The sequence below is a fragment of the Anas platyrhynchos genome, chromosome 4 (genome assembly GCF_047663525.1).
Source record: "Anas platyrhynchos isolate ZD024472 breed Pekin duck chromosome 4, IASCAAS_PekinDuck_T2T, whole genome shotgun sequence".
In the NCBI taxonomy this organism is placed as follows: domain Eukaryota; kingdom Metazoa; phylum Chordata; class Aves; order Anseriformes; family Anatidae; genus Anas; species Anas platyrhynchos.
Genome location: NC_092590.1, coordinates 66,144,894 through 66,376,825, shown reverse-complemented (window position 1 = coordinate 66,376,825; position 231,932 = coordinate 66,144,894). Strand labels below are relative to the sequence as shown.

The 231,932-nt window shown below is 38.0% G+C and overlaps 3 protein-coding genes across 7 annotated transcripts; 1 reads left to right on the top strand and 2 right to left on the bottom strand.

The window, feature by feature from the left end:
• The first annotated feature begins 11,602 nt into the window (after nt 1–11,602).
• On the top strand, nt 11,603–14,927 carry DRD5 (dopamine receptor D5). The gene has a single exon (XM_021272378.4). The coding sequence runs from the start codon at nt 11,968–11,970 to the stop codon at nt 13,429–13,431; it is 1,464 nt and encodes a 487-aa protein (XP_021128053.3). The 5' UTR covers nt 11,603–11,967; the 3' UTR covers nt 13,432–14,927.
• Nucleotides 14,928–48,936: 34,009 nt separating this feature from the next.
• Nucleotides 48,937–175,960, bottom strand: SLC2A9 (solute carrier family 2 member 9). 5 transcript variants are annotated; one of them, XM_027457389.3, is made up of 16 exons: nt 175,914–175,960; nt 174,259–174,331; nt 172,328–172,364; nt 156,487–156,576; nt 151,718–151,800; nt 146,463–146,561; nt 139,575–139,735; nt 132,729–132,853; nt 131,331–131,476; nt 112,803–112,935; nt 104,373–104,560; nt 98,601–98,711; nt 88,492–88,593; nt 86,824–86,899; nt 66,512–66,639; nt 48,937–49,681 (listed from the first exon to the last, which is right to left on the bottom strand). In XM_027457389.3, exons 5-16 carry the CDS (start codon nt 151,775–151,777, stop codon nt 49,424–49,426), a joined length of 1,587 nt encoding a protein of 528 aa, XP_027313190.1. In that variant the 5' UTR covers nt 151,778–151,800; nt 156,487–156,576; nt 172,328–172,364; nt 174,259–174,331; nt 175,914–175,960; the 3' UTR covers nt 48,937–49,423. The 5 variants fall into 5 exon arrangements, with proteins under 5 accessions (XP_027313190.1, XP_038034073.1, XP_071893878.1 ...); XM_038178145.2 differs by lacking the exon at nt 156,487–156,576 and having other exon boundaries at nt 175,914–175,957; XM_072037777.1 differs by lacking the exons at nt 172,328–172,364; nt 174,259–174,331; nt 175,914–175,960 and adding an exon at nt 171,584–171,602.
• Nucleotides 175,961–199,266: 23,306 nt separating this feature from the next.
• Nucleotides 199,267–219,341, bottom strand: WDR1 (WD repeat domain 1). Its single transcript, XM_005019433.5, has 15 exons — nt 219,180–219,341; nt 218,907–219,028; nt 215,263–215,353; nt 212,204–212,351; nt 210,582–210,762; nt 208,672–208,749; nt 207,864–207,944; nt 207,512–207,745; nt 206,588–206,675; nt 205,175–205,331; nt 204,424–204,511; nt 202,860–202,970; nt 202,224–202,397; nt 200,957–201,101; nt 199,267–200,645 (listed from the first exon to the last, which is right to left on the bottom strand). The coding sequence occupies exons 1-15, from the start codon at nt 219,193–219,195 to the stop codon at nt 200,536–200,538; spliced, it is 1,824 nt and encodes a 607-aa protein (XP_005019490.1). The 5' UTR covers nt 219,196–219,341; the 3' UTR covers nt 199,267–200,535.
• Nucleotides 219,342–231,932: the final 12,591 nt, after the last annotated feature.

The following is a 231,932-nucleotide window of genomic DNA, read 5'->3' as shown; positions in this document are numbered from 1 at the left end:
ACACCTCTGTTCCTGCAGAGCAAGTTCAGTTGTTAGACTTTGAGTGTGTTTTAGAAGTCACTGCCCGGTCACATTGCTGTAACCTCTGCCTTTCTTCAGTGCTGCTTGTCATGTCTTTTATCACATCTTTTTTAGTTCCTACCTTCATTCTCAAGAGTAGTCTTTTCCATTGAACACAGTAACCTTATCTCACCTTCTTTCATGCACCTTCTTTCATGCGGCTCTAACCACTTCACTTGGTTCTCTCCCAGACCGGTTTCATTTAAAGTAGAATGAATAGGGCAATCTGTATAATCAAATAAAGCTTTCATCTTCCTTCCAAATCAACTGTTGAAACAACTTTTCAGCTACTTCTGGTGTCAGAGAAAGCTCACTTCACTAGGTAAGCCCACAAATTCCATTTCTTCTTTTAGGCAGTCATAAAAATGGCTCAAGAAAGACTGCTTCTTTCTGTGGAATGGGTCGCATGCCGTTCTTCAGCTCAAAATGGTGCTCTTTATCTGACTCCCACCACTGGTGTTCAACTAAAGCAGAGCTTGCCAATCCCCACGGGCATAAAGAGCCCATATGCCCTGTTATAAACACTTAGTGCACATTTGGAAGTTTCAAAAATAAATAACATCAGTACTTAGTTATATTTCATCTGCAATTACTTAGTCCTTTCTGTTTCTCAACATTGCTATTGAAATAATTTAATTTGTTCATGGTATTAAATTGATTTTGAGTGCTAAGATTAAAGTTTATTCAGAAAAGTGAATTAGGGCAGCACTCTGGCAGTGAGCAAATGCTTAAACCATTCTAATGAGCAAATTCTATTCCAAGCTTCACTGATGAAACCCTGCTGACTTAAATGGTTCTGTTTCAAGGAACCAGAGAATAGACATAAGAGGTTTTCATGACAAGATTCAACCCCAAAATATTGTTTTATCCAAAACCAGAATATCTTATGGAACCAGATCTTAGTAAGACTACTCTTGATGCAATGGCAAGTCATGAATTTCTGAACATTTTAGAAATATAGCTTTTGAAGAAACAGATTTTTAACTAGGAATGATAATCTCTAGCTTTCTGATTAAATCCAGGCTTTCTCAAACATCTGCTTTCAAACTTATCTTCTTCTACACCACCTCCCCCAGCTCCACTCTGGCATACTAATACTAATATGTCCCACAATACTAATATGTAATAGTTTTAAAAATATTCTAAGGAATATCACAAAGTTGTAGGTGTCATGGTTGAGCTGAAATAATAAATGAATTCCATTTACAAGTATGTCTCAATCCTTTGAATTTCCTCTTTTAATTACCTAAAAAAAAATAAAATCCAATGCTAAACATGATCATTTTGCATATATCCCTGTGTTGTACAGCCTGCTTGCAGTCTGTAGAGTTTGAGTGGACTATGTCACTGAAGAGAAGGCGGCAGCTTCAAAAAACAGCAGAGAGGGAAATTATCCAAGTAACTTAAGTACATGCTTCTTTCCACTGACTGGGGAATTAAAGGTCCTTATGAGGATAATTAGTTAATTCAAAAAACCCTGACAGTCTCTTCAGTTGAGCAACATGTAATAAATACTACAAGATCTAATCCACTGAGACTTTCCTAAGCAGGGGCACTTAGTACGTCTTGCTTGTGTTATTCTGCCTTTTCCCTCAAAAGCTTTGAACAAAGTGTGGTTACATCCAGCCAGCTCTGAATTACTGACTCCAAAGAGATGCTGAAATTTGGACCCAAGGAATTTAATTTAAAAAGTGAACTGCCCTGTAGTCATGTTGACAAACAGAAGTTGTCATACTACCTGGAAAGATGATAATGAGCATACTTGTATTTCTAAAAGAGATTAAAGATATATTAGTTTTATTAAGTTTTAAGCTTTATTGAGTTGTTTCTGGCTGAAAATGGAGTGCAAATTAAATCACCATAATAATGTGAGCCAGGTAACTTGCTTGGAAATTTGATAACAAAGTTTTGTGTAGCCCATACAAGTTTTAATTTAATTTATTACTTACTAAGATTAACAAAAGCGTATATATCACATTTGCAAGGATATAGAGAAAAAGGACCTTTAATAGGACAGTTCTTCAAAGCTTTCTCTAAGTTGAGGTTTCTGGACTCTAGTCCATGGCTTTACAAACAGTGCTTTCATTTTAACTGTGTCTAACTAGGCCTGTGAGGCCTTGTTGGAGTTTCATTAGAGCAGGTCAGAAAGCAGTACAGCAAAACAAGTGCATGCTGCTTGAACATTACGTACTCTCTGTATGACCTGACAGTACTCAAAAGACAGGCTGAACAATGTGAGCATCTGCATGTAATAATGTACAAACTCCCTTAAATATGGATTTCTGGATCCATTTCTGGATCCCAAAAAATGAATCTGTTGAGCCATTGACCATATTTTATATAACGTATTATCAAAAACAATGTGCTTCATTAAATTGCACTTAAAAGCCATGAAGCTAGAAAGATCCCCAAACTTCAAGGTTTAAATACAAGCAGTCATTTTTAAATAGCCTTCTCTGCCTTCCTTTAAGGAAATAACTTTATTTTCTGTATTTTTCCCCATTCACTGAACAATACTGACATCTATTATGTTCATATGGTTAAGAAACCAGGGATTTAAGAAAATTTAAGAAAATTTAAGAAAGAGATAACACTAAAGTATACCTGTAAGTATATAACAAATCAGTTAGCAAGGATATTGGCAAATCTAAATGTGCATTTAATTTTACAATCCTGCTCTGTCACATTTGAGACAGTGTTCATACAGATGGCTCATTGTATTGCTTATTCCCTGTGAGCCCTCGTCCACAAGGATTTGGCCTCATTCCGTGAACACATAAATCAAATGAGACCTGGATTGAAGCAGAATTGAAGTAGCTGCAATTGTTAATGGTAATCTTGAAAAAGAGGATTGGCTTTATCAACTCTATAGGATGAATTTCATCCAGAAGTTGATGGTTCTGGAAAATCTCACTTCAATGTCAATAGACAATGGTTGAGTCATTTTTATATATTTATTTATTTTTATTAGGAGGTGTGTTGTATCCCATATTAATTTGTCTGAGATTTAAAGCAACTTTTACTGTTCTATATAGCATCTTTTCTGCCTTCATCTACTATTGTATTTTGTTTGGTTGGTTTTTGGTTTGTTTGTTAGTGTGTTTATTATTATTATTATTATTATTATTATTATTATTATTATTATTATTATTTTCAAATTCATTGAAAAAAATTGTAAGATACTTAGGGCTAAATCCACACTTGGTTTCTGGGTCATACTTGAGTAAATCATCTTCTGAATTTAGTAATTCTAACTCTAACAGACAAAGGCCTTTGTAGAAAAATAACCATTATTACCTACGAGGTGATAAGCAACAGCTTCATAATATCTTCAGGATACCTTCCTCATCCCTCCTGGTGCTCCTCTCCAAATTTAGTGGAGCACTCCTGCAGTCAGCAGTGCTCCTCAGGTGGGATTTTCCATCACTGCCTGCTGGAAACAAGTAGCTTCATTACCGAGAAACATTTTAATAAGACATGATAATAGTCAAATCTTTTTTGAGAACATTCGTTTCCAAGCACCAGAGTGTCTTTCTTCTCTCCAAACCTTTAATTTTCTTTTCTTTGCTGATAATTTTGGAAAACATTTCCAGTGCATTAACAATCCAGAACGAAAACTTCAGTATATCAGGAAAACATGGTTGTGCCTCCACTGGACATTGGATATGTGCTTCAGAGTGGCACTGAAACTGGATCTGTGGCACACAGTTATCAAGTGCAGGTAAGAACAGACTCTGGCACGGTCTGCATACCACTAGGTGGGGATCAGATACTGAGACAAAGTAAAATAGTGGGGTATCGTTATTAGATAAATTACTCCAGGAAGGAAACTACCTCCTATCACTTTGCATTATTCTGTCAAAACAGAAACAAACGTTAAACTTTTGTGCAAGTATAATTTCCATGATTATCTTTTATGTTTGAGTAGAACTGCAGCTAAAATAAAATAACCCAGCCCTCTTTAGGTCACAGATGTCTGTCAATAGTACTAAAAGAAATTGCAGTAGCTACTTATTTTTAACTAGAAAGGCCATGACAGCAAAGGTAAGTAGTTCCAAATTATTCTAAAATAAAAATTCAGAGCAGGGTATCATTATTTTAGGTAATTACTGCAATTAGTATAGCCTATGAGCACCAAACAGTTCACAAATATCAGCTAATTTGATCCGCAATATTTTCTTTGATGAAAGCAGCTAGACAACATTTCAATTGATAGTTCCTGTCCTTAGTCTCATTCTCTGCTCTGACATTCTGGAACCTGCTGTTGCCTACAGCCACTCTTTTTTATTTCTCAGATCAATGCACATTTTATGTTTGCCTACGTACAGTCACCTCCGCTGAATGCCCAAGGCAAAAGTAGTCTTTTAGCATATCTTGCAAGTCAATACATATATGAGTCTTCCAAATGATGAGTCCTACCAAAATAACATAAAGAAAATCTCACTGGGTTCAGTTACTATTTTACCAACACAACATTTTACCACTGGGACAAGCTTCCAGTAAGTTTAGGTCTCACTGTGACCTTTACACAGAAACCTTCCCTGAGAGGGGTGCAAAGTGGTGCTGTTCCCTAAATGAACCCTGGACTGACCAATTTGTCATGACTGATCATATACAATGTGATCCATATGATGGCCAGCTCCATACGATGCTGTCAAGATCCTGTCTCTTACTTGCCTTCTTTTTTCATCCACAGACACGTCACAGGTGATTTTTGCTACAAGGATGCCTGCTATGCCAATCCACTGTAGCTATGACTTTTTGCAGAATTCGGGGTATTTCCCTTGGAAATCATATTGGAGCATATGATTTTGACCTGCATATTCCCTCCTCTGATTTGCAGTGTGTCAGGGGTCATAAAGTGTTATAGGGGGTGCTCTCAGCCCTTGAAATAATGCATGTTTCTGCTTTGTCTCTCATTAGGTGTGTCAGAGAAGGAGAAGACAATAGGATGGCAATTCTAGACATGCTGTAGGAGAAAATGCCTCTGCTTATCATCCAGACGGCTATTCACAATTCAGAATAAATAGCTTTTGCTGTCATCGATTGACAGAAGAATGCTCTTTAGTTTGTCTTTGTCAATCTCAGTACAACTCTCTTCTGTGTTGGCAGAATGATGTCTTCATCAGCAGGTGCTCTGTGCTCTGTAACAACACTAGTAGTCCTTAGGCTTATTGCAATAGATATTTAATAAATAACTTTCTCATCCCTGTTGCTGATATTCCACTATGGAAATGAATGAGACCTCTTTATTTTAAAGGAGCATTTTACTTTATGTCTTACTTGTGGAATAAATAAATAAACAGATAAATAAGAAAAATAAATAAAGTAATTTACTCCTATTTATCCCAAAGTGACAAAATTGGTCATTCCAACCACTTGCATTTAAAAACTGGAATTCTTCCCCCAGATAAACCCTGAACTACAAAATCTAACCCTGGTCCTATGTGGCTCTTCAGAAGTATAGATCTACCAACATATCGACTGTTTGGTGAGTCTCCTATAAAATCACCTTGCACTGCAGTTTTCTGTTTAGCTTTTGCAGCAGGCTGCACTGCGAGAACACTGCTGTCCCTTAGTGCCACCATGAGGGTCCTGCTTCTCACTGCTGGTCCCTTCCATCCAGCAGCTTCCTATCTATGGGAGGAGGGAAACCCAGCAACAAGTTACTCATCCAGCCCTTGGAGATGTCAGCTGTATTTCTTCAGAGAATGTCTTCTCCGGCTCTAAGGCTCATATTTTCCTGTTAACAGCCCAATGGGGGCTGCCCTAAGGTGCTGACACATTTAGTTTTGCTCCTAAAAGAAGGATAAAAGTGAGCACACAGAGAGTGACCTGTACTCTGTCCTCTGAGTTCCTGTTTTCTACCAGACATCTTCAGGACAGAGCCCATTTTTACCACAGAAATTGCTATTTGTTTGTTTCCATGCTACACATTTTGTGCAAGACCATCTCACAGTAAGTTAATGGGCAGGGAAGCATCCAAAGATTTTGATGGCAAATGTTCCAAAAAAAATAATTAATTAAAAAAGCCAGTGATTTACATATTCTATTCAATATTCATAGATCCTGCTAATATACAGCAGGTTAGAGAAACAGAGAAATCAGAACAATGAAAAAAATCTATTAAAATTACCCCATAGGCCAAATCGTTAGAGAAGAAATTACACTCACTTCTTTGGGAATTAAGCCCACCTAGTTTTTATTTGCAGTCTGGCAATACAGTTGACAAAATAAATAAATAAATAAATAAAATTTAAATCTTGAAATGGTCAGTATTAGAAAATTTAGTTATATTTTTCATCTTAATAATTTTCTCAGGACAGATGCTCACCTTGGATGTGTCTGTGTATGCACAGAGAATACAAATAATGTAGTGAATTGTATGAATGTATAAATCAGTTTGCCTTCTTTTTTCTTGATCTTGCTTCAGATCCCACTAATCTTTAGTAGTTTTTCATCATGTGAGGTCCTCTTGTATTAGCTGCACCCCTGAAAAAATATAGATACTAACTTTTAGTATATAATTATGAATATTCAAAGATACAAGATATTTTATGAGATAGAAACCACAAAATGAACTAAGTCAGTCCACCAGGAAATCATATTTACAGAAGTCATATTTCCTTTGCTTTTGGTTGTGATTAATATTCATCTTCCATCTTTCACCATTGGTTTAAATTGTCAGGCTTAGTATGAATAAAAAAAAAAAAAAGGAAATCTGTGGAAATTGCTTCTGGTAACATCAATTACTTCATGATTTCAACCACAGAATGATCAACAGCTTACGTAGGAACCATATCACACTCATTACAGAAAAAAAAAAAAGAATCAGCAGAGATACTGGGAGGGCTGTTTATTCTCTTACATGGTTAATTAATACTATCCATCACAGTCTCAAGTCAACAACAACAAAAAAAAAAACTTAAATGGGTTTTAAGGCCAGAAGGTAGAACTGCAATAATCCAAAATTGCTTTCCTCCCAACACAGACTACGCAATCCTGCCTGGTGCCATCTGAAGCAGAATGGAGCTGGGAGGGGACCTAAGGCACCATCTTTAAGAAATACATTCAGCCTTGAGTTTCAGACCTCAAACAATGGCAAATCCATTACAACCCTGAACCAATTTTATTAGCCATTAATTGTCCTCACTGTTAAAAATGCACACTGTCTATATCCTGATTTCTCATAGATTCAGTTCCGAGTCTCTGCAGTTTTTATAACTTTACCTGAAAGAATAAAAGTCGTCTTTTACCAGAAAACTTCTTCCCCTGCCAGATCTTCCCAGCTGGTTCTAACCCTTCTGGTGTCCTCTGTTCAGCTAAGAAAGTTTCCTAGATAAAATTCCTATAACTCCTCTCCGATCATTTTCCATTTGCTCATATTTTTATACATGTTATTTGAAACAAGAACAGCAGAACCAGACCAAGTCTGAAAGGACTTTTTTTTTTTTTTTTTTTTTTTTTTTTTTTTTGTGATGAATAAATTGATGATACCATTTCTCTCCTCTTCCTTCCTTCCTCAATATTTTCATGTTCCTATATATATACACACGCACCTTTGTCTATCCCTGTGCAGTAAAGCATTTCAGCTTCAGTGAGTGAAACTGATGGAGCTTAAGCATATGTTCAAACACACTACTAAATATAGCTCCACTTCAGCTTGCTTTTAAAGTTAAGAACATGTCCAGCTACCTCGCTAAAAGGACCTAATGTGCAGTGACTTCCAGCCACCTCCACCTTTACCTCTTCTTCCCTGTTCTGGGACCTAACTGTAATGGGAGCTCTTTGTTGGGATGCTTTTATCGCCTAACCCTCAGCAGTATGTCTGTGTCTATAGATTTTAACATCCTTTGGGCATTAATTATTTTCCATCTCTTCACATTGAGTACCTCTTTGGCTAGAATGGGTGACTTTGGGAGTGTAAAAAAAATGTTAAATAAATGTATTTCTATAGAAAGATGACGGAATACAGTGCACGCTCAGCAAGTTTGTGGATGACACAAAACTGGGAGGAGTGGAGGATAGAGCAGAGGGCTGTGCTGCCATCCAGAGGGACCTGGACAGGCTGGAGAGATGAGGGGAGAGCAACCTCATGAAGTTCACCAAAGGCAAGTTCAGGGTCTTGCAACTGGGGAGGATTAACCCCAGGCATCAGTACAGGCTGGGGGCTGGCCTCCTGGAAAGCAGTTCTGTGGAGAAGGACCTGGGGGTCCTGGTGGACAGCAGCTTAATGGTGAGCCAGCCATGGGCCCTTGTGGCCATCAAGGCCAATGGTGCCCTGGGTTGCATTAGGGCCAGTGTTGCCAGCAGCCAGGGGAGGTGATCCTGCCCCTCTCCTCAGCTCCTGGTGCAATCCACCTGGAGCACTTTGTCCAGTTCTGGGCTCCCTGGTACCGGAAGGACATGGAGCTGCTGGAGCACGCCCAGTGCAGGGCTATGAAGATGGTCAGGGGACCGGAGCATCTTTCATATGAGGAGAGGCTGAGAGCTGAGCCTGCTGATCTGGGAGAACAGAAGACTGAGAGGGGATCTTATCAGTGGGTACAAATATCTGAGGGGAGGATGGCAAGAGGATGGGGCCAGACTCCTTTCAGTGGTGCCCAGTGATAGGACAAGGGGCAGTGAGCACAAACTGAAGCACAGGAGGTTCTGGATGAATAGGAGAAAGCAATTATTTACTGTGAGGTGACAGAGCACTGACACAGGCTGCCCAGAGAGGCTGTGGGTTCTCCTTCTCTGGAGATACTCAAAACCCATCTGGATGCCATCATGTATGACGCATCATGTATGACGTGATCCTGCTTGGCAGGAGGGTGGACCAGAGGATCTCCAGAGGTCCCTGACTACCTCGGCCATTCTGTGACTGTTCTGTGAGAACAGTGGGTTTGTGTGTTTTGAAATGGAAGTAGACTGTGTTGCGATAAAAGGAAAGAGAGCTAGTAAAACGTACATTTCCAAAATCAGGAACTGCAAAGATTATTTTTTTCCCTCAGAAACCTTGCAATAGCAGTTAAATTCAGTTACTTCCAATCTACCAGCTGTGAGAGACAAGTGCAATTTTAACAGGTGAATAAAAAGAGAGAGAGAGAGAGAGAAAGAAGACAAAGCTCCGAAGGAAAAGCACAAATGCCATTACAAAAATGATTTCAGGATGAAAAAAAACAAACAAAAAAAAAAACCAACAAAAAAAATCAACACTCCAAATCTCTCAGCAAGCGACAGCTGTGGCTTTAATGGACTATTATTAAAATGAGATGTATATACAAACTACCTACAGAAACTAAAAAAAAGAATAATAAAAAAAATAGATAAAAGATGCTAGTAACCTATAAATGCTAAAGGTTTTTATCCCAGTCCCCCAAAATATTGATGGAATGAGTGGAATACTGTAACATACCATAAACATCCCCATTATACAACTGCTGCTGTGGCCTGGTGCTGCTTTGAACGATCTGCCTCTAGTGCTGCAGGAAAGCCACTGGACTCATTTCTCTCTCCTGCCCCCCTGCCAAACCCCCTGAGTCCACTAGCATGGGGCTGTAAGCCTCACCACAAACCTGTATGTTTTTCTACTACCACTGAAGATATTCTTGAATGTCTGCGCATTCCTGTGACTTGAAATAAGTTCTGAGTGTGCACAAAATGCTGCATCAACATTGAAAACCGTATCTCCAGTGCACCTACAGATCCAGACACATCTCTGGCTGATGATACTTGCCTCAGCTCAGCGCTAGGTCTCTTTCCATAGGTACCTCTGTGAACTTCAGTTCACAGCAGCTGAAACGCAAGAACATTTGCTAGAGATAAAATATGTGAGAGAGCATTATATGCTCTGAATTCTCAGTTACACAGGAGCCAGACACATCCAAATGCCATACTTGGCTGCTAAGAGATACTTTGAAAACTCCTCCCTACTTCAGGTCAGTCTCTTGAAGGCAGTACTGCGGAAAGCAGAATCAAATTTCGTTCTTCAGATGCCTGACAAATGCACTCAGGCAATTTTTGCTTCGATGGGTTAAGGCACCTTTCCCAGCTGCTCACACCTCCCCGCTGCCTGACCCCAGCACAGGCAGCAGAGCTGGACGAAGGAGACGTGTGCCTGCTCCCAGCTGCCTCCAACGCCAACGCTGATTTGTACCAAGCCGCCGGTGTGTGTGCCTGCTGCTGCTGAGCTCTGGGCACCTTATGTTATTATTAGGGTACTGGTATTAGTGGTATTACATAATGATAGCTACCTATATGTTTATTTAAACATATATCACATACTGACTGTATGCATGTAAATGCATGCAGATATGTATTACATAAACTGTGTCAGTGCATTTACATGTCTATGCACATCTCTGCATTGGTGGAGCAATGCATACATGCTAAACAAGCAAATCAGATTTTTTTTTTTTAATAAAATATCCACATTTCTGGACCAGCGGCTTCTGTGTGTACGTGCACAAGTGCCTGTGGAATTTGGTCCTTCGCTTACATAAATTGTAGGAGGCACTGCTTAGGAAAGCAGAGTTTGTGTGAGCAACACATTGCCTCAGCATCCCTGCTTTAGTCATGCTGTTTAGAATTCAGTGGTGACAAAAGCTATAGTCTCCCTCCAATATTAAATATAACTCTGCTTAAATGTGGAAAAGTAGTGCCAATTTCTTAAGCGAGAGCTGAAGCTCAGCTCCATTTTTTCCTGTGACAATTTTAGAAAATTGCCTAAAAGGTTGCAGAGTTGATTCTGTTGACTCCGTATTTAGTAACACTAACACTGTATCCTCCCTCATGTCACTTTGGATCCGGCAAGGCTCAGCGACTCTTGCCCACCTGCCTGGAGCTGGATAGCTCCTGAGAGTGGCTTTCTCAGCCCTTTTAGTGCCAAAAGAGCATGTTGAATCAAGAACAGATTTGATCTCTGTGAAAGATATTTTAAAAATAAAATAGGTTTGGGAGAAACTAAGTCTGTAGTATTTTAATCGAAAATCGCTGAAGTATGTCGTCTGAAACGTAGGTGTAAATTAGTGCATGGTGAGTCCCACCGCACAGCGCTCACACCTGGGCTGCCAGGGGTCCTAGCTCCGTTTTCTGGCTTTTACACACGGTTGATCCCATGGAAGGGCTGAGACGAGGGAGAATCCGATGTCGTTTGCCGGCTTTCCTGCCTGCGATAGATCCCGGCCAGAACCTCTCGGGGCAGTGACCGAGCTGGGCTCCATCTCCGATCCTTGCAGAGGGCAAACGCGGCCGTCCCGCTGCCCCCCAGCTTCCATCAGCCCCGGGGTCGAGGGGGGCACTGCCCCGCTCCCCTCTATGGGACGAGGGGGACTTTCCGTCCAAAGAGTCCCCGGCGGGGCTGCTCTCGGCGCAGTGATGGCCAGGACGCCTCTTTTGGGCAAGGATGCGGGTATGTATGTGTGTAGGGGGGGTGATGGAGCGGTGCGGGGCATCCCCCCAGTCCCCTCCATCCCGTTCTCCCCGCTCCCCTCCGGCCGGGACGGGGCGTCCCCGGCATCGAGCATGCTCAGAGGGCGGCGGGGGCGGGCGGCCCGGCCCGGGGAGGGGGCGGCGGGGAGCAGGAGGGGGGGGGCGCAGCTCGGCGGAGCTCGGGGATCGCAGCCGGCGGCCCGGGCGGGCGCCACCTCGGGCGGCGGAGCGCGGAGCCACCCGGCGGGGAGCGAGGAGAAGGGAACCGGGCAGGGGGAAACCGGGCAGGAGACAGCCGGGCAGGGGGCTCCCGAGAAGGAGAAGAGCAAACGGAGCCGCGAAGACCGGGCATGGGGAGGCGCTGAGCCCGCGGAGGGCAGCCGGGGGGCGGCGGGGCGGGGGGCAGCGGCCCTATGGGGCTGGGGCGGCGCTGGCTGCTCGGTGCTCCCCGGTCTCCGCCGCCCCGCCGCCGGGAACCGGGAGCCGCCAGCCATGCTGCGGGGCGGCCGGAGCCCGCTGCAGCCCGCGGCGGGGTCCCCCGGAGGGGTCCGGCTGTCGTCGGGAGCCCCCGGGGCGGCGCAGGTGGCGGCGGGCAGTTTGCTCGCTCTGCTCATCCTCTGGACGCTGTTTGGGAACGTGTTGGTGTGCGCGGCCATCGTCCGCTACAGGCACCTGAGGAGCAAGGTCACCAACATCTTCATCGTGTCCCTGGCCGTGTCGGACCTGCTCGTGGCTCTGCTCGTCATGCCCTGGAAGGCGGTGGCGGAGGTGGCCGGGTATTGGCCCTTCGGGGCTTTCTGCAATGTCTGGGTGGCCTTCGATATTATGTGCTCCACGGCCTCCATCCTCAACCTGTGCGTGATTAGCGTGGACAGGTACTGGGCGATCTCGAGCCCGTTCCGCTATGAGAGGAAGATGACCCAGCGGCTGGCTCTGCTGATGATCGGTGTGGCGTGGGCTCTGTCCGTGCTCATCTCCTTCATCCCCGTTCAGCTCAACTGGCACAAAGGTGGGGATGCTGCTGCTGTGGCTGTCGGGGATTTCAGAGATGGGTTTGGCGCTGGCTGGGCAGCAGCGGGTGCTGTCACCACCTGGGCGGAAGACTTGAGCACCACGTGGGTGGCATTAGCAGCAATGACACCCTCCGATGGGACCTCCGGCAGCAACGATACCCTCTCTGGACCATCAGAGAGCTGTGACTCCAGCCTCAACAGGACTTATGCTATTTCCTCCTCCTTGATCAGTTTTTACATCCCGGTGGCTATCATGATAGTTACCTACACCCGGATCTACCGCATTGCCCAGGTGCAGATCCGTCGGATCTCTTCCCTGGAGAGGGCAGCCGAGCACGCGCAGAGCTGCCGGAGCAACCACGTTGACTGCCACCATCACACAAGCCTCAAGTCCTCCATCAGGAAAGAAACCAAAGTGTTGAAGACTCTCTCTGTTATCATGGGTGTCTTTGTCTGCTGCTGGTTGCCGTTCTTCATTTTGAACTGCATGGTTCCCTTCTGCGAGAGCCCACCAAGCGACCCCCACGCAGGTCTTCCCTGCGTCAGCGAGACCACCTTTAATATATTTGTCTGGTTTGGTTGGGCCAACTCCTCTCTCAACCCCATCATCTATGCCTTCAATGCTGACTTTAGGAAGGTCTTCTCCAACCTCCTGGGATGCAGCCAGTTTTGCTCTAGTACTCCAGTGGAGACTGTTAATATAAGCAACGAGCTTATCTCTTACAACCAGGACACCCTTTTCCACAAGGAGATAGTGACTGCTTATGTTAACATGATCCCAAATGTGGTTGACTGTGAGGAGAATCGTGAGGACCCTTTTGATAGGATGTCCCAGATCTCCCCTGACCCTGAGGTTGCCACCGACTCTGTCTGCGAGCTGGACTGCGAGGGAGAGATTTCACTAGGCAAAATAACACCTTTCACTCCAAATGGTTTACATTAAATTGCGTCCTGTCATGGTCAGTTCTGCTTGGATTATACGACAAAATATTAGCACTGAATGGAAAAACCTGCTTGATTTTATGCTGTAGTTTGGTCAGTCACTTCATGCTAAACTCACTCGTATGTGTAGCACTTTGCAGGATGTAGACACTGTCACACAGGGAGCTGACAGAACAAACTTCATGCAGCACTTCCCCAGCCTGAGAGAGGACTAGGTGGGCTTGTTGATTAGCTGTGGTGAGGTATCGTGGTATAATTGCAGTCAGTTCGTGTTTATAATGTGTTTGCAAATGAAAGTTGCCATCGTCAGTGCTAAGTATTACAACTTTTAAAAACAAGGACAGATGTTGGGGCTGGCATAGACATTAAATAGAAAAAAAAAATCTAGACTGTTCATTTGTTCAGGTCTTATGTTTCATTTCTCTTTGGGTTTATTTCTTTGTTCGTTTATTTTTCTTTGAAGATAGAAATACTGAGATGGTGATTTGGATGATTATTTAAATGCGTGTTTCTGCCAAAACAGTTTATGTGAAATCCATGTTCTCCTAGGCGGCGTTGTTGCCTATGATATCCTTGCCATGTTCCCAGATGAATAAATAAAAGTTACATTGATCAAGGGGTTATTATCTTTCATTTATCACTCTGAAAGGTTTACAACCAGTATTCAAACTTTACCATTTCTCTTTGAATGGTTAGAATGACTAACTACTAAACCCTATTATTTTAAAAGCAAAATATTCTGCACTGAAATACAATTTTTGAATAGAAGGAAGGCTCATAGAAATGATTGACTTAAATGAGCTCTTTTATATGGCTTTACTTACGGCTAGATTTATGCCTATTTTTCTTTTTAATATAGCTGATACTGTCCCTATTTATGATTTCCTTTCTGCAGCTAAGAATATCAAGCACGCCTGCTTGCAAGCTATTAAGGCTTTCCACCTAATTCTATACTTGAAATTGCCTTTTAAAAATACCATTAATGAGAAGAGTTTAGTGATAGAATTAGCAGCTGGATGTGTCTAAAAACATTAATTATGTCTGAAAATGATGTTAGTAATTAGCAGTTCCTGGTGTAGACACAGCATATTAGAGAACTTACTCAAACTGAGAGAAAAAAAATACTTTTTTTTTTTTTACTTTTTCGCTAGAAGTTAATTACATTTTTAAAAGTGTGAAATATACTTTTAGTGCTTTGACTGTGCAAAACATTTTAAAGCAGTCTTAAAAATTGTAAACAAGTATTTCAAACTGTATCTATTTGAACATTTAGATCAAGTGGAATGTACTGTTTAGAAATTTTGCAAGTTTTCAGCTCAGAAATGATACAAGTGATACAAGACAAATGATCAAAGGTATTAAAAGCAAGTTCTTTGTGCATAAGATTTGAATTAATTTACTCTTTAAAAATCTCCATGCCATGAGCTGAGCAGACTTAAATTGAATTGTATACACTGATTCAGTAGCACTTCCTTTCAGGGCCCTGATGGCAGGGATGGCCCTGACCGGCCTCACCATGTCCCCATAAATCTCACCATCTCACCTAAATGGGAACTGAAGGTCCCTGTATGATGTATGGGGGGAAAATGTGACTTACACCAGTTAGCATGCTTCAGGGGAAGTCTGGTAAGCATATACTAGTATTTGAGAATGTTATGCACTTAGGGTTGAGCCTCTTTGGAAGCTGAACCCCTTATCATGGGCAGAAAGGGGCTGCCTTATCTTTGCTCAGGATATGGGGTGGAAGAAGTTTGGAGATGTCTGACTGAGGTCCCTTTGTGATTGCACCTGCTGTAATTTTGTGTCTGTGGTCTTTGATATTAGTTGGTTATATGATTATTTTGGATTGTCTTTTCAATTGTTCATTTGTCACTGAAGATCGACTTTTCCCTGAGTATTTTCTTTCCTGTTGGTATCTCAATGTAATATCCTTTTACAGTTGTCCTTAGAAAAGTATATTGTGCCTGTGGCTTAGGAAGGCTTGAAAAATAGAAATCCCATGCCCATAACCAGGTTCAACCCACAAATGGCTTGACATCTAGGGTGAGCAGGTTGTCATTTCTCTACTAAAACAGTCATATGTTTCCAGGAGTTGACCATAGTTCTAGCCTTTCTGGTTAGATAGTCTTTGCCTGGAATTAAATCAGTTTAGCAAATAAAAATGAAGAAAATGGTTCCTGGTGATGAATTATCCCAATCAGAATTTAGATTTTTGCATTTTGTAGTTAATTACTCACGTTTTGAGGCCAGTACAGTATGTTAAACTTTCTGGATCTGCATAAAAAATTCTATGATAAGCAGATGTAAGAGGTGTAAGCATCTGTTGCTAATTCCATCTCCCAGGACAGTGTCTATATTTTATGCAATTTTAAATCAGAAACAGTCAAGGGAAATAGGGAAGGGAAAAGAGACTGTCTCTTCCAGAGCACCTGTGTACCAACTGGCTGTGAAGTCTGCTGCTTTGAGTGTTACACCATGGTCCAGGAACAGTTTTGTTCCTTTCTGAGCAATGGTAGAGTGTTGGTAGTAACAGTGAAGAAGGAGTCCCCCTTTTCAGTAAGCTTTCCTCACTAAATAATTCTTGTGCTGCAGGTGTGACAATTCATTTGGATCTAGTCCCCTGCATGTGCGTTGGAAGGGTGGATAGGTACAAGAAGTAGAGCATCCACCTGACAGGTGCCTTCCTCCAAGTCTCTACCTGCCTGGTTTTCCAGAATCAGTGGGTGGGCAAGAAGATGACATGTCCATCAGTGGGCTCATATGATAACAGCTTTTCATGGTATTTTAGAAACATTCAGACCTATCTTAACTCAGGTCTGAAGGCAGGCAATTTTTAGCCTGGCCCCAGACTTTGGGAGCATAATTAGGACAGTGAAGAAAACCATTCATTGCTGCTTTTCATTACTAATTTTTAGTTTGTGACTTCAGCTGGTAAATGATTTCTGATGGCCGCTCTACAAGGTGTTCTCTCTCCTTGGAATATGTGCAATATGCTTCAGCTCTGGGAGCCCAGGAGCCCAGGAGCATCATAAAGGGAACATTTTTGCTTCACAAGGCAGAGAGAAGAGAGAAGGTGCTTTTTTTTTTTTTTTCCTAAGAGCACAGATTGACCTTAAGGATCTCAAAGAAAACCTTGTTCCTGACTTGTAACATGGATATGCTTTTGTTGTTTTTTAATATGTCTTAATTTCTTATAATTTCTTTTCACTGACAAAGCTAGAATACTCAGAATTAGAAAGATGAAATTTTTAAAGAAATATGTATCTTGCCTTGAAGTATAAAAAGAACAGACTTTTCTGATGAGAACATCCCCCAGAAGGATTTTTTTTTAAACTGGTTTCTTTCAGATGAAACTGCTGCCCTACTTTTTTTAATGGTTTCCCTCTTAAAGACTAATGCATTGCCTATCCATAGAGCAGAGTTCATTGGAATTGTAAGTACGTTTTTATAATCATCATATCCTTGTGGCGTCACTCTGGAACTGATCTGTTTGTACCTCCCATCAACATGTTTTTTTTCCCATGAAAGTCACCTTGTTTCTGTTATGCATTTTACTCCCTAATTAAGCATGATCATGTATTGGCAGCTCAGTTTGGGGGGATTTTTCCTTTTTGTCCTTTTGGCCTTTTTTCCTTTTGGCCTTTAATACTTTGAATGTACCGTGCAGTTTGGCTCTGAGTTATCATCACTTAGTCTAGCTCTGAGGGATGCCTGATCTTCAAATCCCTGATTATTTTCAGTTTCTATTTTGTGTTGTTGTTTATAAATCTTACCTTGCAATGCACATTAAATTACCTCTGAGTCAGCCCAGTCTTCTGATATGGTGTATTCTGTTAGCCTTGGAAAACTCTATACCAAAGGAAGGTCAGTCTATCAGTAGTCTGTATGTTTTCTGATTAAGTTAACTAATGACAGAAGAGTTTATTTTAATGAAAAAAAATAAAAAATAAATCTATGTATGATGGTATCTTAGTTCATTTTTAAGAAGCCAGGACATGAAAGACATGGAATTACAGTGTTTTATTTGAAATGCTGCAAACACTATAAAGACTCACTATTCAAATGTCCAAAGAACTTTTACTAGCACTGGCTTTTACATTTGGGGTTGTTTTGTGCATTGTGGTGTGTTTGTTGGTTTGTTTCCTGCAAGCTGAAGAAATGTAGGTGACTTTCTCAAAGGTGAACACAAACAAAACACTTTTCAAAGGCAGAAAAAAAATAAAATATATATATTTTTTTGTATGTTTGGTAGTTTCTCTTTTTGCTTTCATTGTGTTTTTTACTTTTGCCTGCTAAATCTACGTTTCTGCAGGGAGGCTCCGTACTGAGAGCTCTTGCATTTTTGTAACACATAACAAAAAAGCCTTCAAAATTAGTCGGGCTTCTGATAGAAAAAACACTAAGCACAATCTTATACCATTCAGAAGTCAATCATATAAACTTGGTATTCAAGAGACTGACTGGAGGCAGTATTTGGAACATGCATCAGGCTGCAGGTATGAGAGGTCATGTGTCCGTTAGCTGTTTTTGTGTGCCAAAATTGCCACTCAAAGGGCATTTGAGTCACTGTCACGTTGTCACACAGTAGGCAGGGTATGTACCTATGTTGGTGTTAATAATAATGCAGAGATTTTTCTTTTCCTCTGAGGCCATCTTTGCTACTGTTTAATTAGATTCATCAGATCTTTAGAGTGATTCAGTGCCTATTTAAATCAGTAGAAGACCTCAGTGATGGATGTGGGCTTGGGTCACAGAGCAATGAAATTAATTGTCTTGGCTCCTTATAAATAGTGCTACTGGTATTCCCTGCTAGCAGGTGATTGCATGTTAAAATTGGCATGCTGAACAAAGTATTTTTGCCAGATTGTATGTGGAAATAGTTCTCTTATTCAGATTTGCTTATTTGTTTTCAAACTTTTGAAGACTTTTCAAACTTTCCAGACGCTGCACAAAGTCAACACGGAGCTTCTGCTCTTTGATCATGTCTCAGATCAGCAACAATGCATCCATTTTTAGTGCCTTGGTAACTACATAGTGCATTATGCCTGTTTTGAACAGAATTATGCCTCTGTAAGGCATAAGTCAATGTTTGTAAAGATGAAGGTATACTTTTGGTCTAAAAGCACTGATGTGTACAAAAATAACTATAAATGAGGATCTTTTCGATTATAAATGGAACACCAAAAATGTGACTCTTTCTTTCTCCTCATTTATTTATTTATTTATTTATTTATTATACCAGTGAAAAGATTGCAGGGAGCAATAATAGTTTTAGGGGAGTAAAGAGTGAAAATACAAATAATATTATCATCTGAAGCAGATGATGGATTGCTGATTTTGGAAAGCCTGCTGGCTCTCCAAGGATACTTCAGTTTAAGAGAAAATTTACAAGATTATTTTATCTTATTATACATGTATGTCTAAATCATTTCTCGGTTGTGACTGGAGATGGTGTTCTACAAGATTTATAGTGGAAAGATAGCTGTTTAAAGAAGATAAGCATTTTTATTGGCTTAATCATTTGTATCACAAATTAAAAATCTACAGTTTTAGCCTTTGGCCTTGACCTTTTGCTTTCTCTGTTAAATTCATATAATTAGTCTCCTGCAGTAAACAGAAGCTCTTGGCATGGTTAGCTGCTTGGGTACCTGCCTCATCGTCACCACATCTGGAACAACCTCAAGCTACACTTAAATTAAGTCTCCAGACCAAAGGATATATTTTAGATTTATTTATTTATTTATAGTTTGTCTCAAGCAACATTTCCTTCTTCAACACAAGATTATTCACATGAAACGTAATTTAGAGGACAAGCATAAACAGACTTTCTAAAATGTTCTTAGGGATTTTTCTTGATTATAGAGAATAAGACTGAATAGGTATTAGGCATAAACAGTGTTTTTCCAACAAGAGGCTTAGTTTGGATTTTCATAGAAATAAAGGCAGAAGATTTTATTTATTTATTTTTTTCCTCTAGTATAGAAGTTGCAACTTCTATTGTTTTGCCTAATGAGTACGGATACTCATTATGCATGGATTTCTCCCATGACATCCTACTAGCAAAGCTGAGAAAGTGTGGGATAGATGAGTGGAGGGCAAGGTGGGTTGAGAACTGGCTGACTGGCTGAGCTCAGAGGGTGATGATCGGAGAAGCAGTGTCTGGCTGGAGGCCTGTGACTAGCGGTGTTCCCCAGGGGTCGGTGCTGGGTCCGGTCTTGTTCAACATCTTCATCGATGACCTTGATGAGGGAATAGCTGGGGGATGACCTGCCGGAGAGGAGCTCTGAGGAGAAGGTCCTGGTGGACGACAGGTTGACCATGAGCCAGCAGTGTGCCCTTGTGGCCAAGAGGGCTAATGGGATCCTGGCATGCATTAAAAGGAGCGTGGCCAGCAGGTCAAGGGAGGTGATCCTCCCCCTCTACTCTGCCCTGGTCAGGTCTCACGTGGAGTACTGTGTCCAGTTCTGGGCTCCCCGGTACAAGAAAGATAGGGATCTCCTGAAAAGAGTCCAGCGGAGGGCCACAAAGATGATACGGGGCCTGGAGCATCTTTCTTATGAGGAAAGGCTGAGAGACCTGGGTATGTTCAGCCTGGAGAAGAGAAGACTGAAAGGGGATCTCCTCAGTGTATATAAATATCTGAGGGGTGGGGGGCAGCAGTATGTAGCCAACCACTTCTCAGTGGTTTGTAGGGATAAGACAAAGGGCAATGGCTGCAAGTTAGAGCACAGGAAGTTCTGCACTGACATGTGAAAGAACTTCTTCACAGTGAGGGTGACGGAGCATTGGAACAGGCTGCCTAGGGAGGTTGTAGAGTCTCCTTCTCTGGAGATATTCAAGGCCTGTCTGGATGCCTACCTGGGCAGCCTGCTCTGAGGAACCTGCTTTGGCAGGGGGGTTGGACCCGATGATCTTTCGAGGTCCCTTCCAACCCCTACAGTTCTGTGATTCTGTGATAGTTTTGTACAGTCAGTGATGGGATTGTTGGAGATGGCCTTAGGAAACAGAAGGTTTAACTTCATAAATAAATAGAAGTATGTTGTGTAGTATTTCCTACACAAATATTCTGTTCTATACAATACAAGGCTCATGCTGATTTCCATCTTTGCAGAATTTTGCAGAATGTTTTTTTTTTTTTTTTAATCTTGTGGTCACTTTTGTCAGAATACCCAGGTGACGGTAACATCCTGTAGAGATCTGCAAAGTAAACTGTTAAACTGTTAAATTTGATTGTTTTGATAATGTACTCTTTGGATGAGAAGTGACAGTACCTCTGCTTGATCATATTCACCATATTTGCACAAAGTTCTGTGCCAGGTAAAGCAGAACATCTTTTACCTGCACTCCCTCTGGATCCAGTGCCCCATGTTTGAGGAGGGGAGGTGGTGCCCTTGCCCACACTGCAGCTCCACAACTCTCCTTGGAGAGAAACTTTGGTTCAAATCCATGAAGGTTGCAGAACACAAATCTCTCTGTTTTCAGCAGGGCCTCTCACTACCAGTCTATGATACACATTGCAAGTACTGTCCATATTGACTACATTTCAAGGTCCAGCTAAACAGCAGGCTCTGAGTGTGCTTGGTAAATCAAGGAAATCCAGCAATGCAGAAGTGCCTAGTCTTCAGGTGCCATCCCTCCATACTGGGTGGGAAGGTGTCTCAGCAAAAATTAGGGCCTGTTGGGTGTATGTGATGGCACAGCTTTAGGCTTGAGAACACAGTATTGCCTTAAAAATCATCTGGCTGTGCAAGTGGGATTGTTTCAAGACTTCTGTCCTGACGTAGGCACCAAGTTCCACATTAAAAGACATTCAATCATTTCAATACCTTCTAGGTTATAGACTTACATGATGCAGATATTCAAGGTAGAGATGTAGATACTCAAGTACACCCTGTACATGTTGCAAATGAAACTGGATCCCATCTGAACAGGCTTTGAAATAAAACACAGAGCTGTGTAAACTGGATGATTTTGCATGTGTAGATTAACCAGGAGAGCAAACTTGCACCCCTCCTCACTTGTGAGCGTCTCCTTGTTCTGTGCCTGCTGTGTGCCACTTGGCAGGGGAATGACCCTTCAGTGCTACGGCTGTGTTATTCCTTCCCACACTGAGAGCTGAAGCAAAGCACTGGCACTACATGCTGCCATGTCCATTCATGCACAGGGGATGTTACCATACCCTGGAGCGAGGTTTTGCAGCACTAGGACCAACTGATGTAAAATCAGGACAATCCTATATGATGTGTCCCCACGCACAGATTGGGCTGGCTGGAGTAGGGCTTGTGCTACATCTGTGCCAGTTTGCAGGTTCAGGTAGCCTTAGGGAGGCCTAAATTTATCTCCAACTTCACCTCCCTGGGTTGAGAGCTTTATTTTGTGGCTCACAGAGGCACAGCCCACCTTCTACTGCTGTTTAAAAAGATGGTATGCTTCAGTGCTTTGTATATACAAGCAAATGTGATGAATTCAGTGATGGCAGCAGTACAAACTCTATAATTTTAATCTACTAGGACAGTTCATTCAGTGGTGAAGGCAATGTAAAGAGATGACTTTGCCAATCTAAAATTGCCTTTCTTCTTGTCTCCCTTCTCCTTCTTCATTTCTGAGCATATTAGTTGGAGCATGAGAGAAAATTATTTGGTGCAGGAAGAAAAGTTATTTTCAAACCAATTAAATACAATAAATTTTCCTGAAAGTTTTTTATAGTCTCCTTCAGGAGCTGCTAACCAGTAGCAGAGGGAGACGTATTTTCCAGATCTTTTGTCTAACCAAGATCTTAACGTTCTTATCTCAGGGCTCCCTTTACAAGAAGGCAACTTCTTTTTGGAAGCCCTGTTTTTCTGCAGTGCACTGTACAGGCTATGTGTAGAAGCACATTGCATGATCAACCTCTTAAGTGGTGATGCTCACATCTCTTTATTAACTGGAGGATTCAGGATGCACTGCTTTTGTTCAGTCCACTTTTAGCAAAATTTACACACCTGTGCTGTTTGCAGCTAGAAGGTAGCAGACTTCTGCTTCAGAGTTCAAGTTTGATTTCAGACCTTGCTCCTTCCCTTTAGTTATTTGCAGCCTGTTAAATCCCCAATTTAAGCTCGCTTTTTTTTTTTTTTTTTTTTTTTTTTTCACCTAAAGTAAAGGTAGAAAAGAATCTGTGCTAGAAATTGTCCTCTATAACTTCCCTTTTCTTTTCCCTCTGATCTCCAGATTCAGAGGAAACTCGTTTCTGCATGACTTGTTCTGTGTTAAACTCAGTGGCTTTCAGCTCATGTGAAAATACCTCTGTGGCTCTGTGCATTCTTCCTGTGCATTCAAGGTCCATCAGGGCAGTAGACTGACTTTAGTTTTGCTCCAGTATAGGAGCCAGACTTTCTCCCTTTAACAAAACCAACAAAAAACTGTCTATGGTCAGGAAGCAGTAATTGGGTTGCTTTCTGACTTCATTTCAACCTCAGTGGCTTCCTCCCACTTCTGCTTCCTAACAAATATGTGATATAGGAGAAGAAGACACTTAGAATGTGAGTTATATGAAGTTATGTCTCTGTATTTGCTCTCTGGTTGGAACTCAGACCTTGTTAGTAAGTATAGGATCAATGAAGTCCATTGACTGACCTATGTAAGATAACTTTTGTATTCCCACAGCCCAAGCAACGGGGCCTCTCCTGTGGGAGGAAATAGAGGAAAAGCACTGAAAACTGTCTTAAATTGCTCTTGTCAAAGCTTTAATAAGCTCTACTGTGGGTATAACAAAATGTTAGGTGTAACTTCTTCCACTGTTAAGAAAACGTATGTCCTATTTACCATTCTAGTATTGAAGTTATTTGAAAATGAACCAATAACTCTTTCCTGGAATTGGGACAAAGGTTGCTGAAGTCTTCAGGAAGATCTTGCTCTGAAATCCCAGAAGAAAGGAACTGTCATGCATGATGAGATGTTTGCACAATTTGTCTTTCCGAAATTGCAACTCAAAATGAAGGCATTTCCTTTTCTGTAGCTGTTTCATGTTAAATTATTCTTAAAATATCAGTGTCTGAGGCATGATGTTTTACATTCCTTCCTTTTGTTGTTGTTGTAATTGACGATTATAAATCTTTAAAAAACTAGATCATCTTGTATTTAATAAAGAAATGGTCAAACTTTGGGGAAAAAAGTTCTTCTTAGTTCTGAAGTAGTTAGCCTCTATATCTTATGAAGCAAAGTGTGTGTGCCTGAAAGTCTGCTTGTTTACCATACAGGATAATAAGATATTACTCTGCTACAATCAGTGCTGTCCTAGTCTTGACAAGCTGGCATTCCTGTACAATTTTAACTTTAACTTTAGATATTTCTGAAGATTGTGTAAATATTCAATTTTCTCTTATAAATTCACTACATTTTTACTTTCAAATCTGAGGATATCAAACAAGGTTTGAAAAATTGGTTCCTGTGATCAGCTCTTGACTTGCTGCCTCTCTCTGTTTCATCTGACGGCTCATTATTTCTTGTGTCTCATGGCAAAGAGAACAATAACTCCCAGTCTAGTTTATCTGTGAGTTTATATGCTTAATGGTAAATGGGTCCAAACTTTTCAATTGCACTTTACAGGGGAGTTGTGTAATGTCCTTTATAGTTCTTGTGCTAAGCCTCTGCCTACTACAGTTCTGCCTAGTTAATTTGAAGAATCCTGTAATCACTGTTGGCTTTAACCAGAATTGAATTATGACAGTTTTACCTTGCCATAATACATTGCTTAATAATTTTCTCAGTAACTTGCACAGGGGTGCAAAACTGGAATAGAGCAGTGGGAATCGTTATTTGATAACAAAGCAGAAGAAAGAAAAGCCAAAAAACAACCAACCAACCAAACAGAAAAACAAACAAACAAAAAAAACCCACACCAATACAAGCAAGGAACATGGTTCTGAAGAGTTTAACTCATTGCTGTAACTCAAAGAGACATTGGACAAAGAATGATCCAATGTCTGTTCAGTCTATTACAGAAAAGATTTGAGACTGTCTTTCCCTATGCAAATCTGTGAAAATGTGGAAGGTATTTTTCAAATTATATATCTAAGAAGTAGCAGGTGGATAAAAGCAAATGAGTCAAGTTTTACTTAACATTTCCATACATCATTAACTGTTTGAGTCAGTGCTGTGCACATAACATGACATTCAAAAATCCTCTTCAGTCATTGTTTTTTCATTGCCTGAAAGATTACAGCTACTTCCATACACAGGGTTTAGTAGGAAAAAAATATATACATATTAGGCTGAGGAAACAAATCGAATGCTTTTAAGTGACAGAACATGTTGTAGACGGTGCTGCATAGGAGCCCCAGTCCTGCATTTGTGGGTATGTGGGTGACAGTGATGGCAGGAGCCATATGTGCATGGCATGAGTGAAGGAGTCGGTCTGCATGCAGATACCAACTGTTGTTTTTCTTCCCGCAATTAAAACGAGGAAGCATATTTATTTTGGTATTAAAATTTGGAGGGAACTACAAAGGAATGATAACTACAACATTCTGTACTAGTAGGAGTAACTGAGTAGGTTTGTTGCTGAGTGAGCTTGTCATTTTTATATCTTCCTCAGTCCAAATCTGATTCCAAATCTAATGACATATAACGAAAGCAGACTTGTCATGCATCAGATACATGCTTTCAAGGTGCAGCTGACAGTACAAGGTCTGATGGCCTAGAAGTTTGCTAAGGTTGATTCTCCCCCTTCCCAACCTAAAACGTAATAACTCAGACTACCAATAACAAATTGAAACGTATGGATTCAAGTCAAAATACTTCAATCAGATGCATTTAAAGTCATTTGTATTTCCTCAGTTGATTGCTAAATTGTTTGGAAATTGTATTTATTTCCTCTGGATCTTTTCCTCCTTCACAAAAAAAAAAAAAAAAAAAAAAAAAAAAAAGTAAAGACAAGGCTGCTAGGTGCAATTTAAGGGAAGTATTTTTCTGTAAAAAGCAAAAAAGCAAACAAGCAAACAAACATACATTCATATAAAAACTCTCCGACATACTGCTTTATGCTACATAAACAATGCTGACATCAAACTTGATATAGTGTTCATAAGAAATGCTGTTTATAATAAAAACTGTGGAATGCAGTCCTGTAACGCTGACTTTCTTAACCAAAGAAAGAAATAATGAAAACATGGAGTGTGGTGCAAATTACTGAAATTTCTAGGGTAAACAATTTTTGTCTCCACTTTGCCAGTGGCCATTAGGATCCTTACGGATTGTGATTATATATTTGAGTACAAAGCTGTTGTTTCTGCTTTCTGTGTCAAAGGAAAAGAAACTGCAGCTGGTTTAATCTCTCTGCTGTATATCCAAAGTATGAACAGCCCTATTTAGTAGCTCTCTTAACACTATCAGAAGATAAAGTTCAAAATTTTGTGGCAGAAGGCAAAAAAAATCTCTTACAATAGGACCTCTTTTATAATGAAGAAATGTCTGATGTATTCTGAGATCCTCCTGAAATGCTTGTGATGTGCAGGGGACCTGTGTGGAAGAGAAGCTATAGCGTTGTGCTGCTCTGAGATCAGCAGAAAAGTAACACATCTGCAGCCAACTCATGCTGACACTTAAATTAAGATGAGTCAGTTTATGATACCATGAAGTGGGACTAGCTGGGAAAAGGGTTATAAAGAAGATGGAAGCAGACTCTTCTGGAAGTGTCCACAGAGAAAGGACAAAAAGCAACAGTCGGAAGCTGGAATCAGGGAAATTCTGTCTAGACATAAAGAAAAAAAAATCATTAGGAGGATCGTTAAGCTCTGGGTGGGGTTGCCCTGAGAGGTTGTTGAATCTCCCTCCCTCTCTGGAGGTACTCAAAATTCAATTGAATGATGCCATGAACAACCTTATGTAGTATTGAAGTTAGCCCTGCTTTGAGTGGGAGGCTGAACAACAAAAGGTCAATAAATGAATAAATTCAGCAAACTGACCCCAAAGTGAGTCATTTTGTGGCTGATACAGTATTATATGGGGTGGAAATGCTGCACTGGGGAGCAGCAAAAGGGGGGATACTCTGCATGGGATGAAAAGGAAACAACAAGGGTGCAGTCCCACTGCACCTCAACAAGGAGAGCAGCACGTTTGGTGACTTTAATATGATTCAGCTGAGATTCCAGTGGCCACCAGTTAGTCCATTAGGTTGAGAATGTCCAAGTTAAAGCTGGGAAGTCAAGTCAGCAGGTCAAGGTCAGTAGGGTACATGAGGGTACTGACATACATGAAACATAGCTCAGGCAAGGACCAAGGAGAGGGTTTGAGCTTGGATATCACCATGGGGGTGAAGGTGGGAGGACCAAAATGAGGTTTTCATAGCACTCAGGTCATCTAAGGCTATGAGGATGCATCATACCGTATCTGGATTTAAGCTGGACTTCCCCCACCCCAGAAATGAGAAAGAAGAGCAGAGGAGGACTCTGAATTAACAGACAGCTGCAACTTCACTGAATGCGTTAACTTTTAACTGAAAAATGTAACTTTTTTTTTTTTTTTTTTTTTTTAAATTCCCTGCTCATTTCCTGAAGACTTAAAATTTCAGGGAACATGTGGGTTAGAGAAGGGAAGGTCTCAGACATACTATTCATTTCTCCCAGAAATTTGGGTGGGCTTTAGGACCAATTTCATTGCATTTCAGGAAGGAGATGTAACAGCTAGCACAAAACCATAACTGCAAAGGTATCTGATCCTCACATTGCTTTGTCAATTACTTACTACTTTGAAAAGAAAAGAATAATTGAGTATTTTATTTCCTCCTTCCTTTTGTTGGCTTTCTTGGTTTTGTTTTCTTGATGGCAGTTGTAAAATGTTTTAACAGGGAAGGAAGCCCCTTGTATTATTTGTGCTTTAAATCCCTTTCCCATAGATCCACAATTTTTGTTCAGGAAAACTCTTTTCAGGCTATTATTGCCATTTTGATCCTTGTTTCTTGTTTCTCTTGCTTCTCTCCATTTCTTCTCAGCAATAATTTCAGATCTGTTTTGTGTGTACTTCTAGATCACTGTGTGACCTGTCAGTATAAACTCAACCCAGTGCTTCATCCACTTCAATGTAAGGTCACCTGGAGACCCAAAGACTGTCAGCACCACCATGCTCATAAACCTTGCTATTGCACTGTGCTGGGCAGAGTTTATAATGTACACACTTTTAAATAAAAAGGTAGAATTATACTAGCAAAGCAAAGATTAAGATTGCAAAACTGAGAAAAAGTTAAAAAAAAAAAAACACAGCAATAACAGAAAGAATAAATTACAGTATACCTCTGCTCACAGGCACAGTCTTTTCTGCTCTCTTCTCTCTGTTGTAGATCAAAGGAAAAAACTGAAAGGAAAGCCAGTTGGATCTGTAATTGCAGCTGGGTGGGATAGTCCTGTGTGCTGGGAGCTCTGTGATATTTGTGGGGCTTGCTGGACCCTGCACTGTGAACCCCAGGCACAGACGACTGGATAGGGGGCAGGCAGGGCATAGGGGCTCTTATCGTAAGTTTCTGGGACTTGTTCCTTCTGGTTCTTTGCGGGCAGTAATGTCTCCCACCACTTTCCCACTTATACCACAGCATACATAATGGTAGTGCAGTGGCCTGACACATCTGCAAAATTGCCTTAAAAAGAGAAAAATAAAAGACAAGTTGAAGAGCTGATGGATGCCTATTGCCTTCATAGGTGGGTACAGAGCAAGATGAAGGCAGACTGATTTGAAGAATTTTCTGTTTGCATGGCTGATCTGATGAAATTCAATTTTTTGAATATACCCCAAATTTATGGGTGATTATTATGTCTCTAATGATGCAGACATTTGTCTGTTTGAGTACTACCTTCAATCAAGCATCAAGAGATACTTATGCTAGTGGAATTATCGTTACTGTTATAAAAAGAAATCTTTTCTCTTTCTCTTCCAACAACTTGACTCACAACTCTATTAAGCTCCATTTGTTCTTATTTAGAAGCTATTTTTCAGGTATCCTTTTTCAATCCAAGCCAAAAGTTCATTTAGCAATTTTCTTTCCAATTCAGCTAAAAATGACACAGGCTGACAAAAGTGGATAAATTTCCAGGTACTGTTTGTCTTTCCACATCTACTAATCCCTGATGATACCTTTTTTTTTTTTCCCTGGCTGTTGGTCATCCTGCAGCCATCACTGTGGGTGCTTTTACAGAACACCATATGATGTAGAGCACGTGCATTTCAGTATAGTGCTGGGGCAGAGGTAAACCAGTGTGAGTAGGATCGACATCCTGTGCAATCACACCGCTTCACAGCAAAGAGCAAACAGGGGGTGTTCTATACACACCGTCATCCCCACTTCTAGATATAGCAGCAAAAAGCAGTATCCAAGATCAAAACACTCATTCATTTTTCATTCATGTCAACTTTTGCAGGATTCTACAGAAAAAAACAGTCATGTTCCATGCCAAGAACTTCTAAAGAAATGGAAGTGATTGCAAGATGTCGCCCTAAATTTGAGGTTTGCAGACTCTCTAAAACATCAGTCAGTTTATAGAAATGCCACTGTATTGACCTCATGTCCTGGGGTTGTGGGCACAGGGGCTGTTTGGGACTGCAGAGGACTGTCTGCTGCTTGGAGGATCAGTATGATTCTTTTTCACTAATGTATCTTCAGTGTAAATTACAGATGTACTCGTAGTCAGTGAGGGTAGGTGAAAGAGGATCCAAGGCAGGAGAGAGGAGTGTAAGAGAAGAAAGTGAAGCACTCTGATGGACTGTCTTGTGAGAGTGGGCTCACTTGCAGACAAGAGAAAGTATGGAGGTGAGGGGGAAATCTGGAAAGAAATTTTACACACTGCAAAAAAGAAACTAAGAAAGAAATCAACTTGAAAACTGAGCATTGTATTCCATTGTCTGAAGAGAATAACATAGACTCTTCCTCTGAGAAATTAGCAAGAAAATATGTTAAACAACAGTGACCGCAGCTCCTTCAGAAAGGGAGGTGAGTTAGAATGCTACAAAGCCTATTATTGAAATTTGATTATTTTCCCCTCCTGCCTCCCCCTAGAATAGAAGACAATTTCTCTGTCTCATGATTTTCAGGTTTGAGTCATGATCTGAACAGTAGAGCTGGCAACACAGGAACTCCTAGTTAGGCCTAGAAAGACAGACTATTTTTCCTTTAATTTAAAGAGGTGAAAGTCACAAAGGCATCTGGGACATGTCTCCAGAAGCCTAAGCGATGTAGAAAGATGTAGCTGCTTTGTCTAAATTTGTTTTGAGAAGGTAGAATTTGAACATCCCATCCCAGACCAAAAAAAAAAATTAACAAAACCAGGCCTGATGCTTGTGTTTTAACTGCCAGGTTACTCTGTGAGGCCTGAGCTCTACTCAAGAGACGTAGTTTCACACCAGCTCTAGATACCTCTTTCCAGTGTCCTGGGGGATTTTTAGGCAAGCCCTTTGAGTATTCCTCACAGAATGTGGAAGTTTTACACCTTCCTGTGCCTTTGGGCTGCAGCCGGGAGACCGGGCTGTGTCCCATTGCCTGTGGTCAATGCAGATTTTTGGCAGCCTTAGCCCACAGCAGCTCAGCTACAGCTCTCCTGCTTGGGTGCTCACTTCTTTCTAGTCTAGCCTGGGTATTTTATACTCAGCCACTGGCCATTTGGACAAACTCTTTGGTCAAATTCATTTAGGGAGCCTACCAAGGTTGAGGAAAACACAGGCCTGTAAATTATGTGACCAGTTCCATAATAGACAATCAGATGTAAATACATGCCCCATGTACTCTAAGAGGTTAATACACCTTCCTTTTCCATTCTGTTTGCCAAAACACCACTTGGCTGGGTATGATTGTGCAAATTCATAGCTCGGGCCTGTGGTGGAAGCTAAAAGGAGAGGTCATGAAGATTCCTGCTTGTGCATGTTTTGCTGGTCTACCTTATGTCACAGCGGTTTAATTGTGCTTGGGAAAAATATATCTACTTATCTACTTTTCACCATACTATTAAATCATTTGCTCTAGAGTTGTTCTAATTCATGGAAAACTTTCAGTAGCTTTAATGAAGATCTTTGTAAATCCTCTGGCCATGGTCTCTTATTCATTGCTACAGTTGTAGTAGGAAGGGAAATCCCCCAGCCCCACTTCGATAGTCTGGACAGCCATCCTTAATTTGCAGTGAGCCTTCCTCAGATGGTTCCTCTAGTTTAAAATAAAATAAACGTGCTAGCTCAAAAAGTCTCCATCTCACCAACATCAAGAATGAACTACTATATTACTAATGACCTTCAGAGAATAATTTTTTTGAAGCTACTTACTTTAAAAGGCACAATGATTCCTTGAAAACTGCTGACATATTTGAAATGTTAGTAATCTAACTGGAAGATAGATTGGTGTGTGAAGATGAAAATGCCCAGAGGACAAGTAAAATGTATTTGTTATATAGGTTTGGTTACAATATTTTACCTGCATGCTGTTAGCTCCATTTAAGATATTATGGATACCACCCTAAATTCAGAAAGTGACCAATCCTTGCTGTTTTCCTTAACTATTGTATGCAGCTAAACTGAGTATTATCATGCTGCATTTCTGTTCTAAGGCTGCAGTTGCTTCTGCCCAAAATATAGGTATTCCTTTGACTACAACCCAGCAGTACTCATGACCACTGCCTCCCCTCCCCCCCAACAGTGCAAACTGTCTCTCCCTTATAGAAAAGCTGATTTTTCTTTACAAAGGCTTTGAAATTAAAATGACAAATGTGTGGAGAACTGCAACAAGAATTCATGTCATTTGTGAATTCACGTTAGAAATATATATTAATTAGATTAAGAGCTTGAACATATATTGCAACTTGCAACCCATAAAAACTATCAGTGTTGCAAGACAGTGCCTTTATCCGGAAATAGGTTACTTAGAAATCACTGCTTCCTTTGATCACCTTGTTCAGGGGGTTAACAGGTTATTCTGTGTTGTTCTAGGCAAAGATGGTGCCCATTTAAGAAATGAATAATCTTCTTTTGCTTTCAGGCTTTTGATTTATGCCCCACTGGAGATTCCATGGAGAATAGCAACAGCTTTATTCATAGGGAATAGCTTGAATTGTGTGTTTGAGAGATCCCCAGGGAACTTCTTCAATAATACTGTAGTTGTTTTAGTGTTTCATGTTTTTCATGTACAGGTTCTCTAAGAGTCTTCCAGATTCCTCCAGGGGCTCTACACCCTTTTTTATAATTATATCCACTCCTCTTTTAGTCCAGTTAAGAACAAAATGCTCATCAGGCTTTTAAGATTCATGTCAGAATGATTCCTCTCTTTTATTCTTTTGAGGTAAATGACTCTTCAGTATTCTCTGTTTTGCTCTCCGTTGCATATCTCACTGACCTGACCTGTGCTTTGCAGCTCCTGAGCTAAGCAGAGCTGCAGTTCAGAGTCTGGTGAAGAGCTTTTTCCACTCATGCTTGTCAAATTGAAAGTCATTTTTGGAGTGCTGAACTTGGGAACTTTAGCATTTACTTTCTCTCTCGATTTTTTCTTCTGGTTCAAAATGAGTCACATCCTGCTACCCTGACACTTGACAATGACAAAGTATTAAGAAAGCCCTTTTCTTTTAGGCATCTCTTTTAGTGAGTTCAGTATGAAAAACATGGCAAACCAAAGGATGGCTCTCCTCAGCCTGAAAGTGCAGCACTGTGGTTAGTGTAATGGGCTTTGGCCTGTGTCTGATTGCTGGGGCGTTGTATGTTACTTCAGAAGATACACGGAAGTATCTAGGAAAAGTTTTTTTTGTTTTGTTTTGTTTTGTTTTGTTTTGTTTTTGTTTCTTTTTTGTCATCAGGTTCTGCCTTGCATAGGAGTCTGTGTATCCAATAGAAAATTCTTATAGGCTAGCAAACTGGAGAACTGTGACAAGTGTGAAACTGGAAGCTTTTATGTCCTTTTCAGCTCCATAACCATAACATAACCAGAAAGTTTTGCATAACATTTACTGAGGCACAGTGATGCTGTGCATAAGTGTCTCCAAAAAGTGAGGGAAGATGACCTACTACCAAGATGCCCTAACTCACCACAGTGCTCAACAGTAAGCCGCGACAGAGAAATGAGAAATTGCTTATCAGGAATGGTCCTTGGTTTGTCCCAACTCCTGGACTCTGCCTGGGAACTTTTTGGGAGACTGATGGTGTATCAAAATGCAACAGACTGTGTGTACTTAATGAGTCTTGACTACAAAGCATACTTTAACTCTTGAAAAGTTTCTAGCTCTGATACACTTGAGCACTGGCTTTTTTTAGAGGAAAGTGGGACCAGGGTCCAGGAGTTTGGTATAGAACTCTGTGGATGTATTGAGTCAGATTTTAGGTTGATTTACTCTCAGGAATATTGGTAAAACAAACAGGTTCTGTCATTCCTGTCTTCCCAGATAAACTATTTGAAAATTGTGCATACATAGCTCTATGGAACCCAAAACATGGTCAATGGCTGAAAGCATTAGCAAATACAAAAGTTCTGCAATGGCTGAATTAATATTCTGCAACAAAATGATATTTGTTGTTATGGTCTCATTATCTTAAAATAAAGATAAGGATACTACTAAAAAAAACCAAAAAACTAAAACTAAAGATATTTGAATTCTTAACTTTTAAGAGATTAGCAGGGGAAAAAAAAATAAGGAGCAATTTCCTGTGGAGATACAAAAGTGAATGAAAATGGATTGTAAATACTCATTTGTCCAAACACAGGGTTTTAGGGACTGATCCCATAAATTTCAACTCTGTGCTAGTCGTGTCCACATGTTTTGGCCTACTACTTTCACGTTTTTTACTTATTTTATTCTTACTAATAAGTGCTCACTAAAAATCTAGCAATAATAGACAATGGGTTTTGCTGTGAGAAAAATACTAATTATTCTATTGCTAAATATTTTTAAAACCATATTTAGATAAATCCATAACTAGAAAGAGTGATTTTTTATTTTATTTATTTATTTATTTATTTTTAAGGAAAAACCCGTTACTGAATAGTCTTATCTTTGTTTGTAATGGAAATAATTAACATCATATTTTAGTGTCTGCCTTTGTATTAAGAATCAACAGATTCGGGAAGGTTGGAGTCTAGATAGGCTATACTCACTTGAAGAAAGTAACACATGGAAACAATAGCTTGTGTTTATAACAGCTTTTCTGACTGGAAGGGTCTGAAAGCATTGTACAAATTACATGTAAGTCAAGTGATTTTCAAAACACGAGACATGGTATTTGCACATTACCATCAGAAGAAACCATATAAGCAGATTGATCGTATGCTATGAATAGCAGTAATAACATTTACACAGCATCTCCAGCCATGAAACTAATACTAATTTAAGTAAATTATGAAGGGGAAAAATAGAGTAAAGGCCTTTTTTCCTTCAACATAGTCTTTCACACCATTATCTGTGCTTGAAAATAAGACTGGTTAGCTGACCACAAAGTAGGCTTTGTCAATGCACTGAAGATACAACACCTTGATTCTTTGTGTATGTAATATGAAACTACAGAAATATTTAAGAAAAAGCATTTCTGATAACCTGCAGTGCTGAAAACTTGTGACAGCTAAAATGTGTGCTGTACTTTCTCTATCCCATCTTCTCTGCCTTCACTCCCTCCACTCCCTGCTCGTGCCTGCTTGGGGCTCCAGAGAGGTTGGAGCCGGGTGTCCCCTCACCTCAGCCAGGCAGGATCTGCAGGGCATAGGGGAAATTGGAAGGGCATGGGATGGGGTGGTGCAGGAGCTCCAACAGCACCCATTCAAGCATGGCAATGTCTGCGACTTATGCAAGATGTTTCTCAGTGCCTTGGCAAGCCCATAAGACTTTTCCTCCTATGAGCATTCTTTATTGCCAGGAGAGTTTCAATATTTCACATCTCAGCTTAGCATAAACTTCACATTTCTTCTTGGAAGTGTAAAGGACTATGGTTTTATCACCATTATAGTGACATAAACCCAGGACTAATGTATGCAAAGTTACACAGGCACAACAACAGCCAGAATCTCAACAGAATTTAGAAAAATCATCCGATTTTTACTTTAGGAAAATACTATTTTTTATTTCAGCTTGATCTAAAATTTAATTATGCGACCTTGGAAACAAAGACTTGAATCTAGGCCTTGTTTTAGCTGGGGCAGTACCTTTGGTGGGAAGTAATGTAATGCTATCATTTGCTTATCACCATGGTATCCAGATATTACTTATTTCTCTCAGTCTTCATGCAAAATGCCCACATTTCTCAGCTGAGCAGCCTGATATTCCTAGTGCAGAGTGATTATAACTGTGGCTCCAGCAACCCTGATGTATCTGACAAATAGGCAATGTCAAGATAGACAGTGAAAGAATAATTTAGATAATTCTTAGGTTCATTTCTCTCTCTGTATGTCATATCTTTCTATTTAAAATTAATTTCTGTAACATGTAAAATAGGAAGGTGATCATTAGAGTACTGAGCAGTTGCAAATGAATTTGACTGAGGCAGATTTGATCTCTGTGTGAACCTTGTTGCAAAAAAATGGCACTTCATTTATGGTCTTTAAAGACCAGCTCCAGTGCCTCACCACGCTCATAGAAAAGAATTTCCTCCTTATATCTAATATAAACCTACCCTCTTTTAATGTATGCAAAGTCATGAGTCCAGTTCTGGGACAGAGTCCTAAATCCAGGTCAGAGGTCCCCAACAAAAGAAGGATGTGGAGCTCTTAGAGCAGGTCCAGAGGAGGGCCACAAAGATGATCAGAGGGCTGCAGCACCTCTGCTATGAAGAAAGGCTGAGAGAGTTGGGGTTGTTCAGCCTGGAGAAGAGAAGGCTCAGGGGATCTCATTGTGGCCTTTCAGTACATAAAGGGGGCTTATAAAAAAGATGGAGAACAACTTTTTACTTGCGCAGATAATGATAGGACAAGGGGGAATGGTTTAAAACTCAAAGAGGAGAGATTTGCATTAGATGTTAGGGGGAAATTCTTCACTCAGAGGGTGGTGAGGCACTGGCACAGCTTGCCCAGAGAAGCTGTGGAGGCCCCATCCCTGGAGGTGTTTAAGGTCAGCCAGGATGGGGTTTTGAGCAACCTTGTCTGGTGGGAGGAGTCCCTGCCCATGGCAGGGGGGTTGGAACAAGATCTCTTCCAACCCAAACTATTTACGATTCTATGAAGGTTTTGTCTTTTTTTTTTTTTAAATAATTAATTAATTAATTTATTTTTAATTATTTTCCTAAGTCCTTTGGTCATTCAGATTTGTCAGCAGCTGACAAAATGCCACTGGTGAGTGAAGATAATTCTTAATATTCATCAATTATTCACCGTATTTATCAACGTGAGTACTTTTGTGCTTTTGGGGCCAATAAAGTGTGGATTGGTCACATCCACACTACAGAATGCCTTTAATAACAGTAAAAATGAAATGAAATGACAGTACAGAGAGAGAAGGCCCCTTCCATCAGGATAACTGCGTTCTGTAGTTACCACCTGGGTAACTGATACTGAAGTGGGTTCCAGCTTCGAACAGCATTAGCAGTTAAGTATGTAAGGCACATAGTAATATACCTTCCTCAGCATTTTCCATGTCCTGAGGACAAATTGTGGTGGGATTTACTTGGCAAATTAAGCTAGGGATGTTAAGGGTCTAACCCCCTCCCTGTTCATGTGCCCTGTGAGGTGCTGCATTCCCAGCTTAGACTGAGGTTAAAAAATACGCATATTGCTGCTCAGAAGCACAGTGATTGGCTTTGGCTCTGATAAGGATGGCCAGCTTCCCTGATTCCAAGCAGCCTTGTATGACAATCTGTGTCAGGGAAAGAGTCATCAGGTCTCCCCTTGACTCCAAATGTCATCTTCAAGGGGAGAAAAAGACTTTGAGATGACAAGCAGAGATGAGAGTAGCTCCTCAGGAGTCCCGCTGCTCTGTTCTCAGGTGAGGATGAGCAGGGTCTGTAGATGGGTTCTGGAGTTTTATCAGCCTCCCCACAGGCACATTGCACTATTTCCCATCACAACATCTCTCACACCAGCACAACTCCACCACTTGTCATGTGGTGTTAGGATTGCAGATGTTAGGATTTGGAATATATATCAGAGATTCTGTTTTCTGTTTATTTTCAGCATGGTATTTGTTGCTTGAGTCTATACTATAGTGACCCATTTGGGAAGACTAAACATGTGCATACCAAATTTCTAGCACACAGCAAGGTGCTTTGAAAGTTCTCCATGGTTAATGGTCAAGTTCCCTCCCTTATACCCTAATAAGGCACTCATTTACAGTACCCCGTGGTCCAGTCCCAATGATACAAATTGGAGTCTCTCACTCCAGAATATATACCAAAATTGCTGCTGCCACTAAAATCAAGCAAAGAGAATAAAATTATTCAGCAGTACTTATTATTTTTATTTATTTATTTTTGCCACATGACATTAAAGGGCAGTGTAGCTCAGTACTGTGTCATTTATATGTTGTAGGTTTCATGTGTAATTACTAGGAGACTTTCCAGATCAATATGTTCAGCACTGTAAATTCTAGATACTAATTAAAACATTTTTTCTGTTTCCATTGATTTCCTTTTTTTTTTCTCCTTTTTCCATCACAGACATCACACTGTCATATACTGTCTGTGGGAAAAATATAGTTGAGAGCAGTTTTCCACATTTGAAAGAGTGGTAGCTGGAAAAAATACAAAAAAAAAAAAAAAACAACACAGCTAAGACTCTCTTTTGATGCACTGTAAAAGAATTTCAGGGTAAAATCAGTTCTGAACATGTAAAAAATGGTCAGCTGCTTCAGCTTCCTCCTGTTAGAGCCACAAATACATAGATTAACAGAAGAGAGGTTTTTCTGGGTGAAATCACTCAAAAATTCAACAATTATCTCTTGTATCCTGTCAGTTAAGAAAATTGCACTGAAAACCTTTGATTACAGTGTGGAAAAAAGAGAAAAGGATGAAAGATTAAAGGCACTGAAATGCAGGTTATTCCACACGGAGGAAGAAACAGCTGTGTCTGATCTGTGGCTTGGGAGTTTCCTGTTTGCATCTCACTCCCAGGCAGGGCCATAGGGATTCAGGGGCACTTCAAAGGAGTTGGAGAAATTATGTTCCTACCTGCCATGCAGCTTCTGGCTGTTCATAGTTGCATTGTGATTCTGTTGGCTTTATCCTGCCTTGTCCCAGTGATTTACTCCAGAAGCTAAAACCTGCGAGCCCCAGAAGAGCATTGTGCAAAGCCATGGGAGATCAACAGCAGCCACCTAGTGCCTCATCGGAGAAAGATTAATTGTATCCAAACCACCTTTGTACAACTCCTGAAAATAACCCAAGAAGAAACCTTTCCATCTCCCAGAGCCTGTACTGCTTTATTGCTCTAAAAAAAAATTCAAGATGCAGTTGAACCCCACTAGCTTTTATTCTACCCAGCAAGATTGTTACTTTGTGCCACAGCCTTTTACATATAAGGGTTTTCCCAGTGTATTGTTCTCAGTATTTTTCCTTCTTTCTTCAAACTTCTTCAGGACAACAGTATTGAAAAGAAATACTGCCAGTGTCAATGATGCATAAGCTGACAGATAACAGAAAATAATGTAATGGATAGACGAGGAGAGGGCTGAAACTGTATGAACAGTGAAAGCACCACAGGAATTGTCTTTAAAAGAAGGTGCTGAAACCCAGAAAAGGGATGTTTTCAACATTTTGGTATTGTTTTGAAATGGAGTCAGCAGGTAGGCTGAATAATGTGATTTTTCCCTCAATATCCTTAATGGTTCCCCTAGAACATCCATCAGGAACAGGGATGTTGACCTTGCAGGTCGTGAGCACCCACTGAGCTGTAAAGGTATTGGGCCAGTATAACATGGAAAATAATTACAGTGTGCAAAGAAATGGGTTTTACTTTGGAAGACTAAATTACGAATTGTTATATGGTACCTAAGCCATTGAGTCATGTGTAAACCTAGGTTTAACAGTCAAACCCCAAAGAGTCTGAACCTATTTAATCACATATTTTTTATACATATTGTGATAGAGTATACAAAAGGTTGTAGGCATCAATAGATTAATATCTCTCCATACTACTGCCAATATAAACTGAGCAATGCATAAATAACTTCACTATTTCAGTATAAACAAGATCATAAAAAGTCATGAGACATTCAAAGTTGCTAGTTAAGCTGTGTGAGAATTTCTGAATATGCTTTATATAGGACCAAACCAAAAATAACTCATGAAAACTTATTTTCAGTGGTATTTTAAGCTTCTCTAAGTTCAGCAACTAAGATTTGAAGCCTGTTGCTGTTTGGCCCTAGATTTACACAGACAGCTTACATGGAAGTATGCTGATAGTGTTTACAACCTTTGCATCAGTAACTGGGAATGAATGTAGAAAATCCAAATTGGCAGGGAACTGCAATCCTTCTTTGCTAGTTGTGCACAGCTGCATTTATATTTCAAAGGACAGAGCTATCCCAGTGATGATTTATATAACTTCTCCTTTCTAACTAAAGAAAACAAATAATTGAACAGTTACATAAATAATTTCATTTAAATATCTGTGAACTGGTCAAGAGAAGTACTTAAGTTTGTGCAATTCAATAAAGTCATACTTAATACAAGATGTGTAAGAGGATAGAGCTTATTGGATTTTATGGGTTACTGCTATTAGAATATCGAATTTCTTCTGTTTGAAGTCTTTTAGGGCACATAAGATCATTTTCTTTCTCTCTCTTTTTCCTATAAATATATATAATAAATATATATGTATTACAAAACTCGGCATGTGAAAGTTATATATATAGTTATTTTCCTGGTGCGCATATGATTTCCATGTTTCTAGGAATGGCTCTGGTAACTGAATGAATTTATTACCATGACAGGCCATTTTTGTACATATTCTCTGTTTTGAATAAAAATATCTCCGAACTTGTAAACTATTTTGCAAATTAATCATATAGCTGCAATATTAACCCTAAGCAAGACTTTTCTTGAGTCTGAGATGCACATTTCTCTGGGCATATTATTTGAATATATTGTAGAAGAAACATCTGAAAGTAGCAATTATCCTAAAATAACTCCTAAAAAAACATCCCAAACCTTACTCCCCAATTATCATTGTAACTACAAAAGGCTTTTAAAATTGATGAGCATTCTGCATACTATACTGGATGCATACAAGGAAAAACTGCCTGATAACTAGCTGTCTCGTATGTTTTGCCCTCTTTTTTTTTGTTGTTGGTGCTGGAATATATCATCTGATGCAGAGCCATTAGTCACCACAGTGACAGAACTGTATTTGATCCACCAAATAAAAGTAATGTTGAAACAAACTGGTATATAACAGTGCTGTCATTGTCAGTGGACTATCACACCTGAAGATCAGCAAACTTTTGGCCATTACACATCAGTCTTTTTTTCAAGATGTGATTTTTCCTCAAGGTAGAAATGTTTGTGGGAGCTTTTGCTATGTGTTAAGTTGAATGTGCTGAGGATGCACCTCAGGTCAGAGGGTCAGCTGGCAGAGCCTGCCTGGTCACTGCTTGGCATTTGCCTGTTATTTCTGTTTCTCACATTCCCTTCACAGCTTGTCTTTTGTCTGGGAAGCTGTTGGAAACATATGCAAAAATGCAGTGATGTGGAGTGGTGCTGCTTCTTCTCCTGATAGGATCTCCACAGCCTCAAAGCTGTGGTACAGGTGTGGCTGGCTCATTCCAGTGCAGAGAAGAGGGACTCTTCCAGCCTTATCTCTTTCTTGGCCCTTTACAACTTTTGCTCCTATGCTGCGTCATCCTTGTTCTGTTATAGGTAAATTCAGCTGACAAAAATATAGACTGTGACAGGGGTTGTGAGGATGTTATATGAGGAGGAATTAGATAAATAAAATACAAGGCTACTTCTTGGTTTTGTAATGCAAGAGAATCTGATCTTAAATACAAAACAGAACAGGCCATAGTACAGATTAAGCATTTATCATGTATCATTTTAGTAAGTTTTAAAGTTTTAGCCTTTAAGGAAATACTAAACAGAGGAGTGACTCTGCTGCTGGCAGTGACAATATGTCACTCAGTCTGACCCAACCCATTGCAAGGAGGGCGCACTGTTTGAGTTGGATATTTAGGTCAGACAAATATTACAGATAGATGCCTGGGGCAAATCCACTCATTGCACTAATTTCTACAGAACAGTTTTGCAAATCATGAAGCAAATTGCAGAGCTGGTTTTAATTTCACTCTTCTTAAGGAGTGATTAGCTGCAAATAAACCACAGAGCCACAGGACAGAGAGAGTGGCAACATCTGCAGTATCTGCTGTTGGCTGGACAAGAAGCCAGTCCTGCAAATTTTTTACCTTCTGACTAGCCCTCATCTATGTTGGTAATCAATCCCTTGTGCACCTCTGTGAGCATTTATTCAATTCTGCATAAAGGTTTTGAGTGAAATCCTGATGTGCAATGGAAACAAAGGGTAAAATGTCAATTGACATTGTTTAGGAAAATGTCCAGTTTTCCCCAGTATGTATTTCAGAACCCATCTAAAATATTTAAAGGTAAAACCTCTCCAAGGCCTATAGTCCACAGCTCCAGAGTTGTATTGGTTTTATTTGTCTATTTTGTCATTTATTTGTTTTGATCATGAAGCAGGAGGAAGCTAAAAGTCATGTAATTTTAAATGTGGGGCTGAAAAAAAAAAAAAAAAGTGTAGGTCTGATGGTGCTGTTCGTGGTAAAATTGAGCAGAAGTGGCTGTCCAATAGAAGTCCGTGATCTAGTATTGGATCAGTACAGAAGAAAGCATTGTCAACATCTCCTGTGTACAGTTTTGGGCACCACAACATAAAAAAGACATAAAACCTTATTGCTCTCTACAGCTACCAAGGAGGTTGTGGGGAGCTGGGGGTTGTCCTCTTCACAGATAACTAGTGATAGGACTAGAGGGAATGGAGTGAAGTTGTGCCAGGAGAGGTTTAGGTTGGAAATTAGGAGACATTTCTTCTCAGAAAGAGCAGTCAGGCATTGGAACGGGTTGCCCAGGGAGGTGGTGGAGTCACCGTCCCTGGGGGTGTTTAAGGACAGGTTGGATGTGGTGCTTAGGGACATGTTTTACTGGTGACATTGGTGGTAGGTGGATGGTTGGACCAGATGATCTTGGAGGTCTTTTCCAACCTTAATGATTCTGTTATTGGAGATCATCCAAAGGAAGGCTAAAAACATGGTGAAGGGTTGAGAGGGGAATCACAGAATCACAGAATTGTCTAGGTTGGAGGAGACCTCAAGATCATCGAGCCCAACCTCTGACCTAACACTAACAAGTCCTTCACTAAACCATATTGCTACGTTCAACATCTAAACGTCTTTTAAAGACCTCCAGGGATGGTGACTCCACCACTTCCCTGGGCAGCCCATTCCAATGCCTCTAAATCCTTTCAGTAAAGAAGTTCTTCCTAATATCCAACTTAAAACACCCCTGGCACAACTTTAGTCCATTCCCCCTTATCCTGTCACCAGGCACGTGGGAGAATAGACCAACCCCCACCTCGCTACAGCCTCCTTTAATGTACTTATAGAGAGCGATAAGGTCGCCTCTGAGCCTGCTCTTCTCCAGGGTGAACAAGCCCAGCTCCCTCAGCCGCTCCTCGTAAGACTTGTTCTCCAGACCCCTCACCAGTTTCATCACCCTTCTCTGGATGACCTATGAGGAGCAGCTGAGGTCCTTTGGTTTGTCCAGCCCAGAGCAGAGCAGGCTGAGGGGAGGCCTCATGGCGGCCTGCAGCTCCCTCACGTGGGGTGCAGAGGGGCAGGCGCTGAGCTCTGCTCTCTGGGGACAGCGACAGGACCCGAGGGAATGGCATGGAGCTGGGACAGGGAAGGGTCTGGCTGGGTGTCAGGAAAAGGTTCTTCACTCAGGGGGTGGTCAGGCACTGGGACAGGCTCCCCAGGGCAGTGGTCATGGCACTGAGCCTGCTGCAGTTCAAGAAGAATTTGGACAATGCTCTCAAACATAAGGGTCTGATTTTTGGGTGGGCCTGTGTGGAGCAAGGAGTTGAACTTGATGATCCTAATGGGTCTTTCCAACTCAGGATATTTTATATTTTACAATTCTAGCATTCTGTGATCTTTCATTCAAAAAAAAAAAAAAAAAAAAAAATCTTTGCCTTCAAAATCATATTTTTAAAGTAGTTCCAAGTAACTTAATGACAGTGAAAGCTGTATGATGTGTTACAATTTTCTGTCACTTCTAAATTTGAAAAAAAATTGTCTTAGAACTGTGAACAATTTTGCTTTCCAGAGTGATCATCTCTTCATCACCTCCTACATCCCACGTGCCAACATCACCCACTTCATTTGGACTTCATTTCCTCAGCCCATTAGTTTGTACCACAAGGCTCACCGCTTTTAGCAATATAGTTTGAAAACATCTAAAAGATGACTTATTAACTTTTTAAAATTTAAATAATCCAACGCAGCTGTCACAGAAAATACACAAACTTGCCAGACATGTTGATTCTCTTCCTCCAATTGCTCTATTGTTCCATTTTTATTCTGTCTTACTAACACCCATTTCTAAACCTTATTAGCCAATGTGAATGATCAAAAGAGGCTGAAACTTGTACTATATTACAGCTTTGCAAAACTGAGTTAATAAAATTCAGTAAAGCTTCTAAAAAGAGCAAAGAAAGTTCAGCACAGTTTCCCAATGATCATCACTAGGCATAATGTTCCAATTTATGTCTGAAAAGCTCCCTTGTATGGAGAAAACTTAGGGCTTTTGGTACTTTTTCTGGAGGTCTGTGAGTCTGATTTTTCTTTATTTTTATTTTTTTTTCTCCTAGTAGTGGTGGGATTTCCCCAATTCTACTGTATTTTAGGTCAGTTGATAGTTCTCACTGCAACCTCTAAAATTAGGACTGAACAATGATCCCAACAAAGCATTGTATTGACTATGTAAATTATCTGTATATCACAAAAGAAGGTGAAATAATGATGTAATGGCCAATTATAGACTACCTAGCATCTTAGAGTAATTTTATATCTCCTATTAGCTGTAGCCTTTTGCTTTTTTATTTCTCTTGCTTAATTTAAATTGGAATGTTACCATACATTTAAATATCTAATCCTAAAACATTAATTAATTCTAATTTGTGCAAATGAATTCTACAGTTTTAGTTATGCTTTTTAAAAACTTTCCATTAGTTTCCAATTTATTTTTCATTGCTCACTGAATAGGTCCTGAACCATGTACTGTAAAAACAAGCAATCTGTCTTGCATTGTTTCCCTCAGATGTTTCATCTTCTTAACCTTTTTAACTTTCATTTTCCATTAGAAAACATCCAGTAATTATCACCTGCCTCCTCCAATGCCCCTTTTAGAAGAAAGGGACCAGACCTGTAATATTACTTTTTTGTGTGTGTGATTTCTTGTTGCTATTCCTTTGCCCCTTTGTTTTCTTTGATTACTGGTGCAAACTGATCAGCAGTTTCACCAACAGCTCAGAGTGATACCTGAGACTCCTTTCTATATGTTTTATATAAATTCACTAGATACTGGAAGAATATATTTGGCTTAGCCCAGACTGTGAACATGTGAATAAATCTTAGTGCTTGAGAGATTTGGATACAAATCCATTCTGCAGTTGCATAAAGAGAGTTTAAATGTTTTCCTTTGATACCTTAAAAGGAAACTCACTACATACTATTAAGGATAACTTTTCTATTAATAAATTAATCTTGAAGCATATTTGACAAAAGAAAATTGGTTCTCTTACTACATGTTAGAAATTAATTATTTGAGCATCAAACTCTTTGAACTCATCTTTGCAAGTGTCAGCCTCTAAGGAAAGTTGTATTTATAATTTTTATAATCTTTGTCATGCTTGTTTTTTCTAAGAAAATATTTCTTTCTTGTTTTCAAATATGAACTGTAAAAATATTTATATAATTGAGTGGAAAAAATCAGAAACAAAAGGTGGAACAAATTTAAAGAGGTGAGCATTGCATCTAGCTTGGCTGATTCTTTAACTGAGAAAACCAGGAGAATATAAAACAAAAATCAATGCCTCTGTATGGCAGGTTACAGAACAGCAGACAAATTCTCTCTTACTCTTACAAGGTCATTTTCTTATAATGTACTGTGTTTCAGGAGGCCTGATGGTTTTATATATATATATATATATATATATATATATATATGTTTTATATATATTTATATTTACATATATGCATATATATAAACTTTTGAAAATTACCTTAAGACAACCACAAACTCCAGCAACCTCATGCTTTCCACTGTTCCTTACTATACTAACTAGATTACTCAAGCTCCCACTTAAAAGAAAAAACACACATGAAAAACAATAACAACACTACACAAACTCAGAAAAACATCAGATTGATGTTTTTACAGTGTTTGAATAATTATGGTATTTTTTCCTAGATTGAAAAAACAAGCCATCAGTTTACCATCTAAAGAAAACAAAAATCTGTAAGGTTTCCTAAGCTTATCTTTTTTGTATGTCATGGCTTACTTTGGTGCATTTGTATAGATGAAGCCACTCGAGGAGACTTCTGTGGACTTCATTAATCACTGGATAAAAGCCTCTTGGAAGCTTTTCTTGTATGCTTTAAAAAAAAACAGTTTAAAAAATCCATGGTTTTTAAAAAAATCCATGGTTTAAAAGCATTTCAAAGTGAAGCTGTTTCTACTGTTTTAGTAGAAACATCTCAACAAGGAGCTTGATCATTGACTCCCTGTATTTCTCTTAGGCTACAGCAAATGTGAGGTTAATGCAGTTTAGCTTATAAGGAAGAGAGTTGTAGTGACTCAGGTTATGCATGATTGCTTAGTGAACTGTGATAACTCGATTACAAGCACAAGCACCAAGCCTTTGCCATGAAAATCACCTCTTCAAAGGGTTCACTCTGAAATATCACTCATAGAGAGCACAGAACTTGACTTGTTAACAACTGGAATATTTTCATTTGCAAACCTGCATCACCATTTAGGTCTATATATTTAAGGTTTTTACATTGCTCTGGAGTCAGACTGAAAGAAAAACGTGGCAGGCATCTCCTAAACATGCTTTACTCTGTTTTGTTCTGGCTGCAAGAGGTGATGGGAACTGTAATACAACTATTATTACATATTACTATTATATGGTGATCTCTGTAAGGCAAAGCACATAAAAACAGTCAAAAGAAATAAAATTTCAAAGTTTTTTTTTTTTTTTTTTTTTTTTTTACTTTGGATTTGAAAATTGTCCCATATGGCTGAGATACTCACATCTTCCTCCACTAGAAAGCAGATCCTTGTGGAGTGCAAATTGGCTTCAGAATCTGAAGTATGAAATTCAATTTTTATACATATTTCAGATCTTGAGTTTTGCATATCTTTGTAGCAGAAATTCACATTTGACTGAATTTCACATCAGAAAGTAGAGCTTTAGCAACTCAAAGTCACCCATAGCAAATGGCAACTTTCTGTAAAAAAAGCCCACTGGATCCAAAAATTCTTATACACAGTTATTACTACCCCTAGCCAGTTTTAATCATTTAATTCTCACTCATGACTTAATTTTTATTTCCACAGACTATTACAAATATATGAAAAAATGAATCATGGAATCTAATTTGAGAAGCAAAATATAAATAATACTCTACCAAACATACAGTTTCAGGGCTGTTTTTCTTCCCCATAACTCCCAACTAGCCAATGGAAGAGTCCAAAATGAGTTGGGTCATCCAAATGAATGTACAGCCTTGTATTGGGACATATGGAAAGCCCAGGGAGCTGTACAGTGAAACATGGACAGCTATAGGGATTCAGGTTTACCCAGAAGAAAACCTCCATCACTTGTTTAATTCCAAAGGTTTATTTTGCAGTCGTTGTGTGTGAACACAATTGATCAAACACACACAAGTCAGTCACGGTACTCATACAAAGAAACACCATCTAGCAGTATCTCATTCAAAAGTGAACATGACACCACACAGCACTCACTGACAAATACATGGGCTGCAGACTATTTGACACATTCAACAAGAAAACCCAACAATATGTTAATGATATTGTCCATTTTGCCCTCTCATTGCTGGAGAAGCCATAGCAGCATAACAATGGAGGGAAAAAAAGAAAAGAAAAAAAAATGAAAAAAAAAATTACTGAACAATTTCAAGAGCAATACAAAACTCTCATTAGGGTCACAGATGAGAAGCTATGCAGTACCTGCACATCTGCAGCTTCCTCAGAAACTTCCCCAACCCAAGGCAAAGGAGACTGAAGCTACCTTCCCTAAGCAGTGAACAAAGCATCTGCACAAAGACACATTTGGAGACTGGAATTGTTTTTAACCTGAACTATGGGCTGGAGCAAATGGCAGAAGAGATGTGCAGCCACAGTCCATGGCGCTCTCGGTCTGCAGCTGCACAGAAAGTGCGTATCTGGAGTGTGCCTGTCTCTGGTATGGCAAGAGATGCGCAAATGGGGCACAGCCCCCTGCTGTTAATACTGTACAAGCCCCTGAGCAGCAATAGGAAATTCTACAGAACCATCCCTTTACCAACACATTTAGAGCTGGGCTCCAAACGCAACTGGAAGCAATTGTAAGATAATTTTATCTTCTGGAAGTCCAATTGAAATACTGTATGATATTTTATCAAAGTTACTTGGTATCAACATTATCAACAAGTAATGCCTGTAATGTACATCAATGAACATCACTAATGCTAAATTTTCCTAATTATAATAATGGATTCCAATCCTGCCACCTTGACTCAATCAGATCACAAGATATTATGTTGGTAGCCCTAGTTGCAAAGTAATTTTCATGAGAGAATCTGAATGAATGAGAGTCTGAATGAGAGAGTCTGAACTTGCCAGTCTTGCCCTACAGGCAGAAGAGGAAGAATTTATTCTTGAAATGGTCTGGAGGGGGTGGTATTCAAGCTCTTTTTTTACACAACCACCCGCTTAACAAGCTCATGTAACACATGGACTAAGCAACTAAAGCCACTGAAAGATGACATGTCCATTTGCTACATATACAATTTTGGAAGTGGTTATTGAAGACAATTTTCTTCAGTCTTCTTCCATAGTATTTGATTAGTTTCTATATCTGATTATCAGTTGGTATCGTCCTGATTTACTGTTTCTTAAGAATAGCACCAGTATCATAAATCTGAATCTTCATTCTTAATTCTTTTCCTTGTATCTTTCATTTCATCTTACTTGTTTATGTACTTCTGTCACAGTAAAATAGCAGAAATCCACGCATAAAGTCTCAGACCAATTTTTCTTCTATTACCTGGTAGTGAAATTGCCCTATCATGTAATCTGTGTTGTCAGCTTACAATGTGCGTAGTAAATAAGCCATAAATAAATAAATCACAGTATAACCTATACAACATTTAGTAGTGATAGCTGAACATCAGGACCTCTGATTTTAATTTACAGTATAAAACAAAACATTAAGCAGCTTGTCAGTTGGGGAAATCTGAGCAAAACAAGTACTGGAAAATAGTGTTCCATATTTATATATGTGAATATATGTATAGTCATATATACATTTATATTTTGAATATATATGAGTATATATATGAATATATATATATTTAAAAATCACAAATTTCTGCATTACTAAATATTACTTCTGGAAGCAGCTGATTCCACCTAAATGCAGCACTTGCTTCTTTGCCTTACTCCTTACTGACAGCAGCTGTAAGACTTACTGACTTTTCATACAAAACAAGTTATCTATTGAATTTAAAAGTGCTTATTACCCCCCTCAGCATCCAGGTACCTAGAAGAGTCAAGAAAAACCATTACCATAATTGCAAACTGGAAAGATGATATTCATTAAAAATATCACAAATGTAAGGGAACGGATCACCTAACACCAGGCAGCCCACTGAGTCTTGCTATCATGAAATTAAGCAGACCTTGGGGACAGTTTTACAATGCATTAAATAGCTTAGAAACTTATAAACATGAACAAGGTCCAAAGCTTCAGAATCTAATGCCCAAATGAAAATTAATGTTCAAATAAGAAATAGGTATCCAAGTTCCTTTGGAAATCTGATTGTTAAGAAACTACATTTATGGGGCCTCAGGGAAATTTTGGCTCCTAGGGGTTGTTTTAAAAGGAGCTCAAAAAGAAAAGCCAAACTTAAAAAAAAAAAAAATAAATAGAAAAGAAACAAACAAAAACCCTTGGGAAACATGGTGTTTGATTTTTTTTACTGATACACCCTATACATCAGTGTTCTTTCACTTGACCATGAGGTTTAGCTTTTCTTTCATATTAAAGATTCTACAGCTATTCTTTTATATATATAAATAATTTCCACAGAAATGCAGTGCCAGCAAATTCCGAAACTACAGGCAATTCTATTACTAGTTGATCAGGATTTGTGAGAGAGATGAGGAAACTGATCAGTACCTGCAGCTCTCCATTTATGTGAAGCTGGGAGGCTTTTGGATGAAGCAATGGAAAGCCAAAATAGCTGGAGATGGACTTAGAGGTCAGGGTCAGGGGAGTGTCACCAGTCTTCTTTGAAGCACTCAATCTCATGTGCAACTTTAATGACACATTGGAAAACGTGGAGAAATGCAAGCTGGTCCCATTTCAGGTTTGCTTGCATTGATTCCCAGCAGCCTGATCCCAGCAGGAATCTTTTCCCTTTCATCTCCTGCCAAGTGCACACACACCCCACCATTACCACACAGCTGTGCTCTGCCAAATTCTGCTCCCCAAGGCCAATTTTCTTCTTCAAGTCTATATTGCCCACCCCTGTTGCCATACCACCTATTTTGCAGGTGCCCAAGAAAACTTTGGCTTTTATTTATTTAAACAGCTGCTGCTCCTTCTGCCTCCCACTTCCTCTACACTCACCCTAGCTGTTAATGAATTCACCAGTATTCACTTAAAAACGTATTCAAGGAGGAAGCAGTTCATGCTGTCACATTAAAAATACAAGTTGTGCACCACTATAAACATACTGAATGAAAAGAACATGTTTTCCCCCAGTCCCCCCGAAAGAACATCCTTGTTTTTAAACGATTCCTTTTTTGGTTTCCCCATTGTCCACCGAAGAAGTGAAGTTTGAATCTTGCTCTTCACTTGATTTCCTCTCTCCTGAGTAGTGGTTCATTTCTTGCATTTCTAAAGAGACCTTATTCCTTTTTGCAAATGCTTGGCTGATCTCATTGAGTGTCTTGTTTTTTGTTTCAGGCAGGACAAAAAACAGGTAGGTGGCTCCTGCGAAGCAGATGGCAGCAAACACTAGGAAGCAGTAGGTCTGTAAACCACTCTGTGAACAGAAAACAAAGGAGATAACGGTCATTGCATATGCTAAGGGGACAAAACTCGGAAGAAAATCAACATCAGGAATGACTTGAAAGAAAAAGCGGGTGGCATGGCACAATTTTTAAGCAAGTACAGTAAGTGCTGGCATTCATTGCAAGTCACAGTGCCTTAGAAGTTCATAAAAATGCATGAATCTTCAGTTCTTCCAACACTACCAGTGGCCCATAGACAGAGAAGCAGGCTCCTGGCAGATGGGTGCAGATCTGCAATCTGGGCAGCACTGGGAGACACCAGACTGGGTCCAGGCATGAAGGGAGCAGGTGGAAGCAGGCTGCTTCTTTCTGCCTGCACAGCCTAACCGAGCCTTGCATGCATGTGGTATTGCTGGAGATGAGGCAGGTTTTTCACCAGGTTGTTCTGAATAATGCCTCTCCATTTCTAGGTACAAAAAAGGAGGCATGCTTTTGCAATATCTTGTACGTGACACATGAGAAACCTGTCATAGCCAGGAGCATCTGTATCACAGTTGTTACAAGCTTTGAGATTTGCAAAATAAATGAGGGGAAAAAACAAATGGCAGACATTGGTGTACTTTTGAAGGTGACAGGAACTTATAGCAGGAAAAAAAACAACCAACCAACCAAACAAAAAAAAAAAAAAAAACACCACATGTATTTATTTCCTGCTAGAGATAAGTGTAAGAATTTCCTACCCCAACTTTTGAGGAAAGTCAAAGTGTCCAGGATACCCATAAGATTTTTTGACCTTCCACCTTCCTCTATTGATTTACCTCACTATGTGTTCTTAAAACCAGTAAACATTTTTGACTTGCTTTTATTAACTAGACTAAAGTTAGTGAAAAGTAGCACCTCTATCTCCACAAATAAGAAAATCTTTCTGTGGTGCCATGTGTGAGGTCATGAATACAAGGAGAAATGGATGTCTCAGATGTAAAATGATGTTTTCCAAGGCAGGGACTACCCTAGGAATATCACCCATGAAGGAGGAAGCAGAAGATTGCTGAGGAGTGCCAGGGTACTGGAAACAAGAATAAGTGAACTACTTCTCCAGCCACTTCCACAGAGAGCTGTCCCTTGCCACAAGCACCAGCTGCTGCCCCACCTTGTTCCTCCATCCTCCATGTGGAGCTGAAGCAAACCCAAAATCATCATGAGAAACCACATCTCCTATTCAACATTTTTTAAAGCTTCCTTTGGCTGTGAGTTCCTTGGAGACACAGCTTCCTATACATACATATTTACAGTATAAAGACATATTTACATATGCCTTTAAATGCGTGCATCTGAAACAATCCAGACAGGGCTAGAAAATGACATAACACCAATTTTTCACGTTTTTTCTAATATACTCCAATCACTGTCAGTTATCTCATCTCTGTAGTGTAGGCTGGGTAAGGTCCCTGCTTGGGGGCTAAGGGTTTATAAAATTCTTAGGACTACTTTTATGTGTCACTTGCTCAATATATGCAAATGAAACATAGAAATATATACATCATATATGTCTGGCATAGAAAAAGAAAGTGAAAGAAAACAACAACAACAAAAATTTCTGCCATGGCTTTTTTATACTATGGCTGATAGCCAGCCTGCCTGGCTACAAAGTTTTCCATGGATAATTCATCACCTAGTTCAGCCCTGCAATTCCTGTCTGTAATAGGAAAAGCTGGAAAGTGCATCTTCTGAAATACTGCCTATGGACTCTTGAAATTAACAGTACTTTTTTTTTTTTTTTTTTTTTTTTTTTTGTTAAATCCCTGAACAACCTGACGATCACAAAACAATGAGCATGGGTGATGAGGGGGAAAAATATTCTGGGAAGGGAACTGATATGACTTTCAAGTTTATACAGAGGCAGAATCAAATGGATTTAGTAGACAGTGCCTCATAAAAAAAACAAAACTTCACAGTGCCTCATAAATCATTTTGTCATGTTAAGAATACAAATTTTTCATTGGGGTTTTCTGCATGTGAAATTGTTCAATGGAATGATAGGGCTCCAATATGTAATCACATTTTCCTTTTCTAAAATCTTTATTGAACAAAACTTTCTCCTTGATGAAAATGAACCATTAATGCCTTGTTTGACTAAGCTTTGACACCTGTGTATCTTGGTGGTACAGCCACAAGCTTTTTCCCTCCTTTCTCACTCATGATTATTTCTTTGCAGTCCATTATCTGAATTAGCGTTTATCTTCTTTGATCTGTTTCCTTAAACCTTTCATAACTGAACTGAGTTTAGAGTTTATTTTCATTTTTTTACAACATGGATCGGTAATTTACATTTACATCGTGTATTTACATTTATTGGTAATAAACTTGATGTCATTAATTTCTGCAGATCCCTTTAGACATAGCCCTCCAAGGGCCTCCAGATGAAGTTCCACAGAGAATAAGCTAAAAATTATATTTTCTTATAAATTCTACAAATGAGCTCTGCGGTAAGAGACCAAGACTTTGTAGTCCTTGTATTCAGCAGGATTCGCACAATGGAGCCCTAATTCCTGGACTGCAGAGCAATCACAAAATGCCTTTTTCTCACCAGCTAGTCTTCAGTCATAATATTTCTTTAAAGCTGGTTATCATTTTACACACCCGGAAAAGAGAAACACTTATATTCATAAGCCTTTTGTAACTCAGAATTCAGCTAATATCACCTGAACCTGTATTCAGCACAGAAGAATGTGAATTAAATTACTCATTATAAGCATGAAATCTTACATCTATACTGCACACTGATAAGGGATGTAGAACAGAAGTACAAGATAAAGCAGAAGGAAAATGTCAAATCCTGCATCCTAACTCAAAAGAAACCCTTAATGGGGCATGGGTGGGATGCAGCTCAGACTAGATTTTTAATTCACTTTTATCTGTTTCTGACATATTCTGAATTGATTGGTGCCAGAGTGGGGAGATCAATAAATGGATTGGCCACAGGATATCTGATGTGTCCATCAAATGATGCTGAAGATAGCATAATGAGCTGGGAAAAGGGTGAGTTACCGAATGATGGGTACTACAAAAAAGGTACAGATAGATAGATCTGACTGGAAAATGGATCTATGTCTTTGTTCCATGAAAATTCTGAACTTTCTCTTAATTGCATTATGTAAAGTATGTACTATTCATATTACTCCAATGAAACCTGTATCCATCGTTCCTTCAGTGTGCCATCCTACATGAACAACTGAAGTTTAAAGCTGCCAAATATTTTAGGTGGTTTCCTGAATAACCAGGGCTCCACCTCGTGATAGGCTTGCAGATATTCATTCAGAGTCAATATCAGCTACACACAGGAATGTCCTTAAAGGACCAGGCTGTCCACAGGTTCCCAAAGGTCACCTGCCCTCCCAGGTTCCTGGCGTAGAGTTTGAGGAGAGTGAACATGCTTATTGCTGCGGTCTCTCCAGGAAAGCACCTGTTACATACAGCCTGTTTCTGGTTAGTCAGCAGGCTACTAAATCCTCTACAAGGCAGGATTACACTGCATTTTTAAAGTACAGTAAGGGTAACTGACATGCAGGATATTTGAAAGTTAACTATAAACTTTTAAAGTCATCACCTTCTATTTTTGTATTAGTTTTCTAAGGAAGGTGTTTAAAATATAATGTTTCTATAAATGTGCTGCCTTGAATTACTCATTTTTATCCTCCCTGAATTTCCACAGCTGGTCAAGGCTCTGAATTTGCCGAAAAGTGGGAAAGCAGGAAACAATTCACTTAATGCATGCATTTGATTACCACAAAAAGGAATCAAAGTCAAAGCACTTAGGTAATTCTTCCAAATCAGATAATGAAAATGGGAAAATAGATATTCTAGGCTGCCCTAGAGTCTTACACTAGGACTTGGTGTTGTTACCTTTGTTTTCTTATTTCCTTTTGTATTTCACAATAAGGAAGTCAATGATATAATCATTTTGGATTTCTTCTCTAAAAGTTCCATGGGAAGAGAAAAACAAACAAACAAACAAAAAAACCCCAGGAGATTCCTGCAATACAGCTTTAAGCAGATGACAGATGAATCCCTTTACCTCCTCCGCCTCTAAATTTTCCACTTGCAGTGTCACAGCCCCTTTGGCACTGGCAATGGATGCCTGCATTTGGAGGTTACCATGAAGTTTAGAATCACTAGATAAGGGTCAAATTGGATTTTTGAAGTGATGATGTCAAATAATGAGGGTTAGATGTCTTACTAAAAAGATCAGCAGCAGAACAGTTATTCATGTAGACATTTGACTTTATTTGCTTTGCTTCAAATTTGTGTAACCCACTGAAACAAATGGATGAGAGAATACATGTCCTTTACCCTTTGCCCTTCTTCAGATCCAGACATAATTTAAGGTTCTACTGAAGGTGCAGGACAATGAAAAAGGACAAAGCACTAAAATATAGTATACTAAATGTATTTCTTATGTAAAAAATAGAGCAATTTTCAAAGGCATGAACTACAACTTCAACCCCAACCGTCACATTTTTATTACCTCCTCAAAAAGTTAACATCTTAACATCTCTATATTTTACATTTGAAGTGGATTGCTTCTAATTATGAGCTTTTTTTTTTTTTTTTTCTTTTTTAAATTTAACATTCTGATAGCCTACATTTCATTTCATTTCATTTCATTTCATCTTTTTCATCTTTGAGGGAACTTTAGCCACTTCCCTAAGTACAGATACACTTTAAATATCAGTTACTTTAAATATCAGATGTATATACAAAAACTTAAATTAGCTTGATTGAGGGAATCCACATATAAACTTCTGTGCATACCTTTGCTATTGAAATTTTTGCATAATAGAAAAAGTCATCAAGTAGTATTATGCATTAATGAAATAATGAAAACCCAAACAAAATCGTGCTGGGTAAATGAATTTCAATGTACAAGAGGAAAAATCTCAAGTGTAAAAATAAGGAAGAAAAAGAGCAAATGTGCAAGAGAGCCTCCGGTAAAATGTATAGCAACTCAGAAGTACTACCTCACAGGGGAAAATAAATTAGTTTCTGAAAAGGGCAAAATAAACACACAGGCAGGTCTTTCCATTACACCAGTAAGCAATTTGAACTAAGGCTACAAGCCGTGTGGCACCCGTATCCCATGTTATACTGAGCTCCATCTGGATCACAGATCCAAGCATGTTATTTTTTCAAAACACCTAATTCAGTTTAAAAATAAAAGAAAATCAATTCTTACTCAATTTCCAACTAGTGATAATTTGTATTCTACTTCTTTCATATGCCTTCTACTTGAATGTAAATAGAAAGGTTCTAAGAAGATTCAAACAGTATTGTCTTTGAATCCTTCACTGAAAAAGCCAGCTAGTAAAAACATGCACTATCTAGGGGACATGACCTTCCACCCAGCTATTTGTTTTACTCTCTTGTCATCTCAGTAGCTGCCTCTGCCTCTCAGCATCAGCATTTGGCAACCAGAGTGCCAACCCTGACCTCCTACACCAGGGCACCAGAATTAGATCTCTACCCACCATCTCAGCAACTGGGCACATCTGACTGTGACAGGCTGCAGTACGCTGCACATCTACAGCCATGCCCTAATTTTATTGCCCTTTTGCAGAAAGGTTAGGCAAACAGAAGCACTCAATGCCAAGGATTTCTTCACTGAAAAGGTGTTTCCCAGCTACAGCTACAGAAGATACAGGCAGCTCTTCATAATAAATATTTAAAAAGATCCTTTTGTTACACATTCTCTATTTATTATGCAATCTCCTTAATAACCTTCTCTGTTCATTGCTTTACTTTTCTGAGAGCAAAGGCATTAAAAGGATTTGTTGCTTATTAGAAAGCTTTTTCTAATGTTTTCTATGGGACATTATGGGGTGGAATAGGACAGCCCCAAACATCCCATCAGTTTGTCAGGTATTATTGAAGCCTGCATCAAATCTATCCATAGTAAAAAGTATATTGTTTTCCATTGCCTTTCTGAACCAGAAAGGAATTACAGAGGTCATTTCTGTCAGTTCCTTGGTTCCCCAGCCTGAAGAGCCAGGCACCTATCTATAACTTAAGCATTTTATGCAGGTCCTTAATATAAAGTTAGAATGTTCATCTCTGGGATCTATAGCACAATATATACCTACTTTTTGAACAGGACCCAGTTTCCATTTACAGGGAAGCAGCACAGAAAAGATGACAGCAGATACATGTAACTATTACGACTTCATAAAATCAATGTTTTTTTATAACCAGAACAACCATTCAAACTACACAGTGATTTTTATTAGTCCCTGCAAAAATGAGATATTCTGTGCTATTGCTCTGCCAGAGCTGCAAACCATCATGCAGTTTATTATGATTGTTGCTCAGCCTTGCTGCAAAAATGCTGCAAGAGAATGTTGCCTGTCTCCTGTTTTGGGATAACACAGGCTTCTCCTGTGGCAGATATAAGAGAAGAGAAAAATCACTGCAGTCCTCAAGGACTATATGCAGACCTGGAAGATGGAGAATTCCCATTTCTAAATGTGCTCCATTCAAGTCCTCTTTCTTTTTCTTATGAAACAGCAGCAACAATTAAATTCTTCTTTGTCATTTAGACAGGGATCTACATCATTTTCTAGTACATCCATGCAGAGAGATTTGAAGACCTCCACCAACCGCTTTGCCAACACTTCTATTGAATTCAAACTCTTTCTTTCCTTGCTGTTGGCATGCAGCCCCACAGTGCCACACTTAGAAGTCAAACTCCACCTAGTAGAATCAGTTTTCCACTTAGGAAGCCTGTAATCATAGCTGGGTCTGCTCTGTCATCCCTGGAAAGATTTGCATTAGAAGGAAAGCCTGAAGATGAGTTGTTCTGGAAAATTTCTGCTGGAATAGAGAGAAATCCAGAGCAGCAGCTGGTTTCTGCAGGGCAAGGAGGGAAAAGGAGAGCTCCTGGCAGCCACTGGACAGAGGTATTCCCCCAGCTCAAGCATGCTCAGAAGACTGAAAGCTTGCATGAAGATGGCAACGGGGCTAGTGAAGAAGGGTACAAAGGGGAGGCAAAAAAAAGCTCAGCCAGCTGTCACCATAACCCAGGGAGAGGGGGGATACACATGGGGCAATGGGGTGAACAGCAGGCAACGGCTGGGAAAAGCACATGTTGTGGGGATGTGGTCAGTACCAAAATGTACCCTTGTGCCTCTTCCCCCATCTCTTTATCCCCCCCTTTATCTCTTTAACCTCTATCTCTTTTAACCTCCATCTCTTTATTCCTTAAACATACTTATTATGAAACAGGTAATGAGAGGTATTTAAAGAACCAATACAAACGCCCAATTACATTCAAGGCAGTCAAAAATGAGTGATATCCCTCCATCCTCTCTGGCTTGCATCTGTTTCCAGTGTGTCACTAAGAAAGTTTTTATTCTGCTATGTAGCTTAATGTATCCATGGAAAGATTCTAATTTCAATAAAAAACATAGTGATCTTTTGGTGAGTGCTTTTTGAATATGCACTGAATATACACCATAACCTTAACACCTAAAAACAGATTCTGCACAGTCTTTTGGAAAGAGAAATTATTATGACAGAAAACTTCTGGAAGAATCTGCTAAGTTGTCCTGCAGCACACTACTACTTTACCATGTAGTCTTTAAGTGCCCCAGAACAGTCTAATAAAACAAACCGAAATAAGAAATAAAAATGCATCAGCATGTAGCGAAAATAACATATTCACTTGTCATGTCCTGATATTAATTGCTAATTGTTAATGCTTAGTAATTCTTTATATTTTCACAATGTATTACAAAAATAAACAACACCTGTCCCCAGATAACATGGAATTTAATGTTCTGCTCCCCCATCTGGTTACAGAAGTCTGTCCTGCAAGCTTTATTGAAGAGTAACAGCTGAACACTTGCTGAACACTATTGTACCAGGGGTTTTCAAGCATTTTTCTGCTGCTGTAGTTTGTTGTCCCATCTTTTTGTTTCAGCTCATTGCACCTATTCACACATATATTAATACTTGAATTTCTCATTTACTACATCCCTGCCCTCCACAATCCAGCACCTCCTGAGCATAAACATTCCTACCACTCACTGCTGGGCATAACCGTTCCTATCACTCACTCTTTAAAAGAGATTCTTGAACCACAAGCTTCAGAAAAGTCAGGCAAGGCCCCAGATTTTCTTTCCAGCAACATAAAATTGATCCACAAATAATAATTTTGAGTCTGGCTAAATTAATAAGGGTATGCCTGAATTCCCTGGTGTACATATTCATTTACCAGATTTGTTCATCTGAATCTTTGGGAAATAGTTTCTTTTTATAGATGTGCCTGTGAGAAAGAGAAAGCAGAAGGCTTATAGGCAAGCAGACAAGTTTGTTTTATATGTTCTTTAGCCATTCGTATGCTTTATATGTTCTTTAGCTGGAATAAACGTCATGTAGAATGATAAGCTCCTTACGGTTTGTGAGTGACTTACATAAATGCCACTGCTTGAAATATATTCACCTGAGCTCTTCAGCCAATAATTAAAAATGTATCAAAACCTCCACTCTGTTCTGTTCAACAGGATATTAAGCAAACAACAATTTGCAACAAATAAAGTAACTGATGGGTGAAGGCTGAAGTCGATTAAAGTTAATACAGAAATAGATGCAATTTTTAATTCATCACTGAATACTTTATCGAGAAATATGAAAGCTACTGCAAACCTTCAGTGCCAGTTTAGTGTTGTAAAAGTGAAACACACTCTAGTGCAATTAGCAAACAAAGATGCTGATGTCAGTCAGTCATATTTGATGCTGCCTTAAAATTGACAAGAATTCAAGAATTCATGGGTTCCTTTGGTCAGTTTCTTCCTTTTTTTTTTTTTTTTTTCCTTCCTTTTTGGTCAATGAATCACTACTGCCAAAGGGAAAATGATCTGTTTCCTCTTGTTATCCATAAAAAAGAGAATATATTAAGCAGTAATAAGCTCACAAAAGTATGACTAATATAACCTTGAAGGACTTCAGGTTAGAAATTCCTCACATTTCCTTGGATTCTTGATTCTTGCTCAAGTTGTTCTGAAATTCATGACACGTTCTCTGATGTGCCAGAGAAGTTTAACATTCTAATCCTTTTGAACTGGAGAAAATAAGTGAACTTTTCTCCGTCCTCAGTTGTTCAGTTAGCCTTCCCTATCTCACTTTTTTTTTTTTTTTCCAGATGGAATATATTTAGCTTTGCTTTCTTTTACTCCATCGCCATTTTTGCTTTCTCCTATAATTTCTCAGCATTTTACAGTATGCCCACTTTGCCCTCATGAATTCCAAGAAAGTAGTGAGTGCAGTTGTCAGCTCACTAGTTTGGATTTGGCATTCTGCCACCACAACCTGAAACAGCCCTTCTTGCAGGGATTACTGTTGTACCATAGTGACACACACACACACACACAAAAAAAAAAAAAAAAAAAGCTTAAAGGAGCCTAGTGAGCCACATGTGTGTACAGTTAGTGTGTATACTTAATGAGACACTTCCTGTTCTGAAGGCTTCAAAATGTCAATAAAATTAAAGGAAACCACCAATGCAGATGCCAGCCAGTCCATTCCCATTAGTAAAGTAGTCTCAGTTCCTGATGGACATCTATGCCTGTCTTTTATAGATCTCCAGTGATGGGCAAGCTACACACAGCATTACAGTTACACTATTCTCATGGTTAAAAATTTTCTGTGACTTCCTTCTTGATGCAACTACCTTAAAATATAATATGAATTAGCTCTGTTTCATCACCTTACTTGCAAGTGGCAATAATGACCAGAACAGATCTGGACCCAGGTAAACAGAGGATGGATAAGCAACTGGAAGTGGGTCAGGTATGTCTGGAAACCTAAACTGGGTATCAAAGCAGCTCCCTGTTCAAGCTGTTGTCTGAACTAACCCCTTTGTAATGCTTGGCTGATTAAGAGGACTTTGTGCTGTACCTCATTAAATGTGAGCTTCACATTCACTGTAGCAATCAATAAAATAATCCATTTTGTTGCAATGGAATTTGATAAAAAGGCTTTAATATTCTTCATGAGTGTTTCAGAAACCTGGAAAGCAAGGCTCAGTTCAGATCTGACAGAGGCAGCAGAAGCCACCTGGGATGGGACCACATGCAGCTGAGGAGTTGGGTCTTCTCACTGCTATTAGGATTCAGCTCTGACCAAACAGGCAGGCTGCTGTATATGGTGTAGGCAGAAAGAAAATAGCATCCTCTTTTGAAAGTACATACTAGAATCTTTCAAGTTCTTTATTCTTTCTACATAAGCAGAACTAAAGACTCCTTTTTCAGATTAAGATGCTGAACATTTAGAGGCTCCAATTCATTCAACGTCACTCATTTGTACAGAAGAAGAGAGCTCTAAAATTTCAGCAATTGCATAGAAAGAGTATCCCACTACCACTGCCATTACCTGGCTTTTGGAATGTGTGGTCTTATCTACCATTGAGTACTTTATGCTCAGTCTTGCAGATTAAATGATATCAGCATCTGGCAGCTCTGCCCTTGGTGACATTAAAAAAATTCCTAAGGGCATCTTCCTGCAGCAGTAAACACTACCACCTGTACAGCTGGGTCCAAGAGCCCCACTCAAAGTTAAACACACTGCTTCTAAATAAGCAGGGATGCAAATCCCAAAGTTTCTCACATTTCAGGACTGTCTTTTGAGAAGCATTGAGAAGTTCAGGCGTGAATGCAACGCAAAGCTGATTTGGGGTGGGGAGAAGTGGGCAGAAATACAGCATCTGTACTGGAAAGTGTACAGTGCTAGTATAGAAAGAGAACTGCAGGCACTAACATTGTTCCTAATATAACCATATTTAGTATTCAAATAGCTCTCTGCAGGAAATAGCTTTGTGTATTTTCCAGGTTAACACCCTTCCCACAAGTGATGAGGATGCTCTTAACTGACTTTGAGCTTAAAGAATATTTATTCCAATATCTACTACACAAACATCCACACAATCCCAGTATGGAGTCAGGCTCTAGGAATAAAAGATAAGATTTGATATCTAGCAGACTCTACATGTTGAACAACAGTCAGCAAACTTAAGCCACACAATGTACTATCTTGGGAAGAAAAAACAGAAGCTGCATAACCACTGCTGTAATTACTCTATTTCTAAAAGGCTTGCAACTACAAGTCTATATTTAAAAAGCACATTGCTAGAAAGAAAGTACACACAACACAAAGAACAGACCTTCAAAATTCTTCTTTATGCTGTCTAAAGACAGGTATGCTTTTGCTCCCTGTGTGTCAGCCTCACTGCTTTTCGTTAATCCTCTTTGTGTATTCTAGTCAAAGATTAATTGAAGCCATATACTAAACTTTTTAGCAACATAGAGGATTTATAAAACACCTACAACCATAGAACTATAGATATGTTTGAGTTGGAGGGATCTTTATGTATCACCTTGTTCCAATCCCCCTGCCATTATTGAAAAGAATGTTTCAGCCCAACCACCCAGATGAACATATTACAAATGTGGAAATACCTGGAATTACTCACTAAAGCTTATGCACTCACCAAAACCAAACCAATATATTAAGAATATATTTGTTCTTCCCCTTAGCAGTTCCATTGGCTAAAAAAAAATTACAGAGCTAAGTGCTAATTGTTCTACTAATGCTATTCATTTCAGTCAGTGTACTTAAACTGAAAATCTGACAGATGGAGGTATATTATCTTGAGCTGTGATTTAGTTGTATATCAACACTGAGATTAGAACAGAGATGGAACTGAGGCAGTTGTGATGAGGGAGATCTCTACACACAAGTACATCTCAGCTTTGGTGGGCTTCCTGCTCTCTTAGTACAGGACAGTGAAAGTTTTACCCTTAGCATGAAAAGACCTTCACAGTGGCTTGCTCCTACAAGAAATAATAGTAGCATCATCGATACTCATGTGTTCTCACCAAAGCAGCCTTTGTCATTTTCTCAAGGAGAAATTGGTTGCCTCACATTGACTTCTGCAGACCATTAATATCACTGATCCACAAAGTGCAAAGCAAGAAATATCCCCGAAACCACAGACCTGTGCATCAGGAAGCAACATTTGGCTGCTTCTTTCTTATCCTGGAACATGGGGGAGCTTGAAGGCAAACTTCTATACTTCACTTTTACAAATATTTTTCAGTCTATGTCACGTGCAAAGTTCACAAAATTCATGTTATACAGGAACATAACATGGTCCTATTAGTATTTCTTTTTGATGCTATATATCTAACAGTACAATATCCCCTTTTCTCAATATAAACAAAAACCCTCTGTCCCATGGACTATTCCTGATTAATTTTCTAAAGTTAGTTTTACAGAAGGAAAGTAGAACACACGCACCTTTTGACACCCATCAAATATTCAAATACAAAGTGATTCTCATAATATAATAAACCAAATAACCGTCTTTTTCATTTATATTTTTTTTTAGTGAGTTTTATTCCAACTCAGGATTGATAGTGAATAATATTGAATTTTTAAAACTGAGATAAACTCTATTGTCAGAAATGACCAAACCCTGGTTACATTTTATCTATTGCCAGTTGTGATTAACGAGTCCTCAAAATTTTAAAACTAACAGAGATGTACCCAATCTTGGAGGTTTTCAAGACACAACTAGACAAAGACTTAAGAAATTTGGTTTGATCTCACAGCTGGCTATCTCTGAGCAAGAGGTTCAACCAAAACTTCCTGGGCTCCCTTCTAGCTGGGACAATTCTATAATTATAACCACAATTGATCACATCTTTGTTAGTTTGCTCTGCCTGCTCACTTGAGGCACAGATTATTATACCCATTCCCAACAGGTGATATGAATAAATGATGGAATGATATGTTGCGGATGACTACAGGTGCTCATTTTCAATATGATTTCTGCATATGAAAAAATAAAGCTAAGCTGATTACTCACAGGTTTGCATACTGAGCATAAACCCTCTTCAAATATGAGCAAATACTTGAAGTCTGTGTTACAATATTCCATTCGCTCCAGGTGTTACAGTTAACTTAGCATTTACTTAGAAAGAAACCACAATGAGAATCTGTTTTATATTCCCAGAAGCTAAAACATTTGGAAACAGAAATTATACTAGGAACATCAGAAGAAAATTTATGCTCTGAGTTTGATATGTTGCATTCAAACATTTGTTATACTGAGTTACCTTGGGTCATGTCAACATCATAAAGAAGCTAGAACCCCATTTTCATCAAAACTATTTCAAAATGGTGAAGTGAATATTATACATAGGGACAATACACAGCACATGAGGATATGACCTCGAGTTGCACCAGCAGCTGTTTAGAACAGTCTGCCAAGAGAAGTGGTGGATTCCCTATCCCTGGAGGTATTTAAGAGATGGTGGACATGGTTTAACAATGGAGTTGTAGTGTTAGGTTGATGGTTGGACCTAAGATCCCTTAATGATCTTAAATCTTTCCAAACTAAATGATTCTATGATCCATTCTCAAGTGAAGGCAATGGAAAAGATATAGTGTTGAGTACCACTCAAGGTGATGTTTGACATTTCTCAAGATCAAGATCTACGTTGAACACAAGTCTAAAATGCCTCTGGACTTAAAACCAGACCTTTTACAATTTCTCTTTATGTTATAATATCCTATGCAATAGTGGTTCTGAAATTATTTTACTTTATACTAAAAAAAATATGTAAGAAAGTGCATGATTTTGAGACCCGTTATCAAAAACCTTCTAGTAATCGCACAATATCAAATGTAGTTGTAAATTCATTACAGTATTTGTTGTCATTTTAACCTCAGTTATGATTCCTTGCACAAACAAATGTCTCAAATAGGCAGTGATGAGGTCTGGAACATAACAACATTTTAAATTAGTTGTAATTTGTCAAAATTGATTTGTATGCTACATTTTCAATCTCATCCATAGATTTTAATGTAGAATTTAAATTACACAAGACAGTGTTTTATTATATTACATATTACTACAGATGGTTGAGGGGAGAAAATCTAGACATTCACACTAATTAATTGGTGACATTTGGAAAACTAACTACTGCTTGATTTTTTTGAATAACTCTAATGTTAATATATTTTTTTCCAAGAAGTTTGGGATAATTTTATAGAAACATAGCAATGATCAAAAAAGTGGTTGCTGTCTCTCAAGCAATCAGATTAGCATTTAAATACACAGAAGGGATTATTCATTCATTCTGTGGAGACATTGTAAAGATTTTTTTTCTGTTTTAGAATTACAAAAATGAGCTAAGGAGAGGCAACTGCCAATCTGTAAAGAAACACAAGCTGAATTTTGAGAATAAGGTTGAATGAAATAGGAAAAAATGGAAAGTTAGGGAATGAGGAGACCTTATAGATTGATCTTGTGAAAAAGCTTTAAAAAATCAGTCTGAGTAACACTGCTTTCATCTTCAGGTGCAAACTGTAAGCTTTCTTTCTCTATTATTTTTTAAAGAAGAGAAAACCCAAACCCTTGTAATATGGAAATATAATTTCCTTCATTAAAACTAAACTGGTAATCTTGTAACCACTCAAAGAGAAATTTTTATGACACTAAATGATAAATTTCCCAAGGCAACAGCAAACTTCATATTCATGAATATTAAAACACTCAAAAAGCTTTAATATGCATGTGAAAGAAACAGAAAATGTAGTTTGCCTTTTTACTTGAATTTACTGAGAGCCTTTTTTAAACAATTCCCAACAGGTGACCTACTAGGGGGGATTAGGAGAACAAGAGAGAAGGTTACACTAATGGAAGAGTCCTGAATTGGGTAAATTCAGATCCAACTGACAGCTGGAGCTCAGGTAACTCCTTGGTTTTAAGCAGGAAGTTTTGGAGAAAAAATAATTATCCATTAAGTGTTTCTATATTATTTAAAAATACACAAATAAAATTATTTTGATTATACTGCCCCAGATTTGGGACTTTGTTCCCTGCTGGCATCCCAGCCACCATGGAGACAAGCATAGGGACCATTGGTACCCAGCCAGCCGGAGCAGGAGGCATTCTCCTATGCTGCTTCAATGGTCAGTCCCTGTCTTTTTGGAGTAAAAGCTAATAAACTACACAGAAGCGTCCACATGCTGGATAAGCAGGCTGATGATGATGACTAAGGTCAGGTTTTCAAAAACACAGAGGATTTGTTTAATTGTTTATCTGCTGAATTTGGATCTAATGACCTCAGTGGGAAAATAATTATGTCAGCTCTACTTGATTTTGTAAATCTCACCTTTTGAAAGTCAGACTTTTAAGTCTGAGCTTGCAAGTTCTTACTCTGAGCTATAAAACTGGTGAAAAAACAGCTGATTTCACTAAGCATTAAAATAAACCCTTAACTCTTATACCTCTGAGCAGTCTAATTGAAGTTAATGTTAGTAGTAGTACAGAGTTTGGAAGGATGACAGCCTTTATAATCATGTTAACTTTTGAAGGTGATCCAAGTAATCACAATAACTGGAGACATTTTCCTTTTAAAGAAATATGAAATTGTGTCAAACTTAGATCAAGGGTCAGACTTTATAATGCCTTCAAGTTCTCCCATATATTATCTCTAACAGATACTACTTTCAAACACTACTACTTAGAAAAAGCAGTTCCACTCTCAAGTGAAAATTAATATATAAAGGCTTAGAGTAAGACATGTATTACATATGGTAATGTATCATACAATTTTCAGTTTTAAGAAGGCACAAACTGCAGGATCACCTCCCTGCCTGTTTTTCAAATCTCATTACTCATAAATGATCTGAAGTGTAATGTTCCAAAATCTCTCTGGAGACAGTCTGGAGGACTCATTCCTTTCTACACCCTTCTTCTGCCTCTTATATTTTCCTCCATGCATTTTAAGCAACCAGTTAGGAATTCTGTACTTTGTCTCGTAGTTTTGAGTTTCACACAAAATGCTAACAGTGAAGCTGGATAGCTCTTTTTAAAACGTTTAAATAAAGTTTTTCATGGGACTGATCACCTGCCTTTCAGCTCCTGAGACAGAAAAGCTGCTGCCACCTGAGCCCGTGAGAAGTGCATGGTCAGGAAAAGGCCCTCAGTGTGGCTTTGAATGAGAAGCTGCTACATGCCTCCTTTGCCAATTGCACATCAACCAAGATGAGGTATTTATAGGAATCAGAGGGGGAAAATGCTGCTCTGTGTAAAGGTTTGAATTTTATTTTATTCATTTTTATTTTTTAGACAATAAACTTATACTGTTAAAATACAAACACTAGTTGTCAGACAGGTCTCAAGGAAACTGTCCTCAATCCTCCGCTTGTTCAGCCAAGGAAATAAAGAAGCAATCCACTAGAAGTGAAGCTTATGGGAGCCTGGGGAAGGCGGGACAGGAGCAAATTCATCCATGCAGAAACTAGGCTGCAGCTAGAAGGAATCAGCTAAAGAAGCCTGTCAGCAGAGACTGAAAAGAAGATAGCCATGAAGAAAAGTGGGAGGAGCAGAGAACATTTATACCCCAATGAACTAACAAGAATTCTCAAAGCATAGGATAAGCCAGAAGATGGGTAGTCTAAAGGCTGAAGAAGAAGGCAGGGATAATCATCATCACTGACTGTGACTTCCAGACATAGCCATCAGACTACATTGCTGTAGCATTCCTACGAGGAATTTTCCGTACAGGGTTGTCCACTGCTACAATATAGAGATTTTTTTTTTTTCAGGACAGTTTTCTCTAAGACGTTCAAATGATGAGATACATGGGTAATACAATTGAAATGCATCACAAAGATGGTGGGAATTTCATTCACTTCGATGAAAAGACGTTTATTATTACCTAAAAATTACTATTCAAACATCATATGCCACAGTATATCAACCATATCACAGCATATCAGAGATCAAAAATGCTGAGTACCTGAATGAAAGGGAAGAGCAGTCCGACTGCGAAGTTGGAGAGCCAGTTGACTGTCCCAGCTATCATGAAAGCAGCTGGCCTCTGAGACTGCTGGAAAAACTCTCCCGTGAGGACAAATGGAATCCCACCTGAAACAGGGTCCAAGAAGGTGGTGATTTTAGTAAACTTCCTCTGCCAATAGCTGCTTCAATAATAGAGACAAACATGTTCCATGTTACAAAACTCGGTGACTAGCATTGCTCTACAGCTCTCTTTTCAAGTGTACACAGAGGCTTCTGAGCCAGTAAAATGTGATTAGTCAAAACTGTGCTTTGGAGGAATGTGACATTTTGCTCTTTCACACCACTGTTTTACATCCTTTCAGTGACAGCAACCAGGTAAGAGTATGGAGAATTCATACAACTTCGAGAATACCACATGAGAAGCTGTTTATTAAAAATAAAAATTACTTTTTCTAATAGAAGTTCAAAATTCTGAAAACTAAGAAATATTCCAAAATACTTTTAGACATTAACAATTGGAAGACAGGACCAAAGAGATTAAGCAAATTTTTTAATAGCTGTTGCCCACTTTATTTTAGCAATAGGAAGGCAAAATATTTGCCTCTCTATAGGCATACTTTTCATTGGTGTTTATTTAACAAATTCCATTACTAGTTGACACTTTTGGCAAGGTCTATTTCTCCCATCAGCCAAGGACTCTGACCTTCATAATAACAAGCTCAGCTGAATACTACATTTGTCACTCATGTTTCCTTCCACTTAAACAGTGGACTATTTTGTACAGCACTGGCATATTGCTGGCCTCACAATAACCCCCAGGGTGTAGCTGTCTAGTATCTGAAAGTCTCAATTTATCTTTGGCTTCCTTCCTTTTAATAGGATATTTCTATAGAAATATTTCTGTTTCCATAGAATAAAGCATTTGCTGATTGTATACTTATTTTAGTTAATATTGCACATCAGACACACATATGCTTGCAGAATTTTTTCATAGCAGTTTGGAAAAATATAAACCTCATGACCTTAGTCAGGTTTTCAGTATTCTGGTGCTACCAATTTCTACCTCAAGAACTTCATATCTGCCTTTATTATTATGCCTTATTTTCTGCATTACCACTTAGCTTTGTAGGCAAGATTGATGTACACATCTATTATCTCAATCCTTTCTCTGGTTTAGGCACTTTAGTAATCAAAAGCATGTAAATAGATACACCTTTTCTCAAAAGTCTCTGTAACAATCCTGCTTCCAAAATACACATAAATTAAGATAAAAACAACACTGAAGACTCGCCCATCCATTGGGTCTTCATGGAGCCCCTTGTGCTCAGTGGCATTGCACTTAAACACATGCATCAGAAGCTGTTCTATCAGCAGTATGAGATAGTAACTTGCAAACATGTAACAGGACATGTAAATGACACACAGTGTCAGATATTCCTCTATTTCATATCTTTCAAATGCAGGGACTGTGAATACGAGTGTAAAAGAAAGGCAATGTGATGCAGCCAAAGGTTAGATTATACATTAATAGGCATCACTCTCCTTTATCAACTAATGTGACTTCTTCTGAGAATATATCTACAACTGTAACAAACCCAACTTTCTGTCCTAAAGACTGTCAGTATAAATTACACTTTAAAAAGTATACAGCAAATAAATATTTCCTCCTATTTCGTACATAGAAAACAGAAACATGGGGAGAAGGGCCATCCATGCCTCTGTTTAATGTCTTTCTGCAAGCCACATGTAGAACCTAATTCTTAACCAACAAATGTGACCTCTGCCAACAGCACTTTGACAATGCAGAATGAACAGCAGAAGAGGTATAACTATTGAAATTCTAGCAACATGTGTTCTATCAATCTTTGGTGGCTTCCAGTACCCATTTTGTCATACATTTGGTATTTGGGTTCAAATCCTAAGCTATGGCAGGCAAAACAACAATCACATCTGTTCTGTCAGTATCTGTTTTAGGTCACAAGTGCCATACGAGGCAGTGGTTTGCCAGAGCACTTGCTCCTTAGAGAGAAGTGAAGGACTGGAAACATAGAAGCCATGTAAGATGATTTATTTATGGTCATTTATTCTGTCATGCCTTTGCTGTAGGACAATCTACAGAGGTGTTGCTGTTCTTGTCAGTATAATAAAAAATGCTGTTCTAGATCCATTTAGAACAATACACATTGTACAAGAGAGGAAAAAAAGAGAGGAAAAAAGCCAGAGGCAAGCAAGAGAAATAACAATAATATATATAAAAAAAAAAAAAAAAAAGGACAGAAACATCAGAAAGCATAAATGTTATGGAAACAAAATGCATGGGCACTATTTGTAAAAACAAAGAAAAAAAAGAAAAAAATTTTGAAATTCAGATGTAAATTCTAGATACATATTAATCATCACTAAAACTTTTTCTTAGTCATGCTTATCACAAAAGCTCTTCAATCTAATTGCAAAAATAATCAATTAAAAATAGTAAAATAAAATAGTATTTTGCAAAGTCTAAAAAGAAAAAAGAAATTAGCAGCTCCTCTGAGCTCTAAATGTTTTGTAAATCAGGAATTGGGAAAGGTGGCACAGACAGACCTCCAGATTTTCTCATGGCATAGAGAAGAATTTCTATAGCATTGCACAACAGAGAAAGTCAATCTCTGTAGAGGAATGACTTAAGAGGAATTGTATGGAAAAATCAAGGAGCCTGAAAAATAATTGGCAGTTTAGCTGAAACACAGACCAGGCCTAGAAACAAATAACTGAATGAAGCCAGGTCATTGCTGTATACTGCTATATGCCTGGAAGAGCAGAGACCTGATCTTAGTAAGAGTCAGAGCAGGGGTTGCATATGCCTGCCAAGAGCCACATCACTGAGAAGAACACACTCCTCAGCTGAATGAAATGAAATGGAACTTAGGGCAAGTAGAAGGAAAAATGTAAATCCTTAAGACAAACAGCAAAGGCACCTGAAATCAGCTAAGCTCATAGCCCCAGGGATCCTCCCATCCCCAGTCATTTCAAGGTGCAGAGGTGTGCTCAAGGATCCCTTCTTAACTTGGTTTCTTTGAGAAAGAAATCTGGGTGCATGAGATTGAAGGAAGCTGCAATATGCTTTGAGTAGGTCAGCCCAGGTTGTAAAGTATGCCACTACAGTCTGCAGCTACAGGCTTCATCCTCCCTCACTGACCGTACAAAATCTCAAGATTTTCCACCTTGCTTTTTGAGTAGTAGGGTCATCACAATGATATGGCATCTCACCAAACATTCCTTATAGTCAGTCTCATTGCAAGCTCTCCTATGAATTAATTATCTATATATGTCTGTTCCATAGATGCTTGGGAACTACAGCTAAAAAAAATCCAATAAATCCACCGTGCTTTTTTGAAACAGTCTTTAAAAATTTTGTCATGAATTTTGCAACCATAATATGTGCTTGAACATGGTTGAAATGGTTTCACCAAAAAGCTAACTGATATCCTTTCTCATGGGGAATGAACCTGGCATTAGTATTTCCACTGAAATACTTTCCATGCATTTTTCAGTGAAACAGCTTTATTTTAGCTCTAATCATAAAATAAAATGTATAATAGGATTTCCTGTAGGAGTTTTTCAGCAAGATAGCTTTTGAACATTAATTTAAACAGGTAATGCATTGACTGCAATGCTTATAGTGATTCATTTCTTTGTTATTATATTATATAATTCTTTGTTATTTTCAGCATTGCAGTGAATATAATGGAAGAAGCTCTTAACAGACTGCAGTGCCACTAAAGAAAGACTGTTTTATCTGTTAAAATGCTACCTCCACTGAAAATTGCAAATCTCATATTATAGGCCTTGTATATCAATGGCCTGCTTAATTAAACTAGACTATGCCTCCACAACACAATTTGACATGCAACAAAACCTCTATATCTCTGTATTTTAGTCATTTCCTTCCATAATTTGTCCAGTTACACTTAGAATCAATGTCACTTGCTGGTAAACATCCAGAATCTGAACCCAACTGTCTTTTATACATGAAATTGGAATGATATAACAGAAATACTATTCTTGCCATACGTGCTATGCTATTCTATTCTTTTTTTTCTCTGTCTTTTTCAAATATATATTTAGATTTGAACAAGTAGCATATTTTCCTGTGAAAAAATAAGTGCACATAGTTACTGTTTTGATCAGTGAGCAGTTACAAATACTGCTTAGCAGAAGTTACTTGGTTCATTACAAAAATATGAATACAAAAAAACATGAAAAACGAAGGAAAATGCTGAGATCCTCATTCTGTTTCTATCCATTACCTATCCAGGAGTTAACGTCATAGATGATTTATGCAATGAAACTTAAGAGAATAAATGCCTCATATAAATCGGGGAGATTTATTATATTAATAAACTGCCTCTAAAGTCAATAGAATCTTTACATTCTAAGAACTAATGATGAGAAAGGAACACCCTGAGCCCCCTGCTTATCTTTCAGCACAGGCTCAGGACACAACTCCATGTATTCAGGCAGCATTTGGCATCTTGTGAGCCCTAGGCTTTGTAGCCCTGCAGCTCGAAATGCAGCCAAGTGCCTTTCCAACAGGAGGGCCTGGAAATTTTAAAAACTGTGAGCTCCCAGACTTTTCTGCCCTGTTCTCTGAAACAAAAAAAATCTTCAAAATGAAATGCTTTGACAAATCAGGCAAGTACTTTTCAACAATGTTCTGTTTTGCTAAAAAATGTCTGCCAGATCTACACAAGATCAACTTGACTGCAAGGCAAGGTATGTAGGTGGAGAAGACTGATACATCCTAATAGGGTTGGGAAATAGAGTACCACCTCAGAGAAAGGTTTCAGTATGTGCAATTCAAGTGCAAGAAGACAACTCTAAAGGACAGCTATGGTGGGGAGGAATGAAAGTGAGACAAAGTTCCTGCAAGAAAGCAACCTGGCAGAGCAACCTAGTATTCTTCACTGAGACCTCAAAAGTCTGTTTGTATTCAGACCTTAGCTATGAAAACACAAAAAAGCAAAAAAAAAAAACAAATGAAAATGCTGGAAAGTACATACTGTAGAAGAACTGCTAGTGAGGCACCCAATATGAACTGTGAATGTTTTCCATTTCTATAGGTCAACAGATAGAACAAGAATTTTCTAAAATATATTGATCTTTAAAGAGTTGCTGTGTAATCTTGTACATTCTATGTGGTGGAATAATATCCCACGAAATAACAGTGTTATGTATTCAGATGGGATGACTGTATTGCCTAGCTAATCCCGTTAGGAGAATTGGGAGCAGAATGTGTGATATGTGTGTACTGAGTCATAGCTTCATGCTGCAGTCTCTCTTATCTGTCTGCAGCTTTCCCAGAACTGTTGATCTCACGTACTACTGAATTAAGCAAAACAGGCACTTGGCTTGTATAAAACAATATAGTTAGTTAACCACGTTAATTTGTACCATCTGAAGAGCTTGGTCTCTTCTGCCTTGGATTAAGGACCACTTGAACATAGGACATTTAAAGCTAAGTCAGTCTATGGCAAACCAGAAGCGTACATTATAGAACCAAATTAGAAAACAAAAAATACAGAACCTGGCAAAACTTGATAATATAGCAACTAATACATTATAGGTATTAACATTATAGTTTTAATACAATATTGTGTGGAAAGGCTTTTGCATTTAATAAGTAGCCTTTGGTTTAGCCAACATCACTTTAGAGTAAATAAATTAACCAAACAATGGTGTACAACAGAAGTACCTCCTATACTCTGCAGTAACGTGATTAGTTAATATGTTAATTCTCAATTCTCAGTAATTCACATTAAAGTGGTTCACATAGCAAGGCTATCAGCTAATAAAGAAACTACAGAATATTCCTTCTACAGTTGCCTAGGTAATTACATTAAAAGTAGATATTCCACATAATTTTGTAATGTAAAAGACATAAGAATACCCGTATCTGAACCATCTGATCACTTCTTGTTCAGTGAAATTCTCCTCCTCTTGAACAATAATTAAAGCATTTTCTTATAATTTTTGGTTCCATAAAGCAGTATTCTCAAGCACAATTTTATGAGCACTCATTTACTGACTGAACCATTTTTCTCTGCAAAATTGTTTAATGAAGGCAAAATACTTATTCCATAATTGAAGTATCCCAGTAAGTTAGGTACTGTCAAGATATCACCCTTTACAGGAGTTATGATATTTCCTTTTAAATACAGCTGTTTTCTTGGAAGCATGAGTAATATTTTCAATTTTTCCTTTTCCCCTTACCACAAATCCCCACACATCCCCTGAACTCAGTCAGCTTTGACAGCATAATCTTTTTCACTGCAACCTAGAACTGAAAGCCAAGAGCAGAATACAGTTTTCTCTCTAATCTCTGCATCATTTATGCTCTGCATTCACCTCTGAATTGTGCTTGGTCTTCCAGCACAAAATGTCCACTATCTGTTAGTTCATCCATAAATGTTTTAACTATATGCAAATTATTATCTCACCCTGCTTAAATTATCCTTATTTCTTTCTATCCGGTGTGCTTTACCACTACATTCTACTTCATGAGTTCAAATACCAGTTCTTTGATCATCTTCCTTGTCAGTTACTCAATTTTATCATCTCTTTTTACTTCATTTCACCAACTCCATAACATCAAAGTAAAGTCTAACAGCATCTACATTTTTTTCCATCTTGCATTAAAATTCTTTTGCAGTCCTGCTCATCCTCATCTATACCATTTTATACTCATCTCTTATCCACATTGTTTCTGAAAATTGTTCAGTCTTAAATGAAGTCTCAAGTCTGCAAAGGTAGTAGAAAATAGGTAGTAGAAAGGTAGTAGAAATAGGTAGAAAAAATAAACTTTATGTAACAGTGATGTACATCTCGAAATACCTTTCAGTACAAGGATCTGGTGAAAATTAAAGGAAAGCAATCTGTAAGTAATGTAGTCTGGAACTGTACAAGACCAATCAAGTACTAAAAAAAATGGTTTTGTCATGCTAGAGTGTCCTGGTTTCATCTAGGACAGAGTTAATTTTCCTCCTAGTAGCTGGTAGGGTGCTATGTTTTGGATTAGAATGAGAATTAACTCTGTTCTAACTGAAACCAGGACACAGGGGCAGTTACCAAAATGAATCAACTGGACTACTTGGTGTTACAGTTTATTAGATTCATATATTCCCAATACAAAGCTACCTAAATATGCTCAATACGAGGTACACTTCACTGCAGTGTCCCCAAATATAGATATTATTGCACCATGGTGACAAGGACTGTAAAATATATCAATATTTCTTCATCAGTAAGGAGATCCTAACTAGTTTGTATCGGCCCAAGTCAACCTCATTTTCAGCATTTGAGTAGAGTATCTTTACCTTTTTTATTTTTACTTTTTCCTTCTCTCTCTCTCCTGTGGGTTTATGTTTTAGTATTAACTGAAGACATCTCTTTCTTATCAATTAGTTGCTGCTAATTGGTTCTTGAACATTTTTATCAAATTGATTTTCCTGTTCTACAGCACACATTTCTATAGTTTTTAGAGACTGAATGAAATGCAGTGGCTGTTAATACACATGAAAGCAGGCTAGATGATCAAATTGTCCTAGTCTCAATTTCTATTAAGCAGTAGGTTTTTTTGTAGAACCAGTATTTGATTTTTAATTCTAATAGAATTAGCAGCCCAGAAACAGGCCATTCTGCTAATTGATTTACAAATTCAATTAGTACATAATCTTTTTGGTGCTTTGGTAACACTTTCGGTTTGGTGGAGTTATTTTTGTGATCTGTGTGTGTGTTTTTCTCCCCCCCCCCCCTTTTTTTCTTTTTCTTTTCCTTTTTTTTTTTTCTTCTCTTTTTGTGATGTATAGCCCAGACCAGAACTAGGTGCAGTAGTTATCATGAAACGTCTGAAAACTGAACATCAATATTACATTTCTACTGTAGGACTAGCAATATTTCTTTCGCTTCACCATTATTATTCTGTGTAGCTACTAAAGAACAAAATACAATTCAAAAATACACTCAACCTTTAACTACATGTGAATAGTCTTTTAAACATCTGCTATATTTCCAGACTCACTTTATCATATCAGAACCTTAATTATAGCCTGGCTTTCTATTCTGTTTGAACGTGAAGAAAAAATTTCTTTATTTAGATATGACTAAGAGACTTTATGAAATAATTCATTTTATAATTATTCTCAGTATCATAATAATCAGATGGTGATTAAAAATTACTTCTGTTAATATCAACTTATTAAAAACAATGATCTTTAAAAAGGGAGTTCCTACTTTAATAGAAGCAGAGAAATGCCCCTTACATTTTCATCCACTATACAGATGGCAATATAATGGAAATACCTGAAATAAAGACTCACAAGTGATCAGTCTTAGGTAAGTGAAATGTTCAGGCATTCACAGCACTATGAAAGGACTAAAAACAGAAAAAATAAAAAAAAAATCCCTATCTAGTTGAGGCTGATTACTTCTATAGTAATCTACTTAAAAAAATACAGAGACACCAGGCATGATTTCCCTGTCATGAATTCAAGATGACAACACATTAGCACAAAATGCTGCTGGTTGTGAAACTATGCAAGCTAAAACAGTCTTGAAAACTCAGTGTGGCATGTCAGGCTTTCCTCATGAAATCTTTTAACAAACAAATTAATCATAGTAGCCATGCACAATTATGTCATTGTATAGCTGCATTCATCTTGAAGGTTCCCAAGAGTGAGAATATTGGACCAAATTTTCAGAGAAACTTGGACAGAAGAGTGTCTCTTTCTTTTCCCCCCCCTTGTTTAAGATGGGCAACAGACTAAGTCTTCATGGTTTATGATTTCTGGAAACTATTGAAGTTTTTAGGACACTGGGTCTCAAATGACAGTGATTAAAGAATTTGGCTGCAGCTCCAGAATGCAGAGTATTACAAACACAGATACTGTGCTGAATAGCCAAAATAGATATAACAAATCACGGTACCTGATTGTTACCAAACAGAAAAGAAAAACAAATAGCCTGAAGATGACCTTTCACTATGAGTAACAACTTGACAGAAGACAGTCAACTGCTGGCACCCAAATAAGGTGGTCCACATTCAACCTCTGCCCCAAGAACTCCCTAACCGGCAGAATGACGTGACAGAAGCTGCATTGGATGTACTCCGGAGGAAGACACACCCTGTTCACAGGTTTTCCTCAAAACATCCACTACTAGAACTGCATGACAGCAATCCAAACAAAGTTGTAGTCTTAACACTTTATAGCAGTTTATGTGGTTTTGTGACCTCAAAAGTTTAACTGCATTAGAGTTATGATTTATTTTTTCAACTGAGTGGAAGAACATCAATGGCACAGGAGAATTAAAAGCTTCCTCTCATTAAAGCCTTCCTTTAGGTAGACATTACATAGGATACAAGAAGATGAGTAATATAGTATAATTTAATAGTAATTTTGAAAAATACTTAGCAGCTACTTTGAAGACTGGACAAGAAACACCTCCCAGTCAAAAAAGCCAGCTGTTTTCAGAAAAATTGAATGTTTATCAAAAAAGTGAATTTTCTAGAGTAGGACAAATAACATCTGGAGATCCAAAGGAATCAGCTGCTAACTGGCAAACACAAACCATCAAAATACTTTTGATGTAATCCTTATATATGGATTTGTACTTCTGACCTATTTTTACTTTCCCCTGAAAGTTTCCTAGTGCTGTTTATTTAGCCTTCTATATTGTGTGCTGGCTATCAAGAAACACTGTCTAGTTGCTAGAGCAACTTCTTGTTGTCACATAAAGATAGTGAACATTTGCATTTAAATGCTGGTCATGGAGCTTAGCCAAAAGTAGATGAAATGAACTTAGAACATTATTTTTGTGTGAATTATGCCTGGTCACAATGAAAATATACTATTTTTACTGTCTTACATTGGTCAGTTCTACATTCATTAGTTCTACAGCTACTGTTCTACATATTTATTAGTTTGCACTTTTATAAATATAAAATTTTTATACTAATTCACAGAAGAAAAAGTTTTTTTGATAATATACAAACACTACTTGTAAATTGTGAATTTCAAAACCTTCAGTATTTTTTACTAGGCTTTCTGTATCTACTTCAAATTACTCTGAATAATGAGCCTACATCATTTACACAACATTTGAATAAATCAGTCTTTTAATTGAGCTCTAAACCACATGGATGCACTTTTTTCAGCAGCAAATTTCTTAGATCTTTGAGTTGTGAGCCATCAGCAAGTAATTAACTATCACTCAGGAAAACACACTAGTTCAGGTAAGAGGAGTGCTCTCAAGTGTCAAAATGTTCACTTTTTGAAAGCTTCAATTAAGAAAATTTGTAAAATCTATTGTTAAAGAGAGGAAGTTCGTTAAGTTTTCCTGCTGCTAAGAACTCCAAATGTCATCTCCAGCAGTTCCTTTATCCAACAGTTACCTTAGGAATACTAGAGGATCATTTTTCTTTACAACTTCCATTAATTATAAAGAATGAAAACCATTTCTGTAACAGAACTGTTAAAAGCTACACTTATTCTATGCTGCGCTTTAAAGAGAGGAGCATTTGAACAAAACATAAAACAGGTATTAATCCCAAATGTGTTGAATTATACTGTCTTTACTATAATCAAGGGACATGTTGTCTTACCCTGCACAAAATTCAGTGAAAGTGCAGCCAGATAATTTTTTTTTTTCTTAACTCCAAAATACAGTTTGTTCACTGAAAGGAAACCAAAAGAGAAATTCTCACATGAAACCCTTAACTTCCCATTCTTTAACCTCCTTGATTTAGTAGCAGTAGTTGAAAATACTCCTGTCTCAAGTGTAGGGAGTAGCTTTTTCCATCACTAAATAGAAAAGGAATGGTAAATCAGAACTCCTGCTGCTTGGTTCACAGCCCACATAAATTAAAGAAATGGCACTCCTCATTAATATGGCAGGCTCTGATTGCTGGCAGCTGGGAGGCTGAGATGCTACCCGTAGGGCTACTTGTGTTGGATGGATGGTTTTCCACAGAAATGGAGCGGCACAACAGGGCAAAGGATGGGGCCAGAGATGCCTCAGAAAATCTTCAACTGAGACAAATTTATGCTACTTATTACATAATAAATATATCTCCAGGTTAGTATGAGTTATCCCTGATCAGAACTATAACTCGTGTTTGGAATATTTAGCCACTCTTAGGGCAGCAGATTTAAATCTACTGTTGTTCCCCCAAAGCCTTACAGCTTTTAAACCAAGCCTTTTATTACAATACTGAGGAAAACTAAAGGTTGTTTCTGTGCAAGTACCCTTCGTTTCAGATGCAGGAACTATTTGGCCATATCAAAAGATGCTTACCTGCTGGAATGACTGTAAAGGCTTCTAGTTTATAGAATAAAAGACCCTTTGAAAATTAAACTTTGAAATCTACTACTTATTAAATTATATATACAGCAACATGGGTTTATTGTTGTTTTGTTTTTGTTTTTTTTTTTAATATGATAAATTTTTCTAGTATAAAGAGAGATTTTTTTTTCCACACAAGCAAGCTCCAAGCACTTTATCAAACTGTACTAAAAGAATAGACATTCCGTGGCAAGCCCTGAGCATTAGAAATTCTTGCATCCCCCTCTAAGTGGAGAAGTTAAAGCATCACACAAAGCTTCTATAAATGCCTATTTCAGGTGATAATACTGACACTGCCTTTCATTTCAGTACTTTTATGTCTACATGTGTGCTATCACACCTTTGTTTGTGTTTCACATCCAAGATAAGATTTTTTTTTCTTCTCTGATGACATTTCAGATTGAACAAACCTCATGGCTTTCAAGGTGACCCTTTTATCACAGCCGCTCTGGTGTCAATACAGCTGTACATTGGCATTCAGAATAAGAGCACTGACTGATTTAAACTTTAAATACCAAAATATCTTTGATACACCTCAGGGCACAGAAATGATTTCCTCTGAGTTTTCTTTTGTTTACTTTATAATGTCAATTTAACACATGCTGAATATACCATTATCATGTTTCCACTGTGTCTATATTGAGCTGTACTAGGAAAAACTTCACTCACGTTCAATAAACCATGACAAGTATGTATTATAAAACTCAGTTACAAGACAAAACTCTCAAAACAGTGACAAAAACCAAGTGAAATATTTTTCTGAAATGGTCTGGTCTGTTAATGTTTCTTAGCTGTGCATGAAAGTGCAATCAGTATTAAAAGCAAGAGTTGGAAAACAAAGATCCTGCAAGCATAAAATTACTTAAAATTACTATTTTTTTTTTTCAAATTCCATCAAAGAATGAATTTTAGTGATTTCACTTTTCTGTGATGAGATCATGTCTCTCATCATGTTTCTCTGGAAACCTACTACTCATCTGATTTTGCCATCCTGATGCATACTGAACAGGAACTTATTTTATAAGAAGGAGCTGAAAGAAAATCACAGTGATTCACTTCTGATACTATTCACACTGAATTCAACTTCACACAAACACCACTGAAGCCAGTATTCCTTCTGAAGGGGAGTGTTACTCACCCACAGAAATGCCCATGGGATTTTGTGCTAGAATAACCACTTTGAAGATGTTACACAACATAAGACAGTAAAGTCAGATGCTCTGAAAATACTGTGTAAGGACTAAATACATACTCTTGCTCTCTTCTCACTGAAGCTCCACTGAATTAAAAACAAAAAAAACAAACAAACAAACAAAAATAAACAGACACTGATATAAGTCATTGGCTACGTGCTCTACATAATGACCAGCTAGAAAATCCTCTCTAAGAACATCTTTGCAGGCACAATGGCTTTTTGACAAATGGAAGCAAAGACAGATTTTATACAGAGGATCTACTTGGAGGTAGAGTAAGGACTTGGAGATAAAGGAACACACGATCAGATTAAATCTGTGTCAAATCCCATCCTCAGCGATTTCAGGCAGTATTTCATACAGTTGCTTTATAAATTTATAAAGCTTGTTTGTTTAGTTTCTCCTTTTGCTATTTAGTTTCCCCTTTTCCTGTTTCCACTGTGCTGCTGAAACAGAACTCAGCTCTTTCAGTGGTTAGGAGTTTTCTTCCAATTTCTGCCTGCATTTTTTTCATGGCTAGCTTAGCACCTAGATTTGGGATTTATTGTTATTTTCTGCAGTAACATTTGCCTTCAGCTTATTCTCCCTACTCAGTGTTGTTCTCTCTTTTGCTCATGTATTTAGAAACAGAAAACATACTCTCAATCTTCTGTTTTGTTGAACACTATGAAGTTATTCAGTATCTTTTCATATAGAACTTACTTCACCTTCACAGAAGCCTCTCTTTGCAGCCTTCCTGTGCAAACTGCTCCATGAGCACTTCTTTGCTCTAACAATCAACTCTAAGTCTTCATCACAGAAATGATGATGTGGCACATGACAATATAATGCATATTTTTCACATTAGAATACAGAGAGATGATACATGACAATATGATGTGTTAGGACTCTAAGATAAGATGTAAAATAATGTGCATATAGTGTGGTAACATAAAACTGTCTTTCAAATGAATTACAGATAAAATGAAAATAGTTGTAGGGAAGTTTTCCATGTGATACTTATAGATATCATTCTTGTATTCTCACTTAACTAACATTTTCAAATATTCTTAAATCCTCACTCTGCTCCTTATTTTCTAAGTCTCTTTTACACTCCAGCTGCCTGAACATATACATCACCTATTACAAGAAATGAGAATGATAAAGTGACTCTTTAGTCACTTTAGACTAGTTTAGATCAGTAAATTTAGATCAGTAATCTCAGACTTGAAGTGCTACCAAAATAACACAAGTTTCCCCCACAAAGATGGCTTGACTTATCAGGCAATAGATATAAAAGCAACTTTTCAGATTTCTAAAACTTTCCCTACTGTTACTGCTTGTGATAATAAAAGTTCTTTCTTCCTTTCTTCCTTCCTTTCTTTCCTTTTCAGAGTGCTCCGGGTAACACTTGGGCAATGTCCCATGGAGGAAAGAATGTTACCACACACCCACCTGTGCACACATGGCTAACCTCCCTCCAAGCTAGAGTGGTCAAAGGAAGGGCAACACAGACACCTTTTACAAGTCTCGCTACAACAATAAGGTCTTGGGTAATTTGTACTCATTGCCAGTGGTAAAATATGTCCAGTACTCAAGTTTACTGTTTTCAGTGTCACTGAATTTGCAAAGGCTTGATTTGAAAGACACAATACTTTTTCAGTTTCTGAAAGAAGGTGATAAAGGAAGGCCTACATTAAAGTTAGGAATATTCATAGAACAGTCCACATCCTACCCTTCATTTAATTGTTTCAAAGACAGAACTCATAAATAACCTCCCCAGCTGCAACACTGCTTCCTCCATTTATCAAAACTGGATAGAAGGATGTAAACATGTAAACATAATGGTCTTCTGAAGAAGAAATATTAATAAAGCTCTTCATACAAAGACAACACATCGAATTGCTTTATGCCAAGTTCCCAAAGATTCAAGGTCTTGCTGTATTTTTTGTCATGCTTATTTGCATTGGGAAAGTTATCTGTAAGTCCATGCCAAAATTGCTGTAACCACTTACAGTTGGTTTTCTTTTTCCCCACATCCTACCATCTGGGGTGAATCTCTTGACACATGGCAGAAGAGTCATTTTCTAGTTCAGAGAATGAATATTTGTGTGTTTTAAAGAAATTGGAACAGCTTCAAAAACAGAGAAAACCCCTTATCCAACATATAATACAGCCTCCCTGACTGTTGGTGTTATACCTCTGCAGAAAATTGTCTCTGGATGGATTGGATACATCTTGGGTCATCTGGTTTATTGTTGTTAATTTGTCGTTTTTTTCTTGTGTGTGTGTGTGTCTGTTTGTTTTTTTAACTGTCTAGTAGATAAAAGGACTCAATTTCCATCAGCTTTGTAAAACTACCTCAAATTCCCCAATACACACACATACATATAGATATTTTTCAATTCACCCAGCAAAATAAAAAATCAATTGCTTGCACAGCAACTGCTGCAAAGGCACAATGAGTAGACAGGGAATTCAAGTAAACAGATAGAAATAAGCCTCACTTTTCCTGTTTAAGTCTGATTTTATTGTGGTTTTCCTGAAACAGGCATACATTCTGTAGCCATAGCTCAACATGGTTGTATTCTGTGTCCATGATGAAGCAACTATATGGATTTAATTGAGAAAGTGGGAATAGCTATAGCTGGATTTAGCATTTTTTCATCTTTAAAAAATATTACTCTAAGACAAGGTCAAAGAAGGAAGATGTTTTGCATGTACCTAAGCCCATCTATCACTAAATTTCCAATGAGTTGCACAGTGTTTGCTCACTCAGACAAAGCATTCCAAATCAATACGTTTGCTCTGAAGCTGAAAAACAGCACAAATGCTTTGTGGAGGTATTGAAACTGTTCTCTTATTACATTTTCTTTTCTGTGATTTGTTTTCTGTATTTCTCTCTTTCTCTCTCTCTCTCTCTCTCTTTTTTTTTTTTTTTTTACTTGTTGTCTCCTTAGGAATGAGAAACAAACTCATCAGTCCTTTCTATTTACTCTATATTGGATGACACTTCCTCGATGACACTTCCTCAGTAGAAACATACTATATTTCTTTTTTCAGGTCAAATGTGTGACCATGAAAAGCATTTCCATGCAGCTTTCACATTTCAAGGTGAAAACTGTAAAAATATTTACTAACTTGCTAACTTGTTCACATCACCAAAATAACACTGGAAAGCATTGTCTATTCCGAACATAAGGGCCCCTTTATTTTTTTGGTAAATACATGAAAGATTTCTTTCTGCTCTTTTGTCCTTTGATAAAAACAATGAAGTACCAAATCACTCGCATGCATGAACATACCTATTGTTAATATTATTGTTTCAGTGCTTACCAATATGTCTCTGAAAAACATCTGCAGGCTGAAAATCTGAGTTCAGAAAAATGAAACGAATAGAAAAAAAAATATATAGTAACAGCTGATTCTAGCTGTAAAGAGCAGATGGTACTCATCCATATGCTATTCTGAAAGTGGGAGGCCACACAATATATAAGCTATCAAGCAAGTATCAGACGGTCTAGCAAGAGAGCAAATACTGTATTTATTATCTAGAAAGTTCTAGGAGTATTTTATGAGCTCAATTGTCCACATTATTTACTATTCTCAGATAGGATAATTCTTCCAAGTACCAATAGCTCAATGAATGCAAAGTGAATTCATCCTAGATGAAGATCTGTATCTGCGGAATCATGACAACCCATATAGGATTTACTCCAAAGAATGCTGAAAAGCTCTAAATAAGAGCATAAAGAGCATGCTTCTTCTACAGAAGAATTTCATGAGCTAGTAATGACATGAGCAGTACCATGACAATAGACCTGGTTAAACAATATAAGCAAATGATGCTCAGCCTTCTATAGAAAGGCAAAAATATTAAAAAGTTGCAACTTGACAATAATGAAAAAATACATTAATTTTCTGGTGTAAAAAAACTTTTACTGACTGGAAAGATGGGAAATTTATTTCTAAGCCTCAGTCTTATCTCATTAAAACACCAGAGTGTTAAAAAAGAATACCAGATATTTAAGTGTAGATACCAGATATTTAAGTGTCATAAAATACATTAAGTGTATTTTATGACACCCCTTTCCTGCTAAAGGGGTGTCATAAAATATCTCTGAGAAAGAAGCAATAAGAAATAGCCATTCACTCTGGAAAAGGTGATGAGTCTACAGGATCACAAGAAACCTTCAGAGGGAGGAAGGGAATCAACTATTACATTTCTTCCATTGGAAGACAGAAGGCATCACAAAGCCAAAGGATGCAGTTATACACATGGCAGGTGGTAGACATGCAAATTTTTTTTGCCAAAGGATGTTGCAGATGCTAAAATTTTGCAGTTTCAGACAGAAAATGAACTAATTCATGCAAGACTTTGACAATTTTAGAAACTATTCTCAGGAATACACTAAGCTGAAAAAATTTCCTTCTGGAAAAGTGTCTTACATGCTTGCCTTGTTCGTACTTTTCATTGGACATTCTCTAACAGCCACTGCATTGGAGATCTGTTCAGAAATAGGTTCTTGTTTACTTACTTGCTCTTACTAAAACCCCAACAGTAGAAGGAACTGAAAGTTAAGGTTAATTTTCATTAGTGACTTTCCCATTATAATAAATGATATTTTTGTTTACCATGACACTCCAATGGTATTGCACACTTCCCTGTAACTTTTTTCCTTAGTACATGTATCTAGTTTTTGTATCTTTTTTCCCTAGTACATGTATGAACATCATTTGTGCCATATATAGGGTGTGTGTATATATATATATATTAGTATAATAACTGTCACAGTATATTTTTGAACAAAACAAAGTCAAGGTTTTAAGTTATCTGATAATTACTAGTGAGTCTTATTTGCCCTATCTAGGAAGATCCAGAAATACAGATTTCCCATTGGACTGCAGAGTTCTGGAATAAAAGAACAGAAGTACACACTATTCAGTATTGATCTTTGTGTAGTAATTTAGGACTCAGAATCATTACTCATGAGTCATTTTTGTTCAGACAGAATTTGTTCCACAGAAGCCAACACTAATAGTTTTATTCCATAAATAAGAGATGCATGATTCAACCCTTACTTAAATTTTACAAAGTTTGAAACTAAGATCACAGAAAGAGTTCCAGTGAACTCATTAGGCATGCTGTCAAAATGTTTCAAAGCAGCATTACAGATTGTCACTAATGCTCAAGTTTCTGAAACCTGGCTGAAATGATCTTATCTTTGTTACACAAAATGATGAGGTTCATTCCTCTGTCTTTCCAAATTAATTAATTAGTATATGGCTTGTGGGTAATGATCTTCTTCTTTCTATAAGCTCACCTCTACTCATCTAGCAGAGATCTTTCAGAAAGAGAAGATTTAACCCAGGCAATTCATTGTATTCTTTGTTCTACCATGAATTACTTACATCCTCTCCTTTTATGCAAAATGAACAAATGAAACATGGTATGTAACTGTATGTGAGTTAACTAATATACTGACTATTTAGTTAACTAAATAACTGAAGAATATTACAATGTCTTGCACACTGGGACATACATAAATACATGCAGCTGGTCATTGATGAGAAAGTACTATCTGTGCAGACTACAATGGGAGAAGGTATAATGATAATGATGATAACGCAGCTGCAGGACCAGCTGCGGAGTGACATCCTTGAAACTGGAAAAAAAAAAAAAGTGGAAATCCATTGGAATCGAAACTTTCTTATGTTGGAATCTCAGAAAAATCTTTTCATTTTTGTATTTATTTTACTCAAAAGATTACTGTTTTGACTGTATTGTCGTACTTGACTTGCTTGAGGAAAACACTGAACATTATCTCAGTTATGGAATAATTCTGATCTACCTTGAAATGTTCAGTGTGTTGTATTTTACTTATTTAAGGAAACATAAGGATAAGTAATTCCACGGAATTCATCTCTTATTCCTCACACACAGTTGCAATTTTACATCAGCAGCGTTTTTTTGTTTATTTTTGTCTTTTTTTTTTTTTAATTACTAAGTTTTATAATTGTTTGATTAATTATTCAACTAAATTTTAGTTCATAGAATAGAAATACAAAGTAATATTTCACACTAAGAAACCCAGCAAATCCTGAGATTTGCCAAGTAACATAAATCTTCCATTAAGATATTCTAAGGTCCAAGTCCTCTTGTAGCCACTACTACTAAATTGGCACAGTTTCTCTCAGGTGTTCTCTGCTCCAGAAATTCTGGCAGCTGGGGTTGGCCCATTAGTACAATAGCTTGATTCTGATTTTGGAACCCAAATATCACTGCTTGCACAAAAAGAAGTGCAGCTGCCCTACTTGGCCTTCTTTTCTTCTGCACTGATAGACTTGTATGATTAAACAGCATCAAGAGACTCATTCATCCATTTAACACATGGCCAATAATTGAAATTGCTTTCATATTCTGAAAGAGAAATGAGAGGTAGGAAAGTAGTTCAGAGCTCTTAAGTCCCACTAAACAAAACAGAGATAATCCCCCTCAGAGAAGTTTCACTGAAGATAAATCCGGCCCCATTAAAAGTCAACTAAAATCTGCTGTTGAATTGCAGCGGAGACAAGATACAATTCTTCGTAATTTCTTCTTCACCACTGAAGTGTCAATTACCAAATTTTTCATAAAAAGCAAAGCAATGTTCAATACTATAAAAATATTCCTACTACTGTCAGGTATAAAGAAGAGGTAGAGAAGCCAACTAGGTAGCTACTGGTACATTACAATGTTCTTTGGCTTTAAAAACAATAAGCACAGTGAAAAACACATGAGAAGATATAATTTCTAAAAAATTTTGGAGAAAACAATTAATATATTAAAAAAAAAAAAAACTGTCGGTTTTGCGTACACCTACAGACACTTTGTTCCAAAGACAATGGAAAGTAAAATGGGAAATTCTGAATAGTCTCAGTAAGGGTCTATGTAAAGCTAAGTGAAGGAAAATGGAATATATTCGGATGAATATTGAGGTAACGGAGAAATGTAAAGAATTAATTTTAAGATGCTGAAAATACAATGCATAAGAACATATTGATCTGCAGGTTCTAAAAATTGGTGGAAAGTGTTTGCAATATAGAACAAATTAGAACTCTCTTCAACAGATTTTTATGGAAGAAACAAAGAAAGATGCTATAAGTAGCTGCACTTGAATTATTTAAGCTACTTAAAACAATTGAAGGGAAGTTCTTGAGAACTTTCAAGTCAACATTTAACTGTCATTAGGTATTGAAACAGCAAGAAAATCTCTATTCTACAAACCCTTTTAAAAAAACTTCAGTCTAAAAAAAAGATTTACCAGTAATACTAGAGACTTAGTTGAACCTGAGATTTGTCCTTAGAGAAGGACAAGGGGATTGCAAGATTCAATTGCCCCACTCCTCTCCCTCCACTGGTCTCCCAGTGTACTACTGGCATTAATCTGTTAACATAAGCATTGATAAATGAACACCGAGATACTAGACTCTGTCTATATATATTTAAAAAACCAGAAGCAATCCTACAATAGTTGCCAGCATTATAATTTGGTACTGATTGCAGTTTAGGCGCTAGTTCTGGAATGTGTGTGTACTTGAGTTTTTATTATGTATGTGGCTATCACTGTGTGCTGCTATTACCTTTCCTTGTCTTACACCCCTTGAGGTCTTAGACAAGGATTAAGCGATATTACTAACAAGCAATTTGTAAACATTGCTGCCAGTGCAAGAATAGCTGGGATTTAATGTACAAAGAAACATGACAAAAAAGACATACCTGGTCCAATGCAGAATGATGCAATGATTGCAAGAATGCAAAATATACTGAGGTAAGGAAGCCAATGCACATTATTCTGGGTAGAAAAAAGACATTCATGTTAATTGTATCGTACTTATCTCCAGTATTAAAAAATCAGAAATAATATTTTTTTCCACAATTCATTCTCTATTTCAGAATTTAGTCTAGGACTAATTTAGAAAATCACATTTCTGTAGAATTTTATTAGATTATTTGCATAGAAGGTCTTGCTCTCTGTGGTATCCATGTAGAGAAATACTAGCCAGTCTCCTGCACCACAGAAGTCACAACTCTAAAGGTCTACAACTTCTTGTGCTAAAGTTCAAGCCAATCTGGAAAAGAGTTTTTCTTTCTATTGTACAGATTCTGCACCTCTGTCCTCCTCAGATATTTCAAGCATGTTTAAAGAGCAGCTATGATGATCCAAAGAGCTTCTAAGTTCTCCAGTTAAAGGCTGGGCAGAAGTCCAGATATAGAAGGCTGCCTTTGGGTCAGACAGCTGTATCTGAAACTTCACATAGCACATGAAAGCCACATTCGAGGCATTTTTAGCCATAACTTTATTTTGCAGACAAGAAAGGTCATGCGTGCAAGCAACAAGGACTTGTAAATGGAATCACCTGTTTTCCTCACAAGGCAATCTTTTTATTTTACTCCAAAGTAGATTTCTCTCAATTCATACCTCTAAATGATAGGAACATGAAATACTCTGCATGATTTCTACTGAGTTTTCAGGACACTCTTTCTTAACTGTCTACATGAATTCTTGATAAAAACACTATTAGATAAGGAAAAACTCAGGGATTCCCTTTTCTTTCTGTCTCTCCATTTATTTATTTTTTCCATCAGCAAAGTTTTTATTAGAATTTTACTGTTTTTGCAAATTTGATCAAGATACATATGTATTATACAAGATACATATATGTGCCCTAAGTGGCACTGTAAAATACACTTGCTAAAACATGTAATTATTTATTTCAGTGCTAAATAATGACCCCCATTTTCTGATGGCTTTCTCTTATAGTCTGTCTATTATGCAGTGTGTCTATTAGGCTCAGTATTTAGATTGTTTTAATAATTATCCTTTGACCATTTGAAAGAGTTGGAGAACCAACTGCTAATAACATCTGAAAACTTAAGAGCAGATGTTCTGCAAAGGCTGTCTTTATAATTTTAATAAAAATATGTGACTTGATAGAAGAGTAAACATGGATACTTATCCAAGCCTAAGTATAATGAATATTATGAATAGTATGAAATATTATGAATAGTATGAAAGAAGACTGCTTTACAAGCAAGGATAAAAACATAGAATATAATATTTCCCAGCTATGGGTAAACCTGTCTTCATGATAGTTCATGATATGCCTGAGTCTTTCATTTGATGAGAGGTGAATGTTCAAGGCCCCTATGGTTTCTTAATGCAAAACCTACTACAGCTAACTACAGTGTTTTGAAAACACCAGATTTATAAAAAAGCAAAACAACAGATTTATAAAAAAGCAAAAGACAGACCTTTGAATCCTTACATCAAACCAATTAAAAGGATTGGCTTATAGAGGAACACTGAGGCAAACAGGTATCAAGTAACTGGTGTTTAGAATAGACAAAAGAGAGAACAAAAATATCTAATGACTGTGTTGTTACCTGTAAAGTCAGAGACACGGTAAGAATTGCAAAGAAGACAATCATCAACCCAAAACCTCCGATGAGAAGAGGCCTGCGTCCGAGCCGCTCAATAACTAAGCCCTGGAAAACAAAAATTGGCATCAGACAATGTAATATGCTCTTTTGGTCAGAATGTAATGCCATGTAATATGCTCTTTTGGTATGAAGACCAAAAATAAATATAATTTAATTGATTTTGTACTACATATCAGGTATGCTATGTTTATAATTGTCCTCACAATTATGTTTACACAATTCTACATTGATTTAACTGCTTACAAATTTTCACTAAATTCCTATAATATACAATTATATAATATAGAAATATACAATTTTTAAATGTCAGTATTTTGAAAGAAATTACTTCCTTGCTTTTGCATTTCAACTATTAATTTCAACAGCTCATTCAACATCTCTTTCAACATAAACTTGAAAGGTTTAAGATTTAAGCAAAAAAAAGAAAAAGCTTAGGTTAAGTAACTTTTATTAATCTACAATTTGTTTTTAATTTCTGGTTCACCTGAATTCAGAAAACAAAAACAAAACAAAGCAAAAAAAAAAAAAAAAAAAACAGATTTAGTCATCATCTAGATTTAATTTGAGTAGCCATATAAAAGAAATCCATCCATCAGAAAACCTCACTAGGACAAGGGATTATTGAACAGATACCTGTGCATTCATGAACAATTTGAATTTATATTTAACACCTTAGGATAACACAACATTGTTAACAGTCAGAAAATTTGAATACTATTCTGTTAGAAAAGAACACAGTGAAAAGATTTCTGAAAAGCTGCAATATGAAACTGAATTTTCTTTGCCAGTCAGACTCATTAAAATAGGCTATACCTATTTTAGATTACAATATTTTCTAATACATTATTCTCATTGACAACTACCATAATTATCGATTACAATTGGTGTTGTTATGAGAAGGGTAAAACAATTTTATGAAGCCCAAAATGTATCATTTTGAATATCTTAAAGTCAGAGTCACATGACTGTCACACAGTTATTTGGTAGAGACTGAAATCGGTCTTTCAGACATCCCTTGAGCAAAAGATTAAATGAGCAAATAAAATTAAATCTGGAGCAATACCTTTAATTTTTGGAGACAACATAGACTTCCACTATGAGCATCTAAAAGAAATGTGTTACAGGAAAGCACATAGTTGTTCAAGGAGGAAATGCCTCATGTGTAAGCACTTCTCCCACAATGTCAGTTTTACCAGCAGTTTTTAGAAGAGGTTTCAAAACGTGCCATCCCCATTACCCTGAAGAGGTGGACTTCCACACCAGAGAGTACCATGACATGGCAGAACACAGCTAGCAGCTCTGCAGCTAGATTTAGCATTCCTTATTTCTTTAAATGAGGAAGTATACTCATTTTGACAGTTACCACAGATTCCATAATATAATTTATTTCAGAGCAGTGTTTAAAATAGACTTGATGTTATTAAGGTTTCACATTGCACTCATGGAGTCCAAATGTTCTAAAACTGCAGCTGTTATGCTGTCAAAACCCTACAAGATGCCAAATATTTTGAACGTTGATTAATGAATCCATCTTGCAAATACATGTGGCCACACAAACTTAACCAAGAGACGTTTTTTATAACTATGAAGGATGTAAATTTATCCAGTGGGTCCATTAGAAGATGGAGACTTCTGCAGTGTGTTCAGCAATGGATGCTACAACCATAATTTGACATACCAGGGACTTTCCCTTACTTTTTCAATTACAGATTGGTGGTTGTGATTAAACAATCTTAGTGTTACACCAGCTGGTGGGTTTTGTATTAAAAAGGCATGAAGGATGAATGTCTCCCTCAGAGGAAAAATGGTTCATATACAGAGCAAAATGTGGAAAAAAGTGCTATACAGTTTCTGGCTCTCAACCTCAAGGTGAAGCAAACGCCAGTAAGCGAAGACTCCAAGGAGATATGTACATACACCTGTACCTGCATACATTGAGAATAAGTAGTCCAGACATATTTGGAAATCTAGGTGGGTTGGTGAGGAACTCCCAGTTTTAATTGAGAGCAGCAAAGCACAGGCACAAATACATCAGATCTGCAAGCTCCATATGTTTTTTAGAGAAGAGAATAATAGTTTCTAATATATATAAATTTTATCTTATCCAGAGATGAGTGGGGAAGACAACAGAACAAATCCACATGAAACAGTTCTTTTCTGTGAGCTGATGCCAGGTTTCCCAATCTTTCATCGTCTTACAGAGTCATTGTTATTTTATTTAATACAGCAGCACTGAGGAACTTGAATGCTTCAACTTATGGGTGCTTCCTGCAGTTTCTGCCCCAAAGAATTTGCAACTATAATTCCTGGTGGCAGTTTCTGTTATTTATAGAACGGACCAACTTTGTTCACTGGAGAAAGTAAACAGCAATTTTGTACTTATTCACACAGATACTGTGATGTACCCAAATTGCTGGAAATGTTATAATCATTTTCAAAGTTAATCCTAAGTAAATCACACTAACAACTCAACAAAATCTATAGAATACTAAGAAGGCAAAGGCTTCTCCATTAGACATGATTAACTTTCCCAGTTATAAGGAGAAACAATCTATTTCCAGTTTAAAGCCAAAGACACCTCTAATTTGTTCAAATGCATGGCCCACCTCTTGCATCTCCAATTCAAACCAAACAAAACACCCAGACATCTGCCTATGGCACAGATTCAAATGAGTTTCTGCTGAAATGGGATTCTACATTGAGTCAAGCTCAGGATAAGCCAAGTGCAACAGCCAAACCCATGCTCCCTTCCTGGCCATGAATTACAAGGTTGTGCTACAGTGAAAAGCTACGCTTGCATTTGGAAAGCCATGGCTCCGTGCCTTTGCTACTGGCCTGTGCAGGGATGCAGGCACTCAGGAGGCAAAGCAGAAGCATCCAGGGAGTATGAATAGGTCAAAGCTAAAAGGATTTTTTGATTTGTTTAAGTACACAGATGCTTCAGCAGCCATTCCATGAAGTTGTGTAGGTTAACAGTATTTCTAACTAAAATTTAGTTCCCAAATTAATTTATTTTTGAGGATTTCTTAAGAAAACCTATGACAATGCATCAATATTTCAAATTTCTGTTCCCCTTTTTTTGATGGAAACAAATGCTTAGATAAACCCTGAAGATTCCCTGTTTTGTTTTTGTTTTTGTTTAAAAAAAAAATATATATAAGGTTGTAAACAGATGACAAGTTCATTTTTGGTTTTAATTATACAAATCCAAATCTTGTTATCTTGCAAAACCCACTAAGATGCCTATGACTCATAGGAAGTAGAAGATGATTCACCAGTTTTCAAGTATTTATAGTTCTGAATGCTCCACTGGTTAGCACTGGCAACACTTACCTATTAAAGACCTGCAACAAGTCAAAATATACTATGTGGTAGAGTAAATGAAACAAAAAGAAATTCAGCATATGCTCAAGTATAGCCATAAAAAGAATCTTACAACTGTTTTCTGTGATAGTGCACTGAATTATTTGCCAAATTGTGGATGCTGATACTTATGTGTGATCACAAACATGCATTTGTAGAAACCTATACCCAGAGTCATGGTAATTAACACAGCAGAATTTATTGAAAATGTGTAAAAAAATATTGCAATCAAAATCTCTCAACACAAACATTTGCTGATAAGGCAACCAATATGCAAACTAAGTTAACAGTTAACATAACTTTCTTTTGTCTGGCAGGAACCACTTGTGAATAAAGTTTAAAAAGCAAATGTCAATCTTTTCACTTGAGTCAGCTGCTGATACTGGGGCTGACATAATGAAAGCAGAGTGCATTAAAAAAGATCAGACAAGCTGGGGAAAAAATGAATATGTAAGCGAGTTCTACAGCCCAAATGGGAGATCTATTCCTTACTTATTTCCTGGCCCCAAATCATACTAACAAAACCCTATTAGATTTTCTTCATTTCTCAGCTCTATACAGAAATTTGATCTATACGTTAACATAAAGAGTAGCCATACTTTTTCTCATGTATTTTGGATATAGATCCAAGCAAGACTGTATGTCTAAATTCAGACAATGCAACAAGCCAACTCTGTGTTATTTCCATTTTTAAATAGCTGTGCTGAAATGAATAGTCACATTTACATTGCTGTCATGTCTATTTATGACACGGTGCATAGTTTCTTGCATCCAGGAGAAGAAGAGTAACAAAAGACCGCGGGTAACAAATGGGGTTTGATTCCTATTGCTCTGTATATGTTTTTGCTGTATGAATTGCAAATTCAATTGCAAAACAAGGAAACAGGGTGTTTTATTTAAGCCCCTAAATTGCTCTGTAGTGGCCTAGCTCTGCATTTCACCAAATAAGTACAAACCTTAAATCAGTCTGTGCCTTCCTTGCCACTCATATCACTACCTGTATCTATGTTAATGCCACAAGGGGATGATACCTCACACCTTCTGTAGGTACTATTATAGAGATCACTATTAAGCAAAGGATTTTCTATTTTTTTTCTTAGAACTTTGTAAGTTTCTATTTTGCAGTAAAGTGTCCTTAATCAACTTGACGTGGTGGTGGATTTTTCCATTCACATAGCACAGGGTCTCCATACGCAACTGCTGTTGAACCATTACAACACCAAGATGCAGCCCATGTAGGGGTTTGCTCTAGCCTGCTGCCTTTGCCTTAGTAGTGCCTGGGAACAGCTCTTAGGCAGCACACACACACACAAAAACAAACAAACAAACAAACAAACACTAATTCCTATTGTGTCCCTTCAACAAAAGGAAGGTATTCCTGAAGTAAAGTTCCTTCTGTTTATGATTTATTTGTTAAAAATGCCAGGTTTTGTCTTGTGCTGGGTACACATTTCTAAAAGATAGACTAGGTCCATGATAAATTACCATAGCTGGTGCTTTATTTTCTAATGATGGTATTTGAATGCCCTGACGTAGATCAGTTTGAATAGACTGAAAACAAAAACAAAAACAAAAACAAAAAAAATCAATGCTTGAAATAAGATGTGTCTATAATTTTCAATTTCTGAATAAAAGAAGAAAGATTTGTACCAAAGAAATGCAGTTTCTAACTCACTATCCCTCAGGTCTTAGGAGTGGTATTGTAGGTAGATTTCCATAAGGAACCTTTTTTTTTTTTTTTCCTGGAAGGCATTACACCATCCCTTCCTTACCTGCAATTTTGCCTGTCCAGAAGTACACAGCTGTAATAAAATCATTTAGAACTTTAATTTCCTTATCTAAAAATGATTATGTTGACCATTTCTGGATTGAAGTTGTATGCATTAATAGGATCACAACCTGTGATTCACCCTGCAGTAAATATGCGGCTACCTACACTCCAGCTGTCTGCAAATACCATGGTCTGGGAAGTTTCTTGGTCAGTATCTCTTTTCTACTAATTCTTTATGGTTCCTTTTCTCCAATATAATGGCATAAATCCAAGCATTTTTCCACTCATAAATTTGCTCCATAAAGATTCCACACGTTTACATTTGAAGCTGTGAAATGAAGATGAATTTGCAACTAGGGAGTAATTAGTGAGTCCCTGCATATAAAATAATTCAGTATTTTATATTCTAAATGAATCATTGATTTTTTTTTTCCATGTTACTTATTAGACATACTCACTAATGCTTTTGTGGGTCTGAATAAAGTAAATCATTTAAATTTTCACAAAATTTAAATATGACATAGGCAAAACAGATTAGTGTGATAGGCAATTTTGGAAGCCAACTGTTTGCTCATGGAGGCAACTATTTATGGTATCTTAAAATTATAGATGATAAGCTGCACAAATATTTCTCTTGGATAATGTTAACAGTCTTCAGTGCCAGGTCACTTTTCCCACCAAATCAGCCTTTACTACCTCAAAATTTATTAGTAAAAACGAAGTTTTCATAATCAGTGAAAATCCCAGAAATCTTGTGAGTCAGTGGCAATGTTTGAGAGCACTGGGTTTGGGCAAACAGAGCACCTACCTTCTATTACATGGGGAGAAGGAAGTCAGAGTCTGACTCTTGCCCTCTCCTAAGTACTAGGATAAATTATTAACCAATCAAACAGTCTGACAGCAGCTAGAAGATACTAAGGTGATCAGAACAGTCAAAACAGATTTGTTCAGTGCAGATCAGTGTGACTTCTTTCACTGTCAGGGAGAAAGCTGAGTGGATGAAAAGAAAATGAAAAACATGATAGATTTTGACTTCAGCAAGCCTTTTGACACAGCTCCACATGACATTTTGTTTTTGTGCATATGATTTTTTTCTTTCTCAAAGTACAGCACTGCATACCTTTCATTGCTGAATTTCATCTCACCAATTTCAGGCCACAAACCCTGTTTTTTAGGCCTTCTATAGTTATTGCAAACATTTTTGAGTTTTTCAACTTTGGTGAGCTTGGATGAAGCAGGTGATTATAAAAGGCTGTCTGTTACCTCACCCATGTTACTAATGAGGTTTAGGACTAATTGACCCAGGACAGATCTCACTAGATATTTCTTTGTATGACAGTGAAGTGTTGATAGCTACCACTCTAAAGATAGTTTTGCAGTTAACTGAGCATCCACACTATTATGATTTCATACAGTCCACACCTACTGTACCTGATATTCTCTGATCTCAACATGAGGGACTTTTTCATAAAATATGTAGTTACACTGGGAAATTCACTGCCTTAGGATGCCATGGGTTCTAAAAGTTGAAAAGTAACTAGACACATGCAAAGAAAAAAATCCATCAAGATTATTAAGACTGAGATATTATCTTCTAATTCTAATTCTGGTACTCATTGTGCAGCAGATTGTCAGGGTCAGGAGAGGCCAGGGGAGCAAAGGGGGAAATGCCAAGTTTGCCCCATTCCTGCATTGTCCTCTACTTACACAGTATTGGGGATTATGGGTAGATGAAGGCTGATTCTGATCTAGTGCAATAATGTCACACAGGACTACATAACAATTCTCACTAAAAATCACATTATGAGAAGGCTTCCTAAGAACCCTCAAGATGAAACTATTCACAACTTTTTTTTTTCTTTTTTTTTTTCACTCACCACAAACTAACTGACTGTTATTGGAAGGTATTTCTTCCTACACTGACACCAGTGTAGCAACAGAGTTTCAGTGGAGACAAATTGCATTACCTTTTGCATATGATGGAGGAAATCAGTTGGGGATGAGGACACTTACTGATGTGTCTGGGATACCCTTGTCTTAAGATGTGTTATTTTCTGAGGAAGAAATTCCTTCTTGTATGTTAAGATCTATTAACATTAAAGCAAACTGAGAAAAGGTTGAATGCCCCTTTCTCATGACATCCCAGAGTAGAACATTATCTCCCTCAATTTATGCTAGTTGTCTTGACCTCTCTGTGATATGGCAAAGAATTTCCTATGTTCTTCTGTGTTCTACTACTGAATTATGTTTTAACTCATTCCAGGCTTTGCACGGCTTTTCTCCATCAGAGGCTTTGGAAGGCACATTAGTAAAAACTTATGCAACACCTTATGGGAAATGCTTAAGGCATAATCTTCTCTACGTAGTCATAGCTAGTCTCTTTCTATGAGCATTACATAAAGACCAAATGTGGTGCCACAGATGGCAAAAATGGGAACAGGATGCTTAATCTGAGTAAGATTCCTTTTATTTTATGGTGGTTTAGGGAATCTTCTCACAAATTTTGTTCTATCTCTATCAGCCTATTACCACATGGAAGAAAGACTGGCAAACTGTTATTTCTGTCCATTAGGAATAGGACAACAAAATTAAACTAACCTCAGTTACTGAAAAATACAAAAAGAGGCACAGTAACCACTCTTACCAAAGTTTAGCTAAGTTTGTAGAATTTAAAAAACAGACTTCTAATAAGCAAGCATTTACCAGGGAATGTTTTAATGATATTGTATCCTGCTTCAAAGCATGATGTCAAGCTAGATGTCTTCCCTCTGTGACATGTCTCCCAGCTGGAAATCTATTCAATATTTCGCTCCATCTATTTCTTTAGCATTTACTCAGGGCTCATCAATGGATGAACCCCAATTATTCTACTAAAGTTCAGAGTTTTTGCACATGACCATTTAACATACCAAAAAAAATAATTAAATATTACCATTACTGATAGAAGGAGTATTTACTGAAACCCTGGCAAGCACAATAAAAATATACAAGGAATATTAATGTCTCCTCACTTTCTTCTACTTCTTCCATTTTTCCCTCTGAGCAATGTCGTTCAGACATACACATCTGACTCCATATTTAACACTGTTAAATATATATATACATATATATTTAAACAGCAAAAATTGCAGCTGAGAAATTGGAAGTGGAAGGAAATTTCCCATCCTTAGTTCTAGGCATGGAAGAAGTTTAGAGGAACTTATAGAAATATGAAGCTGTAAAACTTTCAGTTGAAAAAATGAATTCATAATATTGTTCCTTTAAGCAGCAGCAATGAAAGATTACTGAAATATGAAGATTACTGAAATAAAATTAAGGCTTTTCTCTTGAACTGAAAGAGCAAATTTGAAGGGGGTGGGGTATTAGTACATCAGCATTTCCAGTGACACAGAAAGTAGACTGAACAGAAAAAAATAAATATTCTCTTCTCATGCATAAAAAGGTTACCACACATACCAAGGAACCACACAACCATACAACCACCTCATTATGTATGAACAGAGTGCTCTGAATAAGCTCCACAAACTGATAGCACAGAAGGTACTGAAGACAACAGACCCTATTTATATATCATGGAATTATCATGGCTTTAATATCATGGAATCATGTCTGTGTAATTTTCATCTGTTTCCACAAAAGAGGTGTATTCTTCACTTAAATTACTGTAAGAAAGAAGTGTTTCTGGATTATGCAAAAAAGACATTGTAAGAGGTAGGGCTTTCCATATTTAACTATTTCCCCAAATTAAAAAAAAAAAAAAAAAAAAGTAGAAAGTAGATGGCTTATCCAAAAGCAGATTGCTGGAAATTTACAAAGATCAGAATAAAAAGATATTTGTGACCTTTTAGGTTTCTTATGTCCCAGACTATAAGAAAATGAATTTGATAGCTGGACTTAGTTTAACATTTTACAGGTCATAAGCAGCTGCTCTACCACTGAAAAGTATTTTTGCTGAAGCCATTCTTCTGACATTTAAAAATGCTTGTTTGCTGTGTCCAGTATTTTGCAAATACACTTGGTGTAGAATATATAAAGATATGAAAAAAGTTCTAGCAAGGAATTAAAAGAGTACTTGCTTATTTGAAACTTTCTATTCCAAAGACCTGTTCATTGTTTCTTATATACTGCAGTGCAAACAGAAATGAATTTCCTTTAGCAATCAGTGGTGTAGTCACCTACTGAATTTAAATTGTTTGTTTAACCTATACTTTATCCTAATCAACTTCTACATGGGAAAGAAAAGAAAAAAGAAAAAAAAAAAGAATGTGAATGGATATTTTTCTGTACCTTTTGTAACATCCTCTTCTATGTTCAGCACATAGTAAATGTACATTACCTACAGAGCTCATGTATTATGAAAGGATGCCTGCTTGCCCTCAGTGAATGAGACAGCAGAATGTAACACCACAAGGGACAATTTTGTTGTAGTGTGATGGCTTTTCCAATGAGCCAGGTGACAAACATTTACTCCCATGTTTTAAATGGCTGAAAAATTTCCCACACTGTTCATAAATTGTTATAGAATAAGCGGCATTAGAACATGTTGAACAGACATCTGTTTCTGCAGTCCACACTCAATGCCCCTTCCTGTACTATGCCCAAACCATCACCAGCAACACTGCCTCCTTCCGAGCAAGTACATGGGAAGACTCTAAGATAAACTGCTACAATAGCCACTCTAGCAGGTAATTTATGAGCTATCACCTACGGTTCTTTGGGCCTTGCTTTTACAGCCTTCCTCCTCCTTATTCTTACAAAGCACAACTGGGTTTAGGGTTAACCCAAGAAATAATATATATTTTCAGTTACTACACTAAAACTTCAAAATACCACTTTGTTTATTTTCAACCTGTATAAGGAAATAAAATCAGTCATTTAAATATTAAGCACATTAATTGACTTCTATAACCACACTTACAGAAAAAACAGCAGCCAAAGTCTCGACAGCACCAGTGCTTAGAGTAACATATGGAATTGTTTCAGGATTGATCCCAGCTTCTCCAAAGATGTTGTTTGTGTAGTACCAGATCTATATCAGAGAGAAGAGAAAGAGATATTAATCATTGTGGCTTGAACTACAAGCTATTAGCATTCAGTTCAAGCATCTCTTCTGCCGGAGACCAGACTTGTTAAAATACGGAGCACTACTGAATGATTGAGGGCTGGCCAGGATGACAAATGAAGGGAAAGTGCAAATTTCAGGTGGATTAGTCACAACACTGTTACACTTCTGCTTGGAGACTCAGACAGAATTACAAGTAGCTTTAACTCAATTTGCCTTAATTCACTTCAGGAGTAAATCAAAGAAACTCACTTTAACTCACTTTGAACAATAGGATACAAAAAGGTTTCATGTGGCTGAGCCACACCACCTAAAAAATAAATTTGGGTGGCATTACAGAACTCTTTATTGGCATGCAACAATGGAGGCCAGAACAGAAAACAAACAAACAAACAACAACAAAAAACAAAACAAAACAAAACAAACAAAAAAAACAAAAAACAAAACAAAAGAAAAAGAGAGAGAGAGAGAGAGTGAGGGGCACCACATAAACCTTCTTTCTGGACAGAAGGTGTGAGATTTATCTTTAACTTCACTGCAACATGGACATCTGCAGTTAAGTAATCACTGTAATCTTTCTTTATTATCAACAGAGAGGAAAGATACCTTTAGACTGAGAGTCATTTGGTGAACAGTAAACAACAGCTTTTAGGATGAAATGAACAGGCTAGAAGGACCCGTCATTAACAGACAGAAACACATGCATGCCAACTTAAAGAAGGACATTCATGTTTGGTCAATAAAACCACATCCAGTGGCAATGTCCAGAGAGAATATATATCTAGTGGTAATACTTCAAAATAAAAAGTCTGGTAAGTATCGCAGACCCATTCACATCAAAAAATGTTCAAACCATATAATATTTATGCTGGGCTTGATGTTACAACAAAGAACTAGCCAAAAAATGTGGCTGCCAAATCCATGCAAGCAAGGAGGGACTGACTTTGAGAGAGAAAAGATAACAGATTCACTGGAGGGGATGAAGAACAATTGATACAATTGATTGTCAGGAAAAAAAAAACAAACTGAAATTGTAACACATAGCTGATTATCTGTGATAACAAAATTGAAAGCCAGAGCTAACGCATGGCAGATATAGTAATGACACTAAGCATAAAAACAGCAGTGATATTTTTTCCATATGCTGTCCACGTGACAAGACTTAACAGGGCAAGCACTGCTAAAGAAAAGGCTTTTCTGATGAATGAAAGTGTTTTTATCGCAAGAGGAAAACCCTGCTGTCTGCCAACATATTATGCACATGCTACACCTGTTTTGGTAGCTTTGTTAAAAAATCAGTAATTCTAAATTCCCAACTAATCCTACAGTGAAGCTGTTTGTCCTGGGCCAAAGGAAAAAATCAATTTTATCTTACATTAAACAAAAGCAAAATGAAATACCAAGGACTGAAAACTCACTTATACCACCTTTCAGATAAGGGGAAGCTGACTTAAGAATGTTATGCCCACTGCTGCTACATCAGCTGGCACCAAAACAGATGTTTCACCAGTGATAGCAGCAAGTTTTGCTATATGAAGTAGTCTGCCTTCCATGTCACCTGTGCTGGTGTTAATTGCACATTTCTTTGGCTTGCTGAAACAGAGTGCAGACTGAAACAAAACAAAGTATCAGCTCCAATTCCCTCTGAAGTGTTTGTGACCCCTAACAAAAAATTTGGGACCCGTTACTCCGACATCCTTTTCACCTCTCCTAATCTGCCTATCCAGTGATTACAAGGAAAACAAGGTAGCACAAAAATGTCATTTTTCCACATACTACAAGAGTACAAGTTAGCAAGATTGTTAAATTTAAAAATAAATAAATAAATAAATAAATAAAAATAATAGAAATTATGTAAGACATTTGGTTCTCTTTATCAGTTTCGCATAGTAGGTAGAACTTCTAGAAAATAATGGCAATATTGCAGGTATACAGATCTTGAAAAAGAACAAGGAAAAAAAATGATGCTAAAGAGTTACTTAATCAGGCAACTACAGAATTCATTTGCCAAAAGATAACAACTAGAACTCAAAAAGTTTCACAAGTGGCTTTACAGAGGAAAATGACTGATCATTGATCTTAAGAGTAGTAGTAAAACAGGTAGATTAAAAAACTGTCACAGTGAAGACAGGATGAGGTTCTGAGTTGCATTTATTAGCATCTGTAACAGCACAAAAACAAATCAGGGTAAAAATTAACAAGATGTACGTGTTTAAAAACAATAAAAGTGAACATTTTTCAGCCTGTGTATCATTAAACAGGTAAATACATTGCTCTAGGACATTACTGAGAGAAATTTACTAGACTAACGATGACTTTCACTTCAGTTCTTTTTTAACATGGCTTTTGTTAATGAATTGTTTGGGCTAAATATTTTGGAATGAAAGAGCTGTTGAAAATGAGGCAGAAGGTACCAAACCCCAGAAACAACTCTGGTGTCTAGTCCAAATCAATACAGGAACATCTGACTTCTTATGATGGGTTTCTGTTGCTTCACAGGCTGAAGCAACACTTCACCATAGCAGCCAGCTAAATGCCATGAGGAAACAGCTACATCTCTGCAGTCTGAATTCTATGAGTTTGGAGACATTTCAGCATTCCTGTAGCTGCATGAAAGTTGTCTTTGCTTACCATAAGCTTTTACTCCTACAACCTCTTAGCTTAAAGTGGCATGTGTTATACCACCATCAGTGGTGGTCCCAAACTTCTTCACACCAGGGACCTCTCTAGCACTCACTCCATTTTCCAGTCTTTATTTCTCATCCAGCTCCCTACACACATTCCTTCCTGAGGACTTCAACTCTTCCCTTCAAAAAGGGAAAAGAAAGCACTGAAAAAAAGATGGGCAACAACACATGCATATGATGTTGCATGCTGTATGCATACTGCATACTGATCCCATCCTACAACTACTTGATGCCAGGTCTTCTCTAAAGCAAGCTTGAATATCACACTATGGTGTTTTTTTTTGCATACAAAAATACACATTTCTAAATGAACCCCCATCCCCAGCATGATTTCTTGCCACTGGAAATACAGAACCTTGACTAAAGAAGCTACGTACCACAAATAAACTTTATCAGATGAAAATAGACTGATATGGATTCATTTCCTTTTTTCAATTTAGGTCAGACTGTCTGGTATTCCATTATAATTGAATAGATTAATATGATCAGGGCTTCACCTTTATTTCTGTTCCATGTAGAAACTGATGAATGTACTGTTTTTAAACAAAACATTTTTTCTTCATTACAAACTAAAACCTTAAAATGAAAGCAAGTGTTCTCAGATATCAGCAGGATGATTACAGAAGTCTGCCATTTGGTAATTTCCCTTGAGAGTGACCTGAGACTCTCCCCTGAAAGAGGTCCAACTTTCCCATATGCCCTACCCAGATGGCAGTTGTTGAAAAGACCAGACTGACTAACCGGGCACTATAGACAAAGAGAAGGATGAGAGCTATGACTTAAGAGATGCTTCTACAGCCAGTTAAACCTTGCTGACAGTGACTCACACCCAGCAGGAGACTTAGACACAGCCAGACAAACTGAGAACTGGGTTCAGCAGTTAACTGTCACATCTGTACCTGTCCTTTAATTTCTGAGCCTCAGGTGACTTATCAAGGTCAGCCTCAACAGCCAAGCAGAAGAGACAAGGAACTGAAACCTGAACTTGAACTCTTAACGAAGTAGCACGACTGCTTCTCTTTGATCGCATTCATTATTTGCTTTTTTTTTTTTTTTTTTTTTTTCTGGATAAACAAGTTAAAAGTGGCATTATACAGTTGGAGAAACAAAGTAAAAATAATAACAATAAAATGATAAGGCTTGAAATAACCAACTTGACATCCAGGTTTCCTGACAGTTTTTCTGAGGGTTGATCTCAGAAAACAACCCCCTAATGATGCTTTAAAACAACTTCTGCATTCATTTCGGTCTGTACATGTCTTACCCCCTCACATACACACTCACTCAATCTATGAGAGTGTGGTGTGTGGTTCTGCTCTGCCAAAGAATACCAGACAATTTCTGTCATTTATTAAATATTCTCAAAGCCACAAAACTCCTCTCTCCCCTTAAGATTTAGCTGTTGCCTTTTTTTTTTTTTTTTTTCCTTTAGGAAATGTGCTTCATTGTTTGAACAGTTTGTTTCTTACTGTAAGTGTCATTTCATTTCACTTATACACTGATAAACCTTAGAAAGAGTAGATGACAGATAATTACAGTTCTCTTCTCCAAAAGTATCCACAATGAGCAATAAAATAGCTTGTCATTAGCACTGAAATTCATGGTTAAAAAAATCTATATACATGTTTTTACAGTTCACCCCACAGAGTGGAAAATCTTCTTCCTCCTAGTACTTTTTAAAATATCTTTTTGATACTGGAGTTCTAATCATTCTAGTCCTTCTAATGGTCTTGAAGAAAATATTTTGTATTAAGAGTTTTAAAGCTATACAGACACCTGAGATAATTCTGAACTAGTTAGCTTAGAGATCAGAGGCATTTACACTTATTATCAATGATTATCCCTGTGGGGAAAAAAAAAAATATATATATATATATACAAATATGATAGCTGAATATATGCTAGCTGAAGCATGCTGTAATGCACAAAACCACAGTGCGAAGTTACATTTACAGAGCTGCTTTCAGCAGTGATAATATTGCCTAATATTGCCCAATAAGCAATTAATACCCTTCAACTATGATGAAAAACCTTTTCACTTTGAGATGCTTCATGAGAACATTCACATCATAAAATGTAAAGCATTTAACTCTGATGTCACAAGCTGCAGCAAGGAAAATTCTGCCTCGATATAAAGAAAACACTTTTCACAATGGAAGTGGTGAAAACACCTAGAACAGGTTGTCCAGGGAGGTTGTACTCTCCATCTTTGGAGATCCATAAAAACTCAACTGTACAAAGCCCTAGGTAGCCTGAGCTACATCTGCAGTTAGTCCTGCTTTGGGTGGGGGGTTGGACCAGATGGGCTCCAAAGATCCCATCCAATCTAAACTAGCCCATGGCCCTGTCCTAGCTGATGCTATAGGCTCAAACATCTGAAAATAAGACATTGATATCCATTAGCCTCAGCCACATTTACAGTCAGTTGGATTTATCTCTATTGACTATTATATGTCTGTTCTCTTTTTTTCCTTTCTAAGAAAGGAGATTGTAATGCGGCTTATTCAACAACGACAAAATCAACCACCCAGTGCAACTTCTTAAAACTGTTAACAGACATTTTCTCTGAGTTTGTAAGTTCAGAACTGAATTATTCCAAGTAGAAATATCTACCAAAAGGACAAACCTTCCCAACCATGAACAAAAAAATATCAGAAACAGAAGCTGCAGCTGCATACCTTTTTTTTTTTTTCCTAATCCACACTATCTTTTTCATCAACTTTGATGCAACAATGCCTTTCTTTTCTTAATTAAACAAACAAACTCGATACTTCATTCTGCAGGCCTTCCCACATGCTGCTGTAACAAAACCATACTAATAAGGAACGTCCCAAAATGGAAAGATATAGAGGTTGCTTTATGGTATAGTATAATCATTGTATTAAAAAGAAAGACAGAAACACCCCAGAAGATGCCATGTGGCCTGAAGAAAGACACTTACAGCATTTAGCCCACAGAGCTGGTAGCAGCCCATGGTGACAACCACAGTAATGACCTGCCATCGCACAGAACGGGTTTTCAGGAGCTGTAGTACCGACACCAATTTGGTGTTTCTTTGGACTCGACTCTCTGCCAAAACTTCTTCTACTTCATGAGACACGTCATCTTTCCCAAGAAAGGTCTGAAATGCTACAAACAGAGAATGTAGTTTAGGCCAGACATTCAGTGCTTATAACAGAATAGTTTCAAAGAAACTGAAGTGCATGAGACAAACAGGAGACATACATGGGATCCAACTTAATTATTCTTTTGCCAAAAATATGACTCCATTTTGGGTATGATTTGATTCATTTGAAGCTGCAAGAATATACATTTTTTTGGCACCCTACTAGACTTCTCCTTATATTATTTTATATACACACACACACACACACACACACACATATATATATATATATTACAGTGTAAGGTCCAGCACAGAGTCAAAGCCTTGTGTAAACAGGAAAAAAAAAAAAAAGTTTAATAGCAAAACAATTCTTAACATTATTTGACATGGCTACTTTTGCAAAACAAATTATAGAGCAGATTTTATTGCTGAAGATAGACTGGATAGAGTAGTAATAATATGTAAGAATCTGGCAAGTCTGTTAAAACAAACAAACAAAAAAACAAACAGAAAAAAAAAAGCAGGCATTTGAAAGGAATAGCTACAAACCTTCATATTATCTCATTTTTAATAGTACATAGACAAGAATTAATTTCTTCAATGTATTTAGTATTAGAAAGATTTATCCAAAGCAGCTCAAGACTTTCTATTTGACAACAAGAGACATGGGAGTTTACCTGGTAAACATAACCAAGCAACCCTGTCTTTCCATCTCACACCTCCTCCAAAAGGTGCTGCAAGTGAATACCTCTTAATGGAGGTGGTGTTTCTCCATCAATCCTGTTTTACTGACAAAGTATAAATCAATGATATTTTCATCACAATTTTATGAATGTACCTCAGGGGCTGGCTTTTTAAGTGATATTTAAAATGCTCATCATCTTAGACTGACTGCAGAGAAACAATTACATTAAATAAACCCTTGCAACAAGCCTTTGTGACCCAGTAGGACGCTAAGTCAAAAAACAATCCTTTACACAGCAGGTCACTTAAAGATGTTTCTTCTAAAGGAAATAATGAGTTATTTTTATTAAGCGAATAAATTGACTTATTTATCATAACAGCCAAATCCATTTCTGTCTTATCCACTGCTTTGCACATAAATAAATAATCTTCATATTTTTCATTAAGTTTCCATTCTTTTGGATCACAGAAAGGATGTGGATAGTCAAGGAAGCCAAATACACTTACTAGTCAAGGCTAAAACACCTGGATTCAGGCTTTGAAGGTTTTTTTGTTTTTGTTTTTGTTTTTTTTTGCCCAGCAGGGCAAAAGGCCAAGCAGTGTTGTTTTGATGTTGTGAAGTATAGGCCACATAACGAGCTGATGCTCAACCCAGAGCAGCTTGCTCCATCCCTTTGGTGAATGCACCATGCTGCACACTGCCTGGCTTCCACTTGGGCTGTAAGGGGAACTCAAACTCTGGGCCAAGACTTTCATATGTGGTTAACTTTTCTACTGCATTTTAATAGGCCTTATGTGACTCTGGTTAACAAGAGGCATCGTTTTTTAAGGGATGAATATTCACCACCTCCAGTTGCTGAGTCATTTCATAACATTCATTTATTCTGATATTCATTTCTCTCCTGGGAAATAGAGGTCAGAATTTTTTAAAAAACCCTGAGACAGCATGAGAGCCATCTTTTCACCTAGGCCTTATAATCAGAAATGAGATAACAAATTCAGGCCTCAGAACCAAGAATTTAAGCTGCTGAGTTTTGTACTTGTGTCACTGCCCACTTATTAAATGACATTTCAAAGCACTTGTTAAAATGAGTGTTATGTATTTAAAGGCTATGACAGGAAATGTAAAATTAGAACAATGTATGCCTCCAGTATGTTACAGTTAATGTTTTATGTTTAAATTACACATTTTTCAGTATTATTAGAGCACTAATAAATAAAAAAATAATCAGATAAAGATGAAAATAACAAGGCATATACCACAGTACTCTTCTTTGAAATTATTCTCATATATTTTTAAGCATCTGTTTTATCGGTGTAAATTAGGTCAGTGCACAATTTTCTTTATTTTTCCTGTCCTTAGAATCCTCTGCATTCCTGTAGGGCACACAAGTCAAAAATGTAGGTGCAGTCAAGTAAAAAGGAAGCAATCTGTCTTTTCTGCACAAGGGAGCCTGCTGTATTTCTAGAGGGACCAGGAAGTTAAAAAACAAACAAACAAAAACAATTACCAAAAATTACCGAGTGAAAGGCAAGAAATATATAGACACCTGCTTTTTTTCCTCTCTCCTGGTGTTAAGACCTGCTTTCTTTTCCTACTTCATGGTGTTAGCACCAGAAATGTAAATGCCAACTGGAAACTTTGACAGATACTTAAAATTAACAAGTCAAGAAATGCTAAGAAAATGTTACGCTATTCATGCATAGTTTTCAGTAGACAACACTAAAACTCGGAAACCTGTTTTCCAGCTAAGCACTATATTCAAGTTTATTTCATTAATGCTTTTTCATTATAGTAAGAATCACACTTTTATACATAATTAACATGGCAATGAATTCTGCACTAGCAGGGAGATGGAAAAACTCAAAGGTCTTTTAATTTGTGAAGTTCAATTCTATTTATTTCACATTTTAAACCAATACATTATTGGCACTGAGAATCACAGTTGCTGTTACTATCCCCACTGCAGTAACTCATTTCCCTCCATTATTGTCTGCTTCCTTCTTTAAGGATGCCTTGTTATCATGTCTGTATCCTCCTCATGCATACAACCATCTAAGGAGTTATAGTTCTAACAACTTTAGCAAATTTTCCAGATTTCTTTTTAATTCTCTCGGACCAGAAGGTCCTAGATACTCAGCTGTCAAAGGCTGGTACACTGTCTTTATAAATAGAAAAAGAAGTGGATGGTTCCAGTCAAGGGGAAAGGAGGTAGGAAACCTTTCCATTTACATCCCTAGTTTTTATTCATCTCAGTTAAGATGAAACATTTGGAGGTGGTTCAAAAGTCTGGACAAAATCAATCTGTACCATCTTTAAAACCAACCAGGCCTTTAAATTAACTGAAGCTGGGTATTGAAGAACTCCGCCACGCATGGAATTACTAATTTATTTTTTTTTCCCCGCTGTAGTACTTCCGTGACTGTGCAAAGGAAGCAGTTGTTAGAATTAGTATGCAGACTTTAAGAAGACATTTAAAAGAATCAAAATTCTATTTTGTGGTTTACAGAATAGAGCCAACCTCATGTATAATAAAGCAGAAGCAAAGATAAGTGGTCACAGGTACTAGCTAGGGTAATAACTCATGCTGTTAAAAAAAAAAGTTGTTTGTTTGTTTGTTTGTTTGTTTTTAAAAACAAATACTGTATAAATATTATTGTCATCTGTTTCCCATTCATGTTCACTTCACTGATTATGAAGTACCTTAAACCCAGTGTCTTTAAAATTCTGCTCTGAGTGGTGGAGGACATACAGGGAGTCTCACTGTCTGCCTCAGCATTCGCAGAAAGATAACTTCAGTACTTCTGAATCAGATAAGAAGCAATTTGCTGGTAGTAAATTTACATCATAAAAATATTTGGTAAAATGAAAAAGGAGTGTTTTCACATACCACTGATTTTATTACAGTACTGTATAGCCAGAAGAATAATTTGGATGTACCGTGCTAGAAGAGATTTAAACAGCTATTTAAATGTATTTAAATGTGTCAAAATATTAACTAACTACTAACATGTAACGTAGACAAGTTTAAGAATAAATCTCTATTTTGCTATTCCAATTGAGTAAATATAACTGTAAGCAAAAGGTTTTAGGCTTTTCCCATGTGCCACTTCATTCTTGTAAGTAAAAAAACTCAGAGATCTGTATGTTAGCATCTTGTTTGGGATTACATCTTTACCTGTTCTTACACCTGGTTTCACAGACTATCATAGGCCTATTCAGGTCCACTTGAAACTAGCCAAGGTGTACAGATAAAACCAAATAACAATATGCTACACACAAATAACACAGGAACTGGTAAACTGAGTTGTACCATAGGTCCAGTAAACCAATAAATGTTTCTGAAAGACAGGAGATTTAGGAAAAGCTTACAAACAAGGCAGACACACTGTGATCACTCCAGCTTTTGGCAGTCAGCGACCATCTGACATGGAGCCAGCAAGTTTAGAAGTCATGATTGTCTCTTTCTTTCCAATAAGCATAGCTTATAATGCTTAGAGACATATAAAAAGCACACATAAACAGAAATGAATCATATGTGAACTTTCTGTCAGTATTAACAACTTCACTAAAAGCACTGCATTTACAACAACTTATTCGTGTAGTAACTTTGGTTTCAGTATGGCTCCTATATGTGTGGGCCCTGTGAAGGTCTTAGTAAAAAAATTAACTATTTTCTTTTATAAATCAGAAACAGCTTTGCTCTTCTGTTGCATCAAAAGATATCAACGCTAATACGTCTCTACGAATTTTAAAATCACACTTTGTGTTATACCTGGTGCAATGTTTTTTTCATAACTATGGGAGTTTAAATGTATGGCTGAGCATACCAAATGAACAGATTTTGTACATCATCAACAGATGTTACTGTGATATTATATCTAAGTTATTTGACCGTTAAGATATAACATTGTTATGGTGCTCTGGCAAGCTAGGATGCCAACTGATTTTTGTTATTGGTTTACATGACACGTTACTCTAGCTGTATTGAAAATATTGATTTCCTCTTTGCAGTAGTAGTCTTCAAAAGAAATACATCAGGTGTCCAAATGAAGCTGCCTATAAACAATGCTGTTAGTCAGAAAGCTGTTCCATTTTATTGCAATACTACTAGTGGTTTTATTTGTATTGCATCTTACCTGGTAGCCACAGATACAGACCAGGTATCCATTTGGCGTGCAACAAATAATCAACTAATATCAAATTCCTGTCTCTCTCTCCTAGAGTTTGGATGGTAAACTGCCTGATGTAATCATAGCCACAGATTTCTTTTTCTTCCTGTTTCTGTCGTGTTGCCTTTTATTCCTACTGCTCCCTAGCAATCTAATAACAATTTCCTTCTAGATTCATCTTCCTCATTTGAGTATCTGTTTCTCCTCCACTGCCTGGTGAGCATTATGAAGAAGGATCACACAAGTTAAATGTCAGGCATTTTTTTCTCCCTTCTTTTCTTCCCAAGAGAGGGGAGCTGGGAGGGTAGATGGAATGGCTCTTCCCTCTCTCCATTACCAGACTTATTGAGCAAAGGTGTATAAATTGTGCTGTGGGTCTATTCAGTCATTCTGTCTCACATAGATAAATCAGTTTTCCCACATTCAACAGTCAATCACAAACATGGGATATAGTTCAGTTTGTGTTGGTCTCAGGAAGCCATCATGGGATGGTGACTCCAGAAAGACAAGCAGTGCTTGGCTGTTAGCAGTGCTTTCAGCAGCAAACAACTGCAAGTCAGCCAGTGTCCATATGGTCAATCAGCCAGGCAAGACTTCAGTTCAGCTACCCACATTGTTTGCATGGTTAGAAAGGAGAAAGTAGGGAACTGGGTACCTAGCTGGTATTGCTCAGGAGATATCACTCATCTGAAGACTCCTTACTCCTGAGCTTGTGGAATAGCTTGTCTCATGGTGGTGTGGTCTATGTTCACACACGGCACCAGCCTGTTCTAAACCCATCTCCTCTTTTTCATCACTTTGGTCCTTCTCCCTATTTCAGGCTCTTATTTTCCACTTAAAAGCACTGTGCTCTTTTACATTACTGCCAAAAAAGAGAATGAGGTCACTTGTGTTTTGGTAGCTATAGTCTGGTTATCTCCTGAGGGCAGAAAAAAAGGAAGGGACAAAAGCAGGCACAGAACTCAGTGGAAACTCAATGACCTATATTATCCCATTGGATTTTTATTACTCTAAAATAATTAGGAAGATTAATGTTGTCATCTCTATTTTAGAAGCATTTACTTTTTTTTTTTTTTTAACTTTTAATAGAGTATTTTATAAAAAGACTAATATAGTCATCTGCCTTAAATACAGTAGACCTTTTACAAATAGTTTTATATTTATCCAACAAGATATAATCCAGAGTGAAATGTATGATATTTGCATGAGTAGCCTTGATCCATTGCAGAAAATAAAAAGGATTTAGTCAGAAGAAAGACTTGCACATTTCTCATATTAATATGCAGATCTAACCTAAGAGGCAAATAATTCAAGAGCATTACTGTAGTCATCATTATAATGGACAATACTGCATGGTCATTAATGGCTTACAAGCAGTAGGTTTTTTAATAATCCACAAACTCCTCTGGTCTCCTTAATACTCAGGCTTTTCCTCCCCCATTTCCAGAGATAATGCTAACATGCAGATGATTTTTCTTGACTGTCGATTCACAGTTATTCATCACAAAGTCCCCCCATCCACCCCCCCCCCCCCCCCCTTGCTTTCATTATTCTACTGCATTACTCCAGATACTCAGCTCCGGCTCAGCTTATGCCTAATCTGAAGTTCTCTGCATGTACTGGGGTGGGGAAACGTTTTCATTTCAACAACCAATCACTGGCAATAAGGTATGGGTAACAGCTGTCCTGATGTTTTCAACTCCAAGAATCTACTTCCATTGCTTCTAGAGTAGTTTTTAAATCATTCTCAGAATGTGTATGCTGAAAACATAGCAGACTGCAGTTGGCCCATTACAAGTGACAGTAAGTGGTGTGAATTTCCAAGCAGGTGGAGTTATTTTCATGACATTTTTTTACTCTTTTTAATCTCTACCTACAAGAGGCCCAGATTCACCTTCAGTGGTGAGGTTTCCAAGCACTGTGACAGTACTCTGAACAGATCCCTAAAGCAAGTCTGACATTATGCAATATCTTCACATATGCAGGCTTATTGCCAGACATAGCTTAAGAAATACATCTACAATTTTATCAGGTAAAACCGAGCCAGTTTAAATCTGGCGCCCAAAGGCATTTCTTCTAAGCCCAGACAAAGTTACTCAACAGCTCTCTGCCATGGTTTCCCTGTGGGATGGTCTGCCATGGCTGGCAAGCAAACCCTTTCCTTCATGGCCCCTGGAAAACCTCTTTTCTGCCTCATCAAAACTCTGCTGTCTCTGCAAATCCTTGTTGCTTTTTTTTTTTTTTTTTTTTTTTTTTTTTTTAAGCAAAACAAACAAACAAAAAAAAAAACCATGGAGTGATATCTTTAAATGTCTGAGGCTCTATATCAAAATTCTTCAACACCAAACTGAGACAATATGGGAGACTTTCATTAGTGTGTCATTTTCATTTCAGAGTGCTGATCAAAACAAAATGGTCATTTTTTCATTTTACAGTAGAAGAAACAGGACAGAGTGAGTTACATAAATGTAATAATCTTGTAGCATGAAATTAAAGTTTCAGAGTTTCAGAGGCTAATTCACACTTTGCAAGTAATTTTCTAAACAGATAGTTAGGGAATGAAAATGCTAAAGGTTACATTTAAGTTTTCAGGAATAATTTTTAGTACACAGTAATGTTCTGCAAATATTTTGGTATTACAAACAGCTTCCCTTCTTCTTTGTTTACTCCTCTTTTAAAAGTATTGCTATAAAAAGTAAAAACAGACTTACAACATTCTCTCAACAGTAGCATCATGATACATTGGAAGCTATAACTGACCATAGTAATTTTACTGGGGAAGAGTATACAACAGCTGTGATCACAATAGTAATTTTTTATTTTGTTTTATGCATTGATAAGTAAGAGCAAAATATTCTGGTCTGTGTCTGTGAAACTGAAGTAAGCAATATAGGAGTACTGCATATTTTCAGTTAAATAGGTGTATGAGGTCTTTATTAGATCTACAACGATTATGGAGTTGCAGAACACATGGTAAACACAGTGACCATGGAACAAAACCCAGAAAGAGAATCAGTGTTTTTGTTAGCTGAACAGCAAAGACTCCATATAAATAGACACTCATGAAGACTGAAATCACCTCTACACTCCCTCGTGAACACTGCATGTAGTGGCTGATACACAGCAGCAGGATGAGTTGGGTAAGTTTGTATCACTGTGCATAATACTACAAAGTCAGGTTGCCGGAGAAATTCATTAAAAAAATAAAATAAAATAAAATAAAATAAAAGCAAACAGTTATTTTTACAGACATATAAAGACAAATGGAGAAAGCAAGGGAAAAATAATTGTCAAGAGAATATTTGTTGTTAAAATATTCTGCTTTCACTGTGATATTGAAATTTCTTTCCAGCCTGCATCCCTACAATAAAAGTGCTTTCTTACAAGAAACCAAGTATTAATTCATACCTTTTTCTGCCTTGCTGGTATTATGTTTTTCAAGTAGGAGGTAACGAGGACTTTCAGGAAGAAAAGGCAGAATCACAACTTGTACCAATGAAGGAACGATGATCACTCCAAATAAGTAAGGCCACCGAGATTCCTGTAAACAGGAACAAAGATGGTAGTCATTAATATTCTCCTGTATTGACACTAGAAACACGAATAGCTACAATGGAAATGCTGTAACTTTTCATCATTTGACATAGCGTGCCAATGAGCAGAGTAATGTCTTCTTCCTGAGATCAGTAAGCAGTCTGAACACTTTTCCGTCAGATCCCCTTACTCAAGGGCCGAGGAAGTCAGAATTTAATTCCTCAACTTATAGAAACAGAAAAAGAGAAAGGGGAGCTGGAAAACATACTTTTCCTTTCCTTCAGCATCAACAACCATACACACAAAAATCTTGATATATACTCAAATATATATTCTACAAGTCGTCCTCATTCACAATAATATCCCAAATTTTCTTAAATAAATTGTACAGCAGTATCTTCATATAGTTACATATAGCTGTCTCTTACTCTAATCTGTTTGTTTTTTTTTTTTAAAAAAAAAAAAAAAAAGAAAAAAAAGTGGCATTGTTCTCTTTGAAATCAAATGAAACAAAGTTGTTAGCAACCTCAAATGTACTAATTATTTAAAACTAGCTTTAGAGGGCCATCTGTGGAAAACCATTTCAGTAAAAGGCTGGGAAAGGCTTTAAAGAGAGCATATCTAGCTCTCTGGGTTTACTCCAAAAAGAAAATACTAACAAGTAGCTGGAGAAGAAAGGTGCCTGTAGTATTATTTTCTCAACAATATGGCCCTTTATCTGTCCATGTTCTTAAGATACCTTCTGTTTCAATTGTCTAATGCCAAGACTCATTTTCTATAGTAGTTTTCTCATTAAAGGTCATCATTCATCTATTTAATTCAATTTTTTTTCTAATTTGAGACGTGGTTCTTAATTGAAAAGCCTGGTGAGACTTCAGTGGGCCCACTGCTCAGCCATAATGTCTAGCACATTTTCAAAAACTTGGCTAGATCAAAAGCAGATTGCATTGCATCCTGTCTGATTGAACTTTGAAAGGCACTAGAGCTTTGGATCCAGTTTCTCCCTCAGAATGAATCTATCCATCCAGAGCCCACATTCCCCTATACAGAACTCAATAAATTTTATTTCAACATAATTTTTCACAGTCATATCAAAGTTCAAAAGGCCCCTAAACTGTTGACAGTTTTTATTTTATGTTCTCTCACTTCTGTGATCCAACTGCACTGCACGCTAGAGGATGTAAACTGTGCTCAGATTCTGAACTGGGACATGAGCTCATTTAATAACTCCCAGGCAGAATAAGAGGGGAAAACTCCCCTTGTGGTTTTGTTTTTTGTTGTTTTTAAGAAAAACAAAACAAAAAAAACAGAGATAGCAAAACAGTTTGAGAATGGGATTTTTCAAAAAATTCAAATCTCAATGTTATCAGTCTTCCTCAGAGCCTTTGTTACCATGAGGACTTCAAGAACCTCTTCCTTAACTTCCTTAACTTTTTTTTTTTTTTTAATTCAGGTAATTGAAGAAATTTACCTAGTATAGGAGCATTAAGACTGGTTAATAGTCTGTTTATGAATGAAAAATCACCAGTCTTATTTTAAAAAATTGAAATATAAACTTAGGTTAAGACTTTAAGAATAACTAATAAATTGCATGTACAAAACAGGAAACTGATTGTAAAGAAACTTAAGAAAACAGGCAGTCTGATCAGTTGTATTCTGTATCTGCCTGGAAACATTTATTTTATACAAAACAGTGGATTTTCTTTTACAACTTTATGTAATCTCTCATGATTACTTCCTATAATAGAAATACTCTTTCTACATATCATACAAAAAGTTTGCAAGGCTTAATAAAGTTTAGAAGGCTTTCACAGTACTTCTAGAAAAAAAAAAAAAAATACAGGAAATATGATGTGCTGATTGAGAGTAGTTTTTGTCCACAATACCAAGGATTCTTTAAGTTAAAACAAACAAACAAACAAAAAAACCCTCTACTGTATATTGCTATGATTAAAATTCTGTCATCCTTTTGGGACTTAATTTGGATTAATCTTTCAACCTTTTTAAAGTCTCACATAGTGCATGCTTTTTCAGTTCAGTTTTCTTTCAAGTAACACTTCAGAAAATGTTATTTTGAAAAAGCTATGAATGAGACTAAACTTCTGAACTTACCGTTCACAATAATTAAGACCTTGACAGAATAATAAGGCATTTATTTTCACTACATAAAACACTGACCTTCCTTTATTTCCTCTATGAAAGATTTTATATTTACTTTTTATTATGCTAACTCATAAAAAAATTAAGGTAAAGCAATCAGAAATATACTTCTACACTTCTATACATTCTACAAGGAAATTTGAGCATTTCTGAACTTGTAATTGAATCAAATTCATACATTTGTGATAAAACTGCTGTTTTGCCCTTTAGATAAGGGGCAAAAATTTCATTTTGATAGGAAAGTTAAGAAATTTATTTCATTTTTAACAGTGTGCATATTACAGAAACAGCAACAACAAACATTGATAAATCACTGAGTTTAGTGGAAATGTTTCCATCCATTTGGAATGGGTTCTACTTGCTTTTCTCTTAATTAACATTATCCATATTCAGATTCTTCATCCCTATACAGAAAAGAAATATCAGGACTAAACTGAGTTTAAAAAGATACATAAAAGAGCTACACTTGTTGGTCTGAAAGTATAAAGTACACATTGATGAAGATCAAGCAGAATTAGACCCTATAAAAAGAATTAAAGGAAGCAGAGAAAAGTAGGGTACCCTAACCTTTTTAAGGATTACTAGAACCTGAACAAACAGGGACAATGTTCAGAAAATTAATAAGGTGAAGAGAAAAGACATTTTAGGCATCATTTAGAAAACACTGTAACATTTTGCCTCAGCTGTCAGTAAGGACAATAACACAGACATTACTGAGAGAAATGAAAACAACACGTTTTATCTCAGGAAAAAATGAGAAAAGCAATAAATATTTTAATTACAGAGGACTTGACTCATCACCTGCTTAGAACTTGTACAAATAACTTGTCAAGATTGTAAGATTTTAAACTGTCACGTTGTGAATATTTGCTTAGGCTGGAGCATGAAAAACCCAGCTTTGATCTATTTACAAAAGACAGCTAAATAGCAGAGCAAGTTTGACATCCACAGACTCATTCAAAGTTTGATATAATAAAGTGCAAAGCTGTAGAAACACATGGTGGGAAAAAAAAAAATAGATAAAAAACATGACACAGGTTTATCAATTAGACAAGATTAACTGTTATCAGAATACAGTAAAGCAAATGTTATTGTCAGAAAATTACTAATTAAAAAGTAGAAAATTAAACATATTGTAACAATTAAAACGTGGAAAATAAACTGGCATGGGGAAAGTAATGATGGTTACTGCTGACAGGTGAACTAATGAACTATATGGACTTTAATGACCTATTTAAGCTCTGGCTACATTTAAAATTTTTGTTGATTAGGAAGATTTTATTGATAAAATTTGAAGACACTTTCCACACAGGAAAGGCTAAGAATATACATATACATATACATATAAAATTTAAAAAGATGTTGTCAGGGTCATACAACAGAGGTGAGAAGAAGTGCTGTACTGGCCCACACATGGATACTCATTTTTGGAAAAAAATGATTAGGCCAATTAAGTCTACCAGACAAGATGTATAATAAGAGCAAAAAGACTGAGTTAGGAAATACATGACTGCCACAGACTCTACTCTTTGTGTATATATACATATGTATATGTATATATATATACACACACACACACATATATATGTGTGCGTATTATGTGTGTGTGTATATATATACACATAATTTCTTGAAATCATACCTTTAAAAGAATAACAGCCATGCCACCTCATGGAAATATCAGGGGCTCATTTAGATTACTGCTTGAAACTTTTGGATTAAATTAAAACAATATGTTTAATATAGAAGCATAAATAGTCACTATCCGTTTTTCTCATTCAATGCACAGCATGAAATATGATTTCTCCATGAGAAGGTATACAATGTCCATTTACCAGTCACTATTCACAACTCCTCTGAATATTTATTCTAGAATTAATTCCTTTGGGAGTGGGGAATGGGTTATGATGGGTTTACAAAAACAGTTAACACTAGCATCAATAATGATTTTTTGCATAATACTTTTCTTATGAAAAATGACACATTTTCCCCATTTTGTATGTGGAGAACAGCACCTAATACAAGATGGATTCATCTGCTTTTTCATATTCCTAAAAGAATTGGGAACATGTTCACAACTTTATTTTGGCAAAATATAATCACACACATACACACACACGTACAAAGAATTACATCTACTGTAATTTCTAGATGCCCTGAAGCACCTTGCCTCACCTCCTTCTGCAGCCCTAGAATGATGCAGGTCTCTTGGGTTTTGTGTGTTACATCTGCCAGTCCCACGCGGACTTCTAAGGTGTGCTAGGGCATCAAAATGCTTCCGTATAGCGATATGTTCAAGTAATCGAATCTTATCCTCTTTAATAGAGACTCAGTATGAAAACTTCATATTATACCACAAATATTCTGTTTGTCACACAGAAAAATCACATCCCTGCTCCGAACGGGCTGAGTAGACTTACTTGCATGTGCAACACTGAAAATCTTGCACAAGTCTTGCATTTCTTTGTTCATCCATTACTGTTCCACAGAATATACTCCTGATGGTAAAGGACAACCTTACTGGCTTGGGGCCAAGGACTGAAAAAGCATCAAGGTGGAACTAATTTCTTAGCATTAAAATTGTCTTTTCTGCAAGTCAAGGGTATGATGAACATGAGGCAGTTAAGACCAGCTACTTGTGTAACGTGCAAGACAACTAACTGCCTTCCTCTTATTTTCCTGGTGCCACTCCAATCTCGTCTCTACAGCCTCCTCTGCCTGCAGAGGTAGCTAACTTCATCAATCAACACTTGCATCCCTGCTGCATACAACTTGTAACCCCCATTTGTCATAATAAGTTTTAATGACAGAGTTATGAATTGCTTACTTTCTTGTTTAAAACATAGGTAACCCAAATAGTACACATCTTTCCCCTCAATTCTGCACCCATGTGGATGTTTATTTCTATGTCACTACTATAGATATAGCTTGACAACACTACTACTCAAGTCTCAGCATCTTCCCAGGTATTATACACTATAGAAAGTTACCAGACTTATGGCTGTACAATCCTAATCTAAAATTCAAAGTAGTCAGTGGGAGGTTTTTGTTACAGATTGAATCACCTTTGGATCAGGACTTAGAACAGTCTTGAAAATGGTTGGTGTCCAAATTCTGTGAGCTTCTGTTCATTAAATTGCTTGTTAGATCATGTTGTACGTATTGAGACAGAAAATTAAGAGTTACCATAATGCTTGTTTGTTCAACTTTTTAATGGAGTCAACAATTGCTTTATTTTTTTTTATTTTTATTTTTTTTACCTAACATTTAAATGGCATAATTGCTGCCTACTTTGTTTATTCATTTCTGAAAAATAGCAATAGGAAATAGCAAGCTTTCAGATGGGATTATTTTCAGCAGTGAGCATAACTTGAGTATATTTAGAAAGAAACATAAAAAGTATATTGCAGCTACACAAAATTTCTGACAGACTTCATTGCAGAAAAGCATGTGGGATCGGGTTAACTTCCATAATACAGTATAATAATAATACATAATAATACAGTATAAAATAGTAAATTAAAGTAATTGGAGAGGATAACATTCAGTTGTTTGAGCATACTGTATGTATCGTTTTGATGCTGTAGTGTACCATAGATATCTGCATAGGACAGGCAGATGTGACACGCAAAACTCAAGAGACCTGTATCACTCTGGGGCTGCAGCAGGAGGTGAGGCAGGATGCTTCAGGGCATCTAGAAATTACAGCGTATGTCATTTTTTGTGTGCATGTGTGGTTGTATTTTGCCAAACTAAAGTTATAAATGTTAGAATAAGGTATATAAAAGTTAAGAAAAATATATAAATAATTTAAAACAAACAAACAGACAGGCAGCAATTGCTGTTTTAAGATCAACTGAAACAGCTGAACATTTTATCTTGACACATTTTTAAAAGCAATAATCTGGTTTAGATTAAAAACAAACAAACAAAAAAATCATTTTAATTTGACATTTATTTTAAATAATAATAAAAAAAACCTCAAAGGTGCAATACCAATCCAGTATATATCTCCTGATTTTATTTGTTGTCAATGGTTCCAAAAGCAAACTAAGAAATGCAAGTCTACAAAATACTACTCAACTCTAATGACTGCATGCTACCCTATGATGCTTGACCAATTTAACCACAGTATTAATATCCAATTTGTAAAGGACAAATTTACATATTAGGACATGAATTTGCAGTAATGGGTGATTTTATAAAGGACAATGGGAATTATAGCTGAAATTTTAATCATCCAGAACCTTCAAAAAGGTTTAAGTGGTCATTATCTTCCCAGACTGTGAAGCACACTGGGAAGGAAGCCACAGGTCAAGTCATTTCAGATTTATTCCTTAATAACAGATTTGTAAATATTATCAGATACCAGATAATATCAGATATTCAGGCACTAAGGAGACATCATCTAAATATTTGTCTATACCTATTCATAAACTAATGAAGTGGAGTCCAACTACTACCAGATAAGATGAGGTTCGTAAACGCTCTTTTTAGTAAGTCAACCACAATAGATGGAAAAAGGTTTGTGTTTGTTTAGTGTTTTTTGTTTGTTTGTTTGTTTTTGTTTGATAGTTTTTTGGTTCTAAATCTGACAAAAGCAAAAAGTCAAACCTTAAATATAAGTGGAAAACAATTACTTTGTGTTTAGTTCAATGTGCTATTATTTCGGTGGATCAAGAGAAAGCTGTCTGACAAACTATGAATAACTACCCTCAGCTTTCATGGTATTTTGAAATCTTTCTTTACTTCAAACCTGTTGAAGGCCTTCTTTCCAATAAGGCTTATCGACTGTTTTTTCATCTGATCTAGTTAAACAGAGTACACCTACATATAAACCTCATCATCTCAAGTGTTAGGTGGGCACTGTTTCAACTGTCTATGAGAAAATCCTCAAAGATGAGAAACTGTCATCCAAATGTTAGATGCGCTGGCATTGTCTGCTGTTCAGCAATAAGTCTAAAAATAAATAAATACATATATTTATTTTTTTCTTCTATAAACACACACAGACAAATCCTCTCCTGCAGGACATTCCCCTACCCAATGCAAAATTGGAACATTTGGATATTACACAATGCCAATCAGCCACGTGTTATTCCTAAAACTGCAGGAATTTAAGCCTCACAGCACAACTTTAATGGAATGAAACTCATTTGCATTTACAAAGACTCACAGCTGTTTTCCCATGCATTACTTAATGAGTTCTGTACAGAAAAAGAACAAATAAATACCTTTGTGTCTGTCTGGGGGAACCAATAAAATGTTGATTTATGATCCTTAGTAAATACATAACCTCAGCTGGTCCACAGTAGACATAAGCAAAATACCTCACTTAATGTCTCCATTATAAATATACCAACAATACCCACCACATCCTACCAACAGGGCTGGTGTAACAGAACAGACCTCCTCATCCCATGGTTATTATTGATCTTGTATTGAAAATTGTCCTGTGAATATGCAATAGCCCAAAGGGCCCTGGCAGCGTATCTGTATCCTTGTCAGTGTGACCAAGGCCATGCATTTCTATCCTGGTGACTACACAGCAAATTCCCTTCAACTATTGGGTAAGGCGACCTCCAAGCCCCTGTTCAGCAACTCATAGCTTGCAGTTAAGTGCAAATATTTTGATACAGGACATGGAAATTGCTTCAGCAATAGGTAACTCTGTGTCTTATGTGTTACTCTGAAAAGACGAAAGAAATTTCCCATTTCTTAAAAGAAGGGACTAAGAGAATACTTTAAAAAGGATTGTCATCTTAAAAATCTGTATCTCAAGTAATTCTTAATTGACATGTCTGGTACCAGTTTACAGAAGTGCAGACAGATTTACATTAAAGATACAAAAAATCAATCCAGGCTCAAAGCACCTGCTGAAATCTGTGATTATCTAAATAAGCACTGAAAGTTCTTTTTGTTTGTTTGTTTGTTCCTTAAGATTGTATTTAGAAATTTGTATCTTTGTACAGCTGCTTTTGTGAGCTACTATTCCTATTTAGGAAGTTCCATCCCCTTATGGATTTGAGCAGCCATTTACAAGTACCAATATGCTGTATCCTTAAGATACATTTTAAAACATTCTTCTGGGGAATGCTCTAGTCTTTAGGTCAGAGTTTTGCATTTTACTAGAAGAATATGAAGAGGCTTTGCTTGTCTGCTTCTAAGAAACTCTGTGCAAGCTCAGCTGTTCAGAGGAATGATAGGGACCAGGGTAGACTGGACTGACCTTTTGTAAATCTGTCTCAATGGCATTGCATTTACATAGGAATTTGAAAACTCCTCCTCAATATTTAATGAAGCTTACTCCAAACTTAGGCAACTCCTAAACAAAAAAATAATTGGGGGACCAGCACTGATGAACCTAGTTCCTAGTTTATTTTACCCATAGAATCACAGAATGGTTTGGGTTGGAAGGGACCTTTGAAGATCATATAGTTCCAACCCTCCTGCATGATGGACACCTTCCACTAGACCAGGTTCCTCAAAGCCCCATGCAATCTGGCCTTGAGCACCTCCAGGAATGGGGTATCCACAGCTTCTCTGAGCAACCTATTCCAGTGCCTCGTTGCCCTCATATTAAAGAATTTCTTCCTAATGTCTAACCTAATTCTACCTTCTTTTAGTTTAAAACCATTACCCTTTGTACTGTCATTATCTTCCTGACCAAAAAATTGGTTTCCATCCTTTTTATAAGCCACTTCAAGTACAGAAAGACCACAATGAGGTGTCCCCAGAGCCTTCCCTTCTCCAGGCTGAACCACCCCAGCTCTCTGACTCTCTTCATAGGAGAGAGCTGCTCCAACCCTCTGATCATCTTGGTGGCCCTCCTCTGGACTTGCTCTAACAGGTCAACATCCTTCTTTTGCTGGGAGCCCCAACCTGGATGCAGCACTTGAGTTCCTTCCTCATCTTCATCTCCCCTCACTGGTATCTCTACAGTACATCTATGTCTCTCTTGTACTGGGGAGCCCAGAACTGGACACAGTGCTCCAGGTTATGCCTCACCTATGCTGAGCAGAAGGAAAGGATCACCTCTCTTGACCTGCTGCCAACATTCCTCTTAATGCAGGTCAATCTGCCATTAGCCTTCTTTGTGACAATGTCACATTGCTGGCTCATGTTCAACTTGGTGCCCACCAGGTCCTTCTCTGCCAAGCTGCTCTCCAGCTGGGTGACCCCCAGCATGTACTGGTTGTTCCTTCCCAGGTGCAAGACTTTGCACTTCCCCTTGTTGAACTTTAGTGAAGTTCCTCTCTGTCCATTTCTCCAGCCTGTTCATGTCTCTCTGGATAGAAGGACAACCAATGGGCAATAACATCTATTACTCCCAGTTTTGTGTCATCAACAACCCTACTAAGGGTGCATTCCTCCTCATCATCCAGATCAATAATGAACATGTTAGTCAGGTTGATCCCTGGGGTACACTTAATGGCCTCCAGCTAGCCTGTGTTCTACTTTGTTGGAACCCCTCGCTACAAGAAAGAGAAAAGGAGGCTCAGGGGTGACCTTATTGCTCTTTATAAGTACATTAAAGGAGGCTGTAGAGAGGTGGGTGTTGGCCTGTTCTCCCATGTGCCTGGTGACAGGACGAGGGGGAATGGGCTAAAGTTACGCCAGGGGAGCTTTAGGTTAGATGTTAGGAAGAATTTCTTTACTGAAAGGGTTGTGAGGCACTGGAACGGGCTGCCCAGGGAGGTGGTGGAGTCACCATCCCTGGAAGTCTTCAAAAGACGTTTAGATGTAGAGCTTAGGGATATGGTTTAGTGGGGACTGTTAGTGTTAGGTTAGAGGTTGGACTCGATGATCTTGAGGTCTCTTCCAACCTAGAAATTCTGTGATTCTGTGATTCTGTGAAGAAGGACATTGAGGTGCTCAAGTGAGTCCAAAGAAGGGTGACGAAGCTGGTGAGGGGTCTGGAGAACAAGTCCTACGAGGAGTGGTTGAGGGAGCTGGGCTTGTTCAGCCTGGAGAAAAGAAGGCTCAGGGGTGACCTTATTGCTCTCTATAAATACATTAAAGGAGGCTGTAGTGAGGTGGGGGTTGGTCTACTCTCCCATGTGCCTGGTGACAGGACAAGGGGGAATGGGCTAAAGTTGTGTCAGGGGTGTTTTAAGTTGGATATTAGGAAGAACTTCTCTACCAAGAGGGTTGATAGGCATTGGAATGGGCTGCCCGGGGAAGTGGTGGAGTCACCATCCCTGGAGGTCTTTAAAAGATGTTTAGATGTAGAGCTTAGTGATATGGTTTAGTGGAGGAATTGTTAGTGTTAGATCAGAGGTTGGTGTCGATGATCTGGAGGTCTCTACCAATCTAGACAATTCTGTGATTCTGCTGTATTTCTGGAATATGACTAGACATAATGAAGGTGTTATACTTCTCTGTTCTAAACAGAGAGATATGTGTATTCATTACAAATATGACATTCTGGGAAATAGAGTGATTCTGGGAAACTAGTGTATGTCCTACTCTAATGGAAGCAACAAAACCTTGTTCTCGTATTATGTAAAGAGCATTTAGCTTTCATTTCCAAGATGCTTCACACAGTGGCAAGTGTTTGCCTGTGTAAGTTCTCCTCTATCTCTTTCTTCCACAAGAGCTCTTGGGTCTATATTCTGATATAAATTCTCAGTTATACCTTGAAAGATAAATACCTTTAGCCATAGTCACTCTCATGGTTCAAGGGGAAAATAGATTTATAGAATAAAAGAGGTCACAGAAAAATATGAGGAGGACTGATTGATTCTTATTTTGTATTATAATGCTAGTGAGTAAGATTCATTTAAAGAGCATCTCAGGCAGACATTTGGTCATTGGTGTCCCTCTACAGTCTGTGGGTCCCCAGAGCAATTCTGAATTGCTTTTTCTCAGTTGTAATATACAGACAGTTTTTAAGGAGTCCTTGGATGTCAGTCAAGAGTCTTGAGAAGGATCAGTTAAAAAGAAAAAGAGAAACAAGGAAGGAAAAAAAAAAAAAAAAAAAAAACCCAACACTAAAAATGAAGCTTTGACAAGTAAAGTCAAAGCTTAGTTTTTGGAACAGATTTCAACTAAACAGTCTATAAAACTGCCTATTTCATCACTGTCTATTTTAGTGCAAGTGAAGGAATACTTTTGAAAGAACTTAGTAAAGCATTGTGAAAGATTTCTATATAAACTTTCCTAAGTACACAACAATCTATCACTTCAAATATGCCATTTTCAAGAGTCTTTGTAAAGAAAATTATAGTTTGACAAGGAATCTGCAGAAGTTCTTAGAGTTCGATTTAAAAATAAATAAATAAATCACTATTCCATTTGAAAGAACTAATTTGAAAGGGGTTCATCACAGTTATATTTTCTTACTAGCCTTACTAGCATGAAGTACAGCTACAGTACAGATTAAGTTCATTAGTCCTTTACCAAATTTAGTTCTTTTTGCCATAAAAATTGATATTTACATCAACAACATTTTTTTTTTTCTGCTATTACAAAAAAAAGAGCTGTGGGAGGATTTTGCCTAGTATCATCATATGTTACAGACTTATTTCCAATTCCTTTTGTATAAACAGGTAATTGCTAGACAGCATTAAAGTTGTTCAAATTCCTCAAAAAGTAGAATATAAACTACAATTCATGTTTTTTCAATGACAAAAGACAACATCTAACTAATAAAGAGTTAGTAAATTGTAGCAATAGCAAATTCTGAATGTATTTAGAAGAGGCAGAGAAAAATCTAAAAAAAAATGCAGTGTATCACTTCAAGATGTATTCAGAAGAAAAGTCTTGGGTCTTCTCTCAGATACTTTTTTTTTCTTTCTTTTAAATCTGTTTACTCCACATGGGGTTACCCATAAGAGCCATCAAACCTTAAACAAGTCTTTTCTCTTCAGGAAGCCCTTCCTGCCTCTGATCACTGCTGCTCTGTCCTGTACCTGTACCTTGTATTGTTCTTGTTAAAATAGGGTGACTAAAACTACCTGTATCATTCAAGAGATGGACACATCATGAATTTTACCACACTTTCAGCAGTTTTTCCATTTGCAGCAATAGGTATTGTTCAGAAAGTGTTGCCCTAATAGGCCTTTGGAGATAAGCACAGCAAGACTTCTAGGATGACATGCTACTCACCATGAAACAGTGCAATCTAGCTAGACAAGTATGACATAAAAAGACTTGAAGTATAGAAAATAGGACTCCTGAAGTAAACAAAATCTATTTTTCCATTGGCCTACCCATGGCAGACAGACATTCTGGTCTGAACAGCAGCCAGAGCCAGGCAGCCACTAGGGGAAATTGCTGGAGAAACAACTATACCTTAGCAAAACATTACACACCACAGGAAATAGGGCTCTGAAAGGCAAAGTCTGAGGAAAAAATGGCAACATGCAGCAGTTTCAGTTTTACCTGTCCTGAATACACACACACTGAAATATTTTTACCCTTTCTCATATCTGTACAAAAATGGAAAAGATACCGAGGGTCAATGCATAAAAAATATGAAATGAGTAGCTACAGCAAATATATTCATAAACTGTATCTTTCATCATTAAAGGAAAGATTAAAGCCCACCTTCATTAAACAAGCTGAAGCAATAGACAAAAATCAGCTTGATAGTCTAAAACATTTTTAAAATGTTACCAAACTAAGAAAAACCTTTGGAGTGGGACACAAGCTTACATGCAGGAAGAAACAGATGAGTTACTTACAGAGAGATACCATTTGAGAATACCCAGAATACGCCAGAATTAAGGCCATGGAATATTCCCCTGAGATCGTAAAAGTAAATTTGAACTTTCAGAACTAAAGTTGACAATGCACTGGCAAAGGATCTGTAGGGAACAATCCGTCAGAAAAAATGCTCTGGCTTATTTAGTTGCAGAATCACATAAAGAAAGAGAAAGTGAAAACACCCGAAGGGCAGTGTTTTTATAAAGTGACAGGTCTGAAATACTTTTTCTTTATCATAAATATCTATTTTCTCCTTCAGTTAAATATGCAGAAAGCTGCACATGCTATACAACCAAAAATGCCCCAAATGAAATAATCTTGTAGCCAGCAGCAGTAATTCAGTGCCCACCTTATGGCAGATAACATGATTCAATCCCTGAGGGACAGAATCAAGTTGTCATCTACAGTTGCCAGGGCTTCCTGAAGAATAAATGGCTGTGGACTAGAGAAGGCTAGAACAAGATACTAGCAAATGAAAACAAACATGCTATTCACAGCGGTCAGGATTGTGGAGAGAAGCAGGTCACCAGCATATAAAGTAGCTGTGCTCTGTGTTCTGATCACCAGCCAGCTTTACCATAGCATAATTCCCCGACCCTCAACAGAAACATAGTAGATATGGATTCCCGTAGGTTAGGATGTGTCAGAATCAGAACCTTTAATGAAAAGAGTTGTTGGGATTTGGGTGAATGGGAGGGAATTAAGATAGGGGAAATAATATCAAAGCACAGCAGCAGAGGACCAGTGTCATGATTGCAGCTTTTCTGCTTTGGAATAATCACTCTTAGTAAACATTGCACACTAAAGGAACACATTCTTCAGACTCAGTACTCTAAAATTAGTACCTTTGGAGACAAATAGAATAAAAGCCTATATATTCAGAAACCAAAAGAATGGCTGTATTCAAGTTTTAGAATCATTATTATATTTCTTGCATCTGTTCTTTTATACTATAATTTAAAAATTGGATGTAGTAGTGTTTAGCAAGTTCTTGTCCATATGGTATGATGCAGAAAAAGATGTATTTCTAGAATATTTCAACCAAAACATTTCCAGAAGAATCAGGAAATAAGGAGTATTTAGATTTAAAAAAAAAAAAAAAGTGTAATTTCATCTCATCTGAGTTATCTCTGTAACTGTTTGCTTGGGTTTAAATTTAAAACCAGAATTGATATAGAGGAAGACACCTAGGATAAGAAGGAGATTACAGAGACTGTTTTACTAGAAGATATGATCTAACCTGAAACTAACCTTAAGGATATAAAACTATTAGAGAGTGTGCAAAGGAGGGCTACAAAGATGGTGAAGGGTCCAAAGGGGAAGACCTATGAGGAGTGGCTGATATCCCTTGGTTTGTTCAGCCCAACGCAGAGCAGGCTGAGGGGAGGCCTCATGGCGGTCTGCAGTTCCCTCACGAGGGGAGCGGGGAGCAGAGGAACAGGTGCTGAGCTCTGCTCTCTGGGGACAGCGACAGGACCCGAGGGCACAGCATGGAGCTGGGACAGGGGAGGGTCAGGCTGGGGGTTAGGGAAAGGTTCTACAGCCAGAGGGTGGTCGGGCACTGGAACAGGCTCCCCAGGGCAGTGGTCATGGCACAGAGCCTGCCACAGCTCAAGAAGTGTTTGGACAATGCTGTCAGACACAGGGTCTGATTTTGGGGTGGTCCTGCACAGAGCCAGGAGCTGGACTTGTTGATCCTTGTGGGTCACTTCCAACTCAGAATATTCTATAAACACAAAAATCACAAGTAATGTGATGAGGATAAAGTGAGCACACTTCAGTAGGTGGTGAAAAAGTCAGTGACAAAAAGACCAAAAGAAAATGAGGATAAATTGACAGAATTAGCCACAAAAAAGATAAAAGAATTAAATTAGATTCTCAACCATCAACACTTCCAGTAGAAAGCCTGGGAAGGCTGTAATGATAGGAAACAAGCAACCACCTTTAAGACAAACATTGGTAATTTTTCTGAAGGAGAAATTATGACATAATTAGTCTAGGAAGTAGGGAACTGGACTCTGAGATTGGGGGGGTGAGGAGGAGGAGCACTTGCTCTCCTACTCTTTCACTTCAGTGCTTCACATATTTTCTGCATGAGCTCTGAAACTGTCAGGTTTGCATTCATGCAGTGCAGTAACATAGCCAAAGAACTGAAACCTGACCACTGCCCCCCAGCATCAAATCTTGGTCTGTGCACACGCCTCCTGCTTCACCTGTGTGAGGCTTTATAAATAAAAGACTACTAAAAATCACTTTGGGGCTGCTTAACCTACTTGACACAAAAAGAAGTAAGCATGTTCTGAATTGCCTCAAGTAATACTCAGAGCTTCAGAGCTATTTTTAATCACATTTCCACATTTAAAGGAACACTGTTGCATTCGACAAATGAGGAAGCTACCAAACAGGTTGTTAATAAAGGCTTGTAAGGCTATGCCCCAAAGTCTATGTAAATGCTTTCCTTTTCTGTAGAAAGACTTCTACAGAACCACTGAAGGCAACAACCTCGTATAATCCAGATAAATGCATCAAGTTCCAATTTAAAAGTTAAATTTTCTGCTCAAGCTACTTCAGCCAGAAGTCTGTTCCAAACATCACTGCTGAATTTCAGCATGCAATTATTCACAGAGCATTTATAAACAGTTCTTCTTGTAGCAATACTGTCCTTCAGATTAAGCAGCTCTTCCCTCTTTAGTTCTTCCTTCTGCATTAACAAGGTGCAGTCAAATCTTTTCCCTTCCCTCTATTTCCTCAGCCAAGCAAGCAAAGTTCTTGTCATCTCCTCTTATAAAAAGCCATGCTTGCAGCTCTCCCCATGTCCCTTCCTGTTCCAGTCTCTTCCAGCACGATGCCCAACTTGGTCTTTGTTCCTCCTTTCTTCAAAAGTATCACAGCTTAAATACTATGATTAATAACCTTTCATTAGCTTAAGTTAGAAGTAATACATGACAGACCTCAGGAGAAAATTTTCATGAAATCATGACGGAAGATGAATATTTGCAACTTATTTACATTATCCACATTACCATTATTTACAACCAATTCTGAAAGAAAAAAAGTGACCAACCACAGAGCAACGAAAACTATTCCATGTGAGGCTTTAAGCCATGATAATTAAAATTTGGTCATTGCTAGACGGACTTATCAAAGCTGTTTTTTCCAAATACTAGTGCAATCAGTGGCACAGAATGCTGATCACTGGTGACAAGCTCCCACAGATTGGAGCTTGCCATTCAAATGTAGAATTATATCACAGAACATCATGTTACTTGGCTTAAGTTGTAATGGAAACTGCCTCAGAATTCTGAGGAAAGGAAGTGTTTGCTTTTCAGTTACAAGTGAAATCATTAAGAAGATACCATGATTGTGAAACCATCTCTGAAATATGGTGGCTGTGGATCTGGAATACTATCCTCACTTCAACTGCATCAAAGGTTTCTCCAACAGAAGAAAAAGGAGAACAAAATGGGTATTCTGGGAGCAATTTGATAAGCTTTCACATCATTATAGAAGCCACAACATTAATCAGTGAGAAGCTGACATCTAGAAGGTAGTCAGCAAATGTCTTGAATGTACTTTCAAACATGATCAAACACAGTAACTGAAATTTCACAGAATCACGGCAAGATGTTTGCTGAGAAGGGGAGGAGGAGAGTCTTGCAAGAACCAAAGAACTTAAAGAGGACACTATCTTTGATTCTTTCCAATTTCAACAGAAGTGAACTCCTCAGATGTACCCTCTGCAGCAATTTCCTCTGGCAACGGTTTGTTCCTTGTGTAAAACTCCCACTGATATCATGGGGAACACCACACAAAGGTATGGAAAAAAATCCTGGCTTGACTGAAACCAAAAGAAATCTTGATAAAGCTTTCAAAGAGGGCTAAGACTGCACTAGGGAATAACATTTCAAACAGCCTGAGGTTTTCCCTCGGTGCTAAATTTTATTAATGCATTAGAAGGAAAATACACCCACATACCCAACCGGAAAAATCAGGCCAACTCCAATAATTTCATTGGAACTATGCTAATTCACGCCAGCCAAAATTGTGCTCCTTTTACATACTGATATTACTCATCTTGAAAATGAATAATTCCACAGATAAAGTATATTTCTTCTTATATAAAGTAATGTCTAACTTTAATGGTGTAGTATTTACTAACAGAATACTAAAGCAGTTTGTAGAAGCAGAATTGTAATCTGCATGATTTGGGAGTGACAAAAATTAAGACAGAGGAAAGGGGAGAACAGAAACAAAAAGAGCAAGAGTGATATGAAACTAAGGAATAAGTATATCCTTTTCAAAATAACCCAGAGACCTGGCAGGAAAATAAGAATTTTCACATGACACCTCACCTTTAAAAGCATGTGCATGCTTAGAAAAAAAAAAAAATCTACTGTTTAAGAGATGACATATATTCTAAGCAGTTGAATCAGCTCCTTGACATTTAATACACTCTTTTGTAATGCACTAGCTTTCAAAGCAAGAGAAGGGACATTACAGAAGCCATGCAATGAAGTGAAAGCCATTTTAAGTTTTTACCTAAGATCTGCTGCCTTAAAAGGGGAGAGAGGGAAGTAATCTGTTCTTCAACTAAAGGGTAAGTTGAACCAAAACATTTGCCTTCAGGAGAGCTTAACAAGATCGTAGAATCATAGAACCTTAGGTAAGTAAGCCCAAGGATAAAAAGATAGAAAAAGAGAGCTGGTCATACAAAAATAAAAGTGTCAGGGAAGATGCTATCATGTATTTACAAGGAGTTGAATTTAGATGGACATGGGAGGACAAGCTCTCCTCACTTTTCAGCTGTTTACTACTTTTGCTGGCTGTCAGAAGGGATTCCTAGTACAAGTTTCACTGCAAGAGGATTGCTGCAGACACTTCCTCCTCACTGCCTTGAAGACTCATCTCTGGTTGAAAAGTATTTCCAAGTGCTAGCCTGAATAAACCTCGACTTCATTTGTTCAGAGTAATGATGACATCCAGTGGCCACCAAGTTAATCTCAGCCTATGGGAGCAAGATAACCTCCTACAGATATCCTTAAACAGATATTCTCTTTACATAAAGGTATACACTAACTCTGCTCTTGCACCTGCAAGTGCATGACAAAAAGCACTATAATTATTGGGCAAGAGTCAGCTTCTTGTACAAACTCAAAAAAAGACTTTTTCTATTCTATCTCACTTTGAAAACTTATAAATAAAATATACAAAAATTCCTAAGCATTTCCATGGCAATCAAAGAAACAGGAAAACAGCATGAATAAATGTATATAAAGAAAGGGGATGGGATGGGATGGGAAAACATGCATAAGCACACACAATCTACTCAAGCTGTTAAAACCGATTGCAACATCTACCAAACTCACACACACTCTTTTAAATGATATGGAAGAAACCATTTTTAAGTGCTTCAAAACAAAAAAAGCAATGGTTCTGCTTCCCATTTTCATAAGGAATTCTGTCAAAATACCAAAATACTGCTCTTTAAACATGCTTGTGTTCTTTCACAGAAAATGTCTGTTGCATACTTACTTTCCCAAATATCTCTGGCAGCCCCAAAACTTGCCCAGTGAAAACACCAACACAGATGAAAATTGCTGTGACCTGACCCAATGAACCACGGATTTCCTTAGGAGATATTTCACTCAAATACATGGGAAGGGCACTCAGAGAAATGCCTGCAAAAGAAAGGTGGAAAAAACAGACAAACATAAACTAAGTCATAACACCTTCTGCTTACACCAAGTACAAAATGAACAGCTATTGAAAGGAGTCTGAGTATTAATCTGCTCACACAAGTGGCATAAAAATTTTCAAATAACAGAATTACATCCACAGATAATATGAATTACCTTGTCTGCATCCCTAATTACTTTTGCACTATTTAACAGCCATGGGATTGATTATCTCTGTTACACATCTACAGTGATGTGTGTTGGCTGCTATCTGAAGAGAAGCAGCAAAGGTTACTGAGATGAGAATCACCAAGAGAATAGATTTTTCGTTGTTGTTTTTAATTTGTTCACCCCAAAGGAAGCAAAATGAAGTTTGCACTGGTGCAGGTAAGGAAGAAAAAACAACATATCAGACACAGAGAGCAGACAGTGCCAAATGAAACATTTTCACTGTGAAAAGTATTAGCAGATTTTCCTCCAAATACAGGCTTATAACTACAGCAAACTTTTGACAGCAGGCATAAAATAGGGGCAAGAATGCTGCTCAAAACCAGGAATAAACAAATTCATGACCATGGTTAGCTCACTGACCATACTGACAAAGCTCCAAACATTTGATCATCTGCTGATGGTCTGAGACAAAAATTGGCAGCTAGCACCAAAATTCCCCATAAACTGCATATTGCAAGTGAAATACACATCTACTTTCAAAGAACTGTAGTTTGTACTTATAGACAAGATAGCCAAAGTTTGCCAGAAATGCTCAGTGTTGCAAAAGCCAAAACTTTCCATTGCTTAACTTCATGTTAAGCAATGAAATACAGAGAGGATAAAACCACCTTATTCCATCAAGTCTGTCTCCATATTAGGTTAGTACTTCTAACCATTTAGAAATCTGTAAAGCTGCTGAGAACTTCACTACCAGGTGCAAGACTACTCTGGTGCAGAGGTGCTTCCATGATTTACTTTTAATTTGGGAAGACAATGTTGCTAGGAGTGAATGGTGATGTTCCAAATGTCCTATTTAATCCTACCACTATTAGCATTGGATTAAACAACTTCCAAACACACAAGAGCAAGAAGCTTTAATAAATAGACTACATCCTCCTAATCAATGAAATGATTTTCATTGCATATTCTATAGGAGCTGATAAAGTAAAGGGGAAAGAATTAGGGTGGACACCAGAGGCTGGGGGAGGGAATGGTTATGTGTAATGCAAGTATTACAGGTATGTACAGCATGATAATAGCTTACCTGCATCGACACCCATTATAATGCGGCCCAATATGAGCATTTCAAACGATCCCGCCAACAAAGAGAGTGACATCAGCAATGCGGCTGTCACTGCAAATACATTATTGAGCAGCAGTGTACACTTCCTAAAAGGAGAAGATACTTTATGTAGGTACCAGCACCATAACAGATAAATCTCATCATATTCCAAGCACATTAGGCTATAATTCTTATATATTCATAAATAAACTCCAAAAGTGCTTAACAAACTGTGCCTTGTAAATGTTGTATAGAGTTCCAAAGCATAGCACAATCCTATACCTAAATGGATACAGTTCCAAACCTATACCACGGCTTTAAAATAAAAAATATCATAGTCAACAAAAGAGCTGTATTTTGAAGGCATGGCAATTAGCAATCCTACACATCCTAAGAACCTGAGAGCCATGCCTGAGACTCTCTATATGAATAGAAACAAACATATTCTGAGTAAATGAATGTATGTAGGAACCAGCAAATGTACTTCAAATAGTAATAAGCTAACGTAACAATAGCCATTTTTATTCCACATATTGTTTTTACCATTTTAAGAACTTCTAAGCACTGACATTATTTATGTCATTATAATCCATCCATAGCATCCATAAACCCAAAACCCATGACATTAAATAGATACATGGAAGAAAATTACTACTTGTAATTTTAAGAAAACACACTTGAAGTGGGGGTGGGGGAAAGGGACACATGGCAATAAAAATCAACCTCTTTCCAAAAATGTTGAAATTAACCAAAATATTGATTTATAATTTCAACTTTTTCCAATTTTTGACTTGTTTCATTGTATAAGAGTCAATTTGATTTTTTTTTCAAATCTCTTTTTTTTTTTTTTATGAAAAAATATTCCTTTGTTAAAGAAAAAAAACACATACACAGAAAGACACGAAAATATATTTTTTAAATTTCAGAACATCTCCATTTCCCATTCATATTATTCCAACAGCAGTATATCTTACAGTTTTCATCTTACAGAACCTTCTGCTCAAATTTGAGTACTCATTAATTCAACAGTGACTCATAAGTCTCATAACTTCTCCAGAAGGAAATACTTTATAAAAGAAATAATATGTATGATTTCATGGTCCTTTGACTGTCAAATTCAAACACAGACATACTATTTCTCTGAACTTATGCAAGAAGCCTGGGTAAAGATGTAAGATCAATAGCTCTGATGCAACTATCTTCCATTGAAAGATTAAATAGAAAACCCACCTAAAACTCAGAAAATCACTGCTACCTTATACACATCTTGTTGTTTCCCCACAAGTGGCTTTTTGCTAAATTACAGCCTGTAGGTGAATGGCTGGAGAACCATTATCTTCAGGTTCAGCCCTACAAGTGACTGAAAAAACTTCTTGAAATTCCCCGGCAGAATCACAGCCATCGCTTGCAATGTCTAATGAAGATGTGGTGGCCTCTCTACACTACATCACATTAGCATTGCTTATGATATAACACAGGACAAAACATAATTGTTTTCACAATAATGTGGCAAGAAAATGATCTAACCTTATATTTTCCATCTATTAGTCACCTCACTCAGCTATATGTGGTAAAGCAACAGAGCTTTGTATTTACCAGGCTTTCAGTCACTTAATTAAGAACAGTTTTGATTTTGCTCTTGAATTACAACTCAATGCTGAAGCATCAAGCTCCATTCAAACAACATATGAAGGAACATATCAGTTATCAACTGATTTGATAACAAAATGTACCGGCAGACAAACATCACTGATTATGTTAATTATGAGGAATCCATTAACTTTGACAGTAAATTATGTAGGCTGACAACACACCAATTTTATTAAAGAACTAAAGTGGTATTAAATTTTTAAGTATTTTCAATGGATTTTCACCTTCTCTATGTTTCCACTTCCATGTAAAATAACAGGAATGATCAGAAGGGCTATCTACCCCCCTCCTTTTTTTTTTTTCCAGAATGAGTAACAAACCAACACAGTGGTCCATGTTGCACATTCTTCTTGAGTTCAACACATAGCCATCAAATGGAAATATCCCAGCCATTGAACAAATGATCCAACTAGTTACAACAATTAATATATTTTTAATAGTAAGTATATTGAATATTTATGTTTTAACTTTCTTTTTTTTTTAATTAAAAAACTGCTTGAACACTGTTTGAATGAGATTGCTTGAGATCAGACAAAGAAAGAGATACAGCACATTTAAAGTACATGTCTGTATAACATAGCTGTCAAGAGAAAAGTGCTGATTTTGCTATTTGAAATAGGCTTTTCAAATGGATATAGGGCTAAATGGATAGAGGGCTAAAGATAATAAATAATGTCAAAAAATGGAAATAAGTCAGGTCAAACAAGTGCTATACATTCATCTGGAGTTGTTACTTTCTTCTTTTACAACTTAAAAAAAATAACGGAAAAATATAACATCCTTTTAGAAAAGGTTGGCAACAACCACTTATTCTATGAAGCATGCTGGAGAATAGGAAAAAAGCAAGGATGGGCAGAGGGAAGCTGCTATGCACTGACCCTGACCCCTTTTACCACCTGGCCCCTCACCAAAGAGACTCAGTATAACCTGTGGTTATCAAGGGTGAGTAGAGGAGTCTGGAGTAGGAGGAAAGGTGTTTCAATATTTACCTTCTTTTTTTCCTAATACCTGATCAGTAATTAAATGTTTATGCTAACTGGCAATAATTTAAGTTAAATTCCCCAAGCTGAGTCTGTTTCAACCATGACAGTAATTTGTGATTTCTCTTTCTTATTTTTTTGACTCATGAGTTTTCTTGCTCCTGCTGTTCCTCCTGTTTCTCTCCGACAACTTGTCTAGCTTGCGGGGAGTGATGAGCAGCTGAGTGGGGTGCTCAGCTGTCAGCTGGGACCAGCCCAGCACATCTATGAACAGAAATAACCACTTCTCATAAATAACCACTTCTCAAAAAAAACAAACAAAAAAAAACCCTCCAGATTCCACATGCTACCTTGCTTTACTTCCAATCAGGTCATGTTGTATTCAGAATTGCTACAATCTTAAATTAGCCATGCTTTCCTGGTCACATAGGCCAGAACTGTATTAACCTAGACAGAGGGCATAGGAAAAAGAAAAATGAAAACAAAACAAAAACAAAAACAACCCTTTTATATCCTGCTTGTATAACTCAATACAAACGATGTAATGATACCACACTTCACAGAGTACTGTATCAGACACTTTCCCTTGGGAAACTCCAACCAATATCATCATATAACTGTTTACCACACTTACAGAGTGTAAGCATACAAACTTCAAAACTAACCTACCAGAAGAAAAGTCACATACTGGTGCATTGGTCAGCCTAATCATTTTCACAAATTGATTGACCAAGCAATTGTCAAATGGCACAAGAAACCCAATGAAACGTAAATATCATACCTAGCTCTCACATAGCACATTTCATTTCAGTCTTGCTGAAGATTATAGAGCACATCAGTAACCCTATTTTTGTAAACAGGCGAATAGGGAGTAGAGTCGAGTCAACCTAAAGCTAAATTTCAAAACAATGTCAGAGCTAGGAAAGGGAACCTGGATTCAAGTATGAGGACACCCCCACACACATACTGCACTTACAGGCATGCAGACAGTCACTGTTTTGTGTGAAGACCCCTGGGTTGTTTCAGTTGAGAGCAAAAGGAAATATGTTTGGGGAAGGGGGAGGAGGGGATGGGGAATTATATTTCTATTAATGTTCCTTCTTCTGCTCAAATTCAGGATTTTTTCTAGCCCAGAGAAATAAAGCATTTATGCATTCCAAAAGGAAGATGCAATCAAAAAACTTTTGATTGTTTGAGCACAGAGCAGTTTTTCACAAGCAGCTATATCCTAAGCCAAACAATAAGCATGGCAACTTATTACCAAAAATTGGTTGTCTCTTAAGGTTGGCTATTTGTTCTGCTGCAGGACTATAATTTCCACTTCTGTGCTCAGTTGGAAATAGTTGTAAGAGATGAGCAATTTGCTCAGTAGAAATCACAGTTTCTATAAGCATCCCAGTTGAGCTGGACAATTTACGCATCAACTTGACACAAACAGAGCTTATTTTTGAGTATCTTGAGTATCTCCTCCTTAGAACTGTTTTTTTTTTTTTTTTTTTTTTTTTTTTTTTTTTTTTTTTCCAAAATCACATCTATCTTGTGATTTCAAAGTTGTAATTTGCTCTTATGATACTGTATAGTTCCACAAAGGCCAGAACAGAATCCTACTGACTCTATGACCCCCACAGCTGCAATAATTTCAGTTTTAATTAGGGATTTGAATTAATGATCTGTTTGCATAAAACTCAAAACTAGGAAAATGATAGAATTTTTAAGTTTCATCAAAAAATTATTATTTCCTCAAAATATAATAAAGACTCAGTACAATAAAGACTCTAGAAGCTCACCTTAGGAAGCAAATATGATACCTTATACAAAAAGTATAGTAAGGAAGCTAGGTTTTTAAATAATGAACTGTCAAGTCCAGTAACAGAACAAATACTGATCACTATTTTAACTATGGCAGATAACTTGAGAATAAAAGAAATGGTAGCATTACCAAAATAATCCAGATAAATTCCTTTAATTGCTTCAGACTCAAAACAATTCACTGGGCTAGAAGTAAGGCCTTACACCTCTTTTGCAAATTTCTCCCCAGCAGTGGCTCAAGCAATTCACTGAGCATATCTCTCAGGATGTTTAGGATGTGCAACAGCAGCTACTCTTCATTAAAAGACGAGAATTTAAATTATAAAGTGTCAAAACCACATCTGAACACAGGACTTCTGCTTATGTGGATGAAGGCCCTCTTTGAAAATTTTGCCCTGAACCTCTCTTGAAATAAGTAGTGCCTAGCAATCTGGTAATCTGAAAACCGTGTTATTAATCTTACAACAATACGAATCAAGAGTGCTCTTTTTAAAGTCATACATTATTTTCAACTAATATTTTTGATCCCCATAAGTACACTATTCTGTGTCAGTATAAATGGAGCACATCTTCATCATACACACAGCTCTCTAACTTACACTTAAACAATTTAACAACATATTTCATTGTTCTGTCAACATTTCATAATGTGCTTTACAGTTACTGTAGTGATATGTCAGTCTGGTTTCCCAGACCAGACAAACACACTGCAACGTGAACAGCAAAACCAAGAGCCACATTTGATGAGCAGCCTTTATCCAGTGTCTCTGAGAGATGCCATTCCTTATCTCTAATCAAGTACTCTTATACCATATCTATGATAAAGCTGTTTTCATGGTTTGACAGGGATAAACATAATAAACAGGGACAGAGCCTCCAAGCTTTAAAGCTCTGCCCTGGAAATACAATCTACTCCCATCAAAGCAGTATTCTTACAACTGACATCAATCACCACTTTAACAAACTTTCACACAAAACCATTCTACTCTTCACCAAAAATCAGTCTTCTGTGAACTTGTTTTTTACTACATTAATTTAAAAAAGAGCAGACTTAGTGACAATTCCAGGAATTAAACAGTCTGACTAAGGGAGAGTTTCATATATTCAATAAGTATGTAAAAGCCAAATTGATGAATAGAAAAAAGAAACTGCAAACCTTAAAAAAAAAAAAAAGTGACTACAAAAAACATTTATGAATTAAAATTCAAATGATGATCGAATGGTGAATTGATGGAATAGAATACATTAATAAAATTGGATAATAGATTTACAAAGTAGAGAGCAGTGACTTGCAGTAAGCGCAAAATGGAAGAATGTGTAACTATTGTTTGAGGTGTAAAATGGGATGTGGAAGAGTTGGGATAAAATATAGTGACAATTAAGAAAAAAAATCTAAGCAGAGGGGTTGAGAGAGACGACAAACAGGCTTGGGAGAGCACAATGTGAAGTGCATGATTGAAATAGTCAAATGTAGAATACAAAAAAATGAAAATAATGGAGAGGACTGCTTATGTTTGAGACTCTATGATGACCTTCTTAGGTGATTTAATCAAGCAGAGATTATCAAATGATATAGAATTTATAATTAAGAAAAAAAACAAATGAACAGTTAATATTCATATTATAGTGGCTTTTTATCTAGACCCTTCCAAACAGGGAAATTAAAAATCACTTTTAAAAGTCTTTGGAAAAAGGTATGAAATTGAAATTTGACAGAAGTATCTAGTTGCTACCTACTGCAAAAATGCAGACAAACCAGTAAAAACATTTCTAAAATACTGGTATTTGTTATAGTCAAGATTTGGTCATATGCTGCATTGCATAGAACAGGGAAGGTGACAACAAGCATGTGGAAAAATAAACATGAACTTCACCCTAGTCTATTTCTTCAAACTATATTTTAAGTTGACAATAAGGATTAAAAAAAAAAAAAAAAAAAAGATTTTTATTACTGCAAGACAACAAATCTGGTTGAGAAGCAAATGAAGCAAATGAGACAAATTGATAGTTTTATTTGTGTAGGGTAAGATACCCAGCAAACTTGCAGAACAAGAAGGTGCCAACCCTTTCTGAAATCCTTCCTTTTATACGGTATTTTCCTTTTGCACTCTTGTCTATTCAACTTCCTTGACATCTGAACCCACTGTCAGTTCAGAGCAGATGGTTTCTGTGATTCAAATAATGCACAGTAAGGCCAGAGAAAAGAGTATTCATTTTACTCTTTGAAATTCACAATTCTCAGATGTAAGCTTTCATAATTTGAAGATGTTTTAATTTGCATTCTGGTAAAGGTAAAAAGAGTTTTAAAAAAATAAAATACAAGTAAAGCTTTCTAGAGAAGTTAGGTTGGCAACTGCTTTAGAAACCAGAAGGTTTCCAATACACTTACCGTCCGAAGAACTTCACAATTGGGGTAACAATAATGGCACCTACAAGGCCACCAATGGCAAAAATAGATACAGTTATAGACCAGAGGAGAGTCAGGGTGCTTTCGTCCACTGAGAAGCCATATCTTCTTTCCCAAGTTTCATTGTAAAACTTCTTGATGTACTGAAAGAAAATACATAACAATAATACATGTAAAAACCACCCTTTAAGAACGCTGCTTACAGAAATTGAATTAACAACAGTAGCTTGTTTGCAAGGACCACCTTTGCATTTCTATTGCCCTCCTCTAAAAAAGTGTACTCAACTCTAGATGTAACTGTACTACAGACTAACTGAACCAGTCACAGCATACAATGACATGCCAGTTAAAACAAGGTGGAAACACCAGTAGACATTAATGTAGAAGAAGCTTATAAAAGAGAAACTTCTTTAAAGAAAGGATGTTACAATTTAGGTTGCCAGTACAACATGAGCAACAGTTTGTGTTAGCCTTACTGGGATAAGAGCTCAGGCACATAATCATACCACCCACACATAGCATGGTGCTGCACATCAGCTGAGCTCCTCTGGCTGCTCATATACATACCCTTAACCTCAGGTAAACAAGGTATCACATCACACCCTAGCATAACATTTTCTGGACAAGCTAAACAAAACTGCACTCTAGCACACATCATGACATAAAATATATATATATATATATGCTTAAATGCTAAGTACGGCTGGTGAATCAACAAGAATTGTACTGCTTTTTCATGGATCTGTAATGATAATAACCTTGGGGAGGGGGGAAATGGAAGGAAGGACGGAAGGGAGGAAGGGATGAAGGAAAAGAGCCACATTTGCGTGTGGAGTGGGAGGAATTAAATTAACACTATCCACTCATTTCTACACACGTACCACAATGGAGGTAGTATCTTTACAGTAGTTTTCACATTTATTGACCCTTTTTTTGCCTTGCTGCCATTGTGCTTCTTTCAGAAATCTGTGCACGTACATGGAAAATACTCCAGGTGTTAAGCTACCACAGAGAATCACAGTCTTTCATGGAGGATTTCAAAATCTGTTGTATACTTGTTCAAAGATACAGAAGATAAGTTATTCACAGGTTCAAAACGGTGATACTCTAAGGGTATCAGACAGTTTTGGGTAGTGAAGTACTGGGTCCAGTGTGCCCACGTCAGGCTCACTACCCATGATGAAATGTCTGCCCAAAAGCCATCCTCTTGGGGCTGCCAAATGGCCAAAAGTCAGCAGATCTCCACCTCTGGCATTAGGATCTTGTCCCAGACCATACTTCAAACACAGAACTACAGTGACAGGGAGAGAAATATAGATAATAAGACAGACATTTGGCTCAGCTGAGTAGGCAACTATACGGTATTTATGAGCACCTGGGAAAACAACTTAAACTTTCTGACTTTAGCAACAAATTCTAAATCCCCAATGAGTATAACACATGAAATCTGCTTTCTGTCTTCACACCAAAAAGATATTTGTCTGTTATATTGCATGAAAGTCACATTAAAATTAAGTTATAAAATAAAACCAGGAATGAAGACCAGTTATGAAGCAATTTATCTCCTGGAATTTGTACTACTTCGGTGGCCTGTTCCGATTCATATTTAGCTTATGAAACTCCCTGGAAAATTTTTGATGATACTTTAGAAGCTATATAAGTAGGAATCCTTTTGGTCTGCACTGTGCTCACTGTGAAACAACATTTATCATCTCTATTTTGTATTTCAGTCCTAAATTACAGAGCTTGGATCTGCTCAAAATGAAGTGCATTTTACTTTTTTTTTTTTTTTTTTTTTTTTTTCCAAAGGGGCAGTATTGTAAAAATGAGTGATGCTATAGCAAAATCTTTAGCATAAGTTTAGGAAAAAAAAAAATAAGTGAACTAAAAAAATGGGGTTTTATGGATTGAGATAAGAAGGGAAGCTGCATCCACTTTTATGTCTTTATTGTGATAGTGTAGCACCTGGAAGCCATAAAAAATCAGGGACCTATTAAGTCAAACAATAAAAAATAACACTCTTCTCCCCCCAAAAAATCACAGCCAAGACAAATAACTGTTAGAAGAGAGAGGCAAGAGCTGACAGCTGTTGGTTTCATACTAATGGGGAAAAAAAAAAAAAAAAGCCCATAGTATCAAAAAGAGATAGTTTTGTTTGAACTGTTAAGAATCACAAATCACTTCTATAAATAAGTTATAGCTTCTCCCCTTCACATTTACATAAACTGCTTTTTGAATGAAGTACAGGCTGCTAAACAAAATAAGCAATTTCTTTTCAGTATTGAAAAATGTATCAAACATGAAATCAGACACCTATGATCCAGATATAAATCTATGTGCCAGACAAGTGGTTTCTCATTAAAAAAATGAAAACCTGATATCTGGGTTCTCCTATCTTCAGCTAAGTAGGAATAGAGAAGACAAACAGTTTTCTCCCATGGTAACTTAATTTTAAAAGGAAAGGGATATTTTATTTCTTCCATCTTATTTTATATGCTTCTACACAAACAGACATAAAAAAAAAAAAAAACTTGAGAGAAAAAAAAAGTCAAACTGGTTCTTGGTCCATTTCACAATGAACAGAATTTCACAGTGAAATACCAAATAAATCTGCCCCTAAATCAAGTAATAAATCCTCTCCCTACTGTACTCGGTATATATTTAGATTCTGATATCTTCTTGTTTATTTGAAATTTGTATTTGATAGTAATGAATACTAACACAAAACATTTTTAGAACACTATTAACATTTCTTGCTAATGCTAATGACTAAAAATAGTATGCAAATTATTTTCCCCTTGTGTTATAACTAATTTTCTAAGCACAGCTTTGTTATTTATAACGACACATGAAATAACTGCAAATATTCATGAAAAGAAAGCACAAGCTACAGCATTCAAGTATAACAGACAAATGTGCCAACATGTACATCACCTTTGTCTAGGTTTCCACTGCCAACAAATGGGAAACTATTAACACATAGAAGTTTGAGGTATTGCACATGAAATGAAAACCTAAAGCACAAAACAAATCAGATCCAATAAATCTTCTGAGTTCTGTGGAAAGGCTCCTTTGGGATTTCAATCAGTTGTCTGAATAATGCTAACTCTGTATATAAATTTTCTAGGTCCTAACCAAAGCCTGCAAGGAATGATAGCATTCCAACAACATTCCAACAAGTGATTGTTATCAGCTACTCTGGAAGGATTGATGCCATGACCACTGCCCTGGGGAGCCTGTTCCATACCCAACTATCCTCTCAGTGGGTGAAGACACTTTTCCTAACACCCAGCCTGACCCTCCCCTGTCACAGCTCCATGCCATTCCCTTAGGTGCTGTTGCTAGTCACCAGAGAGAAGAAAAGGGAAGAGGTTGTGGCACCAAGCCTTCCATAGTTCAAGAAGTGTTTGGACAACTCTCTCAGACACATGGTCTGATTTTGGATGGTCCTCTGTGGGGCCAGGAGTTAGACTCAGTGACCCTTATGGGTCCCTTCCAACTCAGGATATTCTATGATTCTACGAGCTCAGCGCCTGCCTCTTCACTCCACTTGTGAGGGAACTGCAGGCCACTATGATGCCTCCCTTCAGTTTGCTCTGCTCTGGGCTGAACAAGCCACAGGTCTTCACCAGCCCAAAATTTCACTCAGTACTCAAAGTGAGACATCACCGGTGCTGAGGGGAGAGAAAGAGAAAGACAGGTAGTATATATAGAGTGATTTTTCTTGTCTCTTTAACTGTAAATACTTAGAGCAAGGGAAATGAAAAGACAGCCTTAAGAGAATTAAAAATGATTTGCCAATAGTTACAAGGGCCACTCACAGTTAGTGACAGTTATCCAATGGCTGTCACAGTCAGCTATATATTTTTGTAATAGTCTCACTTTCTCAGTATCAGCTCTAAAAGGAATGCAGAAACACAACTTCCAGCAGGAAGAAGGCAAGAAGGGTGTTGCTGCCAGCATGAGATTTCACGTCCTGCTCAGAGCACAAAGCACATCATTGTTCTGAAGACCTTGCTCACAAGTGGTCCGTGGAATGCATTTTAAAAATGCCACTTGGAAAAAAGCAGCTTCAACATTTAGACAATTAAAATCTTAGTTTTCCTACTGCTGAATGTTCCCACATGTTTTAATAAATTCTGATAGCTCTTCATAGAAGTCAGTGCAGACTTCTAATGCTGGGTTTCTCACATGGTCAAACACCACGTGCAGGGGAAAATGCACCTGTGACTGGCCATTGCATTTTCCCATAGAAAGGTGGGGGACTGAGTGGGAACTGATCTTTTCCCATCTCTGCACTAGTCAGTACAGACAACTCTGCTCTGAGCAGATCTGGTGCATTACATCTCTGCCTTGCAACAAAAAGGAAGTTGGACCAAGCATACCTTACAAGATGATTTGTGGTAAAGTTCCCAGCTGAGAATTGCAGGGGTATTCCCCCGTGGTTTGATGAGCTGGCACAACTTCAGCACAGAAAGGTAATGTACACAAGGATTTACAAATACAGTTCATATCTTCAGCCTTAAATGAACTTCCCCTACACAGTTCAGCAATCATGCTGACATTTCAGATCCAGTTTCCTGGAAACATCCCATATTTTAGTCAACAGTCGTGATCAAGCACTTTCTAAAAACCTCCAGAAGCATCATACAGTGCCTTCTCTAAGACTGAGGGACTTTAGCCATTGAAAAGAATTGTACTGAAGCAAATAGAGGCAAAAGATACCCAACATCCTACACAGAGATGCTCACTACAATGCAAGCTGTAAGCTGCATATGACCAGAACAAGTTATTTGACCTACCAAGTTTAAAAATCAAAGCTTACAACTTTTAGGAGATACTGCACCCAAATATAGTCTCTTTTAAGAGTACTGCTTATCTACAGGTAAAAGCTGTTTCCCTTATATTTTCCTCAATTAGCACACATCAGTGTTCCTAAAGGATCACCTCATAGCAGACTGATTTGGTGATGCATGGCCACACAAGGGGAAAACAGATAGGGCAAAGGTTCCTTTTCTTGTGCTGCAGGAAGCACAGCACTAGTACAGCTCATTTCTCCTCACCATGGCTAAAAACAGAGCACAGACTCTCCTCTTCACCCTGGACAGTGTGTGACAAAGACAGGGAGGTGTCCTGTCCTAGGAAAATAGATGACAGAGCCTGATTCTGGGGCTAGAGAGAGGACCGTCTAGTTCTCTGTTTTTTTGCCACACTGGTATTTTGCTCTTGAACCACACAGCCATGTCTGTCTTTTCAGTAGGGTGTATAACTAGGACTACTCTTTAGACCTACATGATATATGGCTTAGCGTGAGTAAGGAGGACACTATGTTCTCAACTGAACACAGCAATATGACACTGGAAAAGGGCAGACTTCATACATAACTGTCAACACTACATCATCAAGATCATCAACAAGAGCCACCAACATGGTGCCAACTTTCTGTCCAAAAACCACAGTAAAGATTTCAAGCAAAAATAGACAAACCTGACAGTGCTACTAACCACAATGCCTGGAATTTAGCATTCTTCATGGTATGATTGCAACTTCAACCTTCCCACCTCTACTCTTGTCTGGTGACCACTGCAATCTATTACATGGTTCTAATCTAACCCTCTGAATGTTGCCAGACAGCACTTATGATTGCCCTTTCTTTCTTTTACTTCTGCAGAAAGTGATAGAAGAGCTCTGATTACCAAGATGGTCCATTTTGTAAAGGGCACTTAAAAGTTCTGAAGTCAGATAATTCACACTGCTCCTTTGACAGTACTGACTCAGTGCAGGAGAGATGTCTATCGTCAGTACAATCAATACCATTGTTCACAGCATTTCAGCTCCCCACCGATTCTGTTAAGTCATGTTTATTTTCTGAAGATTGCAAGCTGAAGTGATGCACAGACATGCCATGCTAGAATAAACATCTAATCTGTCTAAACCTGTGTTACCAGTACAGAAGGTACCAGGAACTTCGAGAAAATTCACAGAAGCTACAAGGGACAATTAAAACAAGGTGAGTCTGTTTCTAATTCTTTGGGTTATCAGTTTATCAAAGACCAAAGACAATGCAAATACAAACTGCAAACTAAAAAAAAAAAAAAAAAAAAAAAAAAAGGACTTTTGACAGCTAGCTGAAAAATTTTACTACTTATTTTTTGTGTGTGTGTGTTGCTTGCAACTGCACTGAATTGGTTATTTCCATGTTTGATTGAATTAAAGGGTGCTGTAGACCACCAATATAAAACCAAAACATTCATATTTCCATTTGTGATGGCTCATATTTTAATGAAATCCCTCAGATACTGTACACTGATTTTACAATGCTCTTTTCATCAGACACATTCCACATGTTGCAGTCAACAGATGGTCAACACAGCAGATCCAAAATCAGAAACAAACAAGGCATCACCACAAAATGCAGAAGAGGCCCATTATTTAAGAGGCAGCCAGAGACATTGTTTACATTATCTGTACTGTGGTAATGAAATACCATGTCAACCTCCAGAACTGAATAATGTGAACAGGATTTGTTGAATGTGCACCTGTAACTAGCAAATAGCCACTAGCCAGAAAGACAGGCTATTAAAAATACCTTATAACACAAAAGTGTGGAAAAAGATTTAGCATTATTCTGGCTTTGGGAGAATGAAAAAGAAATGTTGTGCACCCACTCACCTCAACAGGAGCACTTAGTTTCCTGACAGCTACTGAACCTAGTTGGAAACTTCACAGATAGCAGAAAACTTTTCAAGCAAAGTTCTACCTCTTCTAACACACTGGCAGGATTACAAAAGCAAGATATTAAAGAGCACACACTAGATGGACAAGGCTGCCCTCTACTGCTAGTAAATGCCAGTTTTGTCAGTCACTTACCACTGCAGGGGCATTCACGACAGAGAGATTGTAACCATAAAGAAAAGATGATCCAAAAGCACCAGTTAAAGAGGCTACAATCAGACTTCCAGACCAATTCTGAAAAACAATGAAAAAACGTAGCCATTGTTAGTATACATGAAATAGCTCAGGTTTTAAACATTCCTCACTCTGTCTTGCATAGCTCCTGCAGGCACATCTCCTTGCTACAGAAGGAGACGTGGCCTGAAACACTTTCTATTTCTGCAATCCTAGAAGCAGTAAATTTGAAGTGACAGCATCTCAGGTAACATTTACCAAGGCATAAGTGAACTTTTAAACTTCTTTCAACCCCATGGATTTTGCTTCAAGCATCCCATCCGTCCCCAACACCAAAAAAGCTAAATGTTACAGAGGCATACACTCAGCAAAGGAAACTCTTTGGCAACATACAGTTAAAACAATGAAGCATGTGGTAGCATACATTTGATACAACAGGGCTTTAGGTAGAGCCGACTTAGGAGCAATGTCCACCCGCTCCTGTGAGCAGAAGCATTGGTGAAAATTTGACAAAAAATTGAAATGATGCCTATAAACTAAATTTTATAACCCAAATGTAAGTTTCCAGCAGCAACTTGCTGCCACACAAAAATGCTGGCAGAGATGCCATCTGCTGTCTTCCTCCAGAAACTCTCCCTTTCTGACTTCCCTTTCTGACTTTCCTCCTTCCACCCCTGCCATCCCAACTGTTGTTTTTTTTGTTTGTTTGTTTTGTTTTGTTTTTTAAGGACTCCACTAAGAATCCATATTTTCAGGTATCATTGACTATTGTTTTATGGCCAGTCTGATTGCTTGCTGAAGTCTGAATCTTTTCAAAAGGAGAAACACCTGATTAAGCAGGCCTAATAAACACAGCTTCCCCTACATCCCTTCAAGCGGACACAACAGCTTAATGAATCTATACATGTTTGTCAACTGCACAAAGACTTGTGTTTGCTTTGGAAAATGAAGATCTGAAGCATGAGCTACTTTTGTGTAGGTAGCACATAGCATAACAGAGGTGATGATACACAGGAACGAGCTCTACCAGCCCCAGGACAAACATGGTAAGGAAAGTGAATGCAGCTTGGCAGTTGTCATGCGCCAGAGCTTGCATTGCCACCATGTCACTGCAATCTCACTTTGGATCATGGAGAAGTGATGAGATATCCACACATCGGGAGCAGAGACTGAGTGCCCAACTTGGCAGCTTGGTGTGCGTGGGGTCTGTCATGCTACACAGCTGCACTTCCCAAGGGCTTAAAATGTGCCCTGTGGGACAGCTTAGATGTTTTAACTTCTTCCACATGATGTGGTAAGTTTTTAAGAGATTACACAGTTCATTGACTGCCCTATTTTCAGTCAGGTCAGAAGAAAGCATATGGGGGGAGGAAAGCCTCGTGTAAGGAATATATCCCATTGAGATTGTTAAATAAGCCAAATACAATTTCTTATTATTAGCCAGCTGCTTAAAATGAACCTGCCACACACACACAAAGCTTTGTACCATTACTTTGATAAGAAAAATGTAGAAACTTTGGCATAAAGCTTTATTTAGGTGTTCATAACACCTCATCTTAGGTGCCTGTTATTTCTCTACTATGAACAACCATTCCTATGCTTATAGGAATCACTACTACCCTGAACTAATGGCACTGAATAGAATATTCCTGGAGAGCTACCAGATTGCTCCCAAAGGGGTCACAAATGATAAGTGCACATTCATGTGTGCTGTATGGTAATCTTGATGTAATATTGCTAAGGGCATCTGCTTCAGTAGCATTAAAACCCTGGGAAAAGCCCTGCAGACAAGATGATTTGGACCATATATCCTAGTGTTTATTAAAAAGTCCAGTGAATGTTTGAAACTTTCAGCACAGGCAAATTATATGTACATAGGGTTAAGTGGAAAATAATACAGTACAAATCACAAAAGTGCTGTCAAATTAGAAAACCTCACATCCACTTTATTTTCAAGTGTTGTGAATAGCAACGTTTAGAGACTACTTCTGTACCAAGAATTTTTCAAGTATGTAGTCTACTGCAGAAAGCACACAAAGCCTCAGATTTCCCCTGAAGTTTTACCGTTCTTGGAACGTGCACTTCAACTTCTCCATGACCTGTCTTCTCACACACTATTTTAAATATTTGCTCAAGTTTCAGCAACACCAGATAAGAGATGAAAGCGTAATGAAGCAAGAAGGGGAGGAGAAAAAAAAATAAATGGTTGCTCAGAAAAATATTAACCCTGTGGAAACATTAAAAAAAAAAAAAAAAAAGCAACAAACTCAGCAACCTGTTTTACAATGACTGTGAAACAAGACTGCAACCGCACCTCCTCAGAGGTAGTCGTTTAACACCGTGAGTGCACTCATCTGTTGCTGCTGTCACCAGAGCAATAAACGTGCAGTGAGGAAAGCTGTCTGTCAGATCCCAGCAAAGACATCCAGCCTCTTGTCAGCTGCTTGTTTGTGAAAGTCCTTTTGTTGCTCTTACCAGGGCACAGTGTTCCGAGAGGTTCCAAAATGCTTTTACCAACACACCTCTTTTGTCCAGCATGCAGTGTAATATTTGCACACTGTGCACCTTAGGTTGCCTTTGTTTTAAACGCATATTGGTTTGCATTTATGTTTTCAAAGCACAATTTGGGCTATTGTATTCTGGTTAGTTGGCTATAGATTAATCACGGTTGTAAGCTGGAAACTACAAACGTCCAGAAGAAACTTTTAGGATTCTGCAACAGGTACCGTTCTGACTGCCTGCTGAACCAGGACTTCTGCGCACCTTTCGCGCCGTAGGCTTCCCGAGAGGCAGTTTTAGGGAAGCGCCGAGCACCGGAGCGGTCCTGGAGGCTGAGAGCAGCCGTGCCCAGCCGGGTGGCTGCCGGCAGGTGCGTGCTGGCACCGCACCGCGCTCCACGGCTTGCGATACCTTCCTGCGCCGCCGGGCAGGAGGGGGAACCCCTGGGCTTCCCTCCTCGCCTTTCTCCTTGCCCTTAGGACTTGCTGATTCGGGGAAGGGGGGGGTGGGGGGTTAGCCTGTGAACTCGCCTTGCTGGTGGGAAAGCAGCCCCCGGCACCTGCCGCTCGCCCACCCGTGGGGTGTCCCCTGCCCGTGGGGTGTCCCCTGCGGCCCCAGCCGCTGCCCTCCTCCCGTCCTCCGCGTCCCGGCCGGGGCAGCCGCATTATATTTTTAGCTCAGCCTAACCCCGCTGGCCTCTCCTCTACACCAGCAGCAACTTTCCGAGAGGGGAAAAAGCCTCAGGCTCTGCAACCTGAGCCCTTCCTCCCTTCTGGGGGAAGCAAAGCGGAGTGACGCCGGATCCCCAGCGGCCGCGCACCGGCTCCGCTCCACCTGCAAAGCTGCGGGACACGCGCGAGCCCTCCGCGCCTCTCAACGCTACTTACGCCCTTCCCTGCCCGGCGGGGACCCTTCCCCGCTGCCGGGGCCACCAGCGTGTCCTCCTCGGGCGCCGCCGCCGGGTCCATGCCGTAGGCGCGCAGCGGCCGCGCATCTCCGCCGGGCAGCGCGCAGCGGGGGCGCGGCCGTAGCCGCGCAGAGCCGGAGGAGGGACCCTAGGGGAGAGAACCCGGGGGGGCCGAGCCTGGAGCTCCGGGGACCGCCGGGGGTCAGAACTGCTCTGCCCGCAGTGCGCGGCTGAGGGGCTGGAGCTGCCCGAGCCCGTTTATAAGCGGGCACGTCCATAACTTAAGCAAATTAAACCCGGCGTGGGGTCTGCCCGGTGCCATCTGGGCTGCCCTGCTGTATACACGGCGCTGGAGAAAGGAGGGGAAGAGCTTCCCTTCGTCACCGAAGCTGGAAAGTGAAGCTACCGCAAGCCTTGTAACTAATTAAGATGTAAAACCACACGGCACAGGGACGTTCGCACAGCCTTAGGAGGTTCAGATCTGACACACGGCACTGCTGCTGTGCAGCAGGTGGTGATTAGACGTGTTGCGCGAGGAAGATAAAAGCTTCCAGCTATTAGTTTTGAAGGTGCCTATTTGTAAAGCCTGAGGATTTTGAACTGCTAAGAGTTAAACTGCACCTTCCATTTGGCAATGGATGTGTCTCAGATGAGTACTAAGTGCATCTGGGAACTATTCCCAGACGTCTGCAGTTCATATTGGTGTAAATCTCTGCTGCTTCCACTTCTGACATGCTACATACCTCACCACTACCTTAGAGTCCTCAAAGACACATAAGTAATGCCGTAAAGCACTGCAGGTTTGAAAGCAGTTCATGGTGCAGAAACTTTGAATTGTCCTTGGCACACATCAAGCTAAGCAACCTTTGAATAGAAATCCAGATGCTACTCGTTAACATGTAAAATTACTGTTCAGATTGAGAAACATCAGCATAGATAGATGATCCAGACATCATTTATAATTTCTTTGAATGGTCACAAGCACTTAAAGAGTCAGGTTAGGAGAATCAAGCTTCTAAAATATGTGGAGTGCATTTGAGAAGAATCGGACACCTGTGTTTTATTTAATTTCATTTAAAATAATACAATGCAAGTAGTTCACAGCAGTTGATACTCAAATACAAATAATATGGCTGCATGTGCTTAATACAGACATAGTTTCTCACTTTACCATGCTTATGTTTTTTGACATTTTACAATCACCATTAATAAGAGTTACAGAAACTAATGATACTACTCTCTGCACCCCTTAAATTTTAGTCCTGGCAGCTTTCCTTCAAATCTCCATGGAGACGAGTGTCAGTTTGCTCACCTCTTACAAGTTAGAGTGGAGAGGGAAAAGGGAGAAGAACACACAGATGCAAGGGTTCTTGTGTCAGAGACAAAACCAAAGCTCTTTTTCTGCAGAATACATCGTTCCAGACTTTTTGTGTGAAGGCACACAAACTCTTCTGGAGTGTTACCATTGCCCTCAATGACCAAGTCCCTCCCAGAAAAGGAAGTTTTCAACCTATTCAAAAGTCACTTAATTCTGGAATGGTTTGCCTAAACAGTTTATTGGCTCGTTCAAAACTAGACATTCATATAAGGAGAAGCATGGGAAAAAATTGGAGGCCTGCGGTGCAGATGCACAGTGAGACTATTAGCTGTCCCAGTACCAAAGGGAGAAGGGAAAGAGCAACGTTCCTGTGTATATGAAACTGAGCCTGTGCCTGCAAGTATTCACATAGGTTCCACATGTTTATTTTCTGTCTGCACTCCCCAAATGACAAACACAGAGATTGGCAGAAGATTTGAGGAATTCACTTACCAATTTTTTCTTCAGCACTTTTTCTTTCATCTCACCGTTGCTTTGTTGCTTGTTCTCCATCCTGTCACCTTGTTAGTTAATAGCTGAGGAGGAAAAGAGGGAAAGTTGTGGCAGCATTCAGCTGAGACTATTATTTATTTATTTGTTTATTTTTAATATAATCAGAAATCTGACCCATGAAGGACTTTAAAAGCTTGTAAGTCTAGCTACTCGATTCAAAAATCTAACCTTTGTTCATGAAGGCACAGCTGCACCAAATTGAATGCAATAAAAAGCAACTAAAAATACATGTTAACTATGCATAAGCCATCTACTCAGAGGGCTACATGAACTTTGCAGCAGTTCCTTCCACAACTAAAGCATAAAAGGAAAAAAAATATGGTATCAGGATCTTCTCAGAGAAGACGGCTCTTCTCTTCTCATTTTCAGAGAGAATGTCCTCTCTCTGTTAGCATGTGAGCAACAGACTCACTGGAACTGCAATTTAGAATTTAGATAGTCAGCTGGAACTACATTACTGTGGCTGTGTTGCAGCCAGGACATTTGGTTTAATTGATGTGATTTTAATGATTATGTTGCCCCCTTACATTAGCTGGGCCATTGCATGAACACATTTGCAAAGGAAGGGTCCACTTATTTACTGCTCTTGCAAGAAAGTTCCTGCCTGATTGTCAAGATGCGTACTTTAATAGTGTTAAAAGACATTTTAATTATCACTTCTTAAGAAACTAAACTGGTTTCTGGGGTTTCAGGGAGAGTGGATTAACTGTTATTTATACTGTGCTTCATTGTATGATCTTGGGCAGTTTTTCAAGCTGTTCAGTTCATCTGGAATATGGATTACTGGGTTCTTCTGTGTCAACATCTTGAGGACAGCACATTTCAAGATATTTGCTTGCTTTGCTTAAGGTAAAATGATAATATAAATGGTAATGATAGATCTAGTCTTGAATGCAAGGTGTCTTTTAGATTCCTGTCTAAAGTGAGCTATGATACACAGGGACTAACAGTCAATTTAGTGAAACAGCAGGTTGGAGCAGAATTGTGCTCAAGCCTTCAAACGTACAAGATATTTTCTCAGAAGAAATCATGTCTGATAGAAGAAATACCATTGACAGTACCGAGGCCATTATTTCAGATGCTTACAAGAAATCAGGCTGAGCCCTAAAGGAAGAGGACCTAGAAAAGTGCTGGGATCTTATAATCATTAAACCCACAAAAATTACCATCTTCCCTGTCCATCTCCTAGATCAGACAGCACTGAAAACTTGAACACAACATTTTTCCTTTCACTGCAAAAGGTCTTCATCAATCCCTGGTAAATTACTCTTAAAAAAAAAAAAAAAAAAAAAGCGATTTCGAGGCAAATGCTTATAAGAGATACACTTAGTCTCACTATCAGACATTTCACCTGTCCCATGCCACATTTAACAAGCATACCAAAAATAATCTGTCAGAATTCCTTACTACAGCACCCATACACCATGCATTTTTTCATACTTAAGGCAGATAATTAAATTAACGAAATATAGGTGATGCACTTCTGACAGCACCAACAGAGCATCATCAAACTGGAATTTAAGAGCTTACAGGATGAAGAGTATATGGGACATAGCACTGAAACAGAAACAGCACAAACTCAGACACAAACTATCAGTTTTACAAGCGTCTAAAGAGAAATCACTCAACCTCACAGCTACGCCACTAGCAAGGACAGATAACTTATGTCTCCTTTTCATCACCACATTTTTTTTAATATGGCTGAATCTTCTTGTTCTTTGGGCAGTCTCTGAAACACTTTAATAATACTTCTGGCTTGTCTGGAAAGCCAACAGTACCAATGGTGCACCATCTGTGGAAGAGTTCAGATCAAACAATCCTTCCTGTATTTTAGGTAACTCTAGTTTCACTACTTTTTAAACAGATCCAATTGACTGTATAGAAAGGAATGTTACCCTATCTGTGACAGACATTCAATGTGACACAAAGTAAGAAATCTAGACTGGAAAGAGAGTATAAATCATGGAAATCCTTCATGGATTTGCCAATATTGCTTCTGGATTCTCATTGACTTGCATGCAGGGAAGAGACACAGGATCCGAGGAAGTAGAAACAAGATCTGACTTTAGTGTCTTACAAAATCTATTGAACATTAGGCAAGAAATTAAGCAATATTTAGCTTGAGAAAATGAAAGTCTGGGGTTTGACCTGCTGCTGTCAGTGGCCATTCACTGAAATGTTTTAACAGATGGGGGAAAGTGTATTCTGTCATTCTATTCATATTGCTTGTGCCAGAGAAGTTACTTAAGATGTGGATCCAGAAATATTCACTCATTTTTAATTCTCTGTCATGGAAAATTAGATCCGTCTGCTCCCCAACTTGTACAGTTAGTCAGGAGGTGACTGAAAAATCAGGAAAAGTTCATTTATGTCAGGCCTTGAAACACCTGTTTCAGCATTACAGAACTACAATTTGCTTACCTAAGTGTCCAGCAGTTTATTTAGCAAAGTATAGGTTGAGTTCATTAGCAGGATATTTAATCCAACCAACTCCTATAATTTGTTAGCCTTGGCAAGGATGGCTTAACAGTTCACAAAAAGGGAGCAATTATGGCTGACACGGCAAACTGAACTCTGAGAGGTGTGAATAAACTCCCTCTAATCTAGGTTTTATTTTGAGTTTGAGTTGAACATTTGACATTTGTTGACTAACTACAAGTCAGGAAAAACAAAAGCTATCAGAAAGCTGTCCTGTTCACAAAGAGCAAATATGCAAAGGGAGTAGCACAGATAAACTCTGATTGAAGGGTCTGTGTTTGATATGTTACATGACAGAATTGCTAAGGAGATGAAGACCTCAGAAAAGCTGAGTTTAATCCAAAAATATTAAGACATCCCCACCTGTCCCCCAACTAAGAAGGGTAAAGGACCATGAATAGAGCAACTGTCGTTCAGTTTTGAGAGTTTTTGAGTATGTTTGGGGTGGTGGCCAGCTGGGGCCTGTTTACCATCTTGTTCAGATGGCTCTGGACTAACAGCAAGACACCAAGCACCCCGTTCAAGAACACCAGGCCCAACACAAGAAAGCTTCAAAGCTTCAAGCAATTCAAACATCTGCAATTTACAAGGTTCTGGTGACACAGATTCCTCTTGATGGGCATACGCCACTTCCACATCTGTCTCACAAGCACAAAATATATTACCTCTATTAAAAGATTATGTCCGTGTCAACACTGTAGTAGTAACATTCACAGAGAAAATATGGAAATCAGAAAAGCAGCTTAGAGATGAAAAAATTTACTGTAATTATAAACCATAACAGCCTCTCAGGGACCAAAGGGGACAGATTTGCATTCAGAGTAAGTCTCTTTCAGGTGTAGCACAGAATAGTTTAATTTCTTTTACAAATGGGATAAAGAAGCACTCAGAGAGACAACACTGAAATAGAGTGTGAATTGCAAAGCTTTGGAAAGCATGTTGGTGTAAAAATAACCCAAATATATTCAGTAAGTCCCATTGTATCATGGTAGAATGATGTCTATTAGATATCACTTTGCAAACATCTATTTTTAGTGACTGTCCTTTTTTCTCCTTTCCTCATCTCTTATTTGGGAAGGCAAAATTGTTGTCCTAGTTTCAGCTGGGATAGAGTTAATATTCTTCATAGTTGCTCACCTGTCCAACTTGAGTACTTAGGTTCCCTATCGATTTTACTGGAAATAGGTGGGTGATTCAGAAGACTATTTTAATTCAACCCTAAAATGCTAGTAAAAGAAAATTGAGGAGCAAAGTTTGAATATCACTCCTTCCCCTAGCTTGTGTGCTTTAGAGTTACTGCAGCTACCTTTTTCCATGCAATTTACAGCCAAAATTTTCTACAGCTGAACACTTGCACCTTGCAGAAAAAAAGAGTCATCCTTGCAAGGGAAAGGACTTAAGCTGTTCTTCCAGCTGGGTGTTTCCGTCACTAGTCCAGAGCACGTACTTCAATGAAGTGTGTTCCTCTGATACTATAAATTGTGCATACATACTCATACAAAATAAACCCACAACTGATTATTGAAAAGATTGATTAATTACAACATCCAATGTAAAGATCAAATATAAAGCAGGAACAATTTATGTATTAGATTTTTGTAAGTGACAACTATCTGATTAAAAAAGGTGTTAAGGAATTTCATTAATAACAGAAGGTATTATTTACCCTGCAAATAGTGTTGTTAAAACAGATCAATTCCTATGCAAATGAGACCATGCAAGTCAATGCTTCTCATACTATTTGTGTAAAATATCAAATAGTTCCAATATTAATGTGCCATTGCTGGAGTCTGGTATGGTATGACTTCAATACATCACAGAGCATTCCTATGGTACCAAATTATTTAGTTAGAGCTCTCCTCCACCACAGATACTGTAGACACCTCAGCTTCCAGAAACACCTGTTCTCTTAAGTAATGAATTGATACAGTGTTACAAAATTTATAATTTGTCTTTTTTTTTTTTTTTTTTTTTTTTTTTTAACAATATCTGCAGTGTTAGTACTAGAGTGTTTACAAGGTGATGTATTTCTCTATCTGGATTTCAGTATTTCACAGAATTTACAATCTTATCTCCTCTACTGAGTATTTGACAAACACAGGAAAATATTTGTTGACAAATTTCAAAAAATTGTTTTTTATCAGGTTTAAACTATCCCTCCTTCCCTGAGTCAAACCCTAATGTTGCTAAATTTGAGAATTTGCTAACTATCAACTCCAGGCATTACTTACCACTTCTCCAAAGTATTCTTCACTCTCAATGCTTTCTGAAATTCAGTCAGTTCAGAAGCAACTTTTGGATTGCTAGAGCAGTTCTCTTCTCTGAAATAGGAACAGCTGAATTACTGAACTAAGCATTGTGCCAGCTTTAACTTTTTTATACCTTTTCAGAACTAATAAATAATTAACAATAATAATAATAATAAAAAATAAGACACTGGCTGGAATTCATGCAATAAATCTTTTTTTATCCAATAGAAAATGAACTGCCTTGTATGGCTGCAATACTATACAAGAGGTCTTTGTTTCCATTGCCACATGGTGTGAAAAAGCTTTACTTCCCACATTTGAACCAATAGCCATTTGAAATGTAAATGCCTAAGGCTAGAACCTGCATTCATGTACTCTTACTTGTTTACAAATGACCTGATTCAGGAACACCCACAGCATTCCATGTGCATAAATGACATTTAATAGTGATGTGTTGGGCCAGTACTTGTGTGTAAGAATGCGTAGTACTCACTTGTCAGGAGTCACACCTTTACAAGGCTTTGAAACTTTGAGACAAGACATACTGTACGGTAACAAAAAGCACGGTAGCTCATAAAAAGATTTAGCCTGTCTCTTGTTATGACTTTGTGCCATAGAGAGGAACTTCATATCAGTGTTGGTTTAAATACTAAACAAAACATGGGTCAGGACAAGGCTGTAACAGTTCTGACTACCTGTGTTGTCAGTTCCGCATATCACAAAGCTAAGTGGAGATAAGAACAATCTTAGGTATGAGAAAGTGTGCTCCATGTTGCCTTTTCCCTGCATATTGCTTACTCTAAAAAGCCATTGCATGTTAAGTTAGGCTCATCAGCATTTCTTCAAGGACACTGATAGCTAATGTAATTGTATTATCTATATTCTTGCAAGTACTTAACTATCCAAGATGCACTAGGTAGAGAGGCAGCTGTACAGATATCAGTTGGCTGAAATTCCAAATTCTAGATGAGATTTGAAGTAACTTTGTTCAAGTTGGCATTATTGAGCATGTGGTGCTTGGTTTGTCTTTCAGGTTATGACCTGGCAGCTCCTATGGATCATTTTTGACACTGTTGCATAAACGTCAATGAAGGTAAAAAAGGGATTGAGTCCTCAAAAGATATTATCATCAAATTTACTTCAGCTTAACATGGGCATCCTTCTTCAGTTACAAGGAGACTATTATGAAAGCATCGCTTTTGAGGGACAGGAAAGAAGTTCTGTATAACATTCTCTAGCGTGTTTATCTAAAAACATCCTTAAACTTGGCACCCAACATCTTATAATTAAGAGCAGCCCGCTCTGTGCTAGAACTAATCCTTTCAGACTAAACAAAACTACTTCTTTGATCTAAGCTTTCCCTAGTTTTAGATTGGTTTATGAAGTTTGTATCAGCTTGAGCAAGAACACAAAGAAACCATCTCAAGGGCAATTTACATAGTCATGATCAAGAAATAGGACAAACAAATTAAGAATTACTTTGTTAGATACCACACAAAAAAGAATCAAAGATTTTTTTTTTAATTGAAGTTATAAACTGAAGAGAAAAAAGAGAGACAATATTTACAAAAAAGCCTAAGTTGAAAGGTCACTAAGAGAATATTCAGAGAAAAGTCAGTGAAATTTTAATTTCATGTTCAAGAAGAATTTTTTCATTGTTATGAAGTTAGAAACAGAAATGCCAGAATAAATATGATAACCAGAGTTGTAACAACCATAAATAAACTTGATAACCAGTGTTTGTAGCTATATGTGAATGCTTGTTCACACTTGTGAACAATGTGGTTGGTTTCTATGCAAGCAAGCCCCATGCACAAATTCAGTCTCAAATTGGTAAACCAAATTTATGCTCAGATTTCAGTTCTGCAAAAACTTCCTACTCTGGCAAAGCAGTAGAATATAGGTTAGTTTTAAACCCAGTTCTATAGGACAATTAGGCATGTACATTCTTCACTAGCAAAAGAGAATTACTCACTTCTCACTGAGTCAAAACCCCAAAACTGTGATTTCATATCTTTCATGGCTGCATGTCCTTCATAGAAACATAACATCTTCCTGTGCTGCTAAAACCACAAGTCTGCAAAAATAGCCAGTACACTGATCTTTTTTATTTAATAGCTTTTTCAGCTTAAAAGTGTCAATGTCCCCAGTATATAGGCTTCAGTACAAGCAAGAGCTTTCCTTTTCAGTCATTTATAACACACACAGTATGTTCCTGCATTCATTATAAAAGATCTAACAGATCAAGGGGAAAAACAGAATAGGAATATTATATATTTTAAAAGAGGTTTTTACTAGTTATTAGATAATACTGCCTTGGGTCACCTATAGCAGAATATTTTCCAGTTCTTTGTAGGAAAAAGTGGTTAATAATCACCTTTCACTGTGTTGGTCATTAGTGTTGTTTTAACTATTTTCTCTCATTTACACATGCAAGTTTGGTATGTCATCAGTTAGGAAAAATCCCATGAAGCATGAGTTTAATGTTATTGTTACATTAGGGTTACTTCCAGTATTACCTTCCATGTAAATTGAAGCTAGTTTAATCTTTGCCAGGTTATTTCCAGTGAGGTCAGCCTGGCATCCATCTGCCATTTAGTAAATGTTGAATTAAATATTGACAAGCAGAAGCTTTTATATTGTAAGGTCATGCCCTGAGTTAAGATCAGAGCTACTCCTGGGTGTACATTCTTTCCAGGTGGAAAAGAAATACCCTCAAAGTAACTTTTGTTAGAAAGCAGGATTATGCCCCAAAATAATGCCTTTCCAGGGTGGAAATTTGGAGCTCAGGATTAAAGAATTTATTTTCTGATGTTTAGAAAATAATTTTGGGATTTCCAAGACCGAAATACTTGAGCAGATTATATTGTCTTTATTGATGCTGTAAGCAAGGAAACTTCTGCTCACTGTGCTACAGGCGTGAGCCTCCCTCCTGTCCCTGTGTAGTAGTAGCACCTGCTTCCAACAGGCTGGTATGCCCTGACAGATAAAGTCTCTATACATCTTTGATTATGGTCTCATTATAGGCACCAAGAACAGGTAGATGACTTCTAGAGAAACAGTTTTTCCAACAAGGAGTGTAACAATTCTGGTTACATTTAGGAATTGTTTCTTACTCCTCTCAAAGCCTTCAGAGAACCACTGATCTGTTTTGAAAGATCGCTCAAACTGATACCATATCATGCTCAAATACAAGGCCCTTGCAGATGAAGCTCCATGTTCTGATGTTCGAAAGGGATCATTGTTGTTGGTATAATTACTCCTCTCAGCCTTAGACATCACTCTTGACTTCTTGGGGAGGCGGGGGGGGGGGGGGGGGAAATAAAACAAAATCTTTGCATGCATTGCATCCTCCGCCAGTCTCCAGCTTTCTCAAAACTCAAGTTGCAGTGCTTGAACTTCAGCCCTCTGGGAGCCACAGGCGGTTGTTGAAGCCCAGAGTCCAAGCATTCCTTGCACTGTTGAATGTGCCTAAAAAGGAGGCAGAGCAAGCTCAGAGTAGAAATATCTACTCATGTTGCCTTTGTGTGAAAGTCAGTCCTGGAAATCAGGCTACGAAAGTAAGCTTTGCCAGACTTCATCCTGTCCAACCCAGTTATTTTAAAGTCACAAATCCCAGCTTCACTTCAAGTTGCCAGACCCTTTTAGCTTGTCTAGCTGTAGTTTAGGTCTGATATCTAGTTTTTCCTAATCTAAAGACTAAAAATAACACAGGGATATTTGTGTAACAAATTAGTGTCTCTGCAGATTCATGAAGCCTGGCAAGCAGTAGCTCAACATTTATTCTCATGTGAAATTACCAAAATATTCCCTTCTAAAAGTAGGGAAAGATAATGTGTTATAGGAATTGGCTTCAAAGAGTCATTACCTTCTCCTGTGTAAGTAAAGCTTCATATGTAAATATGATATACTTCAGTATGTTATAAACATATGTGTTTTCATCCCACTGTGAGCAATGAGAGAGTGGAAGAACTAGTGAGGTGGACCCCCACACACCTTTGACTATGATTTCCAGAGACATTTAAATGTATTTTGCTGTAGCTTTAAATAATATTACAAAAAATCTTTTGTCATACTTAGTAGGCTTCAATTACATGAACGTAAGAATGTGAAACTCTCTTATATTTCCATAGGTTATGAAATACTAGAAAGAAGGAGAGGAGAAGTGCCTGCTTTGCATTTCAAAGCTATTGAGGTCAAAGTCTCTTAGTTATTACCATTTCCAGCCGTTCTTGATGTCATGACCCTGGGCTCAGGGCCAACATAGTTGATAGCTGCAGGCACCTGGCCATGAGGAGAGCTGCTTTGAGATGATTTGTGGTGAAGCCACAGCGGGGACTCTCCCTCCACCTTCATTCTGGATGGCATGGTGATATTCTCAGATGTTGTCCTTAGTCCAGCATGAGCTGACCCAGACCTTTACCCTCACCAGCAGGCCAGACTTTGCAGATGAAATTCAGGCCTGACTCCTCACCATGGACTCATCTGTAGGCCACTGGGCTGTGCTTGACCATGCGTGCTGGGGTCAGGGGCCTGTTGCTGACTTCAGTTCCCATCTTAACCTCAGACCTACCTCATCACTCAGGGGCATCTGTGGCTCAGGGCTGTTGGCTGAACCTGGCCACTGCCACCAGATGACTTCTGCTCTCTGTGCTCCTGGCTCCCCTTCCAGCTGCAAGTTGTGGTTGCTGTACCCTTATGTATGGGACTGACTTCCCTTCCGCCCCTCTCTACCACCCTGACTGATGCCTGCCTCCATAGTTCCTTCCTCATTTCCAGCAGAGCCAACTGACAACAGATCTGTTGTCAGATCATAGAAGAGTTTGGGTTGGAAGGGACCTTAAAGATCACCTGGTTCCAACCCCCCTGAAATAGGCAGGAACACCTCCCACTAAATCAGGTTGCTCAAAGCCCCATCCAACATGGCCTTGAGCACCTCCAGGAATGGGGTATCCACAGCTTCTCTGAGCAACCTATTCCAGTGCCTCATTGTCCTCATATTAAAGAATTTCTTCCTAATATCTAATCTAAGTCTACAATCTTTGTTTAAAACCATTCCCCCTTGTCCTATCACTACACTTACTGATAGAGTTCCTCTCCAGCTTTCTTGCAAGCCCTCTTCAGGTACTGGGAGGCTGCTATAACATCTCCCTGTCTCAGTTAGCATCTGCTAACTGTGAACATAAGCTGCAAGAACACAAAATTGGTTTTGGGGATAAAAATGAGAACAGAGATATAGTATGCAACGTACATCAAAGACACCATATATAGTAAATTCAGATGTGCAGACTAATGAAGAAAGAACAATGGACTGGATGTGCAGATGACTTGTCACCACCACTACCACCCTCTAGGGGGGAATGACCAACCTTAGGACTTAGAGAAGGGAAAAGGTGGACATAATGCCAGGGGGTGGGGCAGAAGCTGGGGAGGGTGCCTATAATACCTTTCACTGTATTGTTAGTCTCTCTGTTTCTGGAATAGATACAGACTGATAATGATGAGACTCTTAAAACTCCAATTATACTTACAGTAAGCCCATAATTAATCATAAATCTTTCAGTAATAAATTCCTGTTATATCTAAGGTGTGTCTTTTCTTTGCCCATAAGCAGTATCTTGAGCATAACAGTGTTTCCAGTGCATGTTTTTTCTGTTCTGGAAACCAGAGTCACTTTAACTGTGATCTTTTTAACTGAAATCTTTAGAAAACTAGAAAAGGAAGTGGATGACACTGTGGAAGTTTAATATAGTATATTTATTTGTCAGTAGCGGGACTCTATTGACTGGTTAACTCTAGTATCAGCAGAAGGCATGCTCCATAAAAAGACTCTTTGTTCCAATTGCAAGCAAGTTGTAAAACATTTCTTCTACATTAAACTGAAATGTCAGTCTTTAATCAAAATGGTAATACTTCTCAACAACTTATTTTATACAAATAAATATTTGAACAGGACACCATATTCCAGGAAGACATTTGAAATGAAATTAATTTCACTGTGTTTTCAAGTAAATGAGACATATTTTTATTCATTAACAAAAGGCCATTATTTTGAATCCAAACTTTTCTTTCATAGAGGACGTATAATTTGTGAATAGGTCTTTGCACAAGGTTTAGTATACTTAAAACCCATTTCTACAAGGAGCTGAACATATCTCTAGCATGGGACTGAAGTCTGAGGATGACTTTTCATGAAAAACTGCTCATCAGTTCTAATCCTCAACATTATACTGTGAAATAGTCCCATAAATATTATTTCTTTTGTTTTCTGTGGTTCTGATTGTACTGTAGTGGATAGATCACAAATTTATTGTTATGGGGAGAAAGAAGAAAGACCTACCCAAGCACCATTGCAGTGTTCCACACTGCACTGTTGCAAGCACTAATTATTGATGCTGAAAAAAAGTACCCCAAGCCTTCAAAAAAGATATCAAAAACCCACAGGAAGTAATCATGCATTTGGTGAATAGCTCTTAGCAAGAGATCTTTTCCAGAAAAAGGATTGCCTGCCCTTTAACCACACAAACCTCCAGACACATGTATGTACAACTTAAAGGTAACATAAAAGCATCAGGTTATACATTTGCAGAACACCCTGTGATAGCTTCATATCTTCCTTTTGGCTTGGTGCTGACAGCTACTATATAAGCTTTCTCTTATCCGTTCTGCTTCACCCATGCTCAACCGTTTTCTCTCATAGCAACCTTTTGGACTGTTGATGTTGAGGACTGGCTCTTAAATTCAGTTAGAGTTGATCTCTGCCCACTCTTGCTACTGAAGATTTGTAATTTGAACAAGCTACAATAATTTTATGATGTAATCTAATATGAAAGGAAGAACATTGAAATATGGCAAGTCATTAACTGTAAGATTGTCACTAGATTGTTGGAAGAACCTAGGTCATTTCACAAGACTCAAGTTTTATTGCCAAGTACACCAACACAATGTGATCATGACTAAATTATAACTGAATGCATGACTAATGCAATATATTTTGAAAATCCCAGAAGAACACTAACATACTGCATTTTGCTTTGCTGTTGGTTCAAGGGGCATTACTTTCATGATAAGACTTACATTGTCAATTGATAAAAAAAACCTGCAAACAGAAGCAGGAATTTACAGATAATAGACAATAGTAATAGAGAAGAATGTATGCAGACATGGGCTTATTTCCCAAGTAAGTATTGAAATAACTTAATTGTATAGCATAATTTGAGGTATAGATCTCCACACCTCCTGTTTACGACTGTAATGAAAATCAAGGTTCTGAGTACTTTGCGTGACCAGATCTGTGAAGGGTAATTTGATGTTCCAGACCAATAACAGAATGCAAGAACATGCATGCATTCAAGTTATACAAGTGCTAAAACTCCATGCTAAATTGGATATTGGTCACTGCTGACTTCAGCTACTTCTGCATAAAGTTATTTCCATCAAATATTAAAGCAATGCACAATACCACCAATATCTGGGACTTGTATTACTCAATCATTGAGTTATTTTGAAAAGCAGGGCAGATGTTAGAAGAGCTTTTGCGAAACAGTACTCGGGACAGTCCTTGTGTTGCTACAGGTCTGAACTGTTACTAATAGTATTCTGCTATGGATAGTTGCTCTTACAGAAGTACTAAGGAGCTAGACAAGATGCAGAAAAGTGAAGAAATGATGAATACTACTATGTGAGATTATGTATACTAAGAACCCTTTAGCTTAGGAAGGAGATGGCTGATATGTCTTACAACATAAGAGTTAGGGAGCTTCCACAGATGTCATTAGAAAATAAGTTAAAATTAACAACCTCATGTATAATTGTGGTTACACATGGTACTGTGTAACTCAATTCCATAGCATGTTGGAATGACAAATATAAGTAATTGGAAGAAGTAAATTGGAAAGTAGGTCCAAATACATACTGTAAATTAGGATATTCCTAAGAAACCTATAACCAGAAACAAGACAGCTGAGTTGGGGAAGGCTTTTCCTTTATTTGTTTAGTTTCTTATTGTTTCCTTAGACATGTTTTACTAGCCATTGTGAGATGCTACTACAAGGCTGAACCAAACAAAACAATGGTTAGTTTCATTACACTGAGACTGTCTGCTTAGTTAACTGTCCCTTGCAAAGGTTCTCCAAGCAAAAGAACTCAAGAGAAAGGGCTGGTAAACAGAGCTGGATTACAAGCACATTTGTGCACAAATAGGATGTCTTGTGAAGGTAGAAAAGTGAAAAACAATTTTATGACATTTATATGTAGCTTATGAAGCCAAACTACTTTATATGGTGTAAAAGGAGTGTGACCAGGAAACAGAGGTGACACTGAAGACCTGGCATCTGCACAATGCAGAGCTTGGTGGTGGCTGGGGGATAGAGGAGAATAAGGAAAGAATAAATATTTATTTTGAATTAGTGGTAGCTGATCCTAGGGCTGAATTATTATCAGCAATTTGATGACCTCCTGGAATATATCTTTTGTTTTAACTTCATCTGAAAGGAAACAAGTTCACATGTTTCAAGACATCTCTGCCTCACAAGCTAGAGCATGTCTCGGCTAACCAAAATCCAAACAATAATAGTACTTTGGCTGCACCATAATCTCCCCCATATGCCCAAATAATTGCCCCTCATCTAGAAGTGTAACAACCTCACCCTTAGGCTTCTCCCCTCCCAACACAGGTTTGGGGCCTTTATTTTAAAGAATCACTTCAGACACAGGAAGTGTCTGTTTTGGTAAAGATTCTCCAGTTTTCCTGAGGTGCAGCAGCGCTGCCAGGAACTGTTGCAAGAGAGAACTTAGCACAGTGGTAAAACCAGTCTGGAGCCAGACTGCTCAGGTCACAGAGAAGTAGAACACCACAGCCCTCACTGCTTGCTAGGGAAGCCAGTAAAAGGCAACAATCAACACAATGGTGCACTGCAGCCTGCAGAAGCAGCTTATTGGAAATACAGCCCTACAAGTTAAATACCCTCTGTTAAAGCAAGAAGCTAAGAGTGGGATGCAAAGAGTAGAGTAAGTCAAACTCATTGTGAGAAGAACTGGACTGCTATGAGACTGTTCCAAGTTCTTAGTTTGCCTTAAATGCAATATTTACGGCATTTATTTCTCCTCACCTTTTCTCCATCCTCACAAAATTACCAGAATCAAGATCCTTATTTAGTTATTTCCTTTTCAGAAGGGATTTAATTAAAGTTCTCACCTTCTCACTCCCATTGTATTTGATAATTGTTCATACTGTTCCTACTTCAGATGGGATACAGCAGATCATTACTGGCTATAGGTGGGGTTTGGCAGGTCCTGGCTATTTATATCTAAAGACCAGGAACAAGTACTATTGTAAACATGCAAAAGTCTCTACATATTCTTTTCTTTTTGTGGTAGAGGAATACCACACATCAGAATGTTAAATGTCATGTGTCTGTCTTGGCTGCTCAAACCCTCTTTGCAAGAAATGCATACACAGTAGGTTTTTAGAGCATTTTTTTATTGTTGTTGTTGTTGTTCACTGTTGTTGGTCAACAAAGGTTTGGGCACATCAGGTGTCTAGTGTATGCTCCTGAGCCCCACAGACTGCTGCCATCCCTTTACTCTAAAGTCTCACTACAAAGAATAGAGGGGCACAAGGAACAGAGGCTTACTGGCAAATTCAACCTTTTTCCTTTCACTTATTTTCATAAAGTTATCATACATATATTATAAAATAGAGTAGATTCTCAGTGTATGAGAACAGGTCTGGTCTAAAAAGAAGGGCTCATCCAGGCACATAACTGTAAGCAGCAGAAATAGACATCATATAAGATCTTCTAGTAACAGTAAAACACTTCTCTGGTCTAATGCACATTTTCTCCTTCTCCTCTCCCACCCCACCACCAGTTAAATTCTGAACACGAAACTAGCAAATTTGATATGCAGCATTAAGAGGTCGCCTCAATAGATGGTTTAGTGTAAAACTGCTCTTTGATCTTCCATAACATGTCATGTGTCAACTGGTGAGATGAAGACAAAGTATCATATTAATATCCTGTTACCAAAAGAGTCATCTGCATGGCACTTAGACTTCAGACCAAACAGTGTAAGGCATAACAGTGTTTCAAAGGAACACCAAGAGCAAATATCCTCCTCATAGTTTAATTACTGATTACCAAAAAATGGTGTGATATTTAAACAGAACCAAAGACTGTTTTATCAGGTTCACCAGAACAAGATGATAATCTACAAGTAAACATGTTAATGCCACTCCATTTGAGGTGTTACACCTTTGTACTCAAGATCTTAATGGATGTAGAGTGAATAGCCACCATGGAGAAGTGAAACACTGCAAATTTGTTTAAACTAGTGAAACATTGTGAGTTTCAGCTAATATGGACTCTGCTTGCTATCCCTCCATTTTACTCTAACCTGTATCAATTCTCAGACAGTTAATAACAGCTGGAAACTTGCCTGGTTGTTTCATTAGACTGCAAAAGCATAACCCAGGGAAGCCTGAACAGTAACAACAAAAACTAAGTTGTGCAATAATTACTGTTGCAAAAGACGTATGCAGCTTCTAGTCAGCCTGTAAGAAACAGCTATCTAATGTGACAGAATAAGATGGGCAAACCTTTAGTGTGGCCATTGTTACACCTGTGTTTTTGTTGTTGTTGTTGTTGTTGTTTGCTTTTTACTGTCTCAAAGCAAACCTTCCATACCTTACTGTCATAACCTCTCTTACTACAACACCTGCCATCATAAATGTTGATGCATTAGGTTGGTACATATGTCGTGCTAAAGCCACATATGTAGAGTATTCCATGCAAATGGCATATATATGTAACTCCCTGAAATAGTTCATTGCTGGTGTCCACTCTAGTCGGATACACTCTCAACAATCCTCAAAACAGCAAGGTAACATAAGTGTTAAATCCTGCAGATTCAAAAGAGCAATTTGGAAAGTGCTGATTTCCTCCATTCAGTCTCCTGCCACTGTTCTTCTGCTACTACCCTTCCCTACCCACAGCACTTGATCTCAAGCCACAGAACTCATTCCTGGAGTTCCATAGGCTGCTGACCCTATCTCATCTTTCCTCACATCTCTGCAGGACTGGGGCATGATGCTATCTGAGGCTCAGTTTTACCCTATTGGCTTCCACATCCTTCTGACTTGGTTTGTCATTTAATCATTTTGATTAATGCTATTAATGCTTGTTTCCCTTTACATGCAAAGTACTACACTACATCATCCTGCTGTCTGCAACTGCCCCAGACTCAGTTTTGCTTGAAACCCTAGCTTTATCTCTTCAACTCCTTTCTCTGTGCATAAGTAATTTAGACCTAAATGTAGTAAAGAACACTGTGTACTGTTGTTCATCTCTTTCTAGGGACATTACTTTGTCCTCACACTTCACCCCAAAATGCGGAACAGGAAATACTAATGCTAAAGACTGGCTAAAGACTGTTTACCACACCAAACCCTATGGCATTCAAAACTCATTAAGTGACCTCTGTCCTGACCTACATTGATTGATTAAAGCCTAGCATCCTTTGTCAGGTAGGAGATACCAAGGGCAAGATAATCTCTCGAACCTGAGGTTAGAATGCTGCAAATTTACATGAACATCTTTGCTGTGACTCACTTGTGCGCACAGTTCCACATGAGCCACAGCCCAATGCAAGACTTGTCTGTGTTACGCAAGTCTCTGATCACGTGTTTTAGAAACAGCAGATCATATATATTATTCCTCTGATCTAAACCTCTGTTGCAGTGTGTATGTAAAATTTTGGACAACTCCAACTGCATTTAGACACTAAACATCTCAATTTATCCTAATTCACCCTCACATCTAAGCTGATATTTTCTTAACTACCGATACAAGTTGTTTTTCCTATCTAGGTTGCTAAGAAAATGCTTGGAGATTAGAGTGAGGGACTTTGCAGATCTGGGTAGGAAAAGGGATGATGTGACAGCTTCAAATAACTACAGAATCTGAGAAAAGACCTCATAGCTTTTGATCACATGCTGTTTAATTTTTTTCCAAAACCCAGGGGGAGAGTAATCTGGCTGTGGCTTCCTTTTAAGCTGGCCTCTTCTCTGCATGCTCTCATGTTTGTAAGAATTACCTTGAAACACTGACAAATCAGAAGACAAAACATTTTTAACTGCAGTTGAGCCTCCTCAAGGTTACACTTAGGTGTTTTTGCATGAAATTTAACCACTCAGTTTCTGTAAAAGTACAGGAAGACTCCAAACACTTTGTCTGACTGCAATAGTTGATACCAGTCTTTTCAAAGCATTCTGGTGATACACGCTCTAGTTGTGTTATGATCTTATTCGATCTGCTTCACTTGCTCAAGAGCTCCAGTAAGTTATTTCTTAATCCTTTTGAAAACCAGCTTGCTCTCCAAAGATGTTTGTAGTGGAACAGCTTCCTATTATGGAACCTCAAGTTCTTTTTCATCTGAAAATACAGATATCTTCTAATATTACCTATTTATTCTTCCTTTAGGAGTAAACTGCTAACACACACACACACACACACAAAAACAAACAAAAAAAAAAAAACACTTGACAAGTTGTAAGCTAAGAAGCAGTAATAAAGTAATAAATGTTTTTTCCTCACGCTCCATGGCGCAACAAAAAATCCTTCTGCAATTATAGCTACGTAATTTGACAACTCCCTAGTTAAACAAATCTTTACTGCTTTGCCTTCTTCCCATTGTCTGTGATGTTTGTTCATAAAGTTTCTTCTTAGTAAAAGTCTAGGATTAGTCAAAACCTTCATTGCCACATCCCCTTTAACATCAGGGCTAGGAATGAGGAACAACCTTCTGGCTGCTAACGCAAAGCCATGAGAAAGACCCTGCATTCCTTAGTAGGATTTGTCTACCTCAGTGCAATAAGGAAGAAAAATACCCCCCCTTGATCCATTACTTGTCCACTTTCCCCTCTCTTGTTCATGGACTAGTTTAGTTTAAGTTGAAAGCCAACGGTAAAGATGTACTTCTTTCAAGCAGACTAGCACTAGGAATAAGGAGTTAATTTCTACTTTTTATCTTTCATTGTCTTTACTACAGAGAAGGACAGAATATTTATCTTCAGCAATTAGATTTACATTTTAAAAAACTGATAAGGTAATGTTTTATTACTGGGAAACATATACCCCTGAGGTACAATGAGATAACCTGGTGGCTAAGATCTGACATAGGATAGGGCTGACCACCCCATGCCTTTGCACAGTACTACTTGTGAGATTTTGTTTTTGAAAAACAAAAAACAAAAAACATAAAAAAAAAAAAAAAAAAAAAAAAAAACAGAACTAAGCAGTAAATTTTTTTTGTTCTTCAGTTTTCTCCTTAGAGCCACCTTTTCCTCCTCTTTTCCCCTTGCTACCATACTGCCAAGCAACATGGAGCAAATTTCATCCATAGGATGAGAACCAAAATTATTCCTCAGTATAGGGAGAAAATGGAGGGGACAAATAGGCAATATGAGGTTGGCAATACTAGAGACGGTGCTTACAAAGAGAGCTAATACTGTCTGGACAAGGCCCCTGGGAAGTTGCTTGAGAAGCAAGCAGGGCTGCATGTATAAGCTCACAACATCTGGTTCCCCGGGTCCCTACCTACTGGTCCCTACTAGTGGTGCAGAGGCAGGCTTACCATCTCACGTCTGATACTAATGGAAACATTTGGATTTTATGCACATTTCTACTCATCCTCTTGTATTACTATTAAATACATTCACTGTGAGCAGTCTAAAAACGTGAGTGAATTACTTACTGCCAAATTAAGGGTCTCTGCCAGCCTAGCTTCTAGTTTTGCAGTCTTAACAAATTTTGTACTTTTTTGTACATAGCGCAAATGGACTTTTCTAGATATTCCAAGTCAAATATTTTGGTTACTGAGATGTTGTCCAGCACTCCAAAACACTGGAGACAGCAGATGAGTATTTTTGAACAAACATACAGAAACAAATATACAAAAAGTTTGAAGTCAGTCAGTAAGCAAGCCTACCACCTGCACTTCTTGTATCACCAGTCACTGCCTCCTAAAGATTGGTCTGAAGTGCCGAAAGGGCATTTGAGAAAGGGATTTTATAGGCCTTGGGGTATTGTTCATCTCAATGAAGCATCATGAATCAAAAATTTACTCCAAATTAATTGACAAAAAGTTATAATGGGTTTATTTTTCTGATTTCCTTGACGTACTTCATACAGTTTGATCATTGCTTGCTTTTCACACTACGTGCCTAGGCAAAGACAAAGCAAATTGCAGAAAGCAGCTCTTTCTTCTGTCTTATGACTCAAAAGATAATGAATAAGAAGAGAAGAGATACAGAAATCAGAGCCTGAACTTAAGCCTTCAGTAGTATTCTGTGTTTTTTAGGAGAACAGCATAAATCTTCATAAGAAAATCTTTTCTCCATGAATTGCCTCAACACACGTAGCATATATAATACAGAATTAAGCCCCTTGACTGAGAAAGGAATGTCTTCATTGTTTTTAGAAGGATATATGCTGCAAAGATTTCTCAACCCTGCTGTCCTGCCTTCCAGTTAAGGAAAAAAAAAATATCAGTTTTTAAAATGTGTGTAGATATAAACTATACCCCATAAGACCCAGTGTAGAGATTCCCATTAACTTGCACAAATATTTTATCATTTTTCTTACAAAGATGGATTCAAGAGCTGCAAATATCTATTGCACATTTCTAGATACGTTACTACATATGTTAAGAACCACCATATCAGCCCCTTTTTTCTTTAGATCTTACTATTGTAAAAATTATTTCTTGTGTAATGGTTAGAATGTTTATGCCAAACCCCAAGTTTATAACTCAGAATTTGTGCCAAGGACCTGAAATTACCTATGATTTATTTTTTTTTTAATATAATGAGTATTTTACTCTACTTGAAGACAGAAGCAATTTGCAATAAAGCTACTTGCCAAGTTAGCATATGATTAATCTACGCTTTCATCAATTAAAAAAGCATTAGAGTACCTCTGAGGAGCTCAGTGGTTACAGAGCAATGCCTTCAGAAGATAAAATTGTGGTATTACATGCATAGCCTTCTCTCAGAATCAGAAGATTTCCCTTAAAAACAAACCTTTGGTGAATCTAAACAGACGAGTGAGCGGTGGGCATCCTCTGCTGTGCTGGCATGCAAGAGAAGCAATGAGAAAGTGAAGAGCTTCTTCTCCTCCCAGTCAGTAGACAGGAGTCAAACAGTATTAGGAAGACAGCCAACCCCTATGTTTGCAAGTTGGATTTCAATCACTGCACTGCTGATGGAGGTGGGGTAGGCGTGCCTGCCGTCTCCACTGTCTAGAAGTTGCTAAGGCCTTACAAGTATAGCAGCTAAATACATAAATCACACCTCTCAGTTCACCAAGTCTTCCTCTGTCCAACACATTCACTCCCCCATGGGGATGATAGGTACGTAGCTATAAGTTTCTGAAAAGGAGGTAGGAGCTGAATGGTAACTAAGAAATAAAGTTAGCCAACAGATGAAGAGAAACTTATAGCATCTAAGCTGATCTGTTGGCTTAATATTAAGCAATTAAGTATACTAGAACAAATATGAGAGAACAAAGATCAGCGTAGTAAGACCTCAAAGAAAGCATACTTTTTTGTTGTTGTTTCATTAGTTTTCCTGTCAATAGGTCAGTTTTACTGCATTGAAAGCCTTGTAAAGGCAAGAGCACTCCGAAGATCTTAGGGCTAATAAAAAGAAAACGGTTTCCTATATTAGACATTAAAACTTTGATACAGAATTGGTATTCATTGAAACATCCAGTTCTGTACTTGCTTTATTTTATTTTATTATTATTATTTTTTAATTAGGTCTTACCTTACAGACAGTTCTGATGAAGAAACAAGCTGAGTACCTAAAAAAATAAACACACCTAAGAAATCCTGCATTTTATACCTTTAGTCACATGTATGCTAATAAGTTATTTACATTTGGAATGTACTTCAGAATCCCGTTTTTTCCTTCAGAGTTCTTTTCAAATCACTTTGTCATTCCCTGCCTGAACTTTACTGGAATTCAGCCTTGGACTCACAACTGTCAGAGATTAACAATTTCCACTGACTCGGTGATATCCAGCCAAAATGACCACACACTGCTTGAAGAGGTGCTGATAGAGAACACTGTTGTATTTACATTAGTGCCTCACTTAAGAGTTTAAGTGTGCTTCCTCTAACATCTGCCAGCCCTTCTGGCTTCAGTCCAGGGAACTGTAATAGCAGTGCCAGTAACACTTATGGGCGATACAACCTTTTTCCCAAAGAGTCATTATCACTGACATTAAATATTTACATAGTAGTGACTACAAGCCCCAGGATTAGCATTCTACTTCACTATCCAGGAGATAAATAGTTCCTTAGCAGGGAGTTTAAGGTACTTTGAGTCAAGAACATAAGGTGAGAACAACAAACAAGAGAAAGGACAAGTCACAGATATTCAGGAGATACATTTAGATCTCATCCTGCTGGAAGTTCCTGATGGGCATGCTGAAGGATTATTCTGAAATATAGACAATTTTATCAGTAAGCACTGAACTATTATGATAAGTTTTCAGGACTGTGGCTGAGCCATGAACAATTTGCCAGAGATTTTGTCTCAAGTTACTGCAATTTTTTTAGAGAAAAGTGTATAACATGGACAGTGAGTCACAGAGCATGGCACTCAGTTTGCCTCTTGTAATCAAGTAACTTGTATGGCTTTTGAGCTTTTGAAGCTCAAAAACCTTCTGTGAGCACAGTGACAACAGCCATTCTTCATGTCTTTCTTCAACAGTCTAGCACTACTGGAAAATCATTCCCTTTCCTCCAGTTCTTGCATAGATCAGGCTCAAACTAGGGGAGATACATGTAGATAGGAGGCCAGAGAAGATACTGCTCCATCCTGTCCTGATGATGCTACCCAGTGTGCAACAAGGAAGAGGAGGTTTACTAATCATAGCTAAGGGAAAGCTTGGGGCTATGGCAGAAGTAGTTACAGCATTCTGGTACAGATCCTAGGATACCCCCTTTTCAAATGATCACAAGAAATGCTGTTGTCGATGTAATCTTTTGCAGAGCAACACAGTCTTCAGCCCTCCAAGAGAAACCTGTAGCCTGTGACTTGCAATGAGAGGTAGTTGGGGTGAGCAAGCCTTTGAAAATCACTGGAGTAAAGAGGGCATTGAAACTGTTCCTCCACCTATTTACATGGTATGGGCAGTTGTTCCTCCAGTTACATGTCTACAGCTGCCTCTTTTTGTCACTTCAGGACTTATCTGCTGTATTAAGGTATATGATAAGTATACCTGCCTTAGAGCCTCCCAGCGTGTTCAGAGGTGATTGCTGGTTGAGACCATTTCTCTCACTTTAGACCAGACTGAGAGCACTGTGGCTATTGCAGAACCAGCAGCCATCTAGAGAAAATTAACTATTGTGCTTAGGGCTATCAGGTTCACACAAGAGAGTTTAAAAATCAAAATTGGCTGAGCTTTCATAAGATCAATTTTGAATGTTCAAATTCCATCTAAATCCTGCAGTGAATTAAACCTAATATGCCAATTAAAACCCCATATAATCCTGTTAATTCACAGTCACCAACTGACCATTTTGCCAGCCTGGAGTCAGATTTACAGGAGATCAGGACAGAGAGCTCTCCAAACTGGCTCAGAGACAAGAGACAGTGTTAGGCACACCAGTCCACATTGGTCCAGCGGCCACAGAGCTGCAGGTGGGGACAGAGCTGGCACAGCACAGAGCCAGAGCCTGAGACCTTACCTTCCACTCGGCTGGGGGTTGTGCCAACTCACAGCACTGGTGTGGGAGTCTCAGCGCTGTGCTCCTATAGACCCTGTGGAGGAAGTTGTAGATAGGAAAATATGGGCCATGCATAGACTGCACAACAATAAGACAGGGAGATTTTTCCTATGAACATTAACAAGATAACACGCTGAAAATGTTGAGATAGCAGGGTAAGAATAAAGGGCTGTAAAACCCGCTTTGAATGGATCAAACTGAGCTGAAATAAAGACTGGCAGAACACAGCTGAAGACAGCATATAAGTATTTGGCCCAGTGATTTACCTCTGACCACAAGAGAGAGCACACTGGTGTTCACTGATGTCTCCTGTATCAGATTGCCTTCTCTGTGGAATTGCTGGAGAGTTAACAAGGCTTTATAAGAGCACAGTACCAACTCTACCCCATATCCCCTTGCTCAAAACAACAGCAGCCTTGTACATACATATAAAGCCACTCTACATTCAGATAAGTGAAACCCTAGAAGAGAAGTAAAAATCCAAACCTAGCTCTAGTGTGTAATATTTATATGTTGAAAGTTAAAAACTTGTTGACAGTTAAAAACTTGGCTATTAAAATCATCTCTGTTTCTTTCTTAAGAACTATGCACAAAGATTTAGTTGAAATTGTAAAAAGCATGAGCCATATTTAGTATTTCATAATGTGACATATGTAACAGATACTTCTGCTCCTTTCTATTACTATTTGCATTGTTTGTTTCTTTATTCTACTTCTTAAGAAGATTACCTGCATGTAAAACACAGTTTAGGCTTACATAAGAATTTCTTGCTCTAACACCCCTTTTTGACCCTAATAAATACATGCTAATGTGAGAATTTTTTAAACTAGACCAGATTATACTAATAAATACGCTCCATTATGCATAATGTAATGAATTAAGATTTTGTTGAATAAAAATACGCCTTTGGGATTTTATGGTAAATGATAAATTTTATTGAAGAATAAATTGTGGTTAATTATCTGTCTCAAAGGATGGGGCTTCTGGGGTTCTTATTGCTAATGCAAACAACCACAATATCAGCTATTCACCAACTGTAGCATTGAGAATGTTATCCAAAAAAAGAGACCCATCCTGGAATCTATGCAAGTACTGTTGGCTGGTCAAGGAACATATATATTTTAGAGTTTCAAGGTATATTATATATATATATTTAATACCATTTATCATTTCTTAGCTATATTTCTTATTCAATCTAGAAAATATATTCTGAGTAATTTTCACAGAATAAAAGATGATAGGATGTGTGCAGATGAACATATAAGCAGAAGAACAACCTGGAATCTGATGTGAATCAATGTATTAGCAATGTTTTAAAAATTCCTGTAAGTTAAACCCTTATCTAAAATAAAAGACAAATGTTTTGATAGTATCAGTCAGCATGTAAGAAGCATGGTCATGACTTTTACATACATGTAGATTGCAGCCTGTGCCATCATGCTAAATATACATAAAGTTAAAAACAGTGCAAAATAACCATCCATCTCCCCTGCCCATACATACATGCTTAACATACTAGCTCAGTATGCCCCAATTCAATATCTCAGCTTATAAGTAAATATATAAATAAGGCAGGAGAGAACTACCAACTATATTAGATACAGTCTTCTACTTACTATAGTTTTAATTCAGGCTGCCATCCTTTCTCTTACACACTCTTCCACTAAATAATCAGCCTTTCCTCTTAAGCAATGCTAACTCTCTTTTATAGTACTACTCCATCCTAAATTCAGATAAACTGACTAATTAAGCAAAGCAGTTTAACTGCATTCCCTCTGCTGAAGTGTTCCTGGAGGGGGAGGGACCTGACCTCAGTCTGAGAGGAAGTTTCACACTTGGTGGCTCTTGGGGCAAATGGACCTGTTTCCTCAAGCATTTTTCTGTCGATACAGCTGTTGAAAATGATTTAAAATAGAATACAAAACGCATTCAATTTATATCAAAGCTAACCAAATAAAATAATTGTTGTTTATTTAGTATTTTCAAAACCTCTTGATTTCAAACACAGTAAAATTAGGCCAAAATAAGCATTAAAAAAAAAAAAAAAAAAAAAAAAAACAACAGTCAGTGATTTCAGTAGATGAGCTAACCCTAAATTCTTTCAGAAGTACCTATCTTTTACATTTAAGCTCTGGTCCATGGTAGGGATTTAGCTACTCTGAGGTAAGGAAACAGATCAGTAAACAAACAATTCCCAAAATAGATTCAAAAAGAAAACTTATGGCTTGAATATCTTGTCATTAATTGGTTAGTTAATTCTTTAGTATTCTCAGTGATCTCCATATGTCTTAAAATGTGATTACAGAAGAAAGACTAGTGGTAAACTGGGCTGTAAGTCAAGAGAAGTGATAATGGATGATGACATTTTTTGTGATGATGCCTCTGCAGTACCATGTTAAGCTCTGGGTCCCCTGGCACATCAGAGTGATGTGCAAATGGATGGGAGCTCATCTGAGGATTGCAAAGGTGCTTCAAAGGTTGGAACATCTGACATGAAAACAGAAGCTGAGGGAGTTCCAGGCTTGCTCAGTCTGGAAAAGAGGGGTGAATTTAGGGGTGAATTTAATTTCTGTCTTCCACTTCCTAGCAGGGGGCAGACCTAGAGATGACATAGTTAAATTCTTCTTGGAGGCAATGATCAATGACCAAATGCAGAAGGGAAAGTCCTAGTTGTATATACATTTAAAAAAAAAAAAAAAGTTTACAATAATTGGTGAAGCTTTAGAAGAGGTATCTGGAGAAGTGCTGGCCTCTGATCAACCTAATTTAAGTATGATTTTTGCTTCACATTGCTAGTCCAGGAGTCTGGCCTATGTGGGCTCCAGAGGTCCGTTCCAAACAAAATTATTTTGTGATTCTATGGTAAGCATCTTTTAATAGGCATAATTATATATATATATATATAAATTATTATGCCTATCATATAATAGGCATAAATATTTCTGATTAGTTCTAGGAATTAAATCAAGTCTTGAGAAAAGCACATTAATACCCACAAAATATGGCAGGCTGTTCATAATTTTCCACTGGACTTTGAATTGTTGGGCTTTTAACTAATCTAAAGGAAGGCCTCACTGTAATAGACCCTTCCAACATTTACAAGGAACAGCTAATCTGTTGTCTCTCCCTCTCTGGATTTCATTCTTCACCAAAATATTTCCCCATCACATTTTATTAGTAGTATTTTTTTATTTCTGTAGTATGTGATATGCCTACAAGTGATCTGGAAGTCACATATATATTTATTTTATTTTATTTTATTTTATTATTTTATTTTATTTTATTTTATTTTATTTTATTTTATTTTATTTTATTTTAGCAATTCCAGAGCCATAGGAAAGATAGTAGTTTGGGAAGTTTATTCCAGGCAACTAACAAAATCATTCTGTAATCAATTGATTTATTGATAGATCTAAATTAGCAAGCCTATTAAAGTGTAGGATATTGAAAGATCAGGACATATTTGGGAACTCTGTGTGAAATAATAAATGTAGTGTGGACTCCATGACCTTAAGTAGTATTTTATTTCTGCTTCATTTTGTACCCTGGCTGCACTGCAGATAAAGCCAGTTATTGCTACAGTCTAAACACGGCTTGTGATAACTGTTTAGATGGTGGCCTGAAATTTAGAGTTGAATAATAATTAAGAATTGTTTTCCTATTAGAGATTATTTTGACTATGCAGCTGATAAACTAGAGCAGTTCACAGAACGAAAGTCAAGACCTGTTCCCACCCTCGCATTAACCTAATTCTGGTTTACTCCATTGCAATTATATAGGTTACTCAATTAGATTGTTATATATCTTTATCTCTTTTTTCCTTCTATTTGTGTTTTCAGTTTTCTCTCTTTTTAGTCCAACTACATTCAGCATTGGTATCATATCCTCTTCTTCATTCCCTATAGTTAGGCACCCACATATCACACATGCTCAGGAAGAGCCCTAATCCACTGAAGTCCTCACCTTTCTTACACAGTGTCACCCAGCTGTCCTTTATCCTGGCACAACAGGCAAGAAGCTGGGATGACAGCCCTCCTGGCCACCCAATGCCCTCTTCTCATGAGAAGAGTCTTGGCTCTTTACTCATTCTTTCTTTGTTCTTAATTACCTGCCTCCCCTTTACTTCTGCCTTTGGTAGTTGTTCGACCCCCAGCCAGCTTGCTGTCCTTCAGCTGTTCATCCCAGTCACAGAATGGCTGAGGCTGGCAGGGACCTCTGGAAGTCACCTGGTCCAACCCATGCTCAGGCAGAGCCACCCAGAGCAGCTTGACCAGGACCATGTCCAGACAACACGTCTGTTTTCTGCTCCAGGACGAGATCTCCTAGTATACTGTCCCTTCTCACAGAGCATGCAGAACAATTCAAGATGTTTGTTTTTCCCTTAAGGAGTATGAAATCTGAAGAAGATGGTGCCAGAACACATCTGCTAGACTCCAACACCTTCAGTTCTGTTTTGAGGTGATGCAGGCTACATATCTGAGTAAATTGTGGCTGTCCTTTTTTTTTTCTTTTTTTTTTTTTTTTTTAACTTCATCTTTCTGTTTATAGATGGATTTTCTTAACTGTTTAAATACACTTCTCATCAGGGTAGCCTATTTTTTGTACTTACTTATTAGCCACAGTGGAGAGGTGATGGCTGTTTTTACTTTATCTGTATACATGATTCATTGAAAATTAGGGCGCTCTGTAAGTACATCGGTCTTGGTATTCACTTCCGACTGGAACTTGGACTAGTTAGTCAGACTTGGCATTTGTAAAGACATAAGGAAACATGTTTACTGGAAATGCAGCTGTTCTTAATTGCTGGTGATTTTATTACGCATAATTGCATATCATTCTCAGATTTGGCTGAGAAAATATAAAAACAAGTTAATGTGGTTAGTAGGCTGGGAATACCTACAGCTTTCTAAAGCCCATATATTATTGCAATGGGCTTTGTTTAGACTATTTGCTTTACTGAACTTGAAGCCGGCAGTATTAATGGTGTACTCACTTGCCCAAATGGCCAAAATATGTGGAAGTACAAGGACCCAAGGAAACCCACTCTGCCTCTTTTTCCTTCATTGGAAGATAAATGTGAGGATTTGAAAGAAATTGCCCACACTGAACACCCACTAATGTGGGATTAAAGAACGACCACCCTCTCCCTCAACTTACCTGTAACTTAGGCTTGCACAGTGAAAAACTTGACTACTTAAAGACACAGAAGTTAACGTTGAATGTACCACTTGCAGTCCTCATTTTATATATATATATATTTTATGGTATAGTCTTCAACTATAAAATCATACACCTTTTTATAATTCTACAACACAGAGGCTCAGTCTCCCACTAGCCTTGTCCTTGTCCTAGTCGTCCTAACATGTACTGGATCATAATGCCTTATAAACCCCTGTTCTTTATAGCATACCACATTTGGTGAATGACAAATTTGAACAATAAAAGTACTTGTAAATAAAAAAATAATAAATAAAAATAAAAATAATAGAAGTACCAATACAATATACCAATCATATTGGTCAGGAACTTTCAAACAGATTTCAAAATGAACATCAGTTTTTTCTTGATCTTTTTTTTTTTTTTTTTTTTTAAAGGTCATTGTTGGGAATGTATGACTTTGGAATTAAAGTAATCATACAAGTGAAACACTAACTACTTGGAGCCAAGTCTTGCTTGCTGTTTTCTTATAATAAGCAAAAGACATGCCCATTTTGTATAAAGATTGACTTTTATTCTACCCATTGTTTTTCTGGCACGCTGGTAATGGCTTTCCAAACACATGGAAAATTCCAGATTGCAGGCTCGAATAGTAGGTATATGGTTAATTGTTTCTTGATGGGAGATCAACAGATTTTGCCAAAAATAATAATAAAATAATAATAATAACAAATATCAAAAATAATTTATATTAGATATTTTCCAATAAAAAATTCATGTAACAGATCTCACAGAGAGAAAAACAAACAGGGACAACATTTATACAATGAAACACAAACAAAAAGTTTTTTTAAATAGCTAGGCCACAGTTTATAGGCAATAAAATGATAAGCTTTGCACTCCATGCTATGACTTTCTTTTATATGCAGTTCTTCCCTTTGACATCAATAACCACACACTTGAATTACACTTGAGCTTTTACTTTATAAAAAGTGATTTCTCATTTATACTTATGAGAATGACAGATGTAGATTGCATCACACCTACATCTTTTACTTCTAGGCTAAAAACAAATACTTCCCTTCAGCTTCACTGGAAGACATGGGGACTATTGCTGAGAGTTTTTTGGGCCTAGGGCTCATCAGTGATGCAGAGAGGATCTGCCTGTAAAGACAGAAGCTCCAAGGACTCACACCTTGGCTTCTTGTGTGGGAACATTTCAGTGCTGCTATTTTCAAACTACAGTGATGAAATATGAGCAGTTTCAAGCCCTACTCATGCTGGTTTTAGGCCACAGTTATCACTGAGGAGTTGTCAGTTATCAATGAGCTTTTATCAAGTTCTGAAAAGATCAAAAGATCACTTTGTGGAGTAGTTTGCAGTTTATGGGTATGTGTTATGGGATTTCACATGTCAGGGTCTTTAGCTGGATAATCTATCGCTTTCTACATCAGCACATTTTGTATATAACGATAATTAATATGTATTAGGCATTTTAATATATAGCTGCAATTGTGTATTACAAGTAAATTCAATATTAAAATACATAATTCAGTATATTACAATACATAATGCATTTTTATATACTGCATTATTCAAGTTTTCATCTGCAGGCTCAAGCTATTTACTAAGGCTTATGATTTTCTGCCTGTTACCTCAGGTTCATTCTCTTTCAAGAAGATCAAGACAAAAATGAAAAGGATTTAGGAACAAAGTTAACTAACTTTGCAGTATTATGGTACAGAGAAGCATTTGTCCAAGTCATTGAAAATAATCCAAGGACATACTGTTAGGTCAGATCTCCATAATCTCAATGAGATCTCCTTCTGAATACTGCCTGAAGGTTATAAACCACCACCATGAACTCCTCAGAGAGTTTCAAGCCCTTGAAGCCATGAATGCCTGTCTTATTGAACAGCTCTCTTGACTCCAGCTGCTACCTGAGAAACAAGACTTCTTGAACCAGTTACCTAGCACTGACTCTAATATTAATCCCTCAACCTGTCACAGACCCCTTTGAAGTCTGAACCTTCTGATTTGCCAATGACTGCTGGTTTATAGATGAGTGATGCAAAGAAATAGATGCACAATCTTCACATTTTTATTTATTTATTTATTTATTTATTTGAATATTCTATTTTTTTTGTTGTCAAGACAGGAACTAAACACTAAAGGTCATGTAGAAACCATCCCATTTTCACTTCTGATTCCTTTCTTGAGGCCCAGCAAAGCCAGGTACCCTCTCTTTTATCTGGCTGCTGTAAGTGTAGATGGTTCCTTTGCTGAACTTTTGTCTGGATCATGACCAAACCCTCTTTGTTATTTATTTATATTTTTAATCCCTTCTGCCAAGATCTTTCTGTGCACGTTGTGCTCTTCTCTCTTCTAACACCTAGTCTCTTTGTTCAGATCCTGGAAATGTTCTATTGCTCCAAGACATCTTCTGAGGGTTAAAATAATGTATTTTCTAATTTATGCCAACTCCTGACAATACAAGTGCTTCACTGGTCACAGTAATTCTTAATAAGTCTTTATTTTCTGTAACAGGAGCACTGTCCCACGGTGGCTGAGGAAGCACCCCTGAACGTGGCTGGTACAGGAGTTGTGTCCCATGGAGACCTCACAGGGTGGGGGAATACAAATGGTGAAAAGTAAACAGGCATTGCTATAAATCAAGTGGCATCCTCAGGCTGCTTAAGGAACAACTTGGAGGTAATCTGTGGCAGTCTTTGCGTCGCTTAGTATTCTCGATTTTAGGAAGATTTTAGGAATCTTCTTTCCCGAGAGCCCCTGTTCTTTTCGCCATACTCTGGCTTTTGGGCATGGGAATGGAAAAATACTTGGATCAGTCAGTTTTCAGCTGCAGAGTGGGATTGTGGGAGTTGTCAAGAGCTAGCATAAACTGCAGCAGCCGTTTTACTCACCTTTTACCAGATTCAGCCCCATGAATTCTTAGATAAGATCTGTCATCATCTCAGATCACAGTCTTTTAAAATCAGATTCAGAAATGTGATACTTCAGCACTGTGCAGAGAATATAATTAGGTCTAGGCTCTCCCACTCCACCTTAAAAGATCATGTGTAAAATCAGGTGCTTCTTAGTTGTAGAATAACTCCTTGTAAATGACAGGACTTGGCCACTGTTTCTAGGGCAGAAGCTACACTGTAAATAGTGAGAGAACTATTCACATTGCTGCTTGGTGAGCTTTAAATAGGTTTCAATGTTCAAATGAGAAGAGTGTACTCCTGAACACAGGTGGCAATAAGCTACCTAATGAATGATTTAGGAAGAAGAATGCATCCTTGCGCTTTGTCTCCATCTGCATTTAAAAAGCACTTTCAGAAACACCGCAGCCAACAAAAGGCCCATAGGTGCATACTCGGCAGGCCAGAGTAGGATCAAGATGTGAAAATGTCTATCTGCAAAAATAACAAAATTTTTCATCCTCCATTTCAGCTGCTGAGTCTATTACTCAAAATAATAACATCAGAAATGTTTTACTGCAAAACTGCTGGAAGAAATCCCCGGTTAAGAGACTAAAGCATTGTACAAGCCTTAACCATAGTACTTCTCCTTGAAAACGATGTTAATATACCTTCTTGTCTCCTGCCTTTCTTATACTACCAAGAAGCCACTCTAGAGCCTTCCTCCATCCTAAAGCATGCTCCAGTCACAGTGCTGTAGTCTGTCTTCTGGTGGAGAGTGTTGTCATCATCCTTCTTTACAGATTCTCAATGAAAATTCAGTCCAAAGCAACTTACTTTCAGAAATGGTCTCCTTTTTACTTTAAAGGTAAACTATGAGAGTATTCTGATGAATCCTACTAGCAGATAAAATAATTCATAAAGTTAAAGTATGTCATATTTTAAAATGAGTATGACATTGGTTTTTGAATCTAAATAAAAGAGTAACAGACCTAAGGTGAACAGGTAGAGCATGACTCAACTCTATCCCCATCTATGCTATTTTCCCAAGGGCATTTCCACCACCACATCTTGAATTTCTTTCCTCTTACACAGAGTAAATGACATAAAGAGCAAATACAAACGTCAAAGAAATAAATAACCACCCAATAACCACCCTTTTTTTTTTTTTTTTTTTTTTTTACAGGATTAATATACAGACTACATATTAGTTTCAGGAAATAACTGCCTGGGGAAAATATATTTTTTTTCTACCTTGAACATCCCTGAGTCTCCTGCAGTTGCATATCCTGATGACGGCAAAACCCTATGACTGGCTTGACCTGTGACTGGCTTTGACCTAGAAATCCTAATCCTACCAGTCTGCAGGTCTGTTCTGTTTCATTTCTCTTCCTTTTCTTCCAGGATATTGTTAATTAGTAAATGCTTTCAGAATTGTTAGCAATATGTATTTATCTCTCTTTATACACATATTTCAAAAGATAAACTGTGAGCAGGAAATGCAAAGTCCTTCTGATAAAGGAAGTATGGAAAACAATAAGAAATAAAAAGAACAAGAAGATACAGCACAGTTTATACAATGTTCATTAGTGACTGGAACTGGTTTTAACTGCCTTCTTTCCTGGTTCATTAATTGTCCTTTTTAAAACAAAATAAGACACCAAATTAAAACACCAAATTGTTTTAGTTAATGTTAACTTAGTTTAGTTTAGGTTTTCTTTTTTCTTTTTTCTTTTTCTTTTTTTTTTCTTTCCTCTTTTATCTTTTTCCTTTCTCTTTCCTCTTTTCTCTTTGTTTCGTGTCTTTTGAAGTTTGAATGTTCCTTTGACAAAAAATGTTCTAAATGCTTTTGAAATGAGTCCTCAGGGAAGCAAAGGAGCTTCAATGCTATGTGTTGAGGTATGAAGAAGGTCAAACATATACTGACCTTCTTTCTTGGACAATTTCATAGTGATCTTTGACAGGCAGAGAGCAGTAACATCTTTCCATGTATTGACCTAAGTTTTTGCAAATGAGATGGGTTTCTACTGCACTTAAAGTTGTACTTCAGTGTAAATAAGGTCTTTTACATTCTATAAAAGGTAATCTAACATGTTATCTTTGTCATTAGCTCCTGAATGCAATAGCAGATATGAAAATTATCTGATAAAATCAGGAATGCTTAAATGCATTTTGTTACTTGTGATTATATATATACATATATATTTTTTTGTTAATCATTAAATTTTTTAACTTGAAGGTCTCAGCACTCTGTAATGTCATCTTCCCCTTGTGGGACACACCCAACTGTGAAGGAACAACCATACTCAAAGAACTCCTTTGTAAATGGCCCAGAAGAATCAGAACAGACTGTAATGAACATTTTTTTTTTTTCCCCAAAGCAGAGAAAATAAAGAATATGCTCAAAAGTTTTCTGTAAAAGCCAGAGGCAATGAACAAACACAGAATCTGTAAAGCAAGAAGATCAGCATCACCACTATATTGATTCATCTCTGTAGTGATTGATCTCTCTAATATATAAAAGGAGAAATTGCTGATGCCGAACTGGCTATGACAGCCAAACGTACATTTCACAGGCTTTCCAGAGGCAGAAGTGGCAGGTGGCTTCCTGCCTAAATTAATTTTTTGTCTGCTTACTGGCTCAAATATATGTGATATACTCATGTTCCTTAGAGATCTGATACATCTCCTATCAACCTGATGAAATTTGCAATGTCCTGAACTTTCAGTATGGACTCCCTTCTTTTTTCTAACTTCAGAATATCTAAAAAAAAAAATCTAGAAAATGTCAGAAAACATTTAGAAATAAAATAAGATAGAGATGTTCTTTTAACCTGGTCTGATTCAGACTTTTCCTGCCACCTAATTGGGATGTGTTAAAGTTTACATCCTGTAAAGAAAAATATTTTTGATAAAAGAGAAAAAAACAGACTTCAAATAAAAAGACTAGGATAAAGCATAAAATTAGATTATGTTGTGTGTGTGAACATGAAATACAAACCTTCTGTAATGTTCCAGTCTTGCTGCTCAACAAGGAGAAATTTTCATGAGTTCACTTATAGTTGAAGTTTGCACAGTTCACTGGGTTCTAATTCATATTAAATGAAAATTGCACTTTAAATATTAAAAGAAATGGTAAAAGAAGACAAAAACTAGCATATTGACATGTCAATATGGAGCTGTCCTTATCCTACATCAAGGAGATGTGCAATACTTTCTTCCCAATTGCACCAAATGAAGAGCATCACTTTCTGTCAATGGTGATCGTGACAGACAGCCCACTCAAGCAGATGTGCAATAATACAAATTGGCAATTTCCACACTATTGGCAGGCTAGATTCAGTCACAAGACCTCAAGATTGAGTGCTGCTGGCTAGGAAGCATGGATAGTGAAGCCTGGAAAAAATTAATTCAGTGTATCATATATGTACAGTCTTCTAGTGAAACCCCTGTTGATTCATTAGTAAAGATTAAATCTACCCTCACATCAAATACTATGTGACAGGGCATCCTTACGGTTTTCTTTGTGAAATACCCTAAAACTGAGCTTCTCAAGGAAATAACGTCTTCATATCTTTTGCAAGTTCAAAAGTCAAGCTTGGCTTTCTATTGTTAATTAATGTGAACAAATTTTCTAGAAAATGAAGGCCTTTTCCATTCTTATGTTTCAAATTTACCCTTCAGAACCAGCTTCCTGTGGAGTATCCTGATGGAGCCATATATGAGAGAAGATGGCTGGACCAAAAGGTTTCCTGCTCAGAAACACTGTCACCAGCAGGGCTAGGGAGGTGATCGTCCCCCTGTACTCGGCTCTGGTGAGGCCGCACCTCGAGTACTGTGTTCAGTTTTGGGCCCCTCGCTACAAGAAGGACATCGAGGTGCTTGAGCGGGTCCAAAGAAGGGCGACGAAGCTGGTGAGGGGCCTGGAGAGCAAGTCCTATGAGGAGCGGCTGAAGGAGCTGGGCTTGTTCAGCCTAGAGAAGAGGAGGCTCAGGGGTGACCTTATTGCTCTGTATAAGTACATTAAAGGAGGCTGTAGCGAGGTGGGGGTTGGCCTGTTCTCCCATGTGCCTGGTGACAGGACGAGGGGGAATGGGCTAAAGTTACGCCAGGGGAGTTTTAGGTTAGATGTTAGGAGGAATTTCTTTACTGAAAGGGTTGTTAGGCATTGGAACGGGCTGCCCAGGGAGGTGGTGGAGTCACCATCCCTGGAAGTCTTCAAAAGACGTTTAGATGTAGAGCTTAGGGATATGGTTTAGTGGGGACTGTTAGTGTTAGGTCAGAGGTTGGACTCGATGATCTTGAGGTCTCTTCCAACCTAGAAATTCTGTGATTCTGTGATTCTGTATCATACTGATGTCCCTCTGGGTTCTTCACTATGCCCCAAAGCACACCAGGTGGCATATTTGCCAGCTTCCTGCACCTTTGGGGAGCACTGAACCTCATTTTCACAAGGTCAGTCATCTGTGTTTGGCACCACAGCACTCTGTGCAGAACTGATGTAAGATGCAAGGAGTGCAGCATTCTTCTCCTGTTACACACAGACTCCAAAATAACTGCGACTTTCATAACCCTAGGTTTTACCTCGAATGCACTTGTGGAACTTGTTAAATATAATCAGAGTTTCCTAACAGCAAAGAATGTATGTGGGCCCAACTGTCATGCCTGTGAGTCATTCTACATTGAGTTCTTTTAAGTAGATTTGTGTTTCACATGTAATTATTAAGTGTGTTTCTGGAGAGAGAAAGACAGAGATTAGATCTTTCACAGTTATACAGCATCTAAAGCAACAGGACCTGAGGTTTATGATTCCATTATTTGCAATGGATGATGAAATACAAGTTAATGAAAATGAGACTACTTTATATGAATCCTTGGTCCATTGAATAAATGGAGATTTTGTTACTGGCATAAATTACACAATGACTTCTGTGTCTTTTCTTACATTTCAGTTAAAAAGCAGTCTTTCAGCTCAATTTGAAAAGCAGTGAGATAGGAGCTCCCTTAATAAATGGCAAGTTTGGAGCTTTCTTTACCTGCTTCCTTGTCTTTGCTATACTTAGTTCATTAGACAGCTTAAAATTCAGATTGGTGTTAACAAGGATGAAAACATAATAAAGTTATGAACTTGCTGGACATTTAATCTGATACAAAATTTTCATTGAGATTTACAGCTGTCTAGCTATCATAGAAGCAGATATAGTTATACATTTTAAAATATTACAAAGTATAAGTTTATTTGTGCATACACCTGGCTGTCTTCACAGGCTGTCAGAAGTATCTTGTCTCACCATCCCTCACCATCTCAGATGCAGAGAAAGAGGATCGGTTTCAGAATGTTCCTTGTTCACTCTTATAGGAATGGTTGTTTGCTTGGAGGAAAAAATGTGTCAGGTGTAGTGCTTTCACAAAAGATCCCTCCAAATATATTTTGGCCTCTTCTCCATATATTTCTTTGGGTTCAGAGCCTCTTTGAAGAGCTTCTGGCCATTTCAATGTCAAAGAAAGGATGCCATCTGGTTCCAGATGTGTTGCTGGGAAAGCTCAGCGCCTATGCTGACAAGTAGGAGAGAACCTGCAACTCACTAATTTTCCAATATTATCCCATACATTAGCACTGAGTGACATACAGAGATGCATCCAATCCATTACATAGTATAAAGTTTATATGGTAACAAAGTATAATATTACATGGACTCACTCTCTCCTCTAAGGTTTTAGGAATAATAGCACATTGTAAAAGTATTTACAAAGGCCAGCTGCAGCTGCATATATGCAATATCTAATATCAGTAGGATTCCTTGTTTAAGATTTGGCACATAACTTCAAAATCCCTGACAGGGTTTTCACTTCTGTCTCAAAAAAAAAAAAACCTTAAAATTTGTTCTGATTAGTGCTGATTTTTCTTTAAAAGGGAAAACAGAAAGTGGAAGAGGTGTTCCTCACTGGTATCTAGAATAAGGCCTCAGCAGTATTTAGAAAAAGCTTAATTGTTGAACCAAAATGCAATAATGCAATAACAGGTGTGATTTAATTGCACAAGTAATAAAGTAGTCTGTTTTCATCTTGTCATATAACTTACTTGGGACAGTCTTGGGCTGATCATGGCAACAAGGGCAAATGCTATAACATTTTGATGTACTAAAAAAGTCATGAGACAAGAGTCATATTTCTTGTCTACTGATAAAGAAGTCCAAGTTTTTAAAATTGTATCACTCACCCTCATGTCTTTTCATATAACTTTCATTATTGAAAACCTTGCAGTTGAGGGTCATGATACTGGAATTGGGATTGGTTAAGGGTAGGAAGTGCTCTCCTGACCTACATGCAAAGGGCATATTTTATTGCGAAATTAATGAGCCTTTTCAACCTGTAACCTGGTTTAGCATTGCCACCAAACCTTTCATCTCAATACTTGTCTTAATCTTGATACACTGTGGTCGTTTGAAGATGCCATAGCTTTCCCTTGCTTTGAATTTCTGTTGCTCCTCATTGATAAGGAAGACCTCACAGTTGTTTTCCAACTGTATATATTTGAGACAGGTGGGAAAAAAAATGCACAAACAAGTAACCTAGTTTTCCCTACAGAGGTATTGTTTCTTGCTATATCTAGGTAAATATTTATATTAAGTGCTGTACAAGCTGTGGTCTTAATGCAAACAGTGGGACCTTGAACAGCTATTTAGAAATGTGTTAATCTACAAGATACCTGGACTCACCATGAGGACAGGCTCATTGCTTCTGTAATGAATAGAGAATCAGGTACCAGTGAACTGCCCTGGCTGGTTACCAAGCTACAAAGGGGAGATGACTCTATGATAATGATGAAAAAGAATTCCTATATTAACTCTTCTTCTGTTCAGTATTCAAGGCTCGTGCTGAGAAATATTTCATAACCTAATACATGGCAAACTGGTCTCAAAGCTGCTGGAAAACCCTTGAGAACATAAAAAGGCTAGGAAGGTGGAAATATGTAGCAGCATGTTTTTCAAAGGGAAATATCCCTCACCTTTTAATGAATAACTATGGCCAGAGGCAGCACTGCATTTAGTTATGTAAAGATTACATTCTATTGACTTGCTGCATGTTCGTAGCTTTGATTTGGTCACACGTTTTTTGCTGAGTGGTTGACTTGAATCAAACTAGAGCTAAGTATGAATTGGGGAATATTGGCTCAGCAGGTCTTCAAAAATTATCACAAAAGAAAGACCAAGCAGTATGGTAGACTGTATTGCCAACAGTTCCAAAAGACAGTTCTCAGTTAGTGTTTCAAGGAACTGGGGATTCTCCTGGGATTACAGCCAGTCCAGTTCTTTTACCTCTTTATGGTTTTTTGAGTCCAGAGTGAAAAAAAAAAAAACATGCTGATCTTACTGGGTTTGGGACTCTTGGTCCCATTTACATGCTGGTCCTTAATCTGAGTTGGAATAACATTCTCCGTAAATCAGAACTGCTGCTTGGCACAGTTACAAGCTGAGGGAATGCTGCTAAATAGCACAGGGGTAGGCTGCAACCTAAGGCACTGCAGTCAATGTCAGTACGTGGCATGGCCGCAGGGCCTCTCTGTCAGGGAGACAGCAGACTGGAAGGAGCATTCCCAATAGGCATTACGTACAAAAAAGTGCCAGGTCTGTCTTTTCCACCCTGCACAGTCCTTCAACATTATCCAAGCAGACTTTGCACCCTCAGGTGACTCCTGAAGGCACACAACACACCCAGGTCATGTCACGCAATCAAACTATGCCCCTGATGGGTTGCAACACAGCACTCATATTATTTCAGACGTTGTGAACTCAAAATCTTGTTTTAGGAGCCCTGAAGCTAATGCTCAGGAGAGGTGCAAATCCAAGCACCACATTGCCCCTGACCAACCTGTTCCATGTGGCCCTGTTTTGTCTCACAGTATGGAACTGGGCCTCCTTTACTTTGCTGTATGTATACAGCCATAGGGTATTTTCCCTCTAGGCTTGCTGGGCCTGGTGAGAGCAAGAAATAGTGTTTCTGCTGGGGGTAAAGGGAGGGGTCAGTCTTTGTTAAGCACCACACAATAGTGTAGATTCATCACCTGAAAACTTAATATGTAACAAGCAAGACTTTACCCGGTGAAATTTAAATGCCTTTGATATACGTCAGGCTAAATTTAATGATCTAGTTGTTCCTTCTGACCCTAATTTCAGTGAGATATGCCACCCAGAGAGCTGTCTCATCAGGGGTTACTGGGAAGCAAACGACAGCCCACAGAATTGTGGTCTGAATTGTTTCCTGTAACAATTTTTTTAGCATGACACATTACTGTCTTCTCAAGTAATAAATGACAGAGAGAGACTTTTCTTTCCCAAGAGAAGAAATCGTGTAATTAATGATAAAGGAAGTATGAAGACATTGCTGTGACAAATATGGTAACATTAGTATAAAATCAAGTATGATTCTCCCATAACATCCAGTGCCATGGAGCAAGGCTTTTAATGTAGGTGTTAGGTGTATCATGGTGGTGCTACAGATTGAAGAAGAGACATGGGAATGGTGTGATCATGTTGAGTAGCAAACAGGAAATTGTTCCACTTACAGCACTCTAAGAAAAAAGCCTCTCTTTCATAATATGATAAACCTGACTAAATCACCAGGATATCATCAGTTGTACTTGATGAATAGCTACTTGTACTACACAGAACACAGTTTTGGCAAAGCATAGTACTGGCAGAGTACCAGTCCTGCGCACTCATGAGACAGGCTTATGTGATTCAACAGCAAAGTACATTGGTGTAGAATAACTCTAGGCTTCTCTTGTACTGCAAGCTTTTGAAGTCAGACCTCTTGCGCTGTGGAGGGGAGGTGGGCACACCATCAGTGCATCTCTGAAAGGCAACCTCCAGAAATACTCATAACATGATTGCTATTGTACCTTTTTCCTTAACAAAATGACAAGTATTCATAATGAATGAGATAGACAGTAGAGCAAAACAAGGAGTTAAACAGATGAATAAATAGTGCAAACCAGTTCTACATTCTTTCAGAAATATATATTGTACCAGCATCCTGCTGGTGATGGAAAGACGTCACCTGGATATTTTTTAAGTCATGTGTCAGCCAAGAATGGGCAAACCCATATAGAAATAGAGGAAGGGGATTTTTTGGTATGGAATTTAGAATTAACATCAAGTTCTGTTACAGTAGGCATACCAGTAAGTGCACTGTTGTTAATACAGGGCTTGCCTAGGTCATGGTAAAGAAGAAAGATTTTACAATCAAATAATTTCATCCTATTGACTTCCCCCTAAAAGAGTAGTCAAAATACAACTTAGTTTATCCCTTTAAGAGCCCAGTTTCTATGGAGAAATCAAATCACTGTGAGTTGAATTAGGACAATTGTGATTTATATATTAATTTCTCATAGAAGTATTCACATGCCATTTTTTGTGCTGCCATCATAATCTAATAATCTAAAGTATAATGATTTAATGAGAACTTTACAACCCGCTGCCAAAGCAAACAGGCGTACTCATATTCAAGAAGAATGTCTCATACTTATCAGAATCTGGCACCATTTAAAAAAACACTCCTAGGAAATGTTATTTTTGACACTCAGGATCCCATTGTCCAAATTTGCTTTTATTTTCCTTAAAAATATTGAAAGTTAAAAATACCTGGGAAAATTTAATTCATTTTGGTAAATGATTGGAATGTTATATCCTAAAACCCAGTATTGCAGCATTATTGCTTAATGTATAATGCAGGTGTCCCAGAGGTTAATATTTATATTAGTTCAATGTTAAGGCAATACAGTGGCTTGAACAGAATGTTTCCTAGGAAAGAAAACTTGCCATTATGTAAATAATCAATCAAAAACCAGTCTTATCATTCTGTGCATTGTGGGGCAGAAGGAAAAGAGGTTGAAAAAAGGGTTAACATAAATATATCTGTAAAAATGGTACAGCAATGTCAGCTGGGTGCTGTGTTCCACTGGACTCTCCATGGATCTCAGGCGCACACAGCTGGGTGAGCACACAGCGTGCTTTATCTCAAGCTGCTCATTCATGAACACAGCAGCAGTTCTTTAGCTTTGGAACAGAAATCATCCGATCTGTCCATCTGATACCTTATGGAAGAGAATACTTTGGTGAGGCCATTCAGGCACTATTCCAAGGGATCAAGACGAGAGATCATGGATTGAACAGTTCAAGAGTTGGACTTGATGATCCTTAAGGGTCCCTTCCAACTCAGGATATTCTATGATTTAAGTTAAGTAACTTCTTCCTCAGGATAGCATTTCCAAAGCTCTAGCAGGACCTTGTGATAACAAGCTAAAGCCCTCTGGAAACCAAAACAAACACACTAAAGCAAATGAGAACTGGCTGATGAGGTCTTGTCCTCTTGGTGGAGCACGCAGAATGGGAAAACAACCACACATAACACCCAGACATACCCTGATAGAAATAAGGGATAAAACAGGCATCTAGTATGAATACTTCAGAAATAGGGGCCTGATTTCTCAGTCTGGAAAACTGATCTCAAGGAGGCCATCTATCTTTGAAGAAAAATACTACAATCAAAAGTCACGATGAGGCCGGGGCCTAGCAAAAGGTAGTAGATTCTAATCATTGCTGGCATCAGAAACACAATTAAAACAGAATCCAAGAACATCTTGGAGAAGCCAGAACATAGCCGAGAAGGAACTGAAAATGCCATTGTGAATTTCAGAATCTGGGCCAGGACTAGGCTCATTTCCCAAGTCCAGCTGAGCTGTGGGTTTACTGTTACTTGCTATTAATGATTGCTACCTTTCAGCCACTAATCCAACATGAGTTTGACATGTCTGTTCTCTGCAGGACCACTGCTGGGAAGAACTTGGTGAAAAAACCTTGAAGCTGCCAAGAGCTGAGGTAGTGGGAACTGATGCTTGTTGGTGATACAGGCCTCACAAGTTCCCAATGACTTTTTTTTTTTCTGGAAAAGCAGAAATGTTAGGTAAGAAGTGCAAAACTCAGATCATATAAAATCTGTACTCCTGTCCCACTTGACAGGAATGACAGGAACGTGACTCAAAACTGTAAATGGGATTCTCCCTTCAAGTGTACACCACTGGTATGTGGAATGGGCTTTGACATGGCTACAATACAAATTAGGACTATGGAATTTCAGATAAAGAAAGGTTCACTTCTGCAGCACAACTGAGCCAGTCAGCTGCAGTAGACTCCCACAGATGTGAATGGCACCTGTCGGGCAGCACCATGAAGCGTAATACGGCCACCTTGAAAGACCTTTCCTTCATATCAGTCCTTTGTTGGCTCAGCTGGCCAACTCTTGCGCAGTCCAGCTGTGATGTTCTCTGGGCATTCACGGTTGTCAGGGCAGGGTCAGCAACTCTCTCTGGCTCCAGCTGTTTGTACAATTGATTTTGCTACCTTGTTATATACTTCAGATTTTACCTCTACTCTCACCAATTCTCTGTTAACCTAGATATTAATAAATCAAGTTATGCTGACCACAATACTTAAGGAATTGATTTAACTCATTGTTTTGGTAAGTCATAGATGATATGGTCCCCTAATAAATTGACTTATTGGTTCATATTTTGTTTCAGCATCAAAGTGACTATACAAAGCACCACTGTTTTCAGCTTTGAGTTTCTCCTAACTGATCAGCCACCTCACTGACTCCCTTAGCACTGCGCAGCCCTTCCAGTAACCAGTGCCAAAGCTCCAGTGCATCCACCTTCTCCCACCATCTTCCCTGTTTGCTGCTCCCTCTCGCCTGCATTACAAAAGGAAAACTCATCTTCTCTTGGATTCAAATTTGGTCAGGCAACACTTTCTCTGCCCTCATAAGAAATGATTGTTACAGACTTATCATTAAACAAATAAATACTACATATAGTCAAAATTATAAGTACATATTTCTGATATTATTTATGTTTTTAGCTCTTTTTTTTTTTTTTTTTTTTTTTTTTTTTGCCTAGGTTACAGCCTCTAGTAATCTTTGTACTTTTCTATATAGTATGTGACTGAAAGAGACTTCTTTCCTGAGATGGTAATTTGCTGATCTGATACAAAGCACTGACTCTCGGCTCCTTATCAGACTTCTTCCCCATTAGATCAGTGCCCTGCTATATGGTACTTTGCTCACTGATAGTGCTGTGCAAATGAACAGCAGCAGCAGAAAGCTGGGTAGAAGGCACACAAACATAACTGAGATGTGGGCTGTTTGGCCAGAGCTGTGAACTATCCCTGTTACTGTGCATGCTGTAGATTGAAATCACACACGGGAACAGGTAGGTAAGTAATTTCTGAAACAGAAGTAATTTCGAAGTGTCAGTGGGGGATATCGCAATCTGCTGGAAATAGGTGGAAAAGCAGAAGTGGGAGATGTAATTGCCAGTGCTACTCTGCCACCTGGTGCTAGAGCCGTGTCCTGGCAGGTCACAGCATCTGCCCTCCTGGCAGTTCACTCCTTCCTGGGCTAGGGCTGGCACAGGACGAGTGCCTCTCCTCGCAGTGCTGCCAGGATTAAATCTAGTAATTTAGGAAACGTATGCACCCCATTACCAAAGATAACTGTCAAGAAGTTATTTGACCTTTTATGACTTCTAATACAAGCAATTATCATTCTCCTTTGTGTAGAGCAGCTCTGGGGACTAAATAACACCCTATAACATAGGAATTATTACTTGCAAAGATGTAACTACTAGCTAGTCCTTTTTATTTGGCACTTAAGATCATTGTCATTCTTAATGTCTAAATCTAAAAATCATCAAATACATGAATGATCTGATGAGGGGTCTTAACCCCTCCCTTACCCTGATGTTTCCATTTTACATTTTTCTATGATGCAGGTGTTGCTGTGGCTCTAAACTGAGGTATCGCATAATCTGCTGTGCACATCAATTTTTTTTTTTCCTTTTTATTTATTTATTTTTAAACAGCTTGGGATGGGATTCTCCATTAAGGTTATTAGCAAAACTCAGCAGGAAGGGTCTCTTTCCATATCCATATAGATGCTGTCGAGAAATCTGCAGAAATGTCTCTAAGTACCTCTCATCACCTTGTTTGGCTGTAGCAACTTCTCCACGCTACCTCCCCATCCCACACCACTACTCCTGCCTTGTGGGGTTGTGGCCAGGTACAGTTACCATGACCACAGTTTCTGCACTGATAGTGATGCTGAGAACTTTACAGAGCAGCAGCAACCCAGCATTGCCCTGGCAGGTCAGCGTGCTGTGTGCTAGACCTCCAGAGGAAGCATGGTACAGCAGGTAGCAAGTTGCTGCATGGGCCATGCACAGGCTGCAGACTGCATAAAAACAAAAAGCTACAGAAAACACAGGTTGTATATGCCAACCCAAAAATTACTTCTGGCCTATGATCAGAGCCTCTGAATCACAGCACAAATGCCTGTTATTCACCCCTGGCTATGAGTGCTTCAGGGTACTGTTACTCCCAGGAAACCCCTCCCTTCCCATTTTAATGTTATGCAAGTGTTATGGAGCAAAGCAAATCCACAGTCAAGCACTGGGACCTGGCTGACACATCGAGGAGCTCTCAGGTAGTCTGAGCCCCTGACATCTCAGCCTGACTGAGGTTGATAAGCCATGTTTTCAGGGGTTGCTAAATACGGATGACTCATTTGTTCATGTGGAACAGACTCACCGTAAATCATGCAGACCAGGCAATCTGGACTGACAAGCATTTCTGGGTATCCAAGAAGAAATTCCTCTTGGCATCAGAGATAAGCCGCACTTCACTTTTTTTATCTTTCTCTAGAGGAAATTGGAACTAACCAGTCTGACTCACGGACATTTCAGGACTGACTGCCCACAGTGCACGCTGGCTGGTTTCAACCCACAGCAAATAACCCTACTGTAGATGTTCATGAGTACACAGGACATATACTTAGTAGCTGGTTAACCTACAGAAGAGAAGAAAACAGCTATTCTTGGCTTTTCTTTTGTAACTCTCTCTCAGCCTAGTTTATATAGAGCTAGTGTGAACTGTGACCTAAACAGCTTGATGCAAGATCCTACAGCCACCTGCAAACCTCCCATCATCAGGCTGTAATTATTACAGCAGCTACACAATTAAATATTTCAGAAGTAAAGACTAAGTTCACAATGAGTTTGAAAATGAGGCATACTCCTCAAACTTAATGCATTTCCTGCAAGCCTCAGACAACTACGCCACAAAAACTAACAAAGCTTCTTCTGTCTTTGTTTCAAGAGAAATATGGGAATGCTTCAGATATGTATATAAACACACACGCCAATTTTATGGTTTGAGTATTTCAAGGAAATCTAGGAGGCTGTTTTTAAATGGGTAACATAACCCAGCACTAGATGATGTATGAAAGGTTCAGGTATTCATGAGCTTTTTTGCCCTTGTTATTCAGACAGCCCTGCTCTCATACCAATGTGATTTGAAGAGGAGAGGGACAAACATTTAGAGAAAGCAACATTAGGGAACACCTACAAATTGGATGCATTCAAGTCCATAGCATTGTGATGGGACTCACCCAAAGCTGTTGAGATAACTAACTTATAATCACACCGGCTAGCTAGCTATCATCACTGAAAAAAGCATGTTTACCATGGGAGTGACCTGATGACTGGAAGATGTACCCAGCTGCAACCTTGAATAAAAGGAAGAGCCAGAGCACTAGTGGCTCCTTAGCTTTCACTACAGTCCCGGGGCAGCTGAAGGAGCACATCCCCTTGAAGTTCAATCCTAAATACTTACAGGACAAAGAAATAGTCTACCCTGACTTGCCATAGGGAAATCACACTTGACAACTAGGTGTTTCACCATCAGGATGCAAATGCAGTACTTCTTTATTCATATACCTCCTCCCTCAGCAGTTTTACTTAAAAACTGAGGTATGTGGGCTGGGAGAATGGACTCTGGACTCTGACCAGCAGTCAATAACCGAACATCCATCTGGTGGCCAGGAAGGAACAATAAATTACTCTGGGGGGGCAATAAGGCCATATTGTTCAGTCTATGCCTGATTACAGAACATGTAACAAGGGACAGTGACCATGTTGTAATTTGGGAATTTCAGGTTGCGCATTGGGAAAAACTTCACAGGAACAGATAACTCAAAGAGGTTGTGTGATCAAGTTATGTTTTCTATGCCTTGGCTAGGAGAACATAACAAAACACACAGCTGACCTAAGGTATTATTGCTCATAGCCTTACTTCCTCTATGAAATTATACCAGATGAAGGGGATCTTCAGTGTCCCTGTCACCAATACCTCTGTGCTATGAATAGGTGTAACTGATTTAATTCATCTCAGTAAAAAATTCAAATGAACTTTTTGTAGTATGCAAAAGACATGCATTTCACTAATTAGCTTCATGCCCAAGTCCCTCCAAGGAACTTTGCTCTCTTAGCCCAAGCAGTTCCTGTATGCCTGAGAACCTGCCACTTGTTTTCAGTTCAGCCAGCTGAACTGTCATCCCACTCCTGGGCACACAGGGAAGGGACCTTTTTCTCCTCAGTACACATTCATCAAAGAGATAGCCATAGCTAAATTTATCACTGGGAAATGATTTGATCAGCAAATCCTTTCTTGTGCCACAACCCTGAAACCGTATCTGCAGTGCATATTAATGTGGGCAGCAGGAGAAATTCTTGGATTCTCTGCTTAGAAACATAGCTTCAAATATTCAGTTCCAGGATCCCATGGCTTTGGCTCTTTGCTTAAGAATAATAGCATGAACAAGATTTTCAGGCAGTTATCCTCACTCCAAAAAGATGCCCTAATGTTTAAAAGCAAAGCAAACAAAAAAACACATCTAGTAGATCAGCCATGCCACAACACATTGCAAGTCTATGCATGATATTCACCATCATGTGTCTAACTTTCTATAAACACTTCCATGCCCAAATGATTTATGATGTCCTTTACCTTTCTGTTTACCCATTGCCAATTAAAGATGTCATTTGGGATTTGCTGATGATATTCCACAGAACAGCTGCTGCTAGTTTCTGGCTGAGAGCATAGACCAACTTCTTGGAAGGCCAATGTTCTGTACAAACACAGCAGAAATGGAAGAGGCAAACAGGATTAAATGGCAATGTTGAAGGGGGAGGGGAGAATCCATGCACTACAGCCTCATGAGGAATTGCTGGTCATGTTAGTTTTCTAAATCTAACCCTGGCCTAATTAAGCCACGTTTTCACTGTAAAGCAGGCAAGCTGCCAGTCGTGGTGAAGTGAAACCTGCTTTCAAGTAACTGCCAGCTAGAAATTAAAGCACATGCATGCTTGGAACAGAAACCTTTACTCTTCAATGGGCTTGAGAAGCCAGGTTTGGTCAGGGCTTCAACTAGCATTAAAAAAAAAAACAATTAGCCTTCTAATAGAGAAAAGTATTTTTTCTTGTCATTGCATTCCTTCATAAAGTATCTCACCTATTTCCTTTCACAGTCACTACCACCCGTACTCTACCACTGAAGAAACTAATTGTCAGTTCATGGAAATCAGTCCACACCCAGTCTATTGTTTGTTGTTTTTTTTTTTTTTTAAAAAAGAGGTCAAGGGGTTGAAAACTTGCCTGTAGAGCATCTTGTCATGAGCTGCCACAGACAGAACAGGGGTGTAGGAGAAAGGGAACACAGAAAAAAAATGGATGTATGATAGCTGAAATCACTATTTGTCCAGCCAAGCCAGTGGTTTCTGTTACCACACATACGTTTTATAGTCAACCTAACAGCGAAGGCTCTATTTTCACCTAGAACTCTATTTCCACATAGATAGCTCTAGAACGGTCAGCAGTTTCTTTGGAAAAGGTGCTGTGCTTATGTAGCCAAATACACATTCACTATTTATTCCCCCTTAAAAAAAAAACAAAACATAACATGATACATCTGACATTGTAAGTTATCAGTGAAAGGCTCAGTGGAAGAATTTTTATTTGCTGTACAATTAATCAATAGAAATATAACTAATAAGAAAAACAACATACAAATCCACACAGAAAGGAAAGCTTAGTAAAAACCAAACCAATAGTGGAGGGGTGACAGTGATAAGGACTTAGAGGAAAGTTTGGAAAAAAAAAGTATTCCAAGGTTGTGGACACCACCACCAACTTTTGGCCAATAGAGATGGTAACAAATCCTACTACATTGCACCAGTGCCCTCCTCCAGCCTGGCTGGACTGTTAGCATCAAATCACTTACATGTGCTGTAGAGTGTGAGAAGGGAACTACACACAAGAGCATGATCTGTTTGCATTAGATAACAGCTTACATGCAACTGTTCTGTACATGCGGATCCATAGAAGTTACTTAGCAAACACTATCTCCTCAAAAAGCACTTTGAGTCATAACAATGCTTCACTTAGTTTAATTCCTGTACTTTCAAAAAAGGGTGGTAGAAGTACTGCATTTTTTGTGAACAATAACATGCTTCTCCTCCTTCAAACAGAAAATCTTTAATCTTTGAAACAGATTTTTCTGACACTGAAATGACTAGACATTCTTATTCCATGAAAGTAACAAATGTGTTTTCAAAGCAAGAAGTTGCCACAACAATTATTTGTAAACATTATACCCACAACAGTAAGTACATCAAAACCCCACACTTCCATCCTAAAATAAACCACAAAGCTTTGACATGAAATACATAAAAAGTTTATTATGTATGTACCCCATTTTGTTATCTGGAGGAGAAAATCTGAGGCAACAGTTCGGTGCAGTACAGAGAAGCAAAGCAATATACAGTAGCTGCACACAGCTTGATTGGTTTCAGATCACAACTAAATATTCTTACTATGACCGTTAGTACAGAAATGTTCTGTAATTAGAAAAAATGAGAAGTATTACTCTCATGCTGTACAGTCTCATGTTTCTTGGTTAGAAAAGAACGAGTGATTGAGTTTGAATCTTTCACGCCTGAATCTTTCACGCCAACTTGCTAGGCTGTTGCCTCTGGAATGTTCAGCACAAAGGTTAAGCTCCAGACATAATTTAAGTGCTTTTCATGTGCAAACTGTTACTGGCTAAAGCTTTCAAAGTACATTTAATTACAGATATGAACACCCTGTAAAGATATGAGGATATGATAGCAGACCCAGAGGCCAATACAGATTCTTTAAGAGAAATGCTATGTTCCGCTGCAGTAGTTCTAGTCCCTGATTAGGTCCTTCCAAAGAGACGGCTTATTTCAATTGTAGGAGATAGACCACGCTTTGACAGAAGCATCATGGGATGTTGTTACCAGAGTATGTTCATCCAACCATGCCAAGCCACTTACATGATGTAGTCTGTGAGCATCTGTATGGCAGTGAGAAATAAGAAAATAATTAGGAAGGCCAGGCTGACAAAACTTCAGCACATATTCCAAAAGTGATTTTCAGCTGCATTAAATACTAGTACTATATTTTGTTACTACAAAATAAAAGAACTAAACAGAACATAGCTAAAACAGCCAGCTAAGTTATATGGAGGAGATTAACATGAAGGCTAAATTAGCTTGGGAACATACACAGCAATTTATCTGCTTACTGTACAGTTTTAGAAAACAAGCACCATGCAGGATTTTAAGATTAGCAACTTTTAGAAGTAAGATTTTGAAGCAGACATACCTGGTATTTTGACTCTGGTCTCTGGATCACCTACAGTCCAAACATATACCATCATATCCATGCCTCCAGAAGCAAAGTGTTCATTATCTGGTGACCAGGCAATACAAACAATTTTTGCATGGTGTCCATAGAAGACATTATGTTCCTATTTGAAAGTTAACAGGGATACAGCGTCATTTCATTAGTTCCAGCTACTGCAGGAAATCACTGGCTTTCAATGTATAGCATCACAGAAATGAATAATGATAATTTTAATGTGTATCTAAAGGTGCAAATGGATGCCCTAAGCCAAGTGCTGACTGCTTTTGATCAAACTTTAAATGGCATAAAATGTATATAAAAATCCAGACCTTTTGTAAACAATTTGAAGACTTTCTATGAAACATGGATCTGTAAAGGGCACATACAGCAAGTTACTTTTTATTTAGAGGCCTTTCAAATAACCCTTAAAATGTTTTCAAAAAGAAAAATGCTTTTAATTTTTTACTTAGAAATTAAACTGTTTTTTTGGAATATCATCCTGAATTTTCTACTTCAGTGTGGTTTCAGTAAAAACGACTTTAGAATGCTGATTCACATATTGGCTACTCAGCTGAGAAGCAGCAATTGCCTGTTACTTGGCTCTTGGTGAAAGGACAGATTTAAGGACAGAACAAAATTCCCTGCCCTACTACCATATATCCCTTTCAGTGTTTAGTTCTTACCACAAAGTTGTATGCCACAGACAGCAAAGTTACACTGCTAAGTCTGCTTTATTCACTTCATTAAAATTTACTGCACTGCAGAATTCTCATCAAATTGGGTGTGCATTCTTATCTATTGTACAGAAATGCACACAATTTCTCTACTTGACATGCATGCAATCCATTGACTTTTGAAAAAAAGGCAAGAAAACTCCATGCTATTGATTCAGCTGACCCAAATATGGAACCTGCATACTTTGTAATCTTTTGTATTTAATTACCCCTAGGCTGTGGAAACCTGACCCTTTTCCCTACTCCACCCTATTTGTTATTAGACTGAACTTGAGCATTTTCATAGTAACCAACTTATGCTGTACATTTCCTCACCTACTCTAACAATCTGATGGCTTCACATAAGCTGCTGTGAAAAGAAACACTATCCCAAGATGTCAAGTAAAGTCACAGGAACACCAAATACACATTTGCAATTTAACCATTATGTCCACTAGCTACACATTCCACAACAGATTTCACTACAAGATGCCAGCATTTGTTTTTAAACAAAAAAATGCAGCATTTCTTACCGCATAGCCATCAGTGACACTAAAGACAGTGACAACTTTGTTTGCATCACAGACTGCAAGAAAGGCACCGTCGTGAGAATATGCCAGGTCAGTAACAGGACCTTTGGCTTCCAAAGACTTATCATCACTTTTTAAAGAGGTTCCTTGGATTGAATACAAACGGACATTCCCATCCTGCAAGTTAAAAGTGGAGAAGAGGGGAAGGTACAGAAATAATCACTGCACAGTAGAAACAGGAAGGCTCACCAAGCTTCTGGGCTGTTTTCATCAATTCCATCTGGTACTGCTTATATTGAGAAACAGTATAAAGAACTGTCATTTATACTGGCTGCAGTCCAACAAGTCTAGAATACAGTACTGAAGAATTTGCCTACTTTAAGCTTGCAAAAGAGTAAAAACATTTTATAGACACTGAAGACGAGATGGGAGAAATGAAATAAAATGTTGGTCACAGTGGTGGAAGAACCTAGGCTTTCATTCCCCAGGAATACCAATTACACATAGGTTACTTATTATAATACTGCTGTTGTTACAACCTGCTATCTACTACTCAACACAACAGATCTACTATTGTTAAAGGCTTCTGTTACTGGTGCAAGTATTCACAGAAGTACAATTTAAGAAGTGCAACCTTACCGTTCCTCCCACTGCTACTGTACCTCCTCCAGGATGAACAGCTACAGCTTCAGGCTCATAGCCAAGGTCATCAATTGCAAAACATTTTTTCTTATCTTTCATCAAGACAATCTGTAAATAAAAAAATCAGTTACTATTAAGATCATTCTTCCAAGCACCCAATACACAGCTATGACTAACCCACACTGCTTAGTCACAAATCCACTCTGACCACTCAGAAGTTTACTATATTCTGATTCTAAGGGAACTGATTCACTCCTTTAAAAATTAACGAAGGCCTTAGTGGTGACACTAAGTTACCACTTAGTGTGGTGACTGAGTACTCTAGTACAGCAGATGAAGCATTCTACGTTAGGTAGCACAGTGCATGCTCTACTGCATTCAGCTTTACCTCACTTGGTCAGAACAGAAAAGAAACATGGATAAAGTAGTATTTTTAGCAGTGCTCACTCCCTGCCCAGTTCACTATTAAAGGAAGGGATGCAGGACCAAATTAGCTGCACATTAATACTGCAGTATTGCATTTTGAGGGCCATCTCCTACCTAGATTTATGTAACAGACAACTGGAATTATAACTCACATTGGAAACAGGTTTGGACAATATTAATGAAAAGCCTAATCATAGAACAAGTATCCAAATAAGGAAAAAAATATCATCAGAACTTAAGCAGGCTTTAATACAAGATTGCCTTGATGATACAAATCCTTCTGGAGTATTGTGATCTGAATACTGCTGACAAGCAAATTAGAGTTATCCACGCTGAACAGCATTTTTTCAATTGATTAGTTGCCAAAAAAATGCAGCAGCAAGAAGCAATTTTTCCCCAGAACTGCCTCACTGAACAGAAGACACAAGAGCATTACTTGGAAGTTAATATTCTTGCATAAACATAGTGCTTAATCCCTATAATCTTTAGAAAAGAATCAACTAAGAGAATCACTCAAAAAAAATACACCAGAGAAGTCCTAAATACTACCAAAAATGTTCTTCAGGCCAGCATAGTACATAGAGATAAGTGCGCTTACTCCAGAAGTTACATGATAAAATTAATTTTATTGCCTTGACCTTTTCTGCCCTCCCTCTCTTCCCAGAACTCCTCTTCTTTCTCCAAAAAGAGAAGGAGTATGGAGAATGGAATCAAGAACGATGAACTTGAATGAGACAGCAAATCAGAATCTCTTTATAATCAGTACCTGAGAGGATTTATTTCAGGCGCACTTATATCCAACAGTCAAGACATGCCTATTTAGCTTCCAATTCAGCAGGTAAATAGGGCTCTTTTCTACCTGTTTCAATTTAGACTTGGCGCAGCCTTCCAGCACAAAACTGTACTGATAATGAATTCAGATGTATGCACACCAGAGACTACATGAAGTTTAAATCCATACATAAGACCATTGAATTGGTAGAAGAAAAAAAGGCAAGGCTATCATAAGGGCTCATTTAATTATGTTCTCTGAAGTTCTTGCTAACAATACTAAACAAGTTAGAAGCCATCTTGTTACCATACACTGCATTATTAACAGAGCAGTTGTGTTGGAAGTCCAGGAGTGAATACTTACTTGTCCAATGCATAAAACTACAGTATAACCACCGGGACCCACAGCTAAACATTTTGGCTGAACATCCATTTTCACAGCATCCTGGCCACTAGAGGAAGGTATGATAGGGTAGAGAAGCAGGAAGGGCAAAACAGAAAAAAATATTCCAAACTTAATATTATTGAATAATCAGTTTTAAAATAATCACCTAATAATGATCTTCACTGATATGCATGAAAAGTTTTAAGATCTGCAAAGTTGCCTTACTGACATTCTAAAGAGTAAACATATCTTAATCATGTAGTATACCTTCTAAGTGAAAGTCAGTGTTACTACACTAGAGTATGAATTTTGGATGTAACTAGGTGATCTTAATACAATTCTGTAAAGGTTTTTTTTCCTTCAGTAGCAGTTTTGATGAAGAAACAGCTGTATCCCAGCCCTCCTAAAAAGCTGCTTATTAACAGTATTCCTGTGTATTAATGAATCATAGAGTAACTGACACCCTTCCCACCATCCCCTAAGCCACCTGATACAGGCAGATACCTATCTAACCTGCGAAAGGGATGAGACTAAGCAAAAAGTCTGGGATGCATTTCCCTTTGTCACAGAAAAAAGCAAGGTTGGTGCAGCAATCATTTCTACAGTTTCCATGGTAACTTAAAACCTGAATAAATTGCAGCATAAAATTATATACCCCATAAGTCAATAAAACGGTTGCTGTAAAATAAAAAAGGCTTCAATATTACAATAAAAGATAAGTTTAACTAACCTGTAGTCCCTCTTGCTAAGATTAGTATAGCGCACAGTATCATCCATACTGCAGGTGACCAGCTGATCCATTTCATCCACTGCCATTCTAGAAACCTGGTTTGTATGGCCCTTCCCAGAAAAGCCATCATTCTCTCCAGTGTCAGAATCCCAATAATGTACACACAGAATTAAGGAATATTTGAAGATGCCAGTGCAGTCAGATATAGAACAACATCCAAATTAAAAAGTTAAATAGCTTATATAATAAGAAAAACTGAGGCCAGAAGTAGCCCCTAGAGATTGTTTAGTCCAAACCTTTCCTCAAGTCAGGTTCAGCTAAAGCAGATTGTTCATTCAATTGGGTTTTGAGCATCTCCAATAATGGAGTCTCTACAATTTCTCCAGGAAACCGATGTCAGTGTTCAATATCCCTCACGCTATTTATTAAATGAAATTCTGATGTTCTGTAATAAGCTACATAAGTTCTTACAATTGATAGTAAATACTGGAACAATTAGCATTAGGTCTGAGAACACAAAGTACTTTTGAAAAGAATTACAGTTAGAAGTCCTGCAACATTGGCTTTTCCTCATAAGAAATATTAACATCAGTTTGAACTATTATTTTGTGCTAGAGATTTGCTGAGAGCTAAGTCCTTTATTTTGTGATTGTTTCTGCCAGTGTAATGCCATTTTAGTGCATCATGGCAAGCTGGACTGCAGTTTTATTTATAATCTTCAGAATGTTGAAGAAAAGCCAAGTCTTTTAGCTAAATACACCACAGCCTCACCCTTTACCCATGCCCTTTAGGGATCACTCTGCATTCCCAACATTTTGCTTCAGAAAAAAGCAGGACTGGGATTGAATCTTAAGAGAAATACAAGTTCTTGAGTACTGAGAAAGCCTAGTGACATTTGGGATATCAAATAAAGAACAGGATTGGTATGTCACAGAATATGTCACCTGAATACAGGTGGGAAGAACTGCTGTAAGAAGTGCTTATTACTAGGTCAGATAGAGATCAAACAAGAGTTTATCATCTTCCTTGGCCTGAACATCTAAAAAAAAAAAAAAAAAAATAGATGACTTCCAGCTCACGCTGGAACCTATTTACTGCATGTAACAGCAAGCATCAGCAATACGTATTTCCCATGTGTAATCAAGTATATACAGAAAGTTACAAGAGGCTAATTTGTATATTTCCTTACTTCTCCATTCTAACAATCTACCTACCACAAAGTAGTGAGAATTTGCAATTAGGAACTGGCGTGTATTTAGCAGGCAAATAGTAAAATAAGATGGGGAAGACAAAGTAGACAAAGTAAGTTTCTTCAGCAGATATAAGTTGTGTTCAATAAAGCATTTTTTTCCTTAACAAGCTTTCTTGGACTATTAGGTTAAAACAAGTATCACGTTATTATTCAAAGGATATTAATATGACCATCATTACTGCCAGAGTAAATATAGGACTTTCCACCATTTTTATGCACTGTAAGACACTGAATTGATTTACTATGACCCTGTGAATAGGAGACAAATAATTATTGATGAGCAATTTTTCATTTTAACATCCATATATAAGTTCAAATCTATTTGAGAATTAGAGGTTATTCAGAAAGTAACATTTATAAGCATTAAAGGTCACCCAGAATACAAACCACTAATTAGTGAAGTCATTTTACTACTGCAGTATTGCTATTTACATGTACTACTCATTAAGGAGAAAAAATAAGCACTGTGAATACCCCTATTACTTAAGGACTGCTAGCTAGGCCAAAATACTTTCACAGCCTTTTCATAGGCAAAGTTTACTTTTCAAGCACTTTACAATTCAGATGAAGATTAAATGTGGTTGTGCACCCACACCAGCTGCCAGAATTATAGTAGCAGTAGCAAGAATCTGGGACATCTGTTTCTAGTTCATGTAAAAATGTAAGTTCCCGTGAGAGTGCTGTGTCAGCGAACTCTATAATTCCTAAAATTAAAGCTCACTTGTATAGTAACCCTAGTCACCTTGTTCACAACACAGTGGCTCTGGTTGACTGAGACATCACTGGCAGTTTTCTATCTATGCTGTATTCTTCTCTCATCTGAAGAATGTTTAAAGCTACTACAAAAGAAAAATTTGATAACCTTAATCGAAATCGAATCAGTCTGTATATATTTGCACAATATCACTGCACATAACATTGTAGCTTTTTGATTTACATGACTTGGGATAGTCAGTCACATATAGCTTGTTTGGCAATGCTCATTTAACAAAGCCATCTGTCAGCACTCAACTATTCCATCTAGACAACTTCAATCACCAAACCACTTAGAGAGACTCTGGTGTGACAATGTAAGTTTCACCTACCTTTATGACACGTAAAGGTTTATTTGGATTGTTCTTGTCCAGATAATTAATATAGCCAGAGAGGGAGATAGTCAGTAAGTGGTCTTTCTGCCACAAACAACCCAGCTGCTGATCCAGCACGTTTGATCCCATGTTGAAAGTATTGACAACAGAATTAGCACCAACATCCCAGATTTTAGCAGTTTTATCTCCAGAAGCAGAAAGCAACTGGCTACTGTCAGGGCTCCAACTAATCTGTAAAAGCAAATGCCACCGCAAGATAGTAAATGCATTTATTATTGCAAGACTTCACAGTCCATGAACTTTGTAATGAAACAGCACGGATCATTTGCACAAATGAAGTGATACTTACAGCATAAATACCTCCATCATGAGCTTTGCCTCCACCAAGAGCACATACTTTCTCTCCTGTCTTCCCATCATAGATGAAAATCTTAAAAGAGCACACAGAGGTATCACAAATAGAAAATCAGTAACAGCAGAAAAAACACTGAAGAACTAGAACATCGGTACTTGCATTGCTCATGTTCTTTTGTTACAAAGCACACTTCCCAGCTTATTAAGTAGCAGATTTTTGAAGAGGCACAAGTATCCCTGCATTGGATATTTAAGCCTGAATCAATAAAATGACAATTCTAAATAAGCACAGTAAGCCACCCTGTACATTGGATCCTGACATTTGAAATTGTGGGACATGTAACATTTTTAACTCCCGCTGTGATGGCAGCTGCTTAGCACTGTTGTCATGGGTATCTGCCTACAACATGGAAATCTACTACATAGAAGGAGCAGCCTATGGTAAATGTTATTAAATCTGGCCTTAGCAGCAGGGTGTCCACATGGAGCCGCAATACCATCTATGAGTTCAGTATTTCAACAAGAAATTTCAGAATCGTAAGAAGATGTACATATTGCAAAAGTCTGATATATTCCTACCAAAATCATCTCCAAGAGAAGTAATACATCAGGGAGATGGAACAGGGACAAGGCTAAGTGAAAATGGTCTGATATCAGCTGTTACACCTCTATAGAGGGACACAAAGTTTAAGCCATTCATTTCTCATAAGAAAAAGCAGCACGAATAAGAAAAAGCAGGAATAAGAAAATGCACAACAAACTCTCATTCTAAAAATCACTACAGAAAGTTACTTGTTTTTTACCTGGCCATCTGCACTAGCTGTAGCAAATCTGTTCCCATCAGGAGAAAATCTCACACAGTTCACAAACCGCGTATGGTCCTGTAGAAAAGAGAACAACCAGCATACAAGATGAGACTAGTTTACATAGGAGATAATCCAGTAACAATGAAGTTCTTCTATATTCAAGCCATAAATTAGTTATGTAGGAGATGCCTGCTGTAGAGAATACTGCTATTCAGTTTCTCAAGAACAAACCAAGCCTCTGTCTGAAGAAGATCACGCAAATCAACAACAGCCCAGGGAAGAAACCGTTGGATATTGATGTAGTTCACACTACTTGCACAATACCAGGTGAATGAGTAACCTCTGTATCAGGGATATGTGGGGGGGAAAAACTCACATGCAGCCTATATGCAATCATGGGATTCCTGTCCTCAAGTCAATTCTTCTGCAGCATTCTCTAAAGTTTGACTTACTTCATTGTCCAAGTAAATCTTGCACACAGAAAAGTATTTTATGCTCATTATTGTAAAAAGAACAGAGTAGTGAAGAATAAATTGTCCACTGGAATTCCAATTCTGGGAGACTGCAGTCACACTAGCTCTGAAATAACCAGGCAAGACTGATGTATGCTCCGCAAATAGGCCATTTACAAATAGGAGACTATTCAAACGATGTTAACTAGAAAGCACACATTAAATAGGAAAGCACTGCAATGAGGCCAAAGCTCCCATGCAAAGAGATTTAGAAGACTATTTTTAGTATTATAAAAGGCAGGTTCTAACCTACTTTCTTTGATTAAATACATTTTTCACCCCCACAATACCTCAAGCTTCAATCTAAGCCATTTAACAGCCTGTACTTGAATCCCATACAGCAACTCAAATATCACTTTAAAAGGAAGGCTCCAGCGCATACCAGTCTGAGCAGCACTGGTAAGCAATTCAGACCTCACAGCTCCAGAAGAACCAGCTTAGCAAAATGTAAGTATCAACTTAAGTTCAGAAATATATTAGGCAACTACATCATTTCATTGGATTGCAGAGCTCAAAACAATTCCTTTTCTAGAACTGGAATGGAATCCTTACTAAAGTCAATGTATGAAGCTTACTCAAAGCACATACTTACGAAAATAAGTCCTACTACTGTAGTTTTTTAAAAAGAGCCAATAAATATTTGGAATTTACTAGTCCAATAAAATCCAGTATCTCTGCAATACTGTTTTTTTGTTTGTTTTTTAGGCAAGACACGTTTTATGGCATCAGAAAAAGCTACACAAGTTCTTGGCTTTTTTTTTTTTTGCCTCAAGTAACAATGACTGTCTTAAATGTGGTAGTTCCAGGCTTCCTTTCAGTTACAAGATTTCAATTAGTACAATAAAAAAAGTAAGAAAATGTAAAAACAGAAAATTGATTTCTACGAGTATTGGGTATATATTTTCTGTGGTTGGTTACATTTCAAAACACCTCCTCTCACCCTTTCAAAGCTGCCTTGGGATTTAAGATTTGAGCATTCTTAAGCAGATTGGGAAATTCCACTCACACAACCACTTCTCTTGAATCAAGCACCTTGAAGTCTTAAGAAACACTACGCATTTCTCTGTCAGGAAGCAGAGCTCATGGAGCACCACAAGGGCAGATGAGAATTCCTACTGCTTATGCTATGAAAGAGGATGTAAGGCCAAAATTAATTTAAAATGCTTCAGGTTTTCTTCTTAAGCAATTATCTTTTTTGGTTTTGTAGGCTTGAGCTAAGCATTCAGTTATATATAAACATGGGTTTAAGACAGACACGTGACACCAACTATGGCTCAAAAGAGGGAATTAAGAACTTATTTAAACTAGTTGTGACAAAAACCGCAAGCTTGTTGTAAAGCTTTTAGTTAATTTGGTATACAGTTTAATATAACCATAACTAAGCTTAAAACTCACACTTAGTGTAAACTTGAATTTGAATGGAGGTCCCTCAAAGAAAGCAGCACAGTTGTCATCACTGCCAGTTGCTAGACGATAAGGTCTTGTTTGTTTTATGTCCACGCTGTTGATCACTTTGTTGTGTCCAGTGATCTCACCAACAGATGAACCACTATCCCACAGGAACACTGCTCCAAATCTAGTTAGAGAAGTACACATTAAGTATAATTCATAAAGGTTACATTTAGATCAATTCCTTGATCATCTGCAAACAGCAGATTCGAGTGCACTCAAAGAAATTAGGTCATCTCATTAATCTCATGCAACCACATCACAGTTCCCTGAAGGATATTTAAGATCTTGCTGGAGATAGAACCTAGGCTTTAATAGGAGACATTTGCTGAAAAGGTCAGACTAACTGAGACCACGAAGATATTCTTCAGCAAGTCTACTGGTTTATAAGAGAAAGCACTAAGTTTTGCCAACTACCTAGTCACTACACAGAACTCAGAGAGCTAGGGTAACAATAGCATCAGATCAATTATCTGACAATTTAGTCCAGGTTGGGTACCATCACTTTTACAACAATTACTTAAAGATATAAGGAATCATTTTTGCCTTTTAAGGTGTTTTTTTTTAATCAGTATAGTCAGTACAATGGCATTTAAATCAGTATAGTCAGTACATGGCATTAAACTATCAGAAAATCGCTATTTAAAATGGGCTCTGTAGGATGACTTCTGCATTCAACAGAATGACTTCTGCATTTAATTCTAGTTTTGAAGTACACACACCTAATATGAAAGAGTCCAGTTTCTTAATGCAGAAGAACAAAATTTCTACAGTACCTATCAAGGGGCAGGTAGGGGTGAAGGGACAGACAAGGACAAAGAACATCTCTGCAATATCAGGACATGGTTTTTAAGAAATGGTACAGGAGGTGGGGAACAGGACCACACTGTTTTTCAGACATTTGGATATGAGACTACTTGGTATGGACTCTGCTTTAGAGATCTGCCAGTCTTTAAACATGAAGGACAAATCTAACTGAAACAGATACCTTATTTAGTCAGACAAGGACAACTGGTTGCAATTTTAATCAACACAGTAATACCTAAAAGTATGGGAGTGTTGCTGGGTGAGAGAATTCAGATGCAAGGTTTTCTTTATTTGTAGTCTTATTCAATTGTATTCTCAATTTGAGAGGGGTTAAATAAGAGGAAGAGAATCTACTTGTGGCTTTTCTTTCCTACTCTGTCAGAATCAGACAAAGAAATCCCCAAAGAGTCACACTGAACAGATATTTAATATAATATCACCCCTAAAAAAATAAGCAAACCCACACAAATTAAACTAAGCTATTGTAACTGCTTTAAACTAAGCTACTGTATTTTCTGAGTACCTCTACAGCTGTCAAATACTTCATAAAGTATTCTGCTGCAGAACAGGACATTTTGAAGTCTAAAGAGGGAACAAACCATGATTTCCTTCCTCTGAAGAAGGAAAAGCTTTCTGCAAAGAATCTGCTTTGCTAGATTACAGAGGTTTACAGTGTGAATATTTATACACACACACAAATACCTATGCATAAATACACAGACATATGTACAACTTATACAAAATACAAAAGAATTACTTACTTTTCCCTTCCTTCTCCGACCACAGCAATTCTCTTGCTGTCTTCAGTCCAGGCAAGATCCTTGATTTTTCCTGCAAATGGCTGATACTCATACTTCAGTAAGTGTTCCTTCTGTGTAGTATCCCAGATTCTTAGCTTTCCAGAGACATCTGCCATAATAAAGCAGAATATAACTATTGTTGTTCCAGTATGACTTGGTCACATGACTCAACAATCTGCCAGGATACAAATTTTCAGCTACACTGAACATTGGTACTAGGAACCAATCTTATCTCAACAACCACAAATCACTTGATTTAAGAATGCTGAAGACTATATCTGTTTCACTGATGTATGTTTTTAACCAGATTATTAAGGCTCAAGACATGCTGCAATAAATACAATGCATGTAAAGAACTTTTGAGAACGTGATTAAAATCACATAGTAAAGAGAAGGTAAGCATTTGCATATTACATGTCTGTGTTACCAAAAAAATGAAAATCCCCCACCAACTACAAGATGGCTCACACATGCTACTTTGGAAAGTAAGCCACCCTACCCTACAATAAGAAAGGAAACTGGTGGACAGTGGTTGTTGTACTAAAATTCACATTTCAACTTTTTTTTACACCTTTGTAGCAAACCTGTTTTGCATGTAAATATGAAGATATATAGAGAGAGGTATGAAGAGACCTCTACCCATATAAAGCTCTACTCATGCACACATCAGAATGCTTTTTCTATACAAAAGCATGTACATGCTCATTTCTGCAGGTATCCACATGCAGCTTCTAGATTATTACAAAGAAATCTAACAGTATCAAAAATGCTAATGACACAAGCAGCAGATGCAACAAATCCTAACAATCTAGGGCAACATAATCCCAGCTGCCTTGGTCATTATTTCCCCTAAGTATTACACAAAACTAGAGCTTTCTTCCATTTAGAAGCAATTACCGTGGTGCAACATTGCAACCAGCAGAATTGTTCTATGCACAGACAGGTTTACATATCTGTAACAAAGCCCACACAGTGGATTGTGTGTATTGAACCCTTCATAAAAAACATTTTTTAGAATAAACTATATGTTAAAGGCCTATCTTCCAGCACAGCAGAGCTCTTTTGAGTATCAGTGCATCTTTATAGCATGGACATACAGCATCCCTTTATCTTTGGGACCTGCCCATTGACTCACCTTCTTTACTTCTGCTAAAAGGACAGATTTAGAACCTTTCATTTTACAGAGAATGCTTTTGTAGTGGAATTTAAGTTCAGACTTCAAAATCTGTTTGTTTTATCTATTAACAGATAGGACACGCAGCTTTAATTTTGTCTTATCTCACATTACTATGTCTCTTATGACAGCAATAGGGAAGAAGTTACCTTAAAATCCACAAAACATATTGCCAAAGGTCTGTCTCATGAAGCATTAATGCAGGCTGCATATGTAATGCAAACTTATAAAGAAGTGAGTCTTACATGTTATACTTCAACAAGCTTAAAGAGTCTTGATACTGTCTTCAGACCCAATGCTCAGCAGTATCATGAAACCATAAGTGATATACAGAAGACAGTTTTTAAAGGAAATATTACAGCCTAAGGTTGTTTACCGGGGTAGGACAAACAACTTCTAAAGAATAAAAACAACAACAAAAAAAATGAATAATTCCCCTAGAAGCAAGGCTGATCACGAATGAAAGACATCTTTTCGGATCAAGCTAGGCATATATAACCTATTTTACAGAATACTGAATCTACATTGTCACAAAAACAAAATAGATAGTTATCCTGAGGGTTAAGTACAGCAAAAACCTACAGCACAAAGTTGGTAGAATAAAGAATACAAGCTCGATTTTAAGAAGGTACTCGGTTTGACATATGGTCCACACACAAGACTGAGCCAAGAAAATCCTGGCTTTCGTTCCCTTCAGACAAGGAGGGGAAAAAAGGAACAACAAAAAATATAAAAACCTAAGGCTGTGTTATCAGTGTTCTTAAAGCTCTCCAGTATTCAGAAGATACATATTCTAACACAGCTTTTGGATATGCAGGAAAGGATAGGTATTTTACAAATTCAGAAGTGTTATACCTGTAAAATTGGTGAGAAATTCATGAACTACTAAGGCCTGTGTAAAGGAGTCTAGACTTACTAAGGGGTACATATTCAGAATGTTTATTTTCATTAATAGTAACTGATCTGTTACTTAAAACCAGGAAGTTTTGCACTATTTGGGCCCACTAGTTGCTTCTCAAGTGTTTCTAACTGACAATGGCATTTTTTTTTTTTTAATATACAAATTGATTGCAATTCTAAGAAATGGAGGTTGCAAGTTAATATTCTTCAACTGTACACCAAGTCCTCCTGAAAAGAATGAATTATTTGAACCAAGCTGCTGTTAACATGGGTTTTAGTTCTTTGTAAGTCATCAAAAACTGCAACCATTTTTGCTAATAATCCAGAAAATTCACACAGAAGGAAATTCACGTTGCCCATTCTCAGATATTCATTCACACATATATATATTTCACAGAAGTTTAGAATCTGCCACTCTCCCTGTTAACTTACCAGTGAAAGCCTTTTTTAGTTTGTGTTACAACTGTAAGAAAAATGATGCTAATCTTGCCAACTTCTGTCAGGAAAAAAGGGGCTATAGAAACAAAATGAGTATATTCTTCCCTCACCCCTGAAGTATCTAAGTATATTAATGGGAAGAAACAGTAGCCCCATATTTCAGAAATAGCTTATTCTGCTGCATGTACAGACGTCATTTAAGCTTTCTTCTATTTAACTTTCTACTTTGTAAAGCTGATTTCCAGGTTCCTTCTGATTTAAGCACCAATTTTAAAAAGACCAAGCAGGAAACAGAACTCAACACTTTAGAAAGAGGTTAGAGGAACAACTGCACAAGTTCTTCCTTCCTCCCTCACAAACTGCCATTGCAGCATATCACATTGGATGCATATAGTTTGGACATACATTTAAAGGTTAACTCTCCTCTGTTGTGCCAATAAGTTTTGTGCCAAGCACTTTTAACAGCTCTGCCCCCACAGCCCATCCAGCATGCGCATCAATACCTTACCTCCGGATGCTATGTAGAATCCACTAGGAGCATACTTGGCAACTACAACCTGGTGGGCATGCTCGGTATAGATGTCAGCAATTGCAGGATTCTAATTAAAAGGAAAAAAAATGTTACTAGGTAATATTTTCTGGTTTTCATAGGAGTAAAATCAGACATTCCATGATAAAATTCATAATTTCCCCCTGCATTTCTCTCACTCTCCTTTAAATCAAGATATAGTCTACAAATGAGAAGAAAACTGCAGGGCACATTGCAGAAAATTGCTGTCCAGTTATGACTGAAGCATCATATGCTAATTTCTCACAACTGGCACAGTTAAAGCATTTCTTCTTACAACCAAAACTAGCTGTGACCCTCTTCTCCTTTCAGTATCTGCTGAAAAGTAGGAAAACCCTGTCCAGAAGTAGCATGCCAAGCATCAGATGTCCTTTTTATGAGGCTGGCCAGGTAAGACAGCTCTCTATGTAGACCACTAAACACAAGGTGTGCTTCAGAACACATACCCAGAAGTTGTACTATAGTGGAGTATGAAGGTTCAGCAGATGGTTAACCATACTGCATGGCCGTTACTCATCAGTACGCACACTCCGGATTACTCAGTAACCAATGAGCTGTGCAAGGCTTACTCATTCTTGCCAACTGAAATCTGGTTAAAAAGCTACTAGACTAGCACAGGAAGTCTTCCCTAGTAGCAACAGCTGTACAGGAGTTCTTAAAGAAATTTGCTGCCATGTCATCACAGTTTTATCTCTTTGGTCTTATGTGCTTTCAAAGGCTTCAGGCTGGATAATAAAACTGACTGCGCCTCAGAAGATCAGTGGTGTTACAATACTGAGGTGCCACACCAATCAAAGGATAACATCTAGAAAAAATTCTCCCAATGCCTGCTCTCAAATTAACTGCATAAACAAAAAAGCCATTCCGCGTATCTCCCGAACACACTGATTAAGCTACAATGTAACGCACTACTCCTTAGAGCAACCTTTTACTGGCAGTTAACAGGCATCTTCCAGCTCCAGAAACATTATCCTATGGTTAAAACAAAAGTCCATTTTAGCTGCTGCAATAAGTACTGAATTATCCAACCAAACCAGAGAACCACCTGATGTCGTGGCATGATTCAGCTGTCCAATCAGGAAAAACTAAAGCACCTGCTCTGTGTTAGAAAGCAGAGTCTCTAGCTTGCATGAGTTCTTGCTGTTGCAGTACTGCTACATCTCAGGAGACAAAATATAGCTTACTCATGCAAGCAGCAGCTTTTTCATTCCTGCTTTTACATTGCTTGAGTGCATTATAGCCTTACTTAAGTCACAATTGTCTGCATTTGCAGCATCCTCATGTCATTCTCCATTTTGTGTGCAACTGGGATTTTAGCTAAGCAATACACGATAATGTTTTCCCTGAGCTATAGCTGCACCACCTCCAAGTTTAAGGAGCTCAAACCATCCCCACATTCGGTTAGTAATGGCATACGTAAGTGGCTGCTGTTTTATAGCAACACTCTGAGAGTTCAGGGACCTAAGGGGATGAGACTGAACGTACAGACTGACTTAGAGGGTGAAATGCACCATTAAGATCAAATTCCAAAATTTAAAATACAGTCAATAAATTCAGGATATGAGGTAGGAAGTCAGAATTACCATTTTAAACCCTGTTTATTTGTTGTTGTTGTTTTTTTTTTTTAATTTATTTTTAAATCTCATGTGTTTTTCATACCAGGAAGAAAAAAAAAATCAATTCTAAAGAGGTTTTAGGATAAGTTTGTTAGCTAGGACAAATACAGTACCTAATACCAGATTCAACTAGAAGAGAGCTTATGTGGCTTATTTTGAACACTGAAACCAGAGCCACGTATTAAAACAAGCAGTTAAAGTTCCAAGCTTGGAAGTAGGCTTGGACCCATGAAGACAGTATAAATTATTTATGAAGTATGAAACCTTACAAATATCACTAGTCCTTCTGTTTCTGAGAGCTTCTTCACCACTCCAGGACATTTCCTTGTTAAAGAATGTCTCTAGCTCATGCTCACATATTAACCCTGAAGGCTATATTCATCACCACTGATTAGCTCTTAGAGGTGGGTGTTCTTCCCCTGCTTGCCAGTTCAGGTAAATTTGCATGCCAGCTTAAATAACATAAAACTGAAGGGTTTATGACTTCCATTCTCAACATCCCTTGAGAGTTTAAACAGTCTAAATTGGAACTCCCAGAGTCCCACCTTGCTTTTGCACTCAGACTTTGCAATGTGCTCTACATTCTGTCTCATGCTGGGACTAACATTGGCACCAGTCAAACCTTCAGTGAGCTGATTCAAAAAGCAAGTTGTTTTCTTCCAATTCAACTCCCCAAAATAGGGTCAGAGAAGCACTAGTGACAGTGCAAGGGAGGAGGTCACAATCCATATCGTGGGCAAGAACTGTAATGTAAGCAGAGTGGCTTTTCTCTCTTCTCTCATTGCACTGTATGCCATTACAGTGTTTAACTGGGGGTTATGGTTTCAGAAAACTGAACTTTTCTTGACACCAAGAGTGAAACACTATTACTATAGGATAAATACTGAGGCATTAAAATCAGATTACAAGCATGGTTTTGTTTTTCAGTGACTGAACTTAAAGAATTAAATGTTTACTAGCATTTCTGTGTTATGACATGATTGTGAAGGAACATCTGAATACAGTGGGAGTGATGAGATGAATCAGGAAAATATCTCATGAAAAAAACAGTTTACAAAAGCAGAAGCAGACATCAACAAATACACCGTCGTGGAGACCCAGAAATTCCAGAGGTAGAATCTGTCCCATTGCAGCCCTCCCCACTGCAAGCCAAGCTTAGAGTAAGAGAGATAATTAAATCTAGGGAAAAATTTGATTTTTCTAAAGAGTGAGCATTTACTTTGATGTAAAGAATGATTTTTGAAAACCAATAGCAAGACAATAGCCAAGACATGTAACACTTCCTCCACACTTCTCTAAGGGATGCCATCTTTGAAATCATTTAAATAACTCATTTAACATTTCCCTAGTTATCACCAAAGCAAAAAAACATGACACCAGTGAAAACGTTAACTGGGGGCATTTTAATATTTAAATGACAAGAAAAATTCCCTATGAGCAGGGTGAAGGCTCAAGGTGCAGCCTGCCACAGAGTCAAGTACCTGACAACTGGTTTGATTCCTGGAGTGCTCACACGGTGGGGGGGAAGCTACAGAATAATGGACTTAAAGACAGTTGTTTGCAAGTATTTGCATGCTCCTTTTACTAGCAAAAGGCCCAATACAGGAAATAAGGAAGACTTCGTTTATTAGGCAAACAGAACTCTCAACTTCCTAACAGTGGCATAGGAGGAGATAAACAGGGCCAACCAGAACATACCGGTCTCTGCTGCGTAAATCCTATGCAGAGAACGGAAGGAAAAAATGATTTTTTACAGATTTTTGTAGCTGCTGCCCATGGCTGCACGCATGAGTCATGCACCCTTCCTATCCCCCTGCTGCCCATCACGGAGCCGCGACCTCAAATTGCGATAATTAAGCGTGAAGGAAGCCCGGGCTGCTGCGGGAGAGGGGCTGGGAAGGCAACCCAAAAACCCAAAGTTAGCGAGCGGGGCCGGGGCAGGGAGCGAAATAAAGCGGGATACGTTACATCGGCGTTCCTGATGACGACACATTTTCCGTTGGTGTAGAGAAAATTATTGCCCTTAGGATCACCTCCGAGGATTTTGGAAACGCCTCGTTCAACCTGCGGGAGGCTGGCGAACACTTTTTCTGAGGAGAAAAAAAAAAAAAAAAAAAAAAGGGAAGGGAGACAGAGAGAGAAGGCGGGTGGGGGAGAGAGAGAGAAGGCGCGGTCACTTGTTGCTGCCGGCGGTCCCCCGGAGCCCCCCAGCCTCCCTCCTCCGCCTCGCCGGGGGCTTACTGATCTCGTACGGCATCTTCGCCCGCTCGCGGCCCGAGGCGCTGTGAAGGAAGGGAGCGGGAGGGCGCTGAAGGGAGGGAGGCGCAGGCGGGCAGACCGGCGGCCGCTCGGCTCCCGCTCTGCTCCTCACCCGCCCGCCGCCGCCTCAGCGCCGCGGCCCGAACCAGGAAGCGGCCGCGCCGCGCGCCGCCCGCCGCTGCCTATGACCATATATAGTCAACTCTGCTCGCGCCGCTCCCTCCCGCCCTCCCCCGGAAATGCCGTCGGCTCGCCCGGGCACTGGCACCGCCCCGGCGCTTGGGAGCTGCAGGGCGCCACGCGGCGGCGGTGCCCGCTTTCGGGTTTGGGCGTCACCCGGCGCCTTGCGCATGCGCGGGCAGCACCGCGCTACCGAATGTTCCTGCCGCCATCTGAGCGGCGCATGCGCAGGAGCGGTGGTGAAGCCGTACAGGGGGACTTGTGAAGGGCGGTTGCTGGCGTTGCCATGGGGACGGCGGGTGGGTGGCGGGAAGAGGAGCTGTGAGGAGAGGGAGGTGGGGGAGCTCCTGGCACCTGGGCTTTTACCCCTCTCCCATCTTCTTGTCAGCGGCTCCCCTCGCCATGCCACATGGGCCTCTGCTTCTTGATGTGTGGTCAAACATGGCCCCTAGGGAGTATTTGTCCCAGTAACAGCCACCGAGGGCACACGGGGTGTTGGTCAGGAGTTATGCAGAGCGCAGAGCCTTCCTTTGGGTTTGCAGACAGCCATGGTGGTGGGTAGGGATGGAGCCGGCTGCGGTTACCTCCTGCCACACGGGCTGTGAAGGTGTCTGGCCCTTGGTTTCCTTTTGCGGTGGTGTTAAGAAGCCGCGTCCTGCCTGCAGTCAGTATTTTGTCAAAGATCAGTCCTGCCTCATCCCTCTGAAGCTTATAGTTATGCTGTAATTGTTAATAGGGTATTTTCCTGCAGTTTCATGCTATTTGATGACATTCAAGTCCAGATACTGCTCAGGTGCTTAGCAAACTGATAGTTTTCACATCTTACCACGAGGTAGAACCAGGTGTCCACTTAGACAAGTAGTAAGGAGAAACATGTGCCACCTTCACCACTCCTTTATAACTTAGGAAAAAAATATTTTTCTCTCCTTCCAGTATTATAAGTATACATCCTGAGCATACCATCAGTTCTTCATTATACAGCAAGGTGAAGAATTTATAGCTAATTGGCAGAAGCTCCTGAAATGGGTGCTGTTTTGTGCTTTTGTCACTAACTTGCCTCATTCATAAAGTGACCTAGCACTGGGTTTTTCCTTTGTTGTGCCTGGTTTCCTTACATTACTTTTCCTCTAAATGAATGCCTAGTAAAAATCAAATTATCCATATGACGACATTTTTTTTTTGATGTGTTCATTTTTGTTGTTGTTAATAAATAAATAAATGAAGCTATACATTTTTTATTATGCCAATATTTGACAATGAATACAAGATAAAAATTCTGCATTTGCAATAAAGTGTTTTTGTGCATTAAAGCTGTGTTATATCTTGTGTACGTGAGTAAAACCTTACATGCCCAAAACGATGATGTGGTGCTTAGGGACATGGTTTAGTGGTGACATTGATGGTAGGGGGATGGTTGGACGGGATGATCCTGGAGGTCTTTTCCAACCCTAATATTTCTGTGTTTACATTTTTTTAAACTATATTCATTCCCCCCCAAAATAAAAGAAAAAAAAAATTACCTCTCCCTGCAGGAATTGCATTTGTAATTTCTTAAATCAATGACCTCATAAATAACGGTCTAGGTTTGAAAGCAGCAAGTATGCCTGTGGCGACTTGTGAAAAGTGTAGGGTCAGATTTTCAGAACTGATTTTTTTTTTTAAATTTTTAAGATTAGTATATTATTTAAGGGGCTAGAAATTAAAATCTGAAGTAGACTAGTAAGACTCAGCACGGCAAGTCTGGAGCTTCCATTTTTTCAGCTTGTAGTATGGGATGGCATTGAAGAAGAGGTTACTTTTTTCACTGTAAAGACTTATTTTTGGTAACTTGGTTAGCACATTAATAACTTTTAACCTGCCTTAGCAATTTTTTTGCATTTTCACGACCATCCTTATACTTTGGCAGAGTCTTGGGATTTTTATAAAGGAGTTTTCTATTTATCTGGAGATGCAAATGCCTCAGCCTCTTGGAGAACTACGGTTGATACAAGTTTGGTTGCAGGTTTATTTGAAATAGTTGAAGACGTTACTGTTCCAGCTGTCCTTTGGCTCTTCCATTAAATGTGGGAATCTGCCACTGTCAGTTTACATCAGTATAGCTGTGGAGATGGTGGTCTTTGACAGAAGGGTGGGCAGCTAGTGCTTCAGTCAACCAAACTAAATGTGCCAGAATAGTCTGCCACCCTTGGGCTTAAGCTTGGCACATGTTAGTATATCTCTGAGTGTTTTGGAAAGCAAGGTTTTGCTATGTCTTTTTCAAGAGTGTAAATGTGTCACCTGCTATACTGTGCTTCATCCACATAGCATTCATCACATAGTGATGATGGGGACATCATATTAGGTTGCTTTAGAGAACAGTTGAATATTATTACTTAGTTGGTCACAGATACATACAGTGGGTTGTAAAATATGTAATGATAAATTTATGTTCCAGAAGGCTTGTAACCTACTGCCTCACTTCTCCAGGCATGTAGGTGTTTGCCATTAGGCATGTGATATCAGAGATGTTATTCACGTATTTATGGTTGAATACTAATGTTATGCTGGAGGCTGTGGGCCAGCATTAGGGTAACAATATGCATAAATGACAACATTGTGTGAGGAAGATATGTGGATCTAAGGCTAGACTTCAGGCTGTTAGCTAAGAAAGTAATAAATAGTCAGTGATGGTGCTGTTGTATGGCTCAATGCAGGGAATTTCTAAAATCCATAGGAACTTTTCAGATGTTTTTGGCACTATTTACCTTTCTCGTTTACTCACTAACAAATATGACTTGAATACTGATGCAAACACGCCCCTTAAATTTGCAGCTCAGCAGTATAGCCTCAGGCACACGTTAATAGCTCTTTAGAAAGTATTTCACAGTCCTTTGGTATTTCCACATCACTTAGCATAGCATTGCATTTATACACAAGTTTTGTGTGATGCTGAGTAGCCATCAGCTTTTCGAAAAAGAATGTTAAATGAAATAGTTCTTTGTGCTGTGTTTTTTTTGTTTTTTTTTTTTTCCCCAGGCTGTAGCTGGTTTATCACCATTTCCTGAGGTATAAATGGTGGAAACTGCTCCCCGTCACAGAAAAGAAACCCAGAGGTTGAAATGAGAATTAGCATTGCGCATCATACCTGCTGCTATTGTAACAAAAATTTAGAATGCCAGATGTCAGTGCTTTATATATTAGTTAATACAATATTTGTTGCAAATACCAGAAAAATAGTCTAATAGTCTGTTTTTTTTTTTCTGTAAGAAATACTGATTTTTTATTCCAGACAGACTCCTCTGGGATCAATATCAGAACTCTGGTTGTAGAGTCAATGAAAAAAGACAGACTGCGATGAGTATTATCTGACTGTGATACCCTGAAATACACTGAAAGCTAAAAACTACAATAGTTTCAATTGTTATTTATATATATATATGTATGTAGCCACTTGATCATGCAATATATAAAAATTTAAACTGTTGTTTCCCTCAGCTTATTCCCCCATCCATTGTTCTGATACTTGTGTGTTTCCATTCCTAGATTGGAGACCTGAACTGAGCTAAACCATATCAAATTTTTGGCAGGTTAGTTTTCAGTTAAATGAATGCTGGCCTGTTTCACAGTCCTGTTAAATGAGCTCAGGGGCTGCTGCAAGGGATTTGTAATGTATGATGGGAAGGTTGTGAAACCAGCAATACAGACTTAGGTTAGCTTTGACTGCTACTGAACTAAACCTTGGTTATTTCTCTATTTTACTGGTTCTTAAAATTGTCAGGAGCCGAGCAAACCTGAAAGTTTAACTCTAATGAAACAATGTGGAAAGTAACTACTTGAGCACCTGGTGCTCCAGCTGGCATTTGTAGCAATTAGCGAAGGGCTTGCAAAATCTCTGTCTCCATGGGATCTGTACGTTGAAAAGAACTGCAGGAGCTCTACAAAGGTGATGAAAAGTAAAATGGTCATATGTGGACCTTTCTGGAATGGCCAAAGTGCTGCAGTCTTCTCCAATGCGTTCAGAGTTTAGTGTTCAGAGCATCTCAGATGCTCCAAAATGCAGGTTTGTCTGTTAAAATATTGCTGTTGGACTCCCTTCTGAAGACACAACCCTCTTTGTGTTTGAATCAATACAGATTTAGCTGGAGCTGTTAGTAATACAAAGACACTATCTTGTTACACAAAGTTCTGGTGAATATGCTCAACAACAGAATTTATTTATTTATTTGTTTATTTATTTTGTGGCAGATCTCAGTAACATTGACAATAATGTATAAAGATGTGTTTCTAATACCCCCAGCTGCATAAAGGAATGAGAAAAGGGTATGGAAAATTAAAATTCTTAGGAAAAAAAAAAAAAGTTTTATCGATGTAGTCTGTGTTTTCACCAGTAACATAGCATTCTGTTTTGGACATCTTGTCAGAAAATTTATCAGAGAGAACCTGAAGAGATGACAAAATAATTTTCAACCGGGGAGAAGGAAGGCATTTTGATACGTGATCAAGTTAAATTACACAGAAATCCAGCACAGGAATGAAAAAGTGAATTTCAGAGGGCTGTGCAGTTACAAGTGGTCCATAGGGAGGCAATTAGATCCTTTTCACCCTCTTAAGAGGGCAGTCATTGAAATTAAAAGGCAATTGATTTAGAAATGATAGAAGGAGTATTGTAGAATTAACCCATGGAATTCTCAGCCACAGGCTAACTGAGTCAAAGGGTTTAGCTGAATGCAGTGATTTAAAAAGATAACAGGTATATATAACAGATTATATATACATTAAAATAGTATTGTAATTGCCTCAAAGAAGAAGAAAACCAATTGCTTTCCTGATTTGGGGCCTAAAGTATACACCAGCTGGAAGCAGGTGTAAATTCTAACATCAGTTGACTGTATTGCAGAAGTTTTATGTCTTTGAGCATATATATTTGACTAGTTCCTGTAACATGATATAGGTTATGGGCTACTTTATTTTACTCTATTTACATTTATACAGATTGAAACAGATGAGATAACAATCTTTTGTAATGAAGACTTGGGAAACCATATGTATTTATATCTCTGTATTTCACAACTGCCTTAAACCAAATTAAATGAGGCAATTTACAACAGCCAAAATTGTCAAGCAGTTAAAGCTCCTCTCTTCCTAACCAGCTTAAGTGGTTTAAAAAAGGATCTTTACTACATCTGGGATCATGGGACAGAGTTACCATGCAATGGAGCACATTGTACATTTGTTATGATGACTGCTATGATGTAGGTATTCCAGTGTCAGGAATTTTTTCCATGCCTACTGCCACATAAGAGAAGCTGTACCTGTATTACTCCTAACAACAAAAGAAACACATAGCTTCTGAAAGAGGCAGGCTTTTGTTTCTCCCAGATATGTATTACATGCTGTCTGTAGTTATACACAGCTGCAAACAAAAGCTATTCCTTCCTGAGTGTTCATCGTTGATCTGGTCTGACAAGAAAAGTTGAAATATTCAGTTGCAGTGCTGTTATCAACATGGCTAGAAATGTGGAAGGACATTGGAGATGTAAATCCTTGAAATTTCTGATCATAGGAAGAGTAGCTATTTCTAAAAAGAAATGTGTATTATGGCCAAATAAGGAATTTTTTTTTTTTTTGAACTGCATTGGCATCCAGATGACACTCATGTACCCGGGACACCCTTAATAGTTAGATGGTGTCCTTTATAGTGCTTCATTTGCTGATGCTCTTGATGCCATATGTGGCATTCAAATTTGACATCAGTATTTTATTTTGATTCATGGTACTCTTCCTACATGTTGGCTCTGATTACTGGCCACCCACTCCATTTATAGTTGTCACATTTTGCTGGTGGCCTAGTCTCTGCTCCCTGTAGCATACCACTAATACCACTGGTACAAGCCAAAATAATTCTGCAGTGTGACACTGCACACTGTAAGATATAGCTCTCCAAGATGTAGTAGCTCTCCCGTGCCTTTCAGTGTACTTGTCTGGATTTGGTGTGCTCTCATTTTTAGCAACATGAATCCAAACTAAAATTGTCAAAGCTGAATGTGAATGCAGTAAGGCTTCTAAATAAGGTGACCTCATTTTCAAGTGTACTGAATGCATTCGTGTTCCTTCACCTCCATTCATGGGGGGGGGGAGGGGGTGGTTGTATGTGTGTAGCACCATAAAAATCAGACCTATAATAGGAACAGCTTAAAGTAATTGCCTTGAGGCACCCAAGATTGAAAGTGTTGATCTTCGGCTTTCTGATGGTAGCTTGTATGTAATTAAGGTTCCTATAGCATAGTTAATAATGTAAGAAATACTTATATCTTGAGGCATGAAAAGGCTTTTCGTTCTAACATTAATATTAATCTTGTACTGGAAGTTAGATTATTTTCCAAGAATTAGAAGCATAACAGAGTTTCTCCATTCTACATTAACAGGCTGTGTAGGAACTAGGCTTTGTTCTCATTAGTAGAGCAGAACTTTACTCTTAATTAAGCAAATGAGGCAAAGACTGACATATGCAAATGAGAAAGAAACCTGGTAGTTAAAAGGAATAAAAAAGGGAAAACCACTTCAAAAATGCAGTAGTGTCACAGAATAATTCATCAGACTGCATTTGGTGAGGAAGGATTCACATCAGAAGATGTGATGGTGGAACCAGAAAAGGTGCAATACAGAAAACTTTACTGAGAGCCCTCAAAAACAGAGGCTGTCTCAGCTCCAGTATGTAAACAACAAAATGTTTGTTCACGTGGGAGATTGCTCAGTCTAGCAAAGGGAACTCTTAATTGTACAACGTTTATGAGGATGTACTTGAAATGAACTGCAGCCAGGCTGGTATCATTTTCCTTGAGGTGAAAATCTGATTCTGAACTATTTAAGTAGCCTTCAGAGACCTTTGTCTTCCCTGTTTCTCTAAGATTGTTTTTAAGTAGAGTCTACCAAGATGACCCCACTGTAAAGAAGAATCAGAGCTGCTTAAGTGAGAAGCTCCTTAAGTGGGATTAGAGTAACTCCATTGGTAACCAATTTCTTAAATGACTACACTCAGGGGATTCAACCATGTTAAATATCAGGAAACTTTTCCTGTTGCATAGGAAGTAGTTTTGCATGGTCCTAATTCAAAACCCAATATGTTCAGTAAGAGTCTTCTTAATTATTTTATGTCTATAAAGTCCAAAGCTCTCTCTCTCTCTCTCTATATATATATATATTTCAGATAGCTTTCATGAATGTTCAAAAGATGTGCTAAGTGGCAGCATACAAATGAAACACAATGAAGTTTCATATGGGTTTCTTAGCTCTATTCACCAGCGTTCAGACATTATGATAGAGATTTTTGTTTTGTCGTTTTTGTTTGTTTTTTTTTTTTTCCTTTTTAATGGTGGCATTATTATCACTGTAAAAGCAGATCACTAAATACAGTTGATAATGATCCAAATTTCTCTTAGAATTTTTGGATTATAATTAGTGACTAACTTTCACAGAGTGTAAAGAGCCAAAAGCTAAAACAGTCAACACTTAACTGTCTGGAAAGCAGTGATGAACTATCTACCATGGAAAGACAAAGGCTTACATCCTTAAGGGAATTAAACATCTAAATCCTGTTTAAATTACCTTCTTTCCACTGAAACCACTGAGGATTAGGTCTTTAAATAGAAGTTAAAACCTATATATCTCTATGGTGTTGCATTAAAGTGATCACATACGATATCTGAATATTACAGAGGAAACACCATAAGGAGCTAATAAGCAATTTGTTTTATCAAAGCATCTACTGATTGTTCTGCAATCCATAGACATCTTAAGAAATGGATTAACTTCTTCAAATTACTTTGGGCTACATAATAATTGGAAATGCAGGAAAACAGCTTTCAGAATGGTTTACTTTTGACTCTTAAAAATTGGTCTCACTTTAGCAAGTTTAGGTGGTGAACAGTCCTGTGCTCTTATTCAACAAACATGAACTTGATTCACGATATTCTGTGCTCATGACAACTTCCTTTAAAGAACAGAGAAAGAGCAACCCTGGTTATGAGAGTCAGTTAAATATTCAAGGAAAATATCTTTGACTAGTGAATAGAGCAGAGGAGTCAGGACACGAAATCTGGTTTTATACAAACTCACTATAAAAAATAATCCAGCTCTTGTAAGGCTCCGTGAGATCCTCTGATGAAAGATATTTCATAAATGTGGAAAATTATAACATGAAGTAAACTGTCAAGAAAAATTGTCATGCTGTAGAGATCACAGGCATCCCATGACAGAAAAAAAAAGTATGTCAAGTCACTTAGAAACCTTCAGAACGCTGATGTGGCTCTTGCTAGAAGGGCAGAGCCTATAAGGGAGTGGTATTTTGTGATGGTCCATAAGGCACAACTGCATCCATAGTCTCCATGCTATTGAGGGCCTGACATGAATGTTTCTCTAACATGTTGGTTATTTGATAATGAAAAAGTAGGTGTTATTGGAAAATAACACATAATTGCTGTTGCTATTGAAGCTGGTTATTTTTATCCCTGTCTGCCATGATAATGTTAGGAAGATAATTTCATGACTATTTCTGCTGGAGAACTGTCATTTGGATTGACATGGCTTCCCCTGTTAGACACACCAGAACAAGGCTATACTACAGCAATTATCTTTCCATACCAATTTAACACAGTTAGTTTTTTTCCTCACTGACCTTATATTTACACACCTAAATGCCAAAAATCTCTATAGGCTTCAGTACTTAGATTTTTTTTAGAAGTTTCTCAATGTTAACAACCAGCTAGAAAATCAGCTTTGTTTCAATCAGTTGTTTCTTTGTATTTTTAGCTATGAAAAATATGTTGTAGATCCACACAGCTAAAATGAATGACTTCACAAAACCTGTTAATGTGCTAAAACAGCAAAAGGAAACATGGGCATCTTCCATTTTTAAGAATGTTAATGTGTTAGGGCTGACATTTCAGATTTTTTTTTCTTGTTGCTTATTGCAGACTTTTTAACAGCTGTAGGATGTTTGAAAAAAAAAAATTTTTTTTTTGAATGTCCTTACCATCTCCTAGAAAATGGAATAAAATATACAAAAAAAAAAATTTCCAAGGTTGCATTCACCCCTAATAACTAAAGTTAAGTTGCAGTTCAGAAATATCATCCTTATTAACACCATAATGTGGGTTTATGAAGGAAGTGAAGAGAAATACAGATAATGTTCTAGATTAGAACATGCCAACAGTATAAAAGCTAGTGCCAAAGAATATGCTTATCTGACGTGAAAGATCACTTGGCTTGAAAGACTGGCTCTTCAGACATTAAAAAGATTTTATAGTTTGAAAACTATAAAAGTTGTTTATGGCTGACTATGTTCTAAGTAATAGAAGCCCTGAAAACAAGCTGTCCTGTTAATTGTTCAGTAATATTAGTGAAACATTGAGTTTCAATGGGATGATACAACAGCAGGATAAGTAATAATAAATTATTATTTTCCTTTAAGGACAGGGTAGCTGTAGCACATAGTTATAAATTAGTTTCACCAGTTTATACGGGAATCTGTGGCAGTGCTGAGAACTAAGAATCTAGATTTTTGTGCTAGAATTGTGTATATGATCATCTTTCTCTTTGGGATGTAGTGTCTCACAGAATCCCAGCATGGTTAAAGTTAGAAGGGACCTCTGGAGACAATCTAGCAGGCTTAGCTAGAACAAGTTGCTCAGACCAGATTTTGAGTATCTCCAAGGATGGAGACTTTTCAACCTCTTTGAGTAACCTGTACCATTGTTCAAGCACAACCAGAGTAAAAATAAAATTCAATCAAACAAATAAAATAAATTAAAATAAAATAAAATAAAATAAAAATGTTTAAATGTAATTTCCTATATTTCCTCTTGTCCTGTCACTGGATACCATGCAGAAGAGCCTGGCTCCCTCTTCTTTACTCCACCCACTAGGTATTAATACACACTGATGAGAGCCCCCAGAGCCTTCTCTTTTGTAGGCTGAGCAGACTCAGCTCTCTCAGCCTTTTTTTTTTATAAGATAAATGCTCCAAGCCATCAGTCACTTTAGTGGCCCTTTGCTGGACTCTCTCCAGTACCTCTATGTTTCTCTTGTACTGCCCAGAACTGAGCCCAGAACTGGACACAGCATTCCAGGTGTTTCCTTTCCAATGCTGAGTAGAAGGAGAATCATTTCCCTTGACCTGCTGAGAAAGCTGTGCCTAATGTAGTCCAGGATGCTGTTGTCCTTCTTAGCAGCAATGTCACGTTGCTGGCACATGTTTGACTTGTTGACAACCAGGATCCCCAGCTCTTTTTCATGCGAACTGCTCTCTAGCTGGGTGGCCCCCAGCTTGTCCTGGTGCCTGGGATTGCTCCTCCCCTGGTGCAGGACTTTGCACTTTCACTTATGGAACGTCATGAGGTTCCTCTCTGCCCATTTCTCCAGCCTGTCCATGTCCCTCTGGATGGCAGGGCAACTCACACGTGCATCAGCCAGTCCACATCATTTTGGCATCATCAGCAAACTTGCAGCAAACATTTTCCTCATCATCCGGGTCACTAATGAAGATGTATGTAGTATCCATCTCAGTTATGACCCCTGGGGCATGCTGCTAATGACGGGCATTAATGATGCTTTTGGAAAAATAAAACAAAACAACCAACCAAACAAACAAAAAACCTAAAACAACTAGTGTCTGTGCTATTAGACAGAGGATATGCTATTGTGGAAATGAGAGAATATTAGAAAGAAGCTATATGATAAAGGAAAAATCCTTTTGAACTATATGCTCTGTTGCCTGGAAGGATATCAGAATGGCTAGGTTACACTGCGTTCCTGTATTCATATATTTATAGAAAAAAAAAGGAGTGTGGAAGTTGAACAGTATTTTTAGCACAGGATATGAGAGAATAATTTAAAAGCCCATGGTGCTGAGAAAAGCTAAATCAATATGCTGGCATTCTTATAGGCTCTGGGATTGGTCTACCTGCAGTCAAGTTTTCTGACAATAAACCTTTCAAATCTTGGATCTGGCCCAACCGTCTTCTGGTTTCTGGCAAAGTTTCAGGTTGATTCTCTAGCTGATTTGAGTAGTTGCTGAAAGTCCACTCTAGGGTTGAGCACAGCTATATGGCTTTACATCCAGGGATAGTGTTTCAGGCTAGAAACCTCCAGGCAGCATAGAAATAGCTCTTGGTTCTCACTGGTTCTTGCTTAAATGGATTTAATGAGACTGTGAGTGTTGCTCATTACTCAGGAAGTCAATGATATGACTGGCTATGCTCCCTCATCTGCCCTTGTTTTGGATACCTGCTTACACAACTGTCTCAGGTTATACTGAAGTACAGTGGGAGAAGCTCTCTCTACAAACAAGAAAAATCCTACATCTCAACATGGGGCCACATTCATTACAAGGCAACAGTATTATCATATTCCCCATTGTGAATTGCACATGAACCAGAATGTAAAGAGCAGCATGTAGTTGTGGCTGTGCACAGAGATTTAAAAAGACAAAGGATGGTGCTACTGTGGATACACATATGAAGAGATAAGATGCAAGTGGAAGAAGATGAACAAACATACAGTGTACTTTGAAATGGAAATATATCTATAGCCACTTTATTCATGTATATTCACATTGTATCCCAATTTCAAGATGGGATTAATGATATTTAAAATATCAAATGTCTGATAGCAAGCATGTTTCACCCTGGACACAACACTTTAATAAAATATATCACAGAATCACAGAACAGTTAACTCTGGAAAGGTGGAAAGGACCTCTGGAAAGCATCTAGTCCAATCCTCCCTGCTCAGTGTGGGGTAAGCATGCATAACTCTGGTTAATGCATAATAAATATCAAATTATAGGAAAATAATATTTATCCTCTAGCAAGCCATATATTAACTGTGTGTGGAGAAACAATGATGGTGCATTTACATACACCTGGCTATTTGATTCATAAAAGTATTATAAATAAAACCATATTATGAAGTTGATGACCTTATCTGAGTTATAAAGAAGGGTTTGTTAATGCCTACTTAACAATGCACCTTAAAAAGATGGTATCTATGTTGAAAATTTTAGGTATCACAGAACAAATAATAAGAATATACCAGTGGGGTAAACTGAAAAACACATCAGCCAGCTTTCCCACATAGACGTGATAGGAAAGGAGAAGAAATGCACTCCTTTGAGAGCATTTGACTTGAGAGTCAAAACTCATTGACTACAATGAATTTTGGAATTGCATAAGTGGCTTGGTGAACGGTTACTGAGGGAAGGTTGATGGGATTTTTTTTTATTATTTTGGCTTTAATTTGCTGTGTCTTGGACTGTGTATCACACGCTACATGTAAATTTTGTGTGTTTTGATAAGATTTGTAGTAGTAATAGGAAGTGCTTCATTGTATTTATAGACCAGGGAGAAAGACCGATTTCAAATTAACCTGTATGAAAGGAAGAAATTTGCCAATATATATTTTAAATCTTCATAGACTCCTCAAAAGAAAGACTGTTTTTTTTAATACTGCTAATACAAAGAAAATTACATTCTATATTCCATCATTGTTGCAAACATATATAGAGAGAGAAATCTATGT

What these genes read in the sequence shown, in the direction of transcription:
- WDR1 (XM_005019433.5), bottom strand. An exon ending in AACCTTTACGTGTCATAAAG is followed by an intron (nt 206,676 to 207,511) that starts GTAGGTGAAACT and finishes TCCTATTCACAG; the next exon opens with GGTCATAGTAAATCAATTCA. An exon ending in CAGTAGCAGTGGGAGGAACG is followed by an intron (nt 202,398 to 202,859) that starts GTAAGGTTGCAC and finishes TTTAACTTGCAG; the next exon opens with GATGGGAATGTCCGTTTGTA.
- SLC2A9 (XM_027457388.3), bottom strand. Translation starts at nt 149,968, where the DNA reads ATGGACCCGGCGGCGGCGCCCGAGGAGGACACGCTGGTGGCCCCGGCA. An exon ending in CCCGCCGGGCAGGGAAGGGC is followed by an intron (nt 146,562 to 149,887) that starts GTAAGTAGCGTT and finishes ATTGTTTTTCAG; the next exon opens with AATTGGTCTGGAAGTCTGAT. An exon ending in CCGTGTCTCTGACTTTACAG is followed by an intron (nt 86,900 to 88,491) that starts GTAACAACACAG and finishes TTTTCTACCCAG; the next exon opens with AATAATGTGCATTGGCTTCC.
- DRD5 (XM_021272378.4), top strand. Translation starts at nt 11,968, where the DNA reads ATGCTGCGGGGCGGCCGGAGCCCGCTGCAGCCCGCGGCGGGGTCCCCC.